Source organism: Schistocerca cancellata, chromosome 1 (assembly GCF_023864275.1).
Source record: "Schistocerca cancellata isolate TAMUIC-IGC-003103 chromosome 1, iqSchCanc2.1, whole genome shotgun sequence".
NCBI lineage: Eukaryota > Metazoa > Arthropoda > Insecta > Orthoptera > Acrididae > Schistocerca > Schistocerca cancellata.
In genome coordinates, this window is record NC_064626.1 from 675,718,134 (window position 1) to 676,006,491 (window position 288,358).

A 288,358-nucleotide genomic window follows, 5' to 3' on the forward strand; every position below is an offset into this window, starting at 1 on the left:
GTTGCTGGGCCAGCCCCCTCTTCGCGCTACTGTCACGCTGGCTTCCAGCCGTGTGACGTCCAACATTCTGCGCACGACTGGAAGACGTGTGGAAACCTGCTCCCACCTTTTGATTCAATTCTTCAGAGTAGTTAATACACTCCTGGAAATTGAAATAAGAACACCATGACTTCATTGTCCCAGGAAGGGGAAACTTTATTGACACATTCCTGGGGTCAGATACATCACATGATCACACTGACAGAACCACAGGCACATAGACACAGGCAACAGAGCATGCACAATGTCGGCACTAGTACAGTGTATATCCACCTTTCGCAGCAATGCAGGCTGCTATTCTCCCATGGAGACGATCGTAGAGATGCTGGATGTAGTCCTGTGGAACGGCTTGCCATGCCATTTCCACCTGGCGCCTCAGTTGGACCAGCGTTCGTGCTGGACGTGCAGACCGCGTGAGACGACGCTTCATCCAGTCCCAAACATGCTCAATGGGGGACAGATCCGGAGATCTTGCTGGCCAGGGTAGTTGACTTACACCTTCTAGAGCACGTTGGGTGGCACGGGATACATGCGGACGTGCATTGTCCTGTTGGAACAACAAGTTCCCTTGCCGGTCTAGGAATGGTAGAACGATGGGTTCGATGACGGTTTGGATGTACCGTGCACTATTCAGTGTCCCCTCGACGATCACCAGTGGTGTACGGCCAGTGTAGGAGATCGCTCCCCACACCATGATGCCGGGTGTTGGCCCTGTGTGCCTCGGTCGTATGCAGTTCTGATTGTGGCGCTCACCTGCACGGCGCCAAACACGCATACGACCATCATTGGCACCAAGGCAGAAGCGACTCTCACCGCTGAAGACGACACGTCTCCATTCGTCCCTCCATTCACGCCTGTCGCGACACCACTGGAGGCGGGCTGCACGATGTTGGGGCGTGAGCGGAAGACGGCCTAACGGTGTGCGGAACCGTAGCCCAGCTTCATGGAGACGGTTGCGAATGGTCCTCGCCGATACCCCAGGAGCAACAGTGTCCCTAATTTGCTGCGAAGTAGCGGTGCGGTCCCCTACGGCACTGCGTAGGATCCTACGGTCTTGGCGTGCATCCGTGCGTCGCTGCGGTCCGGTCCCAGGTCGACGGGCACGTGCACCTTCCGCCGACCACTGGCGACAACATCGATGTACTGTGGAGACCTCACGCCCCACGTGTTGAGCAATTCGGCGGTACGTCCACCCGGCCTCCCGTATGCCCACTATATGCCCTCGCTCAAAGTCCGTCAACTGCACATACGGTTCACGTCCACGCTGTCGCGGCATGCTACCAGTGTTAAAGACTGCGATGGAGCTCCGTATGCCACGGCAAACTGGCTGACACTGACGGCGGCGGTGCACAAATGCTGCGCAGCTAGCGCCATTCGACGGCCAACACCGCGGTTCCTGGTGTGTCCGCTGTGCCGTGCGTGTGATCATTGGTTGTACAGCCCTCTCGCAGTGTCCGGAGCAAGTATGGTGGGTCTGACACACCGGTGTCAATGTGTTCTTTTTTCCATTTCCAGGAGTGTATGTTATGTTGCAGGTGTGGAGTGCGCAGATGTCTCAGTGAGACATTTAAGCGACTTTGCATCTCATGATGAAGTTCTGGACAGACGTAGTTCTGTGACTTTTGGGTTGTTTTCCGTACCACACCTTAGGCCCACTTACTCATGTTACCGTGGCCATGGACCAGATGTTGTTTCCAACATTCTCGGTCGCCAGCTGCTGTACCATATACTTCATGATGACGAGCAAGCCTCATTCAAAAGGCTTCACGTGTTATGTACTTGGTATCTGCGAACACTGAGGCACGTCATCACACTTTGAGCGGGCAGCTTAATTATCTAGCTGCAGTCCCATACAAAATACCGGGGACTGTTTGAAACATCTGGTACAACGCAATCGGCATCACCGCAGTTTGGTAGCTTTACGTGATTAACAGTCCATGTGAGGCTTCAGCAGGATTTGGCACGCCTAAAAAGAAACTCGAGGATACTCTTCCTCACAAAAACTGAGACCATTGTTAAGGCCGCAGGTGGTGTTACACGGTATTAGCGTCATGCCTCTTGTAGGGAAGGGGGGGGGGCGGGGGGGGGGGCAGCAATTCGTCCTATTTTCCAATCAAGAACAATTGCAAGATGAAAAATATACAAGTAAATATCCTCGGTGTAACAAAGCAGCTCAAATCACTTAATAAAGTCAAGGCCTCCGATCCAAATTATATACCAGTCAGGCTCCTCTCAGAGTATGCTGATACAATAGCTCCATATTTAGTAATTATATGCAACCACTCGCTCACAGGAAGTTCCGTACCTAAAGACTGGAAAATTCCTAAAGTCACACCAATACCCAAAAAGGGAAATAGGAGTAATCCGCTGAATTACAGGCCTATATCACTAACGTCGATTTGCAGTAGGGTTTTGGAACATATACTGTGTTCGAATATTATGATGTACCTCGAAGTTCAAATGTTCAAATGTGTGTGAAATCTTATGGGACTTAACTGCTAAGGTCATCAGTCTCTAAGCTTACACACTACTTAAGCTAAATTATCCTAAGAACAGACACACACATCCATGCCCGAGGGAGAACTCGAACCTCCGTCGGGACCAGCCGCACAGTCCATGGCTGCAGCGCCTAAGACCGCTCGGCTAATCCCGCGCGGCGTACCTCGAAGAAAACGATTTATTGATGCATAGTTAGCACGGATTCAGAAATTATCCTTTTTGCGAAACACAACTAGCAATTGATACTCATGAAGTAATGAGTACTATCGACAGGGGATGTCAAATTGATTCCGTATTTTTAGATTGCCAGAAGGCTTCCGATACCGTTCCTCACAAGCGTCTTCTAACCAAACTGCCTGCCTATGGAATATCGCTTCAGTTCTGCGACTGGATTCGTCATTTCCTGTCAGAAAGGTCACAGTTCGTAGTAACAGACGGAAAGTCATCAAATAAAACAAAAGTAATATCCGCGTTCCCCAAGGAAGTTTTATAGGCCCTCTATTGTTCCTGATCTATATTAACGACATAGGAGACAATCTGAGTAGCCCTCTTAGATTGTTTGCGGATGATGCTGTCATTTACCGTCTTGTAAATTCATCAGATGACCAAATCGAATTGCAAAATGATTTAGATAAGATGTCTGTATGGTGCCAAAAGCCGGCCGCGGTGGTCTTGCGGTTCTAGGCGCTCAATCCGGAACCGCGGGACTGCTACGGTCGCAGGTTCGAATCCTGCCTCAGGCATGGATGTGTGTGATGTCCTTAGGTTCGTTAGGTTTAAGTAGTTCTAAGTTCTAGGGGACTGATGACCACAGATGTTAAGTCCCATAGTGCTCAGAGCCATTTGAACCATTTTTTGGTGCCAAAAGCGGCAATTGACCCTGAATAAAGAAAAGTGTGAAGTTATTTACACGAGTACTAAAAGAAATCCGCTAAATTTCGATTACGCGATAAGCCACACAAATCTCAAGGCTGTAAATTGAATTAAATACTTAAGAATTACAATTACAAATAAACTAAATTGGAACAATCACATAGATAATGTTGTGGGTAGGGCAATTTGTGGGTAGTTCAAACCAAATTCTTTGGCAGAACAGTTAGAAGATGCAACGGGTGTAATTGAGAGACTGCTTAGACCTCGCTTGTCCGCCCTATTCTAGAGTATTGCTGTGCGGTGTGGGATCCGCATCAGGTGGGACTGAGGCAAGAGATCGAAAAAGTACAAAGGAGGGCAGCTCGTTTTGTATTATCGCGAAATAGCGGAGATAGTGTTACAGACATGATACGTGAACTTGAGTGGCAATCATTAAAACAAAGGTGTTTTTCGTTACGACGGGATCTTCTCATGAAATTTCAGTCACCAGTTTTCTCCTCCGATTGCAAAAACATTCTGTTGGCGCTCACCTACATAGGGAGAAATGATGATCATGATAAAATAAGAGAAATCAGGGCTCGCACAGAAAAATTTTAATGCTCGTTTCGCCCGCGCGCCCTCCGAGAGTGGAACGGTAGAGAGACTGCTTGAAGGTGGTTCATTGAACCCTCTGCCAGGCACTTTATTTTTGAATAGCAGAGTAATCACGAAGATGTAGATGTAGATGTGCTTATCGTTATAGTAGTTTCTATTCCACTGAGGAAAACATGTTAGTCACACAGAGAAAGCTCTGTCACTTTGTTAACGGACACGTGTAATGTCTTTATTACGTCTTTCATGTAGGTTTGAGCACATACTGCTTTATAAAGTGATTCTCTACATCATCGTCAAAATTGTGAAAGGATGAGTAAACGGTATTAGCATCATTTTATCGTCATTTCCCTTTGCACTCTGTTTCATCTTTTGCTGTTGTGGTCTTCAGTCGGAAGGCTGGTTTAAAACAGCTCTCCATGTTAACTCTATCCTGTGCGATCCTCTTCATCTCCGAATAATTACTACAACCTACATCATTCTGAGTCTGCTTGGCCTTCCTCTACGATTTCCCTCCTCCCCCCACTTTTCTCCAATGAGTTGGTGATTCCTTGTGAGCCGTGGTAAAAATTGCTCTTTTGAAGAGCGCGCCGCAGCGCGTATTGTTGTAAGTAGGCTGTTTATGTTTTCTTATTGGCAACGTTACGTAGCGCTCTGTATGAAAATCACTGGCTGTGTTGTGTGCAGTCTGTGGCTAGTTTGCATTGTTGTCTGCCATTGTAGTGTTGTGCAGCTGGATGTGAACAGCGCGTAGCGTTGCGCAGTTGGAGGTGAGCCGCCAGCAATGGTGGATGTAGGGAGAGAAATGGAGGAGTTTTGAAATTTGTAAGACTGGATGTCATGAACTGCTAAGTATATTATGATTTTTCAACACTATTAAGGTAAAAACATTGTTCTGTTCTCTATTAAAATCTTTCATTTGCTAACTACGCCTATCAGTAGTTAGTGCCTTCTGTTGTTTGAATGTTTTATTTAGCTGGTAGTAGTGGCGCTCGCTGTATTGCAGTAGTTCGAGTAACGAAGATTTTTGTGAGGTAAGTGATTTGTGAAAGGTAAAGGTTAATGTTAGTCAGGGCCATTCTTTTGTAGGGATTTTTGAAAGTCAGATTGCGTTGCGCTAAAAATATTGTGTGTCAGTTTAAGGACAGTCATGTATAATTGTTCAAAGGGGACGTTTCATATTGTGAAGCAGTCGCCTTCCGTTTCTGGCGGTGGCGCCACTGTGGAAATCGCAGCTTTGATGCCTCCCTCTGGTGGGAAAGGGGAAAGGTTGCCTGTTCACGTGCATTCAAGGCGGCTATGAGCTCGCCAGTTGATCAGTCTGGGTGAGTCTGGGTCAGTCTCTCGTCCCCAGCTTGCTGCTTGCTAGTCTGACTCGCGTCCGAATTTGTGAGGCTGTTAATGTCTGTCGGTCGTCCGGATGTTAGTATGTCGTTCGTTCGGATAAACTTTTACAGCCGGATAAATGAGAGTCTTTCCATTCCCCCAGTAAGAGAACTCAGCGAGTGGTCGCCCGGTCGGGGCTTAGTTCCTGCATCTGAGTCTGCACGTTAGGCCGCCAGTCTGCTCGAGTTGCTCAGGCAATGATCATTGGAGGTTGGAGCGATAGGTTGGTCGGTCGCGCACTGAGACACAAGATGACTTGTCCGCCTTGAGCGTCGGCGCATGTGAGTTCGCCACGTGAGTCCAGTGAGCCGCGCCGTATAGTTTCGCGGCCGACACGAGAGCAACAGGAGTCAACCCAAGACATCGGTCTGGCCGGTGCGAGCCGTGAGAGGGGAGATCAGCGCGCCTCCCTGCGTCCGTTGAAGCGGCTGGCAGCGGACGGTTCCGGAGAGCGTTTTGGGGGTGCTGCGCCAGGTCTTCTCCAGAAATCGCAGTTTATTAGAAGTTAAGTGATTGATGATATGTTGTTTCATTTACTTGTTAAATTCTACTTGTTTTCTTGGTGAGGTCACTAGCCGCTTTGTTTTAGGGTCGTCCTACCATTCTCCTCCGTTTGCCCACCCGCGGAAAGGTGGTTATTTATGAATTGTGTGGTCCGTTTTTCCCTTGTGGAGTAGGGATGGGTTAGAGCAACCTGCGGTTCGGGTTGTTCGGTAATCTCCCTATCAATCTGCCGTACGTTAGTAGCTGCCTCTGTCATGTTTGTCGGATTCGTTGTGTTAACGAGTTTATTGCTTGGAGTGTAACGGCCTAATTCCTGAAATATGTTTTTATCTTGCCTATCATCTTGAGAGGCGGTGTATGTGTACTGTAGAGCTTGTTAACTCGTTTTGTCAACTTTGTATAGTTTTATATAAGATTGCATTTCATGGGCTTTTATTTAAATGGTCATTTTAGTGTATCAAGTTGCCACCCTTGCACTGTAAGACTTTTCTTAGAAGTTAAAATCAAGTTGCACCTTCAGTGGCAAGTTAATCTTTTAATTTTAGTGTTTTGTACCATTTCCATCCCTCCTAGGGGGTGCGTAGTTGGTGTGCTTGTGTGAATTGTTAAAACTTTTAGTTTAAAGTAATCTGATGTATTGCAGATTTGCACTAGTGTAATCTTTCGTAGGGTGTTGTGAGCGGTCGTGACTACGGCCTTGTGAAAAGGGAGTGGCAAAGTTCTCAGCCCGAAAGCTCATACAGTCAAAAATGTGTTTCTTTCTGCCTCTGAATAAATTTTAACTTGATATTTAGAGGGTGCTTTCTGATTATAATTTTAAATCTGTTCCTTTGTAAAAAAAAAAAAAAAAAAAAAAAAAAAACGCTTTTAGAAATAAAACTTCCATTTGTTAAAAGCAATTTGATTATGATTTCATCAGTTACTCCCTGGCAACTACTTAAACGCTCACATAGTGTTATTAAATATGTTAATATTCTTGATGAATTGCTAGTAAATAAAATAAATTTTTAAGAATATTCTTTGAAAAGAAATTCACGGTTCACCTTGACATCTCAGAATGTATCCTACCAACCGATCCCTTATTTTGGTCAATTTGTGCAACAATTTCTTCTCTCTCCATTTCTATTCATTACCTCCTTATTAGCGACGTGATGTACTCATCTAATCTTCTACATTCTACACTAGCACCAAATTTGGAAAACTTTTATTTATTTTTTGTCTGAAGTGTATATTATCCATGTTTCAGTTCCATACATGGCTACACTTCGGACTAATACTTTCAGAAGAGAACTTTCTAACACTTAAAATCTATACTCGAGGCTAGTAAATTTCTCTTCTTCAGAAACACACTTCTTGCCACTGCCAGTCTACGCTTTATATCCTCTCTACTTCAAACTTCAACAGTTATTTTGCTGCCCAAATATCAAAACTCATCTATTGCTTTAAGTGTCTCGTTTCCTAGTCTAATTCCGTTAGTATCGCCTGATTTAATTCTACGACATTCCATTATCCTTGTTTTGCTTTTGTTGATGTTCATATTGTATCTCCTTTCAAGACGCTGTCCATTCCGTTCAACTGCTCATCCAAGTCCTCTGCTGTCTCTGACAGAATTACAGTGTGGTCGGCAAACCTCAAAGTCTTTATTTCTTCTCCCTCAACTTTAATTCCTACTCCAAATTTTTGTTTGGTTTCCTTTACTGCTTGTTCAATGTACAGAATGAATAACATCAGGGAGAGGCTACAACCTCGTCTCACTCCCCTCTCTACCACTGTTTCCCTTTCATGCCCCTAGACTCTTATAACTACCGTCTTGTTTCTGTACAGGTTGGAAATAGCCTTTTGCTCACTGTGCTTTACCCCTGCTTCGTTCAAAGTTTGAAAGTGGTTATTCAAGTCCATACTGTCAGAAGCTTTCTCTAAGTCTACAAATAAACGTAGGTTTGTCCTTCCTCGACCTATCTTCTAAGATAATTCACAGAGTCAGTATTGCCTCGCGTGTTTCTACATTCCTCCGGAATTCAAACTGATCTCCCCGTGGTTTGCTTCATTTCTTCTGGAAAGAAAGCGTGTTAGTGTTCATCACCCATGACTTAATAAACTAATAATTCGATAGTATTCACACTTGTAAGCAACTGCTTTCTTTGGAATTGGAATTACTACATTCTTCTTGATATCTGAGGGTGTTTTGCCTGCCTCATACATATTGCCTACCAGATGGAAGAGTTTTGTCGTGGCTCCCTCTCTCAAGGCTATCAGTAGATTTGACGGAATATCGTCTACTCCTGTCTACTCCTGGGGCCTTGTTTCGACTTAGATATTTCAGAATTCTGTCAAATTCCACTCGCAATATCATATCTCTAATGTCGTCTTCATCTACGTCTACTTTCATTTCTAACATGTTGCTTTCAAGTTCATCTCCCTTGTATACACTCACTATATACTCCTTCCACCTTCCAGGTTTCCTTTCTTTGCTTAGGACTGGTTTTCCCTCTGAGCTCTCGATATTTGTACAGCTGCTTCTCTTTTGCCCAAAAAGAAGTTTTGTATTCTGAACTAATCAGTTTCGCTTGAGTCAGATTTGCATGTCGGTTATGTTCTGCACGATCGCGATATCTCTCCAGCTCGCTGAAAGTGTTTCTTCCCGCTGTTTCAAACGAAGCGTTATTTTGTCCAGCTGCGTTGTTGCTTCTCTAATGATCACAATTTATTCAGATTGAGCGCCAGCACTTCAGTTATCCATAACTACCTTTTTCATTGTATGTAGACGAACAAACGTCCATAATTTCCTCATCGGATATCATACCTGTGCCAGCCAACGTCATTGTTATTTCACACCCAGTCATTTACATCATTAATACGTAAGCGGGAGTATCCAGAAATCCATATAAAAGTTTAGCGTCAAACTCGGTAGTAACATTTTTCAAAGATTCTGATTTACGTATCCATTCTATGCAGTGCATCTAACTTTCTGTCGATGGGCGCTACACGCCCTTTTTTCTCTCTGATAATGTTTTACAATCGAAGTAAAGGTGGTTATACAGTGGCGTACACCTCAATGTCATCTTTTTAACTGACGCGTTGCAAGGATCTGCGTACGACGGTTGAATTAATTTAATTTAATACACTGGTGTGGAAAACTTAAGGACGAAAGTAAATCTCGCATGATGTGTCACTACCAAAGAACACATCTCGATGAAATTAGGCCCCACATAGAAAGAAATGCAACAGCATAGTACAGAAGGTTACTGAACGAAATAGCAACGAGACGAGTAGAAATTATACTTTTATTCAAAGACAATAATTACACCGAAGTCACCGCGATTTGTGATGGAGGCCTGGACATTAATGCAGACGAGGCGTGGTTCTTAACATTGTATGTGATCACCATATACGTCAGTGCATTTACTGCAACATTCTCCCACGCTGGCCACAAGGTTGGTGGTAGGGCTTATCATTCCTCCACCAGCGAGTGAGGTTGATAACTGCTGGATGGTCGTTGGTGCATGTGGAGGTGCTGTGATAGGTCTCCCCCCCCTTTCCCACAAACACATCCACCAACACACCCCAAACCTGCTCCTTAGGATTTAAGTCGGGACCATATCCTCTCGTTCTAAGAGTCCTCCACCTACAGTGTTCGATGCTGTCATGCAATAACACCTGAACGTCCAACAGATCGCGTTCTGGGTGGATAGCATGTTCCCTGTCTTTCGCGTATAAGTACGTCCAGAATTGCCGAACATCGTCTTTTGATGGTCTCTGTTGTTACGGTGTCGGGAGCTATAGTGCTAGAATCGCGTACTGACCTCCAACAACTCGGGTTTACGCCAAACAGAATTAACCTAGTCGAAGGGTTGCGCAAACCGAGTTCAAACTGCTCTAAACCGTGTTGGGATGAAACAACTGAGATAACTGGGGTTTACGCTAAACCGAGTTAAACTAGTTGAGTTTGCGTAAACCGAGCTCAAACTGTGCCAGTTTTTTGAACGGTACACTCACCGGCCAACTTTATTGTGACACTGTGCTCCTTTCCATTGTGTGTCTTTTCCGAGTGCATTGAACCCTGCCCTCATTTTTATGGATGACAGTGCGCAACCGCATCGAAAACCGCAGGTAGAGGAGTTCTTGGAACGACAGGATATTCGACGAATGGATTGGCGTGCAACATAAATCTCATCGAGCGCATGTGGGATACGTTGGTGGACGTATTGCAGAACGTCTACACGCACCAACGGCCGTTCAGCTGGTGAAGGAGTGAAACGCCTTACATGAAGAAATCTTTACCATCTCTGTGACCAGCATGGGTGCACGCTGCTGCCAAAGCACTGCTGTCTATGGTGATCAGTCGTTTTGTTAAGAACCGTATCCAGCCCTTCGTAGTGTCTACGGTATCCGCTGTAGCAGTTCTTTCTGTCTATGGTCCGAGTTTCATCGAGTTGCTTTGATTGGTTAAAGTTACTTTCGTCCTTAAGCTTTGCATACCAGTGTATTATCATCTCCTTGTTAAACTGATACAATGTTTTTATGTTCTTTATTTGTGTAGTTAATTCGGTCATGATTATTTTGGCTTTGCATCGCTTACTTTCATTATTTAGTTCTTTTTATTTCCACGCCACTAAATGTTATCCTTACTTCAGATTCTATAACTGTGAACTCGGCTGTTGAATTGTAAAGAGTCGTTATATGATTTCTTGTACGACACCGATTCATGTATCCACAATCCTGAACGAATTCTTTAAAAAAGTTCTGCATGATTACCTATTGCTTGGTTCTGTATTTTAAATTATCATTTTCAACCCTACATTTCCGTACAGAATGACATCATACGATAACAGGCTATCTATATTTGCTTTCTAAGCACATTGTACCACTGCAATGTCAACAGTAGGTTCTAAGCATTCTCTAGGTATAACAGCATTTACTAAAAAAATTTCAGCAGCCCAACATGTTTCCTAAGTCTTAAATGATCATATAACCATACTCTCCGAAACTTTGAGTTATAAGTCTGTTCACTGCTGAAGCTTCCTAATGATATAATTATTTTGCGACTTATTTTGCCCTTGACGGTACTTTAGGTTAGCGTTACGTTAAATGTTTTATCCATTTGGCACTTGTTCCGGGCAGTGAGTTACTGAAGTAAATGTGAGGTGTGAGATACAGAGCACTGAGACTCCTAGTTCACAGGTTCCGCCACTACAGGCCCGTTACTGCTCTACGAGACAAAAATAGACACCTTACTACAGAAATTTCAATGAATGAATATTGATTTACCGAACGAAATATGTGAGCTTAATCCTGTCTGAAATCCAGCACCTCATTTTATGTGGAAATAACTGAAGAAATATGTTCATCCCGAGATCTTCAGTGAATCCTGCAATGGAAATTTTCGTTGCACCACATGCCTGTCAATGTTTCCTACATTTCCGCTTCGTCAGATTATCTCTCCCTCTAAATACCCAAAAGCTATATACTCCGCCTCACTTTTATCGTATCGTCTTGCCCCTCTCTACATGAATTCGTTAATGGTTCATCAAATTCACGTCTACCTTGTCCTCTTTGAATATCTACATACGTAAGTCAGAAACATTCCAACAACAAATTGTTTTCTTCCTAATTTCCACGTAGCCCATCATCGCAACTCCTTTGATTCAGGCTCACTCATAACACCTTCACAGAGAAACCAAGTGCCATTGTCCTAACGTATCGTTTCCTGTTGTTGCTCCTTCTCATTCAACGTAGTGCTTCTCTGAGGAACTTTACCACAGAATTATGATCACTCTTAAAAACTAACAACGCTGTGTGCTTTTAGTGTCAGGGATGAAATCATCATGTTGATTATTTTAAGTCTACAAAAGGTTGTTTTACAGCAATGGATATCAATGACTGGAACTTACAATGATAAATGCGTAAACCTTTTGAAAACTATTATATGAATGAAAAATGGATATAAGAAACAATAAGGGAATAGAGGATTTATCGCCAGAGGAAGTTCAGTTGTATCACACGTGGGTTTTAAGAAGGAAATTTCTGAGAAGGTACGTCTGGAGACAGCATTGTACGGAACTGAATCGTGGAGTGTGAGAAAACTGGAAGAGAATCGAAGCATTCGAAATGTGATGCTACAACAGGATGCTGAAGATTAAGAGTAATGATGAGATATATGGAAAAGACTAACGTACAGAACGGACAGGTCGGTAGGTTCTGTTAAGGCAACAGCCAACAAATTTCCTGCTACAAAACGGAGCCGAAAAGGACGAAAAATATGAAGGAGATATTGGAATACATGTAACTGAGACGTAATTATTACTCTGAGGTGAAGAGATTAGCGTAGGAGAGGAAATCGACGGTGACAAATTCGAACCTTTAGGAGTGAAGTTGATAAAAAGTTTATATTTTTATTGGCTGCACAGTGAAATACTAGACCTCTGACACGTTATCATCGCCAGTGGATTAGGCTGAGCGAAATAGTGAAGAAACGATGACAGAAAAAAATTGAAAATCGAACCTAACAACACTTTTACATGAGACACCTTCTACCTGCGTGAGAACATAATGGTTCAAATGGCTCTGAGCACTATAGCACTTAACTTCTGAGGTCATCAGTCCCATAGAACTTAGAACTACTTAAACCTAACTAACCTAAGGACATCAAACACATCCATGCCCGAGGCAGGATTCGAACCTGCGACCGTAGCGGTTGCGCGGTTCCAGACTGTAGCGCCTAGAACCGCTCGGCCACCCCGGCCGGCTCGTGAGAACATACAGTATCTCTCGTTGCATATGTAAGTAATTTATTTCCTGTGAACAATAAACTGCATTCGACGTATCCAGAAAGTTTTTTTGCTGCTGTCTGTACGGGCAATTTTCTCTCGTGTAACTTTTGGAAAAATATGTTAAATTAAGTAATTTTCTCAATAATTTGCCTTTGCGAGATCATCTTTCCATCGTCTATTTACCGTCTAAGATGAAAAAATATTCTTTTATAAGTTCCTGTAAAAAATGAAATCCTAGACAAAACAATTATGGCCGATATCTCCGTCTTTGCGTGAAATATTAAAAAAATTCAACATAGTTTTGCCTTTACGTTCTCTAAAGCCAGTCGCCCAAATTTAAGCAAAACATTTCGGTATTTATTTCTTTTCATCCTCTTGTTGTAAATCGAAATCCGAATACAGTTTTCTCATCTACACCGTAAACAAAAAAATCACAAAAATAAGTTCAAATAATCATGACAATCGACGCTCTGCGGCGAAGGGTTGCGCGACTCGGAAACAAACGAAAGCTCTTTTGGCATTTCCGGAGGAGGCCACTCATCCTAGGCTACCAATGCATTCATTCACCGAGACAGCGCATTTGTTCTCCTATGCGTTGTTGTAGAAGAAAATGAACCATTCACATTCCACAGATGCCGAAGTTACTAAAGTCGCTACATTTGCTCAGATAAGGACAAGGGAGGTAGTTGGTTTCCTAAAGCTATTAGGATAGTGTATAAGTCTTCTTGTTGCTAAGGCTTTATTTATCGATCGCCATTTTTTATTTGTAGAGCACTATTGTTGTCTGAATTTACATATTGTCTTTTAGTGTTGTGGAGATAGTGAGTGGAGCCGTGGACACTAGAAAATGGAGTACCAAGTGTAGAATTCGGAACATTTCCGACATACTCTTCTGAGTCCAATAAAGGGGTGACAGCAGCGGAGGCAACCTTGAATATTTGCGCCGTGTATGGGAATAATGCCACAGGGCAGAGCGTGGCAAGAAAATGATTTTCTCGTTTTAAGGACGATCGTTTTGACATTAGTGACTCTCTGCGTTGATGAAGACCGTTTGAACGCATTAATCCTCAATGATCCATGTCAGTGTACTCCAGAACTGGAAAATGTAATAAACTGCAACCATTTCAAAATCGTGCGACATTTGCATGCAACGGGGAATCTTAAAAAATCGGCTACATGGGTACTACATTCCCTATGACAAAATCACAATAATCAGCCGGTGGCCATATGCGCATCTCTGCTTACTCATCATCAACTAAGTTGTGAAAAACACTGATCATTCCTATCCTGTATCGTTACTGGTGACGGGAAATGGTGTCTTTACGCTATCGTATGGAAAGGAATGGTTGAACCCAAACAAAGCAGCAACTCTCCTGTAAAAAGTCCTCCGCACATCCACAAAAGATTATATTTTGCATCTGCTGGAACAGCGACGGTGTGACGTACTACGAATTACTTTCCCGAGGTGTAACCATCAGTGCAGTCATTTATTGCCAGCAACTGAGACGTCTTGCAAACCCAATCGCCGGCCGCTGTGGCCGAACGGTTCTAGGCGCTTCAGTCTGGAACCGCGCGACCGCTACGGTCGCAGGCTCGAATCCTGCCTCGGGCATGGGTTTGTGTGATGTCCTTAGGTTAGTTAGGTTTAAGGAGTTCTAAGTTCTAGGCGACTGATGACCTCAGATGTTAAATCCCAAAGTGCTCAGATCCATTTGAACTATTTGAGCAGACGCAATCCAAGAACAACAACCAGGAACACTGACTGAAGTTTCATATGCTACTGCACGATAATGCCCGCCCATATTCTGCTAGACTGACAAAATATACTATACAGGAATTGGTTTGGGAAGTCTTTCCGCACTCACCTTATTCACCTGATCGCTACCTTTCCGTTCTCTATCGAACAGCCTTAAAGAAACCTCATTTCCGGATAAAAATGCTCTCCGAACTTCGGGCGAAGAGCTCTGCGACTCAAACCTATGTTATTTCCACAGTCGCGGTATCGGAAAGTTGGTGGAGTTTTGTTAATAATGAAGTAGAATTTTTTATTGATGCCTAAAGCCTTTATGTAATCTGTTGTGTTTATTAAACTTACGGAAAACTGCTGCGAACTTATACAGAATCTAATATTTATAAGGTACACGATAAACATAAATCTGGGTGGTGGACAGAAATTTGATCATCCTTTCTCCAATATGAGTCTCCATTACGTCAGTAATTGCGATACCTTGCTAGAAGTATTACATGTACAGTCGCACAGCGTCGTTGCCGCAAAACTCTACCACAAACGTGTGAGAAAAGTGTTGCTGGAAGGACTAGTAGGGCAGCAAGTGGGTGACGGGCGTCTGGGGAGCGCGCCGCGATTGGCTGTCGGCGGCGGGAGCGGCGCCGTAAAACAAGTGCCGCGCGCTCCCGCAGGCACAGTGTCTGCGCCGCCACCATGACGTCGCTCAACACACAGGTACGTGCCGCTCCGCCGAGCGCGTGTGTCTAAACACGAAACATCGGGCGCAGAGTTACTGTCAGCCCTGACACTTTGCAGGTAGCGGACCCCTCTGCCGTTCTCTACTGTGTAACGTGTTCAGTTCTACAGTGGAGTTTAAATCAGTTGGATACGCAGATGTCAAAAGTGTTGCAGATGAAGAGCGTGTAACAGATGAAGTGTTCGTTTCGTATGTGTTCCAGTGAGATGAAAATGATTCAACACCACCTAATTTTTATTCCAATGACGATAGATCCTCGGATGAAATGTCAGTGCCTACATTGCAGATTACAACCTCAAAGAGTCATGGTTCCATTCCCAACCCTTTCGTGACTTCGTGTGTATGACAAACTCGTGCAGCTATGTACGTTACACCTTGGATCTAGTTGGAGAAACGAGTTCATAGAATACAATTATGTCAACTATATAAACATTGTGACTTCCACGTAAGTTTTTGGGAAGATGACTCCATTATTAGTGGCAAGACAAGTATCATCATTACCAAAGTTTTACTTACTATAACAAAATTCTCTGCATTTAGATGCTTAGATCTTGCAGCGTTATTAAAGCTCATCTTTATGAAACTCTTCACAAATTGTCTGAACGGTGAAAGGAAGTTTCAAATACTCGCAGTTTTCAGGTATTCTGTTTCAATAGCATACCCTTCGCTTATTAAACACAGCAGTTCACTTGAAATGTGTAACTATGTTTTCGAATGAAGCGGGAACTTTTTAATAGGGAAGCCAAATACAGTTTATAAAACGAAGAGTTAGAAGCAGGCATCCAGACATGAAGGTCACTTTGTAATCTTGTGTCTCTCCGAGAGAAATGACTCGTCATACACTTTCATTTCTTAGGACTCCGAAGAGAAGCACGTGAGTTAGGAATCCTATCGACATGTGTACGCTACAAATAGAAAATTTGAATTTGTATTACTGTCGTTTCTAGGATCATGTCTTGCATACGAGTTTGTTTACATTTTACACGTCAATTACCACCTAGTTTCTGATTCAAAGCCAAGAAACTGATTACGAGACCACTCATTTAGTGATTGACTTCAGTGGTCAGAGTAAACTGACTGCTTCCAACAGAACCATGTCCAATAAGAATCATGTGTTGTGTAAGCCATCATTTCACTCATTGTCCGATATCACTGTATCTAGACATTAATGTTATTTTTATAACACTTCTCCACGACTTAACAAAAGAATAATATTTTAAATGATCAATAAGTTCATCTCCTATAATTCTGCCGGAATTTTATAGTAGCAGCAGGTTGAAACTCCTCATTTGATGTTAACTGCAAGAGAAGTAATCATTGTTTTCCTAAGAATAATTTAAGTATCACGCACCATAACAGTACAGTTGTACAGTAATTTTGAAACATGTTGCAAAACTGGTTGTTATGCTATCGAATTTAGGCTCCATGAAAGGAAACAGGAACACCTAATTAATTTTACCCATGAGAAAGGAAACACTGAATATTATGTTACGCTCCTCACTGGTAGTGTCATTGGTCATGGCGCATCACGACTGACATTTTTCTAAGAATCTGATTTTTTTTTTGGGTGCTCTTTTGCCAGGGAAGGCTCAGCCTTGCTTCACATTATTCTTAGCCAACCAGTGAAAATTACATTCGAAATAGGTGGAAATGTTGACAACATGAATTTTCTGTCTTCATTAACAATAAAATAGTAGGACTAGAGAAGATAAGGGGGGGAGGAGGGGGCGGGGGGAACCCACAGTGGTATGCTTATGGGAAAAGACAGTTGCACATGCGTTGTAATTCTTGACAAATCTTGTCCATTCGAAAAAGTAATATACAGTAGCTGTGTTGCGACGGCTCGCTTGGGATGCGGTGATTTCATTTGCGGTCACGCTGCGGTCAGCAAGTTTCGTTATCGGTTTCCGATTAAGCGTTAACTGCGCTGGGAATCCTAGAGGAAAGATTGCAGTAATCAATAGTCACCGCACTGTTATTGCCAAGCAGTAAATGGACAAAATTCTGGTCACAATAGATCGTATTGTGGAAAATGTAAGTTCACCGGAGAAAAGGAGTTTCTTGCTCTGTAAATAACTAAGCACAGGTGGCTCCACGCCGCTCTAAGACCCGGGAACGAGATGACCGTTGTTAACTGCTTGCGATAATGTCTCCGGAGAAAGCCACGTCGTCAGTTCTGGAGCGCTAGAGCTGCCATTCCGATTTCCCACAACATCTAAAATACTTATTGAAATATACCGGGCTATTATACCATAGCGAATGTTTTTTCTAGACTCGTAACGATTCGTAACCGTATATGGAGGACATCTTCAAAGTGGTTGTAGTTTCTGTAATAGAGCGGTACACACAGAGGAGCGCTGCTAACTCATTTAAAACTACCTAACCGCGTGCTCCCGCACAGTGGCGTGACGTTACATGGGTTCAACACTCGTGCATAGTAGCCCGCTGTCGATTGATGTCTGCTAAAGCCATCGCTCCATACTGCAGGACTGGCACGCTTCTTTTTCAGGACCAGAACTCAGAGGGTGTTCAGTTTCACACCCTTTTCGCTCTAAACAAAATTATTGTTGTGTTTAAAAAATAATGTAGCCTCCATATGCAGGATGTCCCAAGAGGAAGACAATCTTCCCCAAGAGGAAGACAGTAATGCTCATTTGTAGGAAAAAGCTTCATATGGACGTTTGCACCACTCCTGCAGGTTTCCGAGATAAAATACATTTTATGTGCATAGTTTTTTGTGCATCATTCAATAAATTATAAGGCTTACGCTAGTAAAACAGTTTTAATCATTACAACATGCGTTTTACGAAGGATCAATTGAAAAGTACGTCGATCAAACCAACTATTCGCCCATGGAGCATTTTTGAACTCCACGAACGAATAAAACTTTCCTTACTCGCCTTCGTGTTGGCACACATGCTTATCTCTTGCGGCATGTAGGCCCACCGGAATGCAGTATTCATTTTAACGTTCTGTTATTTTGTATACTGACAGCCGATTAGCCTTTGGTCTATCGAGGGACTTACCCTCAATTTTGAGATAAGACGAAATAACAGCACAAAAATTGTTAACATTTTGTGGACTCACGCCCAATTTAATTGGATGAAGCTTTTCATGTGTTTTTTTAGTGACTGGCTCGTTATTTTGTTCCGTGATCAACAAGCATTCTAACTGACTTCCACAGTTTGAACGTAAGACTACAGTTGTTGTACAGTTAAACATAAATGTTCGAATATCCTACCGTCAGCGTCAATGTATTTGTGCACTTTTGGGAAAACATTTGTGTTGCCTGCCTGAGTGCCTCTGCACGTCACCTGACGAGGGTAACAGCGTCGCACTACCACACTCATAACACACCGTGGACAACTGCACGTTCAAAGCGATAGTTTAATGGCAGAAAGACATTCCGAGCAAAGAGGCTGAAAGCAGCTAGACAGGATGGACTTGAATAAAAAGTCGAAGAGGTTGGTTGGGTAAGACACATACAGTCGTGCGTGCTACTAGCCCGAAAGCAAATGTTCATTAAGTGCTTCTCTCTCGGAAAAGATTTTGAATACTGCAAATGCCCATGCGGAGTTTTTGCTTCAAATGAGCGTTCCTGTCATGACCCTGAATATCGGCCATTCCTCCTGGGACACGCTGTATGTACAGCCAATAGTTGTACACACTCGTGGCAATAGAGGTTATAAAACTCGACAATAATTTTATTCTGAAAGACAGGGTTGTGAAACTGTTACTGGAAATATATAGGTACCATTCTTTCACTGTGAGGCCACAGCAATAGTAGACAACAACCGACAAATGCCAATTGCGCTCGAGTTTTGAAAACATCTGACGTCACGGCTCTGCGCGAGAGCACTCGGAAATGAATTTTTTCCTCAGTCAGTAACGAGCCACGGAGTGAATCGGCCCGTTACAGAAGCTAGAACCTCCTTCAAGATCTTCTCTGTAGATGGGAATGTAACGTTTGGTTTCACCAAGATATTCGTTCCACCACCTTAAGACTAATTATTTCAATAGATGTAAAGTTTGCGTTTGTGAAAGTTCGCATTTTACAAAATGTAAAAATCGAATGATCATCATTGAAACATGACTGTTGTCTGTCTCATTGTACTGCGACGAAGATTCAATTAATACAGGGTATATCAAATATAATGTTCCCATTTAAAAACGATCATAGCTATTATGTTATTTGAGATATTTGCGTGAACAACGTACAGTTGGAAAGGGCAAATTCTCAAGTTTTACATAGTTCCCGCTAGGTATCAGTAGTGTGCGTCCACTTCAGTTGTAGTAAAAATGGTGTCGGGACAACAGAAAGCGTTTTATGTTCTATGTTTAGCGCAGTGCCGGACAGTAATAAACGTTCAGCGTGACTTTCATACTAGGTTGGTGTGGATCCTCCTACAGCGAAGAGCATTAGACGATGGAATGAACAATTTCGAAAAACAGGATGTTTGTGTAAAGGCAAATCGCCGGGCCATACCCGAGTGTGTGACACACACGTCGAACGCATCCCCCATAGTTTCACAAGGAGTCCGCAGAAATCCATTCGCCGTGCTGCTCGACAGCTCAACAAGCAACCGATGTTCGTCTGGCGTGTGTTGCGTCCACATTTACACCTGAAACCATACAAAATTCAGCTACTGCAAGCTGTTCGTAAAGATGGCTAACAACCACGTGTGGAATTCTGTAACTCCGTTCTTGGCAAGATGGAGGATGACAGTTTTCTTCCACGATTAGTGTTTAGTGACGAAGCAACATTCCACTTAAATGGAATATAATGTGAGAATATGGGATACAGAACAACTACATGAAGTTGTACAACATGAGAGGGACTCTACAAAACTTCATGTGTTTTGTGCAGTTTCACGGGAAAGGTGGATGGCCCATTTTTCTATTACTGGCCTCCAAGATCACCGAACATGACTGTATTTTATTTCTTTTGGGGGTTTATCAGAGACTGTTTATGTGCCTGCGTCACCAACAACGATGAATGAACTGAGACATCGCATAACAGCAGCTGTGTAAGCTGCAGTATGGGAACAATTTGAATACCGCATTGGAATATGCCGTGCATCTCAAGAAGGGCATATTGAACACCTATGAAAAGGTATGAAGAAAACCTTTTTGAGTCTTCCGCTCACCAAAAACAAAATACATTGTATATGTTTATTAGGTTCAGAAGTATCAGTAGACGTGTCAAATCGGATGATTCTTGTTGATACATTCTGTATTTCTGTATGGAGGTTTGGTAAGGGGGGTAGGGGGGATGAAGTAGACGAGATGTGTTACATAGTAGGGAAGCTGAACAAGTGCTCACAGCTTGTAATTTGTGTGTGTGTGTGTGTGTGTGTGTGTGTGTGTGTGTGTGTGTGTGTGTGTGAGAGAGAGAGAGAGAGAGAGAGAGAGAAAGAGAGAGAGGGAGGGAGGTATGTATGTTTCCGCTAGGAGTTTGTTTTATGTCAATCTATTAAGAGAGTTGTGGAAGACGTAGAAAAACAATCGTTTATTATACCTTTCTTGCTCTTTTTATGATGATTTTCCGGGAAACATCACAGAAATACTTCATTCACATAAAAATTCTTTGGTTTATTCTACTGTAAAGAAGCTTATTCATTTACTTGTCAGTCATGATGAAACTGCATAAGGTGAGCATTTCTGTTTTAAGTTCAGCTCGTATCTCTCTTTCCACGGTACCATATAAAATGTGTGTATTGTTACGTGTTAATACGGATGAGAAAATTGGATTTTTTATGTAGCCATAAAAATATGATAGGGCTGTTACGCCGGGCTTCTGAACTACTCTGAATACACTCGCAAACTCGTTAACAAAGACGTCTCTCGCATACAGGCGAATCACAAACGCGTTGGTTGTAATAAAGGCTTCGCGCAAATTGGATATAATAAAAAGTCTGTAGGAATAACGAGCAATGGAGCAGTCGCCTGATACTGTGTTCTGTGTGCGCGTAAATGTAGTAAGCTGCCGGTCTGAAAATCTTGCGTGCGGTGTCCTAACAAGACTACGGAATACGTAGGGCTCATACAGGGTATTACAAGAATAAACGGACACACGTTAAGAATAAGTACTACGGTCCATTCCGAAAGGTCAAAATTACATAACGTATTTTCTTGTTAGTCAAGAATGGCAGTGGTGAAGATTAAAGTACGTTAACAAGTACTTATTTATTGTATTTTATTATTAACTTCCCGTCCCAAATCATTCAAAATGTTAAGCACAACTTCAGTGCGTCTTTAACCACATACAGACAGTTGCTGTGTTTCATCGGAACTTGCGTCTGCATTCTTCTTTGTCGTGCACACTACCCGGTAAAATACGAGCAACAAATTACTCCGGCATTTTAAAATTTTGCCAGTAGGTAGCGGTCTTTGATCAAGTTGCGAACGTAAGGCCTGCGGGTAATGGTCTAATGACAGTGATGTGTCCATATATTAACATCGTAACTATCGTTATTACGTATATGCAGTCATGAAAGCTATAGTTGGTGCACTGTGGCACTGACCGTGAGAAGTGCGTATGTGGCACATCTTGTGCCTAGGCATGTCCAGTAACTGTTCTCGAAGGAACATTCTACAAGTTCTTCGGTAAGACTGTTGTGTTCGATAATTGGATCGATGTGTTAGTTATCATAAGAATTACGGCGGACATTAACTGACACACAGTTTGTCTAAATTTATCGAGGATTCTAATTTCATGGACAGTCGGCCGCGGTGGCCGAGCGTTTCTAGGCGCTTCAGTCCGGAACCGCGCGACTGCTATGCTCGCAGGTTCGAATCCTGCCTCGGGCATGGATGTGTATGATGTCCTTAGGTTAGTTAGGTTTAAGTGGTTCTAAGTTCTAGGGGACTGATGACCCCAGATGTTAAGTCCCATAGTGCTCAGAGCCATTTTTTTAATTTCATGGACAAGGGAAATGGGGAAATGTTAATCGTACATGAAACACCTTCCTCTACATACTGTAAAGTCTTTTACTGAGTGTAACTGCAGATATAGGGTTAATTATTGACTGCACATTAGATTTGCTACGTATCGTACTCATAAAGCCACAACTAAACCCCACTTCATGTTTATAACTTAACAAAAATTTTAAACATGTTAATAATTTGGCATAACTAATCCAAATCAAAACAATAAATCGTAACCAATACAGTTTTGTGTAACCATGATTTAAGTATTCACGCAGGTAAATCAACGAACACTAAAAGATCCGAAACAAATCATACCTCACTTTCATTCTCTCCCATTCGTATCAGCCCACATTTTGCACGCTCTCATACGTCACAGGTAAATGATAAGTGTAGCCAAAAATTGAGTATAAAGCTAATTAGCTACTGTTTTCAGTGTGGGGGTGTTAATGGCACAATATGAACAGTTCAACATTCAGTGACAGAACTCATCATCCGAATAGCCGATGTGCATACTAATTAACTTCACCAATTTGGAATATACTGGTGATGATGATTATCATACGGAAATAGTTCAACAACAGCGCAAACAGGTCAGTTGCTGGGGACAAAATTAAACGCTGAATGCCTGTAATATCAACGCGTAGAACTCTACTTTCAGAGGCAGCGAGTGACTTTACGTGGATGGTTCCGGGTAACTCACTTCCGAGAATGCCTTTTCGATAGCGAAAGCGGAAGTACCACATCACCCCTGGCTGTTGCATAAAGGGTGATATACGCCTACGAAACTACGAGCGCCCCTCTCTCATTCGGCAGGAACTGGCGCGGTTCGGCCTGTTGGTCGACTTCAGTTACTGGTCTGTGAATGCTGATTACACACCCACAGCACCTCGGATAAATCTGCTCCTCGTAAAAGCTCTTGCCAGAATCCACCCTTCTGGCATACATGTGCTGTGCGCTGGGTTTTAATAATGAAAATTTTCTCGTCTACGTATTTACAATATTTAGTTATTTCTGAAGCCAGGATTTTCAGTCCAGAAAATTTTCGAACGTTGAGTCAGTTTGCATAAAAATTGATAATTCGCCCACTTTCACTACTCTGTGTTACGTAACTGTAAGAAAATTATTATGCATATTAATTCTTATAAAAAATAGAAACAACAACCAATCACTTGTAATGAAGCTACTAATTTAGGACAAAAAAAAAAAACACTGCTACCGGTTTCGAATCAACAGGTTCATCATCAGACGGCATGTTTAAAATTAAACTCTGTCCACAGGCCCTGATGGGTCCATCGATACCGACAGACCGACGTGTTATCCTCCGCCATAGGGATCATTGAATGCGGTCAGCTCACCGCTCTCCAGATCGTTGTCAAGCTTCGTGACTTGGAGCACTGCTGCTGGGCCAAGTAACTCCTCAACTGGCATCACGGTGCTGAGTGCACCCCTTTCCAGGCCTCCCGCCACGAAAAAGTCCCTGATAGTACCTGCAATGCAATCGGGTAATCTACATGTCAGTCAGCCGCGCTGACCAATCAGCAACTGAGGCGGAATGTTTAAAATTAGATTTAGCTTTTCCTGTAAATGCAGTTTTCGATGTTTATTGTTTTGATGAAAGTCGTAAAATACGATGGGTGTCCTACTGCGGCTGGACATAACAATGAGCTACAGCTTACAAGATCTTAAAATGTACAAACTGCTGTATTTGTATATAAACATCCGCGTGGCCGAAATATTGTGTGTGTGTGTGTGTGTGTGTGTGTGTGTGTGTGTGTGTGCGTGCGCGCGCACGTGTTTCGTGCTCTGTTTGCATCTTCAGATGTCTAAAAAGCGTTTGCAATTCCGCAGGTATATGAAGTTCAAAAGTAGTCAACAGTATTATCAAATGACTCAGTTGTAATCTGGGAAGGGTGTTTACGTTGTTTTAGTTCACTGATAGATCCAATTTTTCTTACATCATTTTCTGCTGTATAGAGCCACCACCAAAAGGAACTTTCATCACAATTGAAAAAAGATACGCGATTTTAAAATTGAACAGTCGTCTGAGGACGAATATGTCAAGTCGAAACCATTAACGGTGGCTTTTGTTTTTAGTAAATACTGTTATTGCTATTGGCTGGTTGCTGTTGTTAGATAATTCTAAGACTTAGCCTGTATCTGCATGCAGCCACAGTCTCACCATGTTGATTTTTGACTAAATAGCATCAAGTTCCTACATTTGGTACGAGGTGATCTAGTAGAATGCTCTTTAAGGCTGTTCGCAGATGATGTGGTTGTCTATAACAAAGTAGCAACGCCAGAAGGTAGTAGCGATTTTCAGAAGGACCTCCGGAGAGCTGAAGACTGGTGCACGCTCAGGAAGTTGACCCTGAACGTAGATAAATGTAACATATTGCGCATATATAGGAAAAGGAATCCATTGCTGTACAACTACACTATCGACGACAAACCTGTGGAAAAAGTATCTACCGGAAAATATCTAGGAGTAACTAACCCGAGTGACCTTTACTGGAATGACAACATAAAAAATGAGAATTAGATGCCACACTCCGATTCATACGAAGAATTTTAAGGTAGCTCATGCACGAAGGAAGGGGCTTATAGGGCGCTTGTTCGATCGAGTCTTGAGTATTGTCCATCTATCTGGGACCCCTACCAGATACGGCTGATAGAAAAGATCCAAGGAACAGCGGTGCGTTTCTTCACGGGATCATTTAACCAGTGCGAGAGCGTTATGGAGTTTCTCAACATAATCGGCAGACATTACAAGAGAGGCTTTATGCAATAAGGAGAGATTTACTATTTACATTTAAAGAGAGTAGTCTCCTGTAAGAGTCGGACAATATATTATTCCCTCCCACCAACCCCCGCAGATACATTTCGCTTAAGATCACGAGGAGAAAATTCGAGAAATTAAAGCCAATACAGAGGCTTACCGACATTCATTCTTCCCACGCGATTTTCTCAAGCGGAACATGGTTGGAGGTCTCAGTTAGTGGTACAAAAGTACCCTACGCCACACACCGTTAGCTGGTTTGCGGTGTATGATGTAGATGAAGTTGCAGATGTGGCACGCCAGCGCCGTACGGCGTCAAACATTAGAACGTCAGTGGTCACTTGATACTCGGAAACTTCAGCGATATTAGTCTAAAATATAGTGTTTTTACTTTGCTTCAATTCGCGTCTTTCACGAAACTCTAGGTAATGTCATGTCAATAAATTGTAGAATTCACAGTCTTGATCAGATTTTTATTTGTGTGAAGAGGTAACTGGTTTCTGCTTTACAACCATCATCAGATCTGTAAGACGACAATAAAATGAAGGAATTTGCGAAACATGAACATGGACCTATTATATACACACGGAAAATCAGTCAGCGAATTGCTTTGTAAAGGCAGGCAATGACGCAGATAACGTGTATTCGAAATTTTCCTTTTGTGTATCTGATGGCGGTTGTAAAGCCGAAACCAGATGCAGGTTCAGATAAATTAAAATATGACCAGAACTATGAATTCTACGATTTACTGAGATACCAAGGTCACCGCTCTCCTCGAAAGATCAAAGCGACCTCTTTTCACATTGTGTGATTCCATATTTGTGATAACATGATACTTCTCGATTCTTTTCTGTTTACTTTGTTGACCCAAGGCTCATTTTTCTCAGAAAAATATGATTACTTACGATTCATTTAATTGGCCACGCATAATCGAAGAGTAGCAGTGTTAGCGACACAATGAAATGAAATTAATTAGAGATTCGCTACTGGAAATTTACGAGAAGTATTCAGTAGCTCTGTGCTGAACCTGAAAGAAAAGACCTTCTAAAGCAGTAACGTAAATGCAGGAGTGCTATCTGCTGCGTTAGTCTTCCTCACTTCTCTGCATTAACGTGACCTTTGTATGGTTGTTTTTATAACTCCTTATTTTAGAAGCAACACAGTAATCGTGTTGTATGCTTCTGCTTTGATGATCTTGACACTACAAAAGGAATGAAGCGACGCAGACTTCCCAGCCGTCGGTGAACAGCTGGGAATTTCAAGGTTGCGGCCCCCGCGTGTTGTCTCAAGATGCTCGGGAAAAGGGAGAGGCCCGACATCCGGCTGCGTACCCATCATCTGCCGTCAAAATATTTTCACGCCTCAACGGGAGCGAACGAATTTTCCTTCCACAACTTGAAATACATACTGTTTTATGTGGCATGACATTTCGTCAGAACATTAATGACACGAAGCAAGTAAGTGCAATAACCAACAGAGAGACGTATCAGCTTTAAATGTCTGCTCTGGTTCGGTGAAACTCATATAGCTCTTTACGTAAGTATTACAAAATTTTCATATTACCATAGTTGTGGGAACTGCCTCTCAGTGAACCGGAATTAGATCCCTGGGAAGATTAACACTCATTACGAGCAACCCGTCCTTGTGTGGTTTAATTTATTAATGAAGCGTTCCACAGGCTTGTTTTCCGATCGTTGAAACCGTTAGTTACAACATAGTGTTGCATTAAAACAACGGATCCACCTCCATGGGCTAAGTCAGTATCTAGGAGAAAAACTAGTTTCGTAATCTTCCTCATCAGAATATGCTTAAACGTCCATAATAAAAACCTAAAGTTTTCTCTCGAGAGTGAAGGCACTTAACACTGTACACAATGATCCGTGCCGGCCAGAGTGGCCATGCGGTTCTAGGCGTTACAGTCTGGAGCCGAGCGACCGCTACGGTCGCAGGTTCCAATCCTGCCTCGGGCATGGATGTGTGTGATGTCCTTAGGTTAGTTAGGTTTAATTAGTTCTAAGTTCTAGGCGACTGATGACCTCAGCAGTTGAGTCGCATAGTGCTCAGAGCCATTTGAACCATTTGAACCAATGATCCGTTCATATGGCGGAAGCTTTCAGACTGGTACCCTGTTTGATGCTTTACGAGAAAGGCAGGCTTTGTGATGTTAGCAGTTTTCTCCCATATGGGTTATAATAATCAGCAAGACAGACCAACAGATACCCTAGCTTGATGAAATATTATAGAATGTGCCAGGAATACACTTGATAATGAGTCAAAAGACTGAATGCTATTGGACCGCACACAGGTGTAGTTCAGTGCCAATATACCAGACAGTTTTCAGAAATCTTTGTACGTGACAGCATACTGCATAAACAATTTTTTTTCTTTTTAGACCAAAACGAGTACATTTAAAAATCAGAAGGACGTGAATTCAAGCCATTCATATAACTTTGAAAATTTTGAGTACGACGAATACTGAAGGAATACAGAACTTTGTAGTGCGGGCAACTACGACTGTTAAACTTCCTACTGAATGGAAGCAAAACTGCTGTAATTCATTGTCACAAACGGTTTTGCTGCATTAAAACAGTATTCTCAGGTGAAAAAAGTGTCACGTTAGCGCACCAATACGACCCCAACGTTCGTAGTCGAAAGTTAAACATATGAAGAGGGGAAGTTGTCAAATTAAATAAAACAGGACATCGGCGCGAATAATGTGGTGGCGTACCTGTGTTCTTTCCAAGGGTACAGAATGGAAGGCGGCCAGGCGTGTTTTTCCTCATTTCAGGGGTTTCATTTTTGACTATGAACGATGAGGGTGTCCTGGTACGCTAATGCAGGACTGTTTTTACCTAGGCATGCTGGTTTTATGCAGCGAAATTGGTTGCGACAGTAAAGAAATCACCAATTACAGCTACCTTGCGGTTCGATTTGATTCCATGTATACTGAAGTAATACGTATCAAGTTCACAACAGTGTACCCAGGTACGCTCAGTAGTATCAAGTTTACAACAGTTCATCCAGATACGCTCAGTAGCTACAGAAAGGCACTAAGTGGGCAGTTCGATTTCAAGCAGCGTTTCTTCCTCTTGACAGTGGCGACTTTTCGCTCGTCCCACAATGAAGTCCTGGACTACAGCGTCTCATCATTCGTTGCAGCAATCACCTTTTTCCGCTGCATCGAATCAAATCATCGGCTGCACATTACTACTAGTCAATAAAAAGCTGTTTCATAAATTACACAGGATATTTTTGTGGTTAGTTAAGCTCTTAAAGTTAACAGCCTGTCAAGGCTGATTAGATTCGCAGGGTTACAGAGTGTTTAGTAAGAGAAACAGCTGACTAGAGATTTCCTGTCACTAAGAATACGTTGCATACACATATATCCATAGAAATCACAAAATAACGTTATTCTAGCCCACATGTAGCAGACACGACAGCGTGAATGAAAGAAAAGTCATAGTTACAAACAAGGAATTTATGTTCGAATTTACAAATACGGTCTTAGACAAAGAAAGGAAAGCTACGCCCCACGAAGGAATTATCCGAATTGGAAGGAAATCTGTATTTGTAATGTAGAAGAACATACAAATAAATGAGTGCAATGTCAGAAAAAATTGGACAATGTATTCTAGAGAAAGAGCTTCACAAATTACGCAAGTCAATCACCCGTTGCCGGCTGGTGTGGCCGAGCGGTTTTAGGCGATTCAGTCTCGAATCGCGCGAACGCCACGGTCGCTGGTTCTAATCCTGCCTCGGGAGGGATGCGTATGATGTCCTTAGGTTGGTTAGGTTTAAGTAGTTCTAAGTTCTAGGGGACTGATGACCTCAGATGTTAAGTTCCATAGTGCTCAGAGGCATTTGAACCAATCACCCGTTGATCCACCTGTATTCCTTTTGCGAACATTTACTCAGCTTCACGTTATTGGTGGAGTTGTTGAATTTCTTTCTAAGGGATATAGTGCCAAATTTTGTCCAATTGGCTTTTTAGATCATCAAAATCCCGAGCTGGTTGGAGGGCCCTGCCCATAATACTCCAAACTCTCTCTTGCTGATCAAGAAAGGGTTTGACAAACATGAAGGAAGGATACTCTCGCCTCCAGCGAGCGGGCATTATCTTATTGAAATGTAAGGGCAACAAAATCGAGCGTAGAATATCACCTACGTATCACTGTGCTGTAAGGGTGCGACGGATGACAACCAAATGAAATGAAATGGCTACGAAATGAAATGGCACTCTGGACCATCACTCACTGTTGTCATGCCGTTTGGCGGGAGACAGTCTCCTACCGGCGTCTGGGGCGTATCTAGGAATGTCCTAGCTGGTCATCGGGGTCAGTTCGAAGCGGGACTCATCACAAAATACAATCCGTCGTCAGTTAATGACATTCCAGGCCGAATGCGCCCGACACCACTGCAAACGGGCTTCTTGGTGCAGAGAGGTCGAAGGTAGTCGGCGCAAGGGGGGCCGTGAGCTACACCCCCATTCTGTGACTGGTACTTGTGGTCACTAAAGCACCACTTGCTCATCGAATCAGTGATAATGATGAATCCGGGGCCATGGGTTCCTCTCTGACCATTGTTCTGTCCTCACTTTCTTCGTCTCTCTAGGTCGACATCTTGCTTCTTGATCTTGTGTTCGGCCAAGGTTAACACATTCCTGCCAACATCGTTGAATAGCGGCCTAGCTCCTATTCAAATATCGAGCGACTCGCTATTACTCTAATCGGCTTCTTTGAGTCCATCCACATGTCCTCTCAGAAATGCTGACATCTGCATATATTGCTGAGGCGCCTATCTGAGAGGCGTAGTTACTGTCCGACTCAGTACACGCAATGAAATTCGCAAAGACTTTATCTCCTAGTATCGACCTGTCCCCTGTTTTCTGTTTTTGGTAGGTGCTCGGTGAAAATGCGCTGGAGCTTCACACATTCATCCATCCTCCATCAATATTTACAGTATTGTACTTTCCGTCGATATCTATATGTACAACAGTTTGTGACCAGTTTGCGTAACTCTTCGAGGTGCGTCGTTTATTCTGTCTTAGAGAGAATACGAAGTGATGTGCCAGTTTGGTATTGCACATGTAACATGACTCAAAAATGGTTCAAATGGCTCTGAGCACTATGAGACTTAACTTCTGAGACGATCAGTCCCCTAGAACTTAGAACTACTTAAACCTAACTAACCTAAGGACATCACACACATCCATGCCCGAAGCAGTATTCGAAACTGCGACCGTATCAGCCGCGTGGTCCCGGACTGAAGCGCATAGAACCGCTCGGCCACAACGGCCGGCCGTAACATGACTTCTGACTACGCCAAGCGACAGTACGGAAGTATTCAGTATCTTCTTGCCTAAAATTATAGAAAGGAGGGAGAGAGACAGAGAGAGAAACTCACTAGCTATAATTTTTTTCAGGGCGTAACGCATGTATGTAATAGGAGAACAAACCAGGGAGTGGATAGAAAAATGACTGTGTTAAATGCTTTCCAATATGCAGTGTACAGTGGGTTTAGATGTATGTGTTTAAATGTCATAGATTATTATAACATCCATCAGTTTCTTTATCAGTAAACCATGGGAATTGATGAAGGAATTTGTCTTCTATCCACATCCACTCACTAGTCTAAATTTCCTTCTCTCTCTCTCTCTCTCTCTCTCTCTCTCTACTCCAAGGCCTTCATTTCTTTCAAAGCTCAGATTACGCCCAACCCACCCTAAGACACCTCATAATGATGATTAAATGGAGGTAGAATTTTATGGAATATTTGAATTTAATTTCTAGGTGTTTGGTTACCTCCTATGTCTTCCTACTACAAGTGTCGATTGAACATTACTCTGAATTATCCTAACGAGTGGGGTAGCGCTGTGGTAAGCACACTGGATTCGCATCCAGCAGGACGACGGTTCAAACCCGCGTCCTGCCATCCTGATTTAGAATTTCCGTGGATTCCCTAAACCGCTTAAGGCAAATGCCGGGATGGTTCCGTCGAATGGGCACGGCCGCTTTCCTTCTCTATCGTTCCCTAATCCGAGCTTGTGCTCCGTCTCTAATGACCTCGTCGTCTACAGGATGTTAAACACCAATCTTCTCCTCCTCGTCCTCCTCCTGAATACTCCTGAGCTTGATTGTCTTGCTCAGCACCATCCATTCCAGGTTGGAGATAGTTCTGTGAAGAATTCTCAAGCTTTATTTGTACTTTACGTCTTTATTGTCAAGTGCATATGGCAATGACACTACTAAGATAACGAAAATCTATACCCATAATTATCTACATTGACGAAAATGGAGAGTTTTACAACAAAGATGTCTTCAGTTAATGGTGCGAAGGTGATATCCAGTCTTTCCATAACTATTCGCATGTTGAATAAATCCTGTGTGCAATGGTATTTTCAGAAAGTAAAAACGTCATTCCGACTGATGGAGGAAGGTGTAAGTCCGTGATGGCTTTTGGGTGTGTCTAAAATTAAAGAAGTGAACAAATGTTCAGGGAAATTCAGTAATACAGAAATACAGTTCAGAATCAATAGTAATGTACATAGCTACAACATTAGGAGAATGGATGATCTTCACAGTACTGGGTGGGGCGCGATAGCTTTACGCCGAACGAACAGTTGGCTGTTGTGCAATGGCTGCAGAAAGGCTGGTCTCGAACTCAGAGCAAGAGTGTCGCTGGATGAGCAGGCACAGATGCTTCCAGAAGAACTGCACCACGAGGAGATCGTAGCATTGTTCCACTGCCTCTAGTGAACAGGACTGCGACAACAGCTGAAACCTGGACGGTGTGAGACAGCGAACTGTCGGGAACGTGTAACTGGAAGCTGGGTTGAATTCTCGTGTTATGACGAAGCGTTTACCGCTGACATCTTGCCGGCCTTTGTGGCCGAGCGGTTCTAGGCGCTTCAGTCCGGAACTGCGCTGCTGCTACGGTCGGAGGTTCGATTCCTGCCTCGGGCATGGATGTGTGTGATGTCCTTAGGTTAGTTAGGTTTAAGTAGTTTTAAGTCTAGGGGACTGATGACCTCAGATGTTAAGTCCCATAGTGCTTAGAGCCATTTGAACCTTTTTTTTGGTGTACAGCCAAGGTTAATTTGGACATCTGAAATTGTGTGTTGTTCAGTTATGTCGCGATTCTGTTTGTGACAGTCAGATCGACGCTAACGCAGCGCAAGGACATGGCGAAAAGTCGCCGAAAGGACCCATTCTCACGCCTTAACTCCTCAGGTGCTTGAATCGCGATTGTAGGGGGCTGTTGAATAATATAACAGAGCTGATTTCATAGCTGTTCAAGGTAGGCTGATTCCTCGCCGTTATAACATACACTGCTGTCATACACTTCACCATGGATAAACAGCACATTCTAGCAAAATAATGGAAGTCCTCACACTGCAGTTCACGCCACAGACTCCCTAAGGAGTGTATGGATCCTTGACTGACTTATCCAGCCCCTTGATTTGTCTTCTATAGAGCATCTCTGTGATGCAATGAGACGACATATACTTTCATACTACTCTTCAACGAGCAGTCTTTACGACTAACACAGCATGTGTCTCGGGCAAGACGTGAAATTCTTCAAAATGACATTCAGTGCTTCGAAGAACCAATTTTTCGTTCAGCAGCGTAATGAGCACTGATAAGAAACTAATGTGCCCTGACATGTAACTTCGTAGCAGAAGACCTGTGCCTTTCGCGGGCATGTCACCTTTCGTTTTTAATAGTTGAAAACTTTATTCCCAAAAGACTAAGCTACGTGATCACGCCTCACGATATATCCTCACAGCTTGTACTTCCGCCAGCATCTCATCTCCTACCTTCCAAATGACGTAGAGTTTTAATTTGCAAGGAAGTTCCTATTTCACGGCACACTGCAGAGTGAAAACTTCATTCTAGCCCCGAAAGGCATACAGGAGAACTTCTGTGAGGTTTTAAATCTACATCTACATCTACATTTATACTCCGCAAGCCACCCAACGGTGTGTGGCGGAGGGCACTTTACGTCCCACTGTCATTACCTCCCTTTCCTGTTCCAGTCGCGTATGGTTCGCGGGAAGAACGACTGTCTGAAAGCCTCTGTGCGCGCTCTAATCTCTCTAATTTTACATTCGTGATCTCCTCGGGAGGTATAAGTAGGGGGAAGCAATATATAAATGTAGGGGGTGACGTGCTGTTGGAAGCAAAGCTTCAAAGGTTGTTTGCATCCATTCTGTAATGGATACGAGAGTGTCTTCAGGCCATTTTGGGATCACATCTCCCACTCATGTTGGTGATGAACACCAGTTCAGAACGGAAGTTTACACGTTTAATACTTGTTATCTTATCAAAAACTCCATTGAGGTTGATAAAAATCGGACTGATACTTCATGCTCTGTTTTCCAGTAGTGTATATTATAACAAATAATCAGAAAAGTGTCAGTTCTCCATACTTTGATCAGAGCATTGCTATCCGTGTTGTAGCAGATTTCGAGCACCGAAACAGGGCGCCTGTTTGTTGACCTGCCTACAGTTTCCTCGAGTTGAGGAAGTGTTAAACCACGTCGGTTCCAGGAAGCGAGGGACACCGGTTCAGCATGTAGCAATCACTAAGCACTGAGGACAGGGACGGTCTTCCTGCAGGCGACGGGTACCTCTGGAGGAAGCTGGAAGCTGGAAGCTCCTGGGGCACAGATAAGGGCGTGACTTGCTGGAACGACCGCCGGGGCCGCCTGGAACGGCTCCAGGCGCACACGGTCCGTTACTCCAGGAACTTACGAGCAGGTCGGCCGCGGCCTGGCTGCGCGCGCACGGTCGACTCTGGCCTGCGATGGGGGCCGGCCGAGATCCCGCCGGCAGTCTTTACTGGCTGCCGCCGCCTCACCTGGGTTTGTGGCCGGCCCTTGCATCGGCGCCGATGCACCCACCCACAGTGAATGCCGCCTTCAGACCGTGGGTTCCCAGCGTATGACCGCAATAGACTCTATATTGTTGCAGTACTGCTGGCCGTCTCCGACGGCGCTGCAGGCAAAGCAAGAAATAATAATCCATTTCGCAGCACTCGTTGGACAATACCAGTAATTGGTAACCATTTTAGCACGTTTTTATTAGGACACTTCCTTGTCTGTCCGTCCGCTAGGAACAAAATCTGCAGTTGTTGTTAAATTATCTTCCTGTTGAACTAGGGTCTTGAAATTTTAAACTTAGCTGACAACTGTATGACAATGCAGCATTAGCTCGCATTCTTGTCTGGTGTGTGTCGGACGGTATTTTGTGTTCCACTGCCTGTCGCCCTTTTCTGGATCCAGTCGCAAATGACTCACAGGGAGGACAATTGCTAGCAATCATCCGTGTGAGCTCGAATCTGTCTAATTTTTAGCTTCACGGTCTTGTTGTGTGGTACACATAAGAGGAAGTGAACTCCGAGTGAAGAGGAACTGAAATAATTCTAAAATTTAGCATACGTCTCCGTTCTTATCTTACCAGAATGTTTGAAATACACTGAAAAATTTCAGTCACGCTAGACTAAAAACCAGAAATTAATTATTTTAATAAAACTGAATTTTTGGTATTTCAGATCTCTAAATCAAACTAAAAAGTTTAAAATGATTTCGCCTAGATGTATATAGATTCCAAACATCACACAGATAGTCCTAAACGTTCGTGATTGTCAGTTTTCAATAATATTAGAGCTAAGTACATTGGGCACAATCAGTACACAACTGATGCATGAATAATTTTCGTTTTAAATTCTACAAGTATTTTCATAGCTATTAAAAATTCAAAATCACAAATTTTCACGGATTTGTATGAGATTAGGAAACTGTATGGCGCTAGGAAAAATTATTTCATAATTTTTGTTCGCTTAATAAAAGTGATATCTTAAACATACATTTTATTTAAATGTTTGTTATTTTTATGAAAACACTATTTAAATGAATCATTTGATTCAAAAAATTCTTTGCTGAGCAAGGTGACTTGGCATCCCACTTCCTTTTCTTGGCAGAGTTCTGATATAGGTTACTACATGAACGGTCGTAAACTAGCTTTTCCCCCAAGTCAGCATATGTTGTGTCAAATTCAGTCGCTCCCTGTCTGTAGCCAGCAATGTGGCTGATCAGCCTGTTAACCGCAAAGGTCTGAGTGTAGCATATCTTTCGTGGCCGAATCGTTAGGCTCATCCCGTATCTAATGTCGGCCTTAAAACCGTTTCCAGTGTGTAGGATACGCGGCATTTCTCCAGCCTGCAGATGATGGGCCGCACTTTCGATAATACGAAATTAGTGGTGATGCGAGCCTACAGCGCTGTCCTAAAGGCCTGTCGACTATCGAAAATTCCACCTAACAAAAGGTCCGTGAAATCGAGAGTTCAGTTTAATGAAAGTGACAGGCTGAAATTATGGACAAATCGAAATAAGCGTATAAGCTAAACATGATGCTATTGTGTAAAAAATGTACTATCCAATTGGGACCGACCGACCGCCGTGTCATCTTCTACCAATGGAAGAACACGGTGTCAGCGCACCGCTCTCATGGCCGTTGTCGGCTGTCATGACTTTAGAGCCGCTACCTCCCACTCAAGTAGCTCCTCAGTTACCATCACGAATCGGAGTGCACTCCGTCCCAGTCCTCCCACCCAGGAAAATTCCCTGCCAGTACCGAGAATCGAACCAGGGTCCACCGCATAGAAGTTAGACACGCTAATCACGGCGCTGCGGTGACGGACATTTCTCCACAAAGGGACACGGAATGTAGAAATTAGAACTCAGATTAACAGAAGGTTAATTTTTACTGTAATTATTATTGTTTCTGTTTTACCATTTCAAACGGAGGTCACATAGAGCTCCGAGAATACATAAGGACTGTTTCTTTTTTTTTTCTGCGGTAATAACGGTGTCATCAATGCTGCGTTTTGTCCCACTACTTCTGCCATCTGAATCGAATAAACGAATGAACTTCTTCTTAGCAGAAAAGTAGTTGTGCTCAACAAAGGTAACTTCGCCAGTGCTGTTCTGCTTCGTATGTCTCCAGTGTTTACAACTCATTGTATTATTTCATTCCAATACTCGGCAAGCAATGTCCTTGATGGAAGCAGTATAATCGTTGCACAGTCTACCTATAGTGTTTGGTAAGACCCTTCTTTGAACCGTTTACGTTGAAGTTCCCCAAAAATCTGTGTTACACATCTGTAACTGCTGCAACTATCTGTTACCATCGATCCATCGTGCCTCTGGAGTTGTTCAACATCTGCAGCACACTTGGCAAAAAGACAAAGCAGTATCTTTGCACTAAGGTCCTCTATGTCGCTTCTTTAAGAGAAGCGCTGCCTATTCTCACGGACTTCCCAACAAATATGTTGGTAATCCCGCGTTCGCTACTACTGACTTCATGTAACTGTAGCATTCAATATAGCTTCGTACTGTTCCTCCTCGGAAGTTAAAGGTTGATGCACCTTATCATGTGCATTAATAATAAGTGATTCTTTCACTTATTTATGATCGGCTGTAGTAATACATTCACGTGAAACCGAATTACATACACTGTACTGCAGTTTTAATAAGGGCATTAATTCTGCATTCGTTCGTTGAAGGGAGACGATTATAAACTTATCAGGAGACCCATTTCATCCTATGGAAACACCCTCTCCCCTTCACTCCCTCCTTACAGGATCCTTACAACATTTTTAAAAATAGGCTCAGGCTGAAACAGTTCTTCAGTTGTTAACAGACCATCTTCTTATAACGCACATTTAATGGAAATAAACAATTGTCATGCATGTTCATACAAACCAATGAAGCTTATTAATCACACCAGTTCATAGTGTTTTAAGAATAAGATAAAACTGTGCTATAGTGAAATGTGATGCATTCAATACCAAACTGGAGTCAATAAAAGAAATAAGTCATGGATAACTACAAGAATTAATAAATTATATAAGAGGAAAAAGGAAATTAATTTGAAGGTTAGAACAAGTCGAGATCCGACATTTCTTGCATCTTACAAAAAAACACTGTAAGGTCCTTAAAATGTCCAGAAATATGCACTTCATCACGGAAATTAATAACGTAGACAATAAGTTTGTAACTATACTGGGTGCTGTGAAACGCGACAAAGGGCAACCTCTCAGTGCAGAGGGTACTATCACAATTAAACTGTATGACGGGGCTGTGACTGATAATTCACAGTTGCCAGTATTTTTAACGGTTACTTTCTTATTGCAGGTTCATAAATAGGAATAAATGGTTCAGTTGAAGAGGCCAGAGAGCATATTAAAATGTCATTCCCGAGGATTTAATCAATTAGAAGAAGCACCAACATCCTTCGTTGAAGTGAGCAGAATTATCAAAGTTCCTATGATGTTGATTGAATTTCCAACACAATTCTGAACAGTTTTTCTAATTTGATAAGTGATGTCATGTAATGTCATTAGTGATCTATGTAATGCATATATGTCAGTGGGCACAGGGAATTTTTCTAGACAGTTAAAATACGCCATTGTTAAATATCTTTGTACGAAAGGTGATAAAAAAGACTTAAGAATAATTTTCGTTGATTTCATTACTGAGATTTTCCTCCAAATTTTCGAAAAATTAAAGTAGCCAGAAGTAACCTCACATTTAAATAGAAACAGGTTACTTATATAAAATTTTGGATTACAGAGGGTTCGATTGACTGGGAACGCTGTTATACATGCGTTAAATAATAAAATATCACCACAGACAGAGAGATGACTATCTTTCGTGGTGGCATTACAACCAATTCTGGCCTTCCTGTCCTGAATTACATCATGGTTATAGGACACATTTATTCCCATGGAATCGAACATGATAACAGATTCACCTGTTGGTATATTTAGTGATCTTTTCAACAATTTTGATAGGTTAGATAATATTACTCTCTCAGAAAAACTTAAGTTTTATGGAACTGATGGCTTTCAAACAACTAGTTTGAATAACATTTAGCAAACAGGACGTAAAATGTTGTACTTAATAATTCACTCAATGCTGGAAAGAGAAAAAAAAATTAGTGACGTGGGACATGACAAGGACATCCCACAAGGATCAGTTTTGGATCCACTCATATTCGTTATATATGCATATCCAGTTGAAATTCATCAAGCAGAATTGATAGTTTTTCCAGACGATACTAGTGTTGTAATAAATCCCACAAGAGAAAACAATAGAAGAAAGTCGTTAATGGCATGTTTCAAAGTATAGTTCAGTGATTCTCTGAAAAGGGACAATTCCTCATTTTTTAGAGAACACTGTACTCAGTTCACTAGACACGAACAGAATGATACCACCAACTGATGTGGCACATCATCAGCAGAAGACTGTGAAGAGGGCAGAAAGCTTTAGGTTTTCGAATGTACGTATTAATGAGCATCTAAACTTGAAGATGCATATTACTGAGCTGCTCAAACAATTAAGTTCCGCTACCTTCTTCTTCTTCTGTCTGTCCATTAATCAAGTGTTGCGACCACACAATGCATTTTTATTCTATGAATCGCGGTATGAAGCACTTGGTTTGCACTTTGTAAACCTGTCCAGTTCTTTATGCTATCAAACCAAGATATTATTCTCCGGACAATTTTGTTCTACCAACCTACATGTTCCCTTCTATTATCAGCTGTGGAAGGTTATACTTCGTGTTTGGTTTGATACGTCGTAGGTATGCAATATTTTTTTTAAAAAAGGTTGTTAATTTTTCTCGCTGTTTGTGTATGCATCTCAATACTTCGATGACAGTAATTCTTGCTGTCCATGGTATTTAATCATACAGCGGAATATCCACATTTCAAAGACCTCAGTCTACCTTGCTATTGGTACAGTTTAAGTCTAGGTATATATTTGTGAGAAATTTCTTGAATTTCATGAAAGCGTTAAAGGCGTTCTCTAAGCGACATTTTATCTCCTCGTCTGATCTCCAGTGTTTCGCTCTTGTGTAACTGCAGGTCTTGGAAAAAAACGAATCAATGTCAGGACGTATTTTTTGCATATTTCCACTCAGTAATGACTAATAGAATAGTTCTCGTATCTCGTCACTTACAAAGAAAGTGCTGGGTGCACAAGAACTACCAGTAAGAGTAATGCGTCTTGCCAAATTGTGTAATTTGGACAGCAGCTGTTAGATTCTGACGTGTTAAGGACCTGCGGCCTGTCTTTGAGGTCTCCTTGACGTTAGCTTACACTACAAGAAAGCAAGACGACATGCTGTTCTGACGTACCTCGAGGGTGTTCAACTGCCGGTATGATGACACGTTCTCCAGATCCCTTACCCATTGAAAACGTCTGGTCATGGACTGCCAGGACCCTGGAACACCATCACTAACTAACGAAGACGGTTAACTAACTCTGGCACAGTGGTGAAGCAGAACGAAAAGACAAGCTCCGTTCGACATGATACCCAGCCGCATTTGATGATGCTTCCAAAGTTGACAGCTCTGTGTAGCAAACAGCATCGCATCCTGTATGCTCCCCAATCACCTACAAATTTAATCGTGTATTCTTGCTATTATACTGTGCACGCACAATAAGTGAAATTTCATTAGTTTCTTTTCTTATTGTCTCAACGCCAGCAATGACGAGATAAGCACTCTCTCCAACAGCTCTGTCCATCTCACTCGAGGATGTACATTGGTGAGCACACCTTAGGGACGGAGGTAACTTTTGCATGATGTGTCACTGGCTAGTAAAATGGCTAGATGAAACTTGAACCAAACAAAGACAGAATTTCTACAGGATATTACAGAAGATAACTGAAAGAAATGCGCAATGAAAGGAACAGAAGTGACAGTTTTATTTGAACACAATAATTACACCGAAGTCAAGAGATTTATGATAGTCCCCTGGATGTTACAAAAGGTGAAACGTACTCACAATAGGACGTGTGGTCAGAACGGACGGCAAAGCATGCTCTGAAGCATGCACCCATGCTGGCCACAAGGGTGGTAAGTTCTTGTGGTACGACGTTCCATCCCATTGCCAGCTTGGTTGAGAACTGCTTGATGGTCTTTATTGCATGCGGACGTGCTGAAATACGTCTCCCCAACGCATCTCCACGTGCACGATGGTATTTAAATCTGGTTGACGGGCAGACTCGCCTATTCGCGGAAGATCCTCTCGTTTCAATAGCTCTTCACCCTGCGCTGTTCGTTGCGGTCGCGGCCGAATGCACTCCTGAAAATGCTCAAACGTGGGAGAAAGTACATTTCCCCAATAATGTCGACTAGTGCATGTACCCTGTTCAATGATTTGGAGGTCAGTACACCAATGGAGTATGCCTCACCGTACCATAATGCCTGGACCACAAAGACGATCGTGTTGGACAATGTTCCTGGGTGCATTACACCTCCTCACTTCACGCTATGTCATGTACGTCCAGAATCACTATTAAGATTGAAGCCGCACTCATCCGCGAATAACACGTGACACCACTGATCCAGTCCCTACGCTCTTGGCACTGTCTCAAAATTTGCCACCGATGTGTGAGTGTCAACCAACAAGAGGTACTGACCTTCGGACAAAGGGACAACCTGCATGCAGTTGGCGTGCTACTATGGAGCGTGAGATTGAAAGCTCTACAGTCTGCGGTAGCAATGGCACCAGCTGTTTGACGTCTTCCCTTTTTGCCTGCCGTATAGTGTAGCAGTCATTTGCTACTGTAGTTGATCGTGGTCGAACACCTCTTTCCTTTGGATAGCAGCCCCTGTGGGGCGGGAATCTCCCTATGCGTGTGAAACAATACTGTGAGAAATGCCATACATCTGGGCTGCCCTTGTCGTACTTCGTCGTTCTTTCAGGTTCTCCACGATTCATACCCGAATAAAGCCATTCAAATGTTGTCTCCGAGCGATGATGTAATGAGGAACGCCCTCACCGTAAATCCTCTCTGATTGAGACAGACACACACACACACGCACACATACACTCACACACACTGTTTCTTTCCCCTTTCTTCGAGCGCCCCGTGTTGCAGTGCCAGCGTCATTTGGCGCTATAGTCACTCTGACGTCATGCCACGTGTTGTGCTTATTGATAGCTTTTGGGAAACTTGCTGCCGCACTTTCACTCACTTCCACCCGCCTTTGAGCGCGTCTGTCTGGTTAGGAAGAAGCAGAGCTATAGCCGGCGTGCGGCGGACTCGTCTCTCCCGAGTGTTTAGCAGAAGCAGCCCCGCCGTGTGACGCGCGTGGGAATACTCGTATAGCGTTGCACAAGGGCCGGAGCGTGAGGCAGGCAGCGCACGCGGCCGCTATCCGCTATCTGGCTGGAGCATTCCGCACGACCAGCTGGGCGTTCTCCGCCTCACGACGGGGGCCGTGCCTGCCCTGACGTCGTTCCAGCCATCTGTTTAGTCTCCGGACCCGGAGTACAGATGGAAACTAAGAAAGCCACGTATTTCGAAGTGCTGTTTACAGCGATAGCGCTGTGTGGAGCGTGCTTGCATCGGGAAGAGACAGATGTGGAATCGTCCCGTAAGTCGAGTCAGCGACTCTAAAATAAGAGCAAGGTGTTTGAAGTCTTGTGAAAGTAACTGACCCACGAAAACGATGACAGACCCCTTAAAGATTACGACCAGCTGCAGTTTTGCACAAAGAATTTGCTGTCGCTCATCACAGACAGCAACTATTACTCAAAACAAATGTGACTGTTACCCCATATGACACAGCTGATGTACCAGGAACTTCATATACACGCCTACGTCGCGAGAAGCAGGGCACACACCGGGACTGCTAGCTGTGCCACTTTCCTCAGACCTACTCCTGTAACCACTGTGCTACCTCCCTCTGTGTTGACCGTCGATGTCGAGGACGTTAGAGAGGGAGCAGAAACCAAGAGTAGAAGAGGATGGAGTAGGAATTCGTCTGTTGCCTTGCATAAGTATTCGGCACATGTAATTTAGAGAAATCATGGGGAAAATTTAACTTGGATAGCCCAATGAGGAACTGAACATAGACTTGCCGCGCGGGATAGCCGCGCGGTCTAGGGCGTCTTGTCACGGTCCCCGTGGCTCCCCCCCCCCCCCCCCCCATCGGAGGTTCGAATCCTCCCTCAGGTATGGGTGTGAGTGTGTGTTGTCCATATCGTAAGTTAGTTTTAGATTAGGTAGTGTGTAGGCTTAGGGACCTATGACCTAAGTAGTTTGGTCCCATAAGATCTTACCACAAATTTACATTTTTACCAACTGAACATCGCTCAGCCCAATTACGGATACACTGCCATCTTCAGTGCATCAAAATAGCACTCCCACCGAACGCCTTCAATTGGCTTTGTATATATTCCAAACCTCTCGCACAAAATTAAAAAAAGAACAAGTTTGCATAACTTGAACAGCAAAACGTTCTAACATTCTGCGTGGTGTCTGTTGTTCTATATCGTGTCTCCCCACCACTTTCGCGCAACGACGCTCTGAGCGTGTTTTTTAGGGAATTGACCAGTTTGAACCTGGGACCTGTTACTGGTAAGGAGACGCCAGACCACATATGACATGTACAATTCAGAAGAGTTCAGTGAGACTAGCGATGATATAACCAAATACTTAATGATTTCAGCGTCAGCTCCACTTCACTCCCTGTAAAAGAATCTTAATACCAACTAAATTTAGTGGAAGGGGTTCAAGGCTTTCCTATTTTTAGTTAGCTGGTAAAATAACATCGAAAAAGCAGTTAAGTTTACCATTGGAAATTTTATTCTACTTACAAAACATTGTTTATAAATTGCACTATTGATAAAAGGAAATGTTTTAATACAAAATAGTAAAAACCAACTGAACAAAAATGTGAACGAATATTCCCTGAATGGGTTTCCAATGGATCGAAGGATGACCTTCGCCATATCACATCTATAATCTAGGTTTAAATTAAGTTTCACAAAAGAGAAAACTATCAAAATGGTCTACAGTGACCCTCAATTATTTTTAATTACTTATCTAACTTGTCGTAAATTACAGTGGCTGATGTGGCTTCTCAGTAACTATATAACAGAAAAATCATCGCGTTTCAGATTTTTACTTCAAGTGGCAAATGTGAACACCATGAGCTTTAATTGACGATCGACACAAGTATTAGGCAAAAAGGGGGTGTAACAGATGAGACTTATGCAGTTCTGAGTGAAGCCTTATGCACTCAAAAATGCGGCATCGCGTGCGTTCATTACCTTGTCGGTGTTCGTCAGGGGGTGGCGGCCGGCGCAGCACAGCTCTACTCACCTCGCCATCTCGGAAGCAACTCTCTCCTAACTTCTCCTTACTTCAATTTACCGAAGTTGGTTTAAAAAAAAACTATCTGGCTGTTTTCATCTGACCAATCAGGGTCTCAATGTTAACCTGAAGCTCCGCCTACAAAAGTTATATCTATCCAGTGAGAAACGTTATACTTTTCATGAGGGGCAATGTTTTTTAAAGTTTGCAACGTAACAGAAACGCGAAAAAGTCTCACGCTAAAACTTGCAGCTGGTGTGGTCCTTTTAGCGTTATCGTAAGATCTATACTGTTCTTCTGGAGGGTTCTATCTTTTAACATGGGCTGGGGGGTGGTCCTAACGTAACAGAGACGCGAAAAAGTCTCACACTAAAACTAGCGGGTGGTGTGGTCGTAGCGGTTAGCTGGCGACGTGGATGTCCGTCCGTCCCTTATCGTAGGGCCTTCCAGCTTAACACGGTTCTGCTCTCGGCTTTTGTTCTCGTTTCTCCCCTTGTAACTGCGTCTGTCTCACGGTGGGAAGGTATGACATGCATTTAGGCATTCTTGTGTTAGTCTGTGGTATTCCATTTGCTCACTCGTTACTCGTATTACTTTGGTTAATTTAATGTCACGATTTATTCGGAGCTATGTGACATACTACTGGATTTGCTTATCATCTCAGAATTTTCATGGAAGGTGTTGGATTTGCCTGACACCTTACAACGTTATAACTAAACATTGAACCATTTTATTGAAATTAAGAACAGTCTTGGTTGCATTTTTTTTATTAAGAATACGTTTCCCCTTCGTGGGGCGTCTTCAGATTATCTCCAGATTTTCCTCATACAACCATTAAAACTATAAAATGGCTCTGCGCTAGACTAAACCATTCGTCGGATAAGATGAACTTGCAAAGACATTTTCCTTTTACAACATTTTAAAAACCATAGAACAGCTCTGGGCTAGACTGAAGCACGCAGTGAATCAGATGAACCCTCGGAGACCTTCACGAAGAAGGTCAGAATGATGCAGTGGTAGGACAACTGCTGTGTAAGCTTGACGCTCTCGCCGTGAAGTTACAGTGGGCATCTCTGGGTATTATGTTTAAATGTGTACACTTCTTTGTGAGTGTGGTCCTATCATTGCATTATTCTGGGCGGCTGGTGTGACTTTATTAAGAGCTCTCCGGGTTCATGGGATTCGAAACGTGCTCCAGTCTAGCACGGAGGCGTTTTACGATTTTTAAAACGTAAAATGAAAAGGTCTCTGAGGGTTCGTCTGATTCGACGCGTGCTTTAGTCTAATGCAGAGCCGTTTTAAGGTTTTTAATGTGCAGTAAAATGAAAATTTTAAGATAATCTTAAGGTACCTTACGGCGGCGAAACGCGTTGTTAATGAAAGAATACACTGCAACCAAGACTGTTCTTAATTCAAATAATTCACACATGGTTTCTGTACCAGCCGCCCCAATGAAGTGGAAGATATTTTACTTACAATATTTTATTTATTTATCGTCATTAACAGTTCTGACACCCGTCACCTGGTATCCAATGCGGTCGTATTTTCACATAGCTACAAAAAGTTTTGTACGACTGTTATTAACATTCACTTCATCAGACGTCCTACAGGCAGTTCCTAACGTTAACTATTGGGAAACATGAGGGTTAATGTAGCGTTATTCTTCAGCAATCCTTGTACGGAATTTCACATCCCTGTTTCATGCTACCGTTACTCACTACTATGCGAGTGAGTTCCTGATTAGTGGGGGCAGCATGCTAAATCTCTAGAGCCGGCGTTGCAACAAAACCATACCACAATTTTGGTAAACATTTTTGGAAAGCAGTGATCAATTAATTGTTATATTTTGACTAAAGTTCAGTCTTGATCACTCATGTGTGTTTTAATGATATAGGTAACCGGTTTCGGTTCTTTCTACAGAACCATCATCAGACCCATGGCTCCCTTAGGATGGTAGGCGGAGCTCTCCTCGCTGCTTGAGTTGACTGCGTAGCAGCGAGGAGAGCTCCGCCTACCATCCTAAGGGAGCCATGGGTCTGATGATGGTTCTGTAGAAAGAACCGAAACCGGTTACCTATATCATTAAAACATACATGAGTGATCAAGACTGAACTTTAGTCAAAATATAAAAACCATACCATCCCGAAACAATCCAGACCCATCTCCGCGTCAGGCCTGGGGTTGTACCTAAGGTGTGCTAGTGTAATCTTCCGCAGTCCCAGTGAAGTTATCCAACGGAACCCAACGTATTCACCACACAAATCCTGCGCAGCCTGCTCTTGCTGAGATAGGTACACAAGTCACCTATAACTTCCCATTCATTCTGCCGGTTCTGCCATAACCGCCATGTTGTTGCTCACATACCCACTGCTTCTGGTCGTCATCTGTGCAGAAATTAACACCACCGTCTCTAAATCCTCGGTGACATTCATTCTCTCACTTTAGCATTATGATTCGCAACTGGGTTGCTCGTATACTCTTCAGTACTTCGTACGTTCCCTCCCACATGTCTTATTTGCTACCTAGTTCATTAGGTGCTATTTGTCTTTATCTCTAGCAACGTCACTTAGTGTACAAGTTCCAGTTATTTGAATCCGCAAATATTCATATTCTTGACACTATAGTACAAATTGGTCTCGTGCACCAATGTCGTCTCATGTACACGAATTTGTCGGAGGTTTCTTTATCCTGTATAAATTTTCAGCGTATGGCCCAAGGCCTCTCTGGCAGTGAGTCATACCTCTAGATGGATTTCCATGGCTCATGTACATCCTCTCCTTAATCTTTGGAAATACGTTGTCCCAGTCTCTTTGCCGCTGACGTACTTTCCGTGTTTTAAACTCTTATTTGGCTGTTTCTTAATCCGTTCTTTCTCTCACCTTGGAAAGCTTTGCCTTCCTCTGTATCTGACAGCAATACCAACTGGGCATACGCCTGGTATGACCGACAGTGCCTCCACGGTATTGTCCCATAGGTTTCTGTGAACCCCAGCAATACACTCCTCTGTGTATGCCTTAGGATTGACTTGTATCTTCTGTATTGCAGTTTTATGTGTGCATGCACTGGCAGCAAACCCTACGACAGGTGTGAGGATTGCACCATGATATTCTAAGCTATTACAAAGGGGTCGTAAAGTCAACGGTGTCCTGTCTTGCCACCTTATAACTCTGATAGATTTTTGACTTATCTGAGAGATATTTGGGTGCAAGTTACGCTTCTCTTTCAAGTTTATGCCCAAATACTTCCATACCTGGCTGCGTCACACCGATGATCCTCCAGTTCTCAGACTAGGAAGAGGCTGCCTTTAAGCAGCAGACAGGTATTCTTAATTTGCTGCTATTCCTTATTTATTATCTGAGCACCAATTTTGCATTTGAACAAGTTCATCAAACGCTTTTCTTTTCAGCTTGGCTCCTACATCGTCGTTATAGGTTATTACTCTTGACAACTGAGAATTCTCAACCAGAGTTGTTAGCTGTGACTGAAGGGTAAGGTCCCAGAAAATAGGTCCACATGTAGATCCCTGTGGGCAGCCCTTAGTAATTCGCCTCAGTACCTTACTGGATGTTGTGTTCCATTCCATTTCTACGACACAGTAATCTAGCAAAGTCTGGAACAAACATTTTGGGAAGTGTAATTGTCTCAGGCAGCCAAATATTACCGACCACCACTAACAAACAGAATATGCATCAATGATTGTGCAAAATGTCCACCAGTGAATAGACAGAATACGCATCAATGATTGTGCAAAATGCCCACCACTGAACAGACAGAATATGCACCAATGATTGTGCAAAATCATCTGAGCAATACTCGTAAATGAGCTACATGCTGCCACCTTATTTCCTGTTCACCGCGCAGTGTAAGTGACTTGCTGTGAAAATAAAGGGAAGGTCAGAACGTAATTTCTGCAGCAAAACCTGCCGGACTTCTTTCATTTTTCCTTGGGGGAAGCACACAGCAAACGATTGTGCCACTCGACCTTGTATTGCGTCTCGTAAATATAGCACTTACTCGTAAAGGCTATTCATTTCCTACGGCTATGTAGCTGTTGGTACATAGTCTTATATGCCTCGAGCATTTTGTTAGGTGGTGTATAGTTTAGGAAACCAGCTGTCTATTGTAAGCACTATGTGATGTGGCTCGCTGCATTCCACAGCTTTGTTCTATTGGACCATTTTTTGAAGTCGATTTCCAACAGCAACAACGTATTTTTTGATATGCGCGATGTAGTGCTGTCTTTCATTTCTGTCTGTTTTGGTATTATACCATCATCACGATGCGCAATGGTCAAAAATTAATCATCTGAGCATTACTGGTAAGAGCTACCTGCTGCCATCTTATTTCGTGTTCACCGCACAGCGTAAGTATAGCAAACCATATAATACGTGTCTCTCGTACTATCTGAGTTTCCTGTCTGTGTGTAAACGTTTAGTTGAAGCAGGTGTCAAATGAACTGCGATACTGATAGATGCTGTGACATGGGATTAGTAATTGATTTTTTTATATTGTGATGACGGTTTAACAACGAAAACGATAGTAATGAAAGGCAACTAATACAGCTATTTGTCACGCATTTAAAAATAGTTTACTGCTAGTTACTTCTTCTTTAGAATGAAAGAACAAGTTTACTGTTACGGGGAACTACTTGCCTGTATCCACAACGAGTTTCAGAGGTTAAACCTTCATCATCAGGTGAATTAATGTGCGTCAGTCTTAACATAACGTTACTTTTGAGGCAATTTCTTCAGAAGTGAATGTGTTGTCACTTCAATGGGAATAGCCACACTGTCACCACCACCCCTTAGGCTCCTTCTCCCCCTTGCCCCACACCTGCATACCGGGAGGGAATGTGTGTACCTCAGTTTGGGACAAGTCCGGTATTCGCATAGCTGGAGGGTGAGAACCAGCCTGAAACCACATCCAGACTAGCCGGCATATCGACGTTCATCATTAACCCGCCCTGATGGATTCGATTCGAGGTCTGTGCAACTCCCCGTCCCAGAGGCGGTGGTTTAACACACATGACTATCCGAGCGGGTCTGTTTTGTGCCAGTTTCTTTCCATGAAATCCGGTGCAGCTGCTTTAAACTACTCTAATAAGAAAAGCACTGTTGTGCAAATGTTTTTAATGAATGTAAAGAAAACGTGAGATTATTCCGCAAACCATCATTGCGAACTGAGAAATAAATGCGGAAATCAACCTTTTCAGTGAAGAGAAAACGATAAAAAGCCGACGCCCTGAGTTTTTAATGTCGGCCAAACAAAGCAACATGTAATTCAAAACTAACATACCAGGTGTACCGGTGTGAAATTAGCGTTTTTTTTGTGAAAATGAAACATTAATTTTTAATTGAAAAGTAAAAAAATTTTATTCAAAGTACTGACCATTGCTTTCGAAACATTTTGACCACCTTTCTGGCAATTTGTGGACACCACGCCAATAGAAATGTTCGTCTTTTGAAGCAAACCAATCAGACACCCAATTTTCGACTACTTCGTAGGAATCGAAGGGTTCCTCAGCCAATGCGTGTCCCATTAATGAAAAAAAAAAAAAACAGTAGTCGGAAGAGGCCAAGTTTGGTGAATACGGCGGGTGGGGTAGCAGCTCCCAGCCAAATGTTTTGATTGTATCCTGAACCAGTTTTGCTTTGTGTGCAGGTGCATTGTCGTGTAAAAAAATTACTTTGCCATGTCTTCTGGCCCATTCTGGTCTTTCTTCGATCAATGCATAGCTCTAATTGATCATTTGTTGTCTGTAGAGATTAGTATTTACAGTTTCGCCTGGTTTTAGAAGCTCGTGATACAGCACACCTTTCTGATCCCACCAAACACAGAGCATTGCCTTATTGCCGAATCGATCTGGTTTTGCAGTCGATGTTGATGGTTGTCCCGGATTAACCCATGATTTTTCTCGTTTAGGATTCTTAAAATAAATCCATTTTTCATCGCCAGTAACAATTTGATGCAAAACTGATTTTCTTTCATGTCTTTGAAGCAAAATTTGACAAATGGTTTTTCGGTTTTCCATCTGTCTTTCATTAAATTCATGTGGCACCCATTTTCCACACTTTTAGATCTTTCCCATAGCTTTCAAACGGTCAGAAATTGTTTGTTGTGCAACATTTAGCATTGCTGCCATTTGCTTCTGAGTCAAAGTATAATCTTCATCTAATATTGCTTGCAATTCGGCGTCTTCAAACTTTTTTGGTGGTCTTCGGCGTTCTTCATTTCTTACATCAAAATCATTATTTCTAAACCGTTGAAACCATCTTTTGCATGTTGATTCTGATAGAGCGTAATTACCATATGCCTCGACAAGCATTCGATGCGACTCTGCAGCACTTTTTTTCAAATGAAAACAAAAATTTAATGCTTTCCGCAAATCATCACTTTCTGGTACAAAATTCGACGTTGTTAACACGATGAAAACATATGATGATGATTTTTCCATGACTTGTATGCTAAATATCTTTGACAGATGTTGAAACAAAAAAAAAAGAAAAAAAATTAAGGCTCGTTCACAACAAATGTTCCCTATCGACACATTTGTATCTAACGCTCATTTCATACCGGTACGCCAGGTATTTGAAACTTATAGCGGCAAGTAGGATACATGCTACAAAATGATTTTGTGCCGTAGAGTAGGTTTACAGTATTATAACAGAATCTTTGAAGTAAAGCGTCTTGAGCCTCCAGCTGTACATGGGCAATTTCATTTCTCACCACGTCTCACTTATTACAAGCATCATCGCTGGAGGAAACTATGATGATTGTAATAAACTAAACCGATTAAGAAAGTTGCACATATTCAGCTGAAGGCTAAAGATGTTTTCATTCAAGTATCTGACGGCTTAGGTAACATTGTGGTAACAAAAATTTTGGGATAGCGACATGCACCTATACGGATATGGGCAGTATCACGCACACATGGTATAAAAGGGCAGTGCAATGGCGGAGCTGTCATTTCTATTCAGGTAATTTAAGTAAAAAGGTTTTCGTCGTGCTTATGGCCGCACGACGGGAATTAACGGACTTTGAATACGGGATGGTAGTTGAACGTAGACGCATAAGACATTACATTTTGGAAATCGTTCGGGGATGCAGTATCCGAGATCCATATTGTCAAAGTGTCAAGAGTGTACCAAGAATACCAAATTTCAGGCATTACCTCTCATCGAGGACTACACAGTAGCGGACGGCCTTCACGTAACGACAGAGAGCAGCGGCTTTTTGCGTAGGGTTGTTAATGCTAACAAACAAGTAACACTGTTTGAAAAAATGGCAGAAAACAATGTGGGACTTATGGCGAACGTATTCGGTAGGTCAGTGCGGTGATGTATGACGTTAATGGTCTATGGTAGCAGGTGATCGACACGATTGGCTTTGCTAGCAGCAACGCATCGCCTGCAGCGCCTCTTCTAGACTCGTGGCCGTATCGGTTGGACCCTAGACGACTGGAAAACTGTGGTTTGGTCAGATGAGTCACGATATGAGATGGTAAAAGCTGATGGTAGGGTTCGAGTGTGGTGCAGACTCCACGAAGCCATGAACCCAAGGTGTAAAAAAAGGCACTGTGCAAGCCGGTGGTGGTTCTATAATGGTGTGGGCTGTATGTACCTGGAAAGGCTACTTGGAGACCATTTACAGCCACTCATGTCATGTTCCCAACAACGATGGGATTTTTATGGATATATTGCGCCATGTCATCGGGCCACAATGGCGATCAGTTTGAAGAAAATTGTGGACAGTTTGAGCGAATTGTTTGCCCACCCATGTCACCCAACATGAATCCCATCGAACATTCATCATCATCATCATCATCATTTAAGACTGATTATGCCTTTCAGCGTTCAGTCTGGAGCATAGTCCCCCTTATAAAATTCCTCCATTATCCCCTATTCCGTGCTAACATTGGTGCCTCTTCTGATCTTAAGCCTATTACTTCAAAATCATTCTTAACCGAATCCAGGTACCTTCTCCTTGATCTGCCCCGACTCCTCCTACCCTCTACTGCTGAACCCATGAGTCTCTTGGGTAACCTTGCTTCTCCCATGCGTGTAACATGACCCCACCATCTAAGCCTGTTCGCCCTGACTGCTACATCTATAGAGTTCATTCCCAGTTTTTCTTTGATTTCCTCATTGTGGACACCCTCCTGCCATTGTTCCCATCTACTAGTACCTGCAACCATCCTAGCTAGTTTCATATCCGTAACCTGAACCTTATGGATAAGGTACCCTGTATCCACCCAGCTTTCGCTCCCATACAACAAAGTTGGTCGAAAGATTGAACGGTGCACAGATAACTTAGTCTTGGTACTGACTTCCTTCTTGCAGAAGAGAGTAGATCGTAGCTGAGCACTCACTGCGTTAGCTTTGCTACACCTCGCTTCCAGTTCTTTCACTAAGTTGCCATCCTGTGAGAATATGCATCCTAAATACTTGAAACTGTCCACCTGTTCTAACTTTGTTCCTCCTATTTGGCACTCAATCCGTTTATATCTCTTTCCCACTGACATTACTTTCGTTTTGGAGATGCTAATCTTCATACCATAGTCCTTACATTTCTGATCTAGCTCTGAAATATTACTTTGCAAACTTTCAATCGAATCTGCCATCACAACTAAGTCATCCGCATATGCAAGACTGCTTATTTTGTGTTCACACATCTTAATCTCACCCAGCCAGTCTATTGTTTTCAACATATGATCCATAAATAATATGAACAACAGTGAAGACACGTTGCAGCCTTGTCTTACCCCTGAAACTACTCTGAACCATGAACTCAATTTACCGTCAACTCTAACTACTGCCTGACTATCCATGTAAAGACCTTAAATTGCTTGCAAAAGTTTGCCTCCTATTCCATAATCTCGAAGAACAGAGAATAACTTCGTCCTAGGAACCCAGTCATATGCCTTTTCTAGATCTATAAAGCATAGATACAATTCCCTGTTCCATTCATAACACTTCTCCATTATTTGCCGTAAGCTAAAGATCTGGTCCTGACAACCTCTAAGAGGCCGAAACCCACACTGATTTTCATCCAATTGGTCCTCAACTAATACTCGCACTTTCTTTTCAACAATACCTGAGGAGATTTTACCCACAACGCTGATTAAAGAGATACCTTTGTAGTTGTTACAATCTTTTCTGTTTCCATGTTTAAAGATTGGTGTGATTACTGCTTTTGTCCAGTCTGATGGAACCCGTCCCGACTCCCAGGCGATTTCAATTATCCTGTGTAGCCATTTAAGACTTGCCATTCCACTGTATTTGATGAGTTCCGACTTAATTTCATCCACCCCAGCCGCTTTATTGCACTGCAATCTATTGACCATTTTTCCACTTCCTCAAATGTGATCCTATTTCCATCATCATTCCTATCCCATTCTACCTCGAAATCTGAAACATTACTGATCGCATTTTCACCTACATTGAGCAACTCTTCAAAATATTCCTTCCATCTGCCCAAGGCATCCACAGGATTCACCAGCAGTTTTCCTGACCTGTCCAAAATACTTGTCATTTCCTTCTTACCTCCCTTTCGAAGACTGCTAATTACACTCCAGAATGGTTTTCCAGCAGCTTGACCCATAGTCTCCAACCTGTTTCCAAAGTCTTCTCACGATTTCTTCTTCGATGCTGCAATTATCTGTTTGGCTTTGTTTCTTTCTTCAACATAACTTTCTCTGTCTACCTGGGTTCTGGTATGTAGCCATTTTTGATACGCCTTCTTTTTCCTTTTACAGGCTGCCTTTACTGTGTCATTCCACCAAGCTGTTTGCTTCCTCCTGCCTTTACACACTACTGTCCAAGACATTCTTTAGCCACTTCTAGTACTGTGTCCCTGTACCTTGTCCATTCCTTTTCCACTGACTGTAATTTACTACATTCAACTAAATGGTACATTTCTGAGATCATTGTTATGTACTTGTGCCTGATTTCCTCATCCTGAAGTTTCTCCACTCTTATCCTCCTACATATGGACCTGACCTCCTGCACTTTCGGCCTCACAATACCAATTTCGCTGCAGATTAAATAATGATGAGTGTCGTCAAAGAATCCCTTGAATACACGTGTGTCCCTCACAGCCTTCCTGAATTCCTGATCTGTTATTATATAGTCAATGACAGATCTGGTTCCCCTGCCTTCCCAAGTATAGCGGTGAATGTTCTTATGTTTAAAAAAGGAGTTTGTGATTACTAAGCCCATACTGGCACAGAAATCCAAGAGTTGTTTCCCGTTCCTGTTGGCCTCCATATCCTCTCCAAATTTACCCGTAACCTTTTCATACCCTTCTGTTCGATTTCCAATCCTGGGATTAAAATCACCCATGAGCAGAACACTGTCCTTGTCCTTTACTCTAACAACTTCATCGCTGAGTGCATCATAAAAACTATCCATCTTATCTTGATCTGTCCCTTCACAATGCGAATATACTGACACAGTCCTAATTTTCTTGCTAGACACTGTCAAATCTATCCACATCAGTCGTTCGTTTACATACCATATTGCAACTAAGCTGGGTTCAATTTCTTTCCTGATGCAAAGCCCTACTCCCCATTGTGCTATTCCTGCTTTGACTCCTGACAGGTAGACCTTGTATTCTCCCACTTCTTCTTCTTTCTCACCCCTTACCCGAATGTCACTAACAGCTAAAACATCCAGCCCCATATTACTTGCAGCCTCTGCCAGCTCTACCTTCTTCCCAGAGTAGCCCCCATTGATACCAATAGCTCCCCATCTCATTACCATTTGTTTGCCGAGTCGTATCTTAGGAGTCCCTGGTTTGTCAGTTAGAGGTGGGACTCCGTCACCTCCAAAGGTCCGAGGCATTTTGCTCTGATTGTTGCCATCGAACATTTACAGGACAAAATCTACAGGTCTGTTCGCGCATAAAATCCTGCGCCAGCTAGATTTTCGCAAATGTGGACGTCTATAAAAGCAGTATGGCTCAGCATTTCTGAAGGTGTCTTCCTACGACTTATTGAGTTCGTGCAACGTCGAGTTGTTGCACTCGGGCAAGAGGAAATCCGACGTCATGTTAAGAGGTACCTATGACTTTTGTCACCTCAGCGGGTGCAGTTCTTATAACAGAACCCTTAGAACGTTGGAATGCTTTCCAGAGGATGCTCCCTCCATTATGGATGCCGCTAACATTGTGTGACCGCTATCAGTGCATTGCGCGATAGATGACGCCACTCCGTTGATTCAGATAGATCCCTACTAGTGGTTATCGCAAGCGGTAGTCATGATGCGTGACCCAGTGCCCGTCTATCTCTCCCTATAACCGTCTTCCACATGCACTGCCCACACACGCACTGCATGCAATCTATACACAAGACAAGATATGATGTAACAAATCCTTTTTCCAGAATTCGACAACGTGTGAACTGGAAGCGTGCCTTCCTGAACCCTCACGCAACGGAAAAAAATGAGTTGCACAGAGACTGGCGACATTAACGAAACGTGGATAGTATAAGCTAATTCTCGACAGTCTGTACCATAAAAATGAGGTGATGAAATAACGAATTCATGAACTGTGAAAAATAACAATCTGTCTCTGCAATTCGCAACGTTTTAATAACACATGTGATATGAACCAACGTGCACTAAGTACTGGACTTCAGGGATCCGCTACACACAGCAGATATTACCAAAATACGATTTAGGGCAGCAAGACTGCTACCGTGTAAGACTTTTAAACAATAGATGTGGATTGGATGTAAATTATGAAAAAAAACCAGTAAGGTGGTTCTTTGAAAGATATCATTCCCTCCAAAAAATTCAAAACTGTTCCGATTGGAAGTGGTATGACCATCAGTTTTTCTTACTTCAGATCGGCTCATCCGACGTTATTATGGGAAGCTACCATTTAAAAATCAGTCACAACAACCATAACAAAAACATGAGTCATTTTCATGTTTGTTGATAGATTTTTGAGCTAATTCACGTCCAGATGATTTAATAGCGATTATCAGAGTCGCGGAATTTTCATCGTACACCATATCCCAAATTTTGTACCTAAAAATAAAGTCTGGTCGCTTCAAAATCGATTGAAATTAAACTAGAACGAAATATATACAGCTGTTTCGGTGTAGAAATAAAAACTGAAAATATATTTCCTTTCGTTTGTGAAAATGTTCGCAGATAACGTCCTCAATTCTGCCATAATAATGTAAGCTACAACATTACCTCCTAAAAATTCCAGCTATTCTGGTCGGGAGATGCAGATAAACACCCACTGATCTGACCTATTTGTGGTTGAAAATTTTTCAGCTAGAAGAGCCCTGTGTGCACATCCGTTGTCGCCATGAAGAACATCATCATCACGTGTTCTCCGGTCAAAGGGCGTTCTTAAGCTTCGAGAACGTCCTAGTTGTAGGTTTATGGTCCAACTGCTCCATAGGAAAATACCTGAAGGCCTGTGTATCTAGCTAAGGATACACCAATTTACTCGTATAGCAGAGGCTGCAAATACAAAATAGACTAAGAAATCTGCGTAAGTGAAATACCGCTATTAAATGGAAAAAATGACAGCATAAAAGGATAAAAAGAGAGAGGAACGGAAATAGGGAGAACAAAGTTCGAGTGGAAGAGAGCCAATGGATACTACGAAGGAGAGGTAGGACCCAAAGCACCATGCAACCAACGTGATTTCTTTTTTTTTTTTCGTTATTTTCCTAGACTTTTTAAGATGAGTGGTAGGATGGTTTAAGGAAGGCTACGGCCTGTTTCTCCACTTTTCTTGTGCATTGTTCTAAGACTCCAATAACCTCAATGTAGACTTAGGTTAAATCCCAGTCGCCCTTGAATAATCAAATTGCACTGAAGAATAAGAAACGCATGGGACATATACGACTTGATTATGAGTAACGGCACGATTAATGTGTAACGTTTCAGTTGTGAGACAGTGAAAAAACCGGTACATGTACACTTGAGTGAGTTTGAGCCACAATTCATGTGATCTAAGTCAACAGCCCTGCAATTGCCAATCGCTGGATATTGAATGAAATCGTGGTCTTAGTAGTTCTACATATTAGAGGCTGGTAATGTCCACGGCTACGTACTTTGCACTGTCTATGAGATACGGTAGCTCGCGAGATTCACTGGTCACTTGCTCACAGACAAAGTTCACTCCACTGCTTTGCTCCATCATTAGTAGGAATTAGTAATCTGCTGGAATGCCCTCTACTGCATTGAATGAGGAGTACGTGGAACTGGGAGACGAGTGGATGCAGTTTTAGTCCAGTAGTCGGAGTGACAGACAATGGTAACGCATTTTGGCCATTTTGTGTAATTTTTCAGGTAGTATAATCAGGCATTGCTCTGCATTAAATGGCTTAGTGAAGACTGAGCTGAATCAAGAGGCATGCTTGCACAGCTCAGTTGCTAAACGCTTTTCTCGCCGAAGAAAATGAACCTGAAAGCCGTTTTGTCTTGAAGTTTCATTACAAAATATTGCCGTTGTTCAGACAAATGTTCGCGGAATCGACCCACATTCTGCAAGCAGACTATTCTCCATCATATTACTTCAGCATTGAGTTTTTGAGGTAAGACACTGAAATATTTTTAAGAGAATTTCCCACGAACGGTAAACATGTGGATATTACTCTAAGTCCAAGATAGTTTTATTTTGTCAGGAAATTTCATTTCACTCTGCTACACGGTGAAAGATGAGTTACAGTGCTGGAATTACTCACTTACCGATCTCACTTCCCGAGTCTGCTGAAAGACTGCTTGGTCAAGACCTAAAAGCACTTGTACAGCATTGGATCATAGTCGCTCGTCTGTTTTTAGTCATCTTTTACCGATCTGAATTTTACAGTACATAGGCTAATTACCCAAAGACGAATATCAATTCAGAGAGTGATGAATTTAAGATGACGGTATTGACAGTATTGACTAGTAATAAAGTCATTTTTAGATTACGAGTTGCGGGAATTAGGCTAATGTCTGAGAGGATCACAGAATGCTCTTTAAATAGAGATTCGTTGGATTGCACAGAGTTTGAAATTTTAACCGAAGAGCTTGTCGTGCGACCAAGTTTTACCAATAACCGAGAAAGTTAACATCAGGGGTCAACCGACACCAAATTCTCCGTAACTGCATCCCTTCCACAGACAGAGCAGCAATCAATAACGTGTATACAAGTTGAGTCTGAACTTTACCAACAAACTTTCATAGGTTCAGCGTGGCCCCCTGCTGTTTCCATTAAAACAGTCTTGGGTCTTCCTTAGCTCGTTGCTGAGAAAATGGTTCAGCTCATGTTCCTAATGTAATGTTGTAGTGCAGTCTTAACACTTAGTCACAAGTAAAAGTAAACATAAAAGAAATGTGTCTTAATTTCTTGATGGTAATGTTTCAGTTGGCTTACGGTGCTCGCTGCTAACAACACAGTGAAACACCCCCTAGCCTCTTCACCACGTACCTTTATTTTCAATGTAGGATAAATATAATGGGCATTCAAAAAGAAGCGATCCGGAAGCATAATTACAGAAACCAGTACCTGTATGTTAGAAGTATTGACCCTGTCTGTTGAGACACTTCACTCACTGTGACACAAGGCGGTGAATGGCCATTCGTCTTAACGATTTAGGTAAATCACAGAAAACCTGTGTCTGAGTGGCCAGAAGAGGGACTAAACCGATCAGAGACTACAGGCGGATTCCCACGATATTGGCGCGACTGAGAGTGTCCAAATTTGTCGTCGCCTGTGTTTACAGGCTCTTTCTGCTGTTTTTTGCTGTAAGGAACGGTTCTCACTGAGACAGTACGACGTGCGATGCTATACACGAAGCGAATGTAAGTACAAGGCAGCAGCAGCCCCATCAATGGAGCACACAGGAACACAGTGGCATAGCGAATCACTGGTTCACACTGAAACGGCTGCGACACACCAGCATTACGTATCTCTGTTGTACTGCCCGAAGTGCTGGTTGTTCCCCGCAGCTTTCATCGTACGACACACGGGGAGCGAACTCTTAAGCCACATAATGTACCTAAAACAAAATCGTCTTAGGTAGATAAAGCATAACTACATCTGTCTCTGTAGCTACTCAGTAAAACTAATATTATTCGCGTAAAAATTTAAAAACCACAGTTTCGATATTCAAGCGAGATCTAGTAATTCAGTATTTCTCATTCGATTTTGAGTAAGCAATTATTTAACAAAATTTATTGACATACTTTTGTCTGACATCACATTTTGATAATGAATTGGTTTTCTCTTCGTTATCGCTCACAGCTATTGTGATACTTCGAAGTAAAGCAAAACATCGCCCATACTTCGAATAGTTTGCAGTGAAAATTGTTGTCATTGACGAGTTTATATTTGGAGCATTTTGTAGCATACGTTGGTGAATACGAAATGCACCTAACATATCGAAATGGTGGAAAGAGAGCTGTTGCCAGTTCTCAACTACTAATTGGAATCAGTTTCAGCCGAAAACAACAGCCGTTTATAGAGCTCCGGCAACAATGAGGCGTTGGCATAGAGACGTTTGCAAAATCGCGTGAGTAGCCTTGAATTAGCTATTAATGATACTTCCAAATAGATAATACACGTAACGGTAGAGCACCAGAAAAATTTGCTGCCTTAGCGACACAATAAACCAGTGAGGACTTGCTAATCAAATGGTAAGTACTCTAAACAAACACCTCTAATAGTATTAGCACTACGAACTAGCAACAACCTTTAGAAGAGCTCAGATGTCGAAACTGAAATAAGCTGCATATAGAGGCGTGCTACTTTTAGTACCAAAATTGTTTACAGTTTTCAACCTGCTTTCGTTCACCCAGTAGACGAACGGGTAGAAATAAACGCGCGCCCAAAGCGCCTGACGCCGCAATCGTACCATGCCCAGGTACACATCGACTCGTAGCGGAGCTCGATGGAAAACAATGAAACACACTAAAGTTTTAGCATTAGAAAAAAAGGAAAATGGTAGCACACAATTTACTCTCAATATCATAGAAAGAGCTCTTTTCAGGAGCTGAACTGGCAGCTTAAATAACACTCACAAGGAAATCTGCAGCATTTTTTTTCTTTTTAAGAAAAGGAGGTAACATACTCAATACAGATGTTCTAATCCCAAATAACTTTCTAAATCACACAATGCAAATCGCCGCAAATAAAATCAGAAGCAATTGCAAGGCATGGAGTGAGTGGCTACCCACGTATACTCCGCCAACTTCCCAATACGAAACACTTGACTTTGCAGCTAGCTAAGATGTAAATCATTTACAAAGGCCGCGAGGGGTAGCTGCGTGGGCTGGGGTACCTTGCCACGGTTCGCGCGGCTGCCCCCGCCGGAGGTACGAGTCCTCCCTCGGGCATGGGTGTGTGTGTGTTGTCCTTAGCGTAAGATAGTTTCAGTTAGATTAAGTACTGTGTAAGCCTAAGGACCGATGACCTCTGCAGTTTGGTCCCATAGGAACTTACCACAAATTTACAAAATTTTCCACTGACCAAGGCTACGGCGGAACCAAACCACCTTTCACAATATGGCGACGCTCAAGGAGACGCTACGGCAGGACCACCACGAGCCCGGACACGTCACACTACGGCCAAGAAACGCCAAATCCAACTGCCCGTCCGTAGCGTCCACTTTCTTGCTAGCGCCGGCCGGAGTGACCGAGCGGTTCTAGGCGCTGCAGTCTGGAACCGCGAGACCGCTACGGTCGCAGGTTCGAATACTGCCTCGGGCATGGATGTGTGTGATGTCCTTAGGTTAGTTAGGTTTAAGTAGTTCTAAGTTCTAGGGGACTGATGACCTCAGTTGTTAAGTCCCATAGTGCTGAGAGCCATTTGAACCATTTTTTTCTTACTAGACGTCAGTACTGGCCACAACCCTCCCGCCATCCCACACGCCACCTAGTTGACGTGAACAGCAGGAAACCAAAGAGCGCGACTCTATCGAAAATAGAATAGATACGAGCCGGCACGCCTGAATGATAACTAACTTTTCATAGTGGCATATTTAACGGGACTCAAATAGTCGCACCCAAGTTAGCCTGTTGCAATGAGCAGCTTCTCAGCAGGAGCGGTAGCAAGTCGAAAATTTGTGTCTTGCTTTGCAGCTGATACTAAGTGTTCCAAAAAGCGAAACTGTCTGCACTCATTCTGCAGAATTAAGGAATTTGCATTTCTGTTGGTGTAGCTTACGAGAACCACAACTGAACTATGTTATGTATTTGTAGCATTGTACAGTTACATCCAGGACTTCCTTTTCTTTTCCTGTTTTTGCGAGCTTTAAATAATAAGCCACAATAACGTTCCTTTCAGAAGAGCTGATGATTGCAACTGAACTGATAAAAAAGTGATTCATGCTGTCTTCTGGCTTGTCGTATGGTGAGTCGCATTGTGTATCATCTTGTTTATCGCACTGCACTTCATATCATCCCAGTGGTAACACAAGTATCGTACCAGTAGGCGTCACTCCGCGCGACCTTTATTGCAGCGTATCGTAATATGGCATCATCTCGGGGTGAATTGTGCCTAGCGAGGAACCCCTTGAGTGCGAGGTCGCAAATGGCCAACGATGTTGATGGCATTCGACGCTCCTCATTTTGTTTACCATGCAACAACAATATTGGTTGCTAATAGCAGCAGGGGGGCGGGACTGGAAGTATCCAACGGTGAGTACAGCATTCGGCTACAAAACGTAGTTGAACTTGTAACACCCCACCCGTCACTTAGCTGGTTTTGGTGTGTGTTCACCCCAGGTAATTGACTAACAGATCAACAGAGAGTGAAAAACTGCCGCAATGTCGGATAACGCAAAGAAAGTAATACGGCCCTGTGCCTCCTGACTGAACTGTGGTGGCAGTGTTGACATTAATTGATTCAGAATTGATCCCTTTTAATTAAAAAGGGGTGCACATTGATCTTATACTCAGCTATTGAACACCAGATGCAAATGTTGAACATAAAATTAATTAAGAAAGTGACTTGGGATTTCAACTACTTGACTGATAACAGATGCAGTCAATTAGCACAGATTTATTTTAACTCACGACCTTCAATCATCACATTACATGACTCTCCTAACAGGCAGTGGTAATAAATTGCGTTTGCGTGGAGTACAGCACAATAACTCAAAAGTAATTCCTATCGACTGACCCAGGCGTAATGCAAAGTGCAAGAAGAATTCTACAATACATGGCCCATGAAACCGCCCGTGGAAACTTGACCGACGTGATTCAACAAATTAATCAGCAACCGGAGCCGGTGCAATATCACCGAATTCAGCGTGGTGGGTAGGCATCATTATGTGGACGTCGGCCGACCTTGTGGTTCACTTCTAGCTATCTTGCTCAGTACATAGCTGAACGAAAACTTTCTATCTCCAAGCTCAATCGTTCCATTTGCTAGGTCCTAAACTACAGAGATGTTCACCCTCTCGCAGGCAAGCTGAGTAAAGAATGCCATGTCCGCACTCTAGGGAAGCTGGGAACGGAGGACCACTACGGAGACTTCTCCCAGTCCGCTCTTCGCCTCGGTTTCCGCTCCAGCAAAATCACTTACGCCAATTGCAGTGCAAGTCGTGTTAATTATGCGTCGCTTCCCAGCGCTGACCAATGCCTGCTCTGGGAAGTGAACAAATTCCCACAAAATTTCCCTTCCTATCAACTTCTGCTATTTAGCTCCTCCCAGGCCACACATCAAGGTTAGCGTCTGCACAAACACCGATTTTTCCGGAATTCTGACTCCCAGGAGAGTACTTCAAATTCCTTGATCCTACGTTCCCATCGGAGGCCGGCGTATTTCATTCTGTCGCTCTTCACCTTCACCTTTTGGCCAATAGCTGGTCAAAATAACTTGTCTTTGCTTGATTCCTGGTCTGTGCATAAAAATCACGTTCTTTCAGAGCAAACTACCCCTTCTGAAAAGTGTGTGACATAGAGTTCCTACCATATGGAACTACTGGACAAATTCAGCCTCTGGATGCTTTTATATTATTTTATATTATTATTTTATATTATTGCACCATCTGCAGCTACGTCTTAAAGTATAGACAGACTCACGACAAGCTCCACGACAGATTGTTCCGTTCCGCATTCCATCTGTTGTCATCGTCTCGTTGGGGTCGTTCGAAGTGTCAGATTCCAACCATCTGCATTGACCGGTGACGTAATGGTGTTGTGGTGAGTGACGTAATTGTAGCGTGGTGTTTTTGAGTTGGTTCGTGTTTGCAGATGTCGTTTTGTTGTATTTTATGGCACCCTCTGCTGGTGGATCTCACCGCGTTGAGTTTAACGTGTGACATTGGGTTCTTTTGAGTCTTGGTTATCACTGTGGTAACGAAGGACTGAGTCTGGGTATTCAGTGCTGTAACGTGGATTTGGAAGTGTTTTCTATGTTTTCAGTGAGTTATTAGGTTTTCGTACAGAGAGAAATTTATTTTTAAAAATTTTTTTAAGGGAATGGAAATGACCGATGTTTTTACCAGTTTTTCGTTATGTGCGGCTGTGGGTGACGATATGTTGTCCATAACAGTGTTTCTGCAGCTTTCTGGACTAACGGTAGAATATGTTAGGTGTCATGCCTGTGGTCAGTGCTTGAAGTTGACAATAATTCCGGTGTCTCGGAGCGGTGACCTACGTGTGGCGCTGTCGCCGCGACAGTATCTTGGCGTTCGATATGGCGTAGTATCTGGTTCGAGAAACCTAAGTAGGCCATAACGAAGACTGTTTTGCTCACATATTACTTGCGATATAGGCTCTCCTTAAGCTTTTGTGCGCATGAGGCTGGTGTGAGTGTTAGGACTGTTTCAGACTGGTTTTCTTTTTGTCGTGAGATGTGTTCAGAGTACGTAAATCTCGGAAGAAAGTTGATGGACCGGGGGTTGTTGCTAAAACTGATGAGTCGCAGTCTGGTAAGAAGAACTACGAGAGGGATCGTTTGCTTTGTGGGTGGGGAGGGCTGTTATTTCGGGGGGGGGGGGGGGGGAGCGGATATCTGATTGTGTTTTTGGGAATTTTCGGAGTCGTAGTAAGAAGAAACTAGTGGGGCTCATTCAGGAATATATTGAGGAGGGTAGCACTTTTATGTCAGACGCATTTTCGTCGAGTAAGGATGGGAAAGAGGGTTTAAAATTTAGCAGTTAACCAAAGCATTCAGTTTAAAGAATACGACAATGTTGGTTGCACTACTACCATACAGGTGTTTTGGGGTAATTAAATCAGTTATTGGGAGGGGAAAGAGGCGCTCTTCCAACGTGCAAACTCATTTAGATGAGTATTGCTGGCGAAAGAACGCCCCTGTGAATTTATGTGTTCTCCGTGTTTTTCTGAGGACTGTGGTGGGATGTATAGGCCGGTTTTTTTTTTTATAGAGTAATTGATTTCTGTTTTCGTTTGTTACTTGTTCTTTGTTGGTTTTGCTTTTGTAAGTTGTGTCGGATGGGTTGGGGTTGGTTTATGGGTGGAAGGTTGTGGGTGTTTCTGGAGAATTTGTTGTATTGTGTGTGTGTGTGTGTGTGTGTGTGTGTGTGTGTGTGTGTGTGTGTTGGCCAACCTAGATGATTTTGTCAGAGGCTTTTGTTGGTAAGTAATTTTTGTTTTGGCTGTATTCTATTGTGATTGTGATGTTTTACCTGTTGTATACTTACGGTGTTTCGGCTGTTTTTTAATTCATCAGGTGAATATGGGGTTTTTCGATTTTTGAATTGTTGGGGTTTTAGTTTTGGTGGTGTTTTATGAATTATATAAGTGTGTGAAGTTTGTGGTTGTAATTTTTTTATTTGTGGTTGGCTAGTAGGTATCAAGGGCTGCGTTTGAGCTGTATAGACAAAGGGATACATCCGATTACACTTTTTGGAATTGCAGGTGTTGGTTTTTGGGTATCGTGGGCTTCGTTTCATCTATCTAGGCCGAGTGAAGAGTACGATGCCTGTGGGTTTTGTGACTGTAGCGTTATGCCGTAAGTTGAGGTTTAACCTAAAATATTTGTTTTTCGAAAGTGCTGTGGTTTGTATTGTTATAAATTTGGCTTTTCCCCGCCGTAAACCCAGTATTTTCCACAGTTTTGCCGTCAGTTCCATTTTCTAGATGTAGCGAGACGTTCATCTGTCGTTCTTGTTATGGTTTGTTGGCTCATGTATGTAGTAACAACTTTGTCGCCGCTTTGTATATGCTGCAAGTAGGGGTTTCCACCATGCTGAAGACGCCACGGGTCAAAGCAGGCAGGTGGAATCAGACACTTCCCTGATGCCCCCCGTTACACTAGTATCATTCTATAAGCTTTCGATAAGAGTGGTTACCGAGCTGAACGTCCTCCACGGTTTGTAACTCCCAAGGAGTTCAACTTCGATCTCGATGGTGAGAAACTTCGTGATATTTGTGGAGCGTCATTTTTCATTCGGTGTTCATGGTGTAAGTTAATGGTTTGTTCTGAACATTTTCCAGTTTGTGAAATTAATACATACATCCCATAGAAGGTTGATCTCTGTAGCTCCCGGACGCTCTTGTTCTGTCGTACTTCTAATGCACATGGTGAGCTAACGAGAGCTAATATTTTTCCTGTCATAATTGTTAACAAAGCCGTTTCAAATAAACCTTACTACAGATTAAACTTGTGACCTCGCACTCACGGGATTCCTTGTAGGTGTTACAAACGTCGTAAGTGTACCCGTCTGCTACAGGACCGCAGCTCGTGGTCTAGTGGCTTGCGTTGCTGCCTCTGGAACATCGATGTCCCGGGTTCGATTCCCAACTGGATCGGGGATTTTCCCCGCACGGGTATGGGGCGTTGTTTTCCTCATCATTGCATCCTCATTCGGGGAAAAGTGACGCGACTGGATAGTGAGAAGATTGGGAATTTCTACGAAATGAGACTTAAAGTAGTAAAGGCGTTTTGCTATTTGGGGAGCAAAATAACTGATGATGGTCGAAGTAGAGAGGATATAAAATGTAGACTGGCAATGGCAAGGAAAGCGTTTCTGAAGAAGAGAAATTTGTTAACATCGAGTAGTCATTTAAGTGTCAGGAAGTCGTTTCTGAAAGTATTTGTATGGAGTGTAGCCATGTATGGAAGTGAAACATGGACGATAAATAGTTTAGACAAGAAGAGAATAGAAGCTTTCGAAATGTGGTGCTACAGAAGAATGCTGAAGATTAGATATGTAGCTCATATAACTAATGAGGAGGTATTGAATAGAATTGGGGAGAAGAGGAGTTTGTGGCACAACCTGACTAGAAGAAGGGATCGGTTGGTAGGACATGTGGTGAGGCATCAAGGGATCACCAATTTAGTACTGGAGGGCAGCGAGGAGGGTAAAAATCGTAGAGGGAGACCAAGATATGAATACCCTAAGCAGATTCAGAAGGATGTATGCTGCAGTAGGTACTGGAAGATGAAGAAGCTTGCACAGGACAGAGTAGCATGGAGAGCTGCATCAAACCAGTCTCAGGACTGAAGACCACAACAACAACAACAACGGGAGCTGATAACCGCTGATGACCCCACAAATCAGATATCATCACCATCGTCGTCGTCTGCCGTTACCCCGTAACAAGTACTCCCTGTTGTCTTCGTTTTAATGTATGACACGTGACGCCTTGGTGAAAGTGGCGCCGGCGCTGTTGCAGGGCGTGTGCGGCTGCAGCGCCGGGGCGCCCGCCTACCTGGGCCCGTCGCTGGCGGGCACGTGCGGGCCGGGCGCGTTCGCGCTCTTCATGGGCCTGCTGGACGGCTTCCTGCGGCGCCAGTGCGACATCGCCGACCCGTGCGGCCGCGTGCGCGAGCCCGACCCGCTGGCGCTGCGCGTCGGCGCGCGCTACGACTTCATCGTCGTGGGCGGCGGCAGCGCGGGCTCCGCCGTCGCCGCCAGGCTCTCGGAGGTGAGAACAGACGGAGGCAAAATAACTCAAGTTCTATGCATCTGGTGGCCCTGTCTCATCTTTCACAGAATGCAAAATGGTGTGCTGAATATTTCAAACGATATTCGTTTTATAAATTTCATGGTGACCACGCATGCAAACTTATTAATTCAAACAATTTTGGAAGGGTAGAAAATTTTAGTGACTAAAGAGAAATCACGAAGTGAATCCCACAGGATTCAGTTTTGGGTCCATTCTTATTCCTTCCACTGAGTGCTCTAAAATTCTCCTTACAAACTTCTAGATCTTGTAGAGAGAACTGAGTAGATAATTTGATGAATTGGATCCGTACTACATCCGTTTGGAAACATGATGATAATGCGACCACTTTTACAAGAAATAGTTATTTGGCATGATCCAGTAGAAATGGCTCTGAGCACTATGGGACTCAACTGCTGTAGTCATAAGTCCCCTAGAACTTAGAACTGCTTAAACCTAACTAACCTAAGGACAGCACACAATACCCAGCCATCACGAGGCAGAGAAAATCCCTGACCCCGCCGGGAATCTAACCCGGGAAAATGATCCAGTAGATCACTTGTTTTACAGTTCCACTGATTAATGTCCAAAGAAACAAAAAGGAAACTTAATCAGTTTTCAGAAGCACTGTTGTCTACATTTAAACTCGAACCTTTCTTGTACTTTCCAAAGGAGGGTTAGCGTTCGGATACACTACAAGCAAGGTTCCTTATGATGACAACGAAGTTCGGTTTACGCACTGTACCTATGAAAGATGTTGTGGTATACTTGCTCTATCATACTTGGTGTCTCTGCAATCTGTCATGCAGCGACGACAGTTGTGCCACCAGATCTTCTTCTGTCTCTACAATAGTCTCATGAACGAACTCTTCACTCGATCCCATAAGAAAAAGTTCAGTGAAGTGAAATCCGATGATCATGATCGCGGATGCCTTACGGTTAGACAACTTCGGACAATCTATCTGAGTCCGAATCGTCGGTCCAGATGTTCCCGAACACGGCGTGAAAAGTGAGCGGATGCGCCTACAGAGTGAACCATAGGCCTTGACTAACGTTCAGTGGCACTGCATCCAACAACACTTGTTGTAGGAAGGTAAAATTGATGAGACCCGTGAGAAGGGCGGGGGGGGGGGGGGGGGGGGAAGCAAGTATGGTCCAATCACATGGTCGTCCGCACTGATACCAAATCTCTGTTGGAATCCCTGGATATTCGTGGCATATAGGCTTTCGTCTTTCCAGACAAGGCTGTTTAGAGAACTGAAAACATAGTTCCTAGCAAATTTTCGTTCATCTTGAAGAGAATTCGCTGTGGAAATTGTGGAGTCACCGCCAGACACACACTTGCTAGGTGGTAGCTTTAAATCGGCCGCGGTCCATTAGTACTTGTCGGACCCGCGTGTCGCCACTGTCAGTAATTGCAGACCGAGCGCCACCACACGGCAGGTCTAGAGAGACGTACTAGGACTCGCCCCAGTTGTACGACGACTTTGCTAGCGACAACACTGACGAAGCCTTTCTCTCATTTGCCGAGAGATAGTTAGAATAGCCTTCAGCTAAGTCCATGGCTACGACCTAGCAAGGCGCCATTAGCCATTTCTAGAGAGAGTCTCACTTGTATCATCAAGAATGCTGTATACAAATGATGGATTAAAGTTAAGTATTCCTGCAGCTACGTACTTTTATTTATAGCATTCATTACGTATCCTGTTTCAGACTTAACGCAAGCCTGCGTGAGTTGACGCGTGCCCTTTCGGCTTCCTCGCCTTGTGTCTAGACTGTCTTGTCTAGACACAACAGAAATACTAGGAGTTCGTTTATACAGCAGCATAGAAACTGCCTGCAGAAATCAACGCGTGGAACAAAATCGGCTGGCATTAGTGGCTGTATCTTTTGGTGGTGCGAATGTAGTTGTTGGTCGTACCAGACAGTGCATGGACCAAATCCACTGCACGCACAATTGCTCACGTCATCATTGTCGGGTTGTCCCATTTCGTGTGTGCGACATCTCCTAGGAGTCAGCCCGCTGACAGTGGTTACCCATTTTTCGAAGCCGATGGGTAATGGTGAAAATGGTATGCGATGGCCTCTGACGTTGTCGGTAACGATGTCGATAAAAGCGAGGAGCTGACCTGCCATTACCGTGACCTTCACCATACAGAAGGACTATATTGATGTATTCTGCAAATGTGTACTCAACTAAGTAGCTCTAGTACTCATAAACAAGTAAATGAGGCTCGAACCAGGTCATAGAGTTAGAACAGACTCAAATGACATCAGCCGATGTGACTTAAGAACTCCCCCCCACCCCACCCTGATGGCTATCACGTTGCATATCCACCTAGCAAACATGTTTTCAAACGGCCGTAGCACGGAAATGGTACGTTTCCGGACATGGATTTTAGTTCAAAATAGTGTCAACTAAGTCCCCTCTACAACTTCTAGAACTTTGTAACGAAAGTTACAGAGCACCCTGTATAAAATCGATGTATGCAGTATATACAAAAATTCGCGCAGGCGGTCTTCGCAGTGCGATTCCTCATTTATTAGCAATACAAAAGTGGCTGTTACCAAATTTCGTCTTTCGCTTTTCCGGCGGTAGATGAATGTTAAATATTGGAAATCTGGCAGCATTTTAATCCCATGTACGGTAACTCTCTCTGTCAGCATATAGGCGTACTGCATTGCAGTTGGTACAGTGAACAGCATTTTGGATTGCATGCAGGAGGTCAAGGGCTCGATTCTGGATCAACGCATATTTGTTTTTATTTACCAATTTCACTCTGCCGTGTAATACTAAAGTATACACCGTTTCTTATGCCAGACGACATTTACATAGTACAGTGTTTTGTAATGGTGAACATATCAAAAACACGGTCGACAAATCAGAAATAGACGGTTGAAGCAAATGATTTGTCATAGGACAGAATAGCTACAAAAACAATTTCAATTTATAGGTGCTAAACATAATTGCACAGTCAAATCACTCAACATCATTTATACAACATGCAGTACGTCTGCTTAGAGGTAACAAATTAGTAACCAGTGACAATAATAATTTCAATATTAATGACCGTATGACGTTTACAAAAGAATACGTTTTCTCCAGATCAGATGCTCAAAACGGCGTTCCTGCACGTCCAAACATTGCGCGACTCTCTGGATCATACAGCTTTGGACTCTTCGTAACATGGCTGCATCCACAAATACAAGAGCAGCATGAAGACGCGCTATCAGTTCTTCCACGTATGTACGCCTAGAAGAATACACGTGCTCCTTCAAGTGTCCACCGAGTAGGAAATCCAAGGTGGACGCGGAGGCCATACAATTGGACCTCTCCGTCCGAGCAATTTCCCTGGAAATTTTCTGCCTAAATGCCGTCGCGCTTCAGTTCCAAAGTGTGAAGGTGCACCATAAAGTAGGAACCACAACCTCTGCCGAACATGAGGTAGAATATCTTACAGTGCGTCAACAAATAGTCTGAGAGGGTTCAAATGGCTCTGAGCACTATGGGACTCAACTGCTGTGGTCATAAGTCCCCTAGAACTTAGAACTACTTAAACCTAACTAACCTAAGGACAGCACACAACAGCCAGCCATCACGAGGCAGAGAAAATCCCTGACCCCGCCGGGAATCGAACCCGGGAACCCGGGCGTGGGAATCGAGAACGCTACCGCACGACCACGAATGCGGGCAGTCTGAAAGGGATGCATGTTACCTTTGTGCAGTCAACCGGTCAGGCAATAAGTGGGAACCGAAACCCCTGTCTTCCAGTATTCTGACGCAGACGTTGATGCCAGAGCGTACTCGATATCCACGGTGGCGGGTGACGTGCTTGTCATCGCCAAACCAATGGTGGGCGGTGGGCATTATGCGTATTGAAGAGGCCCTCACGAGTGATCGCTGCTTCATCTGACCATATCACAGTGTTTATGAAGTTGTTGTTGGCTACCTATTGCTGCGATCATTCGCAGAATTGCATCCGCAGACGATGATAGGGGTGCAGCCCATGCTCGTGCAGCTCGTCTATGACCGTGTGTTACGAGACACGCATTTGCCTTGCTGCGCTACGTGTACCTTGCTGCAGTTCTTTGTGTATGACATCCAGAATAGCTTCCCCAGTAGCTGGAGTAAGGAAAGTCCATGAACAACCTGTGCCAAGTTATGATGGAAGGAGAGAACCTGTCTCCCGAAGGCGAACCTCCAGACGATGAAACATATTTTTGTATGGATGACGTCCATTCTCGAGTGGCAATACCAAAAAGGTTATCAGATGCTCCAAGGACCAGAAGCATATCCAAATATGCATCATTTGTGTACGCCATCTGCGACACTGTTTTAGAGTAACACAAGAAGGAAATACAATATTTGTGCGAATGTACATGGAGTCTGTCTCGAGCTCTTCGCTCCGTTAGCAACTAGTCCCTGTCTTGTGAAAAGCGCATGCAGTATAAAAACGTCATTAGTCGCAGCGGGCTGTTCCAGCTAACGTGCAACACTTCTCTAACAGTTTGCGTTCTGCATGATTCATCCAGACCCTGATAATTACGAAATGTTCGTTTTCGAATTACACTGTTTCCCTAAAGGTAATGGATGTGATATTTCCACAATTCCATAGATTACAATGGTAACAAAAATAATAACAATAATAATAATCGCAGTAGTAGTAACGCATGGAGATAGTTACTACACAACATGCGCTTATCAGACTCAATGTTGAAAGACATAATTAGTTGTTCAATGGTGATAATACATGCAAATGGTAACCGAGCTTGGAAATTATTTGCAAAGCGCGATGCAAGCCCTACTATTGACGAAAGGCCCGACGATGACCTGAACGTGGCAGGAATAATAGTTGGAAGCAGTAGTGGGACCTTTGGTTGAGGGTACAAAGCAAACAGGTCTGGGATCTAGAAGATGTAATGGTGCGAGACAATTTGCGTCCACGACGTGCAAAGGGCTTCTTGAAAAGTTGACCAGTGAAAAGATTGTACCTCCATACTGTGTTCGCAGTACGTAATGGCAAATGTTTTGAAGAAGACCCACTGTAATCGCTGAATGACGATTAAGACGCCACATACCGTACGACGCTGACTACTTCTAGCAAATAAAAACAAACATGTGTCGACTCAGAATCGAACTCTCGACCTCCTGCATGCTAATCCAAAACGCTATCCTCTGCACCAACTGCACAACACTACTGCTATACGCTGACAAGGAAGTTAGCGTACAAGTGATAACAGTTCGGATATATTGCGAATCTTGAACGTCCATTTACTGCCAGAAATATGCGCGGGACAAGATTTTATGACACACATTTTTGTATTTATAATATGTGAGGAATCGCTCTGCAAAGTCCGAGTGCGCGAATTTTGTTCACTCCTTATAACATAGCTACTACTATGACTTTGATAATAAAACGTACCTAGTTGGTCCAGCGCCTATTTGCTGTTTAGACATTTGATAGGAACTTTTATCGACATTATAAGTTTCAAGGCTAGCTCTGTAATACGCCAAGACAGGCAACTTGTGCAGAAGAATTATCGGAGAAGAATCCACAATATTGTTGCCATTGTCGGAGTGTCGTACGGAACAGTGCAGGCCACCCTCAGATTTAAATTCAGCGTGCGATTTGTTGCGGCCAAATTCGCCCCCTGGCTGCCGACTCAGGTGCAGAAAGAACACCGCGTCGTAGTCCTCCAGGACCTTCGTCAGCGTGCCGTGGATGACCTTCATGTCGAGGATCTTCGCGGGTGACTAAACGTCAAAGGTCGCTGTTTTGACGCCATGGCGAGAATACAGCGCGAATCGCTGAAGATGCTTGACGCGCTTCAAAAAGACTTCCAGGTCGCATTCCAGCAGTAGCAAAAACGTTGGCACCGCTATACAGCTATATGAAGTATTTTGAATTTATAGTGTGTAACGTATGTAAGTAAGGCACTTGCTTGCAAACAGAGGCAGTCGCGAAACTTTTTGATATCCTTCTAGTATTGTTTTATAAGACATAAATCGGCAGACAAAATATAAAATTACAGTATTATAAGTATGATATTGATAAAAATAATAGTATGAGTTTAATGATTAATACAATATGGAAATATAGATAAAGAAAGAAACAATAATTTCATACAAAACACATCTGTGCAGAAAACCAAAAAACACTAATCAGTTCAACAATGGAATGTCTTGAAAGTGTGGTGAACAATGTTTACAATGAAATTACGTATACATTTCGTGGTACTCTTACAAGGATATCTTGGCGTGGCACTTGTTAGTAATTTTAAAAAATCTTCATTAGTAATAGAGTTATTTAAGCATAGCAGAAACGGAACGCTTGTGGGAAATCCTATTTTCAGGCGCCATAGCTGTTGAAAAAAAGTCTCCTGTTTCTTTCCCTTTGCAGGCGGTGCCTTCTGCACAACTGGTGCACTCACAATAGACAGGATTATTCCGTGATAATGTTAAAAGGCTTCAGGGATGACGGACAAGGTTAAATGTATCAATTCGAAGTAAGGTACTCTCACCCAGAAACGGCAGAGCCGAATGTTACGAGCAAAATGTCGAACAGTCCACGGGTGTACTGCCGGTCCATAGTGTCCAATGGGCACAATATTTCGGCGATCAGACATGTCGCCATCGTCAGGTGCGCTGACGAAATGAGCTCCTGAGGGCAGGCGGCCGTCTTAAATCCCCTCCCCTCGCGAGGCGTTCAGTTTTAACGAACTTCCTAAACCAGGTCTTCCGCTTACACAAAGCAAGCACCGGAACTTACTACGTACAGAACAATATACTCTGGAAACTGCAAGAGTTCGACTACCAAACTTGAAAATGAACTAGCAGATCAAACGTGTACATGGGTTGGAATAGCTACACACTAACAGACATTGACACACTCACCATCTCCAAGTCGCTCTTTAGAGTACCGTCTTCACCCACCAGTGGTCTAGTAAATAAAATGTCGTGTGACTAGGGCCTCCCGTCGGGTAGACCGTTCGCCGGCTGCAAGTCTTTCGATTCGACACCACTTAGGCGACTTTCGCGTCGATGAGGATGAAATGATGATGATTACGACAACACCTAGGGCCTGAAAAGAGAAAATCTCCGGCCCAGCCGGGAATAGAACACGGGCCCCTAGGATTAACATTTGTCCCGCTGACCACTCAGCTACCGGTGGCGGACACCAAAGGTTCAGCACCGATGGCCGAGAGAACGCTTTCCCTGCATCGAACGTCCCCCAGGTAGCCAGAAGAGACCAGAGGGGCCCTTTACGCCAGCAAATTAACTATGTCGAATGGCTACCGAAAGGACACAAATCTTTTTGCCTTGACTGAGAAAGCTACGTTGGCTATACTGTTGCTACCACAGCAGACAGCCAGATGTTGCACTGCCACCATATATAAAACAAATTCAACATACACACTCACTCACTCATTCATACAGATGACAAAGAGGGAAATGAAATTTGGGAGCAAAAAATGTAATATTGGATACTTAATGGGAAAACTGATACTGTAATGGAATTATATACCACTGAATGGGGACAAACAGTAAGTACAAAATTGAATTACACATAATTGAGCGTGACAGCACAAAATACCAGTTAAACAGTATGAAACGAAACCAACAGAGACGTTTCAATGCGCCGCACTGTCCTTGAGGTGATCTATGCTAAGGACGCCCCACAGCTGAAACGACAGATGGATGTTTCAAGAGGGAGCAGAGTACGGTGTTGGATGAAAAGCTCTTGAATGTGTCTGATGCAGCAGACGTATCAGAAGAAATAAAGCAATGCACGCAACACTGAATAATTAACGGCGAGAAAGATTTGTGGAAGACTAGTGCTGCACTTAACAAATTCTGTCTGAGAGCAATTGCGGAAACAAAGTTCTAGTGCTCTTTAGGTGGGTTTGAGAATGTCAGAATTAGAACAACCAGAACAGTGGACAGTGTTAGGATTATTAAACATAATCCAATTAATTTCGTGCGCTGATATGTAGCTGTGATTAGAAATAGACTACGAAACTGCAGTTATGTGCTGCGTAAGAACATTTTACGTAATAAAAAAGGATGTCTGGAGATATTTATAAAGGTCAGTCAAATGAAAGTGAGACAGCTGGAAGAAAATAAATAAAGTGTTACTATTTTAAATGTGGTCGCCATAGCCGTTAATAGATTCACGCCACTGTGAGACAAGATGGTCACTGCCATCATAGAAAAATGTTTGCGGTTGCCTATGGAACTATGATTGTACCCAGGCGGGCACCTCTTCGACCGAAGCAAATCAACGGCCTTGGATGTCTTTCTTCTAGGCTCCAAAAATATGGAAATCGCATGGGGATAGATCGTGACGGTATGGAGGATGTGTAAGGGTTTCCCAGCGGAACTTCCGCAATGTAATCGAAACAACAGGCACGCTAACTCCTTGGTGGTCACTTTTCCATACCTGTTTGTCTCACTACAAGGGGCCCGCTTCTTATAGAATTTCTGGAACGTGGCGCCACAATTAACGCACAGTGGTACGAGGACATACTGCAAAAATTAAAGCGCACCATCAAGTCCAAACGGTCAGAAGTGATGGACAGCAGCATTCTGTTGCAGAATAGTACCTTGCAACATGTTTCTAATCCGTGTATGCCTGCTTCTTATCTACGCTCGCTCATATTGTTACACAATTCTAAAGTGCTGAAAAAGGGCATCAGCTACCTGAAACCGGTAAAGACATAAAATTTGGCTTTGTGTAACTGACTGTGGATTTCTTCAACAAATTAATGTCTGTAGTTTCCCAACAGAGGTTGAACAACCGTAAACCTCACTTCGCGTATACCGCGTCGAGATCAGACTGAACGTTCCGACGACCGAAGATTTCTCTCCATACACTGTACCAGGTTCTCTATTATTCGATGTCGCTGAATCGCGTTTCAGTTTGGAAATCAGACGGCTACTCTTCTTGTGAATGACTGTCTTCCAGCATTATCCTCTCAAGAGCGCAGTAGGGAAATCACGACACCAAGGCAAGGTCCACAGTTACGGAACTCTGTTTTCATGGTCCTAATGCTCTTCGCTTCCCGCCGCAACAGACAATTCACAGGCTATTAACCGCAGCCAAAGAAGTATTCGATGCTTGCACACCAGACCTGCCTGGACCTATCCAGGCAATGGTTAGCGGCTAGTAAGCAACAAAACCTTTTAATAGCTGGCACTTGCTTCGATAGAGGAATGTGAATCTTTCCACGCTCAATACGAGAAACCGAGCTAGTCTCAGTGGACCTACGAGAATGATGCCGGAGCGGTCGTGACGGCTTCGATAGCCGCGGCCGCATATGGTTGAGAAAGGATCAGTGCTGTAGTGGAATAACCTCGGCCGTATAAAACTCACTTGTTAGCTTCACAACTAATTTCGGGACCTCGTTCCATTTTCACGAATCCCATCACATAACTAGAGATGACTGGAGTTTAAATGACGCCATATGACTGATATATGGCCACTTGAAAATTGTGGGTGCATCTTCACTAATAGCGCAAACTGACACGGGTGGAAGTACACATTAACAGAAGCACAAAAGTTTCTGTAAACATGGGTCCGCCAAGGAGCTATTTGCGATACAACTGCGAATCTATGGTTAGTAGCCACCACAGAGTTCAGTGTAAAATATTGTCCTAGCTGCTACAAGTTTATTTGAAATTCAAATCTTTCGTTTTAAGTCCCCACCTAATTGATATTAAATTTGACGAACACTTATATGCTGTTCATGTTGTTCGTGGAGGATACCACAGCTTGTAGTAATCGAGAGATTGTGCCACTTTTTCTACTTTGGCTGTTATTTATTTAATGTTTCTTTCTATTCCCAATCGGATTCGGCTTATGGAGCCATTTTCTAGTGACTACGTGTATGGAAAAGCACAACATGTTACCAAAACGAAATGAGCACACAAAGATGTGAAGATAAATTAGCGGAAAAGTAGATGCCTTTAAAATTGCCAAATTTATAAGTTGGCAGCATCTTCACAGTGTGTGTCTCCATTCGTTTCGGTCTGCAAAATGCTACTATACTAACTGTTTTGACAGTTTTGACATTTGGTTTGCGCACATTAGGTGGGAATTGTGCAAAGCTATAATTTATTTATTCATCTCAAGGAGAATTATCTTGACGAAAGAATAAAAAAGTCGACGTCTAATTAACACCGCCCAGAGACAGAACCAAACAACTGTATCGTGACGTCATAGCCAGCACCAAAAGAATTTTGTGGTTCGCAAAATGAGCGACTTTTGAGTTGATACGTGAATGAGTTTAGTTGACAGAGAAAACACATAGTTTTGTGCATAGTATATACAACAGACAGATACACTTGTAAACAGAGCTACCGATGTCTTTGAAAAATGCGCTTTTTTCGCATGTGTGAACTTTTAGGGACGTGTGGGACGTTTCGAAACGTACAGTGGTTGATCAGGAAAACATTCACAAACTTCCAAACATTATTTGTATACATTAACACGGAGATATGCACAGTTGCTTGTATCCACAAAATATTTATTACCAGTACAGCTTCAACAACAAATTCAGTGGCTAGGATTTGGTTTTGTTTAATGTAACTCCTTTTAAATAGACATCCACTTTCCTGTAATTATCAATCGCAATACACCCTAAGTAATGCGACTGCACACATAGCTCGAAACACAAAGAAATAATACTCGTCTTCGACTATTTTCACGAGTTCCTATGTGAAGATATTACATTAACGTCATCCTTACGTTCCTGAAGGCTATCATATGAATTTTTTTTTTAAATACCCATTACGGTATTCCACACTAATCTTGATGCTCTCCTGCAGTACGGGCTGCTGCCGACAACGTGATTGGTCCTTCTGGTCTCTCTCTGGATGCTCCTGTAGCTGAAGATAGGTAGATGGGACGATCAGTATTTGAAGGAAATGGTGGTTTCGAAATTGAAGCAGCTACGTTTATTACGACTGTGGCAAATACATCCCACATAATGCAGCTAGCCGTTAAATGTTTGTGACACACCTGAAAAATGAGCAATGAAGTACGTTAGAGAACATTAATCGTTACACACCGAAGCGCCAAAGAAGTTGTTATAGGCACGGATATTCAGATACAGAGATATGTAAACAGACAAAATACGGCACTGCGGTCGGCAACGGCTACATAAGACAACTGTCTGGTGCAGCTGTTACGTCGGTTACTGCTGCTACAATGGCAGTTTATCACGATTTAATCTCCAACATCGCTGCGACCGGAAAAAGATCCTGCAAGAACGGGACCAACGACGACTGAAGAGACTCGTACAGCGTGACAGAAGTGCAACCCTTCCGCAAATTGCTGCAGATTTCAACGCTGGGTCATCAACAAGTGTCAGCGTGCGAACAAATCAACGAAACATCATCGATATGGGTTTTCGGAGCCGAAGGCCCACTGGCGTACCCTTGATGACTGCACGACACAAGGCTTTGCGCCGCGCCTGGGCCCGTCAACACCGACACTGGACTGTTGATGAGTGGAAACGTGTTGCCTGGTCGGACGAGTCTCATTTCAAATTGTACCGAGCGAATGGACGTTTACGGATATGGAGACAACCTCATGAATTCATGAACCCTGCATGTCAGCAGGGTACTATTCAAGCTGGTGGAAGCTCTGTAATGGTGTGGGACGTGTGCAGTGGAGTGACACGTATAGATGGGACTCTGGCAGGTGACACATACGTAAGCATCCTGTCTGATCACTTGCATCCATTCATGTCCATTGCACATTCCGACGGACTTAAGCAATTCCAGCAGGACAGTGCGACATTCCACACGTCCAGAATTACTACAGAGTAGCTCCAGGTACACTCTTCTGCGTTTAAACACTTCCGCTGGCCACCAAACTCCCCAGACATGAACATAATTGAGTATATCAGGGATGCCTTGCAACGTGCTGTTCAGAAGAGATCTCCACCCCGTCGTACTCTTACGGATTTCTGGACAGGCCTGCAGGATTCAAGGTGTGAGTTCCTCCAGCACGACTTCAGACATTAGTCGAGTCCATGTCACATCGTGTTGGGGCTCGTGGGGGCCCTACACAATATTATGTAGGTGTACCAGTTTCTTTGGTTCTTCTGTGTATATTCAAGCCAAGTGACCAGGCAAATAATAATATATTATAATCCAAAACATGCATTACTAAATTACATTCAAAACAAAATTACTACTGAATAATGAATAACCGTGAAATGCTACCTTGGAACTGAATGGGACCATTTCTGTCCCATTACACTGTCCTTCGAAAACTGCAATACATGAAGTTTGATTTTTGCTGTCTAATTAGCGTTACTTTTTGGGACACAATATTTCATAAGCGTAATAAAGGTGAAACTGCATAAACACACATTATATTGTGTTATACTCATATAAACACAACTCAGAAACGCAAAATATGATTTCTGTGTCCTTAAATGAGAATCTCGTAACGATCACATCTCACAACGATTTTTTTTATTCTCAACACGTTGCTGGTACAACAAAAGAGCTATTGACTTTCGCAGCATCTGGCTGACGTCACAGTTTTTAGTTCTCGCATTTCTTCTGTTTTTCCATTCTTGTGGTATTGATGTAGTAACCTCATTGTCTACATAAAAACTAAAATTATGAAATAAAATTATTGCAGTGTTACAAAATGGATGTTCGAGAATTTAAATTTCACTTAACATGTAGGTTTATTTCTCATCGTGGAAATTAATTATGATTAATGTGGGAATTACGAACGGAGTCGCTGTTTTGGTCTTGTTTATTCTTACATAAAGTAACAGCAAAATTGTCGAGACATCTTTTGTTTTTCATTTTAGTTCCTTCGTTGGTAAGTCTGTCTGACCGCTTTTTAGAATGACAGGAAATTTCTGTTTCTTTCATAAGATTTATTTTCTTCCCTTTTGGTGTGTGATGAAGGATTACGAATTTGTCTGTTGTGTATTAGATGCGTGGTAGATGCATTTGGATTTCATTGGCCAAACTCATACGAATGTTCATAGTAGATTAAGAGAACACACGTAATACAACGAAAATAATGCAAGTGTATCTGCGATTTGATTTCATAGTTCTGTTCATGCATCAATCACATTTGTGCATGCAACTACAGAACTTCAAAAACGATTGAATCATTTATTGTAACGCCGTATATTATGAGAACGGTAAGGAATATTCTGAAACGTCATTCATTTTCTACCGATGGTTCAGAAAGATACATGTATTTGTAAATCGTTTTCCAAAGGCTCCTGAGGTTTCAGTGACAAGTTCTTTGCATCTAGAACCTCAAAGTCTTATGCATAAGTCTACTTGATATCGATACAGTACATTTTTGAGTCTCACTATAGCTGTAACTCAACCGATGAAGAGCGGTAGAATCGTACAGCAAACAATAATGTTGCGAAATTTACCGTTCTCATTGACTCCGTTGCTTAGTTATGGGGGGACGTTTATGAAATTGACCGAAAACGTTAGTTATCAATTTCTTTATTAGTAGAACTCATGGACAATAAGTTCCCAAAATTTAGATTTTGAAATCGCATTCAAAGTGCCCGAAAAATAATTAAATGTATGCTGCAACCTTCCTGCCAAGCCGACTTTTTGAAGTAACGCATCATTATTAGCTCGATGAACAATGATACTGTGGAGTGCTTTCAAGCAAACATCTGTGATATATAAACTTTGGTATTATAGATAATCTGTGACTCTGTTCCGTATCTTAAAAACAATAGGAACCCAGCTGCTTTGTTTACGAGGAAGTAGTTTTGGCCCATGTTCATGTGCTACAATTGTCAGAATTGCAATTTATGATGCAGTTCCTGTATTTAACTATGGGAACTTAGGGAGGATGAAGGTATTAGAAAAAATAGACTTTAAGATAGGAAATTTAACTCGAGATATCTTGAGAAAAATAGATTTACAGCGTCTCTGTGCAGCTTAAAACTTAGTTGACGACCTGGTAAAGGAAAGAAGACAGGAAACAAGACACCAGAAGAGAAACCATGGAGGGAAAGAGGACCCCGAGTACAAATCCGGGACCTTCTGAAGAGATGACACAAGAAAAAATGTTAGGTTGAACTTTAAACTGCATTTCCTGATAATTTTGTTTTTTATTTCTATAAACCCAATAAAAGTTGGCTCACAAGTAGATTTTGAAACTCCGGGTGTAAACTGAGATATGTGTCAAAGTGCTTGAAATTTTGAATGAATTTTATATTATACTTATAGAATTATAATTAAAAATTATTAAAATTCTCCTATTTGATATATTCAAAACTCCTCATGAGACAGGCTTACTATATGCAAAGAGATTAAACAGAGAAAATTCTTTAGAGATCCCTTGAACTATTTGTTAGCAAAAGACATATATGTTTTTTTAATTAAATTTTTAAATTCCATAATAAAAGTTAAATTTATATAATCCAAAGAGCCTTACAGTAAATGTGTTAATTTATTGTGAAGCATGGTACAAAATTTCATTGCCGAATCTTAAAAATTCTGAATTTGGTGCATCTTTTAAATAGGGCGTGTGTGTTTCATGACAGTCCCTCCTTAATGCCACATCAGTAAGGCAACAATGTACTGTGCGACCTGCACCGTGTGACCTTCTCTAGTTCTTATTTATTATGTTTGTTCAGCTCTGCGTTCATAACAAAAAGTAGCTGCTTAGCTAAGTTTCCCTTGTCAGGGTGTAGGGATTTCGGCAGTGACTGGTGTGTTCCGTGCTGCAGGTACCGGAGTGGCGCGTGCTGCTGCTGGAGGCCGGCGGAGACGAGCCGCCGGGCTCCGCGGTGCCCTCCATGGTGATCAACTACCACGGCAACCCCGAGCTGGACTGGAACTACAAGACCGAGCCCGAGAAAGCCGCCTGTCTCGGCTACCCGGAGCAGCGCTGCGACTGGCCCCGGGGGAAGGTAACTCAAGTTCCCATTACTGTCCAGCCCGCACACACGCACAACTAGCAGCTTCCCGTTTCTCATTACCAGCACCGCTCAAGGAAGTAAACACATTAGTTCAACTATCAAGTACGTGTAACTATTTGTTCCTGTACGTATTAGTCGACCACAATATTATTGCATCTGGAAGTGAGGGCAGTTAGGTCGGCTTATCTTGAGTTTCTATCGTGATATTTGACGGGGACACGCTGAACCACTTGACAGTATATCTACAGCTGTCTTGAAATCATTCACAGTGCGATGCATTTTCCATAGTCACCGCTGTACTTGTTTACTGTAACGGCCAAGGGAGGCAACAACACCGTGGTCGAGTAGTAGTTGAAAGCGTTTTGTCTCGTCTTCTCGTTGCATCGAAATAAATGTTTACTGACACCGTCCACGTTATGGGGCGAGCAGAGACGCTAGCGATTTCCGTACCTGACGTAATGTCGCTACTGTCGCCAAAAGAAACATACACCAGCAGAACAGCATCGTAACCTCGTCTATTAGAGAAAGCGAGTAGTTAATGTCAATAACTTCACTTTTATCCTCAAGACAATGTTAATCAATAAATTTATATACGTGGCACCCTTGGCCAGTATGTATTTAAAAATATCGTACATTTCCGCCAAGAGCCGATGGTAAATATTTCCTCCGACCGTCTTCAGGTATCCTGTATACCAAAGCGGAGACTACATGAAATGTTTTCGATATTAAGTCCATATAAAGCTTCGACAGAAAATCATGACCAACAACGATAGTTCAGCAGAAAATAAAGAGATGGAGAAAGTACATGAAGATATTGAACGAGTATTTCACTATCTAAGGGGAGATGAAAATCTGAAATCGTGGTTGATTAGAAAGAGGTTATATGGGAGAGGAGTAGAAGAAAGGACTACGGGAGAATATGGTCTAGGCAGCATAAACGAGAAGGGACAAACACTAATTGAGGTCTGCAATAAATTTCAGCTAACAATAGCGAATACTGTTTACAGGAATCAGCAGAGGAGGAACATGCGGAGGCACAGGAATATTCCAGCTGGATTGCATAATATTCAGACAGAGGTTTCGAAATCAGATATATCAGTGTAAGGCGTACCCACTAGCAGATATATCTTTAGATCATGGTTTATTAATGAAGAAGAGTTCACTAAAGTTTAAGAGAAACCGTCGGAATAATCAGTGTGGAAGGAAGCATGATACTGAAGAACCGAGCAATAACGATCACGTTTGAATTTCACTAAAGATGTAGATACTGAAATAAGAATGTCACACCAGACAGGTCAGCTAAAGAGGAGTGGTCATCTCTAAAAACGTTAGTCACGAATGTTGGACATAGTTACAAGGAAGATAACTGCGAATAAACCTTGCGTAACGGATGAGATGCTTTAGTTGATCGATGAAAAGTGGAGAAACCAAACTCTTCAAGGAAAGACAGGAATACAGCGATGCGCCTGTACCCCACTTACAAATGAAATACTCGTAAATAGGAAGTTCAGGGGAGTGAAGGGGAAATGGCTGCAGAAAATATGTGAAGAAATCGAAAAAGAAATGATCGTTGGAAGGACTGAATCAGCACAGAGAAAACTCAAAACAATCCTCGATGGAATTAAAAGCAAGGGTGCTAACATTATAGTAAAACGAGAATTGCGCTATTAAATTCAAAAGAGAGTGCAGAGAGATGGAAAGAGTAGACCGAAGGCCTCTATGAGGGCGAGGAATTGTATGTTGACGGGTCGAAACAATTGGGAGTTGACAGGGAAGAGACAGGGGTTCCGACGTTAAAGTTATAATTTAAAAGAGCTCAGGAAGACTCGAGATCAAATAAAGCGGAATGGATAAATAAGATTTCATCGGAATTTCAAAAATCATTGGTAGAAATGGGAACCAAACGACTGTTCAAGTTGCTACGAGACTGGTGACGTACCATTAGACTTCAAGAAAAGTGTCACCAACACAATTCCGCAGATATAGGAAGTGGAAAATGTTCAAATGGTTCAAATGGCTCTGAGCACTATGGGACTCAACTGCTGAGGTCATTAGTCCCCTAGAACTTAGAACTAGTTAAACCTAACTAACCTAAGGACATCACAAACATCCATGCCCGAGGCAGGATTCGAACCTGCGACCGTAGCGGTCTTGCAGTTCCAGACTGCAGCGCCTTTAACCGCACGGCCACTTCGGCCGGCGGAAGTGGAAGCAGGTGCGAAAACTATCACGCAATCAACATCTCATGTATCCAAGCTGCTGACTAGAATAAAATACAGAATGGGAAAGAAAACTGAGGATATGTTATATGGCGCCCAGTTTGGTTTTAGGGAAGGTAAAGGAACCAGAGGGGAAGTTCTGCTGAAAATGGAAGCAAGATAGAAGAAAAATCAAGAAACGCTCATCTGACTTGTCTATTTAGAGAAAATTCTGAGACAAATGGAAGTAAGCTACACTCATGCTCATAAATTAAGGATAATTGCAGAATGTGGTGCCACATAACGTGCCACTACACAAAACTGGCGCTAACAGCATAGGCACCTAGGGAACACACACGACACAGATCTGTAAGTCCACGGTATTGGTCATGAGTTGAGAAAACCGTCCCGAAACACATGTGCTTCAAAACACCACTGTTTCCTGGGCATGTACCCCGACATCAGTATGGGATATGATCACAATGCACCTGTACACAGGCTGCACAACCGGTTGCCATACTATGGATCAGGTGGTCGAGCAGCTGTTGGGGTATAGCCTCCCATTGTTGTACCATTGCCTGTCGGAGCTCCTGAACTGTCCTAGGCGATTGAGGACGTGCAGCGATACGTCGACCGAGAGAATGGCAGACGTGCTCGAGGGGGTTTAGGTCTGGAGAACAGACTGGCCACTCCATTCGCCTGACATCTTCTGTTTCAAAGAACTCCTCCACGATGGCAGCTCGGTGGGGCCGTGCGTTGTCGTCCATCAGGAGGAAGGTGGGACCCACTGCACCCCTGAAAAGGCGGACATACTGGTGCAAAATGACGTCAAGATACACCTGACCTGTTACAGTTCCTCTGTCAAAGACCTGCAGGGGTGAGCGTGCACCAATCATAATCCAACCCCACACCATCAAACCACGACCTACATACAGTACCCCTTTCAAGGACATTAAGGAGTTGGTATCTGGTTCCTGGTTCACGCCAGATGAAAACCCGGCGAGAATCACTGTTCTAACTATACGTGGACTCGTCCGTGAAAATAATCTGTGACCATAGTTCCAATGATCATGTACTGTGTTCTTGGCACCAGGCTTTACGGGCTCTCCTGTCACCAGGGGTCAGTGGAACGCACCTTTCAAGTCTCCGGGCGAATAAACCATGTCTGTTCAGTCATCTGTAGACTGTGTGTCTGGAGACAACTGTTCCAGTGGCTGCGGTAAGGTCCCGAGCAAGGCTACCTGTAGTACTTCGTGGCCGTCTGCGGGCACTGATGGTGAGACATCGGTCTTCTTGTGGTGTTGTACACTGTGGACGTCCCGTACTGCAGAACCTGGACACGTTTCCTGTCTGCTGGAATCGTTGCCATAATCTTGAGATCACACTTCGTGGCACACAGAGGGTCCATGCTACGACCTGCTGTGTTTGACCAGCCTCAAGTCGCCCTAGTATTCTACTCCTAATACCGTCATCAATATGTGTTCTTTGAGCCATTTTCAACACACTGTCACCATTAGCACGTCTGAAAACGTCTGCACACTTACTCGCTGCACCACACTCTGACATGCACCAACACATCTCTGCGTATGTGGACTGCTGCCAGCGCCACCGTGCGAGGACTGCAGGTCAAATGCACCGCATGGTCATACCCCGAGGTGATTTAAACCCGCAAACTGCCCACCAGAGCGTTGTTTCATCATTTATCAGCATCATCCTTAATTTATGAGCGTCAGTGTAGATAGAAAGACGGGTTAGGTATTAATATGTACAAGAATCAAGACGGAACAATACGAATATAAGACCAAGGAAGAAACGCTGGATTCAAAAGGGAATAAGACAAGTATTCAGTCTTTCTCTCTCCTACTTTTCAAACTAGGCATCGAAGAAGCAATGACAGAAATAAAATAAAGTTTCAAGAAAGGGACTAAAATTCAGGGTGAGAGGGAAATAGTGATAAGATTCACTGATGACGTTGCTGTCTTCAGTGAAAATGCAGAAGCATTACAGCATTTGTTAAATGAAAAGAACCAGTCGCAGAATGTTGATTGAGAGTAAACTGGGAAAAGACGAACATAATGACAAGTGGCAGAAATGAGAACACAGAGGGACTTCATATCAAAATCAGCGGTCACGAAGTAGACGAAGTTGAGGAATTCTGCTACCTTGGAAGCACGACTGACGATGCGATCACGAAACAAAGAGGACATAAGAAGCAGACTAGCAAAAGGCAAAAAGGATGTTCCTGGCCCTCCTGGTGCCAAGTAAAGGCCTTAGTTTGAGGAAGAAATTTCTAAGAATATATGTTTGAAGCACAGCATTGCATGCTAGTAAATCGTGGACTGTGTGGAGAAACGGAAACAAAAGAGAATCGAGGAGGAGGAGAAGATTACTGTTTAGCGTCCTGTCGACAACGAGGTCACTAGCGATGGAGCACAAGCTCAGATTAGGGAAGGACGGGTAAGGAAATTGACATTACCTTTCAAAGGAACCGTTCCGGCATTTGCCTGAAGTGATTTAGGGAAATCACAGAAGAGAATCCAGGCGTATGAAATACTGTACAACAGAAGAATGTTGAAAATCAGATGGACTGATAAGGAATGAGGAAGTTCACAGAATCTGCAACGAAAGGAAAATATAGTAAACACTGACAGGACGAAAGGGCATGATGATAGGACATTTTTAAGGTATCGTGGAATAACTCCATGAACAAGAGGGAACTGTAGAAGGTTGAAACTGTAAAGGAAAGACTGAGATTGGAATACCCGCAGAAAAATAAGTAAAGTAATCGCACTAACAGTGTGGACATTACAGCGTTTTACCATATCTATTAGCAGAGGCAGTAAAACACAAACAACAATGAGTATTCCAGCAGCGACTGAGTAGCGCTTCTGCGTGGCGGTAGCAGTCAGTGGTGCTGGAGTACTGGCTATTTTTCGTGTTTTACTGGCCCTGTAAATACACATCGATAAATGAGTTGGCATGTAAAATTCCGTTTTAAACATCAAACTGACGCTTTCCGTCGACAGTGATTGTCGCAGGAAAGCAGCTTACTGCAAAAACGAAACTTCTAATAATTGCCGAAACATCAGAGAAAATACACCTGAGGACTCTTAGGATGGACACCCTGCACATAAATTGAGCACAAAAGTGTACGGCTAATCCCGGCGGAGGTTCGAGTCCTCCCTCGGGCATGGGTGTGTGTTTGTCCTTAGGTTAATTTAGGTTAAGTAGTGTGGAAGATGGTTCAAATGGCTCTGAGTACTATGGGACTCAACTGCTGTGGTCATAAGTCCCCTAGAACTTAGAACTACTTAAACCTAACTAACCTAAGGACAGCACACAACACCCAGCCATCACGAGGCAGAGAAAATCCCTGACCCCGCCGGGAATCGAACCCGGGAACCCGGGTAGTGTGGAAGCTTAAGGACTGAAGACTTTAGCAGTTAAGTCCCATAAGATTTCACACACGACTGAACGATTGAACAAAAGTGTGTTGCGTAAATTGAAACTAGGCTTCATAACAGAGGCTTGGCTGACTCCGTTTGCACAGTAACATGGAGATACGTATATTGCAATTATTGTAACAATCTTCTTGTAATGGATAAAGCTAAACTGTTTATTACTGTTACAGAGCATTCAGTATGTCTAATATATCACAGCCATAATTTAGATAACAGGATACTGACTATTATACAGTTTCGAGTACGTCTTTAAACTTAGGTTGTCCTCCATACATCAGTCAGAACGGTTATGCTTTTAAAGATGTTGTTTTGTGGTCTTCAGTCCTGAGACTGGTTTGATGCAGCTCTCCATGCTACTCTATCCTGTGCAAGCTTCTTCATCTCCCAGTACTTACTGCAACCTAAATCCTTCTGAATCTGCTTAGTGTATTCATCTCTTGGTCTCCCTCTACGATTTTTAGCCTCCAAGCTGCCCTCCAATACTAAATTGATGATCCCTTGATGCCTCAGAACATGTCCTACCAACCGATCCCTTCTTCTAGTCAAGTTGCGCCACAAACTTCTCTTCTCCCCAATCCTATACATTACCTCCTCATTAGTTACATGATCTACCCATCTAATCCTCAGCATTATTCTGTAGCACCACATTTCGAAAGCTTCTATTCGCTTCTTGTCTAAACTAGTTATCGTCCATGTTTCACTTCCATACTTTCATAGCCGGCCGCAGTGGTCGTGCGGCTCTAGGCGCTGCAGTCCAGAACCGCGGGTCTGCTACGGTCGCAGGTTCGAATCCTGCCTCGGGCATGGATGTGTGTGATGTCCTTAGGTTAGTTAGGTTTAAGTAGTTCTAAGTTCTAGGGGACTGATGACCTAAGATGTTAAGACCCATAGTGCTCAGAGCCATTTGAACCATACTTCCATACATGGCTTTTAAAGATAAAGGCTCAATATGGCAGACGGGTGTAAACTGCACTCGGTAGAACTGCTGATCCGATTCTGGATTGGGTACGATATAATGACAGCAATATACATTTTAACTCCCGGTCCTTTTAACTTTTCTTGGATTTTAGGAAAGAAAGGTCCTGGAAAATGGTGCAAAACGATAGCCGTCTACTGCCACTCATATGCAAACCACATTGGTTGATATAATTTTGGCACTTCAGTCTAATCCTGTCAAATTATTATTACTTTTCTTATTTGTGTTACGATCAAGCATAGAGATACCACAAAATATCCCCCACAGTACGACTAAGACGGATTGAAATTTGTACAAGGGCTTTTATCACATTTGATTTAGCTTTCTTTGCCGCAACAGTTGTCATTCTTAATAAACCTTACTGGGCATATGGCGATGCCCCGTAGGATATCAAGACTCGCCCTCTGCACTCCATGGTGGTCTGTGACGAACTAAAATATTTCTAATCCACAGTGACTGCAGAAAATTCGGCCCCCCTAGCTAATTAGTTCAGCAGTTAGAAACTGACAAGTCTTTTGTGTCAGAAACTAGCCTTACATTGTTCTGCCCCAGTTCCACCGATTTCATTTGCTTGCTTACTAGGGAACATTCCTAAATGAAAATAAACAATCGTGATGAAACTTTGCGGGTATGTAGAGAGATCAAACTAGTGCAATATGTTTTTTTTGGTTCGTCCCCACTTTCCCTTTTAAAGAGTAAAACACACCGCGAAAGGTAATTTGGCGTCTTAGCATTAGAGTGAATACCTTCGAAACGATGATATATAAAAATATATTTTTCATGAAAGAGTTCTTGAAACCGATGCTCTAAACGGCTCTTTCACATTGACCACTCAAAGGATCTGACGATAAAACAGATATATCTCTCTCACTGGGAAAGAAAACAGCTTTTAGATATCTTTTGATCTGGTAAGACATTCTCCATATTTTGATGCTGTCACAAGGACATTCGAGGCTTCATAAAGAGATTGTTGAATTCTCGCTCCAAACTCACCGTCAGGTTCTTTTCAAGGTATGTTAAGGCGGGTGGTCAGTGCGAAAAAAAAGAAACAGTTTTGAGAGTCGTACCCGAGAGCAATAAAGTTGTTCAGTTGGTGATCCCAAATGGCTCGACGGCACAGGTACAGCCGTTTACATATTACCGCTTCCGATGTTTGAAGATTTTTAGATCTAGTTCTGTTGAATGATTATGATGTCAACCGCCGCTTGAGAAACAGTTTATAATGCTGCAGTCCCTAGTACATAATCATTTTTTTTTCACAATGGCTTACTTATATATATGGACCAACAGCCACAATTTGGAATCCTGCAGATTTTTTTTAATATTGTGTTCAACTAAAAAAAATTAGAAAAGCATAAATTTAGATCGTAAAATAACAATCGAAAAGACAAAATGAATGAGAGTAAAATAAGCAATTAGAACCATAATGAATCTTTAGATATTTAACTTGGTATGTTGAAAATACTCAGACAGCAAACCGTGTACAACTTATTTATCAAATACGGTATTTTAGAAACCAGGTTTATTATACATGGATGTATGTGGCTTGAATGCATCTGTAGATTGTTGTATCAAAAGTTCTCAGTTTTCAGAATTAGTTATTGGTGGTGAGGTGAGTTGCAAAATTTCTAATTATTACAAAAATGTATCATACAGTTTCCAAAAACGTTAATTCCATGTCAACTTTTATGCGAAAAACATTTTTATATGTCATCGTTTCGGAGATATTGCCTCCAAACCGAAAAAGCCAAATTGCTTCTCGAGGTGTTTTTTACGCCTTAAAAATGAAATAATGCACAAACTAAAAAAGTATGTATTGCATTATTTTCACCCCTCTATATGTCCGCCAAGTTTCATCAAGATAGTTTACTTACACTTGGGAATGTTCTCTTGTTAGTGCTACCTCCTGCAAATATTTCCGTTATTACGTATCCGTTAATACTGAAAAGCTGTAAGTAGGCTGTTTAGGTTTTTATATTGGTAACGCCACGTAGCGCTCAGTATGAAAATCACTGGCTGTACTGTGTGCAGTCTGTGGTTGGTTTGCATTGTTGTTTGCTATTGTAGTGCTGGGCAGCTGGATGTGAACAGCGCGTAGCGTTGCGCAGTTGGAGGTGAGCCGCCAGCAGTGGTGGATGTGAGGAGAGAGATGGCGGAGTTTTGAGAGCGGATGATGTCGACGTGTGTCCATCAGAGACAGACTGGATGCCATGAACTGCTATATATATATATATATATATATATATTATGACTTTTGAACACTATTAAGGTAAATACATTGTTTGTTCTTTATCAAAATCTTTCATTTGCTAACTACGCCTATCAGTAGTTAGTGCCATCAGTAGTTACAATCTTTTATTTAGCTGGCAGTATTGGCGGTCGCTGTATTGTAGTAGTTTGAGTAACGAAGATTTTTGTGGGGTAAGTGATTCATGAAAGGTATAGGTTATTGTTAGTCAGGGCCATTCTTTTGTAGGGATTATTTAAAGTCAGATTGCGTTGCGCTAAAAATATTGTGTGTCAGCTTAGTGTTGATCAGAATAAGTAAAGAGAGTAATGTCTGAGTACGTTCAGTTTTGCTCAGCTGTTTGAAAAGCAAATAATGTAAGAGGTTTATCAGCACAGTCATTCATAAATTTTTCTAAGGGGACGTTTCAAAGCTTTCACACTGACATCGTGAAGTAACGACGGGGTTTTTGTGTTATTGAGTATCGTTTATCTGGATAGTTTGCGCTCAGCGCAGCTTGGCAGTCCGTGGGTCAACGACATTACTGCGAAACTCCCGTGCTGGTAGTGAACTCCTCAGCCGCGCAAACAGGTCCCCGTGACCGTTAATTTCTACGAAAGCGGCCGTAACGGGATTTAAATGCCTGCCGCTGCTGCTGCAATAGATAGATAACAAGTGAACGCAGAGTAACAGGCGAGCCTTCTCCAGGTGGCACAGAGGTGGTTCTCTTCTCAAAACATCTTGAAAACCCTGTCGACTGACACAGTTAGTCCCGTAAAATTTGAGTCCGCTCAATACAGCTCGGGATCACGCCATGAAGATTATGTATGCTAATGTTATTTTAGTGTTAATATTGCACTTATCTAACTAGTTATCTCTGCATGTAAGAGTAACTTTCCTGACTGGCTGACTGAGTCATCACAGACCAACCCAAACCGCTAAGGATACAAACTTGAAATGTGGGGAGGCTGTTGATCTTGAAGGCGTCGTTCAAGAAGGTATTTTTTGAAAATTCCACCCCCAAGGGCCTGAAGTAAGAATGAAATATTTTTAGAAATTATGTCGCTATTAAGGCAATTTTGAAGCTACCACTACGAAAATTGGTATTTGGTTTCTCGGCTAGAAACTAAAAAAAAAAAAGAAATTGTTCCAGGAATTTTGGAAATTCAACCCCTAAGGGGGTGAAGTGATGATGATGATGATGATGTTTGGTTTGTGGGGCGCTCAACTGCGTGGTTATCAGCGCCCGTACAATTATCCAATCTTTGCTCAGTCCAATTTCGCCACTTTCCTGGATGATGATGAAATGATGAGGACAACACAAACACCCAGTCATCTCGAGGCAGGTGAAAATCCCTGACCCCGCCGGGAATCGAACCCGGGACCCTAAGGGGGTGAAGTAGCGGATGAAGCTTCCGTGTGATCTGTGGCAGTAATCGAAGGCACCGTGGCTGTTGTGGACTACTTGAACATTATTGCGGACTATACGCATCCCTTACTGTCTGATGTCTTCCGCGACGGCGATGGCATCTTCCAACAGAATAAGTAACCTGGTCAAATATCCAGAATCGCGCTAGAGTAGTTTGACAGTGACGTTACGGTGATGTCTATATCATCAAATTACTGCGATCTGGACCCGATAGAACGCACCTGGAACGGTATCTGGCGCCATTGCTTCCACAAGCCACTGGCCTGTATATTATGGAAATTGCGTGACACGTTGCCACTTACATTCGAAACCTGCCAACCACTTGTACAATCCATGCCAGTCAGAATCGTTGCTGTATTTCGTTCTGAAGATTGACCAACATCAGATGGTCACAATGTTTTGGCTAATCTATTATATGTGGAGATTTTACAGCTTTATGCTTTCTCCTAAGGTACCTTCAGGGACCACAACGGACATACACTTGTTGAGGGGCGATCTATAAAATCAGCATAACTTGACCTATTCCACGGAGTCACATCAGGAACGTCCGATCCATGGCGTTTGACAACTTCAACAACCTTTCTTACCTGGGAACTCCACTTTTCGAACACGTCCAAGCACATTACGCTGTACGTCCTGGAAGTTTGCAAGGTAACAGAACACCAGAAAACCTATGTCATCATTCCGTACGTAGATACTCGATTTTTGTACGGCTATGTTCAATGGTGTCCCGTCTGTCATATGTAGATCTAGAAATAAGAGGAATCAATCACTTTATTCACATGCAATGGAACTAGTAGAGTTGCACCATTACTGTTCCACGACTTTCGTTCGTGTATGTAATACTTGAAGGGAAAGTACTGTTTTGGCTAGGCTGGAAGTCCTCCGGTCATATCGCACGGTTGACTGTCGGATGTTAGTGCTTAGAGTCAGCATACGTGGTGTGTTTTCATGTTGTCTGTCGTGAAGAGACGAATTATTGAAGATCTTGCCGCCATGGTAAACAAGTCAGACTGTGTGACTATATTCACACATCAGTAAGCAAAATATATGTTTAATTAATGATACTTTTTAGAAACTCTGGGAAAAAATTAAGACATAGATATGTGCATATGAGCAAGAGTAATAAAAATCCTGTATCGTGAGAGAAATTCCGATAACATGAACTAATGAAACGGATAAATGACTCATATTAACATCACCCAGAAAATTGGAAAAATGAGGGACTCCAAAAACATTATAGTACCTTTATCAAGAACATCCCCGAAACAATAAAACTGGAAATAAACTGAATAGACGTGCACAGGACATCAGTGTAAAGTGTAGGCCTAAACACTGGCATTAACCGTGAGTGTTGAAGTTATATAGAACCGCGAGATAAAGTTACTTCAAAAAGATTCTGCCTGTGGTGAATGATTGTGATTTATACGTATTTACATGTCGCTACATTCCTGAAAGATGAGCTCAACATCAGGCAACCATTCCTTTGGTATCTGGGTGGCTATCTTAGAATGATTTAGTGCTCGGCTGGCGTAGCAAGAAAATATATGTAATGACAAAACACCCATATAACGAAGTTATTTATACTCTATTTTGATAGTGAATCTTAACATTTATAACGTTCTGTCTTCCGACAATCGTCATCTGTAGAAGGTTTAGATGATGTGCAGCGTTCACAGGTTTCCTTTCACGAAGACTAGAAGAACGGTAAAGTTAACATAATATCCTGTCTGGACAATAACCTGGTGGGTTGAAAGAAGGTTTGATAAGTCCGGTAAAAGAATGGAATATTTTTGTTGCGCCTTCATGGTTGGTGAGCTTGATTATTCCAAGGATCATATAAAGTATTTCAACAATGTACAGCGTACATATCATTGTTGAGAGCCGGCTGAATTGGTCAGTGTGACGACTGCGATTGAAAATGCAGAAAACAGAATTTCGTGCTGTTATTAAACATATTCATTTGAAGGGTGGTCCTGCAGCACAGATCAAACGGTATTGGGTAAAGTTCACGCTGAGTCTGTACCATCATTCAAGACCATTTACTTTTGGATTAATGAATTTAATCGTGGTCGGACCAGCCCCGAAGACGAAGTGCTTTCTTGTCGCTCCGTTGAGGTCACCATAAAAGAAACCAATGACAAAATCCGTGATATGGTAAGGAAACACCACCCAATGAAGATACGTGAGATTGTTGAGACCTTAGGAACCTCAACTGACCGAGTGGATAATATCTTGCACGGAGAATTGGCTATGAAGAAGCTGTGTGCCACGTGGATGCCACATTTGTTCACAGCATACCAAAACCGCATTCGAACACAATATTTGGAGATAAACCGAAAGACTTCATGCGCACGGTTGTGACTTTTGATGAAACTTGTACCCCTAGGTACACACCAGACTCAAAATGGCAGTCAAATAAAGGACAAAGGCTGGTGAAAGTACACCGCAGAAAGCAAATATCATTTTGCCAGTTGGTAAGCTGATGGCCACTGGTTTTTGGGATACTCAAGGAATAATCCTCGTTGATTACTTGAAAAAAGGCAGAACGTTAATATCCTTTATTTTTGGATGGTTTGAAACTTGTGTTGGCTAAAACAAGTCCACGGTTGCGACGCAAAAAAGCGATCTTTTACCAGGATAATGCACCATCCCACACATCAGTGATAACAATGGTGAAAGTGCATGAACTGGGCTTTGAATTGGTACCTCATCCACTCTGTTCACCAGACTTAGTACCAACGCATTTCTTTCTGTTACTCAACTTGAAGAAACTTTGGCTTGGTAGGAATAAAGTGATAGCTATAGTCAACAAGAATGTTGCAGAGTTTGATAGAATCTATTTTTCCGATGGGATGAAAAAGCTGGTTGATCGCTGTACCAAGTGTGTACCCATGAAAGAAGACTGTGTAGAAGTAAGGTTACTTGTTTACGTAACAAACATAAAAAATTCAAATGTGTGTGAAATCTTATGGGACTTAACTGCTAAGGTCATCAGTCCCTTAGCTTGCACAATACTTAACCTAAATTATCCTAAAGACAAACACACAAACCCGTGCACAAGGGAGGAGGACTCGAACCTTCGCCGGGACCAGCCGCACAGCCTATGACTGGAGCGTCCCAGACCGCTCGGCTAATCCCGCGCGGCTAACAAACATAATTTCTTCCTTTTTTTACCTAACTAACCTCGTAAGTACTGACGTTCGCACTAGGCGCAATGTGGTGGAAAACCACCTCGTATTTAGGTAATCCCAAAAACCTCATAGAATATTGTTCTGAAGCGACTTAAATTTACCGAAGTTAAACTATGCGCGGCTAAGGAAATTACTCGCTGTTCGTCAACAGTAGATGTCCCTACTACACAATATCTATGTCCTAAAAGCTCGCAGCCGCGGGGATACACTCGCAGTCTCAGGCGCCTTGTCACGGTCCACGCGGCTCCCTCCGTCGGAGGTTCGAGTCCTCCCTCGGGCATGGGTGTGTGTGTGTGTTGTCTTTAGCGGAAGTTAGTTTAAGTCAGATTAAGTAGTATGTAAGCTTAGGGACCGGTGACCTCAGCAGTTTAGACCCGTGAGATCTGAGATTTGAACAGTTCTCGGATATCCGACCGGGTAGCGTCGTAATTTCTCCACAATATTTCGGCAGACGTACACGCTGCCATCTTCAGGTGGTTCCTGACGAATGCTATGCTGTTCCTCTCGGCGCCCTATATATACTAGCCGTTAATCCCTCCACCGTTCCTCTCCTGGTGTCTTTGGTGCGGCCGGCGCGGCGGGGAGGTGGTGGGGGAAGCGGCGCCTGGTCCTGAACTGGGGTTTGCAGTCTCCCTGCTGCCGCTGTCGCGGGCGGTCCTCGAGGTCTGGGACCGCATCTTTCACTCCAGGCTGAGTGCAGGGTTCCAAGCCAACTAAGTTGAAGGCTGCCGTCTTTATTAAAATAGTTCAAATGGCTCTCAGCACTATGGGAATTAACTGCTGTGGTCATCAGTCCCCTAGAACTTAGAACTACTAAGGACATCACACACATCCATGCCCGAGGCAGGATTCGAACCTGCGACCGTAGCAGTCGCGCGGTTCCGGACTGAGCGCCTAGAACCGCTAGACCACCGCGGCCGGCCTCGGAAAACACATTTCACATTGTGTTTCCTCAGGATTCTACCGATTTTTCTTGAGGTGATTCCGACAAACGGAATGCGCGCGAATGACTTGTGTTCTTCTGTTTCTTCTTATTTTTCTTTTGGCGCAGTCTGTCTGAGTGCGTGTCTTATTTGCTTCTGGTTGTACCCATTTTTCTGAAATGTCTCTACGTGCTGCAGTTCTGCTGGAAGGGTCTCCTGATCGCAGATCGATCGTGCCCTGTGAACAAGTGTGCGACGCCTTCATGCTGGGAGTTGTGGTGGCAACTGAAAGCGGTTAGGTACAAATCTGTGTGTGTAGGTTTTCTGTATACACTGTGTCCCAGCTTGCCGTCAGGTTTCCGTTTTACCAGGACGTCAAGAAACGGTAGGGCACCATCCTGCTCCACCTCCATCGTGAACTGTATGTTAGGGTGCAGCGAGTTGAGGTGTTCGAGAATTTAATTTAAGCTGTCCCGTCCATGTGGCCAAACAATGAACGTGTTATCCACGTAGCGGAAGAAACAAGTTGGTTTTTGTTTGGCTTGTTCTAGTGCCTTCTCCTCGAAATTAAGACGCTAACCGGTCGGATACCCGAGAACTGTTCAAATTGGAAATACGCCGGGAAAAATTCAGATCTCATCTTACCACCAATTTCCAAATCTTTTCCTAAAAGCTCGTGAAGCATCCCCAACTCTCTTGTGGTTCCCTTTTTAAGCACTCCACGTCGACGTCTGCTCGTAGATACGTATCGTCGGTAGGTTTTCCGGCTTTTCTTCCCGACGTGACAGCGACGACTCTCCGATGAGGCGTGGGCCTTGTGTTTAGCTGTTACTGCGAGTCTTGTAAATATCGCTTTTATTTAGTAAAAAAATGGCTCTGAGCACTATGGGACTTAACTTCTAAGGTCATCAGTGCCCTAGAACTTAGAACTACTTAAACCTAACCAACCTAAGGACATAACACACATCCATGCCCGAGGCAGGATTCGAACCTGCGACCGTAGCGGCTGCGCGGTTCCAGACTGTAGCGCCTAGAACCGCTCGGCCACCCTGGCCGGCTTTATTTAGTAATCTGCCCGGCTAAAACTCTCCCCTTTTATGATTAAGACACCCTGCGCACCTTTCGGAGGGAGTGGAGACGTCATAGAGTCGCAAAAGTTCATATTAAGCAGTCCGTAAAATACGTAAACGTTTACTTCAGTTAGCGTGTTAGTTAATACCTACGCTTTCCGCTAGATGGTGCTGACTTACTGCTGAATAGCTTTAGTTCCGTAAAACCTTCACTGATTAGTACTAGGTAAATGAAATGAGTACAACACTTTTGTATTTCACTTTCACTCTACATTCACGGATTAAGATGGTGATGGTTGATAGTCTATTTAGAAGGTTCCTAGCCTGGAGGTATCTAAATAGTTCTCACATGCCGATATGCACGCGCTCTACGTCCAGATTCGCAACTAACGGCACACGACACTTTCAAAAGTCCACACGTTAATATTTGAATACCGGTACCTCTGAATTCACTCTTATTAGCAGATAATTTGAGTTTCTGTCGTCTATAAGTCCGTAAAGTTCCAATCTAGCACTAAAGTCCTAAAATCCCCTTAATACTCTGTTGCTACCAACAGTCAGAGATCGTACACTACATCACTTTTAATCTCCGTAATATTCTAACAGTTTATCGTGAATCTTAACACGATAAAGTCCAATCTAATTATTGTCTCGCTGACTGACACGGGTTCCCCGCCCTTTAACGAAACAATCGAGGAAAAATGGGCGGCAATAATGACGATCAGGCCTTTTTATAGGTTTTTCATCACAAGAGTTTAACGTCACTGCCTTCTCCATGACGGAGCTTTCGTGGATTTGCTGTACTTAGACGTTAAACTACTTGCTGGTATACTATAATTTTGATCTGCAATTACCGAACTCTGATCCTACACTATTTTCCCCTCTAAAAATTCTATTCTTAATTTTAAATTATTCTTTCTATAGCTTTTATCACTGTAAACTGAACCAGGTGTTACACTCGGAAGCGATATCTTGCAGCTGTGTACTCCGCGACAATTATGTAGTTTACACACCGATCAGTTACGATATTTCAGAACCGGCAAATTCTATTGCAAGAACGGAAATGTGTCAGGGACGGGAAAGAACCCAAACAGCACGCCTGAGTGTAGTCAGTGGGGGATGGGGCGCTCGTTAAGGCGCTCCTGTTCGTGACAGTCGGCAGGCAGGCAGGCAGGCAGGCGCGTGTCGCTGCGGTGTGAGCCGGCCCGGCGCAGATGGGCCATCCGCGCGCCGCGGACGGCTCCCGGAAACGGCGGTGGCGGTTAACGCGAGCTTCCGGCGCTCTGCACAGCACAGCGCAAGCTGGCGCGTTTCCGCGGACAGACATCGATCCCCGCACCACGGCCGCGTCGACCTCTCAGCGGTGCGGAAAACAGCCGTAGGCCGTAGTGCGACCTGCCCGCGGGAACGAGGCTTCTCAGAGGGGAGGCTGACACATTTCCCGACCAGGTCTCGTAGGCCGAGCACCAAGAATACAGATTACAATCAACACTTCCTCTGCCGTCGTAAGCTATACGTACAAAAGCATCCATACGGGACAGAATAAAATTCTTTTAGGGTTCTCGCAAAAATTTGCAGCGGTCGTGTGACGTATTTAAAGCCTTATAGTGACGAAGGACTTCGAATAATTTCAAAGAAGGGTTACTCGTTTTGTGCTATAGCGAAACGGGAAAGACCGTGTGAAGCATGTGACAAGCGAATTGGTGTGGCAGTCCTTAAAACAAATCAGTTGTGGCAATATATTGAAAGTCGCGTGCTCTATCTTCTTACCTCGTGTTTTCTACTGAAAATCTCGTGCTTGTACTTTTGTTAACTATTACAGAGATCGCCTAATTTTTTTTTAATTGGTCCTGTGCGCAACAAATAATTTACTTGGTCTTTTTGCTGCCACTGCTTGATCTTCCGCATTCCATTATTTAACAAAAACATAAAAAACTATTATTCACGCTGAGTGCAATGCATGTTCTGTACGGCGGCTCCTGCTGTTGTTGCGGCTGCTTACTACAACTACATATAATTCAAGAGAAAGGGTTTCGTCAAATCTAAACTCGATAAATGATAACCCAAACAAGTAATTCCTTTTTTCAAAATCTATATTCTGAAAGCGATTCTTTCTCATTCAATTAACAAAACGCTAGAAGCTCTTTGAACAATCGCTTCGTATGTAAATCTTCCTCCAGTGGCATTAAAGCAATATTACAAATTAATCAAACTCTTGAGACGGGCTGAAATACTTCTCAATTAAATACACTGTGAAACAATTCCCAGACAATTACTAAAGAAATCATTGACAAAAATCAATACTTAATCTATTCTCCTAACAATGGTTTCCCCTAAGAATTCAACTCCTATCATTATCAAAATTACCGTCTGCTGCTACGCACATACACAAACCCTCTTCTTTTAATTAATAAGCGCGTTGCAAATTATAAAAAAAATATCAACTCACTACCAAATCCTGTGTCGCTGTTGGCTGACACGGCAGTACGCAGCTCGGCGACGACCCCTCGCCCAACACACGTGCGCACCGCAGCAAGCGGGCTCCTACACTGGCTTCCAGACTGCCACTAATTAATCTTATCTTAGATTCCAGAGCTTGTGTATGCGCGCTGTAGCCAGCATTTAAATCCTAAGAGAGTATTGCCAACTCTCAGTATCATCCGAAATTACAATCCCCACCTGACTCATCCGACTATGAAAATATTTTGTTGGATCCCGCCTACATAAGGAGAAATGGTCATTATGATAAAATAAGGAAATCAACGATCGCACGAAAATATTTGGATGTACATTTTTCTCACGAGCTTCCCAAGAGTGGAACTATGGAGAAATAGTTTTAAAGTGGTTTCTATAAACCCTCGGGCAGACATTTAAGAGTGATTTGTAAAGTAAACGTGCGGATGAATACTATCTGATCAATAATATCTGGGTATCTGTTAGTGTACATTATTATGGATCTCGTCTACTCTTCGCCTTCATGACGACTTGAACTCTGCTGGGGACACTTCCAGTGAAGTGTGTGAATGCCTGTGGAGAAATGGCAGCTCATTCCGTGATGTTGGATACTGGTCTCTGGAGTGAAGTCGACGACCTGTTGTTGCTCCACCGATGCTGCTTTAAAAGGGGGTGCATTGTCAGGCTGACACAATTATTAGTTGCTGCCGTACGCAGTACAGAATGTTTTAAAATGATGTTCACATCGTTATGCACTTATCGTTTACGAAGCGCAGTAAGGAGATGGGACGACAGCCAAGAGAAACTCCATCATGCCGTAATATCACTTCCTCTGGACTTCACTGTTCATTCTACACACCATGGTAGGTAACGTTCTCCAGGCGTACTTCAAACCCAACCTTTCCATCGATCTGCCGCGTGTTATAGCGTGATTCATAACTCCAGATCACTCATTTCCAGTCATCCACTGTCCAGTGGCGTCCTTTTTTACACCACCTCTAGCGTCTCTAAGCAGTGAGTGCAGAGATGCGTGGCTTATGAGGCGCTGCAGGAGCACTGTCCAAGACTTTCTCTATTCGCTACGCACAGGTAATGTGCGCGCTGGACTTCTAGTGGCATTTTGAAACTCAAGAGTAATTTCTTCTGCTGGTTTCATGCGATTTTATAGAGCCGCCCTCCGCAATGCTCGAAGGTCCTCGTACGTCAGCACATGAGATCTGCTTGGTCTCGGTTCAGCTGTCTTAACAGTGACTGAACGTTAAACCCTAATTCCCTCATCGCTTATGGTTAAAGCCGTGACGTTTGCTTTGAAAGTAACACAGTCGCTTCCCTTTAACAGTCTTATCCAGTCCAGTCGCTTTTTCTCAGCCTCTGATAATCTCGTCGTGGATGGGACATTTTACATTATTTTACTTCCTTTTTACTCCTTTTTTGGAATAGGGAATCATTCCATGGTATGCCTTTCTTGTCACTGTGGATACAACAGAAGATTACATCCTTTCCATGTGCCGGCCGCGGTGGTCTAGCGGTTCTGGCGCTGCAGTCCGGAACCGCGGGACTGCTACGGTCGCAGGTTCGAATCCTGCCTCGGGCATGGGTGTGTGTGATGTCCTTAGGTTAGTTAGGTTTAAGTAGTTCTAAGTTCTAGGGGACTTCTGACCTAAGATGTTGAGTCCCAAAGTGCTCAGAGCCATTTGACCCATTTGACCTTTCCTTGCCGGATAAAATAATTGGTTATATAACCGAAACTACTATTTTGGGGCCAAAAATAGCGAATATCCATTTTATATCAGTATCCTGTTACGAGACCATGATGGTCATTATTATATTATCCAGCTGTGATTACTTGCCAACATGAACATAGATCGTTTTATCGCATATAGATTTCCAGTGAGTGGTTGATATACACCATTTTGACGACGTTCGTGTGAAAGAGTTTGGCAGGGAGACGTTTGGTGAAATATGTCTGTTATGAAAACTAACGTATACCCAGCTGGGGACAGTTTAAGTGAAATGTAACTCAAAATCAGTTCCTTTTCTTAAACTGATCTTTTTATTGAAATGAAACTCATGTTATCTTCCTTTTTTAAAACATCTGTAATTACCGAGCAACGTAAAAGTGGTTCATTATCCGTGTCTGAGCCTCTGTCTATAATCATAATGAACAATTAAATCACGGCCGGCATAGCAATATGCTAACGTCGCGCAATAGAAATTAGCTTACTGGCGAGCAGATGGCGGAAGGTGACATGGTGCAGATACGTGCTATCCTTGTTCTTGGTACATAGTTCAGTTCCGGCTTATTCATTTACTCAAGTATGAAAATACATGTTTTTTAATACCATGAATGGAAATCAGCGATCTAAATCCAGTTTGCACAAAGCAAATACTCTTGGTTGCACTATATTTTCTTCATAATAAGCGGTTTAAGTCTTTGAAGATCATATTCGTACCATTAAGTGTCTCCTCTAGAGATCTACGAAGACAGCAAGTTGAACCAAACTTATGCCAGAAGGCACTTAATAGTCTGAAACTGATGTTCAGAGACTGAAACTGGTTAGCATGAATAAAATATTTTGCGATCAAGACTGATTACTTTATTAAAAATAAAAATACTTGCTCTGGAGCTTCTTCTACGGCAAGCCATGGAAGGAAGAACCGTTAGCAACGTTGGGGGCTGCTTTTGCATATGTGATAAACAACAATGCGAATATTTATTTCTTAAGACATAGTTACTTCGCTCAAAACACGTGAGACCAAGGTAAAATTCATAAATTATGAATAAATACAGTCAAAAAAATTGTACACACAATGGAATGAGCTCCCTAACACAGAGACTTAGTAAATATATCGTAAATGCGCTCATCTGGGGATGAAGCTGAGGAAATCGTCACGGATAAGAAGGAAAAAGTATTATAGTCTCTCGCATTCCTCGCAGACGCACCTGAGAAACGTGCTTCCCTGCTAATTGCCGTTCACTAATGCGTTACTGGTGACACAGTAACGGGAGACAGCATGTCGCCAAACTGAATCTTTGGGATACCATTTTGAATCCGATATCATTGTGAGGCGTGAGAACGACACCAAACCCCTCCCTAATATGACTGATCTAAGAGTATCCGAACGTGAAAGAATGGCAGACATATCATGATCTAACACCTTCACACCAGCAGCAACGGAATCGCTCGGGCGATCACGTCCCTGTACTCACTGAATTCAGCCAGACGCCGCCTGGTGCCTACCGACCAATGCCGCGAAAACATTCGGCCAAGAGAAGTCATTCTGCTGACCTTAGGAGTGGAGGAAACAAAATTCGTTACATTTAAGAATGAACAATCAATCACTCTGCCTTCTATTGTAACGTCTTCGTCCTTCGGTGGTACCATTTCTTCCTCTCTCGCCTCCACTCCTATACACCCGCAAGCGCAGCTCCTGTGTTAAAAATGGACGGGCGAGAGGTTCTCTAGATTTTAATGTATCCAATACATGACTGTGTCGGTTGGGACTTTGCGTTTGTCTGTTGCCCCGGCACTCTCCGTTGCCCCCCCCCCCCCCCCTCCCTAGACGGAGCTCTGTCTCAGGTAGTGGATCAGAGACCAGTTGAACTCGAAAACCTCCAATCTTTGGCCGTTTTAGGCTTCAGATTTTGATGTCCCAGTGAGACTCCGTATTTCTGTCTCGTGCCCAAGCCAACGCTCCGTTTAGAATTGAGGGGCAGTTTTTGATAGATTTGGACACGTCAGTGATTCTCTTGCTTGCGTCCCCATGTCTCGTTCAAGCTGCGCGACTCTCACATAGCCGGCCGAAGTGGCCGTGCGGTTAAAGGCGCTGCAGTCTGGAACCGCAAGACCGCTACGGTCGCAGGTTCGAATCCTGCCTCGGGCATGGATGTTTGTGATGTCCTTAGGTTCGTTAGGTTTAATTAGTTCTAAGTTCTAGGGGACTAATGACCTCAGCAGTTGAGTCCCATAGTGCTCAGAGCCATTTGAACCATTTGACTCTCTCATGCCCAAGCCGACGCTCTGGTTCGAATGGACGGGCCACGTTTTCATTTAATTTGGAAGCCAGATCGACATTCCGGCGCGTCCTGGCCTCTTTCCTTACTCTGCCATAATGTCACATTCCCAACTACCTATGCAATGTTCAAATAACTTACAGGAATGCAGCCGCGTGACATCGTGCAGAACCGCCGATATTTCGACGTGAGCACACCTGTCCATTTTCAGCGCAAAACTGCAAAAAGTATGCGCTGTGCAAGGGAATTTAATACCTCGAATTGTAGAGAAATTCTGGAAACGTAACACACAAACACACACACACACACACACACACACACACAGGAGCGCGCGCGCTCTGTAAACACAAACGCCACTAAAAAATCAAAGATGACCGATGCCAGAAGGTGGTGTCGACGGTGAAAATTAGTAACCAACAGCAGCATTAAATCTGTCCCTCTACTGGTTGATAAGGGGGAGAGCAAGATTCCATGCACAATTTAAACAAAAACTCTACTTATATTTGTAAGGTCATTTATTAATTTCAACCGATTCCTTTACAGCACTGTCCCAATGGCTGGAAGTGCATGTCAGAAACTCCGTGTTGTTTGATTCCATAGAATGACCGGTGCGAAGACAATGTTCTGCAATAGTGGATTTCATCAGCAGTTGTAAGCGTTTGTGGCGCTTACGCTCGGTGCAACGAGCCTCCTTATTCTTGATAGTCTGACCTCGACACGCAGCAACTGCAAGGAATACCGTCGACACCTGCCCTTAGGCAAACCAAGATCATCCTTTACGAAATCTGAAATGACCCTAGTGTTAGATGGGGGCCTAAAAGCACACTTTACATCATATTTCCGCCATGTACAACCAATCGGTTGGAAATGCCCCCTGCGTAACGCAAAATATCATAGACTTTTGTGCCACCTCGCTACTATCATCACTCATCCGCCGCACAGTCGGCTAGTATCGCAACGCCCGTCTGATCTGTTTTTCACTACAGAAATTCTGCTGAAAGGTGACATCAAGATTGGCTAATGCTACTGTCAAACCCTCTCAGGGTCCTTGTGCCCTGTGAACCAAGGTACGCTGAGCCGGATTGTGGTAACTATCAACGTGTAGATACAAGTTAGTGAGTAGCCTTCTTATACGTATCGTGAAGTGCGTTGCCCTGTCGATCAGCAGAGCACCTGGTGAACGATGATAATACTGACTTGACTTCAAGACTACGGCCTTTCAGCTGCGCACAGAGAGCATTTCTAAACAACTTTGGTCTTATTTTGCGGTAATATGGTGTGAAATGTTTTCCGAACTCCATCTAAGATCAGGATTCTTTTTAGGTTCCGTAGACAACGATCTTGGTTTGTTTAAGACGGGTGTCTACCGTATTCCTTGCAGTTGTGGAACGTCATATATTGGTCAGATTATCGGATCCACGGAGTACGGGTGTACTGTTCCGTGGCCGAGCGGTTCTAGGCGCTTCAGTCCGGAACCGCGTGACTGCTACGGTAGCAGGTTCGAATCCTGCCTCGGGCATGGATATGTGTGATGTCCTTAGGTTAGTTAGGTTGAAGTAGTTCTAAGTTACAGGGGACTGATGACCTCAGATGTTAAGTCCCATAGTGCTCAGAGCCATTTGAACTATTTTTGTGTACTGATCATAAACGTCAGATATGCTTACATCAGCTGAGGAAATCCACTATTGCGGAACATTGTCTTGGCACCGGTCGTCCTACGGAATATAACAACACGGAGATTCTGGCATCCACTTCCAGCTATTGGGACAACGTTATTAAGGAAATAGTGGAAATTACATTGATAATCTTTTCATTTTTTGGGCCAGACATATAATAATGTTTGAAGGATATTTTCGGCATTTGAGTGTACTACCTTCCTTACTTTGTAGTACTGTGGCCTTAAGCCATTATAAAGTACAAAAATGTAGGATATAATTAGACTTCACTTAACGAAGTCTAATTATACCCATCATTGTTGTACTTGATAACGACTTAAGGCCGAAATCATGGTAACAGTATTAAATAAAGGAGTTTGTACAGTCAAATGGCGAAAACATCATTTAAACATAAAATAAAATAAAATTAACAATTAACCTAATAAGTAGAGATGGATGCTTTTGTTTAAATTCTGCAAGGAATTATGTTCCCTCAATTAACAAAAAGCAGAGGGAAAGAGTTAATGGTACGTCACCTGTTGGGTTTTGATTTTTAGTATCGATATCTTCTGTCGTCGGTCATCTTTGGTTTTGTGGTGACGCTAGTCCAAATGGTTCAAATGGCTCTGAGCACTATGGGACTTAACACCTGAGGTCATCAGTCCCCTAGAACTTAGAACTACTTAAACCTAACTAACCTAAGGATATCACATACATCCATGCCCGAGGCAGGATTCGAAGCTGCGACCGTAGCGGTCGCGTGGTTCCGGACTGAAGCGCCTAGAACCGGGTGACGCTAGTGTTCTAGTGTTTACAATGTGTGGTGTGTGTGTGTGTGTGTGTGTGTGTGTGTGTGTGTGTGTGTGTGTTACCTTTTCGGAATTTCCCTGGAAATCGAGGTTTTAAATTCCCTTCCACATCGCTTACATACGGCAGTTTCGCCTTTAAAGCAACAGGATGTGCTCGTAACGAAATATCGGCGAGTGTCGACGGCATCACCCGGCCGCATTACCGTCAGTTATTTGCGCATAATTTACGCCGGGGGAACTAAGGACTGACTCATGCAATCATTCAGCGACAGTCACACACGTCACCCGGCCGCATTACCGTCAGTTGTTTGAGCGTAATTTACGCCGGGAATAACTCAGGTCCCTCTTATACAATCATTCAGCGACAGTCACACATGGAATAAGGAACAAGGGAACATAAAATGGGATCCATAGCAGTAAATGAAACGAAAATACATGATTTGTCCAATCGTCCTTCTAGAGGTTTGTGTTGCCAAGGTTACAATCTAGCGTGGCAGACATGGTACGGCCCAACGAGCATGGTGCACAACTTCAAATGGTTCAAATGGCTCTGAGCACTATGGGACTTACCTTCTAAGGTTATCAGCTCCCTAGAACTTAGAACCACTTAAACCTAACTAACCTAAGGACATCACACACATCCATGCCCGAGGCAGGATTCGAGCGTGCGACCGTGGCGGTCACGCGGTTCCAGACTGTAGCGCCTAGAACAGCGCGGCCAACCCGGCCGGCGGTGCACAAGTGACGGATTTAGTCCATTTGTATGAAACTAACAGATAGTCACGTCTGAAAGGATCGCAGCAGATGGTACAGGGTGTTTCAAAAATGACCGGTATATTTGAAACGGCAATAAAAACTAAACGAGCAGCGATAGAAATACACCGTTTGTTGCAATATGCTTGGGACAACAGTACATTTTCAGGCAGACAAACTTTCGAAATTACAGTAGTTACAATTTTCAACAACAGATGGCGCTGCGGTCTGGGAAACTCTATAGTACGATATTTTCCACATATCCACCATGAGTAGCAATAATATGGCGTAGTCTCTGAATGAAATTACCCGAAACCTTTGACAACGTGTCTGGCGGAATGGCTTCACATGCAGATGAGATGTACTGCTTCAGCTGTTCAATTGTTTCTGGATTCTGGCGGTACACCTGGTCTTTCAAGTGTCCCCACAGAAAGAAGTCACAGGGGTTCATGTCTGGCGAATAGGGAGGCCAATCCACGCCGCCTCCTGTATGTTTCGGATAGCCCAAAGCAATCACACGATCATCGAAATATTCACTCAGGAAATTAAAGACGTCGGCCGTGCGATGTGGCCGGGCACCATCTTGCATAAACCACGAGGTGTTCGCAGTGTCGTCTAAGGCAGTTTGTACCGCCACAAATTCACGAAGAATGTCCAGATAGCGTGATGCAGTAATCGTTTCGGATCTGAAAAATAGGCCAATGATTCCTTTGGAAGAAATGGCGGCCCAGACCAGTACTTTTTGAGGATGCAGGGACGATGGGACTGCAACATGGGGCTTTTCGGTTCCCCATATGCGCCAGTTCGGTTTATTGACGAAGCCGTCCAGGTAAAAATAAGCTTCGTCAGTAAACCAAATGCTGCCCACGTGCATATCGCCGTCATCAATCCTGTGCACTATATCGTTAGCGAATGTCTCTCGTGCAGCAATGGTAGCGGCGCTGAGGGGTTGCCGCGTTTGAATTTTGTATGGATAGAGGTGTAAACTCTGGCGCATGAGACGATACGTGGACGTTGGCGTCATTTGGACCGCAGCTGCAACACGGCGAACGGAAACCCGAGGCCGCTGTTGGATCACCTGCTGCACTAGCTGCGCGTTGCCCTCTGTGGTTGCCGTACGCGGTCGCCCTACCTTTCCAGCACGTTCATCCGTCACGTTCCCAGTCCGTTGAAATATTTCAAACAGATCCTTTATTGTATCGCTTTTCGGTTCTTTGGTTACATTAAACCTCAGTTGAAAACTTCGTCTTGTTGCAACAACACTGTGTTCTAGGCGGTGGAATTCCAACACCAGAAAAATCCTCTGTTCTAAGGAATAAACCATGTTGTCTACAGCACACTTGCAGGTTGTGAACAGCACGCGCTTACAGCAGAAAGACGACGTACAGAATGGCGCACCCACAGACTGGGTTGTCTTCTATATCTTTCACATCACTTGCAGCGCCATCTGTTGTTGAAAATTGTAACTACTGTAATTTCGAAAGTTTGTCCGCCTGAAAATGTACTGTTGTCCCAAGCATATTGCAACAAACGTTGTATTTCTATCGCTGCTCGTTTAGTTTTTATTGCCGTTCCAAATATACCGGTCATTTTTGAAACACCCTGTATGTTCAATGTCTCTTAATTTGAAGTGAGATAATTAAGTACGTTAGAGAAAGAGTTGGCTGGGGACGGAAGGAAGCAGATGTGCCTAATAATGTGTATAAATTCGAGAACAGTTCGCGGTCAACTGCGTAGTGCAACTGTCTGTAAACGTGACTAGTATGATGGTAAGACTAGTATTACCGAGGATTACAGTGGAGCCCGATTCGGAGTCCGGTCCCGCTGCGCGCGCCGCTTACAGTCTGTGCCAGCTGAAGTGTTCCGCACCGTTCCTCGCCTAGAGGTGGAGAACGGGGCTAACCGTCGTCGGGTGGTGCGCTCGCCCGCGCACGTGCGTCCTCCGCCAGGGCAGCGGCAGGAGCGGGAGCACGCCTGCAGCGCGGAGTAACTCGGCCGCACTATGAATAGTCGATGCGCGTGCCGCGCGTAAGGACGCAGCCCCGCCCCGCCCCGCGCCGGAAGCACGCGCCGTTACAGTTTTCAGGGTGGCTGCAGGTCCGCTATTGGCCGTCGTAAAGGGCGCGTGACAGAAATGGCGAGGGCGCCGCGCCGCCGGCCGGGTCCCGAGCTGCCGCTCGCTTCCTCGTTCGCCCGGCTGCCGAGATTTGTGGCCGGCGATCGGACGCAGCGCTGCGCCGTCGAGGAACCGGAGGAACCGGCGCCTGCGTGCGCGCCGGCCTGAATAATACAGCGGGCCCGCTTCCGGGGGCGGCATTAAAAATACAGCTGCGGCCTGCCTCGGCCCGCCGCTATCTCTCTGCCGACAGCTCGCCCGGCAAAGGCATTCGTTCGCCGCCGGGATGAACCTGTCTTCCCCCTCTCCTTCAGCACCGGCGCTTTCTCGGCACTGAAGAAGACGTATCGACTTGTTCAAACAGCACTACGTGCACAGCCGCATTACAGCACAATGTACACCGGTCGTATCAAGGGAAGCCCATCCAGCAAGTACTATCCGATTGAAATTACGCTGTCCAGTCACATTAATCTGACAGCCACCTCTGTTCGACGCAACGTGCAATAATCAGTCACAGACGCCAGGTGGTCGAAATAGCAGTGGAGGAGGGTTTACAAGGCATGTCGGGGGGGGGGGGGGGGGGGCGAGGGGGTGCCGAAAGCAGTGCAGAAGTTGTCTTAAGGCGGAAATGGAACGCTTTATCTGACGTCCAAATGGCTCTGAGCACTATGGGACTTAACAACTATGGTCATCAGTCCCCTAGAACTTAGAACTACTTAAACCTAACTAACCTAAGGGCCGGCCAGTGTGGCCACGCGGTTAAAGGCGCTTCAGTCTGGAACCGCGCGACCGCTACGGTCGCAGGTTCGAATCCTGCCTCGGGCATGGATGTGTGTGATGTCCTTAGGTTAGTTAGGTTTAAGTAGTTCTGAGTTCTAGGGGACTGATGACTTCAGATGTTAAGTCCCATAGTGCTCGGAGCCATTTGAACCATTTAACCTAAGGACATCACACAACACCCAGCCATCACGAGGCAGAGAAAATCCCTGACCCCGCCGGGAATCGAACCCGGGAACCCGGGCGTGGGAAGCGAGAACGCTACCGCACGACCACGAGATGCGGGCCAAAAAAAAGGGTATGATCACTGGCTTTCGGGCCAAGGGTGGAAGAAATTCCGAAAAGGCTAAGTTTGTAAACTGTTCCCGTCCCGCCGTTGCTAAAGAATGCCGTGCACGGTAAATATCCAAAACACCAAACATTTGGGTATCTTAGTTCTGGAACCACTACTCATACGAGCACCAACAATTTGTCCACCTTCGAATTCACGTAACACCTACATAACGCACTCACAACAACGCAGAATACTGTTCTAACCCCGACTGACGCAAGCAACGTTTTGAGAACTTTCACAGGTGCCGTTCACGGTCATGTACAACAGCGCTGCTTGCAGGTTTGGCCAGCATCTCCATTTGTGCTGAAGCTTGCATATCTCGCAGTGTTTCCATATTTTTGCCCATCCCCTTTATAGAATAAGGTCGGACTAAATCAATCATTTCAACTTTTTGGGCCTCAAACAGTAGTAAATATTTTACTGTGCATGTTACATTGGAGTAGTGAATAGATAATAGTCTCAAGTTTCGTATGATTAAGGTACATTATTACAGGCATTTTCGACAGTGGAATAGCAGTCCACTTTTCACACATTCAGCTTTCTACACGGGTCTAGCGTCATAATATTTCATGTTGAGGAAACCTCAAGGTACGTTTTCTTTCTCCGGTTCAGCTTTAGGAGATGATGAAAATGAATACTCTTCTAGATGTTTTCTTGAACATTTGACTTCTGCAACCCTTCACCTTCTTTCTTGAGTTTTCGAACGCAGCTTTTTGTTCCTTCTTGTAAGACTGAGATGTTGATGTCAGATGGAAAGCTGAATTTTTCACATTCTTCGCATGTGTAGTACCGTTGGTTCCCGTAGTGGTTGGAAAAGCAAAAGGAAAAAATGGCTCTGAGAACTATGGGACTTAACATCTATGGTCATCAGTCCCCTAGAACTTAGAACTACTTAAACCTAACTAATCTAAGGACATCACACAACACCCAGCCATCACGAGGCAGAGAAAATCCCTGACCCCGCCGGGAATCGAACCCGGGAACCCGGGCGTGGGAAGCGAGAACGCTACCGCACGACCACGAGCTGCGGGCCGAAAAGCAAAAGAAAATAATGGAGATGTTGCCGAGCTCTGTCTTCCCGAATATCGATGAGGATTAGAAGGAAGTGAATATTCCACCAATGAGTCCTACCAGCGACCGACTGCACACAGCACAGTCAGTGATTTTCATACAGAGCGCTGCGTGGCGTTACCAACATAAAAACCTAAACAGCGGGCTTACAAGCTTTTTGGCAATTGTGCACGACCTATCTGGCAATGGTCCTGTAACATAATGGCGTCCGAGCTTCACACATGGGCTGAGCAGTAGAATATTTTCTTATTTCTATCCTCATAGACCGATGGTTCAGAGAGCTCCGCCGTACCCTAAGACCACTACTCGGTTGTGCCCGTCAGGTGCTGGGCGGCTGCTCGGTGCTGAACGGCATGATGTACCTGCGCGGCCACGCACGCGACTACGACCGCTGGGCGGAGGAGGGCTGCGAGGGCTGGTCGTGGCGCGACGTGCTGCCCTGGTTCCGCTACTCCGAGGACAACCTGGAGCTGGAGCGCGTGGACCCGGCGCTGCACGGCCGCGGCGGCCCGCTCGCCGTCACCAGGTTCCCGCACCAGCCGCCCATGGCCTACGACATCCTCAGCGCCGCCGCCGAGCAGGGCTGGCCCGTCAACGACGACCTCAACGGCGACAGCCCCGTCGGCTTCACCATCGCCCAGACCACCACCAAGTAAGAGCCCGCTGTCACCGAGTTCGAGGCGATCTCTCATAGTTGCTCATTTGTTTACGTTTCAGTGGCAATCCACACGACTGCCTAGTGCACTGAAATTAGGGAAACATTAATTTTTTCGTGGAAATATTGAAACATTTCAAAAAGTTTGTTTTTAAGTACTCTCAAGTGGTTAGCAGTTCATTTCCCGATCAGTTTAATATACAGGGTGGTCCGTTGATAGTGACCGGACCATATATCTCACGAAATAAGCGTCAAACGAAAAAACTACAAAGAACGAAACTTGTCTAGCTAGCAGGAGGAAAACAGATGGCGGTTTGGTTGGCCCGCTAGATAGCGCTGCCATAGGTCAAACGGATATCAACTGCGTTATTTTTCAATAAGAATCCCCATTTTTATTACATATTCGTGTAGTACGTAAGGAAATATGAATGTTTTAGTTGGACCACTTTTTTCGCTTTGTGATAGATGGCGCTGTAATAGACACAAACCTATGAGTACGTGGTATCACGTAAAATTCCGCCAGTGCGGACGGTATTTGCTTCGTGATACATTACCTGTGTTAAAATGGACCGTTTACCAATCGTGGAAAAGGTCGATGTAGTGTTGATGTATGGCTATTGTGATCAAAATGCCCAACGGGCGTGTGCTATGTATACTGCTCGGTATCCTGGACGGCATCATCCAAGTGTCCGGACCGTTCGCCGGGTAGTTACATTATTTAAGGAAACAGGAAGTGTTCAGACACATGTGAAACGTCAACCACGACCTGCAACAAATGATGATGCCCAAGTATGTGTTTTAGCTGCTGTCGCGGCTAATCCGCACACCAGTGGCATACAAACTGCGCGAGAATCGGCTATCTCAAAAACGTCGGTGTTGAGAGCGCTACATCAACATGGATTGCAGCCGTACCATATTTCTATGCACCAGGAAATGCATAGCGACGACTTTGAACGTCGTGTACAGTTCTCCCACTGGGCACAAGAGAAATTACGGGACGATGACAGCTTTTTGTACGCGTCGTATTTAGCGACGAAGCGTTATTCACCAACAGCGGTAACGTAAACCGGCATAATATGCGCTATTGGGCAACGGGAAATCCATGATGGCTGCGACAAGTGGAACATCAGCGACCTTGGCAGGTTAATGTATGGTGCGGCGTTATGGGAGGAACGATAATTGGTCCTCATTTTGTCGATGGCAATCTAAATGGTGCAATGTATGCTGATTTCCTACGTAATGTTCTACCGATGTTACTACAAGATGTTTCACTGCATGACAGAATGGCGAGGTACTTCCAACATACTGGATGTCCGGCGCATAGCTCGCGTGCGGTTGAAGCGGTATTGAATAGCTTATTTTATGACAAGTGGATTGGTCGTCGAAGCGCCATATCATGCCCCGCACGTTCACCGGATCTGACGTCCCCGGATTTCTTTCCACGGGGAAAGTTGAAGGATATTTGCTATCGTGATCCTCCGACAACGCCTGACAACATGCGTCAGCGCATTGTCAATGCATGTGCGAGCATTACGGAAGGCGAACTATCCGCTGTTGAGATTAATGTCGTTACAGGTATTGCCAAATGCAGTGAGGTTGACGGACGTCATTTTGAGCATTTATTGCATTAATTTGGTAGTTAAAGGTAATCACGCTGTAACATCATGCGTTCTCAGAAATAAGTTCACAAAGGTACATGTATCACATTGGAACAACCTAAATAAAATGTTCAAATACATCTACGTTCTGTATTTTAATTTAGAAAACCTACCTGTTACCATCTGTTTGTCTAAAATTTTGAGCCACATGTTTGTGACTATTACAGCGTCATCTATCACAAAGCGAAATAGTGGTCCAACTAAAACATTGATACTTCTTTACGTACTAAACGAATATGTAAAAAAAAAATGGGGGTACCTGTTTTAAAAAACGCAGCTGATATCTGTTTGACCTATGGCAGCGCCATCCAACGGGCCAACCATAGCGCCATCTGGTTTCCCCCTTCAACCTAGACAAGTTCCGTTCTTTGCAGTTTTCTCGCTTGACGCTTATTTCGTGAGAAATTGGGCCCAGTATAGCTAAGAGTCACGCCAGCAGAAGCCACGTGAGTACTGAAAAGTTCCTTGAGCTGGACTCCTTCCCCCATCCTAAAGCAGACCCCTTCGTGTCTCTTGGCTCCGCACCTCGAATGAGACTAAGTGTAAATAGTATGAAACAGCAGGGAGCAGGATGGGAAATGGTTTTGAGCTGAATCTAGTCAAACTTCCAGAAAAATCCCATCAAATAACATTTATTTGACAATTTTACAGATTCAGTGTGCAAAACACGTTACCATAAACCATAAAAAAGACAAAAAGGCACCGTAAAACCTTTAATAAATGCAATCCTCTCTCAATTAAAAACGTAAGTTCATTACATCTGCAGTTAACTCGTTAAGAAATATTCACAGTTGAATATATTTCCGTCAAAGTTACGCTAAATGACTATATATCCGTATGGATGAGTGTGGTAGCAGAATAGTTTTAAGTCATATTATCTGTGTTCTTCAAAAGAGTCTGTGATCGAAATACTAAACATTTTTTCTAACCGCAGAAATCCCCGAAAATTTGTTAATAAGCAAGACCATTTATATTTTGGATAAAGTCCCTTTGGATATACCAAATAAAGAGTACTGATGATTTTCAACATGACAGCAAAAATATGAGTACAATCGACCTACCATAACAGCCTTACGAGTAGAGAGTAGAACAGGCAATAAAATAGAACATATCTTAAAACACTACTCTAGTAACTGAAATTAATACACATTTACAAAGTTTTCTTGACAGAAAGCAATAGTTGTGTTCTTGGTGCAAACTTGCAACGGCCCAAATTATTATAGTAACAACTGTATGAAAGTCACTATCTTTCATATAACCATCTTCTCCACAGAATAATTTTTAATCACGGCCCACCGGCTATGTTAGTACACAATCACAAATGATGTTAAACATAGCATACTCAATACTACTAAAGAAGTAGCCCTATGATAAATGGAACCCAAAATTTATGACCTGACCTGCAAATTATATACAGTAAACATTTCAAGTGACACGATAGTTTAATTAATGTGCCACAACTGTTAGTATTATTACTCCTTTTGCGATAGAGTAAGCTTATTAAATCTTCTTAAGTTTGAAATCCGACAGAGGTGCCAAGACACACAAACAACCGTGAATCGACCTTACAATATCTTCTTAGCATGGCCTGATTACGGCCTAATTTGTTGAGCTCAGTATGTCAGGCTAATATGATAGTAACGACTCAGTGGGTCCCATTAAAAGTCATACAACACAATTACAAAAACGGCTGACTCTGAAACACACTTACAGTAACTCACATAGTACACGACGAATAAAAAAAGCATTCCCTCAGAAGATAATACTGAGAGGCGAACCAGAGCTGCAGCGGAATATCAGTGATACTGACCATGCTTGCAGGTATTCTACCAATCGGCTCTTATCGCCAGTAAATGCGCAATGAGACGGGACGGGCGTGCAGCCGTCCCCACTTAACGGACAACGTCTAAAAAAGTTGAGGCCTAAACAAGCAAACTGGAGAAGATGATCCAAAAAACTGCTCACCCTTACATTCCATTATTCTGCAGTGAAGGGATTCCTGTGTCGGCTTTCTCATGAAGTTGTGCCCGGCACCGTATTAACAGAACAGAGACAACAGGGCAGGTCGGGCGTCTGGCAACACGCACTGCCCTTTCCGTCACTGCCATAGGCCCACAGCCGATAACAAGAATCCGCGGACAGCCAAGGCCCAACATCGCACTCCAGATTCCTCGTCGAGGCGACTCTCCACTGTACCTTTTCTTTGTGGTAGATTGAGGTACAGCGTCACCGGTGGATCTCCGTCTTACTGTCTTGGGGTAAGGGTAAACTTTTTCTACCCTACAATCCCAATGACATCATTGGAGTTCACGTAGAAGGTGTGGCAGTGGCATTTAAAGTCCCATACCTCCTTCAGACGGTGGAAGTTCAAGGAAGCAGGCACTACGTATCACAACTACATAGGTGGTCGTATGATGGTCGGCACAAATGAAGTTGTCTTATCAAAACTGACACTTCATTAATCGCCCTAACATCCACTGTACTGTCCATGGTGTTCCTTAAATATATGTGCCTCAGCGGATACAGCCGCCTGGAAACGTGGAAGTTCGTTCCGACAGAAGCGACCAAAGAGCGCAGGTTAAGAAGGATCAGTACTAGAGGACAAGTCGCAAGGATTGCTGGCGCACCTCAAACAGTAGTTTAGACTCCTTCCATTCTGGTGGAGTGTATAGGTCGCCCGTTTCACTTGTTACTTAGAAGTTCAACATCACATGTTTTCACAGTTGAAAAAGGTTTTACATTGCACCACATTTTTTGTTATTTCTCAGAGATATGGCAGGTAAGAAGGTGATCTTCAGTAGTAACGTTAAAGTTAATGTTTAGGATGAAACCGTTTCATTTAGATGTTTGGATAAAATTTGTTTGGTTAACAAAATGGGGCTATAGTTGCGTGAACTGGACCCTCTCCAAGTGCTTAAACCGAACCCCCAGACTTCTTCGTTTTTAAAGCCTGCCATTATTGGAATTCTATTGCACATTCCAAGAGGGTAATGGAGGAGGTTGATCGAAGAAAGTGTAGTCCGTCTAAAACGATTGAAGCTATTGATGCATTTCAGAAAAAGAAGATTGGCCGCAAGAAGGCCATTTACGAAAATAAAACTTATGAGACAGTCAAACGTGGGGAGGCAGCAAAAAATAGGGGGGGAGGGGGATTACAGTTCTGGGTAAAGATCATGAAGAATAACTGGCTCATTATTGTCTTGTTATGGAAGTTTTTGTCTTCAGTACTGCTTGTGAGGAATGGCAGTGTTACTGCAAAGAGAAACAAAACAGAACACCCTTTCAAAGACGAAATTGTTGGGGAAAAGTGGGTAATCTTTTTTTTTTTAAATGCCACAAAAGCAAACTGTCCGAAAGAAAGCCTACAGTAACATCTTATTGCAGGGCTCTTAGATTCAGAAAAAAATGGAAAGTGGTGTTTATACCTATTTTTTAAATTAGATTGTGTTTTCTCTAATATAACACTTTTTCCAATTTTGGTTAGTTCTACTTTAATTATTTTTAGAAGCGGTCCGACTTTGACAAGCATATTCCCAACTCGCTGAGTGAAAAGTTTTTGAAAATTTTTTTTCGTATTATAAAATAAGTGTTATATGCTTTTAAAACACGATTATTTACTATTTTCTATTTTTTCAAATCAAAAACAAAACAGGGGGCCGATTTCGGACACTTTCCTCTACTATACGCACACTCTACCAGTATTCTCGTCCATGCAGTTGATACGAATAGCTGAACTGACAGAAATCGAATTACACTGACCAGTGTTGACTGATTTATGGTAGCTACCAGAGTTAGCTAGCAGCCAACATTTTGGTTAGGGAATCTGTGTCTACGAAAAAGTGTTACGTGTATTTCTGAGATCATATTATTGACACGCTGGACACATTAAACTCTATTATCTCTAAGTTAATAACGGCTGGACAGGAGTTAATAGGAGTTAATGTCATTCGATACTTTCCCATTCAACTGTTCTAGTGTTCGAGCCTGTTGAACAGAGTGAATTGTAAACTGTAATTCAGTATCAAATTCTGAGTCTAAATTATGAGATTTACGTGTGTCAGCTTTTCCGTAGAGGTTCCCATTTAACTCGTAGAAGGTGTGACGCTTCTTTTGTGAGATCTGATACAGTCGGTTTGCGACGCTCGGTATAGAGCTTCGCGCTCTCACGGCCGCATGGAATTTAGAAGAACAAGCCTTCCCGGTACCACGCTGGCTACCAATGCGCTCATGCATTGTTTGGAATTCGAGGGTCGCTGTTTCTGATACGGATGCGTTGCCTACGGTACCTGATTTTTTGCTGAGATCAAGGGTGTCAATGTCCAAATTAAAATTGCGCGAACACCATAGAATGCAATAGCGTGGATGTTTTACAGAATACCACCGAAAGCTTATAGGAATGCGATTTGAGCATAGGAAAATAGAGCTATCATACCGGAGTAGCAACCACTTAATTTTTTCAAATATCGTATATGCGTTCTTTTGCGGAATCGACGTATGAGTGTGTAGCACAGCCTTCAGTCACAAAAATACTAAGTTAATATCCTTACAGACACAGTTATTTCCCTATATACCTTAAGACTTCTGCCTGCAGTCCAAATGAGAATTAAATGTTTTTTAATTAAAAACCATTGCTGTAGGTGACTGCATATGTTTATATGAGTTCTGAAAGCGAATGGAAAATTCTTTTGCTTCTGTTGTTCGTAGTTTCTTTGTCCTTTCATACCGTATTTCGTTTTACGGTTGCTGTCATAGTACGTCTGTAGTTACAAGCAATGTATTTACCCTTTTCGTGTGCCAAGTATTTGGTTAAAAAGAAAGACCTCGAACTGTAGAATAATTGCATACTTCCTATTCTTGATTTCCACTTATTAATTCCAGATTTATGTGAAGAGCTTTTATTTGTCTTACGGATAACAGTCGAAAAGCCTGGCCTTTTCTAAAAATAAATAAAAAAAATAAAAAGAAATCTCGAGGCCATCTAAATCTACCTTACACGAAAACTATGTTCAGTTCCAAACACGTGAAACGGAGTCTAATTTTCACTGTCTGGGCTCTGGGAAATGTCTTACGTATCTTTAGAAACTAATTTATTCGCTAAGGGCAGTCTGTGTCGTCCACCCACATATAGACACGGCTGTGAATTTCTAAATTGGCTCCCCGGCATTTATTATCAATATATATGCTGTAGACCAATGTTACGTATTTCGCGTTTACTAACAACTTAGAGAAAGATACTGCTATGTCATGGATTTCCATGGATAATTAACTGAGCATCCTCACAGCTGCAACAGTCTGACCTGTAGATAAAATTCTGAGTCCTTGAACTACGTACATATACACTCCTGGAAATTGAAATAAGAACACCGTGAATTCATTGTCCCAGGAAGGGGAAACTTTATTGACACATTCCTGGGATCAGATACATCACATGATCACACTGACAGAACCACAGGCACATAGACACAGGCAACAGAGCATGCACAATGTCGGTACTAGTACAGTGTATATCCACCTTTCGCAGCAATGCAGGCTGCTATTCTCCCATGGAGACGATCGTAGAGATGCTGGATGTAGTCCTGTGGAACGGCTTGCCATGCCATTTCCACCTGGCGCCTCAGTTGGACCGGCGTTCGTGCTGGACGTGCAGACCGCGTGAGACGACGCTTCATCCAGTCCCAAACATGCTCAATGGGGGACAGATCCGGAGATCTTGCTGGCCAGGGTAGTTAACTTACACATTCTAGAGCACGTTGGGTGGCACAGGATACATGCGGACGTGCATTGTCCTGTTGGAACAGCAAGTTCCCTTGCCGGTCTAGGAATGGTAGAACGATGGGTTCGATGACGGTTTGGATGTACCGTGCACTATTCAGTGTCCCCTCGACGATCACCAGTGGTGTACGGCCAGTGTAGGAGATCGCTCCCCACACCATGATGCCGGGTGTTGGCCCTGTGTGCCTCGGTCGTATGCAGTCCTGATTGTGGCGTCACCTGCACGGCGCCAAACACGCATACGACAATCATTGGCACCAAGGCAGAAGCGACTCTCATCGCTGAAGACGACACGTCTCCATTCGTCCCTCCATTCACGCCTGTCGCGACACCACTGGAGGCGGGCTGCACGATGTTGGGGCGTGAGCGGAAGACGGCCCAACGGTGTGCGGGACCGTAGCCCAGCTTCATGGAGACGGTTGCGAATGGTCCTCGCCGATACCCCAGGAGCAACAGTGTCCCTAATTTGCTGGGAAGTGGCGGTGCGGTCCTCTACGGCACTGCGTAGGATCCTACGGTCTTGGCGTGCATCCGTGCGTCGCTGCGGTCCGGTCCCAGGTCGACGGGCACGTGCACCTTCCGCCGACCACTGGCGACAACATCGATGTACTGTGGAGACCTCACGCCCCACGTGTTGAGCAATTCGGCGGTACGTCCACCCGGCCTCCCGCATGCCCACTATACGCCCTCGCTCAAAGTCCGTCAACTGCACATACGGTTCACGTCCACGCTGTCGCGGCATGCTACCAGTGTTAAAGACTGCGATGGAGCTCCGTATGCCACGGCAAACTGGCTGACACTGACGGCGTCGGTGCACAAATTCTGCGCAGCTAGCGCCATTCGACGGCCAACACCGCGGTTCCTGGTGTTTCCGCTGTGCCGTGCGTGTGATCATTGCTTGTACAGTCCTCTCGCAGTGTCCGGAGCAAGTATGGTGGGTCTGACAGACCGGTGTCAATGTGTTCTTTTTTCCATTTCCAGGAGTGTACATTTGGTAGACCTGTAGATTACTTTGTCTTGCATGTGAAAGACAAAGACAGTTGAAAGAGATTCAAAGGTACATGACACTGCGTACTGCTTATTCTGCAACTATGGTCATAACGAAAGAAATTGTTTTCATCGATGTTACGTTTCTGGCAAGAGCACTGTGACCGTCAAATTGTAGGACTGCAACTGCTGTTACCCTTGCCAGCAATATTATTAAGGAATGTGATTCAGACCGGAGGTATAATTTTGTATTTAAAATATTTCATATTTCACAAGACAGTGAATTACGAGTACGCCAGACACGGAAGGACAGAAGTCATCACTTACTTGTAATGTCGCTTTGGTATGGAATGTCCGTAGGCCTGGCACTTTTTTTCGGGCGTGCAACAAGGGAAAACACGGTTTCCCTTTACCAGGCAGAGCACGTAAATTCATTCACGCATGCGAGCTTTTCAGAGGACGTGACGCGCATCACTGGCGCCACGCTTTGCCGCAGCCGGATTCTACGTCAGCACCATCCTAAAGCAAACGCGAAAGGACACCGATGAAGGTCGAAAGTCATCGGCGGCGACATTCTGGCGCGAAACACATCACACGGGCAGCGGGGTCCGCGTTTAGCACACCTCCGCCGCTGCTGCCACGGCTCGCAGCCACGCTACGGCTGTAGTTGTCCCGCTACGTATGCCAGCGATGCTGCGAACTGACGTTGGAAACGAAATTATTGTAAAGAAAAACATGCAGATATATCTGAGAGAGTAAAGTAGCGACATAATCCATATTACATTTTTATCTGTTCTCCAGTGGTTGTTTCCAAGGGAACTTGCAAGACACTAATATTTCTTTCATCATGTTTTTAATAATAAGACATTGTTGACCTGTTTGGGAAATTAATTTAATTTTATTCACAGTTAAAAAGTGTTAGCTACACTGAGACCAATAAACAAGAAGTATATTAAACAATTACAAGGCTTGTCGAATGGAATGAACAGTCTAATGGGTACAGAATATGGATTCAGGGTATATCGAAGAAAGACGAAAGTAATGAGATGCAGAAGGAATGAGAAGAGCGAGAAAAGTAACATCAGAATTGGAGAGTACGAAGTAAAAGCTAAGGTATTTCACTACCTAGGGAGGAAATAACCCATGACGAACGGAGTAAGGACAACATAAAAAGCAGACTTTCACTGGCAAAAAGGGCATCCCTGGTCAAGAGAAGTCTGCTAGTGCCAAATATACGTCTTAATTTATGGAAGAAATTTCTGGAAATGTACGTTTGCAGCACAGCATTGTATGGTAGTGAGACATGGACTATGGGAAAACCGGAAGAGAATAGAAGCATTTGAGATGTAGTGCTACAGAAGAATGTTGAAAATTAGGTGGACTGATAGACTAAGGAATGAGGAGGTTCTGCGCAGACTCGGAGAGGAAAGTAATATGTGGAAAACACTGACAAGGAGAAGGGACACGGTGGCAGGACACCTGTTTAGACATCAGGTAAAAACTTCCATGGCACTAGAAGGGACTGTAGAGGGTAAAAACTGTAGACGAAGACGGAGATTCGAACACATCTAGCAAATAATTCAGGACTTAGATTGCCAAGTGCTGATCACTCAAGAAAGAAAAAAAGTCGTTAACGCTGACTTCTAACGTAGATACGATTGTTACATTGCGTTACAGTATAATTTTCGAGCCCATTGGATCAAACTGAAGGTGAAATCTGAATATTTTCCTTGAGTGAATATAACTTAAGAAATGCACTCCTATTAAGAATTTATTACTAGTTAAATTTAGAAATGAAATAAAAGCATTAGTGAGATTTCAGAGGAAAGATGCGAGCGTCATTTTTGTTTTTATACGGTAGGATAACGTTGGTCATTGCCCTTTCTCAAGCCACATGATGGCACTGATATTTACGTACGAAAAAGAATGCTTCATATACTCGTAGTTAGTGCACTGAGAGTTCGCCGAATGCAGCTCGTTATTCGAAACAGTTATATACTAACTGCGTTGGTAATGGATAATAATATTCCATGGAGGGAAATGCAACTAAATTAAGGCGTCTTTAAAAATTACTAAAATAGTTTCAGGTAGCGAAATCAGTTTCATATATTTTCACGTTATTGATACACGTATGAATGTGTTTTGTTATCGTTTTCTTCAGTCCGAAGAGTGGTTGGATGCAGCTCTCAACCGTAGTGTATCCAGTGCTAGACTTCATTTCTGAATAAATGCTGGAAGCTACATCAGTTAGAACTTGCTGACCGTATTCAAGCCTAGGAATCGCTGTACAGCTTTCACCCCCCCCCCCTCCCACCCCTCCATCCGCCAAACCAGAATGCCCTACATTATCAAACTGACTATTACTTGATGCCTCGGGAGATGTCCTATGAACTGATCCTTTCTTTTACTCGAGTCTCAACTTAAATTTTATTGTTTTCTCAGATCGATTCTGTATCTCCTCGATGTACCACCTAATCTTAAGGATTTATCTGTAGCATTACATTTCAAAAGCTGCTGTTGTGTTCTTGGCTGAACCACCTGTCATTCACTTTTCACTTCCGTTAAGGCTACAGTCCAGAAAAATATCTTCAGAATATACTTCCTTACAGTTAAATTTACATTGTTGCCGTTGTGGTCTTCAGTCCGAGGAGTCGTTTGACGCAACTCCTCATGCTGCTCTATCCTGTGAGAGCGTCTTCATCTCCGAATAACTACTGCAGCCTACATCTTTAGGAATCTGCTTACTGTATTGATCTCTTCGTGTCCGTCTACGACTTTTACCCCCCCCCCCCCACACATGATTCCCTCCAGTACTAAATTCATGATCCCTTGACGTTTCAGAATGTTTCCAGTCAACCGATTCCTTCTTTTAGTAAAGTTATGCCACAAATTCCTTGTCTCAACAGTTATATTCAGTACTTCCTCATTACTTACGTCATCGACCCATCTTAATCTTCAGCATTCTAAACTGTTTATCGTCCATGTGTCACTTCCATCCATGGCTACACTCCGAACAAATGTCTTCAAAAAATGGTTCAAATGGCTCTGAGCACTATGGGACTCAACTGCTGAGGTCATTAGTCCCCTAGAACTTAGAACTAGTTAAACCTAACTAACCTAAGGACATCACAAACATCCATGCCCGAGGCAGGATTCGAGCCTGCGACCGTAGCGGTCTTGCGGTTCCAGACTGCAGCGCCTTTAACCGCACGGCCATTTCAGCCGGCAAATGTCTTCAGAAAAGACTTCCAAAAACATCTATATTCGTTGGTAAACAATTTCTCTTCTAGAGAAATGTCTTTTTCGCCATTTCTATCCTCTTTACTTCGGTCATCATCAGTTATTTTACTGCCCTAGTGGTAAGACTCGTCTACTACTTTCAGTGTCTCGTTTCCTAATCTGATTCCCTTAGCATCACATCATTTATTTCGACTAAATTTCATTATCCACGTGTTAATTTTGGTGGTATTTATCCTCATTCCAAAACACTGACCACTCCGTTCAACTGCTCTTCCAAACCCTTTGCTGTCTCTGAAGGAATTACGATGTCATCGGCAAACCGCAAAGTATTTATTTCTTCTGCCTGAACTTTAAATCCTACTCCAAATTCTTCTTTGGTTTTCTTTACTCCTTCGATGTACATATTGAAATAACATCGGGGATAGGTTATAACCTTGCCTCACTCCCTTCTCAACCACCACTTTCTCTCTCATGTCCCTCGACTCTTATATCTACCGTCTGGTTTCTGTAAAAGTTGTAAATAGCGTTTCGCTCCCTGTATTTTACCCCTGATACCTTCCGAATTTCAAAGAGAGTACTCCAGTCAACATTGTCGAAAGCTTTCTCTAAGTCTACAAATGCTGCTAATGTAGGTTTGTCTTTCCTTAACCTATCTTCTAAGATAAGTTGTAGAGGCAGTATTGCTTCGGGTATTCCTACATTTCTTCCCCGAGTTCGGCTTCTACCAGTTTTTCCAATCTTTTGTAAAAAAAAGTCGTGTTAGTATTTTGCAACTAAGAGTTATTATTATTCGGTAAGTTTCACACCTGTGTGCAACTTCTTTCTTTGGAATTTGAATTACTACATTCTTCTTGAAGTATGAGGGTGTTGTTGTTGTTGTGGTCTTCAGTCCTGAGACTGGTTTGATGCAGCTCTCCATGCTACTCTATCCTGTGCAAGCTTCTTCATCTCCCAGTACCTACTGCAACCTACATCCTTCTGAATCTGCTTAGTGTATTCATCTCTTGGTCTCCCCCTACGATTTTTACCCTCCACGCTGCCCTCCAATACTAAATTGGTGATCCCTTGATGCCTCAGAACATGTCCTACCAACCGATCCCTTCTTCTGGTCAAGTTGTGCCACAAACTTCTCTTCTCCCCAATCCTATTCAATACTTCCTCATTAGTTATGTGGTCAACCCATCTTATCTTCAGCATTCTTCTGTAGCACCACATTTCGAAAGCTTCTATTCTCTTCTTGTCCACACTATTTACCGTCCATGTTTCACTTCCATACATGGCTACACTCCATACAAATACTTTCAGAAATGACTTCCTGACACTTAAATCTATACTCGATGTTAACAAATTTCTCTTCTTCAGAAACGCTTTCCTTGCCATTTCCAGTCTACATTTTATATGTGTTATCGTCTCTACTTTGGCCATCGTCAGATGTTTCGCTGTCCAAATAGAAAAATTCATCGACTAATTTAGTGTCTCAATTCATTTTCTAAATCCTTCATCATGCCTGAATTACCTTTCTTTAATATTCTTGATCACTTTTGAAGACATTATCCCTTCCGGTCAACAGTTCTTCGAAGCTCTTTTCCCTTCTGTGGTGGCATTACAGTATTAACTACAAATCTCAGAGTTTTTATTTCTTCTCTCTGAACTTCAACTGCATTTTTAAATTTCTCATTGGGTTCCTTACTTCTTGCTCAACGTACAGACTGAATAACATGCATCTCTTTCTCCCTCTTCTCAACTACTACTTCACTTTCATATTCTTCTCTTCTTATAAGTGCAGTCTGGTCGCCGTATAAGATGCAGATAATTTTTCGCTCCCTGTATCTTGTCTCTCTAGCTTCAAAATTTCAAAGATGGTTCAAATGGCTCTGAGCACAATGGGACTTAACATCTGAGGTCATCAGTCCCATAGACTTAGAACTACTTAAACCTAACTAACCTAAGGACATCACACACATCCATGCCCGTGACAGGATTCGAACTGCGACCGTAGCAGCAGCGCGGTTCCGGACTGAAGCGCCTAGAACTGCTTAGCCGCAGCGGCCGGCCATTTTGGTATATATGTATCGTTGAGGCAGGCAAGCTACTCCACTTCGGCAAGGTCCGTAGTTTAAGAGGGGAAGAACAAATGTCTTAATACTTAAAAAATAATTAGAAGAATATGTAAATAGGTTTATAGACAAATGGTAGCACGCAGAATGCTGAGTATTTCACGGTGCGGACACCGCTCGTAGAGTGTTTGCCGACGTACTCAATAAATTATTTATTAGTTTTTTGTCAAATGAAACCGCGTTTGAGTGTCCTGAAAAGACAGTACTCTGACATATTGCACGCTAAGCTCACAATGAAAATTACTCAAATTTATTGGGTAAACGTAGTTTTTTGACTTACATAGCTAACGACATAGTAACACTTTCACTGGAATTGCTACTTAAACAGCTCGGAATGAATGTTTCACTCCACATTCTGGGCTTCAAATATGAATTATTTCTGTATATTTTGAGAAAACATTTTAGTGTAGAAAGGTTGCTGTTTTGTTTCTGGAGTTTGGTGACGTATTGTAACACATGCATGCACAAATTTCTAAAACGAGTCAAAAACTCCTGAAAAATTGGTATTTCCATCAATTCTTCAGCATTATCTCATGCGAAATACTTGTAGCTCATAGGTTTCTGACAGTTGATAAGAAAAAATTACGGTTACCCGTGAATCATTTATTTTGAATTGTGTATGGCATTAGTTCTTCTGTGGTCCACACCCAACAAAAGGACAGCATGTTTCCTTTTAGTCAAACGTAACACAACTGCTTCCCAGATACGGCTGAATTTCTGTTGACGATAAACCACACAGCATAAAGAATTATATAACGATGCAGTATCCCAGTTCATCCATGGTAAGAACACTACTTTAGAAATTTTTGTGAACAAAACTATGCCACAGGTAGAGATAATACACAATATATACAAGCATAAGGGAAAACATACATCAGCTCTATGTCTGTATTAGATTGAGAAATTTACCCCTCGTCTCCTTTTGCACGTTATGCTTCAGCGAACTTAAGTTTTCGAAGAGCTCTGAAGTATCATTTAATCAACTACATCGTGCCACGAAGTAAACCGTAACTGCTTCAGTGTCTCGACAGGTAAGAAATTTAGGGATACTACGGATACACTGATAAAACTCCCCAATATTCGCCTGATTTGGTGCCAGCAGAGTTCATCCTTTTGCCCATATTCAAATCTGCGGTCAAAGAGGATCTGTGTGACGGAATATGAAGGAGTTCAGAACAGCATTGCTGTCTAAGCTTTCTCCAAGATCTTTCATCGCTTCTACGAGCTGCGCTGCGAGTTTTATAGAAAAAAATATCTATGTTGAAAATAGTACAATACTATTTTTACGAATGTTCAGCGTACTAACGCTTACTATTACCCTTGTTGCGATATGTAGAACTGTTTGTGAAGCATTGCTGTGGAAAAGTTATTCTAAGGCACAGGTGCAACGCTGATTTATGTGATTTTGACATTGAAGGTGCTACATTGGCCAAAACAGTGGCTACCGAAATTGATATAATTTATTTGCCAAGATGATAAAACTAATATCTTCGTGCAGGGACGTTAATAATTACTAGGTAATACATAGCCTGAGTAATACATCGTCTGACAAGAAAAGTGAAGCACCCACAAAGGAAGGCGGGGACGAAATGAAACTTCCCAGTTTGGGAGAGTGTGTGATTTTACTTCGGTGATTAGAAAATCGAGTCAAAGTTACGAAGTACTTAGAGTCCACATGTGACTGACGATGTGCCCTCTCTGGCCTGAATGCATGCACTGATTTGGTTTGGAAGAATATGGCGCTGGGAGAGAGCTGACGTGTGATCTGGTCCCGCAAATGTTCCGTCAGGAGCAGATCTCGGGATCTTCCTGGCCATGGGAGTATCTCAATATCACTCAGACAGCTCATACCTGTAGGAACAAGAGCCATGAGTGGACGAGTACTGTCCTGTTGAAAAATGGCGCCACGATACTGCCGCGTAGGATTTCCGTGACGTAGAGTTGTGCTCTCAAAGTTCCCTCAGTCACCGCCAGCCCTCCCCTGAGTCCAAACCCGATGTCTCTCCGCAGCAAGACGCCAGAGTGACACCACTGCGCCTCTTCAAAATATGGCAAGTATGAGACCTGTGCCCAGGTCGTCGCCGTATTCGCCGATGACGGTCACCCGGTGTGCTAATGAACGCAATGCTACGGTCATTTATCGGAAGTCTATGCTTCCCTGTCGCGTCAGTGCCCCGAACGCAGTCGTTCGTGTTATGCTGTTAACGACAGCCTACGCATGGGACAGTAACTCATTAACCCAGCTACTGCCAGTGTCGGGGGATTACTGTGTGCTTGGTGCACGATACAGTGATCCTTCATTGTGGGGGTCACATGTGGTCGACCGGAACCTTGGCCTGCCTTTACGTACTCATGCAGTCCAATGTCGAGTCGGTGTCACATCCGAATGCCCCACATATCTGGATGTAGCGCGATTCGACCAGCCGGCCAAACGGAAATCCATAATGAGGCATTCTTCAAATCCTACATTTGCTGATAACTTTGTCCTAACACATGCACGCCGCACCTCCACGTACTTCAAATTGATTACTTATCACCTGACGCCGTGTATGCCCCATATATACTCCTGGAAATGGAAAAAAGAACACATTGACACCGGTGTGTCAGACCCACCATACTTGCTCCGGACACTGCGAGAGGGCTGTACAAGCAATGATCACACGCACGGCACAGCGGACACACCAGGAACCGCGGTGTTGGCCGATGAATGGCGCTATCTGCGCAGCATTTGTGCACCGCCGCCGTCAGTGTCAGCCAGTTTGCCGTGGCATACGGAGCTCCATCGCAGTCTTTAACACTGGTAGCATGCCGCGACAGCGTGGACGTGAACCGTATGTGCAGTTGACGGACTTTGAGCGAGGGCGTATAGTGGGCATGCGGGAGGCCGGGTGGACGTACCGCCGAATTGCTCAACACGTGGGGCGTGAGGTCTCCACAGTACATCGATGTTGTCGCCAGTGGTCGGCGGAAGGTGCACGTGCCCGTCGACCTGGGACCGGACCGCAGCGACGCACGGATGCACGCCAAGACCGTAGCATCCTACGCAGTGCCGTAGGGGACCGCACCGCCACTTCCCAGCAAATTAGGGACACTGTTGCTCCTGGGGTATCGGCGAGGACCATTCGCAACCGTCTCCATGAAGCTGGGCTACGGTCCCGCACACCGCTAGGCCGTCTTCCGCTCACGCCCCAACATCGTGCAGCCCGCCTCCAGTGGTGTCGCGACAGGCGTGAATGGAGGGACGAATGGAGACGTGTCGTCTTCAGCGATGAGAGTCGCTTCTGCCTTGGTGCCAATGATGGTCGTGTGCGTGTTTGGCGCCATGCAGGTGAGCGCCACAATAAGGACTGCATACGACCGAGGCACACAGGGCCAACACCCGGCATCATGGTGTGGGGAGCGATCTCCTACACTGGCCGTACACCACTGGTGATCGTCGAGGGGACACTGAATAGTGCACGGTACATCCAAACCGTCATCGAACCCATCGTTCTACCATTCCTAGACCGGCAAGGGAACTTGCTGTTCCAACAGGACAATGCACGTCCGCATGTATCCCGTGCCACCTAACGTGCTCTAGAAGGTGTAAGTCAACTACCCTGGCCAGCAAGATCTCCGGATCTGTCCCCCATTGAGCATGTTTGGGACTGGATGAAGCGTCGTCTCACGCGGTCTGCACGTCCAGCACGAACGCTGGTCCAACTGAGGCGCCAGGTGGAAATGGCATGGCAAGCCGTTCCACAGGACTACATCCAGCATCTCTACGATCGTCTCCATGGGAGAATAGCAGCCTGCATTGCTGCGAAAGGTGGATATACACTGTACTAGTGCCGACATTGTGCATGCTCTGTTGCCTGTGTCTATGTGCCTGTGGTTCTGTCAGTGTGATCATGTGATGTATCTGACCCCAGGAATGTGTCAATAAAGTTTCCCCTTCCTGGGACAATGAATTCACGGTGTTCTTATTTCAATTTCCAGGAGTGTATATCACCAGGTCTGGTAACAATTCTAAACACGAAAGACACTAAAGAACTCTAAATAGATCTGACATTCTCAGAACAGAAGAAAGCGATCTTTAGCAGATAATCTTTATATATAAAAGACAACGTACTGACTGACTGACTGACTGACTGAATCACTCATTATCGCCGAGCCCAAACATCTAAGGATAAAATCTCGAAGTTTGGAGAAAGTGTGAATCTTATACCTTAGGCCTCGTTTAAGGAGGAGTTTTCTACATTGCAGCCCTAAGGGGGTGTAATAGGGGATCAAAAACGTTTCGAAAGTATGTCGCTATTAAGAGAATTTTGAAGCTAGAACTACGAAAACTGTTGTTTGGTGTCTCAGTCAGAAAATAAAAAGTGCGTGTCTCAGCATCTTGGAAATGCAATCACTAAGGGGGTAAAATAATGGGTGAAAGTTTCTTTGAAAGTAAATAATTACTTAAGAGCTATGAAGGGATTTTAATGCTACATCTGTGACAATTAAAATTATTCTTTTGGGTTAGAAATAAAAATAGTGCTTCATTGTCTTTAGAAATTTAACCCCCAAGGAAGTAAATAGTGGTTGAAAATTTTTAAGAAAATATTTCGTTACGTTAAAGAAAATTATGACGACTGGTATTTCCCTTCCCGGTTGGATGTAAAGAAATTTTTGTTAGGGGATGAAAGTTGCTATGGAAATGTCTCCACAATAACGCAAAAGTGATGATTAGGAGAAACTTTCGAGTCCAACAACAAGAATCGCTTTTTGGTCAGAAGTTCATTCGGAAAAGACCGTGCTTAATTAGCGTGAAAAGCTTAGAAGTTGTTGCAGTTCGTGAACAACATAAAATGCCATTAAATACAAAACAAATGCGAACGAAACAGTCAAACATAAAATTATAAAAAATTCTAGAACAATCTACAGGGCTATTACAAAAGATTGAAGCGATTTCATAAATTCACTGTAGCTCCATTCATTGACATATGGTCACGACACACTACAGATACGTAGAAAAACTCATGAAGTTTTGTTCGGCTGAAGCCGCACTTCAGGTTTGTGCCGTCAGAGCGCTCGAGAGCGCAGTGAGAGAAAATGGCGACAGGAGCCGAGAAAGCGTATGTCGTGCTTGAAATGCACTCACATCAGTCAGTCATAACAGTGCAACGACACTTCAGGACGAAGTTCAACAAAGGTCCGCCAACTGCTAACTGCATTTCGGCGATGGTATGCGCAGTTTAAAGCTTCTGGATGCCTCTGTAAGGGGAAATCAACAGGTCGGCCTGCAGTGAGCGAAGAAACGGTTGAACGCGTGCGGGCAAGTTTCACCCGTAGCCCGCGGAAAATTGGCTCATGCCACAACTGGAGACCGACAGCGCCGACTTCATCTTTCAACAGGATGGTGCTCCACCGCACTTCCATCATGATGTTCGGCATTTCTTAAACACGAGATTGGAAAACCGATGGATCGGTCGTGGTGGAGATCATGATCAGCAATTCATGTCATGGCCTCCACGCTCTCCCGACTTAATCCCATGCGATTTCTTTCTGTGGGGTTATGTGAAAGATTCAGTGTTTAAACCTCCTCTACCAAGAAACGTGCCAGAACTGCGAGCTCACATCAACGATGCTTTCGAACTCATTGATGGGGACATGCTGCGCCGAGTGTGGGAGGAACTTGATTATCGGCTTAATGTCTACCGAATCACTAGAGGGGCACATATCGAACATTTGTGAATGCCTAAAAAAACTTTTTGAGTTTTTGTATGTGTGTGCAAAGAATTGTGAAAATATCTCAAATAATAAAGTTATTGTAGAGCTGTGAAATCGCTTCAATCATTTGTAATAATCCTGTATAAAACTTCTTACATTTTTCAAAAATTTTCTATATATTGTCTCAGTTGTATTTAATATTAAATTTTTACAAAGAGGTGACTAATTTCGGGCGCTTAGCTGCCATCTTCAGATCACATGCAGTTACTGTTACAGCGTAACTAGCAGTGTAGAACGCTGTTGAGTCGTCCGTAAAATTCTTGTAGTCAGCTACGCTATCAATGATCGCATTTGAAACACAAGGATTCTACAGCGTTGTAAAACAAATTATACACTGAAACCTCTAAGTAATTCTTTTCGTTTCATTCAGTAACAGCAAACAGATATTTCTCGTGTAAGCTGTAATTTGAGTCAAAACAAGTACAGCTTACATATCAATTCTCTGTTTGTAGTTACTGACTGTAGCGAAAATAATTACGCAGATGTTTCAATGTATAATTGTTTTTGTACAACGCCGCAGCGTCTCTGTGTTTCAATTGCGGCAACAGATAAAGTCGCTCACTACAACAGATTTTACCTGACGATTTAAAATAATAATTTTATGGACGATGCAAGGCATTGTACATTGCTAGTCCATGCGATCTGAAAGTGAGAGGTAAGCTTCCGAATCCACTCAACATTTTGTAATATTTTTTTCTGTTAAATGCAGTTGAGACAATATATAGAAAATCTTTCGAAATTTTAAGTCGTTTATAGAGAGCGTCTAAATTTTTTTATAATTTTGGGTTTAACTAAAAACACCCTTTTCGCCGTTCTACCTGTCTCAGAGAATTGCAATTCTAATAATTTACATACCCACCGATTGTGTGTACGTGTTTGAAATTACACTGATATCCATCCATGTCTTCCAGGTGCTTCGCTTTCTTGTCAGGCAGAGTAAGAAGGAGTTTGAATCTTTTAAGTTTAAGGATGTAAACAGGAAGATATTTCACTGTTTATGTTGGTTTCGGGAACGACAAACGCATTTGGGAGAGATGTGGGGGCGGGGATGGTGTGCGGCATCGGGCTTAAATCGTCGGCGACGGCCCACTCTTAACCGCTAAGCCAACATCTAATGGTATCGTCTTTCTGACCTGTCGAAATAAAACTAGAAACGTGGTCTGCCTTTGGCCCTGTGACCCGCTAGCAACGGGAATACAGCAGCTACGCGCGGGCGTCAGCAGAGGACAGCGGGGAACAGGGGCCGCGTAATCCGCCTAGCATCTCGTAAAACAATAACATTACTAACCCCGGCGATCGGCTGCTAATTCACGCGGCAGGAAGCACGCGCATCAGTCATTAGGATGGCACAAATAATTGGCCCTTAAGATAAATCAGTCCGATAATGAGTGGGCTGCTTACGGCCGTCATGATCAGCCATTAGCCGGCGCACGCTAATCTCTACCACCACCCACCACCACCAATGACCGTGTTAGCACAGCCCGTTGCTGGGTACCCTCCCACCACGTTACGAGCCACTCCTCGGCATCCTATTTCGCCCCTAACATTGACGTGACGCACAGACTCTAAGTGAATCCTAACCTCTTAGCACAAGTTGACGAAGAAACAGGGGTACCGTGTTTACAAGAAAACCGCATCGAAATGCTCCTTCCGAAGCCAGATAGTAATTTATCTAACAGTGATTTTGACAACTCATCCACGACAAGAATTTTCGCCGTCTGACATTTCAGTAGGCTCACCATGTAGATAATATAATTTTTTTCCTTCTTTCTTTTATTTTAGTTATCAGTCTTCTGGCGGATTGATGCGGCCCGCCACAGGTAGTCCCAGTCTTCAAGAAGGGTCGTCGAGCAGATGCGCAAAACTATAGACCTATATCTCTGACGTCGATCTGTTGTAGAATTTTAGAACATGTGTTTTGCTCGAGTATCATGTCGTTTTTGGAAACTCAGAATCTACTATGTAGGAATCAACATGGATTCCGGAAACAGCGATCGTGTGAGACCCAACTCGTTTTATTTGTTCATGAGACCCAGAAAATATTAGATACAGGCTCCCAGGTAGATGCTATTTTTCTTGACTTCCGGAAGGCGTTCGATACAGTTCCGCACTGTCGCCTGATAAACAAAGTAAGAGCCTACGGAATATCAGACCAGCTGTGTGGTTGGATTGAAGAGTTTTTAGCAGACAGAACATAGCATGTTGTTATCAATGGAGAGACGTCTACAGACATTAAAGTAACCTCTGGCGTGCCACAGGGGAGTGTTATGGGACCATTGCTTTTCACAATATATATAAATGACCTAGTAGATAGTGTCGGAAGTTCCATGCGGCTTTTCGCGGATGATGCTGTAGTAAACAGAGAAGTTGCAGCATTAGAAAATTGTAGCGAAATGCAGGAAGATCTGCAGCGGATAGGCACTTGGTGCAGGGAGTGGCAACTGACCCTTAACATAGACAAATGTAATGTACTGCGAATACATAGAAAGAAGGATCTTTTATTGTATGATTATATGATAGCGGAACAAACACTGGTAGCAGTTACTTCTGTAAAATATGTGGGAGTATGCGGGCGGAACGATTTGAAGTGGAATGATCATATAAAATTAATTGTTGGTAAGGCGGGTACCAGGTTGAGATTCATTGGGAGAGTCCTTAGAAAATGTAGTCCATCAACAAAGGAGGTGGCTTACAAAACACTCGTTCGACCTATACTTGAGTATTGCTCATCAGTGTGGGATCCGTACCAGATCGGGTTGACGGAGGAGATAGAGAAGATCCAAAGAAGAGCGGCGCGTTTCGTCACAGGGTTATTTGGTAACCGTGATAGCGTTACGGAGATGTTTAACAAACTCAAGTGGCAGACTCTGCAAGAGAGGCGCTCTGCATCGCGGTGTAGCTTGCTCGCCAGGTTCCGAGAGGGTGCGTTTCTGGATGAGGTATCGAATATATTGCTTCCCCCTACTTATACCTCCCGAGGAGATCACGAATGTAAAATTAGAGAGATTAGAGCGCGCACAGAGGCTTTCAGACAGTCGTTCTTACCCGCGAACCATACGCGACTGGAACAGGAAAGGGAGGTAATGACAGTGGCACGTAAAGTGCCCTCCGCCACACACCGTTGGGTGGCTTGCGGAGTATAAATGTAGAATGTAGAATGTAGAATATTCCTCTCCCGTGCTAATCTTTTCATCTCAGAGTAGCGTTTGCAACCCATGATCTCATTTATTTGGTGGATGTATTCCAATCTCTGTCCTCCTCTATAGTTTTCACCCTCTACAGCTCCCTCTAGTACCATGGAATTATCCCCTGATGCCTTAACAGATGTCCTGTCACTCTGTCCCTTGTTCTCGTCAGTGTTTTCTTATATTCCTTTACTCGCCGATTCTGCGGAGAGCCTCCTCATTTCTTACCTTATGAGTCCTCTTAATCAGTTCACCTATTGCATTACATTTCTTAATTATTCCCATGTTTTAGCAACTGCACATTATCCTATGCTACCTACTTACTTGGATGACAAGGAATTTACCCTACAACTCTACCCGTAGGCTATAGTCACAACACCGTAGAAGTACTCTGGCAGACATATTGCTCTGAGAGCTGCTGCGGACATAAATCACTTATAAAGGATGGGTGTTTATAAAGTCTTTACTTCACAACGATAATAACAGCCTCAGGGATTTCGATAGAAGGGTTGAGAAGTGTTTAGTAAAGACTACATTTATATGCTGGTACTAAATTCAGCATTTGTCTCTTTGTGTTATCAGTAACACTGTACCCACGTCGCGTTCATAGACAACCATATGCTTGTATCACTTTACAAAATTTGTAGAACTGAATATGGCCAATAAAATGATAATGAGATGCGCAACGTATATGTTCAAAGGATTAAGATAAGCTCGTAGAAAATGTGACGTGATATATTTATGCATCGGTTTCACTTTAATCAGACATTTCGCAACCTTTTCAGAATACACATACTCAAGTTTTCGTTGTTAATTCGGGATTAACGCATTAAATCGGATTGGAATAGGGTGTGTTATCATGAAAAGAAAGGATTTCAGTGTGAAAAAAAGTGGCAGTTTATTTGGTAAAGACATGAATTGTACTGGTATTCACAAACAAGAACATACGAATCACAAAACACTGTAGTTTAAAATCCTCACACATAAAAATAACTAAACAGAGGACCCATTAACGCACGTAAGAGACGAGAACCAATGAACTCAATGGCACTATCAGGACGAGGACGAACTACTACGCTCGAGACACGGACGGAAGGATGTGGTAGGATAATGACGAAGTAGCTTCCGCGCACGTATTCACGAAAACAAAAACATGGGTTCCTGCGGCTGGTATGTATTCCATGAACCACTAGAATCACGGCCATCAAACAGTAAGCTAATGGAATGGGAGTAAGTTCCAGATGCATTTCGTGACAGCAAAACACATTACATTCTATATAAAGGAACCGAAAATAAATTCACCAAACGTACAGGTAACTCCTCTCACAGGCAATTTTGTGTATTACAAGATCAGCTGCAGTATTGATGGAGTGGTACTAAACAAAGAGCACACGACGGAATCTGGGTCTCAAGACTAAATTCAAGTCTATCAGATTACCATAATTGGTCTGAACAATATAGAGCAGGCTTTTCCTGAAATGGAAAAGGTGGACTGCTGAAGGCGTTTATTCTAGCCATTCAATCAATTTAGAGTAAATTTACGTTGTCTTCGACGCCACACGGTGATCTAATGGACAAAAAATAAAAGTCTCAACTTACCGGCTACTGTATTAAAATGACAAGTTCGGCACCATGATCGTCTCCAAACTTCACGAGAAACTGCACGACAGAGTTAGTAACTAAAACACTTATGAAAGCCAAAGGACAAAGTGTTAACGGCCTGCGTGGTTACGCCTGGGAATCGATAAGCCCTATACGCCAGGTCAATCTCACTAAGTAAAAAGAAATAGGAGAAATTAAAAATCTGATCGCAAATCACGTCCTAGAATGTAACGTTGTTGAAAGGGAGAAATTATGCGTAATTGTAGATTAAGATCACTCGTTCAAATACCTGACTCCCAAATCTAATAGAAGAGCTCAACAGAGACAATGTGTCTTGCCGCTGTTTTCGCACGTAGCGTGCTGACAGGAAAGCAAGACCCCTTAACTACGGAGTTCGCCAACCTCTGTCCAGAGGCGCTCAGTGCAAATGGTACCTCTCTGACGCTGATCTCACCGTCTGCTATCCACATCTATGACGCAAACATTTAAGTTGCCAAGACTGTCACAGAATGCATTCATACAACTCTCTCAGGCATTCAGTAATTCAAAATTGTTCATAGGATGCAGTAGGAAGCAAATGCAGATACATAAACAAAATAAATATACATGGTAGTTCAAAGTCATTACATCAAAGGTCATCATGTCTTTAAGGAACACTTCTGTACATGATAGAATGTTCACTGCTGCTTCCTGGTGACGCTGGTAGGATGAGATTTCATTCAACTAGCAAGACCTACTAATCAAGGGTGCTGCTGCTGCATTCTCCCTACAATAGTGAACTGACAGAGTGATTTTCAACAAGAAAACCTTATGGAGGGAAAAATATTTGAGAAGCGACTCGGGAACTTTAATTTTCACGTGGAGCATATGAGTAGGTTATTGGTAACACAGACTGCATACGCAGACCACAGAGTTGCAACGACCAGCCGCATCTCGGGGACATCACCAGCAATAAAAGAGGCCTAGTGTCGCCGGGAAGTGTAAGATAACGGCTAATAGAAGTTGTTTCCCCTTGACATGATGTGTTCAAAATGGTTCAAATGGTTCTGAGCACTATGGGACTTAACTTCTGAGGTCATTAGTCCCCTAGAACTTAGAACTAGTTAAACCTAACTAACCTAAGGACATCACACACACATCCATGCCCGAGGCAGGATTGGAACCTGCGACCGTAGCGGTCCCGCGGTTCCAGACTGCAGCGCCTAGAACCGCACGGCCACTTCGGCCGGCTGACATGATGTGTCACAACTAGAAGTTTGGTGCGCAATGTATATATTCCTAAGCATCTTTCCTCCAAAGTATTGTTATTAGCTGAAGTGATAATGTGCGAAGTGAATTGTGTTTCGTGAGCGCACTCTGAAATTCTCTAAAGGCGACTGTATCATGAAACGAAACTTATTTGTTATGAATCCCGAGCTGACATTGATAGGATCGTTGAAACAAATGTGTCACTCACTTTTCTTCTGGCTGTCCTAAGAGAAAGAAACTTTCATTGGCTGCAGCGAATGCTTGTTCGCACTGGGTGCTATATGATTTGTGGTTTCGAGTGCAATCGTTTTACGATAGTCAAAAGAAGTGATACTGAAGTTTTTTTATAAGTGATAGCTTATTCTATAGTCCCCCTATACTTCAACACTATACAAATATCTCCGGTACGCCACTATACTGATCCTAATCAGCTGTTTAAATTCTGTGAAAAATATAATTTGTAAATTAAACATGGGGCATCAGGCATGAGATCTAAGCTCTCAAAGGGCTATTATTTGCGACCGAAATGTAATTACCACAGGTGAACCGCAATAAAATCTCTACGGAATCCTAGAGCCGATTTCAGTACAACATTCATAATCCGTGATTGATACTTTTCGGGTTATATAACCGCAGAAAATAGTTAGTAAAATATCAGTTTCAATGTAATAAAAATTGTCATATTACAGTAAATGTGTAAAGGAATTTGTCCGTCTTTTCTCACTGGTGCCCATTGCTTAACATAGTACTTGCACAGTAAAGTGCTCAAGTGCATAAGTGCCCAATGTTTAAGATAAATGTAAATGTCATGTGACTAGGGCCTCCCGTTGGGTAGACCGTTCGCCGGGTGCAAGTCTTTCGATTTTACGCCACTTCGGCGACTTGCGTGTCAATGGGGATGGAATGAGTATGATCAGGACAACACAAAACCCAGCCCCTGAGCGGAAAAAATCTCCCACCCAACCGGGAATCGAACCCGAGGATTGACATTCTGTCGCGCTAACTCAGCTCCTTTTTTTTTAATAAAAATTCTCATTTTGTTCGCTGCATCTGCTCGGGGCGGACGTCGTAAGACATCCGTTTAAGTTTGTTGTTGATCGATTAACTCAGTTTTTTTATTACAGAGGGAGCTAACCCTCTGACCGAACACGCTGAGCTACCGTGCCGGCTGCTACTGAAGGCGGACATTGTTTAAGACAGAACTAATAAAGTACTAAGTGCACAACTTAAGGACGAAACGAACTTAGCATCTTCCGTCACTGCCAAGTAAGATAATAACTCACTGAAACTTGGACTATTCATAGACAGACCTGCTGCAGTATAGTACAGAAGGTAACTGAAAGAAATACGAAGCGAGATGAACAGAAATTGGAGTTTTATTCAAAGACAATGATTATACTCAAGTCACTGCGATTCATGATTGTCTCCTGCACATTACAGAACGCGAGACACCCTTCGTAATACGGTATGTTGTCACTACGGAAGGCAATGTATACTCTACATGCTGACCACAAGATTGGTAAGGACTTCTTGAGGAATGATTTTCTCCACCGGTGCGTTTGACGACAGCCGGATGGGCATTAGTGCACGTGTATGTTTTGTAATAAGTCTCCTTAACACATCCTACACAGGCCTCATAGGATTTAAGTCAGTGAAAAGGGCAGGTCAATCCATTCGCTGAATATTCTCTCGTTCCATGAGCTGCTCCACGTGCGGAGTTGGAAGCACGCTCGCATCGACATCCACAAAAATTAAGTCTGAGCCGAATGTAGTTCTAAAATGACGTACATGACTTCCCACATCATGACACCAGCACCACCAAACAGATCCTGTTCCTGCGTGCATTGCGTGTTCCCATCTCTCATCATACGACGTTACATAATGCGCCCAGGAACATTGTCTAACAGATCTCGTGGTGTGGGGAGGCATAATGCTGCATGGGAATACTCCTTTCCCATGTGCACCTGCTCGGTAGTGTGTCCGGCCCTGATTTCATTTTTATGTATGATGGTGCGTGATCGCATCGAGCAGCTCGGGAGGAGCAGCTCTTGAAAAGAGAGGATAAACGGCGAACTGATTGCCCTGCCGATTCTCCCGACCTAAAATCCATCGGGAACTTGTGAGAAGAGAAGGCGACGCTTATTGCAGCACGTTCACATGAACCAAAAACCATACTGCAATTAACCGTGCTGATGGACGAATGGAACGCCCTACGGCTACGCGGAGTACACACTGCAGTCCTTGGTGATCATACACCCCATTAAGGTCTATTTCCAGCCCGCCCGGTTGGCCGTGCCGTCTAACGCAGTCAGCCTTCGGCGGCGCAGCGGTTCGGACGGTGTTTACGTCCCTGCCGCACGTCTGCGCGAGAGGTGTTTACGTTACGTGTGTAGCGGTGTGTCGCGGTGTACATAGAACGAATCATGGCCTTGTCGTTCCGCAAATCGACACTGAAATTTAGTTTTGTTAACGAATATGCTCGACCGAAGGCTTACGAGATCGAACGTTATTTACGGGACGAGGTGAAAATCGAACCTGACGTTCTAGTTCGAATACACTTATCTATAGTCAGCAGCGTGGTCTATGTCAAGCTCATAAAAGAAGCGGCATGTGACGAACTACTACTTCGACACCGACAAGGACTTCGTTTCTGTCATTCGGACGGGAATGTTGGAGCGGTAACAGTTGAACACGCCGGCATGGGCCTCCGAACGATCCGCGTCTTTGAGCTTCCATTCGAAGTGCCAGAAGAATTGGTGACAGACGCCCTGCGTCCTTACGGAACGGTCCTATCCCACGTGGCTGAAAAATGGGCGAGTTTCAAGGCGTATCCTGTCCTCAATGGCGTCAGACAAATACGGATCGAACTCCGAAAACACGTCCCGTCATACTTGTACATCGCCAGTTGTAGGGCGATTGTCATTTACGGCGGACAACCAAGGACGTGCTCTGGATATGGGAAGGAGGGACACATACGTTCTGAGTGTGCTCAACGAAAGTTATTACAGCTGCCTCGGGTTGATCCACCCCTCACGCCGCATCCGACTGTGCTCCCCATGACTTCCGTCGCCGCATTACGCGATGACGTGGGACGCGAGACAGACACGTACCAGAACACACAGACAGCGGCGGATCGTGGCGAGCCAAAGAAAGTCGACGTTGCGCTGGACCACCTGCAGCAGTCATAAGACGCCCTCTCTTTGGTTCCGCTTGCGGCCCCTTCAGATAAGGCACTTGGAGACGTCAATAATAAGACGGCGCATGATTCCGACGTCCCCCTCGAACAACTGGAGACCATGCTGACCTCTGATTCCGAGTCCCGGCAACGAAAACAGCGATCACCAAAACGCCGGAAGAAGCGCCGCCTTATGGTGGAGAACGACCACTCTGATCTAGCAGACAATTCTGAGACGTTTGCGGGTACAAAACAGACGACCATGGATACAGTAGAACTGCCTAGCGTGGATGCAACGGTGGCCAGCGGGACGGCGGCACGACCTACCGCTGACGATGCTCCAGACACAGCGAAGGAGCTCGATAGACGGCAACAGGCTACTGAGGAGGCTACGGCGCCTGCACCGCACGACAACGATGGGACACTAGGGGACTGGTCAGAAGAGCCACCTCCGTGGGGAACAGATGATGCCGGGGGAACTGCTCCCACGCACTCTCCCGGTGTAAGACCGGCAGCGTGCACGGAATAATGGCAGACCATATGAGGGGACGGCGGAGGACGTTAGTCCGACAGCAGCCTATGTACGGCAAAATTAGCGACCGTACGGTACCCTGTCTACGTTGGCGGCCATGCAACAAGCTTATCGGATAGGGTCTGTTAACATCAATAGCATTGGGACGCCGGTAAAAATCAAGATGCTCAGTGACATGATAAAGGCTGCGGATTTAGACATAGCACTATTACAAGAAGTTCGGGTACTTCACCCCTCGGACTTTTACGGTTACGACATTTACTGTTCCCCGTGTGACGAGAGAGGCTTTGGCACAGCTATACTATTAAAGGAAGGGATACGTGCAGACGAAGTAGAATATTTGCCTTCTGCCCGTGGTACGGCCGTGACCATAGGTGGAATACGTTTGATCAACACATACGCACCGTCGGTCTCGGATAAGAGAAGGGACAGAGCAGATTTTTACGCCCATGAGGTTACACCGTTGTTCTAGGGACTATACGATTGTTGCATACTCGGCGGAGATTTTAATTGTGTGCTCGACAGAAATGACCAACAACCTAACTATACTACTAGCCAAGAACTTAGGGAGCTGGTCAATGGGATGGAATTAGTCGATACATGGGACCTGAAATATCGCAACCAACCAGGATATACTTTTTTTACTAGCCACTCCGCGGGCCGTTTGGACCGGATCTACGTTTCAAGGGCGTTAACAATGTCGACGGTGGACGCGGAAATATGGCCGACAGCGTTTACAGACCACGAGGCATATATTTGTACGGTTAACCTTGATAGACAGCAAGTATGGAGACGGAGGAAGATGAACGTCTCCCATCTGCGAGATGCAGAATGCCGACGCATGATGGAGGACGCGTGGCATGGCTGCCTCCGTCGACGAAATTCTTTCGGTTCTGTCCTGCAGTGGTGGATCGAGTGCGCGAAGCCAGCTTTACGGAGGACATTAATAGGTTACGGGAAGGAGGTTTCTCAATGGCAGTGCACGACCACTGAGTTTTACTTTACGACTCTCCGGTAATTGTTAGCTCAGCCACCTACACCAAAACGCCAGACGGACGTCCACCGAGTTAAGGCGAAGCTGGTACAACTTGCGACGCAGAGAATGGCAGGTACGATGATACGCGCGAGGTCGCAGGATTTCCTGCCCAACGAGGTTCCCTCGATGCATTATGTGATAAAGGAAAGACGAAGAAGACGCAGGAATTTAATACATGGGATCGATCTCGGCGATGGCCGTCGTTTTACAACACAAAGGGGCATAGCACAGGCGTTCACGGATCATTTTAGCAGATTCTATGCGAACAACGGGGAGGGTCAGAGGTAGCTGGGGAACGTCCTGGAAGAGATCCCAGACGCGACGAGTGTGAACGGGGAAACGGACGGGTTATCTGAAATTACGTGTGAAGAGCTGGAGGAAGCGATTACACGAGGTGCTTGCAACAAGTCCCCAGGTCCAGACGGATTCCCGTTGGAATTTTACCGTGCCTTTGTGACCATTATGACACCGATGTGGCTTTGTATGTTTAATGAGCTTCTGCGGCAAGAAGTACCGGTTCACATTCAATTCACGGAAGGGCTCATGATACCGATACCGAAGCCCCGTGGTGGCAAACGGCCTTGTGATTATCGCCCCTTAACCCTCCTTAATAGTGACTACAAGATCATCATGCGCATCCTGGGAAGTCGTATCAAAAAGTCGCTGGAGAATCGAATACAGCCGATCAGACTGGTCTTGGCGGCATCAGTAATATCCACACAGCCTTGGGACACTATCGTGACGTCGTCGCCCTCGCGGCTGCATGCCGCCTCCGGGGGGCGATGGTTGCAGTAGATTTCGATCATGCTTTTGATCGCGTGGATCATGTGTACCTCGCGGCGGTGATGAACAGGATGGGTGTCTCGCCTTTATTGACCACTGCTGTGATGCGGTTGTTGCACGGCGCCAGATCAGCGATGGTAGTCAACGGAGGGAGAACTGAGTATTTTAAAATCTTAAGATCAATGAGACAGGGTTGCCCCTTGTCGATCCTCCTTTATGCGATCGCCTTGGAACCGTGCCTCGCAGGCCTTCGCCGCCGTCTTACCGGGATCTCCCTACGACATTTATCATTCAAATGCAGAGCATACGCGGATGATATTGTGTTCCTCGTACGGAATGAGAGGGAGACTCAAACAGCACTGGATTGGCTACAGACGTATGGGATGGCAGCTGGAAGTGTGGTCAACTACCGAAAATCACAATTCATGCATGTGGGGCGTGGACTAGAACCAGGAACGGAAGTACCCTTACCTGCGGTGGAAACCCTCCGCTGTTTGGGTATCACCTCTCATAAAGAGACAGCGAGAACGGCTGCGGACAACTACCGAAGACTGTTACTCAGAGTCCGCACGGCAGTACGACTAAACGCCCTACAGTCGATGGATATGCTGCAGCGAGTGTTACTCGTCAACCTTTATCTCGCGCCCATGATGTGCCACCTGACACACCTTCTCCCCTTGACGCGCACGATGGCTATGAGGATTCACGCGGCTTTAGGGTACTATGTGTGCCTGGGACAACTCTTTAAGGTACAGTACAACACGCTTACCCTCCCAGCGCGAGAGGGGGGGGGGGGGGGTTTGGTTTAGTGAACCTGCACGAGAAGGCGCGTGCCATGTATATTAATACTACGCTCAAACGGTGGCGCAACAGGAATCAGTCGCTTACGGGGACGATCATCGAAGAACTCGTACCAACATCGCATCTTCCTCCAGTCAGTGTCGGCCATATATCGCCTCCTTTAACGTATGTGCTCACGTTCATCGTGGAACACAGTTACGTTCGAGAGCGTTTACCGACGACCCGACAGTCGACATCGAAGGACGTGTACCATCTGCTTTTTCGACAGATCGCCCGGAATAGGGTGGAACGCAAACATCCAACTGTTAATTGGCACGTGGTGTGGCGCACGGTCCACCACCCCCACCTACCTACATCAGTCAGATCAACATGGTACATTGTCGTCAGCCGAAAATACCCTACAATTGATAAAAAGTACGCAATACATTTGGCGGATTCGTCCTTGTGTCAGCAATGCGGCGTGCTGGATACGGACGACCATCGGCAGGTTTGCGGCGAGGCATTGGCTGTCTGGACTCTCGCAAGAAAGATAATAGCGTTCATGCGGCGCACTATCTATACAGCAGTCTGTTCTGACATAGTATTTTTCCACAGGAAACGTATTTTCCGCGTCATAAGACGAACGCAGTGGCGTGGATCACAGATATGACGGTTCATTACATCTATAGAGACACGCGTACGAACTTACTGAACGTCCTGGATTACTGGAAATACTTGCAAGATGGACACACAAAACTATTACGGCTACAAAAGTACAAGGATTGGCATGCCAATTTCCTAGTAACGGTGTTTGCGGACCCGCCATATACTTGGGGTGTGCTGGGTGCGCAAAGATGGGCGGCGGTGCTTTCGTTGTGAAACCGACCAAGTAGTGTGATCGACCAAGAACACTATGCGAGTATGCGACCTACGAAAAACTCACGCTTGAACAACTGGCAATTGGATGTACTTCACATTTTGTTTTCATATCCATACATACTTTTCTTTAGGATGCCGGAGGTGGCCCCACTTTGATTTTGTTGTTATTTCATGCTGCATGGTAGGACGGCAGCGAGGTTCCTTCCAGGACAGTTATCATGTGTCAGGACGTACTATGTTTATTTGTGAATACCTTCCTTCATATAAAAAAAAGAAACGCACGGCTTTCCGCGCGGGAAGGAGCGCCGGTCCCGGGCACCAATCCTCCCGGCGTATTTGTGTCGAGGTCCGGTGAGCCGACCAGTCTGTGGATGGTTTTTAGGCAGTTTTCCATCTGCCTCGGTGAATGCGGGCTGGTTCCCCTTATTCCGCCTCAGCTACACTATGTCGGCGATTGCTGCGCGAACAAGTTCTCCACGTACGCGTACACCTCCATTACTCTACCACGCAAACATAAGGGGCTACACTCGTCTGGTGTGAGACAATCCCTGGGGGGTCCACCGGGGGCCAAACCGCACAATTACCCTGGGTTCGGTGTGGGGCGGCGGAGGGGTGAAGTGGACTGCGGTAGTCGTCGTGGGGTTGCGGACCACTGCGGCTGCGGCGGAGACGGAGCCTCTCCGTCGTTTCTAGGTCCCCGGTTCACATAACATAACATTAACATAAGGTCTATGTCCTGGATTTTGTAATATCCAGGTGAACGTCATAAATTGCCGTGACTTCAGTGTAATTACTGTCTTTCAGTCAATCTGTTTCTATTCATCTCATTGCGAACTTCTGTCAGTTTCGTTCTGTACTATACTGTAGCATTTCTGTATTTGTACGGTCCTAGTTTCAACGATCTATCTTACTTGGTTGTGACGCATAATGTGAAAGCTACCTTCGTTTTGCACACCTGTGTATTAAATACTTGTTGTTAAATCATTTCTCTTTGGTGCTATCTCTCCCAACAGAAGCCGCCCGCTTCCGCTTATCTGTGGAAACTGACCCTCGCTGTACTTAATTGTAGCTTTCCTTGCATACCATAAGGAGAAATTTTCATAATGAATATCAGCAATTAAATTCAGTCCAAATTACTAGAAATTCATAAATTGTCAAACTTTTTGTGAAGAGAGCCGCTACACCATGGTTTATCACAACTTGTTAGAAAAAAGATATTTTCTCTTCTTTGGAAGAGTATCTTTCACGACTACTGATAACAGCAGGAAAAACAATTATCTCTTCTTCCGAGGAGTATCTCTCATGACTGTTGATAACTGCTGAGATTCACTATCTCATAGACTTCACACAAGTTTGGTTGGAGCCAAAATGGGTACAATCGTTGCTGACATGGTGTATCCTACGCTATGCAGTCCCTAAGAATTATGGGCTCCTCTAAACTCTGGAAATTCACAAGCCTTTTTAAATTTTGTGAATGTTCTCTATGTTCGTGAAGCCATGCAGTCGTAGTTACAGCCCATTAAATGCGATAATGCCGTCTTGGAAGACAATGCTTGTAACGTTTAAATCATCATTGAGATGCTAAAATTCAATAAAACTGTCTCGATCGCAGGTGGAGTTTATTTAGATTGGCAGTTGGCTTCGGTAAATGATTTAGACCATTCTCAAGACCGTTTACTGACTTTTACTGGATTTTAACGTTTTATACCGACCGCTGATTACGCTCCTTTAATAGAATGCTTTCTAATATTTTAAACATCTTTGAAATGACGGGAAACCAGGAAAAAATTGATTTTTTATAAGTTCCAACTTCGGATTTTGATGCTAAATGCCAATAAGCTTAGTCAAAGAGGTCAACTCTGCTTAACTGAAATCTTCGATCCACATAATGTTCACCGTTCCTTGAACGCTGTCATTTAAGGCTTCCCGAGGTATATAATCAGCGTGAAAAAGAGCATATCTCACAGACAACATGCCTTAGGAAACGTCATCTCTTTTATTATAATAAATAAACAAGTACCGTCAGGATCGCAAGTTATTACTGGTTCCCGATTTCAGTCGTCACGCCCCGTATCTCCAGGTCTGGCTCCGCTAACAGGTGCAGCTCGCGGTGCCACACTTGTAGACGATCAGACGAGCTGTATCGCAGATTGAGACTGATAGTCGGTAATAGTTTGTGATCCAGACAGTGTTTGTCTGTTTATTAGGTAAAACGTGATAATTTTTTTCAGTCTCTTTTGCGACTATGATTTAATATGGCCGAATACCAGTTTCGGCCATTATCGGCCGCTTTCAGATCTAAGTTAGATCCAACAGTTGCTGAACTTCTTCACAGACGGTATCACATTCCCACTCCTGACTAGTGGAGGAGCGTGAGGGGCTTTTGTACTCAGTTCTGCTCCATATTCAACGCAGTAGAAGTTTTCGACCGTAAATGGGTCGGTGAGGACCGGCGCTGCCGCACTGAGAAGCCATTTCCTGGCAACGAACTGATTCTTACCCCTGAGTTGACACACTAGCTGGCGGTCGCTACATCAAGATCGTCTTTCAACAATATTTACTTACAAATCGCGGTTCAATTGGAGACGACTCCATGAAAAACTGCAGATATCAGCAACTTCCTACACAGGATGGCATTTTGTAAGTCCGATGTCAATTGCTGTTACTGAAGCTCTTCATGTTAAGCAAAATATAGAGGACTTACATCGTACCCCCTGAACTCTTGTCTTCATCCCACAAAGACTTTCAAATATCTAATTTTAGTCCCGCTACGTCTTATCTACCCGGAATTTTATTGTGATGTTTTCAGTAATCACCTTAGGATAGAATCTTCTGTATATGCCCGTCAATGTTTGGCAGCTGCATGTAAATTTGGAGCATATAGTTTCAAATGCCACTTTCCTAGGCGTTCCTATGATAATGGTATCACGAGTTAGGACCTCAGGTACATCAGGAAGAAATAAGAGCCACATGACGATCGTAACATAGTAGGATCGTGCGTCACACATAGCTCAGATTATGCCAGGTACTCCGTTCCCTGTTCACAGAATCCCTAATTGCTGCAGCTGTAAGAACAAAGAAGTTTATAACGATGGTGTGCATTAAGACTCTTTGCAGCGCCGTCATTAGTGCCCGTTGGTTATTTGAGAAGCTCGCCAACAAGAATAACCGCAGTGTATCATTCGTCCTGAAAATAAAAGTGTATCACCCTGTGTTCCACCACGTACGCTAAGAACGAGAAAGAATTTATTCATGTCGTCATTGAATTTTTAAATATTACTAATCAATTTTTTTTTAATTATGAAAGTTTCTGCTGACATAAGCATTTCTAAGTACCTCATGATTTACAAGCACAGCATCTAAAAACTTGTATATCTGTTTCTACGCAATAACTGCAGCAACTACTGAAATTAAGAGTATGTCCTAGGACACAGTACTACTCACAGTGAATCGGAGGGTATTTCCGCCGAAATGCAGAGATTATGGCGATCAGCTATTGCCATCTGCATCTTACCTACAAAAAAGAAAGAGCAATGTATCAGACATTTTAAATATACAGTAGTCAATACTCACTGTAAAATATTTCGCACTACATTTTCAAACTGTCAAGGAGTCAGCCTAGTTTTCATCTGAAGTAATGTAAAGTGGTCAGACGAGAATCCAGGCCCTGTTACCTCAGTGTGCCAGTCGAGAGTGCTAACCAATCTCACTTCAAGAAGACCTGACGATGCGCACTGAGTGAAGCTGACGCGTGAACTCCATTTCTGACACTCTGCGGTTCGTGAGTACAATCACCATCATAATCGTCTACGTCAGTGGCCGGGCCTTTTGGTCCGTTCCGCTCGGTCTAATTACTGTACGTAACTGGAAAAAGATATCGAGTTTTTGCTGACAGTGGAACCTGCTCTTATGCTGAATTTTATCAAGACGTGAACTACATCCTTTCTACTTTTCCTGAGGACCTAACTTTATGCAAATGATATCTGACGTTAAATGAATTCAGACCAACGTTGTTACTTCACAACATTAGGTTGATGTACACCAGGATGATTCCTTTAACAAATCGAGGGCCGATATGCAGTTTCGTCTCTAATGACGAACTTCCTTTCTTGCCCTCTTTCGTTTGGTTCTAGTAGCAGACGTATATTTTCCGATGGATCCTGTTGGGTACTTTCATCGGAGGCAAGTACCATGGCCCTACTCAAGGAACTGTTACTCTCTTTTTCTGTCGTATTGGGCCAGGGCTGAGTGTGCCAACAGAAATAGACATGTCAGTATCACCGATATATGTGTGTAGGATTCCGCGGCCAGTGTCAATTGGTATAAAATCCTTTTGCGTGTTATGTTGCATTATTCGAATGACCGCCTCTTCATCGCTCTCTTTAGCGTTAAACAGCCTGTAGATGACCGCTATTAAGACGAGTGAAATGTCTGCTTCAGAGTCGTTTTTCGTCATTGGTAATGACACGAGCTAGACGTCAAACAATTACTTCCTGTCTCGGGGTCACCCTAACCATTTACATCAACCCAACCTGACTTTGAGACATGCGCCCGGAACATTGTCGACCACATAATTATCTCCAGTAGGCATTACCAAACTGCAGCAGTGGTACGGGCAGCAATGGCGGAGGCAAATTGTAAAACTGAACCGGAGACACATCGAACCGTTTCCCCATCTGGAGTGGCCAAAACACAACGTTTGTAGAAGAAACTTTGAACCACGACACAAGAATTATCTCTTTCCACAATACATATAAATGACCTAGTAGATAGTGTCGGAAGTTCCATGCGGCTTTTCGCGGATGATGCTGTAGTATACAGAGAAGTTGCAGCATTATAAAATTGCAGCGAAATGCAGGAAGATCTGCAGCGGATAGGCACTTGGTGCAGGGAATGGCAACTGACCCTTAACATAGGCAAATGTAATGTATTGCGAATACATAGAAAGAAGGATCCTTTATTGTATGATTATATGATAGCGGAACAAACACTGGTAGCAGTTACTTCTGTAAAATATCTGGGAGTATGTATGCGGAACAATTTGCAGTGGAATGATCATATAAAATTAATTGTTGGTAAGGCGGGTGCCAGGTTGAGATTCATTGGGAGAGTCCTTAGAAAATGTAGTACATCAACAAAGGAGGTGGCTTACAAAACACTATTTCGACCTATACTTTAGTATTGCTCATCAGTGTGGGATCCGTACCAGGTCGGGTTGACAGACGAGATAGAGACGATCCAAAGAAGAGCGGCGCGTTTCGTCACAGGGTTATTTGGTAAGCGTGACAGCGTTACGGAGATGTTTAGCAAACTCAAGTGGCAGACTCTGCAAGAGAGGCGCTCTGCATCGAGGTGAAGCTTGCTGTCCAGATTTCGAGAGGTTGCGTTTCTGGATGAGGTATCGAATATATTGCTTCCCCCTACTTATACCTCCCGAGGAGATCACGAATGTAAAATTAGAGAGATTAAAGCGCGCACGGAGGCTTTCCGGCAATGGTTCTTCCCGCGAACCATACGCGACTGGAACAGGGAAGGGAGGCAATGATAGTGGCACGTAAAGTGCCCTCCGCCACACACCGTTGGGTGGCTTGCGAAGTATAAATGTAGATGTAGAATGTTCAGTACACCGCACCCTGGAATCTAATTCTGACTGGACAGTTTCTGCATTTAGCTTTGCGAATGTCATCTCTTGTTTATACATCAATATGTCTTGTTATTTGTTTTTTTATTGTCTTTCCGAACCTTTTCCATAATATTAGATACGTTCTGTTGTTTACTGTTTTTTCGTCACGAAGGAATATGTTTTCATTGTTTAGTCAGGTCCGCCCCACCCTCTTTACTCTTATCGGCAGTTATTGGCGATCTCCTGGGTCTTTTATAAAACTCCTTAGGAGCCTGTAAACGTAATTTAGTGTCTGCTTCACAACATTTATCAGTGCAGATTTATTACTATCACCTTTGGTATTTACAGTAAACCGGTGCCTTACTAAAAATATTGATAAATGTGCTTATAAAAATGAGGTGTGACAACATCAAAATTCATGTTGTCCCTCACTCCCCAGTGAAGCAAAAATGTAAGAGGTAAATATTTCCTTCGGTTTTCCGTAAGATATTGCCTCTTAAATCTTTACTCCCTCCACTGTGAAGTTAGTGCCGGTGTTACGGCTCTCATTCCTCGTGATCCCGGACAGACAGCGCGCTACCGCCGCGCACAGTGGCGGCCAAACAGAGGCGCGCCGCTCGCGCCTGACAGCCTCGCAGCCAACGCCTCCTCTTCGTGACGTCACGGCCGCCCTGCAGAGGCTGCAGATAAATCTCCCTTAAACGAGCCGCGCTCCAAATGTAGTGCCGGGCCGGGCCGCGGCCCACAGGCCTGATTTGTGGCCCGCAGGATTATTCCCTCCTAATGAGAAACATTATTTTTCCCTGTCGCCATTTGGCAACTGGCCTAAGATCTCCCGGAATTATCAACATAGCGAGGAGAAGAGCTGCATTAAAACGGAGGTGCGTTACGTTATTTTGCACAAAGAGTCCCACAAGATGAGCATCTATGAGACATACCACTATGACCGTCATCACCACATCTCTTAGACGTACCATAATGCATGTTACGCCTACGTGCAGAGATTAGTCCAAGTCATGTCTGACTTCTGATCCTCTGTGATTCTTCGTACTGTTGGTTTGTGTTTGTATAGTGGCATATAATAAGAGTTTATGAACCACAAGGAAAATAAATAAATAAATAAATAAATATATATATATATATATATATATATATATATATATATATATATAATTATTAAATTACTGTATATAAACACTTCAGCGTACTAATAGTTCTCCACTATAGCACAAATTACAACAGTTATAGGTGAATATCAAGGTATTTTGTATAGTTTATCATACCACTCAAAAATGGTTCAAATGGCTCTGAGCACTATGGGACTTAATTTCTAAGAACATCAGTCCCCTAGAACTTAGAACTACCTAAACCTAACTAACTTAAGGACATCACACAGCCGGCCGGAGTGGCCAAGCGGTTCTAGGCGCTACAGTCTGGAACCGCGCGACCGATACGGTCGCAGGTTCGAATCCTACCTCGGGCATGGATGTGTGTGGCGTCCTTAGGTTAGTTAGGTTTAAGTAGTTCTAAGTTCTAGGGGACTAATGACCACAGCAGTCCCACGGTGCTCAGAGCCATTTGAACCATTTTTTTGACATCACACACATCCATGCCCGAGGCAGGATTCGAACCTGCGACCGTAGCGGTCGCGCGGTTCCAGACTGTAGAGCCTTGAACCGCTCGGCCACTCCGGCCGGCTTATCATATCACTCGTCACTGTAAGGAAATCTTCGAATGAACCCTCGTAGGCAAGTGCGGGGAATGCTGATACAACATGAGGAACTGTCCAGTGTTCAGCAGCCCCAAGACGGTGATGAAGATTTGCCCCACTTATGGAGAGCGTCTGCACATCTTAAATGGGCCTTTCGGATGTGATTGAGAAAAGTCGAAATTCCCCTGGGCTGCTCTGATGCTGGGCCTGGTCCTGGATCCAGGATAGTTTCAGGCCTTCTGCTGCTACCGAGCGGTTCTAGGGGCTTCAATCTGGAACCGCGTGACCGCTACGGTCGCAGGTGCGAATCCTGCCTCCGGCATGGATGTGTGTGGCTTCCTTAGGTTAGTTAGGTTTAAGTAGTTCTAAGTTCTAGGGGCCTTATGACCTCAGACGTTAAGCCATTCGAACCATTTCATAGCTTCAGGCATTGCGGAGGACACTTTTGTTCCTTTCCGTCCATCGATAGGATTGAATTAATTTTCAGTAACACTACTGGCTGTAATAAGAGTGCGATGTCTTGACTTTATTTTCACTTCACAGGGAATACTTGATTCATTATTGAAAGGTCGGGGTTATCAACAGACTTTTGGTACTCGCGTAGTAGCCCTTTGTTCCGCCTGATATCAGGAGGTTAAATGTGGCCCAAGATGGATAACCAGTATGTGGGAGTAGATCGTATTGATCCACTATCAATGAATATGGATTTGTTAAGTTGTATATCGACGTTCCCCAAGTAGGCACTGATGACCTAGGCAGACGTTGTTGAGAACAAAAAATCTAGTTCCGATACTGGAAGAGTTCTGCAGACGATCGCCAAGTAGTGCCATTGGATTTATGAATAATGTTATTCCTGCTTTTGAGCTTAGCAGATGCCTGCGTCAAGTGCTCTTTAAAAGAAAATGTCCTGTCTAAAACTATCCCAAGGTATCTTATCACAAAGTTTGTCTACCTCAAAATAGACACCAAGGACTATGTGTGTCCATTTGTATGGCCAGATGAAAACTGCTGTCTTATTTGAAGTACGCCGTAACCTAGATTGACGGAAGTATTGGCTTAAGATTTCTAAATCATAAGTTAGGACAGCAGAAATAAAGGACAGCCAACCAGTTGCCAAAAATTATGGTTTTCAAATAACGTTGACCACGGTTTCGACGGATATGAACCCGTCTTCTTCTTCAGGACAGAGAAACTTCACATCAGCAATTCACTCAGTAAAAGCTGTCTCCACATGACATTTACCAACAACGGCCTGTGCGTTCATATGTAAAAATTGAGGTCCGTAGAATCAAGGGCTTGTCACATCATTAAAAACAATCACTTGGAATAACAGACCATGTTAGTAGTTACATGCCGTAGCTTGCAGCCGTAGCTTAGTCGGATGTCCTTTATTCGTACTGTTCTGTAAACGTTTTTGTAGTGCAGCCATATTTACAATATTCATAAATTAGGGCTTCATCAATTGCTTCGTAGGTTTTGCGTTGAGTAGCTACCGCCCTTTCATCTAATTAGCCACACATTGTGGACCGTTTTGGAGGTATTTCAGATATATTTGAATTAAACATGAGAGGAGAGAGAATGGATACTTTCGATGATTCTTTATCCAGTACTTCTGGACAACTACTACATTTTTCTGTAGCTACAGTAAATCTCCTTGCAGCTAACAAATTGCCAATTAATTTTGTTGCCCTTCTGTATGGAATAATACGTGAAAATTTTGTGAAGGTTCCCACGCCCCTAAACCGTATCACACGATGCACTTAGATGAACGAAGTCAACTGATGTTTACTGCTACGTTTGGTATCCTGTTACAACAAATATGTTAATGATAAAGTGTGACTGGCGCAGCTCCGTCCTGGTCGGAGTCCAACTTGCTTAAGAGGAATGTTCTGAAAGATCACCGGACTAATCCGACTGTATAAAAATATTTTAAGAAACTTAAAAGTAGTTCACAAGTCTACGATCGGACGATAGTTCTTCGGCTGGTCTGCTGACTTTGCAGGTTTGAGTATTGCTATAAGTTTTGATTGATTAATTTTTTGTCGAACTGAATCACATGTAATGTCAAAGAAGAAATCGGCCAGTAATCTTTTTCCATAGTTCCCACAGCACAAAAGAAATTCTGGATGGAAACAATCTCTTCCCAGTTCCTTTCGTGTATTTAGAGTTTTAAGAGAAACATAAATTTCAGACATAGGGAAAGTTCTTGAGAACTCAGATTTTCATGTGGGAGAGATGTTACCTTCAGATGTTCTTGTAGGTCTTATTTTACTTCCAGTCGATCTCGTTGTTACATTACACCATCTTCAGGCCACTCATTATAACAATGGAATCGACTGCATTGCAGCCGAGAGGGATTAGCCGAGCGGTCTTAGGCGGAGGTTCGAGTCATGGACTGTGCGACTGATCCCGGCGGAGGTTCGAGTCCTCCCTCGGGCAGTGGTGTGTGTGTTTGTCCTTAGGATAATTTAGATTAAATAGTGTGTAAGCTTAGGGACTGATGACCTTAGCAGTCAAGTCCCATAAGATTTCACACACATTTCAACATTTTTGATTGCATTGCAAATAAAATAAGACGTATGAATGCAGCTAAAGATATCATCTCTACGACGTAAAGGTCCCTGCTATAAAGTTATCGTAATAGTTCTTGTCCCATGACTGGACGCCGAATGTACAGAGTATCCTTGGCAGCCTGCCATCCTACTTTCCACTGATGTGCTGCTTCCATTTCCTCGTGGATTGTACTTATTTTCATTTAAAGGCGTCAATCATAATTCTGCTCTTATTTCTGTATTTCACTTTCGATCCTGCTGCACGTAAGAGTAATAATATTGGTTAAAATTTCTTACACCATGAGAGTTCAACTGATACTGGAGGTAGTTTAAAACGTATCATAGAACTGGATGTTGAAAGTGATATGTTATAGATTACTTAGGTGTTTCAATTAAAATTCACAAGTCATGTTTACACACATCCTAAAATGCTAGCATGTTGACGTAACTGACTTTCATCGTAGATGTTTACATTCAGTGTTGCGATATGTTTTTCTAGGACTAAGAAGTGATGACCCTTGGATAAACAGACAACAAACGAACGGCTGGATCAGCGTTAGCTGAGACTGACGCAGTGCTCAATAGGATCGCAGCAGACAGCACGTGTAGCTAGCTAAGCACAATGACAGCCGGCCACGCTTTAGCAGCATAAGCAAAGGAAGGATTGTGCTGCAAACGCTACGACAGCTGAGCATTCCCTGCGGCCCTATTGCTGGTAGTCTGTCCTTGACAGCGCGTATGAATCTAACTTGCCGATGCAGCCAGACGGTGGGTGGAGGTCGCGTTGGCACGTTTGGACTTCGTACGAAACAACAAGGAAGAGCGCTTAATGTTTCTTCAGCAAGGGGGGACATACATTCTTACCGAAGTGGAGGGTGCTCTCCATTCGTCTCCGATGCCTATCAGTTTCGGCTGTTGCAACGTTTCGTCTCGCTTCTGTGGCTCCGCTCCAAGAGCTCGCGAATCCACGCGCTCTTACCTACGAGCAGCACGCGAGACAAATTACGTGACCTGCTGCTCAGGTACTAGTCTGGTACATATACAGGGTGATTCTGTGATGATATTACAAACTTTCAGGGAAGGTGGAAAAGAGTAAACGTATCAATTTAAGGTTAAGGACCATGGTGCGGAAAGACCGAGTCGAAAATAGTTCTGATACCTCTGACGGCGGAACATGCACCAGTTTGTTGTTGCTAAGAATGTAGGGTGGGCAACGTTCAGAGGTGATAGTATGGACCAAAATAAGAAAAAATTCATACCTTAACGATCCCTCGTTCATTTTCACTGCTGTGAAACACATCTCTTCTACTGAACAAGTGCTTCTAACTCAAAGTATTCATTTCCCAGCTCAAGATAACTTGAAAATTTTATTCTTATTTTGGTCCATAATACCTCCTCCAAAAATATGGAAACCGTAGAGTCTGCTGTATCGAGAATGAACAAGTACTCGTAGCTTTTAAAGTATGCATTTTAGAGCCCATGGTTACAAGATGACTTTTTACCTTGAACTGGTACATACTTCACCCTTGAAAGTTGCCTACCTTACAGTCTCATAAACAATAGTCCCGATTCATGTACTCCACTGTCGGAACTATCAAAACTATATTTGCTCGTAACTTTTGACTCGGCGTTTCCGTACCTTGGTCTCTACCTTCAATTAATGCATTTTCCCTTCTCCGCCATCCATAAAAGTTTGTAATATCATCACTGAATCACCATACATGGCCTCGCTTAGAACACCAAAACAGGGTTAAAATAATTGTCCCTACCCTGCGCTCTTAATAAAATGCCCTATAGAAACAAACTATTTCAGGAAGATTCCGAGATCTGCCCGCAGAAATGGAAAATGTGCACTACTGACAGTAGGTGCAACGCTTACATCTGCTCCGCTTCTTCCATAGATCATTTGCCCCATTTCGATATCGAAAGGAGTCAGTTTACAGAATATGTACAATTGATTAGTTTTAAAGTTAATAAACATATTATTTTATCGTCCTACTCGAGAAACTACACTTAGTAACCAGATTTCTTTTTACAGACTACCAAGTCTTTGATAAAAATTCTTGTGCAGAATAGGAGCAGTTGTCCAGACGAAATGATTTTACTTTACATTTATAACTTGCTTTGCGACCTGTCAGAATTTTATGTTACTGCGTAAATGAGCAAACATTTTTATTGACGCACACTGAACAAGTCTCTGAGCCACTGACGGCTTTGAGAATGTCCAATAAAGATAATTCGTTCTGCTAGTGTTGTAAGTATGGCTATCACTATTTTTCTCAAATTGTGATAGTTTATTTATTACAGTTTTCATTACAATATTTATGTAGCTATTGTGAAGGTGCACGTAAAAACAAACATTATTCTTACTGCTTGTTTTTGTACAATCAGTTTTCTCTTTCGAAGAGATGAGTTGCTCCAAAAAATTCTTCCGTAAGGCATTATTATCTGCAAATTTACAAAAGATGTTACGAGGTTGATTAGTTTTCTTCAAGACTAGCAATTATATTAAGAGCAAAAGTACATGAACTTTGTTTGAGCAACTCAGTACTATACTTTTCACACTTCAAGTTTACATCAGTACGCACACCCCAATAATATGGAGCCTATTACCTTATTCACTTCCTCCTCTTCATGCGCTACCACAACTGTTGGTATGCCTACGTTTGATGAACGGAATATATAATGATATCTCGAAGTTTATGGAAGGTCCATTTTCAAAGAACAACTTAATTATTCTTTGAAAAAACACTCTTTATCGATTTCTTTCTAACAGGTTACATTACAACCCTAGAACCATCTGCAAAAGTACCAACTCTCTTTGAATATTACATAGACAGTCATTCATAAATATAAATAATACAAGAGAAAGTAAAATAGAACCCCATTGGATTCCCTATGTGATTTTTCGCCAATCACTAAACTTTTCTCTCCTTCCAACATTGCATTCTGGTAAGTATAATTCAAACCAGTTGTTTATAAAGTCATCACACTTAAGTTTTTTCTAAGAAGGTAACACAATCTACTAAATCAAAAACTTCGAAAGACCACTAAATATGCAAAATGGTGACGTTCTATTGTTATCGGTTTCAATATTTGGTATGTGAATGAATAAACCGCAAACACCTTTCTGAGTCGCAAAACCCTTCTGGAATCCAAAGTCTGATCTGCTAAGCGAAGTTACCACGTAAATGTGACACTGTCCTTGAGTACATAACTTTTTTCGAATCTTATAGAAAAAGACGTAACTATGGAAATTGGACGATAATTGTTTAATTCAACGTTGTCAGGTTTTGTATAAAGAGGCTTAACAATGGTATATTTTAGGCTACCTCGATGGATTCCCTGTGCCGGTGTTGCATTACACGTATTTGTATGGGCATCATTTAAGTCAGATAACTCTTCAGAATTCTGTTCGAAATTCTACCTTTATATAACCTTTGGTTTTTGAGATGTCTTTAAGTTTTAATGAATGAACAAACGCTGTCGGACTGACTATTTTTTGTTAATATTTATCGGTTTCCATCTCCCCAACAGATGTATTGAGCACTGGCGCAGCAAGGCGCAGTTTGTGAACGGTGGTGAGAAGGAGATGGGTTAGTTTTATGTCACTCATACCACTGTAGGCGAATGGGACCTTGTGGTGCCAGATCTCAAGCTGATGTGATGGGTAAATCTGAACTGGTAATCACTACTGAAAGAAGTTGTGATGCAGACAGGGTTTATTCATTCGTTATAACGACCGAGACCACGGTTCCTGCAATATCAGGTCAGTTGTTTCGTAATTGCGTTAATTTTAGTGAAGAGGTTGGTGCTAATTCTTGGTGCTTTAAGTATTGTGGAATGGCATTTTAATATATTTTCTTGCTATTTTATTCACAACTGTTATTTTTGAGGAACTATAACCAATATTTCAGAACAAAATTCAGACTTCAGTTGCAAATATATTTTTATTTCGCTTTACCGATTTCGACAAATTAATTCATCCTGACATGTACGTAGATGTGATTCAGTTACTATGAATTATCTGTCTGTCAAACTGTGTTTACTGCAATCACATACAATACACACATTTTTGGTCATATCTTGGCATTAAGCTTCTGTGAAGAAGATATTGAGATCTTCTAAACCAGGACAAAGGTTAGATAACTAAATAGTTTCTAGAAGCAGGTAAAGCGAAATAGAAATATATTTTCAACTGACGACCGAATTTTAATCTGAAATATTCTCGTGCTTGTTCAGTTGAACTGTTTAATCCCGTTACTGAGGCTACCTTTAAAAAGCGACTGTGAAAAATAGTTCCACCTTGCGAATTCTCATTCAGTTTAATTGTGATAAAATCTCGTTCACTGATTAGTTATCCTGATTCTTGTTTCACAATATCCCATACGGCTTTAATTTTACAAATCTACATTATTAATTTTTTTAATTGCATATTTCTGGACATTTTATAACCTTTCTTAAAATATTACAGTATACAGCGGAACGCAAGTAATTTCGGATCTTGAACGTTATTAGTCAGGATTCTGCTATCTTGCATGATCTCCAGAGGTCTTGCACTTTTATAACGTTGAAAACACATTTCCAGCACATTTTATCATCCACACGCTTCGAATGGAATCAAAGCGAAGATGGGATATTCAGGAACAGTCGCCTATGTACGAATGCGAATGCCAGATAATTATACTGTTTTGTTACTTTTGACTAGATCGGATGGATGAGGCTGTGAGAAGAAATCCACTAAGGAATTCTCAAGAGCGACAACTCGGTATTAACGTAATTTGATGTAGAGAAATCACAGAAAAATAATTCGGGATAGCTGTAGTGGTATCAGGGCGTGCGATCGAGTGAGGTGGCGTAGCAGTTGTGACAGAGGATTCGGAAGGGAAGAAGCTGCAGTAAAATCCTTTTCCGACCTTCCAGATTTGACTTTTCTGTGGTTTCCCTGAATCGTTTAGGGCAAATCCCGGAATAGTTCCCATGAAAAGATTGTTCTCCGGCTCTAATGACCTCGTTAAACCTTAATGGTCCTAAGATTAGGTCTTCGAGATTCTTTCCTCCTGTGTCTTCAACAGTGGCTGGCTGTCTCGATGTTTATGTCTGAGTCTGAGTTGGTTGCCCACGTCACTCCGAAACATGACACAGGTTCTCCGTTCAAATGATGCAAATTGTTGACAAAATGTTCATTACTCATTTGACATGCATATAGAAGACTGTCCGCAAACACTATTTATTGCAGGGAAGAAGAACTGATTTTACACATGCACTTGACATTGTGTCATGGAAAGGGTAGCTACGCAGTACAGACTGTATTTGATAATTCCTTCTCTATTCCTTACATTTTAACTGTGGGAGATGCCTGCATGAATAGTGCATTACAGGTTCATAACTCTTGCAAATTCCTTAAGATAATATAGCGACTTCTGCCATTTGAAAATTTATTATTACACTTCCTCAATGTATTACCTCAGTCACCTGACTGTTATCTGTAACAAACTGGACACGCCAAAATTTTATACAGGATGCTGAACGCCGGTCAGAATGCCCATACACTCACACAAACTGGGACTTACGCTATATATCGGAAAATACTGTGAGCGGAATATATTTAGAAAATTAATGTGGTTATTAATATGTTAAAATAGAAGTGGCGCTTCCAAAATAGGACCATTAAGGATCCACAAAGTCTGTCTTTTATTGATTGTAACATTTCTGCCTCAGTAATTTATCGATTTTATTCCTTGTTTAGCTCCGTGGCTGTGGACCACATTATTTTAAGAAATCAGAAACCTATGACATTTTATCTATTTTTATTTATGGCAGTACATGTCCAAGGGCTTTCATCCATTTTTTTTCGGCGTGGCGCAAGAGCTCACCTTGTGAGCTGCTGAGCTGCTCGTCCACTACTTTGCAACATCACGACAAATAGTTCCCTAGGAATGGTAGCTGCTTCGTCTATTTCTTTGTTATTACGACCACCTCAAATAACTTTTTGTTCCACCCTTGTAATTTGCATTGTTTGTGTTTTTTATCGGACCATTAGTTTTAATATTTATCGGCGAGATCCTTTCGGGCAACATCTTCAGCCACATGTCTCACGCAACGAAGAATGTCCGCAATACACAGAGAGTGAAGTAGGTTTCTAGGTTGTCGGTTGATGGCTAGTCGTACTGTTTTCCGCTGCGGCTGAGTTTTACAACTGAGCTAGCAAGGACGCAGAAAGAACGTTGTACATGGGTTAGATATAAGTAGTGGCAGCATTACCGTAACATGGAAGGTGTGTGTCACATAGCACGTCCGCTGTCTGTACCTGACTGCAGAAGCGCATCAAAAGCAGTGCAGTGCGCGGCGACGGCAGTCAGTTACTGTGTATACTGTCTGAAGTGCGGGAGGCCAGTTCAAGCGTCGTAACACTATGTTTAGAAAACGTAAACATCGCGAGGATCAAGACTGAAGTGGCACGTGGTCGGGGCACACAACAGTGTTCCCTCTTGTCATTGCAGCCCATCCTCCTTCATGACAATACATGATGTCACACGGCGAACCCAATGCAGGTGACCCGGCATACGAGTGGGTGGGAGATGCCAGAACATTCACGCCATTCACCCAATATGAGTCCATGCGATTACGACTTGTTCGTCAAAATGAAGGAACACTTCGTGACAAGCTTTGCAACACAAGAGAAGACATTATCCGAACCACAGGGCGGTCCTTGCCGCAACATCTACAGAGATGGCTTCGCTGACGGCGTCCGATGCCCTCCATCTCTTTGCCGGAAGGTGTTCGATATGCGAGGCAATCATATTGAGGATTGAGTGCATGTAATACGGTGAACGTCTATCAGTGAAGTCTGGTATGAGTTATAACGTACTGTGGGAACCAAGTAACACAGGGTAGCACTGTAGAGTCACGTGGGGAATCTGGTGTTCGTGTTACAATATATTAGCTACAAGACTTGTACGTAGATTTATACCAAAAGAAGAGATAACTACCAAAAATTCTGTCCTAAACTGACGGCTGCATGAGATGGGAATGGTCAAGGTTCTGTTTCCGTATAGGAACTGAACAATGCTCATTTTCCTTCCGAGCTATCGACAATCAGGCTCTCCAACTTAATCATTTCAAACGATTTTCTGAGTGGTTCTTCAATGGAGCTCACGGCCTATTGTCCTGCCATTTTGTCTGCGTGAGTCGATGGTTAGTTTCTATCGATAACTGTGTATCTGCGGTAAAAACTAAATTCTACCCTTCTTGCTCCCTTTCAGCCCTTTGGATAAAAAACTGGCCACGGTTTCGTGATCAGAATGTTAATACTTTGACATGGAAAATTTAATAATAGCTTAGTAATATTAATTATGCAAAAAAGGTTATGTGTGTACGCCGTTAACAGAGGAAATGCAGTAGATATAGATACGTGAGAAAAGTTTCCGTACTGTCACTTCCACTGTTTATCCTCTGTAGGCACAATGTGATATACGACATGCGTTCACACCACCCTTTGTCACTTCTATATATCAATGATGTTTTACTGGCAAGGGAACACTTTGAAGACCTCCAGCAACAGACGTAGCAATAGATGAACGATTTGGTAAATTTGGCCTCCGACTGAAATCAAGAAGACAGAATACATGGAGTGCCACATTCAAACCGATAGTACCATCAAAGTTGGTGGAGAGGACCTGAAAAAATAGCTGGTGAAAGCCCACCGGATGTCCCTGCCCGTGTTAACACAGCCTAGATGAAATGGCGCCCCGTGACTGGCGTCCTGTGTGATCCCCGTATGCCTTTACGCCTTAAGTGCCCTCCCAGACTGACGTGCAGTTTCAAGTAGTGGTCGAAGAATGGTTTTATAAGCTGCTTGCTTCACAGGTGGACTAAGCTTTCTGAGGATTCCTCCACAGAATCTCACTCTAACATCTACCATATCGGAGATCAGATTATGTGACCGTTCCAATGCAAATCGCCCCGTACTCTTAGTCCCATTTGTTAAACGGAAGTGACTGATTCCACTCTGAATGTTCGACAATCGTGTAATCATACAGTAAAGCGTATTTCCGTATATTTATGCGAAATGCGTTATATTTGTGTGTCCTGGACGTCATCTTGCGATCTTGGCATGAATTGATGCTTCTCTGCAGGCCCTCCTGCATATCGCTCACGCTTTATCGCATTGAGATTTCTGTATGTCCAATAGCGTAATCCATGAATAGCCCAATAGAACTTCCCACTTTATCTAGTAAGTCATTTATATGAAACAAGTATCACCTGTCTTCGAAATTCGGCCAATAATGTTTGTAAAGTAACGAAAGTCAATTTTTTTCGTGTACTTAACTGGACTTTATTCGTACGCAAATTCTTAGTTAGTAAATTGTCGTTTACCTCAAAGCGATATATTCGAAGTAAAACTATGTCTGATATGTTAGCCTCAGAACTGACCATAGCAAATGCTGTATTGTAATTGCCAGTAGACTGTTATGGAAACACCTCTTTAATTATTCAATCATTTAACGTGGGTCCTGAAAAATAAGTTTTGTATTAATAGCGGCAAATTAACTTTTCCCATATGACAGTGGAAATTCCATTGTATTGCGTAAAGTAACCTCATGTACGGAATGTTTTGCATTACAAAATCTGCCCTGTAAACCCATGAAAAAGCGTTTACAACTCTCAAAGCTATTTTGAATTACATTCAGTGCACATTTAAATGTATCTTTCAAAACAACGATAGAATTATCGCTATTAGTATCTACATGAGAACGATTATTTTATCTACGCAGATATTGTCTCTCTGCAGCTGTAAGTCTTTTCGTAAAACCCGTTGGTGTTGTTCTTCGAGCATAACCTAAAGCAGATATACACTATGTATAATAAAGAAATACGTCTCTGTTCAAAATGTAAAAATTGTAAATTACGAACCTATTTAAAATTCTATCGTAACAGCGTCAAATGGACACGAAATTAGGTCTGTTTACTTTTAGATAAAAGTAAGCGAAAAAACGACCGTAGTAAACAACATTACGTACAGTCTCAGTTGCCTCCAAAGGCTTCGTCACTAGACGTTTTGTTTTCCAGTGCTGACAACATCAACGACCTAGCAGATGCGGCACTGTAGCTACCCGTTACGTGTGTTACTGCAAATTAATTATCTGAAAGACTTAAAGATGAACGTATCTAGAACGCGGTTTCACGAAACGTTGTTACTTTCGTGTTTCATTTCTATCATATGCGTGATCGGTAAGCGGGGTAGACGTCGGTAGCAGGATGAGAGATGGAGTAAAACCTATGTCATGGGTGTATCTCTACTCCCTCTTACCTCAGTTTACGGCTATGTACAAATACGATTTTTTGTGTACATTTGCCGAAAAGTACCTTTCGAATTATGTAAGTTACATTTTTCCCCGCGAATAATTAACATTAAAAACTGGTACTTCAATTTTCGATGTTCACGTATTATGTTTCTGTGTGCAAGGAAGTCAGCAGTCATACCACGAAGCGAGTCTGATATTCCATACGTAGGTATTTTGTTCACTTGGTGGCAGCGTGGAACTGTGTCGAACGTCTTACGGAAGTAAAGATACAAGGCATCAACTCGGGCGCCAGTCTATACTCCTTTCTGGGTCTACTAAATCAACGGAATTGTGTTTCACACGATCGTTGTTTAAGGATATTATTTTGTTTCCTGCACAGCAGATTTTCGGCCTCCTGAAATGTTGTAGTACGCGAACATTAAGTGTGTTCCAGAATCCTGCATCAGACCTACGCCTGCAATATGGGCCTAAGTCGTGTGCGTCTGTTCGCCACCCTTCCTTGACTTCGGAAATGGCCTGCGTTTTTTTTTTCAAATCACGAGGAACACATTGTTCTTCCAGCGATATGTGGTAGGCGGTTGCTAGAAGAACAATTGTTTCACATCCTCTGTGTACAACTGTGCTGGTATGCCGTCAGCCACAGTCGGCTTACGTCTGTTTAATGATTTCAGTTGATTTTTCCATCCCTCTTCCATTTCAATATCTGTCACTGTCGCATTCATGCGTCGATTTAAAGGTGTAACCTCATTGAAGCAATTCTGGAAAAAGGAGTTTAGTATTTTCGCCTTCTCGCTGGCAACATCCGTTTCGATGTCATTGTCGTCACTCAGTGTCTGGACAAATAGCTTCGATCACTTTACTGATTTAACAGAAGTCTAAAACTACTTAGAATTTTCTGCCAGATCTTTATATATAATTTTATTTTCGAATTTGTTGAAAGCTTTTTTGTTTGTCAACGGTAATACCGTACAAGCATTACGAGAAGGTGAGCCATTTCTACTGTCTAATATTTTAAGTTTTTACCAGAGCAGTGCTTGTTTCATATTATCGCTGTCTGAATGCGCTAACACATCCTAGAACAAAGAGTTTTCAAACTGTGTGTCGCGCGTCCTACCCAAGTCGAAGCCTTACTGTAGGGGCGTCGCGGTGATTTCATAAATGTAATAATTTGGACTGTTTGCTTTCTATGTAAAGCATCAACGTGATGCCTAGCGGGCCTGCAAGAAAATGTCTTTTTTATGGCAGCGTGGCAGGTGGCATTTATTTTTATTTTGTAACAGTCAGTTTGAAGGTTAATTTTGACAGTCGCAGATCGTATTTCGTGGTTGATTGGCATCTGTGATTTAAGTTTCTCTGCCAGAATGGACAAATATGTATCTCAAAGTACAATATGTTACGCTTCAAATGCGTGTTCTGAAGAGGACGTATGTTCTAAAGAGATGAATATACGAGAGAGAAGGAAGTATGATGACTGTTACTTGACTTCCTATTTTACGTGTATTGCTGTTTGAAATCCTGAACAACCACAGTGTCATTTGTCTCGAAGTCCTAGATGCTGAATGCATGATTCTTAGTAAGATGAAATGACATTTGGTGTTAGATCCTGGTAGTCTCGTAAACAAACCGAGACAACACTTTTCCACAGTTTAAAGGAAATGAGAGAACAAATAAAGCTTTACCCAAACAAGCTACGAGTCCTACAAAGGCTCTACTTTCATCTTAGAAAGTTTCCTAGTTCGCAGAAAAGAGGAGGAAACCTCACACCACAGCGAAACACATCATTTTACTATTTGCTCCAGATATATCTATTATGATAGATGAGTCAGCTGCGAACCAACTAGGAATTGTGGCTTTGTCAGCTACCAACCAATAAGGAATTGTGCCTTTCTTAGAATATTCGATATTGTTAGTGTGGTGTCACCGCCAGACACCACACTTGCTAGATGGTAGCCTTTAAATCGGCCGCGGTCTGTTAGTATACGTCGGACCCGCGTGTCGCCACTATCAGTGATTGCAGACCGAGCGCCGCCACACGGCAGGTCTAGAGAGACTTATAGCACTCGCCCAGTCGTACAACCGACTTTGCTAGCGATGGTTCACTGACAAAATACGCTCTCATTTGCCGAGACGATAGTTAGCATAGCCTTCAGCTACGTCATTTGCTACGACCTAGCAAGGCGCCATGTTTAGTTACTATTGATATTGTGAATAATGTACAGTCAAGAGCGACGTTCACCAGTTATGGATTAAAGTTAAGAATTCCACCAGCTACGTCCGTTTTTCTAAATTCTAATTTCCTTGTCCTGTTCCAGATCTCACGCCAGCCTGCGTGAGCTAAAACGCGTGCCTTTCGGCTTCCTCTAATAATCACGGTGTTGGCTCTCCTGCCAACCCACAACAGTTAGCAATGTTAATGATCAGTTAGTTGAATAATGCAAAGGTAATGAACTATGTAAAGCCAAGATCGCATAATTATTTGTATATTTACAACAACTGTTTTCGACGGGTTTTGCTGTCATCTTCAAACCTTCAATATTTGTTACAAAACGTGTTCTTTATGAGTTGGAACCTAACGCCATCTTGACCTGTTAATGAGTGATATGTAGCACATTATACAAAGGTTTGTCAGAAATTCAATATTTACAATAAAAAAAACCACTTTGTGGACATCGTCATGTCCGCATATGTAGCGCTCACAGATGATTGTTGCGTCATAAAAAGCACAACGTACAATAAAATGCACAGTAGCACATCAGTTTACGTTAGCTTGACATGTTCTGTTCATTGATGATACACCTTAGACAGCGTAAATGGTAAAACCTAAGCCGTCCGATGTGGCCGAGTGGTTCTAGGCGCTTCAGTTTGGAATCTCGCGACCGATACGGTCGGAAGTTCGAATCCTGCCTCTGGAATGAATGTGTGTGATGTCCTTAGGTTAGTTAGGCTCTGAGCACTATGGGACTTATGGTCATCAGTCCCCTAGAACTTAGAACTACTTAAACCTAACTAATCTAAGGACAACACACACATCCATGCCCGAGGCAGGATTCGAACCTGCAACCGTAGCGGTCGCGCGGCTCCAGACTGAAGCGCCTAGAACCGCTCGTTTAAGTAGTTCTAAGTTCTAAGGGAATGATGACCTCAGATGTGAAGCCCCATAGTGCTCAGAGTCATTTGTACCATTTTTGGTAAAACTTGGTATAAGGTTACAACTCATAACGAACACGTTATGTAAGAAAAAATTTTAAGACCTAAGATGACAGAAAAGTCTGTCGAAAGCGGTTGTTGAAAATAAAAAATATTTATGTGATCTTTGCTTTTGAAAGCTTTTTACTACGTAAAATAAATAGCTTCTTCTCATTTCTCAACATGTGGAAGTTCAATCAAAGATAATAGTACGTAGCCGGATGACACTACAGAAAACAATTATGATGCGCATCGAATTTTTTGGTGAGGTTTATACTTCTTTCGTACTCGGCACTACTTGTAGAAGAAAATAACCGTAACTGGGAACACTGTGTAGGCAGATTTACAGAGGAATTTCGTAGCATAGTTGCCTGTTGAGTCGGCCTGCGACCTCACGTCTATAACGAGGTTCCTCATGCTGTTTGAAGACGCTGTTTTGTTCACCGAGAAGCACTGGTATCGAAAAGCAGGAGTCCTGTCCTTCATGAGGCTATTCAATCACTGATCGAAGTGATAATCTTAAGTCGGATGTTTTTAACAAATGTGAGGTTATGTGAGGGCTGACAGCACTTCCCTGACACATTACAGTAACCCTCGCTGGTTTTCATCTGAGATGCTTGAAAATGATGTATGAACTCAAGAATAATCTTTAGTCTTACCTTGTTGAAGATAAACATCTGAATTTCAAATAGTTCGAAGACAGTGAATTTGTTTTAAAGCTGGCGTACCTTTCTGTCGTGTTTGAAAATGCCAGTTAATTGGATGTATCCCTTCAAGGTAACATTCTACATACATCGAACAAAATTTCAGCCTTCAGAAAAAAAAAAACTGCGACTGTGGAAGAAAATATTGGATGATAAAGATTACGTTTCTCCCGTTCTTCATTCGGTTTTAGAAGACAATGACATTAAGTTGAGTAAAAAATTGAAGTTTGTGTTTGTGCCGGTCGTTGTGGCCGAGCGGTTCTAGGCGCTTCAGTCCGGAACCGCGCTACTGCTACGGTCGCAGGTTCGAATCCTCCATCGGGCATGGATGCGTGTGATGTCCTTAGGTTAGTTAGGTTTAAGTAGTTCTAAATTCTAGGGGACTGATGACCTCAGATGTTAAATCCCATAGTGCTCAGAGCCATTTGAACCACTTGTTAGTGAATCGTTTCACTTATTTCAATGGCTACTTTCTGAAGCAGTTGATCGGCACAAGTGGATGAAGGTCCATTAAACGCATAATTTACAAAATTTACCACCGAAGAACAAGAGCAGCTTATTGATGTTCCGTCAGAGTCCACACTGAAATCGAAGTTCTCTCCCTCATCACTGTTTGAGATTAGCAGCTTGGTGAAGCAGGACTACCCGCAAGTAGGTAACAAGGTCCTACGTTTTGTAACATCCCCTTTAACTGAGGTCGGTTTACCACTACTGGCAGTCACCAACGCGAAGCATAGATCACGAAATGATGTGTAGAAAGAGATGCTAATCGCAATTTTCCATGTTGTGCAAAGATATGAAGAACTGATGAAGACACAAGTTCATTGTTCTCATTGATTTAGTTGCAAGAATAACTTGTAGTAACATTGAAAGTTAATTAAATTGTGTTACGGCAACAGTCAATAATGAAATAACTACTCTTACTCATTTTTAGGGCTCCATGCCTCAATCTGTAAAAACGGAACTCTTACAGGATCACTTTGTTGACTGTTTGTACGTCTGTCCAACTGTTCAAAACTCCTTTCTTCAGGGACGAGTGGACGCACCAATTTCAAATTTACATCACTTGTTAAGGTTTATGGTCCATTAGCGGTGTAAAAAGTGCACGTTTCTAAGTCAGTTCAATCAAAAGCTCCTGCTATTTTGTCACATTTTTTGATACTCGAAAACTCACTCATCAAAACTTACATGGTACTTTCCGTTGACCTAGAATCATAAAATTTGGCGGGAAGCAAGGTATCACAGTACAAGTGAAGGAAAAATCCAAAACTGTTAATATGTAAGTACATCCCACCAAAAAAATATTTCTTTTGTCATTTGTTATCCGACTTGAAACTTGAAACTTTTTATAGGTCTTGGAAACCTTGGGATCGATATTGTGCCAATAACAATGTCGATAACAGGCAAAAATCATCCATATCTTTAATTCCAGGAATGGATAAACTGTCTGTAAACATAATTAAGTTTGTACGAACATCTCAGTGCGCGAATCTTACGGGCACCTGGCCAATTTTCTGAAACTTAAGTTTATTTACCCCACGCTTCAAATCGGACGTCATGTGCGAAAGAAGCCGCGGGTGCCTATGTTCAGGTGAAGGGAGCTGTAGGCTGAAAAGTCTGAAAACCACTGTCCTTCAACAAAATGCTCAGACCTAGATGTAAGAATCTCATGAAAATTGTAGCAGTTTCTCAGAAGAACCATTTCCTAGCACAAGATCTACACAAGCATTCCGAAAAGGCGAGCCTTTTCTTCTGGATGACATTCCCTAAAAGTTGCTCGTTGGATGTTTTCTCTGTTCTCATGTAGGAACGTCTGTGTATACAGGTACTGCCTCTGTGTTGCATAATTTCTGCGGTCCTCCGCCACCTTCCCTGACAGTCTGACGTTGAGAAAGAGAACAGGCGTTTCACACGTCGTAAAAACGCTCAGTAGCCTAACAGTGGCTTCTCGAGAATTCCGCACCGGTTAATCGTACCTCGAAACAAGAACGGTCATCTGGCAAACGTGCTTCTGCGATCGTGCGCTGCGGATGAAATTTGGCCTCATCTGCTCGCATACGTAACTAGATTGGCACCACTGCGCCGCAGATATCGATACTAATGAAATAAACGTGGCGCGGCGGAGGGGGGGGGGGGGGGCGAAGGCAGCGTCGGGTCCACGTGCCGCGGCACGCGCTGTGCTAGCCGCATACGCGAGGGGGGCTGCTATCGCCACGTCATGGACACGAGGTATGACGCCATAAACATCGCACTGAGCAGCTACAGGAGACGGCGGGCGGCAGCGTCGCGGCTGTTTGGTCGCGTAAATCACCGGAATGGCTGTGACGTCGCCATATTATGGCGTCGGCAATGGCTCTTGCATCTGCGGGCTCAGTCGGCGCATAAGATGGTAACAGCAGCAATCAATCCACCTGTCCGAAGTTTCGCTAGTATAATAGGGATCCTGTATCCAATCGCGTAAGTTTCATTGGAGCCATCACCAGACTAGCGCCTTCAAATGAGATTCATAGTTATCAAAACGATGTAGTGGCTGCCAGACCTCGAGTAGCATTATTACCACTACCAGTGTGTATCTTATTTGCTAATTACAGCCTGCTCGACACTTACGCAAACTGGAAGAGTAGCGGCCACCGACAGATCCACACAGCTTTCTCATGGCCATAGCAGGGCTTTTGTCAAGGAATTTGCACAGTGGAAGCCATCACAAAGAATTTTTTAAAGGGCGTCATAGTCACCGTTGCTTGTGGAAATTATTTATTTCACAATTCTAAAGTTTGACATGTGTAAAGCAAAATCTTTTGCAGTACCACTTAAAAAAGGCCCTAAGGCTGAAACTGCAATTGTGAAATAAATAATTTCTACAGATCTGCGGCGAATATATACATTAAAATCTTCCACATGACTGTGACCCTGGAATATAAGAAGTTATTCACACATAAGTACAAACTGCTTAAAATACGGAGATTTTTCATGTCAGAGAAATACCTTACGCACTTATACACGTTGTTGTAGATTTCTACCTTTGTGGTAAGGCATTAACTGGTTAGTTCGACACTGGAGGAAGGATACGAAAACAAATCCACAAAGACTTGGAACAGTGGTCGCATAGAACGCCCCTAAAACATTGACTACCCAATCTGCTTTCATCGTGTTGTGTTCTTCCAGCAACGATTCCACTGTAGCTTTTCTCCAATGTTTCTCACCGTACACGTCGACTTCAGCCGTGCATCTGTGTATGTACAATGAGCTGCCTGAAGTGATGGTATAACATCGTGTCGGACCTACTCTTATACGGCGTAGTGCAACAGTTCGGCGTGGCATGGACTCAACAAGTCGTTGCAAGTGCCCTGCAGAAATATTGAACCACGCTGCCTCTATAATCATCCATAGTTGCGAAAGTGTTTCGGTGTGGGATTTTGTGCACGAAGTGACCTCTCGATTATGTGCCATAAGGGTGTGACGGGATATCTGGTTGACGTTCTGGGTAGTCAAACCATTCACTCGAAATGCCCAGTATGTTCTTCAAACCAATCGCGAACAACTGTGACCCAGTAACATCTATGATTGGGAACATGAAGCCCATGAATGACTGAAAGGATTTCGAAGTAGCCGAATACAACCGTATCCAGTTAAGCATCGGGCCAGTTGCACCAGAAGACCTATTCCATGTACACACAGCCCACACTCCCATAAACCGAGCGAGGTGACGCAGTGGTTAGCACACTGAACTCGCATTCGGGAGCACGACGGTTGAATCCCGCGTCCGGCCATCTTGATTTAGGTTTTCCGTGATTTCCCTAAATCGCTTCAGGCAAATACCGAGATGGTTCCTTTGAAAGGGCACGGCCGACTTCCTTCCCCATCTTTCCATAATCCGATGAGACCGATGACCTCGCAGTTTGGTCTTCTCCCCCCCAAATCAAGCAAGCCCACACACTTGTCGAGCCACTACCAGCTTGCACAGGGTCTTGTTGACAAGTTAGGTCCATGGTTTCGTGGGTTCTATGCCATACTCGAAACCTACCATCAGCTCTTGCCAACTGAAATCTGGATTAATCTGACTAGGCCACGGTTCTCCAGTCGTCTAGGGTCCAATCGAGAAGATCACGAGTCCATGAGAGGCCTGCAGGCGATGTCGTGCTGTCAGAAAAGGCACTTGCCTCGGCAGTCTGCTGACAGCAAATTAACGACAGATTTCGCTGCACTGTCCAACCGTTTACGTTCGTCATACATATCACATTGATTTCTGTGGTTATTTCATGTAGTGTTGCTTGTTGTTAGCACTGACAAATCTATGCAAGCGCCGCTGGTCTCCGTCGTTATGTGAATGCGGAGAACGTGGTGAGAGGTAATGCCTGAAATCTGGTATTCTCGGCACGCTCTTGTGACTGTTGATTTCACATTTCCAGAAAGGAGTGTCCCATGCGGCTATCTCCAACTACCATCCCGAGTTCAAAATCCTTCAATTCCCGTCGTGCCGTCATAATGTACTCGGAAACTTTTCACATGAATCACCAAAGTACAAATGACAGCGCCATCAATTCATTGCTGTTTATACTTCATGTACGAGATACTATTGTCACCTGAATATGTGCATAACACTATCCGACGACTTTTGTCACTACAGTTTAATCCGGAAGACACAATACGGTGCGTGGCAGTGGGTACATGGTTTTGAACCATAACTCAGCCGTTCCCCTCCGTTCCTGTTCCATTCACGGCTACTGCTCTGTGAGAGTCATTACGAAAAATATTATTAATTTTCCTTCGTAGTCATTGCATGGCATGTAAATTGGGGACAATAACAAGATTCATATCTTGTATCGGAATACAAGTACTTAGAATTTCGGAGAAACGCTCTCTGCGATGTACAGCGTCTTTCTTTTAGTGCTTTCTACAGTACATCGAACTTTTCTGTAGTTTTGATTTGCTGACTGAACAAAATAGTGATGAAGCGTGCCTTGGTCTCTGTACCTCAGTGGTCAGTTCGGCTAACTGCCACGCGAAGGACGTTGATTCTATTCATCGTACTGCCGAGGATTTTTCAGTGGTGGGAGGACTCGAACGGGTACTCAGCTTCGTGATGACAGTTGAGGAGCTGCTTAACAGAGTAGTTGCGGCTCCAGCTCACGAAAACTGACAACGGCCGTGAGAGCGGTTAGCTGAACCTGCGCCCCTTCTTACAGCATCCAGTAACGCCATTGGCTAAGAATGACACGGCCGTCGGTTGGTACCGATGCCCCCCAACAGCAATAAAGAGAGATGCCCTTATTTGAACATCTTTCTCTCGCTCGTTCTCGGACATCGACTCCCTCCTTCTCTCTATTACCTCTCTTGTTTACCCCATTTAAGGATCCCTGACTAACTAACACTACTCAGTAATTGGTGTAACAAAGTTTCTGTCAGCGATCTTCTGAATGATTTAAGGAGATGTTCTCAGGATTATTCAAGTGCTTCAATACCTTTCTGCCATAAGTCTCTCCCATGACAATATTTATGTGGTCTCTTCAGACTGATAAACGCCAGACAGATGTCTAGGTATTGTCGATTCTGAGAAATCATCGGCTGTTTAGTCTAACGATGGAGGGTCTTGTCTGTTTAAGCACATTTACATTTACTTGTGTTGAAAATCAGCGGCCGATACTTGGCCAAACGCTGAGAGTCTACAAGTTTCCGTCAATATCGTAACGATTTTCGAACGGGATGAACTGCTTTTGAACTGTTGCATCGTCCGAGAAGAATCAGAGAAAGGTAGAACTAACTGGGACTTTATAACACAGTATCACGAAATATAGCGGACTTACAGACTATATCTCTCCAGTGAGGACGATACATTGGATTTTGTTAGTTAGGAAGTCTTGAATCCAGTCGCATGTCAGTTCTCGTCTTTCGTATGCAAGTGTCTCATTTTTGCTAGATGGTGGTGCGGAAGGTATCTGAGATTTTGAGGGCGCCAAGAAATACTACAGCATCTGGCTCTCCGGTACTTACATCCTTCTTGTCCTTGCTCTATGAAACAAACGATGAGGTTCACTGGAAAAGGTAACCCTTCAGTAATCGGTCCCATCCTGTAGAACAAACTGAACACATTATTCGAACACTACGGTTGGTCAACGCATTCGGAGGTATAAACAGTAGGATTCGCTGAGTTCCTGAGATAGACGTGAGTCTGCTTGCTCCTCGGTGTTCTTAGGTGCTGAACTGTTTCGCTGAAGCATTACCATTTACAAGTTTTCTTCTTCGTAAGACCTGATAGCGATGTTATAGTAGCAACAGAAATTTCCATAGGGAACCGTTTACTTGCTGCACAAATTCATGCAATTGTTTAGGGACTAAATGTGATCCTACAATAGGTAAAATCTGTAGTGCTGAACACGTGGACAAGTTTCTGACCTGAATGCACGTAGAGTTCTGTCTTTCTCTCTCCGCGGCAGTAGGAATGGAAGGGACGGAAGCCCATAGTCCTTCCCCCCCCCCCCCCCCCCCAGGAAAGAAACCTCGGACTCTGTATGATAACAGGCTGAGTTGACCTGGGGCCGTTTTGGAGAGAGTGCAACGACAAAATATCCCGGCTCCTGCCTAAGATTGAAAGCTGGATCAAAACCTATACGCACTAGGCCACCATAGGTATATCCTTAAATTACTATGAAACCACTGCAGACTATTTAGTACGACTTTCCTGATAAATCCTAAATGCTTTTTGAGACACGTGATTATCTATGCTCCGGCGCACAGTACAGACTGTGAACTTTCCTCCTAATTGCGTTACCGCAGCTCCAAAATCTTGAACGTAGAGAGGTTACTGCCCTCGTAACATTTATTTGCTTTAGTATTCTTTTTTCCTGGCACAACCGGTTACGAAATATGAAATTTCATTGAAAACAACGTTTCTACGAATCATCTTTCGGAACATCACGACGTGACTCGGCCATGAACCATCTGATCAAAAGTCTCTATACTCCCATATATAATGTGGAATTGACCACTAGATGTCACCAGACACGGAGCCACCTGTATAAAAGAAGACAGGGAGTATTGTGTTGTCAGTGGAGACACAGCAATGGCAGAATGGTTCGAACGTGAACAAGTCATTGCATTTCACCTGAGTAGCAGATATTCCAGGGACATTCAACTCTTCTAAAGCTGCCCAAGTCTCCAATGTTCGTGATGTGGTTGTGAAGTGGAAACGCGAAGGAATAACCAATACTAAACCAAGACAGGCAGACCTCGTATACCGACGGACAATGACTGTCCAGCATTTAGGAGGGTGGATGTGAAACAAGACATGAACTTAGCGAAAAGAATCACTCTTGAATTCCGAATCGCTTTGGGGCAGAAAGAATGTGGGTACAGTGGCCAAACAGCTCCTCATAAGAGTGATTTGGAGCGGTGAATCACGCTGCACTCTGTGGCAATCCAATGTGTAATGGCAATAGTCAACTACGGCCGTGGTAGCGTGTTTTCCGTGGTTATACGCTTCAGAAAACGCTAAATGCGGAAGGTTATGAATATTTTACAGGTTTGTGTGATACGTACAGTACAGCAACACTTAAGATACGATGACTGTATCACAATGACAATGCACCGTATGAGACAATGATATGTGCACAACAACAGTTCTGAAATGGACTGCCCTGCCCAAAAATCTCGACGTTTACTCTAAGGAAGTCATTTTGAATCCCTCCAGACCACAGAATTCAACATCATTACCTTCTTTGGTTTCGGCTATTGAGGAACAAAGGACTACCATTAATAAACCTTGTCAAAAGTGTTCCCAGCGGAGTCCAAGTCATCATAAGGGCGAAGGATGGACATACGTCGATATTAGTATCCATTAATAGGTGTCCTGGTACATTTGATCAGTGTATGCTCATGTTATCCAGACTGTAAATCCCTGTTCTGCCTAAGCACATGCTGAGGTACATATAACAACCGATGTCATGTGTGGGTATCATTTACAACGTGGACCTTACGAGCATACGGCCGAATCTCATAGTTTAGTTGCTATCGGCGCTGATGATGTGTGCAGTTGCTGTTGAAAACTGTTGTTTTCTACTTCAAAAGCAGTCATGTTACAGTAATTATGAGATAAAGTAACTGTGGTAATAGAAGAAAAGTCACGATACCCTCTACTAGATTTCCAGTACTCAGTCGACATAAGGAGATCGAGGAAAGGCATTTCGCCGTTCGAGGAGCGTTGAACCCGGAGCGTCCAGCTTCACCTGCCGTATCTGACGACATGGCTGCTGCCAAGATATCGCTCATGGTCTAGCGACACGTGAATTGAAGCCAAACAAAAATGTGGTCACTTCCAAACCATGCCCTCCTTCAGCACGATCAATCAAAGTGTTGACTTTGTAGAAATTCATTCCCTAACCAGCTAACGACTGCACGGCTTTCAAACCGGGAACCATATCTGTGTATACTGAAAGTTAAGATACGCCGTGTCTATGCTAATTTCGTAAGTGTGAAGAAGTATAATGGGATCCGTTTTTAATTTTAAAGCAGAGGAATGTACATGATTTTCGAAGGACATCTAGCCCGTAACAGACGTGATTTCAGGAAGCGTTACGAAAATAAAGTGAAAATTAAATACAAACCTATGCTGGTGCTCTTTACGAAAGAAGTGGCGTTGTAAGTCGGACGACATTATGTAGTGGCACAGTAATGATATGCTCACGGTAGGTGCTGCAAACAGTTGATTTGACGCTCTCCTGTCCTCGGATGATATCTCCAGTCCTGTCTCTAAAATTGCATCACACTGAACAAGGTCCTGTGCTGTGGGTTAAACACTTATGCTGGAGAAACAGAGCTAAGATCCCTGCTGGGTAATTTATAGATTCCTAAAATCACTTCATTCGAATGCTGGCTTTGCGCCATTGCGATGTCCCGATCGTTTCTACTTCCCCTTTCGGGTGTGTTAGTGTTCCAGAGACTAGGATGAGGACAAGACTTTGTCTAATCTCGTTTTTTGTTCCTTATTTGTATGTAACTTCAGAGGGTGTAAGACCACCAAGAAATTTTTCTTTCCTTATGTTTACGAAACATGAAATATATGGAGCACAGAGTCCACAAATATTGACAAGCACTTGTAAGGCTTTCTCTGGTTATAAAGGAAGGCGCAGCCTTCACATTTTTTTCTGCTGCCAACAAGGTGATGTCTCGATTTTCGCATCGTCTTTTATCTTTCAGCTTTCACCATGTAAGTATCTAACTCTTTCACTCTTCGGACCCATGAATATGTTTACATATACTTAAGATAATGCTTTTCACTTTTACTTACTTAACTATTCAACCTTCTGTTGTGTATTAATTTTTTGTAATTATCAGCTTTGTTCCCAACTATTCCTGAAAGAAATGCGAAAGTGCTGACGTGGATCCCATTCCCCGATGGCGTGATCCAAATATTGATTAGCAAATCATCAGATTACTTACTGTGCGCCAATGAACCTACAGCCTCTGAGATACGAAATTCTACGTTCAATTAACCGTAGAGAATAACTTGATTGAACGGTCGCAGTTTGCACTTGTCTTTTCTAAATTAAGTTGGGCCTCGTCTCTAACTTAGCATTTCTCTCCGGCACCAGTCTTGACTAGTAGAAAATTACAACAGGAATTAAGAAACACTACGACTATACTCTGAGAGAACAAAAGTCGTGGGATACCTTCTGATGTCATGTCGGACCTCTTTTCGGCCGGCATGCTGCAGCAACGTGATGTGGCGTGAACTCAACAAGTCGTTGGAAGTCCCCTGCAAAACTACTGAGACACACTGTCTCTGTGTTGCCGATGCAGGATTTTGTGCACAAACTGACTCTTGATTATGTCCGATGTCTTGCGACCTGGGTGACCGATTCATTGGCTCGAATTGTCCAGAATGTTCTTAAAACTAATCGTGAACAATTGCGGCCCAGTGACTTCACGCAAAAATCCATCGTTGATTGGGAACATGAAATTCATGAATGGCTGCAAACTGTCTTGAAATAGCTGAACATAACCATTTCCGGTCAGTGACCCAGTCCGTTCCATGTAAATACACCCGACAACATTATGGAGCCATCACCAGCCCGCACAGTTCTTTCTTGACAAGCTGGGTCCATGTCTTAGTAGAGTCTGCGCCACACTCGCACTCTACCATCAGCTCTTACAACTGAAATCGGGACTCATGTGACCAGGCCACGGTTTTCCTGCTGTTTAGGTTCCAGGCGATATACTAACGAGACCAGGGGAGGAGACGTTCGCTGTTAGTGTCGGTCGAGCACTGCCGTAGTCCATTAACGCCAAATTCCGCCGCACTGTACTAACGGATACGTTAATCGTACGACCCACATTTATTTATCCAGTTATTTCACGAAGTGTTGCTTGTCCGTTAGCAGTGACAACTCTATGCAAACACCGCTGCCCGCCGGCCGGTGTGGCCGAGCGGTTCTAGGCGCTTTAGTCTGGAACCGCGCGACCGCTACGGCTCGGGCATGGATGTGTGTGATGTCCTTAGGTTAGTTATGTTTAAGTAGTTCTAAGTTCTAGGGGACTGATGACCTCAGATGTTAAGTCCCATAGTGCTCAGAGCCATTTGAACCATTTGAACCACCGCTGCTCTCGGCCGTTAAGTTGAGGTTGTCGGACACTGAGTTGTCCGTTGTGAGAGGTAATGCTTGCAATTTGATATTGTCGGCTCACTTTTGACACTGTGTGAACACGGAATATTGAATTCCATAACGATTTCCGAAATGGAATATCCCATTATGTCTAGCTCCAACTACTACTCCGCGTTCAAAGACTGTTAATCCACGCCGTGTGGTCATAATTACGTCGGAAACCTTTTTACATGAATGACCTGAGTAGAAATGGCAGCTTCATCAATGCACTGACCTTTCGTGCCTTTCCGGCCGCCGTGACAGTGCGGTTCTAGGCGCTTCAGTCTGGAACCACGCGGCTGCTACGGTCGCAGTTTCGAATCCTGCCTCGGGCATGGATGTGTGTGATGTCCTTAGGTTAGTTAGGCTTAAGTAGTTCTGTCTAGGGGACTCATGACCTCAGATGTTAAGTCCCATAGTGCTTAAAGCCATTTTTGAACTTTCGTGCCTTGTGTACGCAGTATTACCTCCATCTGTGTATGTGGATATCGTTATGCCGTGGCTTTTGTCACCTCGGTGTATTCCTTGCTTTCTCTGCCTTCCTCCACACTCTCAAGCTGGCAAGATAGCGGTTACAAGTGACAGTGATTGTGACAATTTGTTTGGGAGGTGTGATGGTATTGTGACGCTCACTGTACTCGAAATCTGCGCTCTCATCACTGGGTAAACACCGCGTGGCAGGACGCACTGCGGTCGGCTACATTACGCGGTCTCCTATCAGCAGCGAAGCCAGTTAGGAAACTTGCGCGAAACGGATGCTCGTCGTCTTTCATCCTTTGCTGATTATGAAGTGTGCTGATTCGTTGTGAAAGTCTTCCACTGACTCCACAACAGAAGTATCAAGCTCTGTGCCCTGTGTACATAAGGATTTTGTAGACCTTCGCTTTTTAAGAATTTTTGTGTTTTGGGATGTCATTCAAGCGTTTTAAATCATGAGTTCCTTCATCCTATTGGAGAGTCCCGGACGCTAAGACGACAAATTTACTACAAATATTTACCTCTAGCTTGTAAGTGTTAGCAAAAGAGTTATCACGTAGCCTACAAAACATGGACATCTAAGAATAATTTTCCTTTATTTCCCTCACTGTCAATGAACACAAAACTTTTGGCGTTTAGGCTACTGGTTCGACCAGCAGTGACCATCTTTAGATCTCGGTGCCGATTTGCTTCTTCGGTTTACAGAGCCTTTTGACTCTGTCGTAAGCCAGACACGGCACTAGTTTCATAAGCTGCGTCATAGCCACTGATTAAGTCACCCAGGAAGCGCAGAATACATTCCTTTTAATTTCGTCAACGATCGCAAAACTATTGCTCCTCAAAGTACTCGAGCTGAAATGATTAGCATTGCTGTCGGCTAATGCAGGTACAGAAATCAGTTCGCGGTAATCACATCGGGTTTTGGATATTTTGGGACGGGGTGTACACAGCGAAAAGGTTTAATGAGCATACAAACTGTCACACAATCCGACGAAAGGGCATCAAATCGAAAGGCTTATAAATGTTTTGCTATTACACGAGAATTTTCTGTAATGTATCATATGTTTTAGTTCATTGTGATTGCTCTTTACGCTCCGTCAGGTTAGATGCAGTCTTGCGTTCGTTATGACGTAGAAGCAAAGACCTTCCGAATGTCATCTTGGGAAAATTCTTGCCACGGCTGCAGCACATGGTATGTCCGCTCGCTCATGAAGAACGTTGGCAAAAAATGGGTTCAAAGGCGTCTAAGGGCTGTGGGACTTAACATCTGAGGTCATCAGTCCCATAGACTTAGAGCTACTTAAACCTAACTAACCTAAGGACATCACACACATCCATGCCCGAGGCAGGATTCGAAACTGCGACCGCAGCAGCAGCGCGATTCCGGACTGAAGCGCCTAGAACCGCTCGGCCACAGCGAGAAGGTTGGCTGGATGTTCATCGCACTCAAGAGTTGTTCTATTGGTGACAGGGTAGTCAAGCAACCCTACGTCCCTCAAAACGTTTTTGTTGTGGACTGAAGTGCGGGGTATTGCATTGGCCTACAATATAGTAAGCGCAAGGAATATTCATTTCGGTAGGGAACTTAAGAGATGTTACTGTTTCTATGAAGATATGAACGTAATTTATTTACCTCTTTTACGTAGTTACAGCAACTAGTTACTTAGATATTTTACCGAATGACAGCAAATATCTATAATATTTTTTAAATAGGACATCATTTTTTTCAATCGTGCAGGTGATATATGTAAACCAAATGTGTACAAATCGATTTAAATCAGGTTTCTATGAATTTCACAGAAGAGACGGAAGCACAGCATTGATGAATCATGCCTAGAAAATATGATTTATCACAAGTGAACAACAGATTCCGGGGAGATGATTAGGAAGCCGTGGTTCTCAGTGATAGCCCGCACAGTCGCCAGTTTTAGCACGAGTTGATTTCTTTTTTGAGGGCTATCTAGAGTATGGTGCCGATGTCACAGAACCTAACACCAAAGATGACTTTAAATAACGCGTCGAGGAAGATTCTCTCTCCTCGACATCACAAATTTACCTCCTGTTTAGAAGGCTCACTGAGTTGTGCATCGAGAAAAATGGGCATTCGTGTGAAAACCTGTCTTCAAAGAACATCTTGGCTCCACAACATGCATATGAACGCAGTCAATTATCAATGGCGTTTTGCATTCACCTTTAACATTCTGTTTCTCTGACTAAAGTTGACTTAAATTCAGCATCGCAGTTCCAGAACACACACGACCGCTTCGACATCTGCAGAAGTCCGACGTCTTGGGTTCAGTGTCGTTGATTATCCTCCACAGTCCCGACTTGGGTATATCCTATTTTTATCTGTTTCAAAAATTAAAGAATTCCTTCGAGAGTTTCACTTTGATAGTGATGAAGAGGTGGAAGCAGAGGTGAAGTTGTAGCTCTGTCAACAAACTCAAACATTCTGCAGGGACGGTATAATAAACTGGTTTATGAACGGGAGCAGTACGCTCACCCTCAGGGTGACTATGTTGAGAAATGAATATATAGTGACCAAGAACAAAGATGTAGAACGTTAACAACGCCTGTTTTGTTAAAAATCTCTAAGAGTTTTCATATAAGAAATTTGGAGTTATTACTTGTCAGCATTCTCTCGTGAATATTGCTCTCACTTATTATTTTGAACGTTACAGAGAAAAATACCGTATCTTAAGCGCCCTCCTTACATCACCACATCATATCCTTATGTGAGACGGTTCAATCCCGTCTCCGGCGTTCCTGATTTAGGTTTTCCGTGATTTCCCTAAATCGTTTCAGGCAAATGCCGGGATGGTTCCTCTGAAAGGGCACGGCCGATTTCCTTCCCCATCCTTCCCTAACCCGAGCTTCTCTAATGACCTCGTTGTCGACGGGACGTTAAACACCACTAACCTAACCATCCTTATCTGAAATAAGGTGTCGGAGAAAATCAGTTCGTCTGAATGAGAGACTGAGTTCACTGAGACCCTATGTTACTTCCTGGCAGATTAAAAGTGTGTGCCCGACCGAGACTCGAACTCGGGACCTTTGCCTTTCGCGGGCAAGTGCGGGTAGAGCAAAGAGTGGGTAGGCAAAGGTCCCGAGTTCGAGTCTCGGTCGGGCACACAGTTTTAATCTGCCAGGAAGTTTCATATCAGCGCACACTCCGCTGCGGAGTGAAAATCTCATTCTGGAGACCCTATGTTATTTATTTGTTGCAAATTTAAAGATCTGTCAAAGTTTTCTTTCAAACGGGCCATAGTTATTACAGATCTGCAACTTGACGCCAGTCGTAACAAAACGGTATTACTAATCCTATGTATTAACATTAGGTAATCATCCACGTGCAAAACTGCGAGCTTTCTTGGCTAGATTGCCAGGACCTTACTCTGGTATTTGCGATCCTTAATTATTATTTGACTGATACGAATTGTCAGTACATATTGGCATGTTATGTCTGTTTCATAATTCTCGGTGTCTTATTTATTGTTACAACACATATTCCTGCACTCCTCATCCTCTTGGGTGTCACTGTTGTTGCTGTTACTGTGGGTATAGTTGTCCACCCTCTGGAGATTGTTGTTACGTTGCGTGTGTCGTGTCCGCAGGCACTCTTCATACGTTGGTTTTTGAAGTACTGTCTGCTAATCCATTTAATTATGTCCACTCTACATGCGACAGGAATACTGAGGCAATCGTTTCGCCCAGCCTTAGGTAACGTGGCTCGTAACGGAAACTTGTGCGTGTAAGCCGCAGTTCGGTAGAGTCCCTGATGGATGACGATTACAGTGCGGTGGTCCTTAATTAGCCGCGACCCCTCTGCGGCACCTTGACCTTTCCCGTCAGCCGGCGAGTACCTGCCTCTGAAATTGCGCAATTATGCGCAGTCGCGGATCACGATTCCGGGCAGCACCCGCCGGATAATGGACACGTGCCACAGCGGGTGCGCGGAACTCTTTTGCCGGGGCTGGAGCAGGCAGTCGCCGGCCGAGTAATGAGAGAGCGCAGTCTCTGCCCGAGCCCTGATTATGCACTCCTCGAGAATACGGCCGCTGCGTGCAATGCGCCGTGCCGTAAAGTCGTGTTCCAGCTGTGGCGGCGGTGTGGCATCTAACCTGTTACTAGGCAACGCTTCTGCTCGATCGTTCTAAGGCGACTCTTGATTTTATGAGATGTCGTTGTAACCCGTACCCACTGTACGAGTACAGTCGCTTTCCGACTGCACCTCGGTCATGTAACCCAAACGCAGCAAGTTCTTAAGCGCACTTGGCATCTGTACCCGTCATGTAAACACACTCACAACTGAGGGGTTAATGCGACTGAACTGCTGCGTTCATTACGTCCATTTTAGCTGAGGTATTCCGTTTTTCACAGTTTGGTTGTAAATACGTATAGGTTTGAAGTACATTTAGATAAATCACGTATCAACACTCGGAAATTTTAATTGCTCGCTATTACGTTACCTCCGTAAATACATCTAAATTATATTGGGTCTTGAATGCAAATAATAGTTCACAGCTGCGCATCAAAATGATTTTCACGAACAAAGAGAATGTATCACTCATGATAAATGAATGTGTCATCTTCGGACTTTTCTCGTAATACCATTCCTTCCGGATGTGAAATACATATATACAGAGTGAGTCACCTAACGTTAGCGCTGGATATATTTCGTAAACCACATCAAATACTGACGAACGATTCCACAGACCGAACGTGAGGAGAGGTGCTAGTGTAATTGTTTAATACAAACCATAAAAAAATGCACGGAAGTATGTTTTTTAACACAAACCTACGTTTTTTTAAATGGAACCCCATTAGTTTTGTTAGCACATCTGAACATATAGACAAATACGTAATCAGTGCCGTTTGTTGCATTGTAAAATGTTAATTTCATCCCGAGATATTGTAACCTAAAGTTGACGCTTGAAACCTCCGACGTTCAGTTGCGTGTTGTAACAAACACGGGCCACGGTCGGCGAGCAGCACCTGCAGGGACATGTTTACGATGACGACCGTGTTTACGAGTGTGGCTGTACTGCATTGTTGTGGTTTGGTCCATTTGTCGCAGTGTCCGCATGTAGCGCTTGCTGCTATTGTTATTCTGCATTCGTCTCCGCACGCAGACCTACTGTAGTACACCGTGTTACCAGACGTCTGTGATAGTTTAGTGTTGTAGGAACTGTGACCATGGTGTATTCGAACTCTGAAACGGCGGAGATGATACTCATATATGGCGAGTGTCGACGAAATGCAGCTGAAGCCTGCAGGGTGTATGCAGAACGGTACCCGGACAGAGAGCATCAAACATGTCGCACATTGCAAAACATCTACCTCCAACTGTATGCAACAGGTATGGTCGTAGCACGCAAACGGGTCCGTAACAGGCCCGTCACAGGAGAAGCGGGTGCAGTTGGTGTGTTAGCTGCTGTTGCCATGAACCCACACATGAGTACACGGGACATTCCGAGAGCTGGTGGACTGAGTCAAAGTAGTGTCATGCGCATACTGCATCGTCACCGCTTTCACCCGTTTCATGTGTCGCTACATCAGCAATTACACGGTGATGACTTTAATCATCGAGTGCAATTCTGTCAATGGGCATTAACAGAGAATGCGTTGCAGTTCTACCTGTTTACCGATGAAAAGGGTTTCACAAACCACGGTGCAGTGAATCTACAGAACATGCATTACTGGTCCGTGGACAATCCTCGCTGGCTCAGACAGGTAGAGCGACAGCGACCGTGGACTGTAAATGTATGGTGCGGAATCATTGGCGACCACCTCATTGGTCCTCACTTCATTGCAGGGGCCCAAACAGCTCCAACATACATCGCGTTTCTGCAGAATGATCTGCCAACGTTGTTCGAAAATGTCCCACTGGAAACGCGTCGACGTATGTGGTATCAGCATGATGGTGCACCTGCACATTCCGCAATTAACACTAGGCTGACCCTTGACAGGATGTTCACTTTCATAGGACGTGAAGGACGCATAAATTGGCCAGCCCGTTCTCCTGATCTTACACCTCTGGACTTCTTTCTGTGGGGTACGTTAAAGGAGAATGTGTACCGTGATGTGCCAATAATCCCAGAGGATATGAAACAACGTATTGTGGCAGCCTGCGGCGACATTACACCAGATGTACTGCGGCGTGTACGACATTCATTACGCCAGAGATTGCAATTGTGTGAAGCAAATGATGGCCACCACATTGAACATCTATTGGCCTGACATGTCGGGACGCACTCTATTCCACTCCGTAATTGAAAACGGAAACCACGTGTGTACGTGTACCTCACCCCTCATGGTACGAGGTGCATTCAAGTTCCAAGGCCTCCGATTTTTTTTCTCCGGACTGGAAAGAGATAGAAACATGCGCATTGTTTTAAAATGAGGCCGCGTTCATTGTCAATACGTCCCATAGATGGCAGCACCGTACGGCAGATGGAATTTTACCGCCAGCGGCGAGAATGAGAACGTAAAATGGCGACGTTTTCCTTACTTGAACAGCGTGCAATCATTCGTTTTCTGAATTTGCGTGGTGTGAAACCAATTGAAATTCATCGACAGTTGAAGGAGACGTGTGGTGATGGAGTTATGGATGTGTCGAAAGTGCGTTCGTGGGTGCGACAGTTTAATGAAGGCAAAACATCGTGTGACAACAAATCGAAACAACCTCGGGCTCGCACAAGCCGGTCTGACGACATGATCGAGAAAGTGGAGAGAATTGTTTTGGGGGATCGCCGAATGACTGTTGAACAGATCGCCTCCAGAGTTGGCATTTCTGTGGGTTCTGTGCACACAATCCTGCATGACGACCTGAAAATGCGAAAAGTGTCATCCAGGTGGGTGCCACGAATGCTGACGGACGACCACACGGCTGCCCGTGTGTCATGTTGCCAAGCAATGTTGACGCGCAACAATAGCATGAATGGGACTTTCTTTTCGTCGGTTGTGACAATGGATGAGATGTGGATGCCATTTTTCAATCCATAAACAAAGCGCCAGTCAGCTCAATGGAAGCACACAGATTCACCGCCACCAAAAAAAGTTCGGGTAACCGCCAGTGCTGAAAAAATGATGGTGTCTATGGTCTGGGACAGCGAGGGCGTAATCCTTACCCATTGCGTTCCAAAGGGCACTACGGTAACAGGTGCATCCTACGAAAATGATTTGAAGAACAAATTCCTTCCTGCACTGCAACAAAAACGCCCGGGAAGGGCTGCGCGTGTGCTGTTTCACCAAGACAATGCACCCGCACATCGAGATAACGTTACGCAACAGTTTCTTCGTGATAACAACTTCGAAATGATTCCTCATGCTCCTTACTCAACTGACCTGGCTCCTAGTGACTTTTGGCTTTTTCCAACAATGAAAGGCACTCTCCATGGCCGCACATTCACCAGCCGTGCTGCTATTGCCTCAGCGATTTTCCAGTGGTCAAAACAGACTCCTAAAGAAGCCTTCGCCGCTGCCATGGAATCATCGAGAAATGACTCCAGTTTCATCGATTTCGGGTGAGTAGTTAATTAGAAAAAAAATCGGAGGCCTTAGAACTTGAATGCACCTCGTAATGTACATGTGCCTCAGTGAAAAAGACCAGTAAAGAGGTGTTAGCATGTTCCAGTTTCTTCTGTATCTAAGGTCCATCACCGTTCCCTTTGGATGCCTACGTAATTCGGTGCTCTCCGATACACACGATCGAACAGCGGAGGAGTGGTACTCAAGCGTCAACTTTAGGTTACAATATCTCCGGATGTAATTAACATTTTACAATGCAACAAACGGCACTGATTACGTATTTGTTTATATGTTCAGATGTGCTAACAAAACTAACGGGGTTCCATTTAAAAAAACGTAGGTTTGTGTTAAAAAACATACTTCCGTGCAAACACACATATTTAAAGTCTCACGACACAGCTTCAAAATTTCGAAGTTAATGCTTTCATACATGAGTCTACCAATATCCTACAACCACGGATATACGTATCCCGCAATACAGAGAGTGGGAGGGGGAGAGGGCAAATAAAAGTGGCCCCCAAAACAGAGTTCCAGGGCACAAAGAAACAAGCACAGGAAAGGAAATACAGAACTAACCTGACTTTAGAAAATGTTGAAAGTGACCACCATTCATCTCTTGGCACTTTTGAAACCTAGTTGGTGAGTTGCGGAAGGCGGATCGAAGGTGGACTGCTCGAACTGCTGCAGTCTTACCCAAAATGTTCCGCTGCAGTTCCTGAACGTTTGAGGGTTGTTGCGATACGCCATAAACGTGAAGGCTCCCTACACAAACTAATCGAACACTAACCGATCAGGTGACCACTAGGGCCACGACTAGACTGACCTCTGCTAACAACTCTGCCTGACGTAAAGACTGTCTAAATGTGCTCCAGGGTTCTGCTGGCTGTATAGACAGTTGCCCTATCCTGTTGGAAGTAGCTGTAGGTCCCTTCTTCCTCCGTAAATGCCACCACAAATTCACGTTCAATGGTATCCGCTCGTCCGGGTCACTTTTATTTACCCCACCCTATATTAGAGAAATAACAACTCTCATAAACGACCAGTGCTCTGCTGGACGGAGATATCCTACCGACGTTCACTGGAAGAGTCCACAGTAAATGTAGGCCACCCACAACGAAGGTAGCTAACAAAACCTTCGTTCGACCAATACATGAATATTAGTCTTTAGTCTGGGGCCCGTACCAGATAGTATCGATAGAGGAGAAAGAGAAGGAAGAGCGAAAGCGTCACCGAGAGGTTCACCCAATTCCAGTGGTAGACGTTTCAAGAGAGTCGTTCTGCATGACTGTGTGGTCTACTGTTATATTTCCTAGAAGAGTCAACCATTAGGCCGCTTCCTCCTATGTACATCTCGCTTGAAGACCATGACGATGAAAAAGGCTGACTCGAGCTCATACGGAGCCTTGCCAGTAATCGTTCTTCCCTCGAACCTTCAAGTCTGGAACAGGATAACGGGGAAATGACAGTGACACATACAGCCATACACAGTAATTTGCTTGCGGGTTGTGGATGTAGATAGATGGATCGACGACATGTACCTTCTACCACGTACCATACAGCGGATGCACAGTATATTTAGGTGTACTATACTCTCACCTTCCTAAATCGTGACCCGATTTTTTTCTTTGTTTCCTGCAGCACTTTGGGTGAATTCTGTGATAGCGCTTGGGAAAACCTGGGCGTGAGAATGCTAAGACATCTTGAACATTTACGAAATTAGATCTCTTTGATCTTCGGAGGTGGTCGGAGACCTAACTATCTAAATAAGCTCTGTGTCCTCGGAGTCTTTTGAGGCGGCATGACAGGATAAAATCTTATCGGTTTTCAAGCCGCGTCGATTCCAGTAGAATTCTCGGGCTTTCGATGGTTGACTCTGCCTTCGTCGTCAGGAGTAAAACCACTGACTACCAGGACTGGCACTATTTCCCGCTTATATTCCTATATAAGCGGGAAATAGTGCCAGTCCTATATATACCTATATATGTGGGAAATTGTGCCAGTCCAGGCAGTCAATAGTTTTACTCCTGAGGACGATGGTGGTCCCAGCCATAGAAAGCTCTAAAATTCTATTGGAATCAACGCGGCGTGGAAACCAAGATTTTATCCATCTAAATGGATGTTTACATTCATAGTTACTTAAAAGGATTAGGCGTTTTGGATTTAGAGCTGTCATTTTCACTTAAAATGGAAACGTTGCACAGGGCGTGCTGTAAACTGAACTTAGTTCAAGACTTAGGGTCCAACGAGTCGTTGATCTGTTTCACACCTGATGATCACTTATGTGACCAGGATAGTGAAGTTTTTTGGTTAATCTTGGAGATTTCACTGCTTACGTGTTTGGAAAACAGAGAGAGAGAGGGGGTGGGGGGAAGGGAGGGATGACAGTCGCAACGGGTTCTGCGTCACGCCGAACACCATAGTGCTCGATGCAAACGACCGAGTAACAACTGTGCGTGCCTGCAGCGATGTCACAGCGTTAGAAATCGTTTCAGTACTCACACAGCGACATCTCAGCGATAGCCGTGCTGCTGTACTGAACTGTAAGGCAACCTGTATGGACATAGGCAGAGAAAGCAGGCAGTATGGCTACTGTACGGTAAACCAGTGACTACATCGGATCAGCTGAAATAAGAGAATATACAGAGTATAACAGGTACAAGTGCAGATATTTTTATTGTGGTACTTTAATATGTACACACACCAATATGTTAGTTGTATTTTCTCTCCGGCCTCTGTGGCCGAGCGGCTCTAGGCGCTTCAGTCCGGAACCGTGGTGCTGCTACGGTCGCAGGTTCGAATCCTGCCTCGGGCGTGGATGTGTTTGATGTCCTTTCATTAGTTACATTTAAGTAGTTCTAAATCTAGGGGCTGATGACCTCAGATGTTACGTTCTATAGTGCTTAGAGTCATTTGAACCATTTTGTATTTTCTCTGTGCCGAACGGTCTTCCCAAAAACAAGTCAGACTTTACGACCTTACGTTTTCTGCATGGTCGTTACTGCACCACTAAGTAGTCTACGCCTGTCAGTATGGACTAACCATTTTGCATCCATGCCCCCACACTTCAACACCTGACGTGCTGCCCAGTAGAAAATAAGCGTTAATGCCTTGCTCTAGCCACATATACTTGGAGATAAACCCAACCAAAAAACTATTCGACTTGTAATGGTTATTTATTTATACGAAATTGACGTAAACACTGACGGAATGTTGTTCAGTACATCGTCCACAGTGACCAACAGAAACAGGCCTATCTCCACTTATATCCACTACACACTCTATTTTAAACTATTATTGACTGAAGGTTTGTACATCCAAATGAAAAGACTCTCTTCATGAAATGAATTATTTGTTAGTCGGAGCTGTTCCCAGTTTTGAATTACATCAAAAAACTAAACTCTCCACCACACTAATCAAACACAGATAGTTTAATAGTGATGGTTACCTACATCATTTCTGTCGCAATCCAGTTTCACAGCAAAAGCGTCACAATAATTTTTACACACTTGAATCCATGAGCTGTTTTATCAGTCTTATCAAGGTTCTCAAAAAGAGGTGTATGCCATATTTCAGGGTAGTTCTTCATCTCTGAAAGAATTCCACATCCAAACAGGCTCCATACATGCATGGTTGCCGGCAGCTGTTGCCAGGGTTGCGAAACGTGTGCACCGCTCTATGTTACCACAACATTATTTTTTATTTTTTTTTAATTTACTAAACATACTGGCCTTTAGTTTACGTAACACAGCCACCTCATGCTTACTTTATATAGCACTTATATAACGTTAATATTAGAATATTTGTTTGTTTCAAAGCGCGCGCATGTGTACTCGCTCCCGCACGCACACTCACGCATGCGAGCGCATTTTGTAGACAGAACATACGTAATTACAAATATCGAATAATCGTTGCAAACACTTTTGAAGAGCCAATTGTCAGTGATGTGTCGGTGTTTGAGGTGGATATCTGCAGCAACAGTCAATCTCTACATCACATAGGGAAGTCCGTGAACTTGTGTGATTAAAAAAGCTGTCACACAAGCTGACGACCTCTAACTCTAATCGAGCGTCAAAAGTTCTTGTAAGAGCGTTTAGTACTTGCACGTAGTCTATACTCTTCCGCATTCTCAAGAGCGAAATGGTGTATCTACATTGCGCAGCCCACCAAGATGTTTGTGGAAACATTCGTGGCTAAATTTGTGACCGGCCAGTAGATACAGAAGGTACCTAGGCACTGTATTTGTATTAAATGTCATGGAATAGGGAACCGTATAGTAAATTATGCTTCCTTCGTGCCTTTGTTTCTTGTTGTTTCCTCCCTTTCTATCAGGCTTCACTGTATGACATATCGGTGAACTGCACTTGGGATTCCAGTCCAAGTGGTTAGTTCAAATGGTTCAAATGGCTCTGAGCACTATGGGACTTTACTGCTGAGGTCATCAGTCCCCTAGAACTTAGAACTACTTAAACCTAACTAACCTAAGGACATCACACACATCCATGCCCGAGGCAGGATTCGAACCTGCGGCCGCAGCGGTCGCGCGGTTCCAGACTGTAGCGCCTAGAACCGCTCGGCCACAACGGCCGGCTCAAGTGGTAAGTCCTGTGGCAGGAGCTTCTTTTGCTAAGGGATCGGCAGCTTCATCTCCAGTGATCCCACAGTGTGATTTCGCACAAGCGAAAATAGTGGAATGGCCTTATTCACGGATTGATTCCGGCACTTTTTCATAATCATATACAGGGCGATCAGAAACAGCCTGAAAACCTCGGGACGGTGTCGAATGGTAGGCTGTGCTGAGAAACAATTTTAAGAAAAAATTTGATTTGTTGCTCCGTTTTCGAGTTAATTAGCATTGAAGTAAGCCTAACAGTCAGTTAAGCGCGCAGATTCAAGCTCTCGCTTAATTTCTTAAAACCAAATAAGAGAGCGATTCAAAAATTGGACATGTGACGGTAGCAATGATCAAACTCGAGGCAAAGCCCAAGCGGTCTCGCGCGCTGTCATCTACGCCGTGAGGATAACTGGCACTAATTTAATCGAGCGGGCTGCTTGAATTTGCGAACGCGACGTCTTGATTGGCTAACTTCGATACTATTTCAGTCGGAAAACTACCAACGTGTCGAATTTTTTTCTTAATTATTATTTCCCAGCAAAGCCTGCACTGCTCTACAACGTCCTTATAATCAAATGTTGATGATGTTGGGGCAGCAACCAGCCACTCAAAAGGTACCGTTACCGGTTTCGAATCATTACGATTCATCTTCAGACGGTTTTCATGCTTTCATTACATTTGATGCGTTTCTTTACAGATTAATTGTCTTAAAATATAAATAATACATAATTATAAGCACACCATACAAATGGTTGCGTTACAGATCTGCATTGGATGTGACTTACATGAAATGTCGATTTGTAGTGTTTGTTTTCATAGTTTTCGTCCAACAGATGTGAACACATTCCCACTGCATTCTTATCGTTGCACACGTAAATTTTTCTCACTGAACACTTTTGGTTTGTCAGAGAATAGATTTCTAACACGCACCACATGTTTTGATACATAGAAATTGCTTACAAAATTATGAGTATCAAAGATGCTATGATATATCCTAACATTATACCATTTCCAAAAATTATTTTCGACCCTCGTAAGCATTAAATACTCCTACGCCTATCTGCAGATTAAGTACCAAATTTATATGTTACTACAATTCTCATGATGCTAATTGTAAATAAACAACTTCATAATTAATGTAAGAGGTATTCGCTCTAAAACTCACAAAAATCAATGTCTCTCTGTACTAGTGTAGAAGGCGTTTCAGTTGCATAAGTGAATGTATGATCTTTTTCCAAACATGGGACATCTTTATAATGTTACGATGTATCATAGCATCTTTGGCACTCACATGTTTGTAAGCACTTTGTATGGATCAAAACATATGGTGCGTGTTACAAATCTATTCTGTGAGAAACCTAAAGCGTTCAGTGAGAAAAATTTACATGTGCAACGATAAAAATGCAGTGGGAATGTATTCACATCTGTTGGCCGAAAACTATGAAAACGAAGACTACAAACCGACATTTCACGTACGTCACATGCACTGCAAATCTGTAACGCAACCATCTGTCTGGCGTGCTTATAATTATGTATTATTTATATTTTAGGAAAAATTAATCTGTAAAAAAAACGCACCACACGTAATGAAAGCATGAAAACCGACTGAAGATGAATCGTAATGATTCTAAACTGGTAACGGTACCTTCTGAATAAAGGAACTGAAACTAAATTTGTGACTGGTTGCTGTCTCAACACCATCAACATTTATCTTCAGCCGGCCGGTGTGGCCGAGTGGTTCTAGGCGCTTCAGTCTGGAACCGCGCTACTGCTACGGTCGCAGGTTCGAATCCTGCCTCGGGCATGGATGTGTGTGATGTCTTCAGGTTAGTTAGGTTTAAGTAGTGCTAAGTGCTAGGGTACTGATGACCTCAGATGTTAAGTCGCATAGTGCTCAGAGCCATTTGAACCATTTGTCTTCAAATAACAGCGACGGTCTCCACCCATGTCATCATATGACAAAATTGCATCCTTATAAGCTTTCAGACTGTTTCCGACAACGTAACATCCAGTACTGTTTTCAATCAGACTGGTAGCGTTAGAGCAACTAAAGAGTCACTGAGGAGCAAACATAGAGGTGCTATCATCCGCGAGCAGAAACGAGGTGCTTCCAATATCGCAACAAGTTTACTGGCGAGCAGAATTCTCTCATCTCGTCCTCACGGTGAGTTCACAGCTTCACTGCCGTGTGTGCGTGGCTGTTATTCGACGTGCGCTGCTAAAACACGCTTGGAAACGACGCTGCGAGCTGGCGATACTGATCAACACCGACTCAGAAGAAGGCCTCGGCGCTTGTTGGTGACGCCACGTCAGCTAGGCACGTCGAAGGCCAGGTCTGTTGCAGGCAGAAACGCCTGGGCGTGCTTATCGCTATAAAACTCTTATTTCCGGACAAAATGTTTGGTATTGTTTAGGATTCTGCAGTTTTATTTAGATGAAAGATTTTCTTACTATCGTAAAGCTACAAATGAATACCATAGTTCTGTATTAGTGAATCCTGTCGAAACAAACGTAGATCAATATGAGAAGATGATTTGCCCCATTGCAAGCTTCGAAAATTTTACATACAAGTAACTATATTTACTTGATCCATTTTGCTATCGAAACTTACCCCAACCCCCTTACAATGAACTAGTTTCTTTTATTTATTTATTTATTTTCGTTTGACATCGTCACTGAAAATGTGAACTAATTTACATGTGTAAATGTCCAACTGTTGCCAGTCATTAGGTTACAGACGTTTTCAACGAATGGAATTCTAAACGGGAAACAAAATAGCTTTATACATCGAAAATACTGCTAAGCTTAAACTCTTTTAAACATGCACTTTAGAAAAGATAAATATTCCCCTCTTGCAACTGAAAGGAGAAACTTTATAAGATAAAAAAATTTTATTTGGTAGAACAAGTATCTCTCTTTTGCCTCTTCTTCTGTCCCCCACCCCCCTCCCCCAACGTGTACAATCGCAAGATATTTCATTAACATTCAGTGCTCCTCACCCCTTAGTCAACCACGATACCTAAAGAAGAGCACTAATATGTTCACAGTTTCTTGTAAAAGCAACCCAGTACAAACGTAACTTCCTCAGATTTACAAATAAGGTAAAGAAGCACGAATTCAGTTGCTGCTGGAGCATGAAGTTGTTTTCGTATGTCAATCCTTAAAACACGTGGAAATTTAAGATCAGGAGTACACAATTTGTTATGAAGTGTAATAAATTGCACAATTAACTGATTGCAGAAATCTCTCAGAACAATGTGTGTTGGTCAACTACAGCCAATAGTTTCACATTTTCCTGTGTGAGAGAGGGAGACACCACCATTATGGTTCAAATGGCTCTGAGCACTATGGGACTTTACATCTATGGTCATCAGTACCCTATAACTTAGAACTACTTAAACCTAACTAACCTAAGGACATCTCACAACACCCAGTCATCATCCACCGTTATGAGTATGCCTGCAAGAGACCTGGCGCTCGCCGTGCCTAGCTGACGCGACGTCCCGAACAAGCGCCGAGGCCTTCCTTTGAGTCGGTGATGTACTAATTCGCCGGCGTGGGTGCGCGCGTGCCTGCAGGAACGGCAGCCGGCTGAGCAGCGCGCGCGCCTTCCTGCGGCCGGTGCGCGACCGGCCCAACCTGACGGTGCTGCTGAACGCGACGGCGACGCGCGTCGTGGTGGACCCGCGCACGCTGGCCGCCACCGGCGTCGAGTACGTGGTGCGCGGGCCCGACGGACGGACCTCCAAGGAGACGGCCGCCGTCAGCAAGGAGGTGGTGCTCAGCGCCGGCGCCGTCAACTCGCCGCAGCTGCTGCTGCTCTCCGGCGTCGGGCCCAAGGACGACCTCGAGAAGGTCGGCGTTAAGGTCAGTGCTGACGCTGCTGCTGACGCTCGTTCCGGAGGGTAGCGTTGTGAAAGTCTGTGATGAGTTCGAGAAGCTCCTCCTCCCCGAGCTCAGCTGATATCGTAGCGGACTGGAAGGCCAGCCACTGTTGTAGTCACTAGCTTACTGGACAAGGGAAACTTCAACTAGAAGGCCACTGGAGTACTAGGTTTCATGGTTCTCCACGTAAGACCGCCATCTAATCATTTAGAGACATTGAAAATGTGGCCATAGTGATTTTTACCCCCATTAGTTCTTCGACTTTTTTTCATGTCTACATTAGCTTTACCCGCATTCAGCTAAGATCTAAATCTCTTCGTAACTACACTACTGGCCATTAAAATTGCTACATCAACAAGAAATGAAGATGATTAACGGGTATTCATTGGACAAATACATTATACTAGAACTGACATGTGATTACATTTTCACGCAATTTGGGTGCATAGATCCTGAGAAATCAGTACCCAGAACAACCACATCTAGCCGCAATAACGGCCTTGATAGGCCTGGGTATTGAGTCAAACAGACATGGCGTGTATAGGTACAGCTGCCCATGCACCTTCAACACGATACTACAGCACATCAAGAGTAGTGACTGGCGTATGGTCACGAGCTAGTTGCTCGTCCACCATTGACCAGACGTCTTCAATTGGTGAGAGATCTGGAGAATGTGCTGGCCACGGCAGCACTCGAACATTTTCTGTATCCAGAAAGGACCGCACAGGACCTGCAACATGCGGTCGTCCATAATCCTGCTGAAATATAGGGATTCGCATGGATCGAATGAAGGGTAGAGCCAAGGATCGTTAACACATCTGAAATGTAACGTCCACTGTTCAAAGTGCCGTGAATGCGAACAAGGGGTGACCGAGACGTGTAACCAATGGCACCCCATACCATCACGCCGGGTGATACGCCAGTATGGCGATTACGAATACACGCTTACAACGTGCGTTCACCGCGATGTCGCCAAACACTGATGCGACCATCATGATGCTGTAAACAGAATCTAGATTCATCCGAAAAAATGACGTTTTGCAATTCGTGCACCCAGGTTCGTCGTTGATTACACCATCGCAGGCGCTCCTGGCTGTGATGCAGCGTCAAGAGTAATCGCAGCCACGGTCTCCTAACTGATAGTCCATGCTGCTGCAAACGTCGTCGAACTGTTCGTGCAGATGGTTATTGTCTTGCAAACGTCCCCATCAGTTGACTCAGGGATCGAGACGTGGCTGCACGATTCGTTACAGCCATGCGGATAAGATGCCTGTGTTATCGACTGCTAGTGATACGACGCCGTTGGGATGCAGCACGGCGTTTCGTATTACCCTCCTGTACACACCGATTCCACATTGTGCTAACAGTCATTGGATCCCGACCAACGCGAGCTGCAATGTCGCGATATGATAAACCGCAATCGCGATAGGCTACAATCCGATCTTTATCAAAGTCGGAAACGTGATGGTACGCATTTCTCCTCCTTACACGAGGCATCACAATAACGTTTCACCAAACAACGTCGGTCAACTGCTGTTTGTGTATGAGAAATCGGTTGCAAACTTTCTTCAGGTCAGCACGTTGTAGGTGTCGCCACTGGCGCCAACCTTGTGTGAATGCTCTGAAAAGATAATCATTTGCATATCGTGGCCGAGCGGTTCTAGGCGCTTCAGTCCGGAAGAGCGCTGCTGCTACGGAGGCAGGTTCAAATCCAGCCTCGGTCACGGATGTGTGTGACGTCCTTAGGTTAGTTAGATTTCAGTAGTTCTAAGGTCTAGGGGACTGATGTCCTCAGATGTTAAGTCCTATAGTGCTCAGAGCCATTTGAACCATTTGCATATCACAGCATCGTCTTCCTGTCGGTTAAATTTCACGTGTGTAGCACGTCATTTTCGTGGTGTAGCAATTTTAATGGCCAGTAGTGTAGTACATTGTGACGTACATATTCTGCTCTTACTATGGCTCTACTATTTTTCTCTGGCCGGCCGCGGTGGCCGATCGGTTCTAGGCGCTCCAGTCCGGAACCGCGCGACTGCTACGGTCGCAGCTTCGAATCCTGCCTCGGGCATGGATGTGTGTCACGTCCTTAGGTTAGTTAGGTTTAAGTAGTTCTAAGGTCTAGGGGACTGATGTCCTCAGATGTTAAGTCCCATAGTGCTCAGAGCCATTTGAACTTATTTTTCTCTCTGCTGCTCCTTGGAGAGCCAAGTTAACTGTTCCTAGATGCCAAAGCAGATGTCCCAGCTACTGTCCTTTTGTATTATTAAGGGACTTCCACATATAGTCTATACCTCTTCGACTATACTTTTTAGTCCCTGTTTATTTTGTAATATGTTTGTCCAATAACTTTCTCACATTTTTCGATAGCTTTTCAAGTCATTCTGCAACGACAGCGATCTTCCCATCTGTATAACAAAAACAGTTAAGATCGCTAATTAGTGAGGGTTGAATAACCCTTAGGCGGTTTTTTGTTCTACTGACGTTTATTTGTATGAACTAGTTTCCGGCTTATTAGGCCATCTTCAGATAACTACTGGCTATTGAACTCAAGCTCCTTGTAAACAATAGCCAGTAGTTATCTGAAGATGGGCTAATAAGTCGAAAACTGGTTCATACAAATAAAAAATAGTAGAACAAAAAAATGCTAAGTGTTATTCAACCTTCAATAAGGAATTCTTCTATCAAGAAGCCACAGAAGAATCCATAAATAAGATGATAATATTTATCTAATTTGGAAACCGGTTTCAATGAAACGGAGTTAGTGGGCTGTAAATGGTCATGTTTGACTGAGACTAGTTACCAGAAAAAAATATATATTAGATGCGATCCAGACGGACTTTTTTAAAATTCTTCTACAGAACCACATTTTTCGTGATTTCCGTTGTACCACGTTTGATTTGCACACCGTTTTGTGTTTCAGCCTATGTAAGAAAGTGACAGATCTGGCGTGTTTCTAGAACGGCTGTTAAGGTTTATAGCTTTTATCAGCTGTCAGTCAAGTAACAAAATCGGCGTTGACAGTTTGCTGGTCCCTTTTAGACAATTACATTACATTACGTTCCTTGTGGGCCCATGGCAGGAAGTAAGAGAGTGACGGGGAATCAGGCGGCTGCAAGTGTTGAAGAGTGGGATGTTATTCATTACGCGGAGCTGCTGGCGATTTGAATACGAAAACACTATCCAACGACCTGAATCGGTCCCTTACTGCATTACCATTTTCAAATGCACGCAATAATAAACTGAGGGAGAAAGTTGAATGTAGGAGAAGATGGAGTCTTGCTACCGCGTGCAGCGAATTGGATGTAGCTCGTGTCCGATAACAGAAACAACATTAATCCGAACTAAGCCTGTAAGTTCAAATGTTAAAATGTGTGTGAATTCCTAAGGGACCAAACTGCTGAGGTCATCGGTCCCTAGACTTACACATTACTGAAACTACAACTTAAAAGAACACGTACACGCACACCTATGCCCGAGGGAGGACTCGAACCTCCGGCGGGAGCGGCCGCGCAATCCGTGCATGGCGCCTCAAACCGCGCGGCCACGCCGCGCGGTAGCCGGTAAGTGTTGGTGTAGTTACAAAATGACAAAGATGATCGGACGAAATCAAGAGCGTTGTTATTTCTTTGCTGGCTTCTCGCGTTGCTAAACGATGCTGCTGAGCACATTCTAAAGGACTGACATGCCTCATTTATAGATGGCTTGTTCCTTTTATATATGACCTTGCAGTATTAGCTGACATTTCCTTACTACCAGGAAGCGCTGAAAGAAAATGGACAACAATCGTTACGTTTCCCGAAGAACTGCAGCTCTGCTGTATGGCTTCATTATAGAAGGCACCGTAAAACGGCTGTAGGTCGCAGTAGTTATTCAGGGATGGAGAGGCTTCCAGAGTGTAGACTAGTATGCGGAACTGCATCAAAGAAGTCTTATGACAGAAGAAAACAACGGCGGACGGATATTGGTGTGCTTTTGCTAGATAATACGCAGCATACTAACTTAGCCACGCACTGTGCTGCATGGGACTATGTACGAACTTTCTTTCACTTTGTTTGATTACTATTGGTACACCAATCAGCATGAGCATCTGAGCCATGTCCTCCCACTGACACTTGTTCTGTTCTGTAGGGAACCGGCCGGTGTGGCCGCGTGGTTCTAGGCGCTTCAGTTTGGAACCGCGCGACCGCTACGGGCGCAGGTTCGAATCCTGCCTCGGGCATGGATGTGTGTGATGTCCTTAGGTTAGTTAGGTTTAAGTAGTTCTAAGTTCAAGGGGACTGATGACCTCAGATGTGCTTAGAGCCATTTTCGTTCTGTAGAGCGCTATTCCGCATACATACCAGGCGCGTCCATAAAGAAAGTTTCCCACTTGCCCAGCAGCTGCGTGAAGTGACTGTGTCTACGTGATAGCGCATGCGCCGTGATACGTCATTACTCTAACGGAACTTCCCGAGGTCTCATAGTAGCTTCGTAGCAGCGGTTGAAAATGGTGGCTGCTATTCCAGCTCCCCCCGCGTACAAAGTGCGGTCTGTTATGACGTTTTTGAATGGAAGCAGCACAGTGCCGACTGAAATTCGTCATCTGACAAGTCTATAGGCCTAACGTCATGAGCAAGCAAATGGCGTATCGCTGGTCACGTCACCAAAATTTTCACTGTGAGAATCGCAGCGGGAACCCATCCACAATTACAGGCCACGTCGTGGAGCCTGTGCGGGAACGCGTTTTGGAGAGTTGTCGCTTCATAGTCAGGAAAATCAGCAGCCAGTTCCCGCAGATGTGCCGCTCCTTGTTGCATTAAACTGTGATGGAGCACCTATTGTTCTGGGAACTGCGCGCCAGGTTAGTGCCAAAACAACTGACCACAGAACACAAAACAAAGCACATGGCAACTGATTTCACTTTCCTGCAACTAAACAATGTGGTAATTGCGACGAGTCATTCAGAAAAACCGGCACGGGAAGTTGTGTTGCTGGACGATAGCACTCGGCCACGCACACCTCGCCGGACAACAGAGCTCCTGCGAACGTTCGGCTGGGAAGTTTGACCATCCGCCCTACGTCCTTGACCTCGCTTCCAGTGGCTTCCATGTGTTCCGGAAAGATAACGAATTCCTGGCCGTTCGGAGTCAACGTTTTCAGACTGATAGAGAGGTCGTGGTTTGAATCCACTGTGTGAGATTGCTATGAGACAGGGGTACAGAAGTTGGTTCCACGGTATAAGAATGCTTGAATTCCGGTGACGAGAAATAGTTCAACACTTCCTCTATCTATTCCAATAAATTTATCAATTAAATTATACTTTTCATCTGTTTACGACGTCAGGGAATCTTAATTTATGGATGCGCCTCGTGTTTCCTTTTTTATCCTGTCTAATGGCTCACCTTCGTGTATTACCCCTACTTACTTAGTAGTCGATTTACTTGATGTTTCAGACAAACACTGCAGATAAAAAATTTTCGTTTTGTTGAGATGTCGAGTATCTCCGCGCCCCTAAATCGCCATCCGCCAGACGAGAACCAAAAGCTTGCGTCGTTGCAGGTGGTGCACGACCTGCCCGGCGTGGGGCGCAACCTGCACAACCACGTGGCGTTCTTCCTGGACACGGAGCTGCACAACGAGACGGACCAGCGCGACCTGGACTGGGCGGCCGCCGTCGAGTACATGACGAGCCGCAGCGGGCCGCTCTCCAGCACCGGGCTCTCGCAGGTCACCGCCAAGCTCTACTCGGGCCTCTCCCCGCCGGGGCCCAGTAAGTCAGCCACACCTCCGCGAAATTCTTCTCATCACCGCTGCGATTTGCACTGCGTTGCTGAAACTGTGGGTACTATACTGGTTCTCCATTTATCTTGACTACCCTGAATAATTTTCAGCCCAGAAGTAGAATAAAACAAGCATCATGAAACTTCGTCTATTTACCAGGAGGACAATAACCAGCACGACTGCCTTTCTTGTAAGTTTGTTCGTTATAAAGATACGAAGAGCAGTCAAATTGAATCCCATACTTTTCTTTAATCTACCTCACCTGAAGACTAGTGTAAAGCGTATCACAGTGTATCATTCATGTAAACATGATGTTACTGAAAAGATTACACAAGACTGAGTTTGACTCCTCTACCCCAATACATAGTGCAGGTACCTGGGGTTACGCCACTCGTCCACTTGCTGGTGTTGACAGGAAAAAAATGGAGCACAAGGAAAATGCATACCAGTTGCTCAGTCACCTCTTGAGATGAAGGAATAGCTAAGGGCAATGTACGCAAAGGAAGAGAAGGCAGAAATGATCCTCATTTACGGACTTCGTAAGTTATCAGAATAGTAACTGCAATGCGCATACTGCTGTATTACTTTTAAACGACGTGTTGTATAAAGGAAGTCTTTAGTTAGTGCGTTATCATTACTTTTATTTTATTGTGACTGAAAGCGGGAGTAATGATATTCATGCAGAGGAACACCGCAGAGAGCGGCGTTTTCTCCGTGTTTCCATCAGCCTATGTCATTTCCAATCAGTGGACGAGTTATGTTATCGTGTACTTACACTGTGTGCCAGTGCAGCAGACTCAGTCAGTTTTGTGTTATGTTTTTAATAACGTCATGTTTAAGTGAACTACACATTGTGATATGTTTTTGAGAAAAGTGGGGAGTGAGTATATAATATTTCGAATTAGAACCGATGTCCAGAAACGTTCCATTTCCGCGCTAGATCCGCTTGAAAATATGTTGGTAACGCCACCACTTTTACAAATAATTGATTAGACATGACCCAGTGTATCACTTGTTTTAAAATTTCACTCGTTAATAGACGAAGAAATTGCTCGTGTAGTCATTGACCAAGGTCACTTCAACCTGATGCAACTCGGCCTCTTCCAATTCGGGTATGCGGTGTGTCTACTAGGAACACAACACTCACGCCTGATAACGGTGGAGGTACCCTTTCTCGAACAGTTGCGTAATTTTGTCAAAAAGGGTATATGATGGAGTCGGACGTTGTGGAAAACGATATCGATAAAGGCGACGAGCAGAATTCGCACTACCGTGAGATTCGCCGTTCAGAAAAGTCTCATGTCAATGTATTCTGCGAACTTGTACTAAACCTAGTGGCTCTGACACAGACACATAAATGAGTCTCGATCTAGATTAAAGTGGTAGGATAGATGAGTTATCCGATCCGACGTAACCACCCTCCTCCTATTGCATATCTGCTTAGCAAATATGTTTTCAAACGGCTGTAGCACGAAAACGGTACGTTTACGGAGAGGGGTTCCTATTCAGAATATTATGTACTCGCTCCCCTAGAAGCTCGTAAAGGGAATTTCCAAATAATCTGTGTCGGTTGATATTTAATAAAAGCCGTACTGCTGTTCATATCTTCGTGACGAACAAAGTTACAAGAAAGACAGTCATGCTGCTTAATGTCCACCTAGTGGCTACACAAAATTTTCCTGATTTATTTCTTATATTGCTTCTTGACCAAATGTTATTTAAACTGGTTATGATGAACAGCCATATATACAGGTGAGCCGTCGAAATTCTTCCTCTCGAGTAATTATTCATTTGTTTAAGATATCTGTAATGTCTTTTATCCTAGACGAATACCAAAACAACGGCCGTCACTGAAGAGAAGCATCCAACAACATGTATTTTTTGAATGAATTATTTATTCCCCCGTCCGGCCGGAGTGGCCGTGCGGTTCTGGGCGCTACAGTCTGGAGCCGAGTGACCGCTACGTTCGCAGGTTCGAATCCTGCATCGGGCATGGATGTGTGTGATGTCCTTAGGTTAGTTAGGTTTAATTAGTTCTAAGTTCTAGGCGACTGATGACCTCAGAAGTTAAGTCGCATAGTGCTCAGAGCCATTTGAACCATTTATTACACCGTAGGCAGTTTTGGGAGTATCGTCAGTCCAAGCTGATGATTCAGAATGTATCGTACCAGTGCAGCAAACCTCTATGTTTCGATGTATTTATCCACAAAACAAAATTTAAAATTTTTGCGAGAAACTGTCGCTAATGTCTGGCGTCAGGTCTCCGTCAGAAAATGCTTACTGAGAATAAACCGTTCGAAAAAAAAATAAAAAAATACGGCTGATTGTATTTTCTTCTTTAGTGACGAGGACAAATGGATTTCGTAACTTTATAAATCACAGTTTTTCTTCTTTTTATTTGAGCTATAGCTTTTTATACAAGAATAGCAGATTCGTGTGAGGCTAATTTCCGTTTTTATTTTTTGTTGGGCACTATTTTTCTGATTTATTTGACGCGGTCCTCAGCGAATGCCATTACCTTCATCTGAGAGTAGTAGCATGGAGCCTCTTGCCTAATGTCTTAATGCATGTTCTATCACTCTATCCATTTTTTTGGTCAGATTTTGACTATGATGATGATGATGATGAGTCCCATACTCCTTTACAGAGCGTAGGGGAGCGGCGCGGGAAACCCGCGCCTCCTTACTAGGCAAGGTCTTGGTGGAGGTGGTTTGCCATTGCCTTTCTCCGACCGTAATGAGGATGAATGATGATGATGAAGACGACACAACAACACCCAGTCATCTCGAGGCAGGAAAAATCCCTGACCCCGCCGGGAATCGAACCCGGGACCCCGTGCTCGGGAAGCGAGAACGCTACCGTGAGACCACGAGCATTTTATAAAATTTATTTTGTCACCGATTATGAGGAAAATTTTCTCATTTCTTACGTTATGAATCCAGTTGATTTTCAGCATCGTGCTGTAACACCTCATCCCAAGCGCTTCTATTCTCTTCTTTCTCGGTTTTTCTATGGCTTGTGATTCATACAGTGTTGTAACGTACGTTCCCATAACGTCCCTCCTCAGTGGATTCAGGCCTATGTTCTGTTGTAGTGAACGTAGGTTATAGAGGAATGCATTCTCTGACTGTGTTAGCCCACATCAAACTCGATTTACCGGTCATCCGTTATTTAGCTTCCGTGGTAGCAGAGTTCATTCACTTCTTACACTAAATTTTCCAAATTTCTGATGGTAAATTTGGTGCCAATCTCATTTCTGCTATTCGAAACAAGTTCATATATCTTTGGTTTACTGTCAACTCATGTTCTAAGCACAATCGATCGTCCAGCTCGTTCAACAGCTCCTGTAATGCTTCTGAAAAAATACAGATCTACCGTACCTCTGAAAAGAAATTACGGAGGAAAAAGGAAAAATATATTAAATGTGGGGATTTCTGTGCTGCTGTTCGGTGTTTGGAAACGTCTGCAGTCTGTTAATTTATTCTATTCTTCAAGTTTCATCCAGAGTGACGTAAGAATCTCATATCGCTTATTCCGGTGCGCTAGTTGCACAGTAAGTTGACTAAGCATCCGGTGCTCCGCCTTTCAAACGGCCATAAGAGCAGCAATCACAATCAATATACTTTTACATCGTGAACTTCTTTCATTCCTCCAAAAGAGTTATCATTCAATTTGTCTAACATAGTTCAGCTGGTTCGGTAAAAAAATTACCATACCTACATAAAACAGAAATAGAGCTGGTGACTGTATCTCGGTGATTAATGAAGCTGCGAAATCGCATTTGTCTTTGTTTCATGAGCTCCTAATGACTATTAGCCTAGCTCAAAATATATTGAAAACATCTATGAGCCAAAAGTTGTTTGAGGTGCAAAAATTATCCCATGGTCCTGTGAATATTCGTCGCGTACGGAAAATCAGACGACATGGACGTAACCCTGAAAGGAATAACAAAATTATCCACCATTTTTTTCACACAGACCAGTACTTATCAAGCTACCGCTACTTTTCTGAAGCTCACAAACAGTAGGTCAGAAGACTGTAAAACAGATTATCTCGTTAACTGATTGTACTGTAAAAATACCAGGTTTGAGAAAATTTTACAGCTTTTATCGCACACGACTGGCCTTCAAAGCTAGTAACGATACTCTGAGGAAATATGGTTCTAAACTTACGGTAATATTTCTGGGAAGCAGCGATCTTGTAATTTATATAAAATCTATATAAAATAAGTGAAAAAACAGTCTAGTGCGCGATGGTAATTTATCGAAATAACCGGTTTCGTCCTATACTTAGGCCGTCTTCAGACAGCACGATAAACTGCAGGTTCAGCGACTGAGATCAACTGGTTGTTCTCTGCATCGTCAACTTCAGCTGATGGTGCTGTCTGAAGATGACCCAAGTATAGGCCGAAACCGTTCATTTTAATAAAGTACCATCGCGATCTACACTATTCTTTCACTGATTTCATAGAAATATGGCTCTATGTGATTTACTTCTAAAAGGTGGCAGAAGAACGCGAACTATCAGGCTCGGAAGAAGTATCATTGCTTCAGAAAAGGCATACTGTGTTAGACTTTTTACGAAAATGTGAAGCATTATGTTTAAAATAGCTTGTGGTATATTCAGACAAATTGTTAATTCATAGGCTTTACACTGTCAATAATTGTTGTCACAGCGAAAGGAAAGAAACGGTCCTTGATTGTCCTGGTATACGTGGTACTGCCGCAAAGGCACGTAGAGTGTGACAGGGCTCCATATTTAAGTCAACTTGATGGGTGATACGTTTCTGCTGTGTAATGACAGCTCTAAGCAGGACGTATAAAGTGCGTCTCGTTGTTGTAACATTGGAGTACAGCCGGTTATTATTAACTTAAATCCTACGCGAATAAGGAAAAAAAGGAATGTAAATCAAATTTTCGTAAGGAAACTGTAAGTGCTGCTTTTAGGAATAGAAGACACATTTTAAAGATCTTCATTTATAGCATAGGAAAGTTTTGATAAGAGCTGAATGAAACGGAGATCTATTCTGTAAAAGAGGTGGCTGACTACGAAGCTTATCAGACGCTTTAAAAATCAAAAAATGGAAAGGCAGCCGGTCTTTGAGGTATATGGAATTATTGAATTACGGAAGACCTAAAGTAGTAGCGGCGCTCGTAATCATTTTTAATAAAGTGGCTCAAGGAGATGAAGTACCCCAAGAATGGAATTTATACAGGGTGAGTCACCTAACGTTACCGCTGGATATATTTCGAAAACCACATCAAATACTGACGAACCGATTCCACAGACCGAACGTGAGCAGAGGGGCTAGTGTAATTGGTTAATACAAACCATACAAAAATGCACGGAAGTATGTTTTTTAACACAAACCTACGTTTTTTTAAATGGAACCACGTTAGTTTTGCTAGCACATCTGAACATATAAACAAATACGTAATCAGTGCCGTTTGTTGCATTGTAAAATGTTAGTTACATCCGGAGATATTGTAACCTACAGTCGACGCTTGAAACCTACGACGTTCAGTTGCGTGTTGCAACAAACACGGGCCACGGTCGGCGAGCCGCATCTGCAGGGACATGCCCATACAGCCGCAACATACATCGCGTTTCTACAGAGTGATCTGCCAACGTTGCTCGAAAATGTCCCACTGGAAACGCGTCGACTGATGTGGTATCAGCATGATGGTGCACCTGCACGTTCCGCAATTAACACTAGGCTGTCCCTTGACAGGATGTTCGACGGGCGTTTCATAGGACGTGGAGGACGCATAAATTGGCCAGCCCATTCCCCTGATCTTACACCTCTGGACTTCTTTCTGTGGGGTACGTTAAAGAAGAATGGGGTACGTTAAAGGAGAATGTGTACCGTGATGTGCCTACAATCCCAGAGGATATGAAACAACGTATTGTGGCAGCCTGCGGCGACATTACACCAGATGTACTGCGGCGTGTACGACATTCATTACGTAGAGATTGCAATTGTGTGCAGCAAATGATGGCCACCACATTGAACATCTATTGGCCTGACATGTCGGGACACACTCTATTCCACTCCGTAATTGAAAACGGAAACCACGTGTGTACGTGTACCTCACCCCTCATGGTAATGTACATGTGCGTCAGTGAAAAAGACCAATAAAAAGGTGTTGGCATGTGGACGTAATGTGCTGTTCCAGTCTCTTCTGTACCTAAGGTCTATCACCGTTCCCTTTGGATCCCTACGTAATTCGATGCTCTCCGATACACACGATGGAACAGCGGAGTGGTACTCAAGCGTCAACTGTAGGTTACAATATCTCCGGATGTAATTAACATTTTACAATGCAACAAACGGCACTGATTACTTATTTGTTCATATGTTCAGATGTGCTAACAAAATTAACGGGGTTCCATTTAAAAAAACGTAGGTTTGTGTTAAAAAAGATACTTCCGTTCATTTTTATATGGTTTGTATTAACCAATTGCACTAGCCCCTCTCCTCAGGTTCGGTCTATGGAATCGATTCGTCAGTATTTGATGTGGTTTACGAAATACATCCAGCGGTAATGTTAGGTGACTCACCCTGTATATTACTGTCATGTATAAGAAATGGAGTAGTAGAGATCCGATTAATTACAGGGGAATAAGTGTATTGGTTTCTGTGAGTAGGTTTCAGCAGCATAGTACAAGACATGAAAAGCTTGTCATTGTCATTGTATCTCAGCAACAGTCAGGTTTCATTGCTGGGAATAGCTATATTGTAACAGCTTTACTGTGCGCTGGATGTATCAGAAAATGATCGCTAAAATTTAACATCTCCATTCTTTGTTCGTTGATTTAGAAAAGGTCTATGATTCTATGCCAAGGAAGGTACTATGGATGGCACTGGAAACGTTTGAGTGGACTGTGCATTAATAGAGCTGGTGAATGGGACGTACCACCGATACGACGTAGCTGTGAAGATTAGTGGTAAGACACCGAAAAGTTTCAAAACAAGTAAAAGATTGAGACAAGAATGTTCTGTGGCACCAACCTTATTTAAGTTGTATTTAGAAGCTGTTCTTGGTTGATGGAGCAGACAGTGAATAAATCAGGGTGTAGCAGTGCAGCATGAACACTTACATTAATTACTGTTTGTCGATGCTCAAGTACTTACTGTTCGGGATAAGAATGATGCGATGTATCGAGAGAGAAATTAAAAGATGCTTATAAACAATGGGGACTAACAATCAGTATGAATAAAACAGAATATCTTCTTGTTGGGAGTGGGCAAGGTGAGGATTTGAATTTTGAGTTTCTCCCGGGAAGATTCGTGGTAGTGTTCAAGTATTGGGCTTCACTAATTCATAAGATTGGTCAGTGTGAAGTGGTCGTACCCCACAGAATAAGTCGAGCGAGGGAAGCATTAAATGGTATCTTTTGGAGTCGACACGTACCCAGACGAACAAAGAAAGTAGAGCTACTATCAGTGATTGAAAGCATTCGGATTTACGGTTAATGAGTGTTGGGCTCTGAACGAGAGACAAAGGGGGAAAATTGAGGCTGTCGAAATGGATGTATTATGGCGAAGCATGAGAGCGACACACTTGAATCTACTGAGGAATGAATATGTAATAGTGGAGATGGCTGCGATCGAACCACTCTCAAATAGGATTAACGCTCCAGTACTGAGATGGTATTGTTGGATGGAGTAGCAACGACAGCCGCTATGTTTTCTCAGCTGGTCTCCACTAGGGAGAAGGAGCCGAGGGAGGCCGAGGACAACGTTGAGGGAACTACTGTATACACGGAGCTATCGGAAGAAGATTGGCAGGATAGAAGTTAGAAACGTCGCTTTAAGTAAGGTAAATCTTCGTAAGCTATATTTCTGTAGAAATCCTAAAGTCGCCGTGCATTGTGAGTCGTGTGGCAGCTGACGGCTCTCCACGGATCTACGCGTGGTCGCGTTATAATTCCGTCTCGTGCAGAGGGTAGGACAGTGAGGGAAGTGACGGAGCACGCCTTGTTGCTGCAGACAGCGGGCCCGCGGCTGACCCGGACGTGCAGCTGTTCTTCGCCGGCTACCTGGCCAACTGCGCGCGCACCGGGGAAGTGGGCGACAGGGCCTCGGAGACGCCGATGCCGCGCCACGTGTCCATCTCGCCGGTGGTGCTGCACCCCGAGAGCCGCGGCCAGATCAAGCTGCGCTCCGCAGACCCGCTGCAGCCGCCGCTCATCTACGCCAACTACCTGGACCACCCGAACGACGTCCGCACCCTCATTGCGGCCATCCGAGCTGGCATGAAGCTCGCCTCCTCCAAGGTGAGTTCACGGGTCTGTCGCGTTCCCACTGTGCGTTAGGCTCGCGACTAACTATCGCGTTCTTATTGTGTAAGAGGTACGTCTTCTATGTTTAACATGTTTTTATTGAAGATCACTCAGGAAAGAACACATAACACAGGCAGTGGTTACACAATAATAACCAATGGAATATTACAGAAAACTTGGGTAGAACTCTCCAGAAACGTCCTGTGAAATCAACAACGGAAATTATAACGTAGCACTCCGTCTTCAGGCCACTAGTGGCCTACCGGTACCATCCGACCGCCGTGTCATCCTCAAGGGCGGATGCGGATAGGAGAGGCGTGGGGTCAGCACACCGCTCTCCCGGTCGTTATGATGGTATTCTTGACCGAAGCCGCTACTATTCGCTCGAGTAGCACCTCAATTGGCATCACGAGGCTGACTGCACCTCGATAAATGGCAACAGCGCATGGCGGACTGGATGGTCACCCATCCAAGTGCCGACCACGCCCGACAGCGCTTAACTTCGTTGATCTCACGGGAACCGGTGTATCCACTGCGGCAATGCCGTAATTATAACTTAGCACATCGTTTAATAGTCATGGAACGCTCGCGCGCCGCGGCAAGGAGTAAGTACATGTCAGCGCTCCTCGCTGCCGGCACGCGAACCTCGTTGACACTTGCGTTCCGTCAGCTGATTGTCAGCCCCGCGACCGCCTCAGTCGCCACAGGTCTACCTCATCTGCCGGAATGTGCTTCCTCTTTTGCTTGTGCCTTCGTCCCGCATCAGCGCAGGGTCTGAGTAGTGATTTACGGATAACGCCTGGTTAATTGAAGAGGTGACGTGATGCCCTTCCTGTCGCCACCTCGTTTCCCCCATGCCACCACCACCACCACAAGTAGGAAATATGTGTAGCCTAGCTATAGGCGAGAAGTATTATTTTTATGGAAGTTTGTGAAAACTTGGTTCCAGTCCGAATTCAGCTAGTGGGATATGGCAAACCGTGTAAAAACGACATCTAGGCTGGCCAGCACTCAAGCTCACGTCGTCAGTCTGCCAGGACGACTCGATGTGGAGCCGGTGCATCTCTCAGTGCCGGAAGTGGCGCTTTAAGATGCACGGCTATCCCAGTCGGTTACTTTTACCTCTAAATGTGTGGAAATTGCTAGCATACCATACGTACGTGGCGTTAGTGCTATAGTAATCAAAATTCTATACTGAGGAGGAAACAAATTCATCTACTACAATAACGAGGTAGAGATATGCCCCCATTTTATGTCATTTGAACGTGCTATTAAGGAACTCTATAAACAATTCATGGACGACATAGGCTGTGTAGTGACTACTTTCTTTAATAACGAGTTTAGATTTACACAACATCACATTAATTAACGTTAAGGAGAACACATCATACATAGGTATGGATAAGGTACTTGGCTCCTTACGTATGCATAATGTATTCTCCTTAAACTTGACTGATTTGATGATGTATCAATCGAAGCGTGTCATTAAATAAAATAGTCACCACACAACCTGTGGCTTCCAAGGATATCTAATGCGTCCAGTATAGCACTGACACAACCGAAAAATTACCCATCTACTGCGCTTAATACTTAGTTTGTCCAGTACTACGCACTATACGGGGCAACAAGTTCCTCCAGCGAAGTTAGATCAGCTCCCAGGTTTTCATATTCCTCCCAGTTCATGTCCATGCATTACAGACCCTTTGTCAAAGTTCATCACGATGTCTTCCTCTACTTCTGTATCCATCCTTTGGTTACCACAGCAGTGGGGGTCGTTCCATATAACGAAGTTTTCCTCTACTTCCGTATCCATACATTGGTTTCCACAACAGTGCTGACCTGGGGATTCTTCCATGTTAAGTTTTCTTGCTGCATTTCCCTATCCATCCTATGTTTTACACAATAGTTCTGATTTGGGGTTCTTCCATGTTTCCTGCCTAGAACATGCTCTCCAAGTCCAGTCTTCAGTCAGTAACGTTTTTGTGCACGTTGTTTAGGCGACTTCTTCTCATCACCATCGTTTGAAACGTGCTCGCGATAGCTGATCATCAAAACTCGCCAGAAGAATCGTTGGCCAAAGGCACTGAGCTTTTATGCCGTTCTTTCTGTAATTTTTCAGGTCCCAAATGCCCATTTGACTGTAGGTAGGGTGCTAGAGGAGTACAGCTGAAGCTTTGTGGACATATAAATTTCCATATGTACCACATTCGTTCGAAGACTGCTGACTTTCCCAGTTCTGCTGGTGATTCTGCCTCTACGTCCTCGCTATCACAGATAAGTCAGTCGAGATAAGGAAATCGAACTCCATCTTGTGGTATCTTCTGTTGCACTATAATTTGAGTAGATGAATTTCCACTTTCATGCACACTAGAACAACAACAAAAAATAAGACATGCTGATTTTCGTTGAAGACTCGAAAGACAAACTTAACAAGTCCGGAAAATACCAATTTAGCTGCGATAGTGGACTGGTCTATGTTGATGAGACCAGACACCCAGTACCAGACGCACATGCTGCTTGTACAGCGGTGGCCGAAGATGCACACAAGTGTGGAGATACCTGACAATTTAGAACAAACCTGTGTTCTATCTAGATAGTCATTTGCCACTAAACGAAAAATCAGAGTGTTGATGGCAGCGTAGCGCAACAATACATCATGACATAGCAGAGAAGGTAGATTACGCAGATGCTTCCAGTGTGGTAAAACGCAAGAATGACGAAGACTGAAGTGGAATTAGTAATTTTTGAGAACTTTTCTCGTGGAGAGAATCAGTGGTGTAGCTAAAACACTTTTAAAAGGCTGATTAAAAACAGTGTTGACAGCATTAAAAATTATTTGCAAGGTAACCGGTTTTGGTATGCATCTGACCAACTTTAGGCCATTTATACCATAATGGTAGGCGGTTGCGGTGAGCAGAGCATGTGTCGTGGCTCCATGGAGAAGCAGCTAACATTCGTGAGCCCACGACACCTGCTCAGTCCATCTCCATTGACTACTTTCGTGATATAATAGGTCTGAAGGCAGTCACATTCGGTCCGAAGCCAGTTACTAGAGCAAATAAATATTTTACTGCGTTAAAGACTGCTTTAATCCTTTTTTTGAAGTGGAACTGTTGAAAGATAACTTCATGAAGTCCTCGAAGACACGCCACGCCCCTGGCCTTAAATACATCGTAAACGCAATGGCTACAGTCGAAACTGCCGGCTGTGCGAACCGAAGATGAACGTTCTGTGTACTCAATGGCAACCTTCATCACGGCGCCAGGTGCTGGCAGTGTATGACAACGACGGATACGATCTGACGTCGTTCGCTCTCCTCGGAGCCTCCACATTGGGATACGTGCCTCATGTATACTGTATGTGTTTGAAAAGACGATTTTGAACCACTTCCGTGCTCTGTGTTGTCATTGACATGCGCCACTGTTTGTACATCTTTTTCTGTTGTTGCGTCAAGGGGAGCCGCCATTAATGGTACCCGTGCTGGTAGTCTGTGGTGGTCCACACACAGCACTGTTCATGCGGATAGCTGTCTTGTGCGAACGAGTCCTTTTCTTGATGTGAGTCATGTGACGTGGCTGTATGTCTCTTCACGGCAGACCCAGAAATACGAGTATGTGTGTCCTCTCTTGCCCCAGTCGCTCTGGGCCGCTGAGGTCCTGCGTGGCTTCGAGTATGGCCCTGCTGAACGCATCGCATCGATTGCATATTTACATGACTGTCAAGTTATCTTGGACAACGTGAGCAACAAAATCGCGAAATGGCACGCAGCAGTGTAGACAGGCCACAAACCTGTCGCTGTCCAATTCTGACAGGTGTTTGTAGACACTTCTCCAGCTGACGCGAGACACAGCACGATCTTCTCGCACATAACCAACCATCGAATTCGACATATGAAGAAAATCCATTCCGTAGTACACCCATAAATATAGAATGTAGAGGTCCTTACTCCAAATGTTGTGTGATTGTACTAGAAAGCTAATCATTTGAATACCCAATCAGCATGCCACCTTCCATGAACTTACAGTTTAAGGGTAGCCCTATACTGAGCATAAGCTGTTTATTACGCACAGCTTGTTTTATATTTTGTGCATCTCTCTTGGTACCCATTCACCAATGCTGCCAGTCGAGACAGCTCAAAGCATAGAGCCTGATGGTGATTTAAGCGAAATCAGTAACCACAAATAAACAGAAGCCGAAACTTGTTATCGATTCGAATGAAGTGGCGTATGTCCAAGACACTGGTCACCTGTCTTCTCACCAGGATCAAAAGGCCTAATTTCGTGTAACACGTTCCAGGCTAAGCTCTAGTTTTTAATATAGTAAAAATCAACAACATTCAAGACTACTTTCACCATTCATCTTGTTTTTTAATATTAACGAAAAATATTCGTTATTTCAGATATTTCCTTCTTGTTGTTTAAAAGTCAGTAATTTTAAACTAATCAATGCTATCGCGCCTCTTTATCACAGCAAGCAATCTCAAAATTTCGTTTCGGAATCTGTTACTTGCAGGTATGTATCGCATATGCGGGGAGGGTGCTATTTACATGTCTGCAACGGTTTAGTTTCTTCTTCACCTTTCGCAGTACCCGTGTCCTATTAATAGCCCCTACTGGTCAAGTTGTAACCCACGGCTTCTGCGTATTCATTTATTCGGTAACAGTTACCAGGGATGGACTTTGAAATTTGTCACATACTGAGGTCTATGACCTTTGGTGGTTTAGAAACGTTAAGCTTCAAACTCCATATAGTCATATGATACTGCCACTTACTACACGGATTTTGATACTCCCGAACTCACTCATTAAAACCTACAGAGCTGATGTAGAATCATGAAATTCCAAGGTTTCGCAGTACAAGTAAAGGAAAAAAAACGAAAATTTTAAATTTGCAATTATTCACAGGAAAAAAATCTTTGGTCATTTGTTATCCCAATTGATACTGAAATTAAAAAAATTCTCGAAAGTCTTGGAGTCCATTGGATCGATACCTTGTTGACATCAATGTCCATAAGAGGCAAAACCTGTCGAGATTTTCGATTCCCAGAAGGGATGAACTGTCTATATACCAAATTTTTTTTTTACTGTAACGGGACGCTCTTCGACAATACGTTTCAAAAGAAACTTATTTTAAATGATGCCCGAAATTGTTATTACTTATGTCTTTAACATTTTAAGTCTGAGAAACTCAAAAGATCTTGGAAAGCAACAATACAGATTTAGAGTTAGAAACTGAACAATTTAATACGAGATTTTAAATCATAGCATTACTTAGAGTTTCACCCTAGTCTGGTGGTTCTGTTTCATTTAAACTAAATGCAGTATGAACTCATGTATTACTAGAACACAGAGAAAAAGTTTGAATTAACAAATTCTAAGTAATAACGAATCCTACTTTAAATCGTAACAAGCAATGACCCACTATAAAAAGACTGTGAAATAAATATGTCAAGGAAAAGCAGTAGAATTAACCCTCAGTATCAAAATAAATTAGACGAAGCCAGCACAAATAATACAGATAAATTTACAAATAGAGCTCATATTTGATAGATAGGAATAAATGTATCATAGACAAGAGAAACCTTTAGCAGCGTACGTTTCATTTTAAGTTGAGATTAGTAAGGCTAGATCCGTAAAAGAACGTGTAAATAAAATTTGAACAACAGTGCCCACATGGTTTGAATTAAAACAGCACGCAGTGAACTTACATTGATAGTGACTACACAATAAATACAGGACCATCTCAAATAATAATCATACATTGTCAATAGATGCTCCTAGCCAAAAGAGAGAAATAACTGTGAGATAAAGAATTTTACCAGTGTAAGTTAGTGCAAACAGTCAGCTCTTCAAATAACCCTGGGGTTAACTCAGGTGTAAAGCACATTGTACAAAAAGCTTATGTTTCGTAAATGAAGTTGTAGTGAGACCTTAAGCATGTGACCAGATGAGAGGAAACAGAGTTACCAACGAAAAACGCGAACAACTGTAAGTAATCACTTATTTGCATAAACGTGACCTGTTTTGTCATCTACAAATAACACATATCAAACAAAACTGTATCATTCTAGATATCACTGAAGATGCCTTAAAGTACAAAGACGTAACGCGTCTAGGAGAAATATAATTCAGTGCAGTGTAGAAAAGGCGGTTTTTCTTTACAAATCAAATATTTCTGTGTTTGCTGTGGAGGATTACCACGCCAACTATCTGGTTATTTTTCGTGTTTTACTGTACCTATTGATACATATAGATAAAAAGAATATCGCGCCAGACTAATTTGAGGCCCCTCTGTCGAATCGTCAGGTAAAATTCCACTTTAAAGTTTTTAAAAAAAATATATTACAACAACAAAATTTCAAATATCTACAGAGAAAATTCGCCTAACGACTCTTAGGAGAGACACACTGTATACAATCTGTTTAAACGTGGTTATCTTCTCAGCGAGCGTCGGGTGTCCTACACTAGTGTCTCCATGCAAATATAATTGGGGCTCACGCACCATAATCGACTGAGAGGCCAATGTAACAGCCCCCCTGTTGGTGTGGATGGAATCTCGAGAAAATGTTAGTATGAAATTAGGTAGTTTGGTAACCACGAAATCGATTGTGCAATAAAGAAATTGAAAATCATCATTGCACCACGAGGCTAGTTTATTTGTAATTGCAAGTCAGTCAGTGACGAAATGTTCCGTCACTGCTGCATAACATTCATTGTTTGGAACGTACTTGTGGTCTTCCAGACGCGTTGAACTGTAGTGAGGAGCGCTCGTTCATCATTCATACGCATTTCGTGTTCTGGTTTCGTATTTCTCTGTCCTCACCGGGTGTACGTAGAAGCTACTAAACACAGTGACGAAAAAAATACAACACCAAAAATGTTTCTCTGACTCCATCCTTCTGACTGAAGTTTGAGGGTCGTATGTAATAAAATGGAACACCTGCAACCGTCCCTTCGATGTTATTCACAACACAGCTAACAGTTCCGGTGATTCAGTACACACCAGTAGTATACCCGATCCCATCAGTGGGCAACGTCTAAGAACCGGTTTCCGGAGTCTACTGTAACAGCGGTGCTGTGTCTGCAACCATCAACTACCGTCCTTCATGGTTGCAGACACAGCATCGCTGTTACAGTATTCTGCGGAAACAGATCTTAGATGTTGGCCTCTGATGGGATAGTGTGTACGATTGGAGTTTCACTTTTCAGCGTCAGTTAAGGCCTGAAGATGGTGTACTGAATCACCGAAACTTGTAGCTATATAACATCGAAAGGGTGGCTGCAGGTGTTCCATGTTGTTACACACCAAGGAGGAGTTCTGAGATATAAACTAAAGTTGGTAGACGTGTTTCCACCTCTGAAAGATGCTTTCAAATTTCGAGCTAGACTCATAAGGAACTATCAGGATCATGAGGCGATGTTAGTCAAGAATGGCTTTAAGGCGACAAACACACCGTTATGAATACCTCATTGATTTGAATGAAGTAGTGTAGCAGAGTCATGGGAAACTGGATGTTCCTTCCGCAATATTGCTAACAGACTTGGCAGGAATGTTGCTACTACACACTGTTGCTAGCAGCGGTGGTCACAAAACGTATGTTAGTAAGAAGACCGTGCTATGGATGGCCACTGCTGCGCTTCTGAGTGCCAAGACCATAACGTTCGGCATATGGATTTGGTGCATCGTACTGCATCTGCACCAGTAGTCTGAGCAGCAGTTGGCACACAGAGACACAAGGAACTGTTTCAAATCGGTTCCTTCAAGAACAGCTCCAAGCCAGATGCTCTGTAGTGTGCATTCCACTGGCCCCAAACCACCGCCATCTGCGAGCCAAATGGATAGTGATCTGTTGTGTTTTCTGATGAAAGATGGTTCTACTTTGGTGCCAGTGATGGCCATGTGTTGGTTATAATGAGACCAGTTCAGGGTCTGCAGCCAACCTGTCCGTGTGCTAGACGCAATGGACCTCCACCTGCAGTTATGGTCTGGAGTGTGATTTCGTATGACAGCAGGAGCATTCTCGTGGTTATCTCACGCACGCTGACTGAAAATTTCGTCAGTCTGGTGATTCGACCTGTCGTGCTGCCATTCATGAACACCATTGCATGGGGTGTTTTCCAAGAGGATAACGCTCGCCCACATTCCACTGTTGTAACCCAACTTGCTCTGCAGAGTACTGACATGTTGCCTTAGTCTGCTCGAGCTCCAGCTGTCTCCAGTCGAGCACATATGGGACATCATCGGATGGCAACTCTAACGTCATCCCCAAATGGCATTAACTGTCCCTGGAAATGTAACAGGCATGGAACGCCGTGCTCCAAACTGACATTCGGCAGTGTAAAACACAATGCGAGCTCATTTGCATAGCTGTGTTCAACATTCTGACGGCTACACCACTTATTAATATACCAGCATTTCACATTTGCAATGGCTTATCTCGCGCTTATCTTAACCTGTGATCTTGGAATATTTATCATATATATGTTACCTACACAAATGTATTCCCAAAATTTCATTACTCCACGTTAATTATTTTCTGATGTTACGTTTTCATTACGTCAGTGTAGTTGATAGGTTTTTGGAGGGTGTTATGTGGTTGAACTGTACGTTGTAACCTACATTTACATCTACATTAATACTACGCAAGCCACCCAACGGTGTGTGGCGGAGGGCACTTTACGTACCACTGCCACTGCCTCCCTTTCCTGTTCCAGTCGCGTATGGTTCGCGGGAAGAACGACTGCCGGAAAGCCTCCGTGAGCGCTTGAATCTCTCTAATGCTACAGTCGTGATCTCCTTGGGAGGTATAAGTAGGGGGAAGTAATATATTCGATACCTCATCCAGAAACGCACACTCTCGAAACCTGGACAGCAAGCTACACCGCGATGCAGAGTCTTGCAGAGTCTGCCACTTGCGTTTGCCAAACATCTCCATGACGCTGTCACGCTTACCAAATAACCCTGTGAGGAAACGTGCGGCTCTTCTTTGGATCTTCTCTGTCTCCTCGACCCCGATCCCACTGTGATGAGCAATACTCAAGTATAGGTCGGACGACTGTTTTGTAAGCCACTTTCTTTGTTGATGGACATCTCAACCTGGCACCAGCCTTACCAACAATTAATTTTGTAGGATCATTCCTCTTCAAATCGTTCCGTACCCATTCTCCCAGGTATTTTACAGAAGTAACTACTACCAGTGTCTGTTCCGATGTCGTATAATCATACAATAAAGGATCCTTCTTTCTATGTATTCGCAATCCATTACATTCGTCTATGTTAAGGGTCAGTTGCCACTCCCTGCACCAAGTGCTTATCCGCTGCAGATCTTACCGCATTTCGTTACTGCTCGTAATTAATAAATATGCACATTCTAACCGCTAACGGTTTGTCTTCCTCAGGTGCTGCGCGAGAAATACGGTATGGAGGTGGTGAAGACGCCGGTGGAGGGCTGCGAGGCCTTCACGTGGGACTCTGACGAGTACTGGGAGTGCGCGGTGCGCCGGCAGACGGGCCCGGAGAACCACCAGGCGGGCTCGTGCCGCATGGGCGCCGCCGACGACCCCGACGCCGTCGTGGACCCGCAGCTGCGCGTGCGCGGACTGCGCAACGTGCGCGTCGCAGACGCCTCCATCATGCCGCGCGTCGTCTCGGGCAACACCAACGGCCCCTGCATCATGATCGGCGAGCGCGCCGCCGACTTCATCAAGCGCCAGTGGCGCAGCGGGGTGGACCTCAGCAACCGAGTGGGCGCCGGCAGCAGCAGCACCAGCACGGGCCGCCCCTACCCGGCCGCCGGCAAGCCCGGCCTCGCCACGGCGCCCTTCCAGAACAAGTACCCCACCTCCAAGTCGCCGCCGGCTTTCCCACCCAAGCCGGTGCCCGGCGCGGCGCCGTACCCGCCGTCCGGGTTCAAGCCGGGCGGCTGGTCCTTCCCGTACAACCCGCAGGGTCACGGGCAGTACCACTTCCACCACGCCAACTTCCCGCAGCAACAGACGCCGGCGCCGTACCAGTTCCCCCGGAAACCGGAGCCCAAGCAGGACAGAAACTACTCCAATCTGAGGGTGGCCGGATCGTCCAACTGGGATCCTACCAGGACTCCGCCCTTCCAAGGGTACAGTGCCAACCCGTCTGCTTGGGGAGGCAGTGGTAGCTCCCAGCAGTGGTGGGCGCAGAAGGGTTAGGCATGTTGCGTCACGCACTGGGATAATCTTCGGAAGAGCTTATAAATAGGAACTTTTGTGTCTACAATGTAGAACCAGTAAAGAGGATGTGAAGCCACTGACAGTACTGCCGGAAATGGTGTACCTTTGTATGGTGGGAAAATTACTCATTGTTGCACAAGGAAACGTAGTGTTACAGTGGAAAACGACATGCAAATCGCTGCTTATTGTATACGTTTTGTTGTTTCCTGTAGCGTTGATTACGTTTGTTCCGAAAGTTACTCTTAATACTGTTCAAAATGTATAATTACTCTGTAACTTAACGTAATTTTGGAGTTTCTTTGTTAATTACAGTTACTGTTGAGCCGTGATCACAGGCTCTATATCGTATTGCGTTGTCACACTACTTGGACTGTACGATTCCCTTCCTCGTGTCCTCTTCATTCTTTTTACCATATACAGTCTCTGACACAATGGTCCAAAACAACAGCAGATTCTACAGACTTCTCTGCGTAAACATTTTGAGATAGCGATGTTCGTAGGAGCGGTTTACAAGACGGCCGTCTATGCCTCCTTAATCTTATCCGAATCCCAACTGGAGGACATAACCACTCCTTTTGGCATGGAGAATCTCTTACTTTTCCATGCACTGTCTTTCCCATGAAGATATGTACTATTTATGTTACTGGAAAACCAAATACGAAATATTTATTTTATAGTATACTTGGCTATAATGAGTTGATGTTCTACTCCAAGATAATCAATAAAGAAAACCTTCGTTGTCTGTAACACTATTTCTTCATATTTCTTTTGATCTAAAGAGAATGAGACCCCGTCACACCTTACAGCTCTTTTTATTTGGCCTACGGACTGTGTGCTCTGTTTACCCATCTGAAGCACTTCGTCAAAATGTATACACTATTGTGTAAATGCTTACTTATAGATTCAACAGCTGATGCTGTCACAATTTTCTCCACCATAAATCGATAAAAAATAGATTTAGAAGTAGATTAGTTGGGATTTATCAACTCATCTCATGTCACAGATGTAATCAAAAGCAAAAAGCAGAAGTGCAATACGCATACCATTAAAACTACATGTTTTTCCACATACTCTAAATGAAATTAAGAATCACTTCGTAAAGCCGAATGCCTTTAGTAAATAAATGAGAGGAAGCTCAGAAATGTCTTTAAAAATCCAGTCTTCACAGACAACTTTAGGACACAACAACAAGATTTCGTTAATATCCGCTTCCGACGCAGACTCACACTCACATGCAGGAGAATCGTGAATACTGATCCGATGCAAACGAAGAGATAATGAGTAGTGGTTGAAGCGGAGTAGAACGATGGTAGAAATCGTTGATCGGTCCAAATGAGTCTATGTAAAGCACGGCCTGGCAAGAGTACGAAGTTGAAAGTTCACATAATAACCACCTTTCATTTGTTGGGAGTCGCTCCACGTATCATACCCTTAGTGCTTTCTGTGGCCCTCGACCTCATATAAGCGCCGGCTAGGGTGGCCGAGCGGTTCTAGGCGCTACAGTCTGGAATCGCGCGACCGCTACGGTCGCAGGTTCGAATCCTGGATGTGTGTGATGTCCTGAGGTTAGTTAGGTTTAAGTAGTTCTAAGTTCTAGGGGACTGATGACCTCAGCAGTTAAGTCCCATAGTGCTCAGAGCCATTTTGAACCTGGCTCCGCTGAAAGGGCGTTAGTGGACGTCGAACGCATGATTCCAAGATCATCAGGGAAGGCTCTATAATAACAACTATCTAATCTGGAGAGATAAAGTTCAGGAGCATTGCAATACACTATGCAGCCAAAATCCAGTCGAATAATCCCTCAGTACGTGATGAGTAGAGTGGGCTCCCCACCGTAGACGACTGAGTGAGCAAATTGCGTTCAAAACTTCTTCGCACTCAGTAACGGCAGATCGAAAAGGAGGCTTATAGCTTAACCGACAGTCAAATGTCATTCATAGGAATCGAGCATGAGGCCTTAGCTGGGTAGGTAACTTTCCACACGTGGCGTGGCCGTCAATGCAAGCAACATTCGATTCGTGTAAAGGAATGATCGCTGATCTCTCAGCCAAAATCTGCATCCCCTAGTAGGCAGCCGTTCATCGAGATGTACTATGACAGTGAATAATGTCAGTTTTGTCTGAAGACAAGACTCTCCAGTGGAATAAGCAAATACATCTTCTGCATACTACACTAGCGTGCTAACTGCAGGACCAAAGTAACTTGCGCCTGATGGCCACTGCCAAGTGACACGACTCGATAAAACTTGGGCCATGTATAAAAAAACTGTATAGTACAGAAGGTAACCGAAAGAAATAAGCAGTGAGATGAAAGACAATAATTACACCGAATCACTGCGATTCATGAGAGCCGCCTGTGCATTACAAACGGCGGGACCTGTTTCTTAGTAGGGTGTTTGATCAACACGATAGTGCCTACTCTACAGCGTGCTCCTATACACGTCACAAGGTTCGTAAGGAGCTCTACATCTACCGTCTACATAACAGCTCTACAGTTCACAATTACGTGTCTGGTAGGGGATTCATCGAATAACTTCGATACTATTTCTCTGCCGTTGTACTCTCCAACAGCGCACGGGAAAATCGGAAACTTAAGTCTTTCCGTGTGAGCTCTGATTTCTCCTGTTTTATTACACTGATGATTCCTCCCTACGTAGGTGAGTCAACAGAATATTTTCGCATTCGGAAGAGAAACTTGTAGATTAAAATGTCGTAGAAAGATCTCGCAGTGATTGTAAACGCCTCACATTATATCCGTCACTCTCTCTCACCTATTTCGCGATATCGTCCGTCAATCTCATCTGGTAAGTATCCCATACCGCGCAACAATACTCGAGCAGAGGATGACGGACAAGCGCTGTGCCGTCAGTCTCTTTAGTTAATTTGTTGGCCCTTCTAAATGTCTTCTAACAAAATTCAACTTTTGGTTGGCATTCCCCACAACATTATCTATGTGATAGTTAAAGTTGTTTGTGTTTGTTATCTGTAGGAATATACACTCCTGGAAATGGAAAAAAGAACACATTGACACCGGTGTGTCAGACCCACCATACTTCCTCCGGACACTGCGAGAGGGCTGTACAAGCAATGATCACACACACGGCACAGCGGACACACCAGGAACCGCGGTGTTGGCCGTCGAATGGCGCTAGCTGCGCAGCATTTGTGCACCGCCGCCGTCTGTGTCAGCCAGTTTGCCGTGGCATACGGAGCTCCATCGCAGTCTTTAACTCTGGTAGCATGCCGCGACAGCGTGGACGTGAACCGTATGTGCAGTTGACGGACTTTGAGCGAGGGCGTATAGTGGGCATGCGGGAGGCCGGGTGGACGTACCGCCGAATTGCTCAACACGTGGGGCGTGAGGTCTCCACAGTACATCGATGTTGTCGCCAGTGGTCGGCGGAAGGTGCACGTGCCCGTCGACCTGGGACCGGACAGCAGCGACGCACGGATGCACGCCAAGACCGTAGGATCCTACGCAGTGCCGTAGGGGACCGCACCGCCACTTCCCAGCAAATTAGGGACACTGTTGCTCCTGGGGTATCGGCGAGGACCATTCGCAACCGTCTCCATGAAGCTGGGCTACTGTCCCGCACACCGTTAGGCCGTCTTCCGCTCACGCCCCAACATCGTGCAGCCCGCCTCCAGTGGTGTCGCGACAGGCGTGAATGGAGGGACGAATGGAGACGTGTCGTCTTCAGCGATGAGAGTCGCTTCTGCCTTGGTGCCAATGATGGTCGTATGCGTGTTTGGCGCCGTGCAGGTGAGCGCCACAATCAGGACTGCATACGACCGAGGCACACAGGGCCAACACCCGGCATCATGGTGTGGGGAGCGATCTCCTACACTGGCCGTACACCACTGGTGATCGTCGAGCGGACACTGAATAGTGCACGGTACATCCAAACCGTCATCGAACCCATCGTTCTACCATTCCTAGACCGGCAAGGGAACTTGCTGTTCCAACAGGACAATGCACGTCCGCATGTATCCCGTGCCACCCAACGTGCTCTAGAAGGTGTAAGTCAACTACCCTGGCCAGCAAGATCTCCGGATCTGTCCCCCATTGAGCATGTTTGGGACTGGATGAAGCGTCGTCTCACGCGGTCTGCACGTCCAGCACGAACGCTGGTCCAACTGAGGCGCCAGGTGGAAATGGCATGGCAAGCCGTTCCACAGGACTACATCCAGCATCTCTACGATCGTCTCCATGGGAGAATAGCAGCCTGCATTGCTGCGAAAGGTGGATATACACTGTACCAGTGCCGACATTGTGCATGCTCTGTTGCCTGTGTCTATGTGCCTGTGGTTCTGTCAGTGTGATCATGTGATGTATCTGACCCCAGGAATGTGTCAATAAAGTGTCCCCTTCCTGGGACAATGAATTCACGGTGTTCTTATTTCAATTTCCAGGAGTGTAGTTGAATTGACTGCTCTTAGATTTGTGTGATTTATCGTGTTACTGAAATTTAACGGGTTCATGTGGATGACCTCACATTTTTCATTATTTAGGATCAACTGCCACTTTTAATGCTATGCAGATATCTTGTCTAAATCATTTTACAATTTTTAAATCTTTTGATGCTTTAGTAGACGGTACAGTATTTTCTCCAGACGATCTAAGAGCACTGCCTATGTTGTCGCCTACTCGTTTATATAGTTTAGGAACAGTAGACGGCCCATAAAACTTCCTCGGGGAACACCTGATATCACTTACGTTTTACTCGATGACTTTCCGTCAGTTAATACGAACTGTGGTCGCTCTGGGAGGCAATCACGAAACCAGTCGCACGACTGTGACGATACTCCATAGGCAACCAATTTGGTTAGAGGCCGCTTGTGAGGAACAGCGTCAATTGCTGTCTATAAATATAGGATCAATCTCAGATATCCTGTCGATATTTTATTGCTTCTTGTGTCGTAGAAGAACAATATTTCCTGAATCCATTCTGTGTGTCAATGCAGCGTTCCAAAATTTTACTGCAAATCGATGTCAGTGAAATGGATCTGTAATTCAGCGAATTACTCCTATTTATTTATTAAGTATTGGTATGACTTGCGCAGTTTTCCAGTCTTGGGTACGGACCTTTCGTCGAGCGAGCAGTTGTATATGATTGTTAAGTATGAAGCTGTTACATCAGAATACTCTAAAATGAATCCAGTTGGCTTACAATCTGGACCGGAAGACTTGGAAAAAAAAAGTACCACGAAGGAATTATTCGAATGGGACGGTAAACGGTAGATGTGATGTACATTTACCAACAAACCAATGATTACAACATTTTTAAAAAAAATTGATGATTTGTTCCACAGAACGAGCTTCAAAAATTGGCCAAAATGTCGCTTTGGTCCACCTCTGACCCTTACGCAAGCAGTTATTCGGCTTTGCATTGACTGGCAGAGTTGTCAGACGGCCTCGTTAAACTCTCAAGCTGGCTGGAGAGCCCTGCCCATAATGTTCCAAACGTTTTCTGATAGGGAGAGATCTGGTGACTCTGCTGGCCCAGACAGGGCTTAGCAAGCACGATACAAGCAGTAGAAACTCTTGCAGTTAGTGGGCGGGCATTATCTTGCTGAAGAATTGCTCGTCATTCTGAACAACAAACCTGAGCGTTGAACATCTTCGACGTTTCACTGTGCTGTAAGAGTACCGAGGATGACAACCAAAGGGGTCGTGCTGTGGAATGAAATGCCACCCCATACCATCACTCCTGTTAGTCAGGTCGTATGGCGGACGACAATCAGGCTGGTATTCCACCACAGGGCGTCTCCTGATATGTCTTCGATGGTGATCGGGGCTGATCACTGTAGACAATTATACTCCAGTCAATGAGATTTCAGACCCAATCAGGCTGGTATCCCACCACAGGGCGTCTCCTGATATGTCTTCGATGGTGATCGGGGCTGATCACTGTAGACAATTATACTCCAGTCAATGAGATTTCAGACCGAAGAGGTGTCTGGAGACGTATCCGGATAATTGTCCCAATTGATAGCTGAGTGCTGAGTAATTACAGTTCCAGCTGGAGAAATGCTGAAGACATTTCCTTGGTTAAGAGAGGAATCAGAAGCTACCTTTACAAGTGGATCAGATTTATTGGAAATATTAGGATTGGATGAAACTTGGTTAGCTTGCAGTCTATGTTTTTGAAATCCTTCGATACAGACAAGTAGTTGAACGTATCCTGTTTGCACAACTCCGCCGTCTCTTCTTCAGCGAGAGGCTAATACCTTCCATCGAGTTGGCCAGTGTAGTTTCTGGGAGAGCTGGAAAGGGAAATGCGTGTTTTGATGGTGCTGCTAGGCAGCCGGTTGTGTAGGCGTTAACTAGTAAAATGTTATGGTGTGTTATCGGTAGCCATGGGAAACATAAAAGCAGTAGTCACACGTTCTGATGCAAGCTCAGGCGTCACACGGAAGAGCGACCTCGAAGCACGTCTAAACACTTTCGTGTCAGAGAGCTGACTGTTTACAATACCTAAAACTTGTCTGTATACTTGTTGCGATCTGAAGCGTATTTAGGGGCCTTTTTATTCAGACAGCCAGTTTAACGACTAAGTCGATCTTCTCAAAATACACGCCAGCAGACAAAACAATTGAATACGCTATAGACGATATTTTAACAATGATAAGCATACATAATCGTTGTTGGACATCAAAAACATGTCATCTGATAACTCACAACAACATAATCACACAGAGACATACAAAATTTTTATATAAATCAACTAAAAAAAAGTTCAATGTCTCTCATGGAGTAGTTATTCTTATTGATGGAAAAATCGAAAAGAAAGGGAGATTTTCTATGCCTACGTAAATTAAAGGTTAGTAATTGCTAGATTCAGAATTGATCGATGACATTTATGCACCATAGGAATATATGAACCTGAAGAACGACAACATGAAGATTCTGAAATTTTTATGAAGAGCTGCTAAAACAAGTAAATAAATATGATAAAACTGAACATTTCTTAATATTTGGAGACTTAAATGCAAGAACTGGAAACTTAGAGTAGGCAGATAGAGTAGGCTGATTTCCTGAAATGAAAAATGGGAAGACATAAGAGATTTTGTTAGATTCAATCATCAGCTGACTATGTAACAGCTAATAAAAACATTAAGCTTTCGAACCCGATATATTCGTGTATATAGAGGTAGAGATGTAGGTTCTGATTACTTCCTAGCTACTTAAGTGACTGAAATATGGATAAGAGGGAGGAAACAAACAATTGTAAGGAAAACGCAAAGAGAAAACTTGAAATACAAATTCCATTTTCAGAAAGAAGAAAGCATAAGGAATTTATATCAACAAAGACTCACACACGAATTATGAATGATTGAAACTAAAGACAATATTGATGAAGACTGGGAAAAATTACCATCAACATTGTAAAAATAGCTGATTACTTACGAGGAAAAATTAAAATATCAAATCGGAAAAGAGATCTGAAAATACGAAATACAGAAATAGCTAAAAACGTCAGAGAAAAACAAAATGCTTATAACGCCTCTTTACAAACACGACCAAATGAAGCCTTGGAAATATAAGAATAGGAAAGAAACAAAAAAACATTAATAAAACAATACCGTAGTGGATCCTGAGAAAGAGTCATTGATAATGTTGAATGAATGAATGACATTCACAGGAGATAGAAAATAGCGTTGAAATTTATGAAGCATATGAATAAATCGGATATAGATATTGCAATCATTTATATCATAATAAAAAAAACATTTGATACAACATTACGGAAATTTATGGTATGAAGGTACCGAAGAAAGCTATTCTACAAAAATTGATGGTAAAGATAATGTAGACATAAAAGAATTGAAAAATTCTTAAAGGTGACAAAAATTAGAAAATCTACTGACCTATATGAGCCGGCCGCGGTGGCCGTGCGGTTCTGGCGCCTCAGTCCGGAACCGAGGGACTGCTACGGTCGCAGGTTCGAATCCTGCCTCGGGCATGGCTGTGTGTGATGTCCTTAGGTTAGTTAGGTTTAAGTAGTTCTAAGTTCTAGGGACTTATGACCTAAGATGTTGAGTCCCATAGTGCTCAGAGCCATTTGAACCATTTGACCTATATGACATGAATTTTAGAATTTTCTTCTTTCATTTTTTAAATATGTGCTGGAATAACTGTTCTGTGCCTGAAGAATGGACACCACTGAATTATTTCTATATTTTAAAAACAGGAAAGACACAGGAAGTTATACAGGAATGAATCTAGTAAATATAGGATATAAAAATTATGGGAAAATTATTAATCAAACATACGAACTCTCACTGATGCAGTAATGTCAGTGGAACAGACAGGCTTCAGAAAGGGACATTCGTGAAAAATCTTATCGAAAGCCCTCTCACAAAGGCCAAAGAAATTATAGTCGTATGTTAAGGCTGTCAGAGGCCTCAAAGTTAGTGCCCAGATACTCATAGATAACGCAGGAGCTGACTTTCTGGGCAATAAAACAAAAGCAGCAATACTGAAGTTCGTTCCCCAATGTTCGTAAACAAACAGAGCCGGGTTTAAAGCCCAAACGACCCAAGCCGCCGCTTGGGTCGCCACGTAGAGAGGGGCGTCCAAGTGCAAGATTTGTGTACAGTGCTATCATAATGAGTAGCGGGAACTGGCGCTGGTGAAAGTGCACGAAGGAAAAGGAGACGGAGGTTGAGGGGTACTGAATGGTGAGTTACTTGTGTGGAAAAATGTTCCCCGGTGGGTCCTGTATACAAAGGCTCCAGGATCCGACGGAATCCCTGTTTGATTAGTACATTTTGTTGCTGAATGAACCCCTATTTTAATTATAATGTACCGTATATCCCTCGAAAAAAAAACCTGGTGTGAAGAAAGCGCAGCAGCAGAAATGACCCAGGTAGTTATCGTCAAGAGACTGAAATATGGGTAATAGCGTGGAAACAAACAAATGTAAGGAAAACGCAAAGAGAAAACTTGAAATACAAAATCATCTTCTGCAAGAAGAAAGCATAAACTTAGAACATATTTTCAGCTTAACGTAATGGGGTATTGTGAACAGAGTCACCTTCATTATGCAAATCACCATGAATTCCGAAAGCATCGAGCATGCGAAACCAATATCGAGCCGGCCGCGGTGGACGAGCGGTTCTAGACGCTTCAGTCCGGAACCGCGGTATTGCTACGGTCGCAGGTTCGAATCCTGCCCCGGGCATGGATGTCTGTGATGTCCTTAGGTTAGTTAGGTTTAAGTAGCTCTAATTTCTAGGGGACTGATGACTTCAGATTTTAAGTCCCATAGTGCTCAGAGTAATTTTGAACCATTTGAACCAATATCGGTTTTTTTTAAAGACAGTCTGGTTTCAAAAGCATCTGAATCAGTCCATCAACCCTTAGAAACAAAAAGTACGATTACACGGGACATCAAAGAAAAATATGTGAGTGGATTGTGGATTTATTTGTAGCGAGAACACAAGATCTTATACTAAGTGCAGAGTCAGCGATAGATGTAGTAATTTCAGCATGTCCAAGAAGAATACGTTGATAAACTTGCTGTTAATGTTTTGTCTTAATTACCTCACAGACAATATCGACAGAAACTTCAGCCTTTTCATCAACGATAATGTTACCTGTAACAACGTACTATCTGAAAAATGGTGCACAAATAGTATGTCAAATGTTGATAAAATTGCAGAGTGGTGCAATGATTTTCAGCTTTCTTTAAATGTTCATCAACCGGAAAATGTACACTTAACAATGCACAGAAAAGTAGTTTCCAGTGGCTGTAACATTGAGTCGCAGTTCAAATGGGTGAAATCATATAAATAGCTGATAGGGTAGGAAATGCAGTGGGTTACAGAGGAGGGTTCTTGTAAGTCATACAGTCCATTCTAAAACATTACTCAAGTATGTGGGACCCATAATGAATAACGAAAATTTTCCTACACAAAGAAGAGCAGCACGAATGTTCACAGGTTTGTAAGACTTACGGTAAAGCTTCGCGGAAATGTTGAAAAACCAGACTGACAGACGTCTGAAGACTGACGCAATCATTTTACGAAAGTATACTAAGTTTCAAGCACCAGTTTTAATTGACGGATCTATGGAATATGGCTATAACTCCTGTATGGATAACAAAGACGAGATAAGACTAATCAGAGCGTGAACATTCTTCACTTATGATATACAGGAATGCTACGATAGGACTCCTACTACGTCGTTTTATTAGAATTAACCTTTAACATACACTTCGCAGTCGCTTGCAGAATAACAAAGCACTCAGGGTAGACAAAAATTTGAAAAAAAACACCACGAACAACATTCATTACCAGGCGTAATACGGCGTAGCAAAACCATTGGCATTCGAAACAGCTTCCTGTTGTCTCGGAATGCCTAATAACATGTCCTGCATGGTTTCAAAGGGATCCGTATACCATTCGTCCTACAAAACAGTAGCCAGCATAGGTAACAGTGATGGACATGGATTGAAGTTACGCACTCCTCTCTCCAAAGTAGACCACAAAGGCTCTAGTAAGTGTGGTGGCTATGAGAGGTGCGATATTTTAACCTCGTTGTCACAAAACCAGTCCTAGTTGATGGGAGCCGTGTGAACAGGATCCCTGTCGGCTTGGAATACAGAATCCCCACTGGAGAACAAACACTGTACCACGGCATGGCTCTGATCGGCCATAATGGTCACATAATTCTTGGCAGTAATGCGACCTTGCGAAATAACCACGGTGCTCATGGAATATTACAATATGGCTGCTCAAATCATCACCGAACGCCCACCGATTTTATCCCCCGGCACATCAACTCCTCGAGAAGTTGGAAACGGTATGAAACTAGGTTCATCCAAACCACATGACGTTCTTCCGTTGCTCCACAGCCCAGGTTTTATGGCTATGGCACCACATTTTCCCGTTACGAGCAATAGCTCGCCCTGCAATCGCCTGCTTATGGAACTGTCTTCGCGTCGTTTTAATGTTGACAGGGATCTTAAGTGCGACATTCAGTGCTGCAGTGACTTCTGCAGTTCTCGTCATCTTACTTTTCGTCACATTCCCCTTCAACAACCGTAAAGTCCATCACTCAGAACACAATTTCGTCCCCGTTATGACTTACCGGATGATTTTTTTCCACTTTTCCTAGATGCGTTATAAATCTTCCATGCGGTGCCTCGTGAAACACCAAACACTTCGCTTACCTAGGTTACGGAAGCACCCATGATAGGAGCACCAACGGTTTGCTCCCTCCCTAATACATTTAGCTGCGACATAGCGCACTCACAACTACTGAGAACGTTGTTCTAACCACGAATAACACTTGCAACGTTTTGAGGACAATGCACAGGTGTCATCCGTGGTCAACTACAACAGCGCAGACTGCAGGCTCGGCTAGCATCTTCATTTATGTTCAAGCATGCTTCTCCCGTGGTGTATCCATATTTTTGTCCACCTCCTGTAAATGTAGATGTGGAAACGTGAAGGGGATGAGGAATACTTACATGTTGTTCCAGACGGGTGGGAGATACACTCAGGCCTGAATTCTTACAAAGTATTGTTGTGGAAGATAATGAATGAATATGCCCAATTGCCAACGTCCAGTGTTAACCGTCTAGTGGAGGTCAGCGTTATCACAACAACACGTCCTGAAGAAGACTAAAACTCATAGTTTGCTTCTGGTTTTTGGAGGGTGTTGAGAATGTTTCAAAACTAACGAATACTGTTTGTTTATTCATTGAAACTCCAACACTTACACTTTATTCATCGTAAATCCATCTCCAGCGGAAACAAATGGACGCTCGGCGATTGGTCATCTGCGGCCTTTTGCATATACTGGATCCTGTAACCTTACTGGAAATAATTCGGATCTATTAATTTTTTGATGTTACTATTGAGCGAATGATATACTGAGAGATGGTAAGTCATTGATAGCATTCAGTGATTTTATTAATCACCATGACAAATGTTTAACCCGCTTCGTGTTTCGTAGTGAAACATACTTGCGGAAAACTATTAAAAAGCAGAAAATAACAGGCTATGCTTAACCTTTGAAGTCAAGATTCTAGGAAAAAAAGTTGTTGCCAAAATGACAAATTGCAGAGATAGTACCTGAGTTTAGAGTAGTGGCTGACATGAGTGTGCTTAGCACGCAGAAAGATAAATATAGAACGTGGGATCTCCGCTCCAGCCAAGACGTGCGCTTACAATAAGATTGTTCATATGTTTTAAGTATCAGAAGTCCTATATATCGATAGTCAGAGAAATGTGACTATCGCCTATCGATACATCGAAAATGTATTGACATACCAATATAACAGCGAAAAAATATCGACTTACCTGTCTAGGAATATATCAGGTGCACACTGTAAATATATTGCCGGTTCTGCTGGCCGGAGTGGCCGAGTGGTTCTAGGCGCTACAGTCTGGAACCGCGCGACCGCTACGGTCGCAGGTTCGAATCCCGCCTCGGGCATGGATGTGTGTGATGTCCTTAGGTTCGTTAGGTTTACGTAGTTCTAAGTTGTAGGGGACTGATGACCTCAGAAGTTAAGTCCCATAGTGCTCTGAGCCATTTGAACCATTTGAACTGTCGGTTTTACAGATGTATTTTAAGTACTGATTTATTATTAGCTATTCTAAACGTAAAAGAACAAATACGCCCTCGGTCACAAATATTAAGTCAAAATTGACCATGTTTCGACGCTACTATGAGCGTCGTCTTCAGAATCAGACTAACTGTTCTAAAACGTATTAAGTATATAATACATTAATAAAATTAAAGTTTGTACTGACTGGAAAAAGACGCAGTACAAACTTTAATTTTATTAATGTATTATATATACTTAATACGTTTTAGAACAGTTAGTCTGATTCTGAAGACGACGCTCATAGTAGAGGCGAAAGCTGGTCAATTTGACTTAATATTTGTGACCGAGGGCTTATTTGTTCTAGTATAATTTTGACACGGTCACTGAACCTTAGCAGCTATGTTCAAAGTTTTATATTCTGTACGTATTTTAAGTACTAATTTATTATTAGGTATTCTGTGCATCAACAAGCTAGCAGTCCGCCTACCCCCTTTCGAATAAGAAATCGAAGGAAAACGATGCACGTTCACGCTTGGTTTCAACCACTTTGCTGACAATGGTAACTGCATATAAATGGCAAAATAAAAGGTGTCCAGTGACCGGTTTCGTCCCATATCGGATTTGTCCAGAACGCTTCATGTCGACTTCTCTGTTTTTTATTTTTATTTTATTTTTTCTGTCTAGTCCGCAGCTCGTGGTCGTGCGGTAGCAACCTACGAGCTGCAGTGTCAAAATTGCGTGATGAAGCTAAACATCGCTGTTTCTGTTGTTGCGCCGAGTGCCGATTATGACAGCATTTACCCTCACACGTCTCCGCCCACCGCAAAGAACAATATTGTCATTTAGAGTTTTGTTCATCATTTTCAGCAACTGTTTTCGAAGAATGCCAGCGTGAAGAAATAGCACACGATTTAAAAAAAAATATTTTATAATGCAACTGGTGTGCTATTTCTTTGCATCAAAACTATTCTTGTTCCATTCGCATCACCCCCTCCCCAGGGAGGGCACTTGTAGGCTCTTTCAGTCTTCGGAGTTGTGTGGGCGATGTTTTTCCAAAAATATGATGGTATGTCGCCATACTCAAATATTCCACACATAAACGTCAACAGCAGTTTTGTTGCCATTTCCCCCAATGATTTTCGTAATTCTGGTGGAATACTCTCTAAACTTACTGCCTTACTCAATCTTAAGTTTTCCCTATCTCTTTTAAATTCCGATTCTATCACTGGACCCAATATTTCTTCTATATCGACTCGTGATTGTTCGTCTAGCACGTCACAGGCAAATTTTCCTCATCATACATGCCTTGAGTGCATTCCTTCCACTTATCCACTCTCTGCTCTGCATTTAACAGGAAAGTCTCATTTGATTCTTAATGTCACCATCCCTGCTTTTAATTTAACTGAAAGATGTTTCGACTTTTCCATACGCTGAGTCAGCCCTTCCCACAATCATTTCTTTTCCAATTACACATTTTTCATGCAACAATTCCGCCTTATCTTCCCAGCATTTCCTCTTCGTTTATTCCTATGTAACTTGCATTTTTGTATTCCTGTATTTCCCTTAATATTTTTGAATCAAGTGAAATATTTCTTCCGTTACCCGTAGTTTCTTTGCAGTTAACTTCTTTGTACCTATGTTTTTCTTACCAACTTCTGTGATTGCCCTTTTTATTGTTGTCGATTCCTCTTTAACAGAACTGCCTACTGAAGTATTCTTTATCGCAGTGTCTATCGCCTCAGCGAATTTGAAGCTTATCTCTTTATTTCTTAGTACTTCTGTATCCCACTTCTTTGCGGATTGATTGTTGCTGACTAGTCTCTTAAACGTCAGTCTTCTCTTCAACACTACTTAATTGTGGTCTGGGTCTATATCTGCTCCTGGGGTATTTTACAGTCTAGTAACCGATTTCGGAATCTCCGTCTGACCATGACGTAATATAACTGAAATCTTGTAATTCTTGAACAAAGTATTCGCTACTACGAGCTGAAATTTGCTGCAGAACTCAATTAGTCTTTCTTCTCTCTCATTCCTAGTCCCCATCTCCTCCCATAACTTTTTCATATACTACTTCCCCTACAACCATAATCTATCTCCCATGAATGACAATTAGATTTTCATCTCCCTTCTCGTACTGAATTACCCGTTCAGTATCCTCATATACTCTCTCTACCTCTTCATCTTCTACTCCCGACGTCTGCACGTATACCTGAACTATCGTTGTCGCCGTTGGATTGTTGTTGATTCTGATGAGAGCAAACCTATCACTGAACTGCTCACAGTAACTCAATCTCTGCCCTACTCACAACGAATCCTACTCCCATTATACCATTTTCTGCTGCTGTTGATATTACCCTACACTCACCTGACCAGAAATCCTTGTCTTCTTCCATTTCACTTCTGTGACGTTCACTATATATATAGACTGCACCCTGCCGGCTGGAGTGGCCGTGGAGTTCTACTCGCTACAGTCTGGAGCCGAGCGACCGCTACGATCGCAGGTTCGAATCCTGCCTCGGGCATGGGTGTGTGTGATGTCCTTAGGTTAGTTAGGTTTAATTAGTTCTAAGTTCCAGGCGACTGATGACCTCAGAAGTCGCATAGTGCTCAGAGCCATTTGAACCATTTTTAGACTGCACCTTAGTATTTACCGTTACAGATTTTCTAGCTTCCTTACCACGTTCAAACTTCTGGCATTTCACGTCCCGGATCGGAGAACATTGTCCTTCCGTTGTTTATTCACTTTTATTCTCATGATCACCTCGCCCTCTTCAGTTTCCTCCTGGAGATCCGAAAGGGGGACTATTCCGGACTAGTTTACCAATCGAGAGATCATCGCGACACTTTTTCAGTTACAGGCCACGTATCCTGTGGAAACCGTTTGCATCCTCACGCCGCATCAATGCTAATTCTTCCGCCTTTAGGGGCAGTTTTCCGCCCTAAGAGCAAGAGAGTGCCCTGAACCTCTGCCTGCTCCTGAAGCATCTTTGACGAGGCCGTTGGCTGAGTAAGGATACGTCTTTCGCGGAAGTCTTCGGCCACCACAGCTAATGATTTTTATACAAAATTTAAGCGGTAGCGGGGTTCGACCCGTGACCGAGGATATTTGCTTAACAACCAAAGACGCTACTTCTTTTGTTACATATATGTAAAAGCGACTCAAACATCGCCAGGTATATGTGTTCATCCCCCACGGGACTGCGCCCTTTCAAGGTTTTTTTTTTTATATCTTTGTTATTGGTTCTTTGTTCACTCGTTTCTGCTCTCGGCGTTCGGTGTGGGCGGACGTCTGATGAAACCAGTTAAAGTAGATTGTTGTATACTTCACTTAATTTTTTTGTGACAGAGCCCTCTGTCCAAACACTCTGACCTACCGTGCCGGGAACCCCGGGACCACAGGTTCAAAAAAAGAAAAAAGGTGTGCGTATTCCTAAGGGATCAAACTGCTGAGGTCATGGGTCCCTAGACATGCACGCTACTTAAAGTAACTTATGCTAAGAAGAACAGACACACCCATGCGCGAGGGAGGACTCGAAACTCCGGCGGGAGGGGCCGCGCTATCCATGACTTGGTGCCTCAAACCACACGGCCACTCCGCGCGGCACCGTGGGTTCCGCCACGGTCCGATATGAACGTGTTAATTTCGTCTCTCCTCCCCCTACAGTTTCCACTTGCTGCTTTCCTGCGGTGTCTACATACATGACACCAAGCATCCAATCGTTTCATCTCTGACTATCAATTCCTGTACTCAGTTGCACTTCACCTACACCTTCTACATCTACATCTACATTTATACTCCGCAAGCCAAGGCATGGAACGCCGTGCTCCAAACTGACATTCGGCAGTGCAAAAAAGAATGCGAGCTCATTTGCATAGCTGTGTTCAACATTCTGACGGTTACACCACTTATTAATATACCAGCATTTCACATTCGCAATGGCTTATCTCGCGCTTATCTTAACCTGTGATCTTGGAATATTTATCATATATATGTTACCTACACAAATGTATTCCCGAAATTTCGTTACTCCACGTTAATTATTTTCTGATGTTACGTTTTCATTACGTCAGTGTAGTTGATAGGTTTTTGGAGGGTGTTATGTGATTGAACTGTACGTTGTAACCTACATCTATATCTACATTAATACTCTGCAAGCCACCCAACGGTGCGTGGCGGAGGGCACTTTACGTGCCACTGTCATTACCTCCCTTTCCTGTTGCAGTCGCGTATAGTTCGCGAGACGAACGACTGCCAGAAAGCCTCCGTGCGCGCTCGAATCTCTCTCATTTTACATTCGTGATCTCCTCGGGAGGTGTAAGTAGGGGGAAGCAATATATTCGATACCTCATCCAGAAACGCAACCTCTCGAAACCTGGACAGCAAGCTACACCGCGATGCAGAGCGCCTCTCTTGCAGAGTCTCCCACTTGAGTTTGCTAAACATCTCCGTAACGCTATCACGCTTACGAAATAACCCTGTGACGTAACGCGCCGCTCTTATTTGGATCTTCTCTATCTTCTCTGTCAACCCGACCTGGTACGGATCCCACACTGACGAGCAATACTCAAGTATAGGTAGAACGAGTGTTTCGTAAGCCACCTCCTTTGCTGATCGACTACATTTTCTAAGGACTCTCCCATTGAATCTCAACCTGGTACCGGTCTTAGCAACAATTAATTTTATATGATCATTCCACTTCAAATCGTTCCGCACGCACGCTCCCAGATATTTTACAGAAGTAACTGCTACCAGTGTTTGTTCCGCTATCATATAATCATACAATAAAGGATCCTTCTTTCTATGTATTCGCAATACATTACATTTGTCTATGTTAAGGGTCAGTTGGCACTCCCTGCACCAAGTGCCTATCCGCTGCAGATCTTCCTGCATTTCGCTGCAATTTTCTAATGCTGCAACTTCTCTGTATACTACAGCATCATCCGCGAATAGCCGCATGGAACCGCCGACGTTAATCTACTAGGTCATCTACACATATTGTGAAAAGCAATGGTCCCATAACACTCCCCTGGTGGTGGTTGTTGGGATGTTTAAGGGAACACTCCCCTGTGGCACGCCAGAGGTTAATTTAACGTCTGTAGACATATCTCCATTGAGAACAACATGCTGTGTTCTGTTTGCTAAAAACTCTTCAATCCAGCCACAGATATTCCCTAGGCTCTTACTTTGTTTATCAAGCGACAGTGCGGAACTGTATCTAACGCCTTCCGGCAGTCAAGGAAAATGGCATCTACCTGGGAGTCTGTATCTATTATTTTATGTGTCTCATGAACAAATAAAGCGAGTTGGGTCTCACACGATTGCTGTTTCAGGAATCCATGTTGATTCCTACAGAGTAGATTCTGGGTTTCCAGAAATGACATGATACGCGAGCAAAAAACATGTTCTAAAATTCTACAACAGATCAGCGTCAAAGATATAGGTCTATAGTTTTGCGCATCTGCTCGACGACCCTTCTTGAAGACTGGGACTATCTGTGCTCTTTTCCAATCACTTGGAACTTTCCGTTCCTCTAGAGACTTGCGGTACACGGCTTTTTGAACGGGGGCAAGTTCTTTCGCGCACTCTGTGTAGAATCGAATTGGTATCCCGTCAGGCCCAGTGGACTTTCCTCTGTTGAGTGATTTCAGTTGCTTTTCTGTTCCTTGGACACTTATTTCGATGTCAGCCATTTTTTCATTTGTGCGAGGATTTAGAGAAGGAACAGCAGTGCGGTCTTCCTCTGTGAAACAGCTTTGGAAAAAGGTGTTTAGTATTTCAGCTTTACGCGTGTCATCCTCTGTTTCAATACCATCATCATCCCGGAGTGTCTGGGTATGCTGTTTCGAGCCACTTACTGATTTATCGTAAAACCAGAACTTCCTAGGATTTTCTGTCAAGTCGGCACATAGAATTTTACTTTCGAATTCACTGAACGCTTCACGCATAGCCCTCCTTACGCTAACTTTGACATCGTTTACCTTCTGTTTGTTTGAGAGGTTTTGGCTGCGTTTAAACTTGCAGTGAAGTTCTCTTTGCTTTCGCAGTAGTTTCCTAACTTTGTTGTTGAACCATGGTGGGTTTTTCCCGTCCCTCACAGTTTTACTCGGCGCGTACCTGTCTAAAACGCAATTTAAGATTGCCTTGAACTTTTTACATAAACACTCAACATTGTCAGTGTCAGAACAGAAATTTTCGTTTTGATCTGTTAGGTAGTCTGAAATCTGCCTTCTATTACTCTTGCTAAACAGATAAACCTTCCTCCCTTTTCTTATATTCGTATTTACTTCCATATTCAGGGATGCTGCAACGATCTTATGATAACTGATTCCCTGTTCTGCGCTTACAGAGTCGAAAAGTTCGGGTCTGTTTGTTATCAGTAGGTCCAAGACGTTATCACCACGAGTCGGTTCTCTGTTTAATTGCTCGAGGTAATTTTCGGATAGTGCACTTCATGGACACTCAGCAAATCACACTTAAGCACCAGCACATTTCCCGTACCTGAAGGACTCCACATGTTATGTCAACGTAACTTTACTCACCTCGCCCTACCTGGCCACTAAATCCACCAAAGATCTATTCAACCTTCCAGATCTAAGAGAAGAGTCCTTCCGGTCTCTGTGTCAGGGTTCTTTTTCTCCACAATTTCCTCCATTTCCACCAGTTTGGTTCGGAGCCCTTTTCCCCATAATTTCCATAAGACATACATTTCACAACGCTCTCCCAAGAAAATCTTTATATTGCACTTCTTTCTGAAACAAGTAAATTACGTTTTCCGTGTGAGGTACAAGAAAGATGAAATGAATATAAAGTTAAAAACAAACATGATTGTTTCAAGATCGAATTAAATTAGCCATGCTTCATCACTATACACGGTGTTACAGACAGACTTCCCAGAATGGAATTCTTCTATAATTTGATGACAGTATTCAACATACATCAATTTTTTTCTCAGGGATTACAACGTACGGTCTCAACGATTGTAAATATTTTTAACCAAAGACGGCCTGCAAAGTTTCATAAAACCACTACCGACTCGATCCCAAAGCTGTACTTAATTTGCACATTAGTGAAGCGGCGATCTTCGTTAATATTCGTTGGGGCTTGCAGTTCGTTTTCTTTAGCAGTGTTTGTTGCCTACGTTCTCAAATAACTTTCACCTTTAAGAGCATTGCTCTCATATCTGAGACCGAAAGGTAACTACAAACTGTAGCTGTCGAAGGTAAGGATTGGTCAAAAGCCGATTATAAAGATTCAGACCCTGCTCTGCGCTTTCTCCAATACTGAAATCTTTATTGCCAGGAAATTCTCTCTTATCAACTCCATTAATGCCTAAGTGATGTATATAGTGCGTAAGACGTTACACTCCTTTTATTTCCTGAACGATTCCACATGTCTAAACGAGTCATGTCATACGTGATTCAACCCGTATAACAAATACATTTGTAGGCCGAGCACACTGAAATTAATACTAACCACGATCAATGGAAACGAAATAATCAGCAACATTCCGTTTTAGTGATTCTCTTAGGTTCTTTCTATTTCGTCTCGTGTACGACTTGTATATGTCGATGAAATGTAAGCAAAGTTCGTATATTAGTATATTTCATCGTGCACGTCAGTTTAACGTTTTTGGACTGACATCAGATTTCCATTAGTGATTCAGTTTAACGCGGATAAATATACCATTTTATTGGTTTCAGCATTCATATTACGAGAGGCGAAGTACCCAAAACAGTGTAAGTGTAGCCATTAGCAGGGAAAATTCGGCATTTCTGTACTTCCCGCCGCATTTACTAGCGGAAACGACGTAATGGTGGCAAAGTGGATTGAGAGAGCCTCGTCCTCGAGTGGCAGTTGGACAGCGTGTGTACGCACGCTGCCAGGCGAACATGTCGGCATTCCGAGCACGAGAGAGAGAGAGACAGAGAGAGAGGGGGGGGGGGAGAAAAAAAAGCGCGACATGAAATTAATTTCGCTCGGCGAACAGCGTTTCGACTAATTCTGGCGGGAAGAGGTTGTCGTCATCAGGCGGCAGCAGCGCCCCCCCAGCCACCGCCCGTATAGACAGAATGATATAACAATTTCCCGTGTTGTCAGCAGAATGAAATGTGCCGCCGGCGCCGGCGACACCGCCATTATCGTTGGGAAGTGCTCCCCCGCCCGGTGTACTGCACTGCGCGGCAGTAGACTGCGAGCGACACGCGTACCAACTGCGGCCAAACAGTTTGGCAAGCCGGCCCCCGGGGGCACCGCGTGCCAGCCGCTAATGAAATACTGACGCCGCTGTCAGCCCTGTCTGCGCGCTGTCCTTCGGATGTGCATCACTGTCGCCACAAGCAAACCGTCCGCGGCGGTGCATTGACCTCCTGGAATCAGGACACGTCGTCCCATTTAGGACTGCATCCAGGTGCCGCCCTAACTGCAAACGCCAGAGTTACAAAAAGCTTATGTTTCCCTTAATAAGTACGACAGACGGTATTATTTCTAGAAAATCTATTCGTTGTTGCGAGTATGAACCACCTTCGGCTGTGTGTTGGGCTGACCGAAAATTATGAAGGACTGTGACTAGAAACCGGAGCGGTATAGCCGGGAGGCCGCTTTATGGAGAGGTCGCCTTGATCGCTTCAGCCATCTGAGCACGAATCACGGACATACCCGAACTTCTGAACGTCGTCGTCCATGTGTCACAACCTGCATGTATTTTCCCGTCCATGATTGAAATGTTTATTGAGAATGGAAGCCCTGGTACTGGCGAATAAATACCAAATATCTGTGCTTGTGTTACTGAGAAGTATAATGTAATGTTCCTTCAGACACCCGTTTCATGTGTAAGTTTGGCTTTTGCACTTCAAAAATGGTTCAAATGACTCTGAGCACTATGGGACTTAATATCTGAGGTCATCAGTCCCCTAGAACTACTTAAACCTAACTAAGGACATCACACATATCCATGCCGAAGGCAGGATTCGAACCTGCGAGCGTAGTAGTCGCGCGGTTCCGGACTGAAGTGCCTAGAACCGCGCGGCCACTGCGGCCGGCCTTTGCACTTCACATAAACTGTCAGACGCGAAAGCTCGTTAGAGATCATGCTGTTGACCTGCTAGACGACAAAATATTTGTGAACAAAGAAAGTACCGGTACCGAACAAACAACACATTTCATTGACAGATAGTTCATCACTTAATCTGCTGTTTTATAAAGAATAAACCAGTTTTTATGTTCGAAAACTGTGTAACATACATGTATTTGAACCACCAAATGATGAACCACACAATTATTCTCTTTAATAGGGGAAGGTCAGATAGCTAATTAGCTTTTTTTTCAAATTTTCAATACATTATTGGATTGATATGAAAACAATAACCACCATAATGTACTGTCATAAGTTATAAAACAACAATCCTAGCATTTACTATTAAGGATGATAATTACTATTATCTATTGGTTTTTAAAATTTATCTGAATTTTAACCAAGGAGAAAGGTTGGAGGGTTGTTTCGGACAGGATGTAAATTACAGAAAATAAGCAAATATTTGTCACAAAACACTTGCTTATTGGTGTTGTAACCTGTTGTAACCCCGACCGGAACGGTCGCGGGGTGGCCGAGAAAGCGCGGGGGACAAAACGCAGAGCGGCCCGCGAACAAACAAACGAACGGAAAGGACGGACACGAAACAACGACGGACGATGGAGACAGACCTTACGACGAAGGCCGGCTGCGGTGGTCTAGCGGTTCTAGGCGCTCAGTCCGGAACCGCGCGACTGCTACGGTCGCAGGTTCGAATCCTGCCTCGGGCATGGATGTGTGTGATGTCCTTAGGTTAGTTAGGTTTAAGTAGTTCTAAGTTCTAGGGGACTGATGACCACAGATGTTAAGTCCCATAGTGCTCAGAGCCATTTGAACCATTTGAACCTTACGACGAAAACACGCAAGAAGTAACGGAGTGACAGAGACAACCAAACGAATCAAAGACGTCCACTAGTAACGAAAACAAAGAACGGTGAACACGGTGTCTGTTGTCGAGGCGATATGTTAAGACTCACGCAACGATTAGACTCTCTGGCTGAGCTTTTTTTTTCCCCTTATTGAATTTCGATTCCCCCCAAAGGGGGCGGGCTGGCAGCAGCTTAGTATGCCGCTCTTCAGCCTACAGACTTTGTGTTAAAAAGATGAAGAGAATAAATAATAAAAACAGGCGATAAAATCAGAGACTTAAACAGTAACATGGCGAAAAAATCGTGGAACTTAAAACATAGAAAAAAGGGATGATAATGCTAATAAAATACATACGAAACAGACACGTAAAATAATAGACAGACAATTAAAAAACACGATGACAGTCTGGTTCCTGTCTGGTTGAGCGAGAGGTAGGCGCTTAAATACTCTATCGTGGGCGCCGCTATTGGCCGCTGGAACCACATCTTCCACCGTGGCGCCCTCACCCTAAATGCGGGCCAGAAGGCGCTCGCCGCCACGGCTTACGGCGCGATGGTGCAGAGACCTCTAGGGGTATTCGACGTCCATGACGTCTGCCGGGCATTCAAATTCCGCGGCGCGCGGTACCAGAATTGGTATTAATACATGACAAAAGGTAAATGTTTATTGAATAGAATGATTTTAATAATTTTAGTTCTCAAATAGTCACTAAATGATAAAAAATAATAAGTCTGCCATTCTATACATTTAAAAATTAATTTTACTACATCTTGAACACGACCATTAATTTTTACTCAAGAAACAGCCATCGCATTCATAGGAGGGTGCTGCTTTCAAGGTCTTGCGCAGTTTTCGTGGGCCCATCCGATGCACAGTCGACATTCGATCCAGTCTTCTTCAAAAGCTTCGTCACAAATAATGCAGTGAGTCACGCCATCACTTCTAGTGTTTTCATCGTCAAATTTTACTTTTTTCTTAGCATTTTCGCTGGATTTTTCCATTTCTGTTGTAGAATTATCCTTCCTTGTACACCATCCAGTTTTTCTGTTGGTCAAAAGTTGGTTCTAGCTTGGCCGACAGGCTTTTTGGAGGTTTGTTCTTTTTTCTTTTCTTCTTTCAATTTACGGTTTTCTTCCCCTAAGTTTCCACTTAGCTTCAGCAGCTTCTTGTCTCCCTTCCTGTTCTTCTTTCTTTACTTCCAGTTGTTTTCTGTATGGAGTTGAGGTCAAAATTTCACTTTTCTCTCCAACATTCTGCCTTGATACAAATCTACTTGGAGAATGACAGGGGAGACGGGAAATTACACCTAAAATTTGTTGAGATTGAGATGTCTTACAGGACTCAGTTGCTGGATCGTGAGTAGAGGACTCTGGTAATGCAGACGAGGATTGAGGACTCAGGTAATGATGATCAGGCGAGGGGGCTGGTGAAGATATGGCAGATGAGGGGCCTGGTAAAGACATGGCACCAGATGAGAAGCGTGGTAAAGACATGGCAGAAGATGGGGATGGTAAAGGTATGGAAGGTGAGGGAGCTGGTGAAGATATGGCAGATGAAGGGCCTGGTGAAGACATGGCAGCAGACGAGGAGTTTGATAAAGACATTGCATAAGACGGACATGGTAAAGACATGGCAGTGGAGGTGCCAGGTCCAGCTCTGGTGATTGAGGTGCCAGTTGATTCACTGTTCTTCTTTAGTGAAGGAGCGTAATCCAAGTCACTGAAAATATTTCGCTTCAAGGGAGAAATGCCTGTGCATTCAAAGCCAGACTTTGCCAATTCGATCCTGCAAATCCTTGAGAAAGCTGAGCTCATGAAACCTGTTACGTCCTTCAAGGTTATCTTAATGTTAGGACATTGTCGCATCCGGTATGAATATGCCTCGTGATAAACATTTCTGAAAGGTCTCATAACGATTCTGTCGAGTGGCTGTAGTTTGTGGGAAGTGTGTGGAGGTGGGCTTAAAATGTGAATATGGTGTTTCTTTGCAAACGTTGTGATGTCCAAGTTCTTGTGTCCTGAGTGGCCATCCACGATTTGTAATGCAAGGGTTTCGTCTGTTGGATACACTTGTTCTACAAACAAAACAAGACACTTAAGGAAACCATCCTTAGTGATCCATCCATTTGGTTGGGCATCTAAAACTCCTTCTACTGGGGCATCTTTCTCCAGATCATTGTCCATTTGAACACGAGTGAAGGCAAACAGTGGTGGGATAAACACATCCCCCGCAGCATTAACTGAGAGAACAATCGTGGCATTCGTGCCTCTCTCACCTGATGTCAATTTTCCAACTTACTGTTACGGGTGGCAAAAATCAGAAGCACCACTTGTCCGATATAACCCGCCATCCGATACTACCCAACCTTCCCCTATATCAATTACAATTAGATAAGTTTTGCCGCCCGGGGTGGCCGAGCGGTTCTAGGCGCTACAGTCTGCAACAGCGCGAAAGCTACGGTCGCAGGTTCGAATCCTGCCTCGGGCATGGATGTGTGTGATGTCCTTAGGTTAGTTAGGTTTAAGTAGTTCTAAGTTTTAGGGGACTGATGACCTCAGATGTTAAGTCCCATAGTGCTCAGAGCCATTTGAACCATTTAGATAAGTTTCGCCTTGACTTTGCTGTTTTGCTTTAAATTCGACATTTAGGATTGGGTTGACCGTGATCATTACGAACATCAATGGACAATGCAAAATGCTTTGGTTGTACCCGGCAGAGAAAAGAAAAGAAAAGTGTTTGTTTTTATAATCTGTTCGCTGAAGTGCGTTTGGATACAGAATATAGCTGATTTTTCCGTCTGGTGCGTACACGAATAAGTCAGACGGTTTCCCGAAGCGTGAGCAGGTCACATGTGAAAATCATTGATTTTTCAATTTTAGTCCACATTCTTGTAGTGAGTGTCCCTGCGCCTTGTTGATGGTCATTGCAAACGCGAGTCGCACAGGAAACTGCAAGCTTTTGATCTTTTACATTTTCCATTCGTTTGTTCTTAATAGCTAATATCGGAAAGTTATTGAAGGATTGATTTGAAATTTTGACACAGTGTTGCATTGGAATCCGCCATTGGTTTTAGATCTCTTTTAAATACGCTTGTGAAATGTGTTGCGAGGAGCTCCATCAGTAAATAAGTGATAAAGCAAAAGTACGCTTCAGTTTCTCACGCATCTCAAATTTTATGACCTCATTTCGCCTTAACTAATTGTAGTACAGTGATAAAAATTGGACGGCACATTAAATGATGTACATCGATGCTAGATGTTGCGAATAGAATTACTAGTAACTAAGTAATACATTGAAACCACTTGCTTGATGCGGTGGTTTTACGGCATGTGTAGCGAGAATGTAATACGAGATAACCTTTTTTTCCTTTCACCATTTTGTGGATCGTGTCAGAGACAAAAATTTCCGTAAAGGTTTGAAATTATAAATTGTATTAAGTTTGTTTTTAGCCGCGAAGTGCTTTCACTCTCAAGTAGTGGATGCAGAACTCTGGGTATACCCGCACTGTGGCAGTTCATTATTTATGACGTCATATCTCCTACATTATATGCCGTGCTCCTTCCTTTTCGGCTTTGCAGGCATACTGAGAACACCTAACCAAAGTTTCCTCGCAATAAGATAAATGATTTAGGAAAGCACAGAGGACAAACATACAAAGAAACGTTCATTTTTATTTGTATGGATTATTTCACCTACAGAAGGTTATACCTCCATCATAGAGTGGATTTATATCAGTTCATAAGGTATAGATGTATTATACGTATATAAGATCTTTGGGTAAACGGTGGCGCTGCCTGGTAATAGCCGAGATAATGTAATATATGTGACTTGTTACAGCAATTACAAATTTCAGTGGCCATTGGCTGGTTTCAATGACTTTGGTCGAGACATGCATCACCGACTCTGCAAGAGAAAGACACAATAGGATAGACATTATTACGTCGAAAGCTACGTAGTTCCACAGAGTCTTGAAACGATTGCCGAAGTGTTCACACGCACATCCCTTTGTCCGCACATTTCGGGAATCAGGCGTGGCAATAACGGCTTTAGAGGATATTACACCAGCTGTAAGATTGGGTGGAAGACTTGTTAGCAAACTAGACGCTTACAGTATCTCGCTCAGAGTGGAGCCTCAGTGGCAGTAGCCGGACGACCTCAGAAGATTTCTCCCGCAGGTGGAGACGAAACGTTAGGTGGAAATTTTATACATCGACCACGGCCTCTTAGCCCGGAAGTTTAAACTGAAGACTGCTTATTAGTGTTGATGACATTACGGCTTCGCACATCGTTAAAATCTTTCTTATAACTACAACATTCTTACATGACATAGATAAAAAGAGCTTTTAATCGTTCGTGTCCAGAGTAACTGAACGATGGTAACTGAAAGAAGACGTTACACCGTTAGAACTCAGTAACTGACACAATCAGTATTTACATCATCTCTCAACGATGTGTGTAGCCAAAATGGCACCAGCATTAATTAAAAACGTTTTATTGTTTGTTCTATTGTTTAATAGCTAGAGTGTTAGCCGAATCTAGCAATCCATCTAAATAAAGAAGATTCATTGTGCGAACCTGACTTCATTAGTTTTTCAATCCCTACCAGAAATAAGCAGGCTGCACACGTGATAAACGGGTTGCGTCTTTGACTGGTAATTAAAACGTCCTAGGTCACGGGTTCCAAACCTGCCACTACTTAAACTTTGAATACTAACCAGGATTGTCGGTCGAAGTCTTCCAGCATACAAAGACACCCTCATTCTGCCAACGGCCTTGTCAAAGAGGGCGGACGAACGGACAGAGGTCCAGGGCACTCTCTTGTTCTTGGGGTGCGAAACTGCCCCTAAAGGCGGAAGAATCAGCAATGATCAACGGCATGAGGATGCAGAAGGCAATGGAAACTCCTGCCTTAAAGACATAAGAAGAAGATTGAATAATCAACGAAAGGGTAACGTTCTAAAAGTCGTGGCGTGGAATGTGAGAAGCTTGATCGTCGTAGGGAATCTAGAAAATCTGATAAGGGAAATGCAGATGCTCAGTCTATATGTAGTAGGGCTCAGTGAAGTGAAATTCAAAGAAGACAAGGGTTTCTGGTCAGATGAGTATAGGGTAATATCAACAGCAGCAAAAATGGCATAACGGCACTGGGATTCATTGTGAACAGGAAGGTAGGTCAGAGAGTGTGTTACTGTGAACAGTTCAGTGACAGGGTTGTTAATACCAGGATCGACAGCAATCCAACACCGAAAAAAATAGTTAAGGTATATATGCCGAAGTCGGAAGCTGAAGGTGAAGACATAGAAAAAGTATATGAAGATAGTGAAAGGGAAATGAAAATCTAATAGTCGTGGGGGACTGGAATTCAGTTGTAGAGGAAGGAGCACAGGAAATAGTTACAGGAGAATATGGACTTCGGCCAAGGAATGAGAGAGGAGAAAAACAAACTGAGTTCCGTAATAAATCTCAGCTAGTAATAGGGAACGCTTTGTTCAAGAATCACAAGAGGAGGAGGTATACTTGGAAAAGGTCGGAAGACACAGGAGAAGATTTCAGTTACTTTACAACACCGGCAGGCAGAAATTCTGAAATCTGATCTGGACCGTAAGACGTATCAAGAAGCAGATACAGACTGAGAGCACAATGTAGTAGTTATGAAGAGTAAGCTGAAGTTCAAGAGATTAGTCAGGAAGTATCAATAAATAAAGAAATGCGGTACAGAAGCACTAAGGAATTCCGAGATACGCTTTCTCCGAGCCTATAGATACAGCAATATGGAATAGCTCATTAGGCAGTACAGCCCTCTATATAGGGCAATCACAGACTTTAGAAAGAAAAGCATAGCTACAATGAAGGTAACTGCGAAGATACCATGGCTAACAGGAGAAATACTTCAGTTTATCGATGAAAGAAGAAAGTACACTACTGGCCATTAAATTGCTACACCACTAAGATGACGTGCTACAGACGCGAAATTTAATCGACAGGAAGAAGATGCTGTGATATGCAAATGATTAGCTTTTCAGAGCGTTCTCACAAGGTTGACGCCGGTGGCGACACCTACAGCGTGCGGATATGAGGAAAGTTTGCAACCGATTTCTCATACACAAACAGTAGTTGACCGGCGTTGCCTGGTGAAACGTTGTTGTGATGCCTCGTGTAAGGAGCAGAAATACGTACCATCACGTTTCCGACTTCGATAAAGGTCGGATTATAGCCTATCGCGATTGCGGTTTATCGTATCACGACATTGCTGCTCGCGTTGGTCGAGATCCAATGACTGTTAGCAGAATATGGAATCGGTGGGTTCAGGAAGGTAATACGGAACGCCGTGCTGGATCCCAACGGCCTCGTATCACTAGCAGTCGACATGACAGGCATCTTATCCGCATGGCTGTAACGGATCGTGCAGCCACGTCTCGATCCCTGAGTCAACAGATGGGGACGTTTGCAAGACAACAACCATCTGCGCGTTGGTCGAGATCCAATGACTGTTAGCAGAATATGGAATCGGTGGGTTCAGGAAGGTAATACGGAACGCCGTGCTGGATCCCAACGGCCTCGTATCACTAGCAGTCGACATGACAGGCATCTTATCCGCATGGCTGTAACGGATCGTGCAGCCACGTCTCGATCCCTGAGTCAACAGATGGGGACGTTTGCAAGACAACAACCATCTGCACGAACAGTTCGACGACGTCTGCAGCAGCATCGACTATCAGCTCGGAGACCATGGCTGCGGTTACCTTTGACGCTGCATCACAGACAGGAGCGCCTGCGATGGTGTACTCAACGACGAACCTGGGTGCACGAATCGCAAAACGTCCTATTTTTGGATGAATCCAGGTTCTGTTTACAGCATCATGATGGTCGCATCCGTGCTTTGCGACATCGCGGTGAACGCACATTGGAAGATATATTCGTCATCGCCACACTGGCGTATCACCCGGCGTGATGGTGTCGGGTGCCATTGGTTACACGTCTCGATCACCTCTTGTTCGCATTGACGGCACTTTGAACAGTGGACGTTACATTTCAGATGTGTTACGACCCGTGGCTCTACCCTTCATTCGATACCTGCGAAACCCTACATTTCAGCAGGATAACGCAGGACCACATGTTTCAGGTCCTGTATGGGCCTTTTTGGATACAGAAAATGTTCGACTGCTTCCCAGGCCAGCACATTCTCCAGATCTCTCACTAACTCAAAACGTCTGGTCAATGGTGGCCCAGCAACTGGCTTGTCACAATACGTCAGTCACTACTCTTAATGAACTGTGGTGTCGTGTTGAAGCTGCATGGGTAGCTGTACCTGTACAGCCATCCAAGCTCTGTTTGACTCAATACCCAGGCGTATCAAGACCGTTTATTACTGCCAGAGGTGGTTGTTCTGGGTACTGATTTCTCAGGATATATGCACCCAAATTGCGTGAAAATGTAATCACATGTCAGTTCTAGTATAATAAATTTGTCCAATGAATACCCGTTTATCATATGCATTTCTTCTTGGTGTAGAAATTTTAATGGCCAGTAGTGTAAAAAAATGTGCACGAAAATTCAGGAATACAGAAATACAAGTCACTGAGGAATGAAATAAATAGAAGGTGCAGGGAAGCTTAAACGAAATGGCTCCAAGAAAAATGTGAAGTAATCGAAAAAGAAGTGATTGTCGAAAGGCCTGATTCGGCATATAAGAAAGTCAAAACAATCTCCGCTGAAATTTAAAAGCAAAGGTTATAGCGTTAAGAGTACAACGGGAATTCCACTATTAAATGCAGAGGAGAGAGCGGATAGGTAGAAAGAGTTCATTGAAGGCCTCTATGAGGGCGAAGATCTGTCTGATGTGATTCAAGAAGAAGCAGGAGTCGATTTAGAAGAGATGGGGGATCCAGTATTAGAATCAGAAGAATTTAAAAGAGCTTTGGAGGACTTAAGATCAAATAAGTCAGAAGGGATAGATAACATCCCATCAGAATTTCTAAAACCATTCGGGGACATGGCAACAAAACGAATATTCACGTTGATGATTAGAATTTATGATTATGGCGATAAACCCTCTCAATTTCTGAGAAATATCGTCCACACAGTTCCGAAGACAGCAGGAGCTGACAAGTGCGAGAATTATCGTATAATCAGCTTTTCAGCTCAAGCATCCAAGTTGCTGACAAGAGTAATGTACAGAAGAATGGAAAAGAAAGTTGAGCATGTGTTAGATGAGGATCAACCTGGCTTTACGAACGATAAAGGCACCACAGAGGCAGTTCTGACGTTATCGTTGAAGATGGGCGCAAGACTAAAGAGGTATGAAGAATTGCTCATAGAATTTGTCGATTTGGAAAAAGCGGTCGACAACGTACAATGGTGCAATATGTTCGTAATTCTGAGAAAAATAGGGGTACGCTACAGGGAGAGATGGATAATATTCAATGTCTGCAAGAGCCAAGAGGGAATATTAAGAGTGGAGGATCAAGAACGAAGTGCTCGAATTAAAAATGGTGTAAGACAGGGATGTAGTCTTTCGTCCACAATGTTTAATCTTTATATCGAAGAAGCAATGATGGAAATAAAAGACATGTTTAGGAGTAGGACTGTAATTCAACGTGAAAGATAATCAATGATTCGATTCCCTGATGATATTGTTATCCTGAGTGAAACTGAAGAGGCATTAGAGGATCTGCTGGAGTGAACAGTCTAATGAGTTCAGAAGACGGATTGAGAGTAAACTGAAGAAAGATGAAAGTAATGAGAAGAAGCAGAAATGAGAACAGCGAGAAACTTAACGTCAGGTTTGATGATCACGAAGTAGTTGATGTTAGGGAAGTCTGCTACATAGGCAGCAAAATAATCAACAAGACTTATTACCTCACTCGTCACCTTGGTGTGTTACTTGCGGCTGTGGTGCAACTGTAGCTTAACCTGGATTCGTTACGCTATGGATTTCACAAAACGAAAAAACTAAATAGTTAAACTAACGATTATTCAAAAGCTACGTTGCAAATGTTATGCAACTTCACAATATGCAGAATACGTGACATGACTGAACTTCCGTCTGTTTGGTACGAGGGAGTCTTCCGTGCAGAATACAGCGACCACAGAAGTAGGGCGACGTACCTAAGGATCAAGATATGCGGAGTCGTACCTGCAGGTGAGTGGAGCTTTCCCTAAAGCGTTTACTAATGATTCTGTCAACAGTTGCAGCATTTATATCAGGCGACTAGTTTCGCAACTTACAGGTTCATTTCATGCCTGGCCTACTCAGGCTGCACTGACAGTTCCTGATATTAACAGTAAACATTAAAGTGGCAACAGATGCTTTATAAATGTTTTCACAATGAATGCCACAGTCCACACATGCCTTTTACCAAGTCAACGATGAAAATCTCATGTATCAATGTTATTATTTTAAGAAAGATGTAAACCATGTGTGAAGACGTAATGGCACCCAACAATAATCATGAATGTTTTAGGATCTGAAGATGGATAGATTGTTAGCCAAAACTTGTGACCAATTCAAATAAAGAAGATTTCATGTACTATCTCGACTTTAGTGGTTTTCAGTCCCTAATATAAATTTAAAAATACGATCGCTTATTTATGGTCTGGTATTATTGACAGTCAGCTGATTGGGCCGTATCTTCTGAGTAAGACGCTCGGTGGAGGAAATTACGGTATTTTTCTCTCCGAAGTACTAACGGAAATGTTGCAGAATGTCCCTCTATCAGTCAGGCAACGATTATGGTTCCAGAATGACGCAGTATCAACACACTTTGCTTCTGATATCAGAGAACATTTAGACAATTTTTTCCCCTCTTGTGGGATTGGGTGGTGTGGGCCTCCCCCCCCCCCCCCCCCGCCCTCTCTCATATGGACTTAATTTTATTTCCGGGGGGGTGGGGAGTTGGGAGGGGGGGAGGGGACGAGGTACCGACAGACCCTAAAGAACGGCTAGTTGCCCATTTGGCTGAAACTGCAGCCATTATCCTTTGACCACCTGTCTGTTTCGAGCGTAACAATTATAGGAAGCACATGCCAGTTGTGTGTTAATATAAACGGACGACGTTGTCAGCAACATCTATAAAATAATATTCATCAAATGGCAGCGTAAAAATCGTCCCTCATCACCACCAGCGTCAAAACATTAATCGTGGAATAGCAGATTTTGACACGTTTTGGGAAGCTATGTTCTAGGATCAGCAACACAGACAGAACCAATCTTTAAACAAAATGTGGACGATGCTTTGTTTGCAGTCGAAACGAAGACGTAGAAGTTCGTTTGAATGCTGAGTCTGTTCTGTTTCATCGGAGAAATACTTGTCAAAGTTGCCTTAACAGTTAGCCTTGAAAATTTTATAAATTTTATAAATTTATAAAACCTTTATTTTCTTTTACATGATGAGATATTTTATTCATAGTTGTTACCTTTATATTTTTTACAAATACAATGTCTCAATGATTCATCAAATGTTCAATGACATGTTTATTGTGTTTCGTAATTTTATAATAAAAAGATTAATTGAATACAAAGGATAAGTATAATATTATATTCCCATAGATCGCAACAATCATCGAATAAAATGCACTGACTTTATAATTATAATTGGCTTTTTCATATTGTAAAAAATTAATAAAATCTTGTAATATTACTCTAGAACCTTTATTTTAACAGAAATAATTTATGAAAACGTGGAGTAAATTTGTACCTCAGTCTGTTATTTACCTGTCGGATTGGGCACCTTGTTGCCAACGGCCTTGGCGCTGCCGTAACATCGGTTCCCGTCAGATCACCGAAGTTAATCGCTTTCGGGCTTCGCCACCACTTGGCTGTGTGACCGTCCGGTCTGCCGAGCGCTTTTGGCAAGCGGGCTGCACTCAGCCGCTGTGGGGCAAATCGAGGCGCTACTGGATTGAGAATTAGCGGTTCCGGTCACGAAAACTAACAACGCCCGGCAGAGTGGTGTGCTGACCGCATGACCCTCCATATCCGCATCGAGTGACGCCTGTAGGCTGAGAATGACATTTGGGTTTTCCGAGACCTGTGCGGACGAAGTTTAGTTTTAGTTTAGCCATCCGCACCTTATTATTCTAGGGTTAATGGATCAATAGCGCGGAAATGTCACGAGTATGATCTTTCGTGAAAAAAAAATTATTTTTGTATGCTCTAAACATTCTAAGATTTTATAGTTTATGCATGTAGTACATCCTTAATTTAGTCATTAAATCTCTCTCTCTCTCTCTCTCTCTCTTTCTCGCTGCCTTTCACTATGTCACCGAGCGGGGTAGCGCCAACGTCAGCACACTGGACTCGCATTGGACAGGCCCATGGCTGAAAACAGCTTCCGACCATCCTGATTTAAGTATTCCGTGATTTACCAAACCGCTTAAGGCAAATGCCAACTTGACCAGTATTGGTACAGGATACCCGCCGCCACGCACTGTACTGTGGCTTGCGGAGTATCTACACTACTGGCTATTAAAATTTCTTCACCACGAAGATGACGCACTACAGACGCGAAATTTAACCGACAGAAAGAAGATGCTGTGATATGCAAATGATTAGCTTTTCAGAACATTCACACAAGGTTGGCGCCGGTGGCGACACCTACAACGTGCTGATATGAGGATAGTTTCCCACCGATTTCTCATACACAAACAGTAGTTGACCGGCGTTGCCTGGTGAAACGATGTTGTGATGCCTCGTGTAAGGAGGAGAAATGCGTACCATCACTTTTCCGACTTTGATAAAGGTCGGATTGTAGCCTATCGCGATTGCTGTTTATCGTATCACGACATTGCTGCTCGCGTTGGTCGAGATCCAATGACTGTTAACAGAATATGGAATCGGTGGATTCAGGAGGGTAATACGGAACGCCGTGCTGGATCCCAACGGCCTCGTATCACTAGCAGTCGACATGACAGACATCTTATCCCCATGGCTGTAAGGGATCGTGCAGCCACGTCTCGATCCCTGAGTCAACATATAGGGACGTTTGCAAGAAAACAACCATCAGCCCGAACAGTTCAACGACGTTTGCAGCAGCATCGACTATCAGCTTGGAGACCATGGCTGCGGTTACCTTTGACGCTGCATCATAGACAGGAGCGCCTGCGATGGTGTGCTCAACGACGAACCTGGGTGCAAAACGTCATTTATTCTGATGAATCCAGGTTCTGTTTACAGCATCATGATGGTCGCATCCGTGTTTGGCGACATCGCGGTGAACGCACATTGGAAGAAAGTATTCGTCATCGCCATACTGCCGTATCACCCGGCGTGATGGTATGGGGTGCCATGGGTACACGTCTCGGTCACCTCTTGTTCGCATTGACGGCACTTTGAATAGTGGACGTTACATTTCAGATGTGTTACGATCCGTGGCTCTACCCTTCATTCGATTCCATCGAAACCCTACATTTCAGCAGGGTAATGCACAACCACACGTTTCAGGTCCTGTAAGGGCCTTTCTGGATGAAGAAAATGTTCGACTGCTGCTCTGACCAGCACATTCTCCAGGTCTCTCACCAAATGAAAACGTCTGATCAATGGTGGCCCAGCAACTGGCTCGTCACAATAAGCCAGTCACTACTCTTGATGAACTGTGGTATCGTGTTGAAGCTGCATGGGCAGTTGTACCTGTACACGCCATCCAAGCTCTGTTTGACTCAATACCCAGGCGTATCAAGGCCGTTTATTACTGCCAGAGCTGGCTGTTCTGGGTACTGGTTTCTCAGGATATATGCACCCAAATTGCGTGAAAATGTAATCACATGTCAGTTCTAGTATAATATATTTGTCGAATGAATACCCGTTTACATCTGCATTTCATCTTGGTGTAGCAATTTTAATGGCCAGTAGTGTATATACAGGGTGAAAAGTATTTAAACCGACAAACTTTGGGAGGTTGTAGGGGACGTCAAAACAAATATTTTTTCCTAATGTCATTTTTTCCTAAGAGGATTATTTAAACCAGTGGAGGTCATATTACGCTGCTGTCCACCAGTGTAGTAGTGCATTGTCTCGGTTTACTAATAGATCGATACACCTGGAGTGAGTACACTGATATGGTTGGTGCGTACTACGTAGCACACCACAACGGACGAACTGTACAGCGGGTTTATCAACCACAATATCCTAATCGCCGTATCCCGCTGCTGTGCACCAACGTCTACGTGAGACCGGGTCATTTAGCAGATTACCTGGATAGGGACGCCGTCGCACGGCAAGAACGCTGTGATTTGAGGAAGTTGCTGGAAGACGTCCCGATCCCTACAAGACAACACATGTGGTTCCAACATGATGTGGCGCTGGCACATTTCAGTCGTCGTGTGCGTCGATTCCTGGACGGACTGTTCCCAGAAACGTGAATTGGCAGAGATGGTTCTGAACCATGGCCTGCTCGATCCCCAGATATGTCCCCTCTGGACTTTTTTGTGTGGGGAGAGATGCGCAACCTTGTTTAGGCAACTCCTGTTGCATCAGAAGAGGATCTGGCTGCCCGCATAGTAGCAGCAGCAGGAACAATTCAGGATACTCTTGGGGTTTTTGCCCGTGTCAAACAGAACATGATCCGACGGTGTAACCTTTGTTTACGTGTCAATGGAGGCATTTTTGAAAATCTACTGTAATTGAATTTGGGTTGTGTTAATGTGCTGTCTCTTGGTCATAAAAAAATGGAAAAGTGTTTGTTGGTTTAATTAATTTGCCGCCAGGTAAATCTTCCTCTACCGGTTTAAATACTCCTGATAGGAATAAATGACATTAGGGAAAAATATTTGTTTTGATGTCCCCTGCAACCTCCCAGAGTTTGTCGATTTAAATACTTTGAACCCTGTAGATGTAGATGTAGATGAAATGGCACGGTCGTTTACCTTCTCCCTCGTTCCCTAATTCGAGCTTCTGTTCCGTCTCTAATGACCTCTTTGTCGACGGGACGTTAAACACTAATCTCCTCCTCCCCCTTACTCCTTTACTCACTCTCTTTGTCTCGCTGTTGTAATATATAAATAATGTGTGTGTGTGTGTGTGTATTTTAGAATGTTTAGAAGAGTTAAAAACAAATAGTTCTTTGTTTGGCAAGAACGTCATATTGACAACTTTTCCCCGCTAGGTACTCATTAACCTAACAAGGAGCGAACTCCGGAACATAAATGACAAGGTGGGGTGAATTTACTCCACGTTTTTCGGAATTTTCTCTTTGAAAATAAAGGTTCTGAAACTGTAGTTAGCAATAAACTAGCAATATGCAACATTCATTACCAAGTGTTTTTTTTTTTAATTTTTACGATATAACCCTGCCAATAATAATAATAATACTGTGAATGTATTTTATTATATCGTTGTTGTGAACTGTGGAACTATGAAATTGTACTTATCTTTTGCATTCCATACATGCACTTGTTACAACATGGACAGAGAGAGAGGGGGGGGGGGAGGAGAGGCAGAGAGGGAGAGGAAGAGAGAGAGAGAGAGAGAGAAAGAATTAAATTAATTAATTAAATATGTAGTCCCGTGAGAGATAATATGGCCTCAGTTACAGTTATCTTTAAGACGAATTTGGGGTAAACAACTGCACAATAGGCCGGCCGGTGTGGCCGTGCGGTTAAAGGCGCTTCAGTCTGGAACCGCGTGACCACTACGGTAGCAGGTTCGAATCCTGCCTCGGGCATGGATATGTGTGATGTCCTTCGGTTCGTTAGGTTTAATTAGTTCTAAGTTCTAGGCGACTGATGACCTCAGAAGTTAAGTCGCATAGTGCTCAGAGCCAAACTGCACAATATGGAGGGAATCGACCCTACCAGAGAGTGGTCAGTATCCTCTTCGTAGAATGTTGAGGACAAGCCTTTGGGTCGTATGAATAGCTAACCATGTTATGACGGAGACAAAGAGAAAGGAATAAATAATTAAACATGTCGTCAGTTAATCTCGTAAAATATTTTGAGTACAGAGACGCACAGTGTAGCGGGTGAGGTCTGGTGGCAGCGCCGCCAGAGGTCAGCTGGTCGCCCGCTGGAGTGCTGCGTGGCGGGGTGCACAGTGTTTGACGCCGGTGTCGCGGCGCGCTGCTTTGTCAACGTTCGCGCCCGCGACCACTCCACCGCCGACGGCACTTTCGGCCTCTCGGCGCGGAGTGTCTCGCAAATTAAATTATTTCCTGCTTCGGCTTTAATTTACGTTATTCACGCGGCTCTGTCAATAATTAATTACCTGATGAGGCCGGAGCCGGTGAAAGGAACCGCAAATAACTCGTTATTCTGGAGAGCGCGATCACAATGGCGCTTTGCACGTCGACGTTTCGGCCGCCGATCGATATTCGCCGGCTGCGAGCGCGACGCGGCGGGACGCGAGTCGACCCATCTCCGTGATGGATTGTTGTTTGCCCTGCTCTCGGGCGAGACGAGGAAAATACGAGTGGGACCTGGCCGGGCCCGTCCCGCTCGCGGCTTTCTCTAGCTGCCTCTTCCCACTCACCCTACCCCCTCCTCTTGATCCCCCCACCCCATTCCTCCTCCTTTTGTCCTCTCCGTCCGCGCCAGGTCTGTGAAATGGAGATTTCATATGGATGACTCAGAGTCAACATTATGGGAAACGGAACGGTGGACATATCTCTCCTCTTGCCTCAGGCTACTGCGTCTTCATTCTCCGTAGAACGTCACCCAGAAACGCATAAGAAAGTGTGTCTCGTCATATTGTCCGGGCCGGTATTGCTTTCGCAACAAAACATTCGCCGACAAAAGATGTTGTCACACTGAAATGGAAAGAAATATTTAACATTCAAATATGAGGCGAGGCACAAACTATGGACGTATGTCTTCATGCGAAGGGACATATTCTTGATCTCGACAAGAGCCATTTTCCATTAATAGTAACTGGAAATATTTACTACAGTACCACCACATCTCGACGCTGCGCAAGGCCAGGTATCTTTTCTTTTATTAAATGTCCTAGTCCTTTTCCATTCTCGGGTGGTGCCAAACATAAACAGCTCGCTACGAACTGTTGTCTGTCTTCTATGTCGACATCACCAACGGATGCCAGTAAAGTGACACGAAAGCACCCTTTCCCAAACTAAATAGTGGACGAAATTTTAATCATTCAGCAAAATACTACAAAAAATTATTTTCGGATAAAATTAAAGTCCAATTCCAATGACTGTAATATCTGAGACCATTTTTCTTGGAGAACAGTGGTTGTTTTATTACTTAAAAATGATCGCGAACAGTTGCAACCGCAAGGAACTTCTTTTTTATGAGGTCACCGGTTTCGGTCTGTTTTAGACCATCTTCACACTTCACTCCTTGCTGGTAGACAGTGGGCGGTGGACGGAGCAGCCGCTACAACTGCAGTAGTTAGCACTCGTGGGGTTGTAGCGCCTGCTTCGTCCAATGCCACCGTATACCAGCATGGTGTGAGGTCTGAAGATGGTCTAAAACAAATCGAAACCGGCAACCACATAAAAAAAGAAGTTTCTTGCGGTTGTGACTGTTCATGCTCACTTTGTCCAGTGACTGTGTTGTACCTAAGGCAAGCATTTTATGCAAGTCTTAGTGGCATTGCAGATATATTCCTCCAAATTCTTGTGACGCATAACAATCAGCTTCTGCTGTGTAACATAGAATTATTTTTCAATACTGAACTATGCAATGCGAGTAGCCACAGTCGTTAAACTTCATAATGAATGAAAGTAAAATTAAACGCAATTTCTGTATTGTCACAACCGGTTTCACTGCATTAAAACAGCATCCTCAGGTGAACTACACAAGAAAGGAAAGATCTCATGATACATATGATCAAAATACTATAAGAATCCTTTAAAAAAATTTTAAAAATTTCTGAGTTTTCCCAAGACTTCTAAGAAAATGTTTTAAATATTTTTATAGGTCCTACGTAAAGTATTTAAACAGGCAGAAAAAATTAACGTACTTACAATACGCTATAACGGTGTGAAGGTGTGAGAAAGCGTCGGGGGAGGGCTGCTTATTCAGCTTGCTGGAGGCCCCAATTTTGGTATTTCCATGTTTATATCTTCATTCATTGTACTTATATGTGGATTTTTCTGGTAGTGCGCGACCACACTATTCGCCCTGACGTCAAGTTTCATTTATTTTGACGACTTCACCTCTCCAGGCGCTTGGTATTTGACTACGAAGGTCGGGGCAATCTTGGTGTGCTAATGTAACACTGATGTAAGTATGTTTTAATTTTGATTTTTTCTGCCTATTCAGATAATTTGTATAGAAACTACAAACACATTCAAAATTTTTTTCTTAAATTTCTCGAAGAAATTTAAAAATTAAAGAACAATAAAACTAAAAAAATTAAAATATTATTGTAGTATTTTGATCATATGTATTATATGGGATTTTTTTGTATGGTTTTATGGGACAAAACTGGTGAGGTCCCTAAGCCTACGCACTACTTAATCTAACTTAAACTAACTTACGCTAAGGACGACACGCACAGTCATGCCCGAGGGAGGACTCGAACCCCTGACGCGCGGCTACTCCGTGCGGCATGGGATCTTTCTCTTCTGATGGAGTTCACCTGGGTATCCTGTTTTAATGCAGTGAAACCGGTTGTGACAATAAAGAAACCATCAATTACAGCTGTCTTGCAGTTCATTTACTTCCCTTCATTAGGAATACTGAGCTAGTACGAGCTGTAAGCTCATATTCAGCGTTGGACTTGTTCCTCAATCATGCTGCGTTAACGTCGGTCAGTTCCGATCCTGACAGAGACTGTATCCACAGCATATGTTTCCATGGTTATGGAAAATTCGACCTCAAATTGGTCCCTAAGGCTCTAGGGTAGACTGGGGTCCATTTATGTGTGAAAGGTAGTCGTATAGTCATCGCCTCAAAAAAGTAAAATTGCATAACTACTAACTATATTTTTATTTGTTAGGTACATTTCAGCATTCCTGGTACACAGTGAGATCCCATAGTACCGCAGCACGACGCTTGAGGAGCTACAGAAAAATTTTAGCAGTGGGCGTCACTTAGTTTTGGTTCCTCTACTGACATACGAAGGTACTGTAGCGTGTTGATATGAATGTGTGTCACGACTGCAGGAATGTACCGTCAACAAATGATAGTTTATTCACGTAACTATTTTTTCCAGATGATAACCAAAAATTTATGACTACCCTTTGTGCCTTTGTGTCCTAGTGCGTTAGACTGAACAACGGGCAAAACGGTCGCACAAGTAGAGTCGTTCAACAACATTGTGTAAGCCGCATCGTCAACATTAGTCCTCACACAATACTGAGCAACTATGCAACGACCTGTATTTTGCTCCGTCGCTGTCAGAGTTACAAGACAATGCTATGTGCATATTCGCGGCACTCTTTCCCCTATTTCGAGAGAATACAAGAAGAGTTGCCCTTCCTTGAATTTTTCCATATCCTCCGTCTACTCTTTTCTGATGCGGGTCCCAAGAGCGCACACCAATACGCCAGAAGATGGCGGACAAGCGTTATATATGCAGTATCTTTAGTGGACTTGTAGCATTATCTAAGTGTTCTGCCAATAAACCTTAGTCCTTGGTTTGCTTTCCCAGTACATTATCTATCCGATCGCTCCTAATTAAACTATTCGTAATTGTAATCCCTAAGTATTTAGTTGAACTCATGGCTTTTAGATTTGCATCATTTATCGTGTAAACGAAATTTAGCGGAATACTTTTAGTACTCATGTTGATGACTTCAAAATTTTCATTATTTAGAGTCCATTGCCACTCCTCGCGCCATGCATATATCTTGTCTACATACTTTTAAAATTGGTTTGATAATCTGATGATTTACATAATGATAAATGACAGCATCATCCGTAAGAAATCTAAGATGGCTACTTAGGTTGTCTCCTATATAGTTTATATAGATCAGGAACAGAAGCAACCCTATAACACTTCCTTTGGGAACGCCAGATATTACTTCTCTTTCACTCGATGGCTCTCCGCCAGCTACTACTAACTGTAGCCTTTCTCATAGGAAATCGCGAAACCCTCCGAACAACTGAGGCGATACACCGTAGGCACGCAATTTATTGGAAGTAGCTCAAGAGGAACGGTGTCAAAATCCTTCTGAAAATCTAAAAACATGGCATTAATTTGAGATCGCCTGTCGAAAGTAATCATGTCTTCGTGAGAGTAAACATCTTGTTGTGTATCACAAGAACGGTATTTTTTTGGTTCCGATTTGGCTGACTGTCAATAAATCGCTTGTTTAGAGCTAATCCACAGTGTCCGGACGGACTATATGTCCCAAAATCCAACAGCAAGTCGATGTAACTGAAGTGGATCTGTAATTCATCGGCATTGTCCTATTTCCGTTCTTGAATGTTGGTGCGGTCTGTACAACTTTCTAGTGTTAAGTTACGAACGAGCAGATGTATACGACTGTTAAGTATGGGGTTATTGTATCAGCATCCTGTGAAAGGAACCTAACTGGCACACTATGTTAGCCGGAGGCCTTGCTTTTATTTAGTGATTTAAGCTTCTTTGCTACATCGAGGATATCTTGATTCGAATTCTCGTATATTTGCTTCGTCATCTTTGGTTAAGGAAATGCGGTGAACCATTTTTACGAACTCTTCTTTAATAGTGATGTCATCTGTAACATTTCCGCAGCCCATACTTTACGTATGACCGAATCTATTTGGGTTTTCAGCCACATTTCAAGACAGAGTTTCATTGTGGAAAGTATTAGAAACTTTTCGCATTGAAGATCGCGCTAAATTTCGAGCTTCTGTGAATGTTAGCCAATCTTAGGACTCCGTAAGCTGGTCGCCGGCTTCCAAGTACTGATCGTTAAAATTCGGCACCATTCGGAATGCTTTGTGCCGCCTTTTCGCTGTTCGTCTCGATTGTTCGCTGTTTAAGATTACTCTCATCCTCAGCTATTCCAAGGTTGTGACACTGGGTGACGAAGTGCTGTTTTGCTATCTGTGTCAGCGCCGAATTAACTGATTAATAACAGCAATTGTATTTATACTTAAATGCAATATGAGGCACGACCACAAATAATTAATGTAATATAATATTACTGGCTTTTGATGTCCATCTGTATAATGCGCATTTAGGGATCCACGTTACTTCCAGGCGAAAATTTATAGCAGTTGTAAGTACTGGAAGGCAAACAATAAAACATTCCCCCTCTCACATCCTCTAATCCCGCACGGTCCAAGCTACTCATCCCTTTGTCTCGGAAGTAAGCGGCCAATTTCATGTAGCTCACGGCGGAATTCACCAAACTCAGTTAAAATTTAAAACAACTTTTACTCTTTCTGTAAGTACTTTTTTTTTACTGAGCAGGATACCTACAGTGTTAAGATGCTCTTAATGTAAGGAATTAGAAGCATATTTCATTAGGGGAAAGGTAGATACCACCTACAGGAAAATTAAATAAGGCTTTGAGAAAAACAGAAATAGCTGTATGAATAATGAGAGCTCAGACGGGAACCAGTACTAACAAAAGAAGGGAAAACTGAAAGGTGGAAGCACTAAATTGAGGGTCTACAAAAGGGAGATAAACTACAAGGCAGGAGTGCAGAAGGGGAAGTAGATGTAGACGATGAGATGGGATATATGATACTGCGTGAAGAATTTGACCGAGCTCTGCAAGATCTCAGTCGAAGCAAGGGCCCGGTAGCAGACAATATTCCGTCACAAATATTGGTAGCCTCAGGAGGGCTAGCTATGATAAAACTCTTCCCTCTGATGTGCAAGACGTATGAGACAGACGAAATACTATCGGACGTTAAGAAGACTGTAATAACTACAATTCCAAAGCAACAGTTGCTTACAGGTGTGGGAATTACCGAACTATCAGTTTAATATGTCACGGTTACAAAATACCAACACGAATTCTTTATAGAATGATAGAAGAACTTGTATAAGCCAACCTGGGGAAGATCAATTTGGATTCCAGAGAAATGTAGGAACACGCGAGGCAATATTGACCCTACGATTCATCTCAGAAGAAAGGTTAAGGAAAGGCAAATCTACGTTTATAGCATTTGTATACTTAGAGAAACTTTTGACAATGTTGACTGGAACGCTCTCTTTGAAATTCTGAAGGTAGCTGTGGTAAAATACAGGGAGCGAGAGCCTATCTAAAACTTGCACAGAAACCAGATGGCAGTTATAAGAGTCGAGAGGCATGAAGGGGAAACAGTGGCTGACAAGGGTGTGAGACAGAGTTGTAGCCTATCCCTGATGTTATTCAACACGTACAGCGAACAAGCAGTAAAGGAAACCAAAGAAAAATTTGAAACAGGAATTAAAGTTCAGGGACAAGAAACAAAAACCCTGAAATTTGCCGATGGCATTGCAATTCTGTCAAGATTTGGAAGAGCAGTTGAACGGAGTGGATGTTGTCTTCAAAGTAGGATATAAGATTAACATAAAATAAAACAAAGATAATGGAATATAGTCGAATTAAGTCATGTGATGCTAAGGGAATTAGATTAGGAGACGAGACAGTTACAGTAGATGAGTTTTGCTATTTTGGCAGTTAAATAACTGATGAAGTGCGAAATAGAGAGGATATAAAATGAAGACAGCAATGGAAAGAAACGCGTTTCTGAGGAACAGTCATTTATTAACGTGGAACATAGATTTAAGTGTCAGGAAGTCTTTTCTGAAAGTACTTGTCTGGAATGTAGCCATGTATGGAAGTGAAACATGGACGTTAAATAGTTTAGACAAAAAGACAATAGAAGCTTTCAAAATGTAGATCTACGGAAAAATGTTGAAGATTAAATGGACAGGTAAAGTAACTAAGAGTAATGAGGAGATACTAAAAGAAATAGGGGAGTAGAGGAATTTGTGGCTCAACTTGACTAGAAGAAGGGATCGGTTGATAGGATACGTTCTGAGGTATCAAGGAATCACCAATTTAGTATCTGAGGGAAACGTGGAGGGTAAAAATCGTAGAGGGAGATCAAGAGATGAATACAGTGACCAGATTCAGAAGAACGTAGGCTACAGTAGTTAACAAGAGTTAACGCTCGCATAGGATAGAGTAGCATGGAGAGCTGCACCAAACCGTTTTAGGACTGAAAACTAAGACAACAACAACCATAGTTGACGTTTTTTAAATTCTACTGTTAGATTCTAATTGCATCTCATTATAAAACACGCCTGAAATCCGCGGGCCGCACGACGTTCGATTCGGGCCGCGTGCTGCCCGCGTATCGAAATTTGACGACCACTGACTTATACTCTCGGATTTTTGGTTCTTAATACTTTCATCTCACATACCAACAATTTAATTTTCACCATTTTGAACCGACTGATGGGGCTAGTTATCGATTAAAAGCACCCAGTGAGGTCTACTAGAAATTTTTGTGTACAAATATGTTTAACACAAGCTTTTACGTTGTTGTATCTAAATGTTAAAAGATATGTAGTCAGGCTATTTGTGTCACACTTAGCCTTACAGTACTTCTGCTAGCGGCACATCGTTAATTAGCTTCATATTGTTCTTTGAGGATTAGAATTAAGTTCAGTGAAGAAACCGTCACTTGTATTAAATCCTTCAGGATTTACGTCCAGATTCATTAACATATATTGTTCGTAAAATACGAGGGTTGGAACTTAAATAGTGGCAGTTATTTATTCACAACCTATTCAAAATAGTTACTTGTTGGCACCTCTTAGTGTCCTTCAAAGTAGTCACCAGCGTTGTGTAGAACCCGTTGCCAGTTATGTGGAAGGCGTAGAATACCGTTAGCAGAGCCTCTTCTGTTGATGGTGCGAAAGGACCTAGAAACTGGCTATGAAGAAGCTCCGAGCGAGGTGGGTACCGCGACTGCTCACAGTCGGCGAAAAGCACATGCGGCGCTACATTTCAACACAATGTGTTTTTGATCGCAATTCGCAAGACTTTTTGCGCCGATTGTTGATGAAGCATAGATCCATCATTAGACACCAGAGTCAAAACGGCAGTAAAAACATCGGACAAAGGCTCTTGAAAGCACACCGAAGAAGGCAAAGACCATTTTGTCAGCTGGTAAGGCGATGACCACTGTTATTTAGGATTTCCAAGGAGTATTCCTCATAAATGACTTGGAAAAAGACAGAACCGTAACTGGGCCCTATTATGACTCGTTAGATCGTCTTAAACTTGCGTTGTCTGAATAAAGACCAAAGTTGGCACACAAATATGTAGTCTTTCACGAGGATAAAGCACCACCACACGCATCAGTGTAAAAACGGCGAAATTGCATGCACTGGACTTCGGGCTGCTACTTCATCCACCCTGTTCACCAGACTTAGCCCCAAGGGACTTTTTCCTGTTCTCGTACTTGAAACGTTGGCTTGCCGGACAGAAATTTTCATCAAATAAAGAAGTGATGGTTTCAGTTAACGAGTAAATTTCGGAGTCTGACAGAACTTGTTTTTTTGATGGGATGAAAAAGCTGGAGGATCGCTGGACCAAGTGTATATCCCTCAAATGAGACTATATCGAGAAGTAAGTTGTTTTACAAAATAAAAACAACTTTTGTATGTGTTGTGTATAGAATGTGTTGAGCACCCTAATGCCGCCACTACTTCATAAAGTCAGGTGCTGGGCCGGTACGATGATGAGTAATGCAATCTGGCAACATTCGTACACATCAGAGCCTCCACTCACGGATGTGTCCATCGTGATACTGGTACCACTGCTGCGTCCAGTGTTGTTGATCATACCAATGTTGGTGATCTTTCTTTGTTGCCACATCAAACCATTAACGCACAACAGTGGTCGCCATGCTGGCAGTCCATGGTGCTTCAGACGTTGTCTGCGTCTACATCTACATCCGGATAGATACTCCGCAAGCCACCGTACGGTGCATCGTGGAGGGTGCACTGTACCAGTACTACTCATTTTCTTTCCTGTTCTACTCGAGAAAAGGCCGAGAGAAAAACGACTGCCTATTTGCCTCCGTATGAGCCCTAATTTCTCGTATCTTATCTTCATGGTTTTTACGTGCAATATATGTTGGCGGCAGTAGAATCATTCGGCAGTCAGCTTAAAATTCCGGTTCTCTAGCCGGCCGGCGTGGCCGAGCGGTTCTAGATGCTACAGTCTGGAACCGCGCGACCGTTACGGTCGCAGGTTCGAATCCTGCCACGGGCATGGATGTGTGTGATGAGGTTTAAGTAGTTCTAAGTTCTAGGGGACTGATGACCTCCGATGCTAAGTCCCATAGTGCTCAGAGCCATTTGAACCATTTTGAATCGGTTCTCTAAATTTTATCAACAGTGTTTCTCGAAAAGGACGTCGCCATTCCTCCAGGGATTCCTATTTGAGTTCCCGAAGCATCTCCTTAACATTTATGAATTGTTCGAACCTTCCAGTAACAAATCTAGTACCCGCCTCTGAATTGCTTCGATGTCTACTTTTAACCTGACCTGGTACGGATCCCAGTATTCAAGATTAGGCAACATCAGCTCTCCTTTAGGGATGAAGTACACTTTCCTAAAAATTCTCCCAAGGAACCGAAGTTGACAATTCGCCTTCCCTCAGACAGTCCTCAGATGATCGTACCATTTCACATCGCTTTGCAACGTTACGTCCAAATATGAAAACGACTTCGCTGTGTCAAGCAGGACACTGGTAATACTGTATCCGAACATTACAGGTTTGTTCTTCCTACTCACCCACTTTAACTTATATTTCCCCAGATTTACCAGCTAGCTCCCATTTATCACACCAATTCTCACATTCATATTGTATCTTCCTACTGTCACTCAACATCGACACCTTACCGCATACCACAGAATCATCAGGAAGCAGCAGCAGATTGCTGCCCATTCCTTCCGCCAAATCATTTATGTATAAAGAGAACAACAGCGGTTCGATTACGCTTCCCTGGATCACTCCTGATGATACTAGTGTCTCTGATTAACACTACCAGTCGAAGAGAACATGAGAAGTCTTCGAGCCACTCACATAGCTGTAAATTTATTCCATATGCTCCTGCCTTAGTTAAAACCCTACTATAGGACTCCGTGTCAGTAGTTTTTCACACTGTTCCTCTGTCTCCGTGGATGTGTGCTCATTTTCTGACTGACGGTACAGGCCGTGACTTTACGATCCTGCACGGCGTCCTCGCAGACCCTAGTCGCGTGGTGCCTCTGACACACTGCATGGCGCTGAGTGTGCCTCACCTGAGCTCCTCGATTCAGTATTTGAATGTCAGCCGTGAGATTTCACCAACGCTTGCAACAGTACTGCTGTCTCGATATCCTACGGTACTGCTGCTGTTGAAATCCAAAAAGTGATGGTAGATGTTTGTCCTTCCTACAAATGGTATAAGTAGGCCCGTCAACGAAAACCAAATAAGGTCGATTAGGGGAAAATGTGGCGATCCGATGGCAGGGTGTGGGTATGGAAAATGCCCGGTGAACGTCATCTGCCAGCGTGTGTAGTGCCAACAGTAAAATTCCAGGGAAGTTATGATGTGGTCGTGTTTTTCATGGAGGGGGCTTGACCCCTTGTTTTTTTTCCGTGGCACTATCACAGCATACACCTACATTGATGTTTTAAGCATCTTCTTGCTTCCTACTGTTGAGAAGCAATTCGGGGATGGCGATTGCATCTTCCAACACGATCGAGCACCTTTTGATAATGCACGGCCTGTGGCGGAGTGGTTACACGACAATATCATCCCTGTAACGAACTGGCCTGCACAGGGTCCTAACCTGAATCCTATAGGCCACCTTTGGGGTGTTTTGGAACTCCGTGCCAGGCCTCACCGACATACACCGATGTCTCTTTTCAGTGTAGCACTCCGTGAAGAAAGGGCTGCCTATCACCAAGAACCCTCCCAGCACCTGATTGAACATATGCCTGCGAGAATGGAAGCTGTCACCAAGGCTAAGTGTGGGCCAACACCGTACTGAATTCCAGCATTACCGATGGAGGGTGCCACGAACTTGTAAGTCATTTTCAGTCAGGTGTCGGGATACTTTTTATTACATAGTATATGTGAAAAATAAATACCCCACGGCCCAAGTCTGTGCACTACGTCACCAGTGATCGAAATTTGAGCTGCGCAAAGCTCCGTATAACTTTGTGAAATACCGCGTCCCGTTCTTGTGAATTGATGGAGTTCTTAGAGTCGGGAACCACATGCTCGCTCTTCAGATTGGAAACCTATGAAGAAAGACCTACTTCACTCTCCTTTCTCCCCTTCACCGTTACACATAATTTACCATTAATAAGACTCTACTGGACTAGATGTGGTACCAACATTTAATATTTTTTGTTAGCCCACTTTGTTAAAGACTAAAAGTTAATTTTGAACCATTAAAACACTACTTTCATAGTCAGTGATTTTTTTATTCCCTGTAAAGCGGAAACTATTAGTCCTAGAGAAAAAACTATATAGGACCTTTATACAGGAAATGTAATGTAATTTTATTTTCTACCGGGAAATATTTTCGCTAGAAGTCGTGTTTTTGGGGAATTCAAGAAAAATATAAAAGTTGAACATGTTGTGAGGAACAATTTGGTATTTGATAAATATGGATATCTGGCAGCCAATATAGCGTGTAGCAATGGCTTTATTTTATTTCCCAAATGACCTGTTTCGACAGAATCTAGTTGTTGTCTTCGGATCTACAGCCTAGCATTTGAGAAAGAATATTGTAAATGTTCATCTATTGGTGCATTGTAGAGAGGAAGGTAACAGCTGGACTCTGTCGAAACCGGTCATTGAGGAAATAAAATTATAATAAAAATATTAAATCACGCGATCTTGGCTGCTAAATATCCTTATTTGCCAGATTGTTCCCAGCAAGATGTGGAACTTACATAAAAAACATGCCACGTCAGGGTTTGGGTAAAGTGTAAAACGTAATTAAGTTAAGGAAGAAGACAGTAAATGTTTTTAACAGCTAGACTCTGCAGAAACTAATCACTCAGCAAGTAAAAAAGAAAATATTAGAAGACACGCTGTTGGCTGCCAAATAAAACTGACCTTTAATTGCCCCCCTCACCGCCACGATCACTCCTCACGGTGAATAGGTGAACATGTGCTCACTGAGGTGTCAGAAGTCATGGGATAGCGATATGCACACACAGGTGGTGATCGTGTCATGTACACAAGGTACAAAAGAACAGTGAGCTGGCAGAGCCGTCATTTGTACTCGGGTGATTCATATGAAAAAGCTTCCCGCACAACGGTAATTAACAAAAAAAAATGGCTCTGAGGACTTAACTACTGAGATCATCAGTGCCCTAAAACTTAGAACTACTTAAACCTAACTAACCTAAGGACATCACACACATCCATGCCTGAAGCAGGATACGAACCTGCGACCGTAGCGGTCGCACGGTTCAAGACTGTAGCGCCTAGAACCGCTCGGCCACACCGGCCGGCGGGAATTAACAGATTGAACGCGGAATGGTAGTTGGTGCTAGACGCTTGGACATTCCATTTCGGAAATCGTTAGAGCATTCAGTATTCCGAGACCCACAGTGTCAAGAGTGTTCCAAGAATACCAAATTTCAGGCGTTAACTGAACGCAATAACCGACGGCTTTGAACTAACGACCAAGAGCAGCGGTGTTTGTGTAGAGTTGTCAGCGCTAACAGACGAGCACCATAGTATGAAATAATCGCAGAAGTCGATGGAGACTATTTGCAGCCATTCATGGTCTTCCTTTTCCCAAACTATGTGCCATGCCACCGGGCCACAGTTGTTCGCAGTTTGTTTGAAGAACATTCCTGAAAATTCGTCGAATGATTTGAGCATCCAGATCGCCCGTCATGGGACGTAATCAAGAGATCCGTTAGTGCGCAACATGCTGCACTGGCAACACTTTCGCCGTTATGGATGGCTACGGAGGCACTAGTAGGGCTCGATATTTCTGCAGGTGACTTCCAACGACTTGTGGAGTCAATGACACGTCCAACTGCTGCACTAAACTGGACAAAAATAGGGCCGACACGATATTAGGAGGTATCCCACAATGTTCGTTTTGTAAATAAAAACCGCCTTTTTCTTGCCATAATGTATTTTATTTATTCCAGATGCGTTTCTCTTTTTACTGTAAGGCATCTTCAGTGGTATCTCGAATGATACAGTTTCGTTTTGATACGTGATATTTGAGACTATAGAATAGTTCAAGCCTTGTTTTATAATCCACAAATACCACATATCAAAACAAAACTGTATCATTCTAGTTTCCTCCGAAAATGCCTTAAAGTAAAAGACGGAATACGTTTGGAACAAATAAAATACATTTCAGTTGCAAGAACGTGGTTTCTATTTACAAAACGAATACTCCTGTATTAGCTGCAGATGATGGACAAGCAAACAATCTTGGTATTCCACGAGTTTTGCCACTTCAGTGTATTACGCGGTTCATTGGCACTCCCTCCAGCCTGTGCACAAAAATTTGTCACTAAATGAAACCTTCCCCGTTATTTTCCTTCCATGACAGGACTGAAATGGTTTTCTCACAAACAGACAATATTCCTATGCAATTTGTGACCGGGAAATCCTCTGCGTCATCATGCCTTATACTGAGTGAACCGACAAGTTTCAGAGATGTTTGTACGGGCAAAAGAAGAGAACAAATGTTCAGTAGTCTGGGGCTCTAAATTGCATACCTTAAGGGCTATAACCATTTGTTCAGTACAAGACATGTGCTCCATGGTAGTGGAGATGAAGACCTCTTAGGTCTTGAAGAATGCATTTTGGAGCTCATGTTTACTAGACTTCTTTTCTTGTCTTGGTCCAGAGTACCATCTCTCAAAGTTCGTCTGTGAAATTCTGGTTCCCTCGTTGTACAGAACGTAAATGACGTAACCGCTGTCTACTTTACTGATATGCAGGAATGCTGATTACTTGCATATCCAGGCACGTAACACATCTGTCGTTTTTTGCCTGTCGCCTTCACTGTGTCGAAGTTTTAATGGAAAGCACTGCAAGTTTACTGTGGGACACTGGCTGCAGTTCTTTAAAATCCTTATCACCAAATATCTTTCATCGAGGTTTGAAAACAATTACGCTAGTACGTGCAGCATTATTTTGTGAGGTATTTGTGACAGTGAGCTTACTTTAAAATATATTGTTTCCATCTTTTACGCATCAGAACGAATTTGTGTTGATATTAGCTGCCTCACACTCTATGATCCACTGAGGGATGTGCCTTGGAGTGTATATTATGTATCAGTGGAGGTTATGTCCGTGGAAGGGCCACTGAAATATATTCTTTCGGTGGGTAGAATACCTTCTATTTTCCTTCCTTTTAGGCAGTAACTTACTTCACGTGTCTATGGCCCATAAAAAGGCAAATTTTTCGGTGCAGTATTTCACAATTCTGCAGATAGGTGAGTTACGTCAGTCGTGATCTGTGGCCATTCCCCCAATATCGCGTCCAAGTCGGCTTCATAGCGGGGAACAGTAAATCACCCCCTTACGATAGATCACCTGGTCTCTGGACATGGCGTCCAGTGTAAGATGTTGTGTAGTAACTGATAATTACTAGTAGTCTTCTTTTACTTGTTGACGTATACGTTTCATATGCCTTTATAAAGGATTAAATATTGTTGCGCATCGTACGGAACTGTTTAAACGTGTCACGTAAAATACCTAAAACGACAAACGAACGGTCGCCATAGTAATAAATCTTTCTGTGCAAAGCGATAAACAAGCACTCAGATAAAGTGACTGGAATAAACGCTTCTCAGAGCGCACGTGATGTGGCTGAGTATCACTATGCTTGTTGTACTACGTCTCGATTCAGTGAAATAATCAGCCAGTGATAGCTGCTATAAATATTATGAAAAATTTCCATGCGCAACAAACTGCAGGCATGCCATAGACACAAACATTGGGAAGTTCATTATGTGTAAATCACATGTCCGTACTTGTATCTATAATTCGTTCCAACTTAGAAAATTTGCGTGTACTTGATCACACAGTTAGCGTCTTGATTCGCATTCTGGCGGAGTCGGGTTCAAGTCGTATCAAGCCATAACAAATTAGATTTCCCTAGCCTTCCCTATAGTATGTTGGCTCTGTGATCTAGAACAGAGTTCATAGATTGTCCTTACCTTGCTGTTGATCAGCTTACAACGAACAGCGGCCCGACGAGATGTTAAGTTCTGTTTCTTATCTTTCTGGGTTATGTCATATAAGAATTTCGATCTATCCTAGGACAATCGTAGGCCATAAATCTAGTTTCAAGATCAGCAAAACTTCGTTCTAGAGTGTAGGACCACACATGGCAGTTAAGCAAACAGTTTTATCATTTTCTGTACCTTCTTCTCAGCTTTCTGTTGTTTTTACCACATTACCTGTCCCTTAGTGATAACACCGCTAATTTAAATTCTGCACCCAGTGTCAGCTGTTGCTAAATACAATATAAATAACTTGATCTTAATAAAATGCCCTAATTTTCTAAAATATTTCAGCCTAGTAAGCAAAGTGGAAGTTTTAATATTATGTCTAAAAATATGCATGTAATCGCTATGCGATTCCTGGTACATAGTTTGTGAGATATGTAAACATTTTGATATAGTTACGGATAGAAATACAATAAAGCGTTTGTACTCAGTTGCTGAGATATAGCAAACAAGGGCAAAATTCCGAATGTATCGTACATGTGATGTTTAAAGCTTTCCCGGCGTACTGATTGTTCCATAAAAACACGGGAGAACTGCCGGATATCAGTAACTTCCTGCCACGATATTTCGGCGCAGAGTCTTCTGGCCATCTTCACACTATTTGGCGGTACGTTGACGACACTTTTATAGTGTGGCCTCATGGTCTGGACCGTCTCCAAGAATTTTTACGTCACATGAACTCCGTACATGAAAACATAAAATTTACCATGGAGATAGAGAGAGATGGTTGTCTGCCATTTTTAGACGTCTTGGTGCGACGGAAGAGTGATGGCACACTTGGTCACTCGGTGTACAGAAAGCCCACTCATACAGACCTGTATCTACAAGCTACTAGTTGCCACCATCCAGCACAAACAATGGGCGTTCTCAAAACCTTGGTCCACCGTGCCCATACTGTCTCTGACGCCTACAGTCTTCAAGCGGAACTGGAACACCTGCAAAAAGTATTTTTGAAGAATGGCTTTTCACCTAGGCAAGTGAACAGAGTGATGAAGACCTACAAACGACGGAACAAGGAAGAGGAAGAGGTCTTCAGGTCGACTGTTTATCTACCATTTATTGGGAATATTTCTTCACAGATAGGCAGAATATTGAGAAAGTATCAAGTGAGAGTCATCTTTCGCCCTCCTTCCAAAATTTCATCACTGGTGGGATCCGTTAAAGACGACCTGGGCCTGCGTAAACCAGGTGTTTACAAAATTCCGTGTGAATGCGGTAAATCATATATAGGGCAAACAACACGAACTGTGCAGGAACGCATTGTGGAACACCAACGGCATACTCGCCTTCTCCAACCCACCAAATCCGCAATCGCCGAACATTGTATTTCCACAGACCATTCCATGAATTACAACGACACAAAAATTTTGGCCCATACATCAAACTTTTGGAGCTCGATTATCAATGAATCTGTGGAAATAAGATTGTCTGACAACGAGACTCTCATCAATCGAGATAGCGGTTATCAGCTGAACTCTGCTTGGAATCCTGTTATAGAGAAACTTCGTAGTCGACGTAGTTATCTGCACAAAGATGGAAATCGACCTGACACCGATACGCCAGGGCCCGCATCTCGTGGTCGTGCGGTAGCGTTCTCGCTTCCCACGCCCGGGTTCCCGGGTTCGATTCCCGGCGGGGTCAGGGATTTTCCCTGCCTCGTGATGGCTGGGTGTTGTGTGCTGTCCTTAGGTTAGTTAGGTTTAAGTAGTTCTAAGTTCTAGGGGACTTATGACCACAGCAGTTGAGTCCCATAGTGCTCAGAGCCATTTGAACCGATACGCCAGGCTTTCGCAGTGGAGAGCGCGAGGCGCAGCGCACGGAGCCGTTATGAACGCGCACGCTGAGCAGCGCATGCGCAATGTCACCTCAGAAGGCTTTAAATAGCGGAGCTCAGCGCGTACTCGCCAGTACTACTACAGTGGCATTCACCTGAAGATGGCCAGAAGACTCTGCGCCGAAATATCGTGGCAGGAAGTTACTGATATCCGGCAGTTCTCCCGTGTTTCTATGTATCGTACATATTTAAATTACCTTTGATTCATTAGACAACGTCTTCTAAATGTAAAACTGGTTGCTGTGGCGAGATGATAGACAATTCCCATTTTTCACAATGGTGCGAGTGATCGACAACGCGTTAACCTGAACTAGACATGATAGTTAATTAAGAGGTATTTAAGCATTCAGTAATAGCACAGTTTATACTTAAAATTGCTCATTTCTCATTTGGGATGGCTTTGACTACTAGCATGACTAAACACCAAATGACATGTTGGTAGCCTCAAGATTTGTCTCGCTCAGTGACGTCAAACGGACAAAATAATAGGTACAATGAATTTGGCTACACCACTACCTGGAGGCGTGATCGTATCATAAACAACCTTACCACTCAGGAATGGTCGAACGTGAGGCTCAACTGGGTAGCAATCGTTGAGAGGGGTACAGCTTCTGTTCAACTCTGTATGTGGAATATTATTGAGCCCACAAATACTTACAGGTGTCTGCACCGTCGTTTTCCTTCACTTTCCTCATAAAAAATTCTACATATTCTTTTCGGCCGGACCCGCAGCATAGAATATGCCATAATATGATATATTATGATCAATAATTCCTATTAAGCTGCAAATAGTTTAAATAGTAATGCTTCTTTTTTACTACAAGCTCGTTGTGGTTATAGCGCCATTCTCCAGAAAACCTGTCGGCCTTACATTTATTGCGTCCTCATACGTTTATAAAATCAGCCTCCAAAGGCAGAGAAAAATTTATATCACGGGAACGTATGAAATTATAGATCTCTTAAAACTAAACCACAATTATTTTGAATTCAACCAAAAAATTTACACACGAGGGAGTGGCTGCGGGAAATTGTACTGTCGGCGCAACAGCAGACATATTTATCAACACACTGGAATAAAATTTGTTCGCTACAAAAGTGCCACTTCTCGACAAAAGTATTCATTGCCACACATATGTGGATGGTACTTTGGTACTAGTAGTCGATGGAAACGATGAAGACATGCAGTCAACTCATTAGGAACTCAACAACTTGTAACCAAAAATAGAATTTACAATACAAAGAGAAAGAAAGAAACAAATCTGTAATCTTTCTTGACCTTAAAATCAGCAACAATACCAATCATCGTGTGTTTGAAATTTGCGAAAACGAACTGCTACTACAGACACCATAATCAATTTAAGTTCTTGTCACAGAAAATCGCAAAAAAATGCCAATTTTAAGTCAATGACGATAAAATAATCCACTTGCCAATCGAATACCATGCAATACAAAATAAGCTAGCAATACTCCAATACAGGCCCAACAAAATACACTCCTGGAAATGGAAAAAAGAACACATTGAGACCGGTGTGTCAGACCCACCATACTTGCTCCGGACACTGCGAGAGGGCTGTACAAGCAATGATCACACGCACGGCACAGCGGACACACCAGGAACCGCGGTGTTGGCCGTCGAATGGCGCTAGCTGCGCAGCATTTGTGCACCGCCGCCGTCAGTGTCAGCCAGTTTGCCGTGGCATACGGAGCTCCATCGCAGTCTTTAACACTGGTAGCATGCCGCGACAGCGTGGACGTGAACCGTATGTGCAGTTGACGGACTTTGAGGGAGGGCGTATAGTGGGCATGCGGGAGGCCGGGTGGACGTACCGCCGAATTGCTCAACACATGGGGCGTGAGGTCTCCACAGTACATCGATGTTTACGCCAGTGGTCGGCGGAAGGTGCACGTGCCCGTCGACCTGGGACCGGACCGCAGCGACGCACGGATGCACGCCAAGACCGTAGGATCCTACGCAGTGCCGTAGGGGACCGCACCGCCACTTCCCAGCAAATTAGGGACACTGTTGCTCCTGGGGTATCGGCGAGGACCATTCGCAACCGTCTCCATGAAGCTGGGCTACGGTCCCGCACACCGTTAGGCCGTCTTCCGCTCACGCCCCAACATCGTGCAGCCCGCCTCCAGTGGTGTCGCGACAGGCGTGAATGGAGGGACGAATGGAGACGTGTCGTCTTCAGCGATGAGAGTCGCTTCTGCCTTGGTGCCAATGATGGTCGTATGCGTGTTTGGCGCCGTGCAGGTGAGCGCCACAATCAGGACTGCATACGACCGAGGCACACAGGGCCAACACCCGGCATCATGGTGTGGGGAGCGATCTCCTACACTGGCCGTACACCACTGGTGATCGTCGAGGGGACACTGAATAGTGCACGGTACATCCAAACCGTCATCGAACCCATCGTTCTACCATTCCTAGACCGGCAAGGGAACTTGCTGTTCCAACAGGACAATGCACGTCCGCATGTATCCTGTGCCACCCAACGTGCTCTAGAAGGTGTAAGTCAACTACCCTGGCCAGCAAGATCTCCGGATCTGTCCCCCATTGAGCATGTTTGGGACTGGATGAAGCGTCGTCTCACGCGGTCTGCACGTCCAGCACGAACGCTGGTCCAACTGAGGCGCCAGGTGGAAATGGCATGGCAAGCCGTTCCACAGGACTACATCCAGCATCTCTACGATCGTCTCCATGGGAGAATAGCAGCCTGCATTGCTGCGAAAGGTGGATATACACTGTACTAGTGCCGACATTGTGCATGCTCTGTTGCCTGTGTCTATGTGCCTGTGGTTCTGTCAGTGTGATCATGTGATGTATCTGACCCCAGGAATGTGTGAATAAAGTTTCCCCTTACTGGGACAATGAATTCACGGTGTTCTTATTTCAATTTCCAGGAGTGTAAATTCAACCCGAACATAGTTTAAGGAAACCCAAAACGTAAACCATTCACAAAGACACAAAACTAATAAGAGAAACAAAGCTAAGCAAAAAGCAATAACAGTACAGACGATATATTGCCGAATGAAATGAACAAAATATTAAACAATACAACAATAAAACTATGATTCAGGACCAATAAGAATCTAAAAATGAAAAATAGATCTGGAGAGATTTTTTATTAAGCACGACATATGCAAAACGTTGTGTAAAGACAACGCAAAATTCAACATCGGTTAAACAGGACGAAACTTTTAGCATTGCATTCAAAGAACACATTAGACATTGCGACAGTATTCACTCAAGCTCTGATCTGTAAGTCATAAACCAATATCACAAAGTAGAACACAACGAAAATGCATTTCAAGTTGTACACAGAATACAATAGGGTCATGCCATTATGCCATAAAAATCTGGAAGAATTTTATATAAAATTATCCAAACGATATCCTTAATGACATAATGAACAAATCGATCTCATCAAAGATAAATATTATCCAGAAAATTTTATTGACATTTTAGAAAATGAGAAAGGATAAAAATCAGAGTAAACAGAAAACGGAAGATAACCACAGATACAAATGATAACAAAATTAAAATGACAATGAAACGCAACTGACATCACTGACTAGTAAAGGTTACACTGTAAACATAAGGCATCACCGAGAATAAGCTGTCAGTCAAGCAGTCAAAGGTATTTCACGAAGATATTCTGTAAAAACAAAACTTATGTGATTATAACGATCGAGCAACAAATAGACAGTTTACAATTTACTCACTGTTGCAATATGGGCATCTATTCCAACTATGCTGCAAACTGACCTTCATATACACAATTTTATGAACGTAAGTAGGCTCACCAAATGTAAAACCTACAGGTTTACTTGAGAATGGCGCTATAGCCAAAACAAACTCCTCCTAAAGAAGAAAAATTACTAATTAAACTATTTGCAGCTTAACTTCAATTATTCATTACATTCTACAGCAGTTCGCTGTCGCATTTAATGAGTGACAATATATGTTATTCGCTCAAATCCATTATATACTACTGCCCATTAAAATTACTACACCAAAAAGAAATGCAGATGATAAACGAGTATTCATTGGACAAATATATTATACTAGAACTGCAATGTGATTAAATTTTCATGCAATTTGGCTGCATAGATCCTGAGAAATCAGTACCCGTAATAACGGCCTTGATACGCCTGTGCATTGAGTCACACAGAGTTTGGACGGCGTGTACAGGTACAGCCCATGCAGCCCATGCAGCTTCAACGCGATGCCACAGTTCATGAAAAGCGCTGATTGGCGCATTATGACAAGCCTGCTGCTCTGGCACCATTGACCAGAAGTTTACAGTTGGTGAGACATCTGGAGAATGTGCTGGCCAGGGCAGCAGTCGAACATTTTCTGTATCCAGAAAGGCCCGTACAGGACCTGCAACATGTGGTCGTGCATTATCCTGCTGAAACGTAGGGTTTCGCAGGGATCGAATGAAGGGTAGAGCCACGGGTCGTAAAACATCTGAAATGTAACGTCCACTGTTCAAAGTTCCGTCAATGCGAACAAGAGGTGACCCACACGTGTAACCAATGGCACACCATACCATCACGCTGGGTGATACGCCAGTATGGCGATGACGAATACATGCTTCCAATGTGCGTTCACCGCGATATCGCCCGACACGGATGCGACCATCATGATGCTGTAAACAGAACCTGGATTCATCCGAAAAAATAACGTTTTGCCATTCGTACACCCTGGTTCGTCGTTGAGTACACCATCGCAGGCGCTCCTGTCCTTGATGTAGCGTCAAAGGTAACCGCAGCCATGGTCTCCGAGCTGACAGTCCATGCTGCTGCAAACGTCGTCGAACTGTTCGTGCAGATGCTTATTGTCTTGCAATTATCCCCATCTGTTCACTCAGGGATCGAGACGTGGCTGCACGATCCGTTACAGCCATGCGGATAAGATGCCTGTCATATCGACTGCTAGTGATACGAGGCCGTTGGGGTCCAGCACGGCGTTCCGTATTACCTTCCTGAACCCATCGATTTCATATTCTGCAAACAGTCATTGTATCTCGATCAAGGCATCAGCAGTGTCGCGATAGGCTACAATCCGACCTTTATCAAAGTCGGAAACGTGATGGTACGCATTTCTCCTCCTTACACGAGGCATCACAACAACGTTTCACCAGGCAACGCCGGAGAACTACTGTTTGTGTATGAGAAATCAGTTGGAAACTTTACTCATGTCAGCATGTTTTAGGTGTCGCCACCGGCGCCAACCTTGTGTGAATGCTCTGAAAAGCTAATCATTTGCATAACACAGCATCTTCTTCCTGTCAGTTAAATTTGGTGTATGTAGCTCGTCATTTTCATGGTGTAGCATTTTAAAGGCCAGTAGTGTAACTTTCTTGATAATATCTTGCTTGTTTGTTTGAGAACTGTGGAGTAGGTATCTAGGACTAAGTTACTGAAAGTAATATGTTTGACTAGGACAATTTCAGCCATTGCTGTTGCTAGGTAAATATTGACTTCATTTCAACCAGCCAAGTTGAAGTGAGTACCAATACAGTTGATTCTGGCACCGAAAGACTGTTATAATTGTCGAAATTGCTGCTTGATGCCTCGGAGCTCTTTGAAGGTGACTTTCTACATTCATAATTAAAACATCTAATTAGCCTACTGTGTGATTTACCTGCAGATACTGAACTGAAATATATCATTCCCTGCAGTGAACTGGGCGATAACTGTCTGCGTGTAATCTTTATTTTACCAGTAAATATTGGTTTCCTGTTCATAGCTGGCTATCGTCTTGGATTTCGCATGCGATGTATCGTAATGACGCCTCTGGCGATGATGCGTAATGTTCGTCGGAACCAATTATACCTTTACGACTACCTGCTTAGTAGCGTTTTGGTCCACTTTTGGAGATCGAGCGAAGTGGCGCAATGGCTAGCACACTGGACTCGCATTCGGGAGGACGACGGTTCAATCCCGCGTCCGGCCAGCCTGATTTAGGTTTCCCGTGATTTCCCCAAATCGGTCCAGGCATATGCCGGGATGGTTCCTTTGAAAGGGCACGGCCGACTTCCTTCTACGACCTTCCCTAATCCGATGAGACCGATGACCTCGCTGTCTGGTCTCTTCTCCCAAACAACCCAACCAACCCACTTTTGGAGAATATTACAACTAATATTCTACGTGGCATGAACTGACAAGTGCTTGATGGTCTGCAGGAGGAACGTAGCCCCACGTGTTTACGGACATATAAGGAAATTCCCGTAAATTAGGGACCGGAAGTTCGTGGACGTGGAGGTAACGCTTGGTCGCGTCAAATTAGGCCGAGACGTCAACTTGAGCTGGCTATCATGTTCCCCAATCTACTGTATCACAATTCTGGCCTTGTGACAAACAGAGGTTCTGGACGAGGTTCTCCTCACTCGGCTTCGAATAGGCCACAGCCCTATGACGCATGGCTTCCTGCTCCGGCGAGAGGACCCTCCAATGTGTGTGCTTGCGGCGTCCAGGTCACTGTGCGCCATGTTTTATTGGACTGCGTTTTATTTTCTGACCAGCGGGTCGCGGCTGACTTGCCAGCGAACCTGCCATCTCTTTTAGGCAACACTCGGACGAATGTGGCTAAAGTTTTAAAGTTCTGTGCCCTGTCAAATGTTTTTACAAAGTTTTTAGGGAGAGGATTTTAATTTGCTCACTGTGTGACAAGCTCGCCCATATTTTATGTAAATGGCCAGCCAATAACAATTTCCTGTGACATTCTTGTTGCTATGTTTCCCCTTTCCTTAGGTTTTACTTTCTTGTGTAGCATTTTCCTTCTTTTCCTGCTTTCTTTGAGTGTGTGCTTTAGTTTTCTTAGGTCTGTCCACATTCGTTCCTTTTAATGTGTGTCAGGGCGCTGATGACCTCGATGTTGAGCGCGCATAAGCCCCAATACACCACCACCACACCATCCATTGTCACCGGGGAAGACACAAAACATGACAGACTAGATCCGCAATAATATTCACCTATCTCAAAGTTGTCGTTGTGCCTTCAATTACTACCACAGGTCCCATGTAAGCTTCGTTTGATGTCCCCCACAGTACCATACTGTCCCCATAGTCCTGCGTCCGTGGTACTCGGTATGTTTAGAACAACCGTACGGTTAGATGATGATGTACCTGGACACGACCATCGACCTGGTGTAATAAGAGACATTATTCGTCTGACCAGATGACACGTGTCCAACGATTCAAGGTCAGATCTCGATAACTGCCGTCGTAACTGAGTCAACAATGGAACACGTTCGTGTGCTCTGCTGCGCAGCCCGTTTACAACAGTGTGCTCCGAGACGCTTGTGCCGACTACAGCACTGTTGTTTAGCCAGGTATGCCACAGATTGCCGCCTGTCATGCTTTGTAGAGCGGACGAGCCTCCAACCTTCACGTTCCATGATCAGGTGTGGACGCGCAACACCTTGTCGCCTACTCGCCTCTTCACCATACACCAACCCCCTTTCGGTAGATGCTGGAGACAGTAGCACGCCAACTTCGCCGTTCCTGGTATGCTTTTTGCCAGTGTCGAGCAATATCAATCCATCATTTGAAAAAGTTGTGAATTTCCCTATCTGTGGCTTATTGTGTTACTAGAGCGGTTCCCATTCTGCTCCACTTACGTACATTTCTTACCGTGTCGTGTGCGAGCACAGCCACCAGGCGGAGTTCCGTTTCGCGATGGCAGTGGTCATAATATTCTGAACCATCAGAGATCAGTCGACATAGTTCATTTTGGTGGCTACATAAACTACAGGATGTTTATAAATGAATATCGGGGATTTAACGCTTTATAGTATTTATTACATTAAACATACAGTTATAAATGATATGTCAAATTAAAGACCAACTCAAACAGTTGTGTTTGGCACTAGTGCGCATGCGCAGCGCGCAATGTTTCCGCCGCAATCCGAACTTAATTGTACCCAAGCACTGAATAGGCCGCAAGAGGCTCAATGACAGGACTTGCTTTACATAGCCTCCACGTTCACCCGACCTAACGCCATGCGAATTTTTCCTTTGGGGGTTCATCAAGGATCGTGTGTACGTTCCTGCGCTACCAGTAGACCTCCATGAATTAATAAACCAGACTGAAGCAGCTGTTGCTACAATCAACACGTTTGGGAAGAACTCGCCTATAGACTTGATGTGTGCCGTGTGGCAAATGGTGCTCACATTGAACATTTATAAGGTTCTCAGTAAAACTGTTTGAGTTGCTCTTTCATTTGACATATCATTTATAACTGTAAGTTTAATATAATAAATATTATAAAGCGTTAAAGCCCCGATATTCATTTATAAACACCCTGTACTGTGACTATCTCAGTACTGGACTTGCCAGAAACCGTGAAAGGATACGTTGTGACACGGATCACTGAATTATGTCGAACTATCATCTGCTAGTCAGTACGATTGACTTATTACGGTAGGACTGTCACTAGAAAACAAGTTCTGACGTTACGGTTGGTAATGGAAGCAACACTGAAAGAAAAAAAAATTGAGGACAAATGGTTAAAATGGCTCTGAGCATTATGAGACCTAATATCTGAGGTCATCAGTCCCCTAGACTTAGAACTACTTAAACCTAACTAACCTAAGGGCGTCACACACATCCACGCCCGAGGCAGGATTCGAACCTGCGACCGTAGCAGCAGTGCGGTTCCGGACTGAAGCGCCTAGAACCGCTCGGCCTCAACGGCCGGCTTAATGAAGACAGTATTATGGGATCTGTTGACCTAGAAAAAGCGTCCGACAGTGTAAAACGGTGCAAGACGTTCGAAATTCCGAAAAAAATAGGGGTAAGTCATAGGGAAAGACGGGTAAAATACTACATGAGCTAGAATCAAGAGGGAATAATAAGAGAGAGATACCAGGAACGAAGTGCACGGGGTAAATAGTGTGTAAGAAATGGAAGCAGTCCTCCGCTCCTACTCTTCAATCCATAAATCGAAGAAGCAAGTACGAAGATAAAAGCAAGGTTCAAGAGTGAGATTAAAATACAAGGTGAAGGGATGTCAGTGATAAGATTCGCTGATGACATTGATATCCTCATTGAAATTGAAGAAGTATTACAGGTTCTGTTGAAAAGAATGAACAATTTAATGAGTACAGAATATGGATTGACAGTAAATAGAAGAAATACGAAAATAATTAGAAGTACTAGAAATGAGAATAGCGCGAAACTTAACGTTAGGATTGGTGATGACAAAGTAGATGAAGTTAACGAGTTCTACTACCTTGACAGCAAGATAATCTATGATGGACGAAGCAAGGTGGACGTTGTAAGCAGACTATCACTGGCAAAAAGGGTATTCCTGCTCAACAGAAATCAATTAGTGTAAAAAAATTGGCCTTGATTTGAGAAAGAAATTTCTTACGATGTACGTTTGGAGTACAGCATCTTATCTGAGTGAAATACGGATAATGGGAAAACCGGAACGGAAGAGAACAGAAGCATCTAAGATGTGCTACAGAAGAATGTCGAAAATTGGAAGGACTGATAAGGTAAGGAATAAGCAGCTTTCTGCAGAATCGGCGGGGAAAGAAACATGTGGAAAACACTGACAAGGAGAAGGGACAAGGTCATAGGGCATCTGTTAAAACATCAGGGAATAACTTTCATGGTATTGGAGGGAGCTGTACAGAGTAAAGACTGTAGAGGAAACAGAAACTGAAATGCAACCTGCAAATAATTGAGGAGATAGGTTGCAAATTTTTTTTTATTAGTTGATGATGACTAGTTTCATGTTTTTATTCGTAACAGATTCTGAAATCATCTTGTGAAACAATAGGATAAAATTACAATTTGTTACATAGAGTATCGAACAACCAATGCGTGTCACAAAGTGCAATGTCTGACGTATCAAAATGCTTATCATTCAACGAGAGTAAATATTACTCCCCACAGAAGAATATCGTGAAAATTGTTATCCAAAGGAGTACAATAAAAGTGATCATAAAAACCGGATACAAACAGAAACTAACAGCATGTAGAAATTTTCTCGCAGGTAGCGCCTCTATCGAAAGTTTAGGTAATTGCATACCTTAATCAACATGAAAATAACGAATGTATGAGTGTGTAAGCCATACTACTAACAAATCATACAACTTTTTTTCTGTTTCGTACACAGTTCCTTATACTGAAAGAGGAAGTCAGATTGTAAATAAGACAACACACACTGCGCCAGATTCGGCGCACACAACCATTACGTGAGACACCGTTTACAAACGAACTTAGAAGAGTTACAGCCTGGTGTGCATCCACACTGAGGAGATCGCTGATGGTCCTCGCCTTACACCATTTTGATCCAGAAGCCACAACAGATTAAGAGTCAAAGGAATGGAATTACAGACACTGGCTTCGAGTGTGCTTTGATTTCAAACAACGGGTGTAAGCAGCCTGTTTATATGTATGTACGTTGGCAGCGCTATAAACTGTAAATAATGTCGCCGACAGCGCTCTGAGCCCTCGGTAAGAGACTCTGCGGTTGGACGGACTAGCAGTTAGCAGTTAGAGTATTGGTAGGACATGCATTGTAAAATGGGGATTCAATGTAGGGGGTAATGTTTAGATAGTGGGATTATTGACGATTATATGATATTTGGTTCAAATGGCTCTGAGCACTATGGGACGTAACTTCTTAGGTCATCAGTCCCCTAGAACTTAGAACTACCTAAACCTAACTAACCTAAGGACCTCACTCACATCCATGCCCGAGGCAGGATTCGAACCTGCGACCGTAGTGGTCGCGCGGGTCTAGACTGTAGCGCCTAGAACCGCTCGGCCACCACGGTCGGCTAATATTTGGTGCTGGATATCACATGAATAAGGTAAAATTTGCGAAATACATTGTTTGCTGTACAAGAAAATCTTTCTTTTGCTAACTATATGCCTCCTAGTAGTGAGAATCTTTTTATTTAGCTGGCTGCAGTTGCTGCTTGCTGTAACTGCTATGGTTCGTGTTATTAAGATTTTCTGTGAGGTACGTGACTTATGAAAAGTATCGGTTTTTTCTTAGGATATCTTCCAATTCATGGTCATTCTTTTGTGTTAATTATTTGAAGTCATGTTGCCATTGTAGAGCAGTTATACTGCGTTGGGGTTGTATATTGTGGGTAATAAAGGAATAGGCTAAGTTGGAGTTGCCATTTTCAGGGGAAATTCCGTAGGTCTGTGTTGAAATGATAAAAATAAGTAACGAGACAGCAGTAGCAGTTTCAGTAAACACTAACAAGTTTCACCTACTCAGTTATTTCAGTAAACACAAAGAAGTTTCACGTAGACAGTTAAAAACTTGTGCCGGACCGGCATGCGAATCCGCGTCTCCTGCTTACTAGGCAGATGTGCTGACAAGTGGTCGTTGCCACTGCACCGACTGCCCCGTTGTGTCAGATAAGAGGCCACTCGCAGCCAATGTCTGTAGCTGCTCTGTGTCTATTCGTAAACCGAAGATCTGCTGTATGGCGATCAGTTTGGTTTTAGGAAACGTAAACGCACAGGAGAGGCAATTGTGAGGTTGATAATGGAAACAAGACAAGAAATATCAATATATTTTCTATGTACAGACTGAATATTAGGAGAAAGACTGCAATCTTTTCTTCTTGTTTTACAGCTTTTTATAATCCGAGGACGTCTTTCTTGGTATTTTGGTCTTCCTTTTTTCTTTTACACACTGTACATTACCCGACTTACCCTATAGCTCACACCTATTTTTTCCAAGAATCTCGGTATCTAACACCATTTCAGAATAGCGCAAACTTTTGCTAGGTCGACAAGCGCTTTCTTTTTGGAGTCATTGGTATTGTGATTGGTTTGAAGCGGCCCGCCATGAATTCCTGTCCTAAGCCAACCTTTTTGTCTCAGAGCAGCAATTTCAACCTACATCCTCAATTAGTTGCTGGATATATCCCAAACTCAGTCATCCTCTACAGTTTCTACCCTCTACAGCTCCGTCTAGTTTCATGGAAGTTATTCCCTGATGTCTTGACAGACGTTCTGTTATCCCGTCCCTCCTTCTCGTCAGTGTTTTCCGTATATTCCTTTCCTCCACGAATTTGTGGAGAAACTCATTGCTAACCTTATTAATCCACTTAATTTTCAACATTCATTTGTAGTACCATTTCTCAAACGCTTCGTTTCTATTCTGTCCCGGATTTTCCACAGTCCATGCTCCACTTGCATACTATACTATCCTCGAAAAGCTATAGGGAAAGTCGGGTAATATAGAGCACGTGTAAAAAAGAAAGACATCGAAGAACCAGTCACAGAGGTAAAAGTGCCAGGTTCAAATGGCTCTGAGCACTATGGGACTTAACATCTATGGTCATCAGTCCCCTAGAACTTAGAACTACTTAAACCTAACTAACCTAAGGACAGCACACAACACCCAGCCATCACAAGGCAGAGAAAATCCCTGACCCCACCGGGAATCGAACCCGGGAACCCGGGCGTGGGAAGCGAGAACGCTACCGCACGACCACGAGATACGGGCTAAAAGTGCCAGGAGTTGGATCAAAAATGAAGGGCGAAAAATTATCAGTGGCAAGATTCTTTATTGCCAGTTAAAGTAAGAAAGAATTAAAAGTCGTAGTGAAAAAATGAGCTGTCTACTGAGCACAGGATATGGACTGAGAGTAAATCGACGAAAGACGAAATTAACGAATAGTTGCCAAAATGAGACAAGCGAAAAACTTAATATCAAAACGGGTGATAGTGAAGTAGACAAAGTTGAGGATCTGCTACCTTGGAAGGATAATAACCCACGACGGACAAAGCAAGAAGGTTGTAAAAAGTAAACTGGCATAGGCAACGAGAGGCTTAATCTAAGGAAGAAATTTCTCAGACTCTGTGTCTGGAGCACGGCAGTGACTATATAGTAAGCGGAAAAGAGGAGAATCGAAGCATTTCAGATGCGGTGTTATAAAAAGTTGTTGAAAATTTGGTGGACTGGTAAGAAAACAGGAGGTTCTACGCAAAGTTGGCGAGGAAGGAGCTGTAGGGGAAGACAGAGTTTGGAATGCATCCAACAAGTGAGGATTTTGGGTGAAGGGCTCTTATGAGATGACAAGGTCTGCACAGGAGAGGAAGAAGTGGCGGGAAGCATGAAACCGGTCACTTCACGAATGACTCGCCTCCCCCCTCTCCACACACACACACACACACACACACACACACACACACACACACACACACACACGCACGCACGCACACACAAACACACACACACACACACACACACACACACACACGCAAAAGACTCATCTCTCACCTCCGAATCATTAATACCAAGTGCCTAAAAAATTTTTGCCTGTGCTTACATGTACTCCACACCTCGACCTCTTTAGCGTATATCCGCTGCCTGAGACCACAGAAGGCCGGCGCCGGCAGCAGCTAGACCCTGGGAAGAAACGTCTCGCAACAGAGGCGGGTCGCCTTGGCCACTCTGCTACGGAGAAAATGACTGCCCAGTAAAGCCCAGGCTGGCGGCACTGCACCTTTCCACCTCGGGACACACGTAACGGCAACTGGTGGAAACTGCCGCCACTGTCCTACATGTCAGAGAGAAATTTCAGTAGTCACTGACGTCACACCATATCTCTCTGAAGGCCCCGCGCATATGCCTTGCAGATGCCGCTACGTAACAGAACTGTATCATTAAAATCACCACTACACTCGCATCAGAACCATCTTGGGCTTGTTAAGAGGTTGTAGCAATACATGTACTTGAATCTATTGTAATGGATGGGTCGTGTACCATCACATCTACTGCCACGCTATCAGCGTAGAATATTTTACTTGCGAGATACTTAATATCAAGACAAGTGATAGCGAAGTAGGCAAGTAAACCAGGTACAAAAGGAACAGCGAGGGGAAATGAAGCAGCTCCACTTTGCATTGTGATATGGCAAGGATATCAGAAAGTGTCTCTCTGGAACCTAAAACATCGTTGGTTTCAATCTGGAGCTTAAAGCAGCAGTACTACAAAGATGAATGTCTAAGGCACTGCGGGAATTGCGATTTTGACTGACGAGTATGTGACGAAACCTTAAAAAACACCTGTCTATTACGGAGTGCAGTGGTAGGAACAAGCCGCAGCAGCGAATTAACCAACTAGATGAGAGATGGACTCATGCAAGAAAATCTTGTTGTTGGTAGTGAGTGTACTGTTGTGGTGTTCCTTGATAAGTAAGCCTGTTGGTAATCGTTTTCATAGGATGAGCTGGTCGTAAATCGGAGACACTAACGTTTGCAGTGCGGTAGTTCTATTCAATACACCACTGGATCACAAGTAGTGACGAGATAGAGTGTGGAGTGTGTGTGATAGGAGAGAGAGAGAGGGTGAGACAGACAGACTGACAGACAGTCAGAGAGGGAAAGTCTTCTGGCGGAGGGAGGAAAGTGCCATATGGAGATAGGCCTTTCTGCATCAACACCACGTTGGAAAAGAAATCGACCGTAGCTTCGCATATACAAATACAGGCTATAACGGGTTATAAGTGCAGATATTCCTGTTGGTGACTCAGGACGGTGTACTGAACAACATTACATAAATTTTTAAGTAATTTTCAGACTAATAATTGTAGCCACTACAAGTCGCATGTTTTTAAGTTGATTAGTATCTCCACCCACATGCTGAAAATGCAAGACATTAATGTTTATTTTCCCCCCGGTGCAGCAGGTCAGATGTTGAAATGTAGACGCGTGGGCACAAAACAGTGAGTCTATATTGACAGGGTTAGTCCACTTAGTGGTGCTACACGACCATGCAGAAAATACAGGTCGTAAATTTCTCACGTGTTCATGGGAAGACGGTTCGTCGCAGGGAAAAAAACAACCAACAATTATATGTGTATGTCTTAAGGTACCACATATAAAAATATCTACACTTATACATTACACCTTGTATATTTGCTACTCACCCATGTAAATGGTCTGTGTTGGGTTGGCGGTATGGTTGTAGTTGATTTGCCTTACGTTTATTTACTAAAACCACACGGAAAGTAATACTAGGAACTGGCATTTGAATTGAGTAATTTACCTCAATGATCATTTGTGTGAACTGGTGCACAGAACATGAAATGCACACTGACGAAAAATAAATAAAGTTGTATCACGGAAAAGTAGATGAAGTTAAGGAATTCTACTAACTTAATGAGGGTGACTTATTATCGCGGAAGGCTTCGGCCACCATTATTAATGATTTTTATTCAAAATTTATGTAGAGGCCGAGAACGTTTTGATTACTAACCAACGATGGTACCCCTAGACCCCGGGTTAGCTCTCTTTATTTATTTATTTTATTTATTTATTTATGCATTTATTTTACCTGGCAAGATTAGGGCCTTCAGGCCCTCTCTTACATCTGACCAGGCATACTCAGATTCAACAAATTTCAGTTTCTACAGAACATTAAGGACATATAACATGTTATACAGTATTAATGTTACAGAAAAAAATAGAGATTATAAAAGTAGTACAATGATAATTATAACAATCAAAAAATAATTATAACAATCAAGAATAATATTAATAGTAATGACTATGTATAGGAAAGTAAACATATTTTTTCTTTTATGAATGTCAGTCCTATTGCTAGTTGGGAATTTTCTCGTTATATTCTTGCAGCTTGTGAGTTATTCTCATCAAGCAGAGACATAAGACGATAGAATGGGGTGAAAGAGATATAGAAGAGGTAGATAGGTTAGAGGAAGAGAAATA

At 43.5% G+C, this 288,358-nt stretch overlaps 1 protein-coding gene across 1 annotated transcript; it reads left to right on the forward strand.

Moving 5' to 3' along the window:
* Positions 1-15,096: 15,096 nt before the first annotated feature.
* Positions 15,097-218,910, forward strand: LOC126184033 (glucose dehydrogenase [FAD, quinone]-like). The gene is made up of 8 exons (XM_049926394.1): positions 15,097-15,123; positions 65,626-65,877; positions 80,641-80,823; positions 110,618-110,946; positions 193,616-193,904; positions 199,461-199,671; positions 207,676-207,962; positions 217,367-218,910. Exons 1-8 carry the CDS (start codon positions 15,103-15,105, stop codon positions 218,150-218,152), a joined length of 2,358 nt encoding a protein of 785 aa, XP_049782351.1. The 5' UTR covers positions 15,097-15,102; the 3' UTR covers positions 218,153-218,910.
* Positions 218,911-288,358: the final 69,448 nt, after the last annotated feature.

Excerpts from the sequence above, each read along its gene's own strand:
- LOC126184033 (XM_049926394.1), top strand. The coding sequence starts at position 15,103 with ATGACGTCGCTCAACACACAG. Across the intron at positions 65,878-80,640 it reads TCGCCGCCAGGCTCTCGGAG|GTACCGGAGTGGCGCGTGCT; the intron begins GTGAGAACAGAC and ends TCCGTGCTGCAG. Across the intron at positions 207,963-217,366 it reads TGAAGCTCGCCTCCTCCAAG|GTGCTGCGCGAGAAATACGG; the intron begins GTGAGTTCACGG and ends TGTCTTCCTCAG.